We start from the raw sequence: 288,358 nt of genomic DNA on the forward strand, positions 1-288,358 counted from the left end.
GGGTCCCTCTCCAGAGGCACCCAGCTCGAGCTCCTCCTATTGCTGTACCACTCAATTAATTTTTTTTTCCTGGGATCGGACATCTGAGACTCTGCTGTGGGAAACCTAGGGCTGAGCCAGAGGAGAGAAAGAGCCCAAGAGTGAGTGTGTGTGTGAGCGAGGAGTCGAAAAGTGGCACCCGTGAGCTCAGTGGAGCTGCACGCTGCAAAGGGACTCTGGTCCTAGCAGTTCACGTCTCGGGTGGTGAGTGTGCAACTCCCTGAATGGTGTGTGAATGCTCGGGCAGCGGTTTCTTCTTTAACACTGGTACACCTGTCCTGGTTTCAGCTGGGATAGAGTTAATTTTCTTCCTAGTAGCTAATATAGTGCAGTGTTTTGGATTTAGTAGGAGAATAATATTGATAGCACACTGATGTTTTAGTTGTTGCTATGTTGTTCACACTAGTCAAGGACTTTTCAGCTTCCCATGCTCTGCCAGGTGCACAAGAAGCTGGGAGGGGGCACAGCCAAGACAGTTGATCCCAACTGCCCAAAGGGCTGTTCCATACCATATGACGTCATGCCCATATAAAGCTGGGGGACAGTGATTGCTGCTCAGGGACTGGCTGGGCATCAGTTGGTGGGTGGTGAGCGGTTGCATCACTTCCCCCCCCCCCCCCGGGTTTTGTTCCTCTCTCTCTCTTGTTGTTTTTCTTTTCAATACAATTTTTTTTCCCCAATTATTAAACTGTTCTTATCTCAGCCCACAAGTTTTCTTACTTTTGCTCTTCCGATTCTCTCCCCCGTCCCACTGGGGGGGGGGTGAGCGAGCAGCTGGGTGGTGCTTAGTTGCCAACTGAAGCTAAACCACAACAACACCTCATATCAGATCATGTATAACAGTATAAAAAGCACAGAAATGGGGAACTGTAGACTTTCAGATTCATAAGCTTGTGTGTGGGCATGACCACCAATTAAAAAAACAGTTGAGTTATTGCACCTAAATAAATTAATGCTTCTTTATAATTGACCTCGTGTTCTCCCCGACTGCAACATAAAACTGTTAATTTACATGATTTTAATGGACAAAATGTGTCTGTAAATGTATTGAAATTAGAGCTACCAAGCTTCTTCATAGCAAAAGTGGGGAGGGAGGGACTGGCATTTTTTCCCATTGCTCATGCCCTTCATAATTAATTTCTAAAGTAATTTTCTCCTTTGCCCAGCAGATACCACCTCTGGCTGCATTTGTGGGAGGAAAGAAGATTTCCCCAATTTATTACTGAAAATAAATACCATTAATTACTGCTTGGAGGGTAAAATCTGACAGCTTTCAATGTAAGAGGCACTCCCTCTGGGGTACCCTATATAGGCATGATGGCAAAGCCCCCTTGGCGAGAGCCCAGGCAGGGTTGCAGGGCACAGCCAGGGCATGGGCAGGACACTGGCCGAGAGCTGCCCAAGGAGATGCTCGGTTTAAAGAAAAAAAATATAAACCTTTTTTATTCTTAACATATTTAGCCTGTGGCTAAAGCTGCGAACACATGGAGGTTATTTAGAAGGGCATAAAACTTGCCTGCGTATCCCTTTGCCTGCAGCATTGCTCTCTGTCCTCAAAGTGCTGCTGAAACTGCAGGACAGGAGCGATTTTGGCACAAAACCTGCGCTGAGAGAGGCTGAACCTACAAGCCAGGCTTGCTTCACACAACCCCAGCACTACACTGGAGCCCGAGGGTGGGAGCATCCTCTGACCTGCTCTGCGGGAATTGAACGGCCGGAGGAAGAGTTGGGCATGAAAATGCAAGAGAGTCTGGCACATTGTGCTAATGCTCAGGGACTGCTCGAGCAGCTGCTGGATGGCTGTAATTTGCCCTCAGCCACTCTGGGTACACCTAGGACCAAAAGTTTCACATAGCTCCAGGATTTGCTGGTATATTTACCTACACAGGTGGCCATGCTCCTAGATGGGATCCACAGGGGCAAGGAATCACTGCCACAACCACACAACATAAATGACGTTCAGGTAAGCACATGGCACAGCAGCAAGCACCAGTGGCAAGGAGGAGAGGTCTGTCAGGGCTCCCCAAAAGATACTCACTGCAACTCCCAGGAGTTATCCCGTCTTTCATGTACAGACCATCAATTTAGTAGTGTACACAAGGCTGCCTCTTACTGCTCAAGCACCAGGCACATTCATTTTTTCACAGCATTTTATTTGCCCTTTTTTGCTGTCTCCAAAGTGACAGAAGTGGGGAAATTACTTATATCTTACACCACTCCAGTAATTATTCACCAAGAGTTTGGGTGAGTAACACCTTCCATTTCTCCAGTCCTGCTCACTGCTGGACACACAAAAAAATCACTTTATGAGCACGTTATTGGGTTTCCTGGCTGTCAAGCTATTCTAAAATGCTGCTGTGTTTGCCACTTTGGGATCATACTCCTGTAATTTAATGGGTTTCACTGAGACATCAACAGGCCTGCAAGGCAGCTATTGATTTCCCACAACAAAGGGCTGCTCTGGAAGTAATTTAACGGGATCACCATTAAGGGACTTTGAGCTGCAGGTGCTGGGGTGCTCACTGGGATCTCACGGAAAATGTCCCCCCAAGTGAGGCAGCTCCTGACCTGGCATCCCCAGGTGAGCGTGAAGATGAGCAGAGCAGCAAGTGCCTTTCCCCCACGAAGTCCCCTCCGTCCCGCAAGGCCAGAGCTGGAAAAGGGCCACCTTCATCCCGTGGTCATCACCCTCGTGGACATGTCATGCCTGCAGCCTGTGTGGCACCGGAGGGCTGCACGCCTGCGGCACGGCATGCAAGGACATCTAGTGCCTGATGCTGAGGCTGCAAGGAGAGACTGGGTTACAGCAAAGTGTGTTTTTCTGGTGGTTTATCTCCTCACAGCAATAAAAAGTCCCCATGGGCCCAGCACCAGCAGTGCTCTGGAGAGCAGGGTCCCGGCAGGAGGGTTGCAGCGAGGCTCTGACATGCATTTCATCTGTCTGCGATGTGTGGGGCTTCATCTCGCCAGCTGGAGCTCCCTGACAGCCCGTGCCCCCTTGCCTGAAACACAGCTCCTCTGAAAAGTCCAGTTTGGGCAGTTTTGGGCCATTTTCCCAGCTGGGCTTCGACAGATCCTGCAGGGCTCATGGGGTAATGCAGGTAACGCAGCACAGCTGATGAGAATGTGAGATTTGTGTCTCCATCTACTTGTAGTGCCCACCCTGTATCTGTTTTGTGGGCTTCTCAAAGTCCAGCACAGATACAGCATCCTAACTGAATGCTGCATCTGGGGATGGGGCTGACCACACAGTTTGCAGCATAAGAAACTAATCTTATTTTCAAAGGATGTACTCCCATCCAAGCTATCCGTAGCTAAGCTGGTGCATTAAAGCTGCTTGGGCAACACAAACAGGGCTTGTCAAGCCTTTGTATGAGCAGAAATACCGTATTTCTGAAGATAATCTAAGCTATCCACAGTTGAGGAAGGTGGACAATCAAGACTTCAAAACTGTCACGGGGCTAAAAGGTCAGAGCATCACAGATTGACACATGGGTGTATCAGCGGTTTAGGCACAAAGCTTGTTTGCATAGTACCCATACTGCTAATGTCCCTGCAGGGCCGTGGGACACGGGATGGCAGCAGGGAGGGCAGTTGCCCAGCCGAGTGCTGCAGCACACTGCAGCCAAGGTCAGACACTCGTTGCACCGAGGCGCTGCCAGCAGACAACCCTGCCCACCGCCCCCTCCTTAGGCAGTGGCCCTCACTCTGTAAAATAGAGATTTTCTTTAAATGAGACTCGGAGAAGATGTTTGGAGATAGGGAAGGTCCCACTGGGCCACGCAGTTCAACAGAGAACCTGAAATAATTACGGACTTGGGATGTCTTAATCTAGCCCATCCTCACAGGTAGGGATGTGTCCCTTCACGCTTTAAAGGATCTTTACTCTGCAAAAATGAACCCGTCTCACAGAGAGCTTAATAAACCGTTCATCTCGGTACTGGTGAGCTTTGCAGTCGGGAGAGGGAGCTGTACTGCTGCAGGACGGACACACAGACACCTCAGGGAGGGTTGAAAGCCTGTTTTCGACCAGACCACGCAGCATAATATGCTCGTGTTTCCTAAATAAAATATTGATTTAAAGAAGTTTTAATTGAATGCATCAACATTTTTCGAGTTGTCTTCTCCTCTCTCCTTGGAAGTTTAAAAAAACCATAGCTATTCACAAAATTGGTGCAAGTTTATTAATAACTTTGGGCCCCCTGAAAAATCACTTTTTTAACTAGCTTGCTACCCCTGCCTCGGTGCTGCCCTGCTTGCACAAAGCCTCTGTGCAACACCCCTGCACCCGCAGGCACCCGCCCCTCCTCCCCCATCCCACCCGCCACCCACCATCTCTTTATGAAAATGAAAGATCCCAGCTCTGACCTTCCCACTGCCAACTGCATCCTGAGTCACACGCACACAGGTTTTATGCTCTTAATTGGGGTTTGAATCACACCTTCAGAAGTCCAAAACTGTTTCCCAGCAAAACCTGTCCCGACAGCTTTACCACCCCGTGCAAGTCCAGATTGGTGCTTTGGGATTGGCAAGACAGCTAATCACCTCCTTGAAAACATGTCTGTACAGTCCATACCCAGATAATTACATAATATGATGTCCAAATTACCACATTGGAGAAGATCTCCCCACGTCATTTCTGTGCAAATGCCCTGAGCATCGCTGGCAAAGCCCGGGCTGTCTGCTCCTGCTGCCAGGCCAACGTGCAGAGCCCTCAGCCCAGCAGAGGACAGCATCTTTTGGGGGCTCCCAGACATGAATTTCTAGAGAAACCCCTCTTTCAGCACAAGTGATAGTTATCTGAAGGGGTTTACCCTTCCCCTGTCTGCTACTTAGTGATTTCAGACAGCAAGACACAGGGTGGCAATTCAACTCCAGGTAACTCTGACTTTGTAACTTCTGGAAGATCATGGGGAAAAGATCAAAAGCAAACTACAAATTTAAGTGGTAAAAGACCTATCGTAATGTCTTTCCAATGATGCCTTCATTCCCAATTTCTAGGTGCACCTGATGGTCTGTATATTTCAGTAGGAGACAATGCAGTATGAGACACTGGCAAAAATATGAAGCTAATTATTTACCACGTGACTTTTCCATGAAAATGGCAGACATAGAGCTGTTAAATGAAACCATGCTATACTTATAACTGCAAAGGATTCCTAGGCCACCCAGATTGTCTGATTCCATTGCAGCAAGCTCTGTCTCAAAAGGAGAGATTTCTTTCTCGAGTTCCTTAGCACCGACTCTCACATGGTAGAAGCCCAGTTCTCATGATGGGCATCCAGGAAGCGCGAGCATCGGGTGGGATGTCAGGTACCGGGACGCAAGGCTCCCACCTGACAAATCTACCAGCAGTTTTCTTCAGGTGTCACTTCAGGTTCTGTGAAGAGTGGCTATATTAAATAGCAGAATAAAGGTTGCGTCCATGACTGCAGAAATACAGAAATCTTAAATTGCAACCAGATAAACTACCTGAATCTCTGGTTTTCTTCCTGGCAGAGAAAACAGCACTTATGGCTTCCATCCATGGGTTATTTTGGATCCTCATTTGGGTTCCATTCTTTTCTGGGCAATTTTGGAGGGATTCCCCCAATGCACCTCACTTGCTGTCTCCAGAATAATCTGGTGCCTTGCAGTAATTTTTCTGAGGGTTTCTCTACCAGGTGCACACTCTGAGTCACAGCAGATTTACTGCTTCACCTTTGCCTCCAGAATTATGGCAAGTGGCTCCAGAAGCCTATTATAGACTTGAAAACCATTCCACCCCCAGCAGACAGATTCTCAGTGCAACGCTCCTGTCCCGCTATGTATTCTTTATGCCTGTGAAGTATTTCTAGCTATTAGTCTCAAACTTGTAAAAAAAAGAATAATCCAGAATTGTTTATTTTATAGCATTACAGGGCACACCTTAATGGCCCATTGCAAATATAAATTACATAAAGACTTTGACTGCAGCAGGGAGATGTGAGTCTCCCAACAACTGCTCCTGAGAGGAGCAAGGCACGGTTTGGTCCTAAAGAGCCAGCAGGCTGGAGGACACTGGGACTGTTGGCTTGGGGACAGGTGGAGCAAGACTGGGAGAGGCCATGAAGCTTGGTGAAAAGCACTCGGGCACCTGTGGGGTCCCCAAGTGGGGCCAGCCGGGCTGGCGTGGCTGCATTGACCCCATATTGCTGCGACTAATCTCGTTGCTAGGAAGTTCAGGGATCAGGGAGATAAATTATTGATAGGCACCGGAGGCATTTGGTTGGAATTACAACTTGCCGCACGTCACAGTCCTGAACCGGCTGGGGGAAAACGTCCCTCCAGGCAGCCATCTGGGATTTTGGAAAATGGGCACATGGGTGTTTCTGGCTTACTAACCCATCCCCTTCCCCAGCCCTAGCTTATGGCACTTACTCATATTCTGTTGTGCTGGCAAGCTCTGTGCTGGCAATCACAACATCCCTGACGGCAAAGCTGCCTCATACACTCCCCACCACAGACACCAATGCTCACCTGCCCTGGCAGGCTGCAGAAAAGCGCTGGATGCCCCATTTTTAAGACAAAATACAGAAGCTTTGGCTAATAGAATAGTCCCATATGTTTCTGAGTCTACCTGCCAAGAGGAGGTTTTCTCGATGACTTTTGGGGATGGAGTTATGACAACATAACGCCATCATGTATTCATCCTCCTCCTGAATGACTTGCTGCCCATGCTCAATCTCTCGTGATGGTTCACATGCCAACATTATAAACAATCCCCACGATACAATGCGCTTGGGTAACAGCCTCGCCCAGTACCAACTGCAAAATATCTAGAAGCATGGGCAGTGCCCTCCAGCTCTGACAGCTGGACTAGATACTGCCAGGAGGCTGTATTTGGGGTGGTTCCTTCAACAAATAAACAATGATTTATTTTAATATTTACTGAAATACAAGCACCAGCTCACACCAGGAAGCTTTTATGTTTGCAGTCACACTAGGAGGTAAGCTGGCCAGGGAGCGGTGCTTGGTGGTCCCACCCTGGGCAAGCAGGCTGCCATAAATACAATACTGCGCTTCCTAAATCAGCACGAGGATGCTCGCCTGTGCCCTGCATTGAAGGGGTTCTTGATGTAACTAAGGTTTATGATAGCCAAAAATGGAGAGAAGAGCTAGAAAGAAAAAGGCACCTGTGGCTCCCACAAAGGCCAGTTTGAAAACACCACCTTTATCTGACAGTGAAGCACAGCAAATTATTTGGCCTTCCCAGACTAAAAATACAGCAGGGACCAGCTTCATCCAAGAGCTGCATGGCCTTGGTGAAGGGCAGTTAAGCATTCCTAGAAAATGTCTGCTTTTAATAAAACGCAACATCATTTCCCAGTTCCCTGTAATAATCTCGCTCCTCCTCCTCCACAACTGTGCTGCATTTCTTACCTAAAGGAGAGCAAGAAATACGCAGCCCACGCCCAGCTAGTTTCTGCCTTGGCACCAGCAGAGCTGTATGTGGAAGCAGCCTCCAAAGAGCCATCAGCGGCTGCAGGGCTGGGCACACCAGCACCCTGCACACCGCCGCAGTTGCCACCTGCAGATCCTCCAGCCCAAATCCAAGGAAGTTTCCTCAAACAGTTCATTTTCTTCAGGCTTGTCCTCTTTTGGCCTTTTAGATCTTTGCTGCCCTTTTAAAGGCTTTCCTTCAGCTCCCCGTTCTGGACAACCCTGTTTGCTGTAACCAGGCACTGTCCATCACTAGGACACGTCAAATCCTTCTCGTAGACAGGGTGGCTGCCTACCTGTGGCCACTGTAAGGATTTTGAAGCCAAACTTGGCCAGCAGTCAGATCTCCTAGGGTGGACTGTTTATTGAGAATGTAATTCCCATTTGTTATTGTAAGAGCTGTCAGAAAAGAAAAAAAACCACGTTCAGGCAGCAGTTTCAAGGCGTGATCAAATGGACCATCCTGCTTGCTGAGCTTTTTCCATGTAATATAAACTTCAAAGTAGTAAATAATTCATGAAATATCATCCTGACAAATCTGAGTATTAGGGAATCAGAGGAATATGGAAATAATATTTCTGTATGGAAAATGCTTAGTATTAGTTCTTTCACCAAGCAGGGGCCGTTGGAACCTTCTAGCCTTGGAAAGAGTGAGAATTTGGGGCTCAGTCATTCAGCCCTTAACAGAATAAGCACTTTTATCCTGCGCATTTCCACTTCCCTTATCAGTGCAGTATTCAAAGACTATTGGGACTGCTCACATGAGGAAAGGGGGAAAGATGGTTCATCCGTAATGATATTCGACCACAGTAAGACTTTATTGTTTCAGCTGCGGGATTGCTTTCAAAGCCCCATCATTTTCCTCACCTAATGCTGGGAAAGCAGCACACGCTCCGCTTGCAAACAGGGATCTGCTCCAGTGGAGCCACATCGCTTCCTCTGCAGTGAGCTGTTTCCCAGCACACAGACAGAGGGATATCCATTACATTGTTTAAAGGAAGGGGGAAAAAAGCCTTTTGTTGGAAGTGGATGTAACAGTGCGAGGAAGGTCACAGGGGACAGGCAGCCTGGGAACGGGCAATTCCACCTCCCTTTGATTTGCTTTCCTTTGTTTCGGGGTGAGAACGTTTCACTTAGCCAGCTCTCGTCCAACTCCCCCTTTATGTCATATCCAGATTACTCAGTGGACGAGGTATTTGGAGTGTTACATCAGACAGATAACATTTGTTTATATAACTTTATCTTTTTCTCAGACACTTGTTTCTCCATCTTCCTGAAAAATATTTATATAAATATTTATATTTTCAGGAGCATGAACTTATTTATATCAACCTCATGATGACAGTCACCTTAAATATAAAATGCTACAAGTGGTTGCTGCAGACCTCCGCAGCATTGCATGGGAACTTTTTTTGCTTCTTACAAACACCAGTTCACCAAAAACAGAATTAGGCAGGGGAAGAAAACAGTTCTGGTGAAACACAAATCTGGAAATGTCTCTCAGCCTAGAGATGGAAGCGCTAGCCAAAAAGGGAAGCAGAAATCCACCCTAAAATTCCAGAGGTTACAGCATTCACCGCAATGTCAGAGCACTGCATCTGAGGGTCTGCTATAAATCCCCGATCGAACACTGGTTTCTGTCTCTGTTTCTAATGAAAAATTTCCAAAAGTCTTACTTCCACCTCTGTTTAAAATGGAGGGAGGATTTTAAAGCTTTCGTTTTCAGGGGAGAAAACCTTCTTACTATTACACATTTGATCAGGTCAATATATCACAGAGGTTGCATGCTGCCTGCTTTAACATGCTGCCTTAAGCCATCTTCGTTATACTCCAGCCAGCGAAAATACTGGCAGTTATTCACGCTCCTGAGAAATCACTTTTGCTTAAACTTTGTGAAAGTGCAATATGGGGGATGAGGTGTGTTTTTGCAAATAGGTTACTTCAGGCAGTGTCAATTATGTGCAATTCATTCACACGAAACGCCGCCCTTCCCTCTCACTGCTCATGTGTCTTATTGCTCATTAATCACCTTAATTTCCTGGGCAGCTGACAGAGATGCCATGACAAGAGCAGCATTTACAGGAAAGCTGCTCCAGCAACCCCTGTGAAAGGGACTCTGGCAAACAGGTGCTGGAAAGAGCTCAGAGGAAAACTTTGATTGCAACATCTGAGCTTGGAATCACTGCTCCCACCTCAGCGCTCAGGACGGGCTCTCGCCTTTCTGGCCATGCCGACACCATCCTTCCCAACCAGCTGCAGGAAAACTGCTGGGGAGTGGATACCCTGTATCTCCAGTTTCCCTTTCCTTGCATTTCCACATGCAGGGTCATACCCTGCTGAACCTCTCCCATCCGCATGGCCCCCAGACCCACGCAGACACCCACACGTGCCCTGGGGAGGGCTGCCAGCTCTGGGCAGGGCTGCCACCCACCACCCTCGTGGGAGCGAGCCCACAGCACATCCCACCCGCAAAGCTGTTCAGAAGCATTGGCTGCGAAATCCCACTAGCCCCGAGCCATGACATGCCAGTATCTGCTGCTGCTGCTTCTTTTCCCAGGCTGTGGTTCGATAAAACAGTAATCCAGCACTGGCATCCCAGCAACCAGACTGAAAGAAAAATAGGAGAATAAAAAGAGAACTCAGCTGCACAGCACAAGGGATTCACATGGCATAAACTTTCCACCAGTTCAAATTTGCTTAGAAATGTCACTGCTAAGTTAACTTTGTGCAACTGGACTTGTTGTTCATCTTTTTTGCAGCTGCCGTTGCAGCTTGGGAAGACAAACGTCTCACCCCCCTCCATGTCACAACGTTCATCACACATACCCCTTTTCTCCTGGCTGGACAAGGCTGTACAGCCCCTGTGTCCCCTTTGGTCCCCGAGCAGGATGCCCTGTGAGGGATGGCTGAATGCGGCACAGCCCGCGGTGCTCCTGGCACTACAGCCACTGGAGCATCCGCACTGAGCATCCCACCACTTTGTAATTTGCTTGGTTTTGCTAGACCTTAATGTTTAAACTGAAAAGTCCATTTATTACCCCAGAAAGACACCAAGGAATCTTTTTCTGACATACAAATTCCCTGGCTTTTTCAGCTGAAAGATCTATCGGTCGGTTTATTAGCTTTGAAAGCTATCTATGCCTCTGAGACCTCTGCTGACTCGGAGTTACGGTAATACTGGATAACTTGGGTATTAATGCCAAGTTGCAAATGAGGTTTGCTCCGCTGGGCCAGCTCTCAAAAGGAATGAATGTTTTAGGCCTGAAACTGTGTCTGTGGTCTCATAAAAAAACACAGCTCTCCTGGTTTTCCATTTCTTTGCCATTAAAGGAATGATTTCATCCTGCCCTTTGCTTGTCCTCTGGTTAAAGTTTGCCTCATGGCAAAAGGTTCAGCGGCCTATAAAAGTGCAACTCAAATTTGGAGACTTACCCAATATAATATCCCAAAATCCACACTTCATCATCAGCAGTAACTTAACACACTCACAACCCCTGTTGAACCACAGCTTCATTCCTGGCTTGCAGTTAGCCACTATTTCACCAAGCAAACCCCCTCTGAGCTGGCCCCGGTCTAACACCGCAGCCAAACCAGCTCTGTTTACCCCCAGAGATAGCCAGGCTGTAATCAAACACCCTGGCTCGGCCAGCTGCTGCAGGGACTGCAGCACTTTGCAGCTGTGTCCTGGTTCATAAAGGTGGTTCCTGCGGTTATTTCACCTGCGCCTTCACTTCCAGTGAGACCAAGATGTGGAAATTCACATACAGGGTAAATATCTTAAATAAATAGTGCTTGTACCTTCCCAGCGGGGTTTCCTGGCTGGCATGCTGCCTGGCTCAGGATTCTCCTCCTTTCCCTCGTTTCCAGCTTGCTGCAGCATAGCCATAAAATCAGGCAGAACTGTCAACAGTGCTTCCAAGAAATGAATGCAACCAGCAGAAATTGGGCTGGAAAACAAAATCCATTTTGCTTCCTTTGCAGAAAGTTCAGAGGAGCTGCCTGCTCTGCCCCTCCTCAGGCAGGCTCCTGTAAATCAGCATATTAGTAGGTCCTGCTTCTCTGAGCCAAGCTTTGTAATATGGGTGCCCACATGGAGCAGAAGGGCACGTTCATTCGGCCAAAGGCAGAAATGCTGTGAGACATGTTCCTTCCCATGCCAGAGCAGAATCTCTCTGTCTCCGAGCTGCACAGCAGAGGATCCAGGTTTTGTCCTGGCCCTCAGGACTTGGTCCCCAGGGACAGCAAAGGAAACTCTTCCTGGACAGTGGATCCGTGCAGCTTTCCAGGCTCTGGCAGAAGGCAGGATCCAGCCGACAGTACCAACAAAATTTACACTCCCTTTTCTTACTCCCCACTTAGCTACTCTCTAGCCAGGAGCTTGCTTTGACCCTCGTGGCTTGCTTCAGAGTCCTGGGAGACAGATGTTTGTCCCTGGAGCCTCCAGGCCTGGTTCCAGCTTGAAACCCCTTCTGTTAGAAGACCCCCCCACCATCCACCCCCCAAGTGCCCCCCACTTACAAGCAGCTTAGCACAACCACAGGAGCTGTCAGTTAGCAGTGATGCGCTGGCTGCTGGCCTGCCCACAAATATCTATATTTCACAAATAAAGTGAGTTAATTGAAGCCACCACAGTCTGCAACAGTCTGACAGCTCCCTAAGGGTCCTTATAAAGCGAAGACTTAGGCAATCATTGGACTTGCAGTATATCGTAATGCTCTGTAGACCTTTTAAACAGAGTGCTCTGGCCAAGACGTGGCTGGATTAGGCCTGTGCTCAAAGACAGAAGTGTGGCCAAAAAAAGTGAATGCTGAACAACCAAAGGGGTTCCCAAGGCTATTTTACTGAAATAATTTAAATCCAGATGATACATAAAATATGGCTCTTTTTAAAAAGAGAGTACCCTTCCCTTCATTTAAGAAATGAAAGCTCACAACAAACATGCTCTGACATCTCGTAAGTCTTTCACCAAAGGAAAAAGTAGAAGCAGTAAGTTTGTACGTTAATTGCATAATAAAAGTACCTGAGTTTAGACTTGTACAGTCAGTTCTGCCATACCCGCAAGTGTGTTTATTTAAAACACATCAGCCTTGACTACAAGGACTCACTAGCACAATAAAATAAAAAAACCACAATTCTCTTTCTTTGTCTTGTTGATAAACTTCAAATCCTTGTTTCTGTTCTGGGTGCATAATTTTCCACTGTTCCTGGCAAGTGCCAGCGGGTCTCAGGAGCTTGGTCGGCAAAGACACAAATTGGGGACTGATCAGTTCAGGGAGGAAACCAAAGGAGGCTGAGGAGCCCTGAAGGACAGAAAATGGGGTGCCTGACATGGAGCCTTTCTTATGGAGTGACAAACATCACCTCTTAGCAGCAGCAGCCAGAGGTCTGAATAAAAATAAAGCTGCTCTGTCTGAATCGAGCAGAACAGGGAGCTGCTTGAGGCTTCCCAGACTGACCCGCTCTGGTCACTGTGGCTGCAGAAGGTGCCTGCAGGGCAGCACAGAGAGGACACCAAAGGACTTGCAGGGGCAGAGAAACGAAGCAGAGTGGTCTCCAACTTTAAATAGCTAGCTAACTCACCAAGGTAACCTCCCAGCTGCGCCTCATGGGCAGCAATGGAAACAGTGGTGAAAGCATTTAGTATCTCACCTAACAAAGCTGCGTCACTCCCACTGGTGGCGTGTGATGTGCAGAACGCCCAGGAGGAGACAAGTTTTTTTCCTGGTCCCCTCACATGCCGTAGATCAAGGTTATAACACACAGGTGAATTCCACACATAACAAAGCTGGTATCTATTGACTCTCACGGCTGATTGTTTTGGAACAATAATTCATATTTGCCTCCCTGGATACAGAGAACTAAATGACAACTTGGATTAGCACTGCGCAGCCTTGCCCTGAGGACTTGCTGTTAATGACTAAACCACCACCTCTCCTATTGAGATCCTCTGCTTTGACATCACTCCAGGGTAGAATGCAGGATATTTTCTAAGCATCAGCTGGGAAAAACTACTTCCCTTTTGGGTCCTACACAGGGCAGGCAATCAGCTCATCCCTCTTGGGCAAGAAAGCCAGCTACTTAAAACATGGTCACCCAAGTTCCCCTGACGCAGACACAGGCTGCTGCCCTAGTTAGGAGCTCCCCAGTGCAGGGCAGATTAGATCACCGTAACACAATGTGGGATACAAGAATGATCAGCATGAACACTTTGACCTCAGTGATTGGAAGAGCAGCATTTCACTTGACACCACTCCTATGCCCTTATTCCCAGCACACTCTAATGCCCCTTGTTTTAAGATGCCCTGTGGCTTTTGTTCTCTGCTTCATTTGCTTTTGAGGCAGGAATTTGAGACCCAGCTGAAAATGGTATTTTTAGAAAGGTGAACATTGATCACTGACTTTTTTCTAGTAAAGCTCAGCTGCAGGAGAGGAACAGCACAATCCTACACTGCTTGGGACCTAAGCTCCTAAGAGGACCATAATGCAGGGTAAAAGGTGTATCAGCTCATCTGTCCTGGAGAGTACCAAAACCATGTAAGATGGCACAGGACCACATTATCCATACTCAGGCATCCCCATATTGCCAGGATGACAGATTGAGGGGAACAACTACCACCTCATTTAGCGCAATGCTGCCAAAGAGAGCCCTGGGGGCATTGGCCCCTCAGGCCAGTGAGCAGTTACACAGACCAGGAAACTCATCCACACCACACCTCTGTGCCCACAAAATCCTAAGGGCCTTCCGGTCTCAGCCTTCAGAGAAAAATGAGGATTGGTGTTTTAACACATTGAGCCAGACTCTTCTCAGAGCTGTGCAGTGAAAAAAACCCCACACAAAACAAGAGGCAGTAGATAAGCTGCAATGGGGACACTTCAACTAGTTAAGAAAATACCCCACAATTCTCAAAGGTGGTCAAATGTTTAATGGGGCAAACAAATGTTGATAGTGCAATCTCCCTCCTGGGAGATACTCAAAGCTTTCCCCAACAAGGCACTGAGCAACTAGGTCTAACTTCAAAGCTTGCCTTGTTTTAGTGGGGTTAGACCAGAGACCTTCAAATGTCCCTTCTGGTCTAAACTGTCTTATTGACCTACTGGACTAGGCCATGATTTGGGATTTTTCCAGACGGGAGAAGACAGTAGGTAACAGGAAAGAGATCCAAGATCCCCTAGGCAAGAACATGCTTGGCACATAGCTTGGTTTGGTATTGTGTTTTAGCCTCACAAGAGATAGACACTGCCAAAGCACTCTACAAGGGTTCTCCATCCTACTGGAGGGAGGAAGATACACAGAAAGCAAATTCATAGTGTTGTGCTCCTAGGGAGCAGAAAGATGCAGGATTTAGCAGGCACAAACCACACCCTGGTGCTTGCCAGAAAGCTGATGAACAGTTCATTTGAATCTCTGACCCAGAGAAGATCTAAGTCAGAGTTAAAAAACAAACACAGACTAAGTCTGAAATAACTTTATTGAAAAATTTCATACAAGAATAGTCAGTGGCAAAAATATTCAAGTGCGATAGAGCAATACCACAGAAAGCTCCTTGCATGTCTCAACTTGAGGCTGATTCATTTACAAATAGCCACTGTCTCCACATACTCAGCTTTCCAGAGACATGTGCAGCATCCTGTCATGTCAGCAAGTTTCAGTGCAGCACAGGGAGCAGAGCCTGTCTTTACATCAAATAAGATTAGCTATGAGTGATTTTTCTAGTAAGGGGTATGAAAGGCCCCAGAGGTCTGTTGAGAATGCTGTTTGCAACATAAGGCATCATTCCCACCCACCCCAGCTCATTCAAAACACTGACTGAAAGCCTGTAACAAAATATTTTGCCAATAAAAATCTTTTAGAAAACTAGTGTAAAAAGATTGCTATATATAGCATAAAAGTATCATAAAGTGACTGTGCCAATTTCCCCTTTACACAAATAGTATTCTTTAAAAAAAAAGTCACATTACATTAGAAATTTACACAATATATAACATATTGTGTCTTTCTGAAATACTCTGTGCAGCAGAAGCCCCATACAGTACCTGGGCAGTTACAAGACAGACAGTAGCTCCTCTTTAGTTCTGCTGTCTCTACAGCAGCTGCCAAGAATTTGGCTATTGCAGTTTTAGGATTTAGAAAGTAGAAAGCTGCAATATGGCAAACCAAGTGTTTGTAAAACAGTACCATTCCTTCTCAAGAAGGAGAAAAAACCAACATCACAGGAATCTCTTGATTAAAAAGATATTACATATTACTTGTTGCTGGTGTCAGTGAGACAATACAGTTTTTACTGTTTTGACTATGTCAGTTTTTATTTGCAGAGTACCACTTCATGTGCCAGAGAGGTACCTGCAGCATCTTTCAGTGATTTCTGGTCTAATAAGAACATACAGACAAGCCACAGGAGCAAACAAAACCACGTCAGCTTACTTTGTTTCATGAAAAAACACTGTAAGACACTAACAGACACAGGGTTGTCAGCCTGCTGTCTGGAAATAATTAACACTGATTGTTCCCCAATTCAATTTTCAGCAGCCTGGAAGGTGTTACATAGAAGAGCAATCACTATCTTGCCCTCTACTTTTCCAGGCACAAGCTTCAAAGTCCCTGCAACCTTCATGCACAGCTGTGAAGGAAAGGAGCTGAATCCCCAGGGATTGAAGGTACTGCTGTGTGTGAAACCCACTCTGTTTGGTGACTTAGTCTTCTCAAATAACTCAGCAAGAACTTAGTAACTCTCTGCATAACCTTGGAGAATACCAGAAGTGGGCTTTACATTTGAGGATGTACAAATCAGATTACTTGCTTTTCTAAGAAAACAGCAGTAACCTCTTCAGACACAGTTAGCATAGGGATTTTTTGTTAGGGGGGATTTTTGTTTGCTTTCTTCAACAGAGAGCTGGCAACAGCCAGAGCCCCTCCCTGTACAAAGCGTACAAAGTTATCTCCAGCTAGAGGTCCTAGAGCATAAAGCCCTTTCTCCTGAGTGCATTCATAGGTGTATGGGTCAACGTCTATGGGATTCCTCTTTGGATTGATTGGTTGGTCACTGGTCATTGCCAAGTCAATGCCATTATTTGGCAGAAAGGAGAGGTTGGGGTTTGAGCCAGTTAGAACAAGAGCCATAGAAATTTTATAAACTTTCTGGTAGCCATTCTTGTCTTGAAAGATACATTTCTTGTCCTTGCCGAAGGATAGCACATGATGTTCAGGAAGGCTAACGTAACACTCATAGGGCCCAGCACAGGCAGCTGATTGTTCTTTCATCATCTGATGGACTTTGTGGTATTCAGGGTACATCATTTTGGGGAGCTGGTTAAAAATAAGACCTGGATCACTGACTCGTCTCCGAAAAACATGGATTACTGGAATATTGCAATGGTGAGCAAAGAGAATCGCATCAGCAGCTGTCAGACCAGCACCTACAATCAAGACTGGATCTGACATGATGCCAATGTTGTTGTTGTTCACTGCTTCCTCTAGGGCAGACAGCTGGTGATGGACATAGGAGAGGTTCTCTCCCTTGACCCCAAGCCAAGTAGGACTATCATATGTTCCTGTAGCTAAGACGACATTCTCTGCATAGATGGAAAAGGGCTCTTTATCACCTTTCACAGTTTTGAAAAATCCGTCCACCTGAAAGACCTCCATACTTTTCTCATTGAAGTTCCAGAGTGAGTCACTATGCTCCTGCAGACCTTTCTGTGTGTGGTTGGAGATGCTCTCTGCACTCACTTTCCTCACAGAGGTCACAACAGTACCACATCTGAAATTCTTCTGCAGTCCTTTCTTCATCACATAGTGTTGATAATATTGAGCAATGTCTTCTGCTGTGGCTCTATTGTTTCTGAGGCCTCTGTAATGTAGTACAAACAAAGGTCAAGCAGCAGTTAAGCAAGAGACTGGAATTTCTCCCCTCTTCCACTGAATGTATCCTAGAGCCATCTATCCTGGCACTACCAGAGAAGACTTATCTAGTTTCCCTGACTTCAAAGTTATTCCTGGTATATAAAGCTAACACTCAGGTCCACAAGCTGTTGTACAGAGGCAGCTCTCTAGCATGATCCCATCCCTAAGAACATGGTTGCTCATTTATGCCTTCCTCTCACATCTTTCTTCTATTCCATTTTTAACTCCTGGACTTTTTAAGATTAATTGTTACACATCTCAAGAGCAGAAGCACCTCAGAGACTGCACAGTAGCTGAGCTGATTATACTTGTCATTAGGGACAGCAGCAGTAGACACAGAAGTCAGATGACAATGCCTTTTCCAAGCTTTATTCAGAACTCATGGTCACTGTGATGCATCTCCCCAGTGGGTGTTGAGAAGGACACATTCCAAGAAGCACTGCAACTTTACCTGAATCACTGAATGCAGAACGGACTTTTACTGGGATGTGGGAGGGTGTTCTTTCCCTCACTAGAATCATCCACAACAGATGGGTAGCTGCATTCAAGAAGTCCACTCCACTCCAGGTTCCCAAATAACCTCCAGATGTTTGCCAATAATCACACCATAGATATCTTACCTTCTCTTTTGCTTTAGCCAGTCTTTGAATGGGAGATCTGGGAGTCCCATCCATTCCCCTCTGCTCAGGGTAACCATAGAGCCCTCGATAGACTGGAACAAGAAACACAGTAAAATGAATTTCAGTTATTTAATGTAAGAAGTGAAATGCAATTTTGTCATGTTTCAATATGGCACAGATAATGAAATCAGCAATTTCCTCTGATCTGCTGTCATGGATGACACCATCTGTGTTCTCCAAAAAGAACAATAGACTGGAAATATAAATGCCTGTCATGCTTTTTTTCCTTCTAAACTTTCACTTGTCTATATACATAAAATCAAACGTGGCTGACTGGCATATTAGAGGAGCTTTTGCCTCTCTAGTCAACACATTTGGCTACCTTACAACATGCAGGCCTAAGCAGATAGGCTTCAATTCACATACATGCCAGGCACCTCCAGGGGCGTTTCTGCCAAGGACCAGGTGAGGGACAGCTCTGTCGGTCTTGTGCCACCAAGTGAGGACAGATTCTGCTGTTCCACCAAAGTCTGTGTCTGGACGCTGAAGAGTATCAAACAGAAGAGCCACAGGGCTGTGGGATCGTCCCTCCAAGCCTTCAGACAGATACTCCAAATCCTAAAGAGACGCAGATCAGATGCTCAAAATGGGTGTCCTGCCAGACTGCTTGTTACTCCAGTATTTCCAATTAGTAGTTTTGGTGTTCTGTGAAGCTAATTTACTGGCACACAGACCCTGTTACTGCCCAAGGACTACCTCAAGGATCTTAGCAGCAATGCTGGAATTTCATACGAGGGAGATCTGGACAACTACAAGTACTTTGCTTAAGGCTCATTCTGTCTGTGTACTTTGAAAATTCAGATGAGGTTATAACTTATAATATACCCCTAGGATGCTTTACTATGATGTTTTACTGTTTCTCTTTACACGAACCTGGTCCAAAATGGAGACACCTGGTGCCTCTTCCAGTTTCCTCTGAAGAATGGGATGAGGGTGAAGAGAATCTCTTTTGAAGTAAGGGATGTAGCCTGACAGCAAATATGAGAGACAGATTCCTGAAGGTCCATTCCCTAAAAAGACACAATGGGGAAGAATTTATATTCCTGCAGATAGAGTAGGCCTTTGAGAAGTGTTTCTAATATCTAGACCAATTCAAAGGATAAGACACTGCTGCAGATACAGGGGACTTTCTATTCCAGGTTGACCACTGACCTATCAGATGGAGCTGGGGAAGTAGTTTTACCCTCTTACATGCCCTTCTCCTCCTCAGTTGCATTTATTTGCACTGCAAGGTCTTCAGAACTTGCTGAAAAGACTGAGTTAAACAAGCCAGAGGTTACCCTCCCCTGAAGCTTGAAGTCTCTAGCATGCTGATAAATTGAGTTGTTGCTCATTAACTTCTTTAAAGGTTTAGAAACTAGTCACATACTACCTGGGGGTCTCAGCTTTCCTGGATGCACATTTTACACCAGTGCAGAGTAGTTCATTGTGCACAGAATACAGAGTAAGTCCAGAAAAGAGAGTGACTATTGAAGTGAAGGGGAATCCCATCTAATAACGGATATCCAGCAATAGCAGTTTTGACTAAGGGGTCTTGAGGACACTTTCAAATGGGAACCAGCCCTACCATGGTACCACAGGCAGTGTGTTAAGGAAAAAAGTCTCTCTGCCATGCCAAGACAGCCCTTCCCCCCCCCCCCCCCCAAATACAGCACTTCGAACAGATTGCTGGATGACTGAACTCCTCCTGCTGACCACCCAGCAGCCAGTGGAAAAACTTGATATATGTGACTCCAAAGCCCAGTGAGAGTAGCCTGTGGAAAGTTTTCACATGGCTGTTCTCCAGTATGTTTAATATTTTACAGTGTCTGCATAACTAGGTGTCAGCCTCTCTGGCTGCTCAGGCTTTGCTGCTCACTAGTATGTGACTAACCACCATTACATAATGCAGTGACGATGTAGGGGAGGAGAGCTGAAGTGACACAGCAGCCTGTGTTGACACAGTGCCCATGCTGCATGCGTGAGCAGCAAAGGCTGCTTCTTAGCAATTTGAGATAGAAGGAGGCTCAGGCTGTAAAGCTAACAGCAAGCTGAGCTATGGGAAGGGCAGTATGTGCCACAGCTAGGGCCAAAGTCTGCTGTGCTGAGCAAGGACCAGCAGCTGCAGGTCAATGTTTGGAATATTCCACTTGCAGGAAAGTTATCTAAAACTAACAGCAACAGAAATTAAAAACAAACTAAACTGCAGCTGTAATAAAATGTAACACCTTTCAGCTTACTCCTTTGCTTTAGGAAGTACAAGGAGGTACCTAAGCCAAACTTAATCATTTGAGTGCACAACAGTCAGCAACACACACAGAGGACTTACTCTGAACCACACCTAAGTTTGATGTGGATGGTCACAAGTGCAGCTGCCTCTGGGGCTCAAACTATTCTAGAAAGCAACTGCTTTCATGAGGCTGCCAGCACAGCAGAGGGAGTCCACAGCCTTCTTGGAGCAGGGCCTTGGGAAGTAGCTAGAACCTGTTTGCAATGTCCAGCTGCAGTGAAAGAGCTGAGCTGCTTCAGTCCAAGAGCCTCCTCAGAGTGCACATATTCACACTGGTGCTTCTGAGGCTTTAATGATATATCCACATTGGGTCCATGTATAGGTGCACTAGGGATGTACCAAAATATCCTTCCTCCCACCTAAAGACTTGTACCACTGGGCAGTACAAAGTCACTCTCAGACTAGAAACTGCTGGTAGTAGTGTCCTTGTCAAACTCACTGTTAGCATGGATTAAATCTGATTTATATGCGCTAACTTTGGACTAGCTCTCTTGGAGGCTGTAAGTTAGATGACAGATAAGGAAGGAACCCTGGTCTACAAGGCATTTTAGACATGCTCAGATGAACAGAGTTCAACACCTGCGCTCAAGCATAGCTCATGATCGATCACAGAGGGGAAGGCATTGGCATCGCTACTCATGCTTTGCTCCAAGAATCACCTCATATTACAAAGCTCCCCTCTTGCAAGGGAGACAAGACAGTTACTACATAACCTGTTTTCTAAACTGGTAGAAAACCCACAGCTTTTTACCATTCTATGAAATCTGTATAAAATCAGTGTAGCTGACTTGCATTTTAAAACAAATCTGTGAAAAATTTTGAGAAACTTTAACAGCATCTGAAGCACTTTCTAAACACAGACAATGCGGAAAGATCACATAAACACACCTCCAATTCAAGCACTACAGATAATCACTTCACAACAAGTTGATTAACTATCTGTAGTGAAAAGGCTTCAAACCCTTCTAAATAGCCAACAGAGAAAAGCCAGGCCCAGATGAACTGATGCCCAAAAGGTTACCAATTTTCCTATTAAAAAGAGGTATGTGGTTTAGTTTGTCAGATACCTGGTTGCCTACTTCCCACAACTCTTAGTGGTCTTTCTCTTAGTACTACAGAGAGTTTGGCTGTCAGGGAAAGGAGACAGAAACAGTGGCCAGGCATTTCTGGTTTGAGTAAGAACACATGGAACAAGAACTGAAGACAGCAAGTCCAAAGCAAACAACAGCACTAGAGAAAACAGCAATGCTGGCAGGAGAAAACTTACCTATGATCACTACAGGCAGTGGCTTGAACCCACTCTTATTTTGGGGTCTGTTCAATAATGTGTACATCTTCCTGTCTGGAAGCATTTAGGTCCTGGAATCTTCCTGTTAAAACAAGTAAGTTTTGAATTATTTCCTTTTTGACAAAACACATGACTCTCTATAGCCTACAAACCCAGGTTGATCTAAAGTATTATCTTTGCATTGCAGACCATCACATTACACTTCCACACTCAGGACAGGCCTGCTTATCTTTTTCTCCTCCTGCCCCCAAAAGCAAAGGATGATTCCCTGATTATACCATTAAAAAAAAAAAAGACCCTTATCTTTCTCTTCCACACACAAATTCCAGGCCCTCCAGAACAGCTGGCAACTCCAGTAATCCTCTGACTACAGCAATTGATGTGTTGCAGCTTGTTAACGAAAACTTTGCTTCTGCCCATACTGCATAGAAAAGTTATTGCCATAATTATCATGAACCCATTCATGAATTCTTTGTACTTTTTAAAGCAACTTGTGCATTTATTGATAAGTAGAGAAAACCTCACTCAAGACTTCTGCCCAAAGACTGGAAATCTCTTGGCTGCATTTTCAAACATGTGCCATTCCATCACTAAAGGGTTTTTTGAGAAGCACTAGTTTAGTTCTTGAACCTTCTTTCTTAATTTTCAAGAAAATAGAGAGTTGTAGGTCTGAACAAGTAAATAACAACAAGTCTTTAAACAAATGTACAACAAGTCTATTATCTTGGAGACTAAGGTGTCATTAGAGTAGAACCTACAAAACTCATCTCTTGTGCAGATACTCAACGAATAGTGAATCAAAGTTTTCTGCCATTCCTGCAGGAATCCTACCATGTCAAACAATGACTTCTTCAGTTTTCTAGGGCGTTCAACTATACTGTCACTAATCTAGAGAAGTTAAAAAGTTATTTTTACCCCAGTAAAAGTGAAATTTTCAAAGTTCAGCATAAGCTTTTAAGTTATTCTACAGAGAACACAGTATTTTCTAAAAACATTACTCCCTTTTTGGAATGCTAAGTAAAAATTCACTGAATGGCATGACTTTGTTCAGTGGGGCATGCTCTCCACGCCCTTTTCAAGCACAGAAAGATCTTTGGCAAGCACACTGCACACTCCCATAAGGTCTGGCACATCACTGTGTTTGACACAGGTATTGCAGCAAATGTCATCCTACAAGTGTAATGCTCCACTTTAAGCCTGACATTTACATCACCAGCAACTACAGTAATGTGGTAAGACCCTGGTGATTGAATGGGAAGCCAGAAAACCACAGGTGAGGATTTGCAGAATCCCAGGCTTCAGGAGGAGTCTTGTAAGTGCATTTGCCTGCAAGGATGTGACAATTCTCATACAGCAATATACAGCCATTGCTGGGCTAGACAAAGCTATTACAAGGTTACTGGTTTCATCCAAGTAGAGGCACATAAGGCTTAAAAGTTGAATTCAAAACCAGCAGCTTTGTCCAAATTTTTGGATCACAGTTTAGTAACGCTTACTGGTTGCCTATTACCACTTAACTAAGTGTTAGTCTAAGACTCATGCATTTTGCCTAACAGGGGAAGAACCACTTAAGACATAATAGTCATGCTTTCTAATTTAAGTCATTTCAAGCATCTAGCTTTGAAGAGAGTTGGATTTCAAGGAAACTTAGGTTCCCAGTTTAATTGGGACTTGAAGGTAGATGCATACACTTCAGAAGATGAACACTTCCATGTGTTGTGTCCATACCAAGGCATGCATCAACCCCTTAAGCCATATTTAACCCAACCCTGGTAGCTGCAGGAACACAGCCCAACTGCCCAAGTATTTCCTCAGCCTTTTGGGTAGGTTCTGCCACATGAACCAAACCTGCACTACCTTCAGCAGATTGTTGTGTAAATTTATCCCAAGTAATTCCCTACCCCAAAGCTCCAGAGTTGCAATTGGTAGAATTCAGCACTAGCACCTGGGATGGCCAGAGACACCAAAGGAACAGGACACTGGTGTGACCAGTAAGCTATTCCCCTCAAACCAGCTAAACCACAGTACCTATCTGACTGTTAGCAGAGGTTTCTTCTCCACGGTAACAAATAAACCCCTCTCCATGGCTGTACTACACAAGAAGACAAGTTCTTACTCATTTTTCCTAACACAGAGTTCACATCTTATTTCTGTGAAACTATTGGGAGTCTGGAAGAGGGAAGCAAGATCTCTGGAAGTGATCTTCCAGGTTTCTGCTCCATAGCACTCTGCAGCAGCATGCACAGAAAGACTGTATGCACTCTGTAAACAGTGGTAACCCAGCAACATCTGTGGGATTTTTTCCTGGAAGCAAGGACTGCTGAACCAACCCAATACAGCACATGGCAACAGTTCCAGGAGAGCAGCAAAGCCAGCATATAAATAACAAGCCTGCAAGCCCATTTGTAAGACTTGGGTGCAAATTCGTGCTGTTGTGTGCCAGCATTTTTCTGAGAGAGCCTGAAGGGAACAAAAAAGGCGTAAGACAGTAAAGTCAGCCTGGCAGTCTTGTTTGCTTTAGAGAAAGGTTGCCTTGGCTCCTGGCCATTGCACTATGCCACCCCACCCCAGCCTGATAGAGCAAAGCCAGCAGCTGTGGGCTCAGTGATAACGCTCTCCTCATTTCACCCTCCTCCTCCATTCTGTACCTTCTGATACATGAGAAAGGAGCATTTGCTGGGATTAAACCAAACCCTAATGGCTAGAGGAGCACAATTGTTATTCTGATGAAATTACTAGATCCATGCACATACAAGACCATTTTTAGCCATGAATTTTTTCAGGATCTGGGTTCACAAAACCCCATAATGACCATTTTAGTGCTGTGTACTTTGTTTCCTGAAGTTTTGACACTGGACAATTCTATCAACACAAGATCAACCATCAGAGATGTTTCTGTTTATCCTACCATACCCTAGTCTCTACAAATGGGAGAAGTCCCTTCCACATCCTATAGCTGCCATCTCTATAACTCATAGTTAACAATTCTTCTTTTCAAGTAGAAAGTGAACCAGATGCTGAACCTATTCCCATCCTGTAAGCTAAATGCTTGACTTCTGGGGATAAAACTGAGCTCAGAGCATCTCAGACATTTCAGCCTCAGGACAAATGTTCACTTGTCCTGCCATTAGAAGTAAAGGTGGATTAGTTTAGGGTTTTTTTGGCAATTTTAGAATCGAGGGACCACATATACCTCAATAACCTGTACAGCTAATACAGTGTAGTAGATGAAAGCCTGTTCTTGCAGAGGCTATGGGAAAGCATACAGGACATTGAAGATAATTTCAAATCTATACAGAACTAGTTAGTAGCAAGAGAAAGCCTGAGCTAGCAAGAAATCCAAGACTACTCTTCTCACCCTCCTTTTATGTGGAGTAGGCTGCTGGGCACTCACACTTAGTCAACTTAGTGACACTGATCCCTGTTTTGGCTCCTGCTTTAGGCTTCCTACTTTAAATGGGCGTCTCTTTCCTCCTCTTCATTTGGGAGCATGCTGCAAGCTCCACAATTTATCTCCTCGCTGCTTCCAAAGCATTTCAGTGTCTATGTGATGTTACATAATTGTTCTGGCTTGGAAAAGCACCCAGCTCATTCTGGGCCAAACTCTGCATACCTTCCTGACACAGCCTTAAGCCTAGAGGGACTATAACTCACATAAAGTGGGTCCATGTGGTCCCGAGTAGTTCCAGGCTGTACAGCTGAAACAGGTTTTAAGTGAGTAAAAGAAAAAGCAAAGATGCATTTAGCAAGACAATGACACTAAATGATCTTTAGCAGAAATAAAAAGCCAAGTTACATCAGCCATGTGCAAGTAGCTCTCCCTGTAACATCAATGAGACTTTTGCTCAAGTAAGGACCACCAAATGTGGCCTGTACAGTACATGGGGAGAGTTCAAGAGAGCAGTGCAGTCAGTATATAAATAATGGAAGAGACTGAAAGAGCTACCATGACACTCAGGTTTAAACAAGAACAGTGCCAACACAAATGCAACAGTTTTCTTCAGCTTCTTTTCTTCATCAACCCATTCATTTCACCAGCAGTTTTTAAAATTTAATTCATTAGTGCTTTTTTAAAAACAGAAATCTCAGTAGCTTTTACATTTTATACTTGCCTACAAATTTCAGAAGTTTGTTTTTCCCACTCCACTTGCATTATCACTCTTACATGCCAGACCAGTTACCCCACAAACACAATTAAAGTATGTGGAAAAAATTCACCTTTGTGGTACATGAATATAATACCTTTCTAAAAGCACCCCTGTGATATTCAGAAAGCAATGTTACAGTATGCCAGACAGAGCACACTACATTTACTTATAGCCTTCTTACCTTTAGCAGCAGGTCTGATGAGGTGCGAGATCTTTATGAAAATGCCTGTACAGTCAGGAAAGCCAACCAAACTACAAGCCTTGAATCATGCCTCTGCTCTAAGACAGCTGTTTAAATATAGTAGGCTACCAGCTCTAAGAGAGGAGAGGAGGAGCTGAAATGAATGGAGGTGGAGCAAGGAAAATACTTATAAGCATGAGTCAGCAGGAATATTTCCCTTCCCAGCTTGTGAATGAATGATGTAGTCTTCTTCCTTAGTAATGTTCAGCTGACTACATCACTACAGCAAAAGCAGGCTTATAGGAGCCATCATGGCAGAAGTCCTGTATTGAACAAATATCTTCATTTTTAACCCTCAGGGCAAATTAAAACCTGAGACTTCATAAAATGCAATGCTTCCTGTGGCAGAACTGGGTTTCTCCTCTATTTAAAAGAAAAGCTGCTAGTTATAATCACAGGTGGGAATAAAAGTGATAGGATAACACTGTATGCTTGTTTTAAAGCTAGTGATCTTTTTGGCCACAAAAGGACAAGAAAACATCATGACTTTCTTCCTACTTTGGACAGTTTGTGGTTTTAGTTTCACCTTATTATATCATAGATACAGTGGGTCTGAAAAATATAGACTGCAGTTTATATTTTTTCTTCAGTGAGATAGAGTCTTATAAACTTGTTGCACAGTAGCAGTAAAATGAGCTAGACTACTTCCTGTAAAATTCACAACGTGCCAGGATTTTCATCCAAGGTATCTTACTCAATTCAGAGGAATAATCAATCAAGCTTGCTAAATTTAAAGTGCCCTTAACAAATGAAATAAATTTGTGCTGAAGCATTCAGTTCAAGTAGTCAGTGCTGCATATTTTTATCTCTGAGGCCATCTATTTTGAAACTACAGTCTCCAGGGAATTAGGAGGACTGCTGATACCCAGTTAAGATGCATACTTTCAACCATGTGATATAAAAGATAGAAACAGTTCATGAGAAGGAATTCTATACTCTCAAGACCCACATCAAAGTAGAACACTTCATAATCTATTTTAATTCCACCAGAATAAGTTGTTTTAATAAGTATGAAGCCATTGTTTCACATAAAATTTAACTAAGGGATCCCTCTGAAAATCTGACTCAGTAAATACTTGTCAGACCTAGGGGTGTTTTTTTTAAGGTCTCTCGCAAATTGTCTGGGCCTTTATCCAAGGTAGCATTTGCACAGAGCTCTTAAACAATTCATATGGATTTTTAGACAGGAGCAAAGGCTTTTATACGCATTATCCAGATATTTAATGGCAGGTAACAAATTTATCCATATCAGTCAAGGAAAAATTAAGCTTCCAGCGAAACTAATGCATTTGTTTGGTTAGGTGATTTAAGACTGTCCTGTTCCTAGGTTTTTCAAAAACTATCTTCAATATATTGCAGTGTTGCATGTCAAACATTTTAGAACAAAGATGTTGAAGTCCATACTTGCTCATAGCATAGATACAAGAGGAAACCATATGATTGTTTGGCAGGCTTTATAGGCAGTAAAATCAGGAATATTTCCTATGTGTGCAAACCTGCAGAAATAAAGTTGTCCTCTATGTACAAGAAGAGGAGATCCTCTCCATTTCCCACTAGAATTTGGAAAACTAGAATCTATTACCTCTGCAAATAAAGCCAGGATGTCTTTCCCTCTCCAAAACCACAAGCTCTATCTTATTTTTGCACACAGTACAATTCTTTACAGGAAAATATTCATATACAACAATAACCCACTGTCCTTTATTTGCTTGTACAATAAGCCCATTGAAACACAGCAATTTGGGGGCTTTTTATGGATATCCTAAACACATCACATGGAATATATATCAATGTTGCTGTTTCTCCTTGTGTACCTTGTCTGGAAACAAATAATTCAGCCCAACACTTTGCACAAACTTTCCAGAAGAGGAAGTAATTGTGCAATCTGCACTTGACCTCACAGCGAGCCTTTGACCTACAGATTTATGCAATTCACTCTTATATTCTTCCTGATTTATTGCAAGCAGTGTCATTCAGATTAGTTAAGTGCTCAAGTAAAAAGTTTAGAGACTTCCAGCATGACTTTGCACTATATTCATAGCTGTCAGAGTATGCAGTTGACTAACAATACTAACTTCTTTGCACGAACTGACAAAAACATTTTATTGGTGCACAGATTTAAGGGTCTTTAGAGGGCTTTGGATTTTTACAGAAAAAAAAACACTCTAAGCCACTAGTCTGTAGGTTCATTCACTGAGGTGTATTGCACTATACTCCAGCTGAGACCTGAGGAATCCATATCTGTATTACACAGGGTACAAAGATTTGTCAGACTTAAGTGGAAACTGTCAATAAAAAATTTGCAACGGTTTTTCCTCTGTTCTTTAAACTTTTTCCTTTAAAAAATAAAATAGTAAAGCTTAGCCTCTAATGAACATTATTCAGAAAACAGATACTAAGCTAGATTGGCAAGACACCACCAAGTGATCTAGCAAGAGCAAAATAATACTTATGCAGCAGCTTGTGAAAAGCTTCTTTCTTTAAAAAAACTTTTTTTTTTTTAAATGGACACATGACATCAAGGACTGCCTTCAGATAATGTAAAGTATCAATTCTATCTTTGTCTGTACTTGCAAAAACACAGGGTACAGGGGTAGAGCACTACAGTTGCTTTTATATGGATGAGCCTTGTCCATAATATAATGGTAGCTAGGCAAATCGTCCACTCTCAGGGTATAGGGAGGAATTCAAAACATTGCACCACTCAGTCCCCACCTGAGAAGGTTTTGGCCTACAGAAAGAGGGGCAGACTTCACCGGTAGTTATTCATTCCACCTTCAAGTCATACTCTGCAGTTCACAGTATCAGCAACCCTGGGTGCATTTGTTGCCAAGGTCACTTTGTTTCCCTTTATGTCAACCACGTTATAGTTCTCAGAACTCCAACAAGTTGATGCTATGTTTTACCATGGTAAAATTTGAAGAATATGCCAGGAAGCATGGACAGAGCCATAGCACTGTTCTGGGGGAACGTTTTGCACCTGAAACATTCCCTATTGCAAGAAATTTCCTTGTTACCAATTGACTTTTCACCTCAGGTCATTAAGTTCTACCCATCCATGTCCTACTCACACAACCTGTCAGATAGATAGCCCTGATTCCGCCGTCTCCTGATTTGGGGGAGCTTAAGGAGTAATATCCCGCTGGTGTCAGATTCCATTGCTGCTACCTCTGCTGCTGACAACTCATGGCAGAACACTTCTTAGAGTACTTCTCAAGCATCCACCCTCCCTTCTAGCCAGACTTAAGGTGCACCATCACTCTGTGCTAAATTATCATGACATACTACATTGTTTCACACATTAGAACTTTATGTTCTGATGCTTTTTCATAATTAGAGGAACACTCCCACTGTGATCCTCCATGGGCCACAGTAGTGCTTTGATGCTTTGGTGTTTCTTTCAATTATGGTAAAACACGAATATAAAATTCTGCATGTTTTCTGTCTAAGGGAACATTAAGTGTTTCACCCACCCCTCCAGTGCAGATCATTTAGTCTAAGGCAGAATCACAAATTCAAGCATTAGAAGACATGACCAAGTATTTTGGTTCTATATGATCTCTATGCAGTACCTGAAATCCAGCTTCACTCTGCTACTGCCAAAAGCATCTCCACCTTTTTTGCACAGGAAAACTTCCACTTATAAAACTGTATGTTAGCTTATCCACCAAAACTAGAACCTGCATATTTAATGATAACAAATGGTTTGACATCACTACTGAAAAATTTTACCTCGTTTCTTTTTGCTTCAATTAAAAACCCCACATTTGTTACCAACACCATAACCTGGACCTACATCAGCAAGATGCTCCCTGTAGATGTCCTGGCACCCTCTGAATCAGAAGATGCAAGCTGTGGCCATGCCACCTCTGACAGCAGCTGGATCTCTGAAGTATGTTACTTGCTTACTTGCTCTGCTAAATGACAGAGGTAAAAAAAAGCCATGGGGAAGCCCAGATAATTGCTAGGCTTGACAGAAAAAGCAGCTTAGGCAACTTTGCAAGTGTGAGACCCAGTTCTGCTCTCAGTTATACTTGTGACTTCCTACATGTGTTTGTGCTTTCACATGGCTTCCTCTAAAGAAAGATTTGGCCCAGAGCACATGTCCTACTTTTCCGTGTCCCTGCCAAGGCCATATCTGTCCTGTGTTCATACTTTTTGCAGTGTTTAGGCATCTGGGTCCAAAGTGAGAGAAGTAAAGGTTCACCACACCTATTTGTTATTCAAAGGAACACTGACCTCCCAGTCAGATAAATGATTGAAAGGGTTTTGTCCTAGTGACCTGGAAAATTGTTTGAGGAAAGTAAAAAACAAAACCTTAGATTTTGCTGGAACTGTTTTAAAACAGTGAATTTTGCTTTTCCCTGCTCTCAACTCATTACCTTGAAATTGTTCTCTGTCTGTTCGAAGAGGGTTGTCTTCCTAAATCAATGAGACCAAACCAAAGATTTTTCACCAACCTTCATTGTCCACAGGCATCAGCCACTTCCACCACTGTGTCTTGAAAACATCTGTTAAGAAATATACTTGGGGAATCATACTACCCAGGAGGGCTATGAAGCTCTACTGTCTGCATTCATGCAGTCATATCCTTGGCTACTCTGCAGTAAAGACTTGTGTGGGCACCCTGGTGCATACTAAGAATGCCTTATTGGGAGATCTCACACATTTTCTCTATCCAGGCTAAAGGAACAGTAATGGAGAGCATTAGCAGAGATCTAGCTAGTCTCCATAAATAAACACACCCTGAAAAAGATGTTGCGAGCAAGTACAAAGTAGCCCACTATACTGTGAGATAGCAGGGGATATCTTGCAAAAATACAGTCACTCCGAGTTCACATGTGAAGCGTCCATGTAGAGAAGTAGTGCAGAGTGCTGGGTGGCTGTGCATGCATTTCCCCTGGTCCCCCTTAGAAAACCAGCCAGGATCACCATTCTCTCCGCATATGACAGTATATGGGGATGATAGACAAATCTAGCATGCTTTCTACTTCCCAGCACATATGCTTCCTTTCAAAAACTAGTAGAATGCAAAGAGGTACAGTCCTTAGGCTCAAGGGACTACAGCCATGCTTGTTTCCCAGAAGGGCTGGGCCTTTGCAGATTCCTTGTTTCCCAAGTGCAACACACAGAGGAAAGCTCAGCTCACATGCACTGCACTCAGACCTCCATCATGATCTCAACATTGATATGGTTTGGGGAAAAAGTAAACACATGCACTTTCATTCCAAACAAACAGCAGCTATGACATAGTCAAAGATTAAACTGCACATGAAGCTGGTAGGGAATTTTCCTCTTATCTTAATGTCAATTTATTAATAAATATTTACATGACTTCAGGATAGCAGGATCATTTGAAGACATAGCCTTTAGTCTCTACAATCTTACAGTCAGTGTTCAGTTATGTTCTTTTAATCTATACTGGCATTTGGCAAGTGATAGCTTAATTTAAATGACTGCTGTATCATATTATGATGTGCCAGACTTAACAACTTGGCAAGCATATGCCCAAAAGCAGAATATATCCCACAAAAGCTAACACTCATGGTTTCTTGACTGGAATAATCAATAGAGAAGAAACTTTGAAGTAGGAGGTACAGCCTAACTGAGAGCACTGGGCATCTTTTCTGTACGTATTTTCCCCCAAGGCAAAACAGTGATTTTTCAAATAGAAGTGGGTAATTCAAAACTGGAAAAGAAGCATGTAATGCAATATGCTTAATTCAGTAGCACAACATTCCATAAAGAGGGCTGCAGAAAGCCTTTGGAGATTCTTGAATTTGTTTCCTTGCCACAGCTTAAGCCAGTCTGCAGCTCTTTAGCCTAACTTTAAAGTTTTCTTTCCTTCACTTTATCAAGATCAAGAATCACTTAATCAAGGTAAAGAACTTAGTAGCATTCCTGAAAGGCTTAGAAACATGTACAGCTGAGGGCATCAAAGAACTAATATAGCCAACATCATTGATTTCCTGAAAGAAAAATAAGCATTTCTGCAGCAGAGCACAATAGTTTTCAAGCTGTAAATGTTTAGAAAAGGACTGTGCTAGAGTTATCCCACAGCTTCCCACCCTCAAGGTTTATTTTCACCTTCCTCTGAAGCAGCTGATACTGACTATCAGAGGTAGATGCTGCTTAGATCCTGGTCACCAATTCTGATGTTCCTGACTTGCAACATTTTCTTTCTGCTGTAACTTGAAAAGCCTCTGGGAAATTCTAAGAGATTTTAGCATGCAAATCCCTTTCTCTTAACAGGGCTTTCATGCACATTGAAAGGTCAGCTGAAGTGATATACTCAAATGTAAGTTTTTCTTAGACCCCAATTTTTCCCTCACAGTAGCACCACGTGCTGCAACGCTTGACTGCCAGGAGTGAAATTTAAAGTCCCTTGGAACTGTTCTGTATAATTCTGGACAAACCAGTATCTTTTTCAAAGACAATCTTATCACTTAGTCACAGTATAACAGTAATGCATTAAAGAGTTACAAAATTATTTCATAGGTCAAGGTTTCTCACCTGTAATTGACAGCTCTGTTTCTAGACTAGTTTAAGGTGGCTGGAACATGAAAGGAGCTGCCACTTGCTGTAAAATAGAATGTGCTATTTTGAGATACATGCATATATTCCAGGGTCATTTCTGTGGTTTAAGGACATACAAAATAGTCCCTATGAACTCTGAAAAGATTTGGCAGAGTGAATTTGCAGGAAAGAGAGGCAGGATTTCTGCACAAGAATAAAGCCATTCAGTAACTAATTCCCCAATGCATTTGTTTTAGAAATACCTAGTGATTTGTGTAATTCCATATTTAGCTGACAGTCATCCAGTTTTTGCACATGTCAAAGCTTAAAGCTGAGCATAGGTCAATGAAACAAACATGCAATGCTTCTGTAGCAAGAATTATCTTTCAATATATGTATTCAGCATCTAACAATAAGAACTAAAATCCCCTGAAGATCTTGTTCAAGTTGCTTTTTTGGGACAAATTTCACTAAAGGTGCCTTCCTTGCTTCTCCTCCCCAGTTATTTTACCAAAAGCTTACTATTCCTGTTTCAGGTGTATTTTTTGCTTGAATTACTTTGGTTTTGGTTTGTTTTGTTGGTGTCTGTCCCCCCCGCAGTGTGTTTTATTTTTTTGTCTATCAAGCAGCTATTTCTAGACTAGAGATGAGAGACTCTAGATTAATCCTATGCCCTTGCCAATAATTATTCTATAGAGAGAAATAACTTATTTCTAATCCACTCACATTTTTGGCAGCCGTCAGACCAGCTGCAGCATGCCCCAATTTTTCTGTTTTTCCACAGAGAAATTGTCCCAAGCAGGGGTGAAAAGGAGGAGGTGTTTCTGGTTCCCTGATCAATATTTGTCTCGATTGCAAAAATGTTAAGTTTGAATCATCAAGCAAAACCTCCACTAAAGAGCCTGAGGACGATAATATTAAAGTGACCCTTCACCTTGAGGCTGAAGCCACACAGCAGAGCTGTGACAATGAAGTACCTGACTTGCTCTGGTTATCAGTCCAGACTGATATGTGCTCAGCCGGGCAGGATGGTGTGGCACCAAGGTGACCAGAAGCACGGGCTATCTTTGATGCCAGTTCCCTGGGAGCTCTGACCAGGGTGTTATCTAAAGCCTTCTTTTGCACTCCTGACACTCTGAAGGTTAACATTCAAGACTATCAGCAATAACTGCAGATCAGAGCTATTCTGCCATGTCACAGGGAGCTTATGTCCTTGTCTCTGCTGTTGCAGCTCGCTGTGCCTGAACACGTGCCTGAGTTGTCACACTAGGTAACTAGAGCTCGCTGTATCGGCACTGCCTGTAGGGACACAAACTCAAGACATGCCAGACTGACTCAAAGGGTCCATCCAGCCAGGTATCCCATCTTCAGCAGTGGGCATTAGCAGACACCCACAGAAGAGAACAGGACAAGCATGTGATGCTTGTCTCGCGTCTTCCCCTACCTCCAGCTATTTGCAGCCAAGGGAACTGGCTGAAATCCGTTGAGGTTTGTTCACTTCCTAGCACCTTCCATTTATTTTCATCTAGTTCCTAGTAATTTCACATGTGGCCTCTAGTACTTGTACTGAAGGGAGATTACACAGCTGATCCCTCTCCACACCATTCAGCTCTATATACTTTTATTATATTCCTCTCAGTCTTCTGACTTATTCCCAATACAGAAGCTGTTCCGTACCTTATATCAACCTGTTTTGCCTCCTAGACCTTCTCCAGATCTCTCATATGCCAAGATGAGAAAAACAGCACATCATCCAGTAATCTAAGCTCAGATGAACCATAGTTTTATGCAGCAGCCTTCTGGTTTGGCCTCCATCCTTTCCTTGCACTTGATTTGCTTCACTACCAGCAAGCACTGAGCTGACAGTTCCACAGGACTATTTATCATGACCTCAGATTCAAGTTCAAGCCAGTCCCTACTCTGAATGATCTTCCTTGCCTGAACATGTGCCAGAGCGTGAGACAACACATAGGAATTGTGCAAAAGTGTGAAGTAATATGACAGTACAGAAGCATTGCACAGCTTATTCTTTGAACCAATGCAGTCACCCACATGCCTGACAAAAAGCAAAGTGGAAAGCCTTGGAGACTTTCTGGATACTTCTTGTTCACAAAGAAACCTCAACAAAATAACTGAAGGGCAAACATGTGGGAGGAAGCATGTTCTCACCTTGTACCTCAGGAGGGAGGTGGCCTTAGGTAAACACAGTAGAAAAGCATGAAAAGCTCATATTGCACTCCATCCCCTGGCCTGATCTTGATCTTCTCTTATTCTCTCACCTGGAAAAAAGCATATATGAAGAGCTTATGCAAAGTCATTTCTAGGTTTGCCTCAGGAGTGGCTGTTATTCATGCATATTTGAAAGACACAAAGTACACGCGCAGCCAGTGAATGTACTGAACCCTTATTACCTAATCTGGAATAGACACAATGGATATTAAGCAAGGTAAAGTGCAGGATTTCTAAAGTACTCCCTATCCTTATTGCAACTGGGAAACACAGATGAGGCTGTTGAGCCTGGGAGAGCCAAGTCTTCTGCGTGTCTGCTACCCATACTGCAATGTTAAACCCCCTTTTGTATGCAAGCTTGCTAGAAAAGCAGCCCATTCTGCTGACCTTCCTGTGAGTTTTGCTTCTCCACTTCAGGCCAACAATCCTAGCATATGACTAAGTCACTATTGTAATACATCATTCTCCATCTATCGTCTCTTACCCCATCTTCCACTGTGGCCTACCATGTATCTTCATTCTTCTCTCCCCGCAGTCTTTCCCTACCCTTTTCTCATCCCTACAGAACCCACTGAGTTATGTTAAAAACTTTTCTATTAGTGACCATGAAAAAAGCCAGACAGACATTCATAAAAGTCTCAGCAGCAACAATAAGCCATGTGCCAGTTGTCAACTTGCTCATGTTTGATGTCCCCAGTATGGTAAGCTGTAACAGAAACCTTAATTCCTAGATTTTTGGCACTCAGCACTCAGTGCATTGTAGAGTCAGTGCCTCGAGGGGGGGGGAATCAAGTTGAGCATCCTGCCATGGGCATGTTCTATGGCACTTGGGAATTCAGCTCCTGGCCTAGAATTGCTCCAGCCTGCTGACTGGCATTGCAAAATGCAACTCTAAACACCTGTTGAGACTTAAAATTTCACCAGAGACTTTATTTGTAGTGGAAAAAGGATCAAGACCCCAGAGCTGAGAACTGAGTTTCTGGACAAATGTTTTCCACTGAAAGTACTGTTGAGAGAATTTATAAATTCAGTGGAAAACATGTAATAATTTCAGTTGCATCTAAATATTAGGAATTTTAACACCAAGAAAGCACAGTTTCTTCACTCATGTGATTCTTTTTCATTCTAAAAATTTAAGCTTAAGATTAAAAAAACCAAGGAAAGTAACATGCTTCACTCCATTCTAAAAGGAATTTTCATTTTCTCACATCACTTACCAAAACTACTACCATCAGCTACTTACCGCTACTCACATCACTTACCAACTACTACCATGAGTACACCTGACACTTTATTCAACTCTTCAATTCAGCCCTTAAATAAAAATATCAACTATGACCACAATTATCTTGGGAAATAAATTGCCCTTCATACAAGCTTTGCAAGGTAGCAAAAACTATCTCTGTCAAACAATTATCTTTAATTACTTTCCTTTTCTGTTTCATGGATTTTAATTTGAATTTAAGCAGACATGATTACAAAAGAGCAGCTGCACTCACAGTTAAGGGTAGACATGTGATCAAGCACTTTTGCTGAGGAAAGGATGTGTTACAATGCTTAGTATCCTGAAGTTCTTTGCTGAATCAAAGCTTTCCACTTCAGGTCAAGTGTTATGACAGTCATTGATCTTAAGATACAATGAGACAAAAGTAGCTTTAGCAAAATAATTTTAGTTACATGCATCTATAGAATTATGCAAGCTTGCTATATATCCCTCTGATTTTTATGAAGTTTTTCACATGTGTTATTAATACAAACTATTACAATGGAACATAATTTTAGAAAATATGCATTTTTTTTTAGTTTCCCATAAAAGCTTGCTACAGGATTTTGAGTACCACTTGGCTTTGGGATGCTTTCATATCTTGAAAGTGAAGAGCATTCACTATAAAGTCTTGATGGTTTTCTCCCTGTTCTGCCAGTTGTGAAAGGGTAAGCAAACTTGTTATGCTGTCACAATACTGCTGTTAGTCTTGGAACACCATTAAAAGTCAGAGTGTCATTACTAAGTTGTGTCTTGAGAGTGCACTCAAAGATTGCACAGTTCATCACAAATACACAAAAGTGTAGTAGAAAAGATAAAAGTCCAATCAAATAACTGAGTGGCACATGAACATATAGCAGAAATCCTCTTAGAGCACAAGTCCTATGAGGAGCGGCTGAAGGAATTGGGGTTGTTTAGCCTGGAGAAAAGGAGGCTGAGGGGAGACCTTATCACTCTCTACAACTACCTGAAAGGAGGCTGTAGTGAGGTGGGGGTTGGTCTCTTCTCCCAAGTAAGAAGCCATAGAACAAGACAAAACGGCCTCAAGTTGCGCCAGGGGAGGTTTAGATTGGATGTTAGGAAAAATTTCTTTACGGAAAGGGTTGTCAAGCTCTGGAACAGGCTGCCCAGGGAAGTGGTGGAGTCACCATCCCTCGAGGTATTTAAAAGATGTGTAGATGTGGTGCTTAGGGACATGGTTTAGTGGTGGACCTGGCAGGGCTAGGTTAACAGTTGGACTTGATGATCTTAAAGGTCTTTTCCAACCTAAACGATTCTATGATTATAAAACAATAAGAATTTCTTAATATAAGGAAAACCTAATCTTAACAGGGTGTCAGTCTGTCACATGAGTATCACATAGGTGTGACTGGGTGTCAAATAAATGCTTTCAATCATTTAAGGTCAAAGAACTGGTTCACAGAGATTAAGTGTCTGCTTAGTAATTGACATAACAGAGCCAAGGGGTGAACCCAGATCTCCTGGCCTGTGCTTCAGCCACAGGGCTATTCTAGCACAAAATTATCCAGATTTCTTGCTGTGCTACAAGAGAGCAACTTGTGTCACAGTTTTCTGTGCCTGATCACAAATACTGAGCATCTCATTAAAAAGTGCTAAAATTTTCTAATACAATAGACTAAGTAATAGTTATTTACAATACAAGTTCATTTGTAGTTATAGAATATGATCGCCCCAGGAATGAATTCACATTTGCATGCTGTGAGTAGGGGTTTTTTTTGCCTGAGATGCCTGTGCAGTCTCCTCAGCCGTGCAGCATCCTGTAACATACCCAAGCACTGTTCAGGCATGTTCTGCTGCCAACAGGCATCTCTTCTGCTACACTTGCTAAAACCTCACCAGGATAGAGTACATTTTATATCAGTCATTCTTGCTGAAAATCCCCAACAATCTCTGTTTAACAGGCCACTATAGGAACAGTCTATAACTTAGATATTCCTGCATCTTTATAGCTACATTATTTTTCTGTTTCACATCTCTCCCAGATGTTGCAGTTTTCTATGGAATTGCAGTTTCTACAGAAACTTCGCATATTTTTCCGATATACAAACATTTATTTCCTTATATATGTGAATAACTAAAACAAGCAGTCTATTACAGCAAGTTTGTTGAACTTTGTGTTAAAACTACTTGTAAGCTGCATTTATTCTGGAGGCATGATTGTCCTACAGGTTCTGATCTTATCTTTAGCATGTACTGAGTAGTTACTTCCATGAACTTTGGAAGGTCAACTTGTTAAACATCTATCCACTCTCCCCCACTTTTCCTAATCTTCTAGAAATAATAATTAACTTAATTTTCTGAGAAGGGGATGGTAACTTTACTACCCAATTCATGTTATGTATTTCAGATGACTCACACTGCAACTATGCTGCCCCCAAGGGTTTTCCCTACAAAAATTCCTTACTGAAACTTACCAAATTATTTTTTTCTGTTCCTTACTTCTTCAGCCAAGAAGCAACATACTTTTCTAAAACTTGCGAAAGAAGGCTTCATGCCCTGGTGCAGGTATAAGCTCGTCCAAAGCAACATGCCATGAAGCAGAGAGCTTGTGTTGGGGACTCTGTTGGGAAATGAAACAACTGAGTCAGGCAGAACTCAACGCCAAACTTCTTCTGCCTAATATCAACTCCAGTCCTTTAAAGACTCTGCCAAAGTCTTTAGAAATCTGTTGCCCAATACCACTTTGCGAATAATACTGGCATATTCACTAGAGCAGAGCAGATATTTCAGCAGCTTGCTGAAAGAGTGTGTGGTGCATCAAAAGAATGTGCCTAGCACAGGAAGGCAGGTTCACTAGTTACAGCTGGCAGAGGGAGAAAAAGAGCCCTAAGGGAAATAAACCTATCTCTAGCTGATTAGGTGCAACAACTCCTGGGAGGAAACTTGCCAGTTTCAGCAGCAACCGGCTTCCACCAGTGGAGAGAGGTATCACACAGTACATCCTATTCCACAGGACCCTGCTCACTACAGAATCGCTCTAAAAACTGGGAGTTACAGATCATGGCATTTGAATGACACTAGCCCACATCTCCAGAGATGCCTTGTCTACTGAGGAAGTCACTTGTTGGGAGGCCAGCAGGTACCCCACATCCCTCTAACTCAAAACCAAACCCTTGCTGGTTTGTTTATTTAAACTCCTAAACATAAAGCTGTTTTGAAAGAAGTCCAAGACATACAAAAAGTGTCAAGCAACACATTAAAACAAGCCTGAATTTCAAGTTTATGAACTTGAAATAATTATAACAAGTTTCATTATAACAGCCTAGTATCCGGTATCATGAAGGAGTTATTTCTGGCTGAGTATCAGTAATGGATGAAAGGGAGTTTGTTAGCTGAGATACCGTAACACAGCTGCCAGAATTGCATACAACCTTAGCCAGTTAGTTCCTTACTTTCAGAAGTACATTCTTCATAACAACTAGGATCATTTCCCTCCTGGTTTTAATCAGGTTAGTGTTGAGCAAGGCTGTCAGTCTTTAAGGGATAAAACAATAAACATTTTCTCAGCTTGTAAATGCAGCTCATGCATTTTAATTACCCACTTCAATCTCCTCATCTGAAACACCAACAAGAATGATGCTGTTGGGGGGGAAGGTGCCTGTCAACATTCCTGAAAACATACTTTTGGAACATCTTGTGTGTTTTGTTTTCAAGAGGGATCTGAGCCAAATCACACGACATTAAATAGAAAGGCCTGTTGAAGCAAGGGTAAGCATTCCAATTAATTTCAAGGACATTTGGATTAGCCTTCCTATATAATTGATGTATTATGATGTTTTTGTAATATAGGGAAAGGTACAGTGTTTTTCCACACACCAAAGCAGTAATTTCAAAGTCTTAGGAAGAAACCTGGTAAAGAGAAGATTAATCAAGCTAGAATCAGATTGCTTCTTTTCTAGTAGGGCTTTGCATTTCTAAGCATGGAAAAAGACAAATTAATATTAAAAACGAGCACAAGTCTTTTCTAGAGCTTTGAGCTGGACCAGTCTCCCTCCATCCTACATCTATCAAAGGAAAGCCCAGAAACATGATTTCTACTCTATGTAGGTAGGTAAAACAGAATAACACTAACCAGTTAAAGTACAGCCTATGGCTCTGACAGCCTGGGCTGCCAGTCCCTCTCCATTTCTTAGGGATGTGCTCCTAACCTGTCTCTGGAACAACCTCTACCAAAGACATTTATTCAGACTGTTCTCAGCAGAGAAGAGAACTGAAAGAAGGTGCATGACTACTCACACAGTAAATACACAGCCCTACATGATGCAAGAATATTAAATGTTTGTGCATGACATCAAATTAATAAATAAAAACAAATAGATTATAGAAACCTTGGCCTGCTTGCAGTTGTATTTATGGTAGAAGCTTTAAGTCCTATCTGCAAGTCTTTTCTTCCCCTGGCTCACAGCATCAACCTGTGCAAATAATTCAGAGTTGATCTGAACAGTCCGTTGCAGTCCACTACATGCTGTTTCCATTTATGTGAAAAAGGAGTTCAGAAATACCTTTCTTGCTTTCAAAACATCTTCAGCTGCTCCCTCAATTCCCTAACTACTGTTGAGAGCAGCACAGATGGACTCTAGTTTCCCCAGTGTAACATCTGCACATTTTTAGCCCCTTACAGAAGCTAGGCAGGCAACTCCTGAAGTGCCAGTTTGAGATCAACAGGTATATTTTTAACCTTTCAGCTCCACGGTTTTATTCATGCTGACAAAGCTGGGATGCTGCCCTCACCCACACTGATGAGACCATACTGATCACTTGTCTCTTAGCTTCCTCCTCCCTGACTCATCTTATTAAAAGTCTGCCAGCAAGTTCACTCTACCTTTACCCTTATTCTAACTGCCCCATTCAGGGTGTTTTGTTAGATCTCAAAAAAAAAAATCAAGTTGTGTCTGAAAAGGCCTAGTTTATATTCTAAGCCGGATTTTAGCTGCATCTCGCACACACTGATCAAACAAGGAATGGGGAAATAGAAATCTCATCATCATCAGTGATTAACAACCAGCTATTTCCTACAGTCTAGCAGAAAAGACTTGTTGAAGACAACTCCCATATGAAGCTCAGCTGCAAGTAGTACTGAACTCCATCAAGACAACAGTACCCAGAGTTTTGCAATCACATTCCACTCACTTCCAAGTTCAGTTTTATTATATAATTAAAGAATAAAGACTCAGACCTGAGAATTCAAAAATGGAAAGGGTTCCGATGTTTTGTTGAACTAGAAGTATCCAATCTGAACAAGTCTGAGATCCTGTGAAAGATAAAAGAGACTCACACCCAGAGAAACCAGAAGCCTGTTACTTTATAAAGGCATCCAGCTTCCTAAGATAGTGAACTATATTAGAGCAGAAAGCATTGGCAACCTGGTCTGCCCAGGGACATGATCTCTTATTGACCTGTGCATCCTCAGTGAGATAAACAGTAAGTAATGAGTCCTATGAGAGGGATAAAAAGGTTTTCATCCTTGTCAAGGATTAACTCAGTTACACAGCTTGTTATAGCTCCCTGGATGTTCTCTATTCACTGTCCAGAACTCAAATTGTTGGAAGATGTGACAGTACCACAGTCACCTTACAGTAGCAGAAGGGGCTTTTCTTCTGTCTGTCTGGTGCTTCAGAGCACTTTTCAGCTATGCCTAGATATTAAGCGTTAATTTAAACTCAGAATATGATTTTAAAAGCAATGGGTAGAAAGATTTAGAAGTCCTGTGCCTTGACACAATCACTCTAGCATAAAAAGAGTTATTTCCTGATCTCTTTCTATGGCAAGTAGGAAAGATGCAGAGGAATAACAGAAGACATCTATGTGAAAGGAAGAGTTTACGTTGTTAGTTAACAAAAGCATTGCCTGATAAAGACAACCCAGATATTAAGGTTATCTCCAGACTTCAGTGACATTTGATAAGTCACTTGAGCTCTCTGAACTTCATATCCTCTGATTCTAGTTATATTGCATCTGCAGGGAATATTTTTCAAAACATGTTTGTACAGCATTGAGAAAAAATGAGATCACAATCCCTTCACAGCTTCAAAAGCTAATACAAACAGTTTAAAGAGATCATTTCTACAGAGCTATAATGATGAACATATGATTATTTTTTTTTAACCACACAATTAGAGGTCTTTTCCAAATATGTAAGTATACTTTTCATGCCTCTGGATGAGTAATGTGAAAATCCCAGCACTTGGTATATTAATACCACAATAGAAACTGAACATACTCCAGAATTATATATTCATGGTTTCTTAAGGGCTTTTAAAGTTATATACAGTTACATTTGTATTGAATCAATAAGACATATTACTCTCCATAAAAATACTGCCTCTCTTCCTGTGGTATTTCATTGTCATGTCTCTAAACCCAGCATGGTCCTTGTGAACCATGACACACTCAGAGGACTTCTGGCCACATATCTGTATTAAGTGGCCTGCAGCCATACCTCCTAAAGCTTTCATCTCATACAGCTTCACAACAGGACTGACCAAGCCATATTTATATGGAGATTTCCAAGGAAAACAGCTTAGCAAGCATAAAAGCTGAGCAGGGTAGTCTGAATGAGATTACACAATGTGACTGCATTCAGAGGGTCTGTACGTGGGGATACAGGTGTCCATTCCCGTTCCAGTCCTAAGACACAGAAAAATCAAAGGCAGCACATTACAAATTGCGATATACAATGCAGTATCGTTGTCTGTATGTTAGTACTGAACACAATCCATCAGGATACTTGAAGTGCCATCTTCTGGAAGGTCAGTCTAAGCTACTGAGCAACATTAGCAACCAAAAAAACCACTGAAGACATTTTAAGTCCAGTTACAAGAGAAATTCAGATACAGTATCATGGTCAAATTCACCTTTTATAGTTACAGCCTAAGGAACTAGCAAAATACAGTAACATTCAACAAGCTGCTGGCTCTCAGCCCAGTATTATGTGGATTTTAGATACATAAATATTGTGAGGATAGTTCACTTAGCCCAGCTCAATTAGAAACCATCCCACTGCAGCCAAGAGAGCTAAAAAACAATAGATGGTGTGAAAAGAGGGTTCTAGACTGGTATGAGGTACTTTCTGGATGAAAGGCACTATGTAGGAGACTTTGCTTTTGAAATAAAGTAGCTGTCAGTTACAGTGGACAGAACAAATCCTGTGCTGACACCACACCACCACATTCCCAAGAAAGTTACAATGCAGGTTCTGGCTCTATAAGTACAAGGTGAATAACACTCTCAACTCTAGTCCATACAGCGTAAGTGTAAGCCAAGAAAAGCTAGGATAAAGTCTTCCTCGCGAAACTCCAAGAAGAGCAAACGCATATTTTAAGATTAAGTATTTTTAATAAAAGGAGGCAAGAAAGCACCAACAAATTCTTTAAAATAGCACACTGTGCCTCTAATCACTAGCTGCATGAAACTAACACAGCTGCTCCTGCAGAAGGTAGAGGGGAAGGTACGCTACGCAAGTTATTACACAGCTAATAAATACTAGCAGGCATTGCACAGCTGCAACATTATCTAAGCTTAGACTTTCATATGTTTAATAAGATGTACTTTAAGATGAGGAGTACAAAACCCTTAACTACTCACATCTCAAGAAGACATTAGCAATTAAATTTACAATTTCAAAGCTATACAAAGACAATAATATTCCAGAAAAAAGAATTTTCCATTTTATTTACAACATCTACTTTTCTCTACCGCAAGACTGAGCTTACAGAAGCTTTATAACATTCCAGTCCAATATCAGAAGTGTTCATTTTTTAGGTGATATCAATATTGTTTATGCACAGTAGTAAGACATACTGTTCCGCTTCCCAAATACATATATATACACACACACCATTCCAGCCACTTCAAAGATAACTAACCAGTTTACCACAGATACTAAGGCAATAATAGAAAGATCACTATGTTTTACATTATAGCATCTTCATATTAGCTCCACCTTTCACTTCTCAAGTACTAGAAATGCTTTGCTTTGTATCATTAGTAAATGCATAAAGACAATTAAAGACCAGTATTTTCCCAACTAGGTGGCTTAAAATCACAAATCCCTAGTTTCAGACATTACACCCTGGCAGATATTATGGATTTCAGTAGAATCTGTACTTTGAGAACCACTGAAAAAATAGTTTAAAAAATGGCCTGAAAGCAAACTTAAGTGCCTGTCATTAGGCATTCAGAGTCAAAAACACAGGCAAGATTTTTAAGTTGCTAACACTTCACACTTCCAGGTTTTCTATCAGAAAGATAACACCAAGAAAATCAAAACTTGGTTCACAACAGCTGCCTAACATTGCTTTAAAGATTAACTGAAGTGTTAACATAGAAAGGAAGGGTTTGTCTCACACTACATTATTAACACTACATTTAGTGCAACTGAAGACTAGTTATTACTGCAACACAAACACAGTTATCTAAGGCTTGATTTCAGCTCCTGTGAGCTCCCACCCTGGCAGCTCCACAGAAAACAGTTACATATGCAAGATGCCCACTGCTAGCCAGAGATCTGAAATAAAAACGTATTTATAGAGAAGAACACTCAGCAGAAGAGTCAGATCCAATTAAGCTGTCACAGATGGTATTACTATTATACAATTCCAAATGAGTTTCAAGAACTATTTAACCCATATTTGATCTTGTACTATAATACTACCAAAAACAAATCAAAGAAATATTCAAGTAATTTGCTTTTAATTAATGCTCATATTTAAAAATTGAGTCAGCATTGCAGTTAAAGTGAAGAAGCCTTAGCCTAGAGGGGAAGCAATCTTAACCCCCTTGTGTTTGAATGTGATTGCAAGTGAATTTAATCTCATTGCACAGGTTCATACCCACTTTGAACAACCTTAAAAATCTCAACACAAAAATCACTTCTATAAACTATGTTCCACTGTAACCCCCAAAGCCATGCTTTAATTAAGAAAAGGACTCTCAGGACATGGCTTTATGATACAAACCAACAGCAACAGAAACAGCTAAGTCATCCTATTTGTCCACCTTTTCTGTCAGTGGTTTCTCATCTTACCCACTCTCTGCCCTCAATTGTATCAACACACTGTTTGTTGTGACAGTCAGTTAGAATCAGGAGCAGGCTCCTATTTAAAAAGAAAAACTTGCTTGCATCTTCTCTAAGCCAGTAAACACCAATCCTTTGCCTTGTGGCTCCAACCGCTATATGAGTCATCATAGCACAAGCTAGGTTCTTGCTTTGCTTTTTTTCTCATGATTAATATTTCATTGCTTCCAAACTGATTAAGAATAGTGAAAGATCAAGGTAGTTCATGAAAATCAGTAGCTACCTGGAAAAATGGCCTTGAAACTTTGTCTGAAGGTTCCCGTGACCAGGTCCAGGGAGGACAGTCAGGGCCAGCTGAGAGCCAAGATCATGAGAAAGGCTCACGGTAACAAGGCAGATCCAAGGTCAAGCCAGGAATTCAATATGTAGGTCAGCTCCAGTGAGGATAACCAAGGTCAGATGTAGGCCAGTAATTGCTAAACAGGTCCATAGTGACAAGGTCAGCATGAAAAATCAGTCCATAGGTCAGGAGCAACAAGAACCAGTGCCAGGCACAGAGACTAGCACATCCACAGCTCAGACAGGGACCAGAGGCCCATGGGCTCCTGGGCCCATGGTGGAGCAGGGAATGGGATGGAGATCCCAAGTGAGGCTGCCCAGGGCCATTAAAGCTTGCCCTCAGGTTTTCACAATTATAAAAATAAGCCCCATCAAGACTGCTATCAGTCTGTCCAGGAAAGCAAAGGAATAAATCATGTCAGTAAGACCACCCTAATACTCTGAAACTCATCTTTCTGCACCAAAAATAAACACATTCAGGAGAACATGGCTAACTTTTCCTTCTCTTGCTGCTTGCTATATGGATAAATAAGCAATTTCCATCTCCATGGTTATTAATCTGAATGGCTCATAAGCACTACTGTTCTCCCTAAGCTTTTGGTAGTTATTATATATGCATATATATATATATATATACGCATATGAAATGACTGGCATCTAACTGGGGCTCTCAGGCCCTAACTGAAGGGCCAGTGAAATCAGCAAGTCTTTTCATTCACTTCAATAGTCTGAATCATGCCTCAATATACTAAATGACGCTAAAAGGAAGAATGGAAGAAAGGGAAGATATGTTGTGTAAGATCTTCTTGAGGAACAGTCCTTGAAAATTTCCTAGCATGACATAAATAAAAAATGTGGGTTTTAACAGTGTGCAACTGAGTATTGATTGTTGTCCCTTGAAAGCAACACAGACAACATGGTTCTCAGGAGTAATAGGAGTTATTAAAGGAATAATTACAGCAGAGACTAGAGCATGCTGGAGGTAAGTTCAGGAACAACTTAGGATTTTTAACATTTTATTCAGCTCAACCAGATTAAACTGTCTCTAGAACAGCTCTGGATCTGATGGAAAAATTTGTCTACGATAGTATGCATAAAGATCAATTTATCCCATGTTCATCCCATGTCACTCAAACATAAAGCCAATTTTCTTCTGCATGAAATAGGATCTCTATTTGGTCCTTTCTGCTCTCCTGCCAGTTCTCTGACCAATGTAATCTCTGTTATTTTGGGTTTAAAAAACTTAAAACATAAACTCAGTACTGGCAGTTCTGAAATCTGGATTCTGGGGACAGGTAAGGCAGTTACCTGAATCACAGGAGCAGGTTAACCTTCATTACCTCATCTCGTCACTCTACTAATAGAAAAGCAGAAAACTAGCCTGTTTGGCATGGCAGAAGATTTTATCATTCTCTGGGCAAGAGGAGACTGAATTTAGATGTGTAGCTTCCTGTAATAACAAAATTAAATTCCCACAAGGTTCTCACCAATATGTCCTCTAGGCAAAGAAGTTGCAGAGAGCACATGGCAAGGCTACCAAACACTAAGAAGATCTCAATTATTCTCAAGAGAGAGAAAATGCCTCAAGCCTCATGTGAGGATGAGCTGTTCCCTATCACCTTGTCTGGCCCTCTATACCTCTTCTGGCACCATGAATTCCTAAGGCTCCTTCATCCCACTGGTCCCTCTGATAATCCCCTTTCTTCCAGCTGTGATACACAGGCTGCAAAAATTAGGGGTGGCAGCAGCAGTGGATACTGCCCAGGTGCCATGGGAAGCAAACTGTGGACAGCTTGCACAGCCTGGAGTCCCAGGCAAGTCTCACAGGCATTGTCTCTCAAACCCAAATGTTTCAAAATGCCCCAGATGAATTTCTGTTCCTTCTGGGAATTTTCTGCTCGTTTAAACTATCTTTTGCTCTTCTGAAGCCTTAAATAGCCTATAAATCCATTGTTAAGAAATGCTTCCTACTTCAATTTGGTGTGAAGGTGTCTCCTTCCAACCTCATCATTTGCTTCCATGTCTAACAGCAAGGTATATGCAATTACTTGCTGCATTATTTGCCTTTAATTTAATTAACTTGACAAAATAAAGCAAAACCTTCCTGACTGAAAGATCTTTCAACATACATGAACTTTATCCAACCTTACCTAGCTTCCACTTCAGTAATGGGTTTATATCCTGCATCTGTCAGCTGCCAGAGTGAAAACTTTGACTATTCGTGAAGACATACAGTGTAATACTGGTTCATAATTCCCTGCTCTCGGCTACGCAATGTACCCACAAGGAGAACACTTCTCCAGGTTCACCAGAACATCCTCAGAGAGCTAAGATCTCTGTCTAGATTCAAAAAGGAAATGGAAGACAATAAGAAAGTCCATATTACTAAAGAGTCCAAAGACTTTATTAATAGATAGAAAAGTTTGTTAGCCAAGATTTATACATTCACTTTACCTCATTAGAGAGAAAAAAAAGGTTCACTCTACCATATATACCCCAATGACAGTGTTACAGGCAGAAAGGGCTTCAAGTAGATAACTTCTTTCCATCAGATTTTTTAATGATGATTCATAGGACAGTACTGCTGCCAGGCACATGTTTTAATAGGAATGAAAAACAAGTTAGCCTGAGAATGGCCATGTCTGTTCTGGGTTCAAATAAGTTTAAATGACGTTTCTTCAAAGAGTAGTTTTAAAATGATCTCTGCCTTTTGTTTGGGGGAAATCAGTAGCCAGCTTCTCTAACTTCTAGTCTACTAACTTGAGCACAGTACTATATGGAGATGTATTTGTACCTTCCAGTAACTGGTGAAATAATGGATTTTTTATATAGAAGTATTTTTATATTAATTCTAAATGAGATAGGAGCATGCAAAGATATTTTGAGAAATAAAATCCATTGGATGAAGGAGCCGTTTTCCCACAACATGCAAACATTTAAATAACTTTAACTGACATTCTTGTCTCAGCTCGGATTGGATCCTCTATCCTTCTCCATCCTCCTCATTGCAAGGATTCATTTATTTAGGAATTTTATTTACTGTCCAATAAATATTTACTGTACTGGAAGCTAAAATACACCCAGATTAGTGTGCTGTGCAAAATAACAGTCAATGTCCTCATTGTTTTCAAAGACCAGTGTCCAAATAAAAGTACTGCAGAGTTAAGTTGAAGTCATATGTATAACAATGTAGTTATGTGGAAGAAGGAAACGTAGAGAAAAAGCCTTCCTGCAGAAATTTGGTTAGTGAAAAAGGTAACTTAAGTCCGCCTGCCCAAGACAGGGTTAGATGACTGGAGACAAGGAAAAAAAACACCACCACCCAGAAAAATAACTTGATTTTTTTATTCCAAGCCATTCCAAAACCATGCATCCTTGGAACAGTCCGAATAATAAATCCCCTTTGTACAAAGCTTTTCTGGCACCCTGGTCCAGATCTGCTCCTGCTGTCTCAGCTAATGCTGCACTCACATTCTTTTAGCCCCTCACGTTGCTAAACATATGACTTCCATTTACAAAAGCAAAATCTTATTTGTGCAAGCTTTTTCTACCTGTGGAAGGTGTCAGGGCCCTGAGAGCACCAACAGGTCCTAATTGCCCTCATCAATCTAATCTGGGGCCTCGACCCACACCTCGTTGTCCCACTATCCCAGGAACTGCATTTAAACTCAAGGCCTTGCTCTTAGATCTTGTTTGAGCTGTGCATAGCCTAGCACCTTACTGCTCCTGTCTTGCTGTCACACATATCTTGCTGCCTGGGACTTGTGCAATGACAACCAGATCTGCTCTGCTGTCTCGTTCAGGTACAGAAGGACTGTAGCCTTTGCTGGGAAGGACACTGCCCCTGCCTGCTCACCTTCCCTTGCAAGAGCATTCCTTTCTTGCTTTTCCCTGTGTCCTGGTTTTGGCTGGGATAGAGTTAATTTTCTTTCTAGTAGCTGGTATAGTGCTGTGTTTTGGATTTAGGATGAGAATAATGTGGTAACACTGATGTTTTAGTTGTTGCTAAGTAGTGCTTATACTAGTCAAGGACTTCTTGGTTTCCCATGCTCTGCCAGGTGCACAAGAAGGTGGGAGGGGGCACAGCCAGGACAGCTGACCCAAACTGGCCAAAGGGCTATTCCATACCATATGACATCATGCTCAGTATATAAACTGGGGGGAGTTGGCTGGGGAGCAGCGATTGCTGCTTGGTGACTGGCTGGGCATCGGTCAGTGGGTGGTGAGCAATTGCATTGTGCATCGCTTGTTTTGTACATTCCTTTATCACTGTTTTTATTATTTTCTCTTCCTCTCCTGTCCTATTGAACTGTCTTTATCTCAGCCTATGGGTTTTACTTCTTTTTTTTTGATTCTCTCCTGCATTCCTCTGGGGTGGGGGAGGGTGAGCAAGCAGCTGTGTGGTGCTTAGTTGCCAACTGGGTTTAAACCATGACACCCAGACAGTGTGCTTGGTGAGTAATGTATAAGAAAAGCAAGTTGTTGTAAAGGCATCAAGCTGAAAAACAATGAAACTCTCCCAAAGGAAAGGGGGCTGAGGAAAGATGTAACCACAAATCTCTCCAGGTAATCCGAGTATTCAGAGAAGGAAGAACCTAGTCAGGGTCTCCAATTTGCTCATTGCTGGAGCTAAAGCCACAGCTGGAATCCTTCAGTGGGCTCTGCTCTATGTAATGACATTTTCAGCTCCCCAGGGTGCAATCCTGCTGATGGCTTGTGAGAGGAAGCAGTTGGTTAATAAACAAGTTGAATCTAAACAGTAGACAGAGTTTCTAGATCCTTTGGGAAACCTTTATTTTGCTATGGGTCTATGTTGCTCAGTTTGGCCTTTTTCCATTCATGTACAATGTAAGCTTTTAAGCGTTTTTCTAAGTGTTACTGTATTTACTTATTTGTAATATGTATGGAACCAACAGTCTGTGTCTCAAACAATGTCTAAATGTCACTTACAAACATGAAAGATGCAATCTTTTATTGCATACATTATTAACTCCCATCCTTGCAAACATTCTCAAAAAATCACCTTCCAGCACTTACAGTTTTATTAGAATTCAATTGCTTTCTGTGAGTCAGAACCTAAAGGATATAAAGGGATAGTGTTCTGTAATCCAAATAACTCTGATCTTTGGTCCAGAAACAGATTAGCAATACGTGTTCTAGATGCCATAGATTCATTACCTGGGCTTAAAAAGTCCTTCTAGTTTATATTTTAAGCATCTTGTATCTTGCAGAGAACAGGCAAACTAAAATCAAACCTGTCCAAAGAAGCTTAAATAAGCCTGCCCATAGATGCACTTTGTTACTGGTGCTTACAGCTCGTGGTATGAATTTAGCGTGTTAAATATACAAGTGATCTCAGTCACATGCCAGTGCAGGCTTTTTCCATCCAATAGGATATGCACAGGATACCACAAAGACTTAAGTATATGCTGGTTTCAAAGTAAACCGCTACAAACTCCCAACAGGAATAAAAAGGTCAGCTCTATTCTAAATAACATCAGTGATAAGCTAGAATAGTCACAGTATGCTTACTGCAGATTGAAAAATAATGTAATGATGTACCAAATGTTACCCCAAGAACTTCTGTACCATAATTTCTTATGGTTTCTGAAAGTTGCCTTCAGATCCTGCCAGGCTACCCAGAAACCAGAAGAGGAATCAGTGATTCATTCCCAGTTCCAAAAACCAAGCCACATACTGTTTCTAGGTAACAAATATACAGAAAATAAAGTATAGTCCATAGAAAAGAAGAGAAACTGAGAATGCTGTGACCCACACAATGACTGAAAGAATTAGGATTGCTCATTCCAGAGAGGAAGGGGCTGAGGCATGATAATGAATTTAAAAACATAAAAGGCTGCTGCAGAGCTCTGTGCAGACCAGATAGGGCAGGATGCAGTGCTGTAAAATTACTTCAAAGAATATCGAAGTGGGGCATTTGGGAGAACTTTCTCAGAAAGCAGAGTCACCCATGTAACAGATGGCCTGGAACAAACTGCCTGAGGAGGCCTTGGAGTCACTGTCACAGAGGATTTTTGAAAATAGGTTGTATAAACAACTTGAATGGAAGACAGATTTATTGATCTGTCTTGGACTACATGGATGGATCAACCTTCAGATTGCTGCTCTAAAACCTACTTTGGGGGGGAAAATGTGAGGTGCCAGGATCAAATAATGGGGAACAGATATCTCTGATTTTGCTTTTTGACTATATTGGTACTTTAATAGCAGACCTGATTCTCTGAACTTCTCAGACTTGCAGTCAAGGTATTGTCCTTTACACTGGTGACACTGGCATCAGTATCCTGGTAACTCTCTACAAAGAAGCCATCATCTCACCCTTGTGATCGTGCTTTGTGTTGTGTAATAACAGTATCTTGGTAATCAAGTGACAGCAACTTTCAAAATTGCAAATAGGTACAGAATTCTCACAGAGGCTTCAGTAAATTTCCAATTCTTTACATTAATTATGAATCTTAGTTACAGAACACAAAACAGTCCCTTACCATCACTTTCAATGTCAGTTACATTTGCTGAATATGAGTCAGTTACATATGCTGAATATCCAATATCAGACTGGATATTAATAGAAAGAAGTCAAAGCTTCTGTATGCTTTTGGTGTTGGTATTTTTTTGTCAATGGTAAGGCATGTTCCCAGTACCTATATAATGTTATAGAAGTAATTATTCTCAAGCATGGAGTGCACCTTGAGAGAGAAATAAGAGTGTTCGTTTGACAGCTTTCAAGAATACACTATAACCAATGACATATCATGCAGAGACATATCTGGAAATGTAGACAAGCAGTTCTTCTGACCTTGCTATAGACAAACCTGGTTTAAGAAAATTGGGAAGGTGCCTCATTGGGCCTACCTCTGTCAGTCCAAGACAACTACAGTGGAAGAAACAGCACAGCCAGTATACGTCTACTAGGGCTTCTTGGTTTGGTTCTACATCCTGCTCTTTCCGCTTTTACTGAAGCAGATGTTGATTGGGAACCAAAAGACAAGGATAAGGAGCTAGGAGAGAGAACCATAAAAAGGGACAAGCCACACAGCAGGCTGGGAAGACTTTAAAAGAAATACCCTTCCATACGTGTCTCAATTGCCAAGACTACTTTTGTCAGGGAAAAGGAATAAAATATCTCAGGCTGAGAATTCAATTGCAGGATGAGTCTTGGTAAAAGTTTAGCTATTGTATTTGTCCTGCAGCAAGAATTAGAAACTGTAAGCGAGAACCTAGAGCAGTCTAAACCCAAAGTGAGTTCTTTGACAAGCAGGACAATGATCTCCACAGGGACTTAGATAAAATGACTTGCAGAAGGAGGGAGAAAGTTGAGCCCTGCTTTTACTGTAAAGGTGGCTGAACAGTGGAATAGGTTGCACAGAGAAGTTGTGGAGCCTCCATTCTTGCGTATATTTAAAACCTAACTGGATGTGGCCCTGGGCAACCTGCTCTAGGTGACCCTGCTTTAAGCAGAGTGGGGTGGACTAGATGGTCTCCAGAAGTCCCTTTCAACCTCAATTATTCTGTTCAGCCACACTGAATTTAACACCATGTTAAACTATCCACAAGTATAAATTTTAGCCGAGGCTCTCTTCTGGATAGATGACAGAAATAAAAAGTTAGATTTCTTAGTCTTCAACAAGTGATGGTGGATAATTTTGTATACAAATCATAGCAAAAAATGTGGCAGAAAAGAGGCATTTGAGCCTCCCACATACAGAAAACTGGAGAGAGGATTTGGAAAAACTTCCAAAGATACACCAAGGGGAATGATCAGAGGGAGGGTGGACAACCAGGAAATCACTGGAGTCAAGGGAGCAGGAGGTTTCAAAACTGTGTTTCAGCATGGTCAGGGATCATGAGGATGAAGTACCACTCTTGACTGAGTGTTCATTGTAGACTTTGGCAAGAACAACTATTGACTCAGGAAATAGCTCACATTTTTTGCTTTACTTAAGCACTAACCAAAATACTACATCAATGCTTTATTGTTGTTTTTTTTTTAAATCACCAATTGTCTTTTATAGTTCAAGTTATTCCTATACACAAAAGTTTCTGGGTAAAGTTTCTGAAAGCACATAAGTCCCTTGGATGCCTCTAAAAATGCTCATCTCCATTGCTTTGCACCAACAGTATTGCAGACAGCTGAATACTTAATCTGGTCCAGACATTGCTGGCTAACAAACCATGATTGCAGCACATCTCTGGTGCAACTTGCTTGAAAACATCAACAGGTTTTTGCAGTTATTCCTTCTTGACTAAACCTTACTCTCTTAGTGCTGCTCTCCAGCCCTGTGCTGCTAATGGTTTGCTGTCCTTCATAGCTGAAGGACAGCTATATAAAGGACTCCACAGCACTTGCCTGCTCATATCAGGTGGGAATTTATCCAAGGTGCTTGGTTTCTTAAATATTTAGGAACAGAACAGACTATAATGGAACAATATAAAGGACTTTTAGTGCCAGGGACAAGTGCCAAAATCATTCTGGAGCGTTCGTGTTAAGATTTCCTGGGACAGTTTGGTTATATTTATTAACTGTAGGAATTTTTTCCTCATGCCAACACTGATGTGTGATCATAATATGTAAAAATCTACTATCTAAAATCTGGTAAAGTTCCAAGAAAGAATTATGCAAGCTCCATGTATAAAGTGATGATGGAAATATTCAGTCCTGCTTTAAAAATGTTCAGCTAGCACTGAATGCAGAGGGATCCATAACGACTGGAGGTTTACCCTGTATCCATTACAGAACTGCAACTGGACGGGCAGATCCACATGTTTGTTGGAGGTTTATGTTTATACTTTTCTCTATTTGTGCCGGTAGCTCTGTTTTGATAAATAGCTTGGACTGGCTTTTCAGAGAGCCTGACTCACAAGACCAAACAGCTGCAAACTGTTAGTTACAAAGAGAAGAGAGCTTGCGACTTCTCTTGAAGAGCTAAGGATCCAATAATCCAGAAGTTCCTGTTGAAAAATATGGCCTAAAGATGTGAAGCAGTGGTGGTTAATATAATCAGTCATGAAGAGTGTCTTGCTTGGAGGACTGAGCATGGGGTGCAGAAAGGCCCAGAATAGCTTTGGTACTGCTTAGTCTCAGGAGCTCAGGTCTTGATCTCACAATGCACCTCCTGAGTTCTACAACCCTCTCTACACAGATTAAGGACACACTTAAATAACCTACTAGACTGGAGCCAGAATGTACAGTATTGTGTAATCAAGCCCAGAAATTTACTTTAATACCAACCTGGCTCAGTTGTGATTGGAAATAATCTCTGTGTAAACACTGTTCAGAAATGGTTTGGACACTGACCCTGCTAGCTGTTTGGCAGAGGTGAAACCCTTTTTTCCTACACAACCCCTTTCATTTCAGTGAGACTTTGCCACTTATGTCTCCAATAATCCATATTCTGGTTTTAAATCCTTTTTGCATTGCTCTCTGGGAACAAAGGAGGGTGACAAAGCTCTTCTTCCTTGCACCTGCACTATGTTTTTGGCAGGTTTCTTCAGAGCAGTGAGGTTTTGCACTGCCCTCTCCTTTCTGTCTCCCCTAGGTCTGTGCATCCTGACTGACCTCAATGCAGTCTTTTGAAAATCATAATTGCTGGGTCCCTGTTCTTTTTCTTTGCTTATCCCTTGATCACTGTTCTTACAGGATTATGCCTGGGAACAGAGAGATCTGGTGCTGTGCTTAATTATTGTTCCTTTCAATGGACAAAGGCCATTCATTACATTTTTCTACTGAGGAAGTTCACCACATTTCCAAACACTCTCCAAAACCATGATTAAATTGATAAATAACCCCTGATAACACTCCAAAAATTATTGAAGCTCAAAAGGTTCACTTTTTTAGGATTGCATAAAAATGCCTATTTACAGATTCAAATTTAAAGTTACTAATGAATCTTTCTGCTTAAATAAGGAAAAAGAAAGTCCTGGCAGAATACCACATTTCTTCATCTTTCTTCCAGGTTCAATAGTTGGCACAGGGTAAAACACTGGGTGGAATTACATCTCATCTTGACAAGCATCCTGAAAAAACTTTCAGATGCCTGATGTTATTGAGTCAACATCACCAGATCTGACACCATGTCTTGGACTCTTCTACCCCACCTCACTTCAGAATGGTGCTGAAATGTTGCAGGGATCTATAAGGTGATCAATGGTGTGAAATGTTTAAGTATTCTTAAGCAAGTATTATTAAGGCATAATACATAAGGAGTAACTGAATTACAAATTTATGGCATAAGTTGTTCTTTATTAAAACATTATTTGACACTTAATGTGTATATTGAGAAAGAGGTCCTTTTGCATTATTTATAATAAGTAATTTTCACTTTCAGAATTGTTTGATTTGAAAAGTAAAATATTGTGTGGATAGTTTTTCTTTAATATTTTTTACATTGCTCAAAAGAATATCACCAGTTTGTCCTGAACTGCTTTACTTGTGCTCTTTACTGCTGTTGTGCATTTATAAATAGGATAGAGCAAATAATTTATATGTGGAAAGGACCCACTCATGACACTTGCCTGAAACACTGGAAAATAAGACCGATGCTCTTCCAGGTTACATTTGCTATTTTGCACAACTACTTTAGGCCTAATATTTTCTCTGCAGAAAATGTAGTTTTCTATGTAGCAGATGTGGTTTGACTACACCTGAAAATGCTAATGCATTAAACTTAAAATGATTCAAGCACCTGAGGTATGATGAATTTCCAGCAAATCCAAGACAGGTCTACCTGAATTCCTGCCTACAGTCCTGGTCCAGTACTCCAGGATTGGGTCTCTTTCCCATTGCTTCCCCTCTGAACAGTTCACCTCTGGTACACTTCCAGATGTGCTCCAAATCAGTGTCTCCAAAACAGACGTACCAAGTGGACTAACCCCAACATTGTGACCTGAACTGCTCCAGGATCAGGCACCAGGTATGTGGCATGACTCCCCTGGTTTCTTAGCAGACCAAGCAACCCCAGGATTTTGCCTGTACAGCATGGGCACACCACCAGCCCCACAGGGCATGTGCTTGACAATCTCTGCCATGGAACTGGGAGCTTGAGCCTTTTGGGTCCCCTGTTTCCAATGAGACACAAACCTGGGCTGACTTCTCTGTAAAACTGATTCTTGTAAATTCTGTGGGTGTTAAGAGTGAAAGACATGATGGGAAAATAGCTGCTGGTGTTATATCTGTCTGTGAGAGTTTCCTATCAGCCTGTAAAACTTTCAAGACCAAGTTTTTCAAATAGCTGCAGAATCCTGGGAGTACAAGTTCTGTATATATAGCTCATCTGGTGCTTTTTCTCTGTTTCTTAGAAACAAAAATTTCAAGGAAATGTTTATTTCATTGAAATCCCAATATTTATTGTGAATTAGAAATCCTTTTGGTCAGGCCTATCGGCCACATGGCAACGTTTGTCCAAGTAACGCAGCAGTGACCTCTGCTGTATGGCTGATGCTATTTGTCGTGCTTTAGTCCCAGCCGGCAACTAAGCACCGCGCAGCCGCTCGCTCACCCTCCCGTCCGGTGGGATGGGGGAGAGGATCGGAAGAGCAAAAGTAAGAAAACTTGTGGGTTGAGATATAACTGTTTAATAATTGGGGGAAAATAAATAAATGTAATAGTAGTAGTAGTGAAAAGGAAAACAACAGAAGAGAGAAAGGAACAAAACCCAGGGAAAAAACCCAAGTGATACAACTACTCACCATGCCCAGCCAGTCCGCGAGCAGTGATCGCTGCTCCCCAGCCAACTCCCCCCAGTTTATATACTGAGTATGATGTCATATGGTATGGAATAGCCCTTTGGCCAGTTTGGGTCAGCTGTCCTGGCTGTGCCCCCTCCCAGCTTCTTGTGGGCCCGGCAGAGCATGGGAAGCTGAAAAGTCCTTGACTAGTGTAAGCATTACTTAGCAACAACTAAAACATCCCTGTGTTATCACATTATTCTTGTACTAAATCCAAAACACTACTCTATACTAGCTACTAGGAAGAAAATTAACTCTATCCCAGCCAAAACCAGGATGCTATTTCATACTTGTTCTGCGAAATTAAACCTGCTGTTAATACTCTTTCAGATAAGTTAAAACAACAATTTTTTTCAAAAGCAAATACTCTTGCTCAAGGTAAGACCGTTCCTCTTTATACTAATAGGAGGGCTTCAAACCACAGAAGATTATTTTTCAAGTTACTGGCATGAATATACCACAACTATGTTTTAATGCTTTCATTGGTTATCAAAAACAGTATTAGCACTAAATGAACCTTGAACTACCCTCATAAAAATATTCCTGTTAATTTTACTGGGAAGGAAACTGAGGAACAAACCACTGGGTGACTTTCCTGCAGTCACACTAAATAATCAGTGGCAGAGGCATCAAGTTCAGGGGAATTCATTATTTCAAGCCCTGTTCTTTAATCACAAGATCATCTCTCCCTTTCCTGTGCAGGATCAGCAGAATATCAACCAACTGTAAATGGCACATGTCATGCCTGGACATTACACTCCACACTGCCCATGTGACAAGGAAAAGCAATACAAACTGGAAAAAAGACAAGATGCTTGTTTTCAGCTCTTGACTCAATTTGATCATATGAGAGCACAAATCCCATAAAGCAGTCATAAGCCTCTTGATTTGATCTTAATGAAGTACTGAGCAACCATAAATGCCACTAAGTCAGCAGGAGCAACATGTAAAACACTCTGTCCTTCCCCTTTCCTCCCATTGCTAACTCTTTGTCTCTCTCCACTCAGTCCTCCAAGGGACCAGGACCTGTCCCTACATTGCATACATGAGGAATTTGAGTCTGGCCTCTGCAACAGCCCAGCACTACTGTACACTGCCTAGTCCAAAGAAGTTAAAGCTGGCACGGAGCAAAGCTGTGTGATCCCACACTGCCTCTGCGCGGTGAAACAAGGCTGGAGCAAGCAGCAAACTTTCACTCAAACCCTCCAGCCAGAAAGCTTCCTGGCAGCTTTGTGAAGTTATTACTCGTTTACTACTGCCAGTGACATCCAATTCAGCTGATAACAGGAGTAAAAAGTTTTCGAAACTTGAATCTCAGATGTGCAAAGGACAGTGAGCAAATGTGGCAAGCTGGCTTGCTGGTGGGATCAGTGAAATGCTGATGCCAGCTGTGGATTATGATTGCACCTATGGATTTCCTCAGGAGACCATCAGAGGGTAGGATTTATGAAGTATAGGGCTCTGACTTCTCAACTTAGACTACTGAGCATCCAGGACTGCTATAAAGATCCCTATTTATACATCAGTATCAGGAAATTATGGAAAAAATACAAGGTCTTTGAAAGAATATAAAATGAAAGCTAGTGCAATATACTGTACTGCTGACCAAACACAGCTGTTCTCAAAATACTTAACACAAATTCCAGAAGTTCTGCTGAGAAGAACGTGGCAAACTGTTCTGCCCTCAAATCAGGCTTTGCTGAAAGAAAAGAAAAACCACAGATCTTCAAAAGAATATACTGAGTGACATGCTAAAAAAGCCCAGTCTTCCTGCCCAGGGGCAAAAGGTATGTAGATGTGTCTAATCATATGGGCTTGACTACAGGCATAAGCTACGTTATGACAATTTTAAAAGAAGCAGATGAACTCTGATCTATCCCAGTAGCTTGTTTTTGGATAATCTGGCTGTATTTTTGTTAGCGCTATGCATACACACATGTCCACACTGTTTCAGATTGTAAAACCTCTCTGCATCATTCAGCTTAATCCCCTAGCTCCTATATTGCAGGTGAAAACTTTACCTGAGTAACATACCTCTTCTAAAAGGTATCTAGTTATTGTCTGAATAAATCAAATGGCAGACACTATACTCCTGTGCCTGTTTGGTTTTATTCCCATGGTCAATCACACCCAGTGTTAAAAAGGTGTGCCTCTATTTCACACTGCCTGTTTCTGTCTCCAGCACTTTGTTCATTACTGTGTCCTTGCTTTTTCAGTAAAAGTTTCTGTCCCATCTTCCTTCCTCATGGAAGAATTAAAACCTGTAAACAAGTTATTTCTCAGTCTCTTCTTGATAAATGAAACATATGACATTCTCTAATGTCTTGCTGTGAGGTGTTTTTGCCAACCCTGAAGTTTTCTGGCAAATTATTCTTTGCTTTTTCCAGTTTTTCAACATTCTTTTCAGAGTCGTGCTGGAGCTGTTGTGGACTTTCACTTGCTGGTGGTCTCTACGCAAATGTTGTCACCCTGTTTCTATCTCTCTTGCCCCCATTTCAGTTTTGGAGGTACTGCTTTCCAGGATAAGTCTTATTGTCTAGGCTAGCTCCCATTTTTTTGCTCCATAATGCATTAGCTTCAGCCCTACCTTTATGAAAAATACATTTTTCTGGAATGAGCCCAGCAAGCAAATGATCTAGTTCTCTTCTGTATTGCTTTTTAATATTCTACCATTTTTTTGCATCAATCAGAAGTTTGTCACATTTCACATTTACTCTCAGGTTAGATGATAAGGCTGTTAGGTCCTCTACGAACCACTAGTGGAGCCCTACTAGTGATAAACCTAATAAATGGTAGTTCTCCAACAACTACTTTCTTAGATTTTCCTGTAAACTAGCTCATGATCAACTTCATGTCTGCGTAACATTTGTAAAATGCCTGTTTACTTTTGTAAAACTTTTTATTTGAAATGTCATGGCATACTAAACTTTTAACGAAACTGTTTGTTGTATCTATGCAGCTATCCTCTGAACTTGCAATCTCAAAGAATAAAGTTAGTTTTCTCGGAAATAAATATTTCCTATCAAAATATATTAACTGACGTTATATTCTGATTACTTCTCAGCTGGATCTTTTTGATGCTTTCTTATGATTTTGCTCAAAACTGCTCGTCTGCAGTTACTACTTCATTTCCTCTTTGAATCCTGGCAACCAGGATTCACCTTTTGTAAACTAATTTTCTTCTGCAAGTTTTACAAAACATTTAATGCCTGCAACATATTTCATGTTTGAGCCAAGTAATAATCTGGATTCATACATTTAGAATGCTTTGTACTTCTGCAATATTGGCACTACATTTGTAACATTCCTTGGAGCTAAGTGTAAAGTATCCCAGAAAGCTGGGATAACTAGATTATCTTAAGGATACCAAGCAAATACATACTCTGTACCAGTAAGTACATCTATTCATTTAGCATTCCTGAATGTTGTCCTCCAAATGAGATTCAAATGTGCCTGCAAAGCTTGCTAGCTCAATGGAATGATCTCCTAGCATGACTGGTGTCAGGGTGGTGTTCATAGCAGCAATTGTGATACCATCCCTCCCCCAGGAGTAATATGTAAATTGGTGGCTTTTCAGCTCATATCTTTCATCTATGAACTCAGTTTTATCTGCTTGACTTTCTGAAACAAAAAAAATACACTAAACATTTCTGGAGACAACAAATGGATTATCACCAGTACTCTAAGGTTTGGCAAAACTAAGTATCTGGAGACAAGAGATCTCTTCAGTGGCTTTTTTGAGAACATTTGGTTGCAAATGATTCATAGTCAAATGAAAGATATTTCTTAAAGCTGATGTTGTTTAATAGTCTCTATGGTTACTTTAGGATTAAAGTGGTTTTTAATCCTCAGTTTATACAAGCAATCAGATTCCCACTTTTGTCATCAATATGTAATAATTTATTTATACAGAGTTTTTAGTACTGATTTATAAATTACAAATAATTTTACCACCACCATCTAAGAATGAACCATTGCCATTGCTAAAATGAGACAGGCTTACTTTTTCCTCCTAATATTTTTTTTCAGTTTTAAACTCCTGGACCACATGAAGTAATATACCACCTTCATCCTCAGTTTCCATTGCAGCCATTCAGGTTCAAGCTGCCCTCTCCAGCAGTCACATCCAACCCTCCAGCACATTGGGTTTATTTTAACCAACCTGAATGTAGTCTTTTCAGTTCAAAGCATGTCTGGCAGAAAACTGGAGAGAGCATTAGAAGCCTGTTGTAATATTCAGAAAAGGAGACAAATATTCTCATCATAATCCTCCATAAACACATAAACTACGTTGGTCCTGCAGTTTTGCAGTCCCCTAAGGCTCCTACTGTTTGTGCAGCCCTTTGTCCAGACTCACCACCCTCCCAGATGCCTGCTGGAATCCTCTAACCTTTCTGCCTCCTACAGCCTTAAAAAATTACCTCTTCTGACCTTAGAATTGAAGGCTTCTGCTCCCTTCCTCACCTACCAACTCTGCTGTAAGCTCAAAATCCAGTTCACGTGCACCTCCCTGCTTAAATCTCTCCGTAGATGATATTAGAAAATGCCATCTTCTTGGCATCTTGGTAACCCCCCTTCCCCTACAAATCTCACTGTTATTACCGCTATTTTTGGTGCTTTGCCCCTCAAACATTTGTATATCTCTCTATCATTTCACCTTATACCTATTTGTTCAGCACTGCTCCAGTGACACAGATCAGAGGATCTACGATCAGAACTTTTTTGTGCTAAGCACTATAAATGCACATCAGCCTTGCTTCAGCCACAGCTTACAATCCTCCCAAGCAATGAGGTAAGGGGAGAGAAAGAACACTTGGGGAAAAGGCAGCAAGAGAAAATAGCAGCTACATAATACAGCCCAGCAAGGGAGACAATATTCTCAACGTACAAACTGTTTCAGGGCCAGAAAAAAACCAATGGTTTTCCACCCTTTGTTTTTAAACAGTAATACTCTTTATTTTCTGCTTTATGTATGTAACACTGCTAAGCATCTTGAGATTAAACTTGCAAGCAGGACCTATAAAAAGGAAAAGCAATTACATTATTGTATGCTGAAAGGGACTGTTTTCCCTCTAAAGTGAATCTAAAAATAGCTCCCAGATTCTCAGAATGAAAACGGATGTTTTGCAAGTAAGGCTACAAAAATTTACCAGAAAACCCCACTGATGAAATAGCAGGAAAAAACCTCAACCACATTTTTCCCAATACTGAAAGGATAAGAAAGAGAAGTAGTGGTAATGTGGTAGCTGGACAAAATTAAATTATGTCGAGGTGCAAGAAGGTAAAATAAAAATAGATATTCTTTGATACCTTTTTATTCTTGTGGATACAGCATTGTGAACTCAGGGACTTTAAAAATAAGCTAAGTTTTTCAGTTCCCAGATTTGAATGCTCAAACTAGCACGTGACCTCATGAAACCAAAGCATTGTTGTCTTTGCAATTCAGCATATACACTGATTTTTCAAAGTATGCATGGTATTTTCTTGGAAGACAAAACAGAGCAGCAACCTTTTGAATGGTATATAATGTGTCACAACATCAATATAGTATATTCACATGACAAGGATAATTTCATTTTTAACTTCTTTATTCACCTTTAAGTATTTCTTCTCATTTCATTATACTCATCCTGTACACGGAGTACTTAGCTTCTACTGCCACAAGTCAAGTGGTAGTTAGTAGGCACTTGTGGGTGTTCACTGTATGACTGCATATAAAGTTTCATGAACAGGGTAATCCTTCTGCAACTGCCAAGCAGCATTGAGGCCTGAAGACAGCTTTTGTAAAAAGTCACATGCAGTGTTTTCTGAACACCATTCTCATGTCAACCCTGATTCTAGTCATGACTTTTGTGATTTTACATACTGACCAGACCTACTATCATGCACAAGAACAGTCCTCATCTTCTAAAGTCTCTAGCAGACTGCAATGTGTTAACTCCTAGTTTCAGAAGAAGCTAGCTCATATGCAGCCTATTAGAAACTATTTAGAGAAACTTGTTTTCTTCTGATACTTCCCCCATGGCTTTCTACCCGCTGATGAATTTCCTCTAAATAAATCATGACTGTTTTCTCTATAAGAATACCACAGACATGAAACTTGTAATGTCTATGAAACAGTCCCTGTGCTAAAAGAAACAAAACTTATTCACCAGTCTATCAAAACAAGCTTTTTTTTGGAGTATCACCAAAAAGAGAATGGAGAAGACACTTAGAATATTAAAATGAGATACTTTTTCAGAACAGATTACAATATTAAATTCTGTAGCTTTGGCCAACAGCTAATCAGAACTGCATGAAAGTAGCATTATAGCATACAATACTATTAAAATTATTCTTTTTAAGATTAGTGTTAGACATTCAGAAACACATCCTACCAAAGCCTACTGAACAATTACAGATTAAAAATTCATTATAGCCTAATAGACCCACATTAAACCCTTTAATACAAACTCAGTACCTTCAAAGGGCCTACCGATAAGGGAAGATAGGCTATGACTACTGGAATTTATCTTCTGGAGGGCCCTGAGAGCACCAACAGTCCCTCCTTGTCCTCATCAGCATCATCTGGGACCTCCACCCATGCTATGTCTGCCTGTTGGCCTAGGAACTGCATTTAAGCTCAGGCCCTCGCTCATGTTTTTTCTCTGAGCTATCTTGTTGGTGTGTTTGGGCTCAGCCTGGTACCTTGCTGGTTGGGATTTGCCCTCAGACCTGCCTCCCTGCTCAGGACTTGCATGTTGACTACTAGGCCTGCTCTGTTCTGTACCACTTGCTCGGGTACTGCAGTCTTTACTGGTAAGGACATGGTCCCTACCTGCACCCTGTCCCCCATGGCTCCTGCTCACCTTCCCTTGCAGAGCAGCCCACTCTTGCAACTCTCTGATACTAACAATCATGAACATTGACTAAAAGGAGCAACACAGTAACTTTCTTTTCGTTAAACAAACAATGTAATGGATATAGAATAATGTCAATATAGGATAAATTGTTATGGTAGCCTTTCTCTTACAGTTTGTTTTTGTTTCCCTGTGAACAAAAGAAGCAGAATCAAGCCCATGTGAAGTTAGGTGAGACAAAGAGCAGCTGGGATGGATAGAATTGAAAATTTATTTGACTTATAAGTAGTTGCATTGGTGTTGAGACTAGTAAAGCATGATTTTCTGAAGACTTGCATCTTGTGGTTAATATTTTTTTAAATTCAGGTATGTTGAAGCTGCAGCATGAACCTAATGACAAGTAGAGTCTTTAGAGTCTCATAAGAACTTACCTCTTTCTGTAGCACCGCTGATTCATCTTCATGTGTGCTCTCTCTCTTTTTCTCTTCTACCAAGCTCCTTATTTTCAAACAATTTTGGGAAGTCAGTATCTTTGGGAATCTTCTTCCTGAGTAAAACATAGTTCAGACTTTTTAAATTGTTACAATACTATGGAAAAGGTACCAGATTCAGATGTGCTACGATGGCTTTAGCATTGTGTTCCTTGTAGACCAAGCTTTAGGAAGCTCATGAACTCTTGCTTGTGAATTCTGAGAATTCAATTATACTTAGAATTGCTATTAATAAACTGTGACATATAATGGTAGGACTTAATATTTCTGTCTATCATTGTTTTCAGCCTTTCTGATTGCTGTATTCACTTTTATTTCCATCTATGGTATAACACATATCACAACATGACACTGCAGGGAGACTACTGCACTTTTTGAAAGCATCAGGAACTGAGCTTTTACTGTTACAGGGGCATAGTGAGGTTACTAGTTGTGCTATACCTGATCTGACTTAACAACACAGTTCCAATAAATTTTGACTCTATTAAAGATGTAGGACAGGAAAGATAAGCAACTGCTCTCTGCAGGCAAGCAAGAAAAGGCAGTGATGAAATTCATATGAGCCTCTGACCCCAACTTCTTCATGGCATTGTGGGGAGGGAAAAAAACTATGAAAAAAACCCCTTAGATAATCAAAATTAAGGTTATCTGATAAAGCCACATGTAACAACTCAAATAACTCAAATTGGGTTGACAGGCCAGATTTACCTATTTATTATGTATTAATAACAACAGGTATTATATGTAATTTAAAACTTAAATATTTAGAAACTGAAAAAGTTACTTTAGCTGAACCTTTCCAAGCTAACTGTCTGTATCCTACTCTACAGTCTGGAGAAAATAAGCACAGAAAAGAATTTTTTTTTTTTTTGAGACAATACCATATTGTGGGAAAGTCAAAAGCACAACTAGAGAAAATTTGGGATGCTAGTATAATACTTTAAAAATATATATATGACCATAATATATAATATTTAGTACCTAATAAATTATTTTTTAGTTTGATTTTTCTGATGGCTCTGCTTTCTAATGTTGTTTAAGCAAGACAGCAGCTAGTGATGCAAGTGCATATACAAACCTGAGCCAACTGTGGAAATCTCCATTGTAGATGATGTTAATAGTCTTTAGAATCAAGACTAGAAGGCAAAGTATTAAAAAAAAAACAAACAAACAAAAAAAAAACCCCAAAAAACAACCAAAAAACCCCTCCAAAACAAAAAAACCCACCTTAGTTGCCTAACCATGAATATGCCTATATTTCATTATTTTTATCACACTGTTGTTTGCAGGTATCACTTTTCATTTGGGAGGTAAGAACAGACAGGTTTCTGGAAACAGGCAGTCTGAGCAAAAGCAAGCAATTCAAGCAGTGCCATTTTTCTTGCTATTAGATTTGAATGTTATACATAAAAAACTACCTGTAGAGAAAATAATCTCACATGGGCCTCCTCTCTTCTTGATGCCTCTTGAGATAAATTTCATCTCCACCAACTTTCTTACCTGAATGTATACATAGCTAACCAGACTCACTAGAAGTCCCTTATCTTATATAATAAAATGCACCAGATTGTAGCAAGTGTTTTCCACACCAAGATTTAAAATATTTGACAGCTTTGTGAGGCAGCCCTAGCAAAAGAGCTAAACCCCCCCCCCAGTTTACTTGTCTTAGTGGAGATTTTTCCTAATTTTTCAACAGCTCGAAGCTGATAACAAAGTTAAGCAGTTGAAAATGTTTGATGTCACATCCTTTCTTAGAACTGCATTTCACAGTTATTTTGCAGAAAGTTTTTTTCAAAAAAACAGAAGAACTATAATCAAGTTGTGCTTATAGGACCATGTCCATCTGGGTTTTAAACATCTTTAAGGATAGAGACTTCAACCTCTTTGGACAACCTATTCCAGTGTTCAATCACCTTTATAGTGTTTTCCTACATTTAAACAGTTTCCTGTACTTCAATTTTGGCCCATTGCCTTTTGTCCATTCACTGGGCAACATTAAGAGTCTTGCTCCATCTTCTCTACTTCCTCCCATCAGGTGGTTGTATACATCAGTAAGATCCCTCTGAATCTTATCTTGAAGCTAAGCAATCTTTATTCTCTCAGCCTCTCCTCCTATGTCAGATACTCCAATTGCTTAATTATCTAATCATCTTCCTGATCCTTTGCTACACTCACTCCAGTATGTCCATGTCTTTCTTGTACTGGGAAGCCCAGAACTGGGGATGCAACTCCAGATGTGGTCTCACTAGTGCTGAGCAAGATCTCTCTTGACCTACTGGCAACGTTCTTCCTAATGCAGCCCAGGATGCTTGTCATCCTTCTTTGCCACAAAGGCACATTGCTAGCTCACATTCAGCTGCTTATCTGCTAAGGACCCCAAGGGTCTCTTCTGCAGAGATGCTTTTCAGCTGGGTGGCCCCCAGCACGTACTGGTGCCTGGATTTCTTCCTCACAGGTGTGAAACTTGGCATTTCCCTTTGAACTTCACAGGACTCTTGTTGCTCATTCCTTCATCCTGTTGACTTGCTTCGGAGTGGCAAGCACAGACATTGCCTATTAGTCCAGAGGGTCACTAAATTTGGTGTACACACTGCCAAATGTATGCTGTTGTATTTTGCTTTAACAGGAAAATATTTTCAGGGGACGTGCATACCATTGTGCAAATATGCTTAATGCCAGCTGCTTCTCACAGTCATGGACCTGAGCCTACGTTTGGCATCTATGTAAGCTGGAAAGACCATCGCTTTTCCCTAAGCCTGCCAGTGTTAGGGGTCATCAGCTTCTCTTGCACAATTTATAAATGTTTTCTTTTTAATGTTTTCCATACAGCTGTCTGTTTTGCTACCTGCTTTCCTGTACTACTGAAGCCAAGAGGAAGTGGGTGTTATGTCACTTCAGGACATGGATAAGCCTTGGTGGTTCTTTGTCTCTCACAGTACAATGGGGGAATTTGCAATAGGTCATTTCTTTTTGTTGCTGCTTCCTGGAAAGAACACAATAGAACAAAGTCCACCCTGTACAGCCTGTTTTCACTCATGTCACACTGCTATTTTCAGCTTTAAAAAGCAAAAGGCAAAAAAAGTACTTAAGGTGATATTATTAGAAGAACAGTTTACTTTTCAGTTAAGTTCATTTGCCTCTATTAAAATGGTAGTTAGATAATTGAGAAGTTAAAAAGTCAGAATATCAGTCCCAAAAGAAGATTATCCTGCATTATTGCAACATTTTCTTAAACCGTGTGACTATTATTATATTTTTGGCTCAAATATCTTTGCTACAGATGAGATGCTGGCTTCCAAAGAAAGCTAGCAAGATAGCTAAACAGACAACACACTACTGAGGACAGACAGCACTTGCTTTCTCTAGCTTGTTTGGACACTGCCTACTTGTCTTTCTCGCTGCATGTCCCTGTTCTCTCATCACTTTCACAGCAGAAATGATAGTGATCTCCATGGGCTAAGCAATTAAAAATTTACTGGAAGAAAGTGCTAAGCAAAAGCCAAAGATTGCAATGTTTAGTCTCCTTTGAGGAGTTCATATGCAAAGTTGCCATCTCAAACATTCAAAAATTCAGCCTCTCAAATGATTTCAATGAGACTGTGTAATAAAAAACAATGTCTTGTGTTTAGTTGTCTTCCAAACTCTTGGGTCTGTAATGAATAGAGTTTCAGAGGGTTTTGATTTGGCAGCCTCCAAATGAAAGCTGAAACTTGTATTTAGCCCCTTGATTACTGCAAGATCTCTTAAAACTATTTTACTAATAAATTTTAAACAGGATTGAAGTTTCATAAGTAGATTTTTTTGTATAAAAAGACTTGCTTTTTCTTTTTTTAGGTGCTATCTCTTCACATCACTCATGCAATTAATGGATTCTAGCCCAGTGTCCTGGTTTCTGCTGGGATAGAGTTAATTTTCTTTCTAGTAGCTAATACAGTGCTGTGTTTTGGATTTTAGTATGAAAATAATGTTGATAACACACTGATGTATTAGCTGTGGCTAAGTAATGTTTACACTAGCCAAGGACTTTTCAGCTTCCTGTGCTCTGCCGGGCGCACAAGAAGCTGGGAGGGGGCACAGCCGAGACAGTTGACCCAAACTGGCCAAAGAGCTATTCCATACCATACGACGTCATACTCAGTATATAAACTGGGGGGAGTTGGCTGGGGGGTAGCAATCGCTGCTCAGGGACTGAGTGGGCATCAGTTGGCGGGTGGTGAGCAGTTGTATTGCTTGTTTTTTCCTGGGTTTTGTTCCTCTCTCACTCTCTTGTTGTTTTCCTTCTCATTACAATTTATTATTATTATTATTATTATTATTATTATTATTATTATTATTATTATTACTATTACTATTACTATTATTATTATTATTTTGTTCCAATTATTAAACTGTTCTTATCTCAACCCATGAGTTTTCTTACTTTTACTCTTCTGATTCTCTTCCCCACCCCACTGCGGGGGGAGAGTGAGCGAGCAGCTGTGTAGTACTTAATTGCTGACTGGGGCTAAACCACAACACCCAGCTAAAATTTCTCAGGTTGACAAAGGCTTCTTTGATCTGCAAAGGGCAATGACACTTGTGGTTGGAAAGACTGTTGAGAAACCAAGGTAAATTCTCCTTTTTTTATGTCCTCTGTGTTAGTTGGCCACTTTCCACAGAAGAGAAGGAAGTACTCATCTCCAGCAGTGTTGGACTTAATTCCAGTTTAGTGTGTTAATGACCAAATTCAAAGAATATGAACTCAATAGAAGCCAATTTTAGTAGAGCACAGTTTCACCATAGGCAGAGTGTTTTCCTAGATGATTGAAAGTCCACTGACGTTTACTGCAGCAATTCAGAATTCTTTCTCCATGTCACTAAATGCAAGTGGCCTACATGCAGACTTGATTATACTAACACTTAAAAGGAAGTCAGTAGCAATCTGTGTCTTTCAGATGCCTTTAATGTACATGTTGTTGCAACTTTGAAAAAGCAAACAAAAAATCCCAAAACAAACCAACCCAAACCAGCCCCACAATGGAAAAGCAACTTTTAGTTTAGATTAGATTTTTTTTTTAAATTCCTTGTTGATTATCTGTGCTCACTTGCATTTTCATATTTCAGAATTGTCAGGTAGAGGAAACACAACACTTAGGATCAAGCCAATTAAAAAACTTGCCCACTTTCCAGTGGAAAATCCAGGAGGCAGGCATGGCATTGGTAAAGATATTAGTGCTGTGCTCTTCCATAGGATGGGCTTCTTTTGGAGATTTGATGAATATGGTTGTACCTTCTCTCTCCTTGGAACAGGTATCCTTAGGGGAGCAAGGAGGGAGTGCTCACTATGCTCCTTTGCCTAGAAGAGCTGGAGTTTTGCTTGGTATGTGTAAAGGCTTTGAAAGCCTGCTTATTCTGTCTCACATACCTTTGCTATACATTCACAGCAAGGTCATACAATCTAGGCCTCTGTCATTTCACCATTAGCTTACTGGAACTATTTATCTGCAGGTACATAATTGATGGACCTGGAGGTTTAGCTTTTCTCCACCCTGTCTTAATATTGTTTAGTACATCATGTTCCAAAACAGATCACAAACGCTTGGGATGTGGACTAGGGCACTTTTTACAAACAAGTTGAGGTATGATATACTAAGCTCTCTGCAGTCTAGGAGTTCTTAATCTTGTTCACATTTACATGAATTATGAATTGTGATACCTGTTTAAGATTCCACTATTTAAAACAGTTGGGTAAAGAATTAACAAATTTCTCTGGTACAATTTAATTAGCAGAGGTGCTTGGCACTGCTCGTTTTACAGAAACTGCCTAAGGCCAGCAGCTGTGATACTGTTGTTTAGTCATCTCATTAATGACAAGGTGAATGTTACGACTGTTTACCAAAATAGCATGGTATGGGTGTTTGAGGAAACAATTTTCTTAAATAAAAAAAAAGGAAGCCTTAGTTCAGCTGCCAATCCATGAAATGGACAGCATAATTTTGTATGTTGAAGTATTCCATTACAGTGGGCAACTATTGTGCCTGTTTGGAGTCCTATCTTCTAGAGCGAGATTATTATATCATTGGCTGCACTCATGCACTATAGCTTAGGTTTTATAAAGGTGAAATACAGAGCATTTGAATCCCACAAATTTGAAGCCCAACAACATTTTAATATTCGTTTCTTTCAAGACCTCCTGAAATACACGCCAAAGAAACAGCACCTTAGAACCTACCTCTTTGCCAAAAGTTATCCTGTACAGATGCTCAACTGGAATAACCAGATTCAGAAATGATGATGGGAACCTTCTGAAATATCAAAGTGTAACATTTACTGAACATGCATCAGAGGCTTTGGTATTCGGGTCATCTTAATGCTTCAGTCTTCTGGTACTGTGTCATTCTTTCATTGCGCATACTCGCTCTATTAATGCTTTGTCTTATGCTGTGGTCCTTTAATGCTGCTTCTTGTAAAGCTCCCATTTTGTTTTAAATTTGACTGTAACTGGGTTCACTCTCCGTGACTATTCTGAGGGGGAGACCTATAAACCACTTGTGTCTTAAACCATGTTATCCTTTAGGCATCACTATTATTGCTACTTTCAGGATGTTAAGATGTTAAGAAAATGTTTGTGTTCCCTATATACTGTCTTAGCTTGTGGGTGAGCCACAAAAACAAGTTTGGATTGAAAAAGCAAATGTTCTAGTTCTTGCATTGTTATGGTTAGGTTTTAAAAGACCTTCTTTGGACACTTTGAAAAGTTCAAATATGGTGGGTTTTTACTGTTTGTTCTTTGACACTCAGGCTCAGAGTTTTGTTTGTCTTCTGAATGAAATAAAAACTGGTCTTCGGGTTTTGTGAGATCCATGGCTCTTCTGAAGGACTTAGGCTGTCATTTAGCATGAACAAATGTACATATGAGAAATAACATACTGTCTCTGAATTCCTCCTGCAGTTATAGTCAGACACTGTCTGCTACGTATAATTCCAATCGTGCTGTGATGGCTGGAATTGCTCACTAAATAAGGAATCCTGCAGACACTCACATAATGGTCATCTTAAGTGCTCTTCAGATTACCTTCCTGTTCATTGTTGTTCCCCCTTGCATATGGTTGGAAGTGCACTCAGTGGTATTTCTGTTAGGATCTCAGTCTTTCCTGTCCTTGATGATAGCACACAGTCTCTAGGCATCAAGCAGCTACTGTTTTTGGCAAGAGTTGTCTGTACTTCTCCAGAATCCATGTATTTAGGTATCTGTATGGCAATGAATGAATCCTATGCATAGGAGATTAGAAAGATTCAATGTCTTTGTTGAAGACATTTCATTCCATTATTCCTTGCTGGAAGGTTTTATTACAAGTATTTTCCATAATTTAAAAAAAAAACAACCCCCCCCCAACAAACAACCAACAACTTACTGACAGTCAAACTAAACTTTAGTTTTCTTAATTTAGTCTAATTACTGCACAAGACAGCCCTTGTTTGAGCCTATAGAGGTTTTTTCCTTGCCCATTATTTATAAGCTTTCTTATTATGTGAGAGGTTTTAAATTTCTCTGGATAAATTATGTGTAGGTAAAATACTAACTGATTCTTTTTAATTAACATGTTCAGTAATAATGAAGTTTAATTAGTTCAGACCTGCACTGCAAATTGGCCTGTATGTTTCTGGTTTCTCCAAATATAGATTAAAATTAAGCTTTATAGTTTTATACTGAGATTTTTAAGCTGAAAACAATAGTCAAAAGGAGTAAACAAATGCAGGATTGTTCTAGTACTCTGCTTCCCCAGCATGTGATATTCTAAAAATACAGAAGTACCTGAGACTACTTTAAGTGTCAAAGAATTTCTGCAAAATTAAGTCCTTCAAACTGTCTACAAAGCTCCCCCTAAGAAGTTTCTTTAATTAGTTGTAAGGATTTTGAACAGCTGTGATTCTGCTGCAGTACAGTCTGAGCCTGACAGGCTAATACCTTAAACAGGGGAAAATATTTGTAATGTACTTTTTACAGACGTGTAGACTATGGACATGAATGCGTTGTTGATAAATCAAAGCCAAGGGGGGGAGGATCCTGTGGCCACAGCAACTTGACATGCTTCCAGCCTCCTCCAGAACTGTTACAGCCCACTTGTTTTACATTTGCTACTTCAGCTCCATTGTACTAATTTCACTTTTGGAGGGGTGTGCTGGGCAGAGAAAGCTTATGCTGGTCAGATAGCTACGCCTGCCAGGAAATAACGCATTGTACATGAAGGCATACTCCACGCTTCCTACTTGTAGTGTGCTTCCTCTCAGGCCACGGAGCCCTAACCACATGATTTTTAGATGTAAGGGACTTTCCTGTGATCATGGCAGGATTAAGTAACTGCCCTACTGCTTGTTTCCTTCCTGTTGGGGGATTAGGATTTGATCCAAAACCAACAGAAGTCTGTGGACAGAATCATTGACTGACACTGTTTTTTAAAGTCAGACTCTATAAATAAAGACAGTCTTCATGGAGTGCAAAGTTTGAATAAATGCGATCAACTGGAGTGGCTGCTTTCTCCTAAAGTCTCCACCCTGCATCCAGCAGTCACATCAACCTTCAGTGTGAATGTATATGCCAGGGGCCTAGCAGGAACACAATTAGGCCTTGTAGAGTTTTGACAAAATTAAAGATATTCTGGACCTTTGATATTTTCTAGCCCAGCCTCCTGCTCAAAGCAGAACTACCAGCAGTGCTGCACCAGGTCAGCCATGGCTTTGCCTAGCTGAGTCTACAAAACCTTAAAGGATGGAGACTGTACAGCCTGAGTGGCCCAGTGCAGTACTGCATTACCCACCTGGTGAAAAAATTTTTCTAGCACTTGGCTTGAACCTCTGAAGTAGAGACATCTGCCTATGCCACTGGTTGTTATCTGCCACTATGGAGGAGAATTTGGTTCTATCTTAATAACTGACCTTGAAGTAGCTGCGGGTTTCTAGTGGACACCCCCCTCACTTAGCCTCTTTCACCTAACTAAACAAGACTGGCTCCCTCAACCTCTCCTTGTAAAGTATGTGCTCTAGGGCCCCATTTTGGTAGCTGTCTACTGCATCCTCTCCAGTTTCTCAACATTTTCTTTGAACTGAGGGCCCTAAAGCTGACTACTGTATTTCAGATGCAGCCTCACCAGTTCTGAGTACTGAGGCATAATGACTTCTCTCACTTTGCTGACTGCATTTCTAATATAGCCCAGTATGCAATTTTCCCCACTTGTGATGAGAGCACACTGTTGGCTTGTGATCAGCTTAGCTTCCAACATAACCCTTTACATCCATCCATCCACCATACATCCTTTTCAGCAGGGCTACTTGACAGTCAATTGATCCTTACTTCTTCTTTGCAACCTAATGTTACCCCTATGCTTACCTACCCTCTAACTAGAAAACCAGCATTTTTCATCCTGTTTTAAGATCAATGTGACTTTTAAAGTTTAAAGGTATTTTGTACTTGTTCTGTTGTTTTGATCTACTGCAGAGATAAGCATCAGCTGCACAATCTGTATACAGCTCTACACACTTCTGTATCTGGCTGTATCCAATATGGTGTTTTTCACTGTTACATAGCTTTCCCTCTTGGCATTCCTCATTGTGGAAAAAGCAGACATCCAACCTCTTTTTCTGTAATTGCTCTCATTAATTACAGGCAGTTAACAAATCAGCCTGTGAAAACCCATCTGCAGTCACTGAAGAGTTACAGTTTGTATATCCGACCAGGAAATTTTAGATGTTTGCAGGCAGCCAATAAAAGGAGAGATCAACAACACAGCTGACTCACAGGCAGGAAAGCTTGAGCTGTGTTTGAGTGCAGTTCAACACTGACTTGCACTTGGTATCTGCAGCAGTTTCGCTTCATTGTTCCACAGTTTTTTATGCCTGTATTTCCAGAGGTAAGTTGATTTTTGTTTCCAATTTCTTTTATTGAGACATCTGAATATTAACACAACATAGAGTCTCTCTCATACTAAGGAAAACATCTCCGCTATGAATTATTTTTTAAAAAATTAGCTTTAAAATTAGAAACTTGAAATGAATGGTTTTATAGCAGTCGCCCTCCTGCTCCTGCCTGCCCAACTAGGGGAAGATGACAAAGTTGTCTGAGACTTTTAGTGTCTTACTAAAAAGTAATATGAAACCCTTCATTGCAAAGGTCACCTAAGAAATATTGGTTTTGTGGTTTGATAGTGGGTTTTTTAAAAGGGTCTAGGAGAAAAAGCATTCAGAAGAGCAGAACTATTGAAAAAATGGCTTTCATACCAAACTTGCAATCTGGGGGGTAGAGAGAGACTTAGTTATCTGTAATTCCATGATAGTCCCATATTCCAAGATTAGTCCCTCCAACTGTTTTAGGAATCTGGGTAGCACCCTGGATAAATAAAAGAGCTCTCATTTTAGGGTTAAGCTCTTTTGGAGATTATCAGCAAATCACTCTAAGTCTAGGTGTGGAAACAGATGTACAAACTCAGACACGGGGACAATGGTGCTTGGCATGTCATGGTTTGTAACAGAGAAAGATTGAAGTGGTTTTCATTTTGTTTTTAGAAAATCTCTAGTTAAATTAGGTTTTGCAAACCCAAAATAGGAGCTGATGGCTAGGTTTTGTTTTTAGCTAAGTAGTCAGTTAGCAAGAGTTTAAAAAACTGTTATAGCTTTACTTGATTCAATTTTAAATAGAAACAGATACTTTCAGGAATGGTTTAAATCCTATATTCATTGTTTGATCTTCCTTGTACTATATTTGGAGCTGAGAAATTATTTTGGCTATTTAAATGATTATTTATCATGGTATATAATAAAAATTAGACATAATTTTGCTCTTGCCAGCTTTCTGATTGCCTCCTTTATATTTAGGATTTGTAGATCTGTGGTCTGTCTTTGCAACTTTAAAGGATAAATGGCTCATTTGGAAATTTATCTTCATTCAGAGCAATCTTTTCAATTTTTATGAAACTCTTAACCTGTCAGCCTCATACCATATTGGATTAATTCTTTAAGGAAACTCTGAGACACCTGTTGCTTTCAAACTACAATAATCTAACAAAAGCAAAAAATTCAACTGTGCTTTCCTGTCAAAATCAGATGTTGTTGAAGCTGAACTCGTAAATCAGCTGCTGAATTTTTATTTGCATTTTGATTGTGGTTAAATGCAAAACTGAGCTTAATACCCCTCTGTGATTGTGAATGTGCCTGCATGGCACAGCTTAAATACTAATATTAACTGGAAATAAGTTGGTCATGAACTAAAAGCAGTTCAGCCATGAGCATAGGCCAATTTATCTTCAGGTTTTTGTTTCTACTTTACTCATGGATAACTAGTGATCTGCTCAAAGTCAGAAGACTTTCAGGCCTTCTGCATTCCAGGAGCTCTTTTTGTAGAGCCCATCTTCTAGAAGGGCACAATTCACACTCAACAGTCCTTACTGGTTACTTCAAATTTTTAGCCTGGTTACTTCAAATTTTTAGCCCTGTTACTTCAGTTCCCTCATGTGTTTTCTTTTCTAGCCCTGGTCTACTGGACTCCGAAGGGAGTATTCCAGCTGGAGTTCTTCTGACTCACTGACCGCTGATCTTGCAGTAATCCTTACCAATGGTTTTATCCCATCTGTTTTGTTTGCTTGCTCATTTTCCTCTTTCACCACTGACTTTTGGTTATTCTCTAGTCTAATGTAGCTTCACAGATGTAATTAAAAATGGTTCTCATGTAGTAACACAGTGGGCTTTGCAGAGGTTATCTCTAATCCATGTGCATCACCATGCAATGTGTCTGAAACATTCAGATGGCCCTAGAGAGTTACAGTACAGACAGAGTACTGGCCAAATTAGTGGCTGCTATAAAGACACAGCTCTGTTTAGCAGAGTTTTGCCAGCTTACAGCAGGAAGAAATTTGTCTTTTACCTTGCTTTTGTGTTGATATGTGATCTTGTATTAAAGAAGATATGCAAGAATGATGCAGAACAGACTTGCACGAATTATTGAATTGCCTTTTTTATGAGAAGCAGGGAAATGATTTCTGTCTAGCATGTAACTGTAAGACATTAGTTTGTTGTCTACATAGTTCAGTATCACTTTAAAATCACATTTTGTATTATAAATAATGGCCCCACATTTCAAAGTCATCAGATGGAAATAATAATGAGCAATTAATTAGCACCTTGCAGCCTCAGCTGGCAAGTTATGGTCCAGACACTCCTTTGCAATTAGTGCATTTTTCCTGTCTTTATAAGGAAAGTCTGACACAGAGTGGTAAAAGGAAGCCTGTTCGGTTAGGGTAATAGTTATTTGGGAATTAAGGGGTGGTGCAACTTCACTGTGCTTTGGTAGTAGTTACAAAAAGTAGTCCTTAAAACTTTTTTTCTTTTCTGCCATTTTTTCCCCCAAGCCAGCCATCAAGAAATGGCCAGATCATTACCTGTAGTAGCCCAGGAAGATTTGGATAGCTTTACCTTGACCACAACAGGCTCAGGCTTTGCACTCAAAGCCTTTCATATTTCTTGGAACACTCACATCTTGGTGAAACTGCTGACCAGCCAGGACACTACAGAGAGGTATGTGTCTTATTTGGCCAACTATCCACTCAGGTGGGCAGCACAGACCTGCAGTGATGGAACCAGAATGAATTGTGGTATGCCCAGGATCATCTGATCTCTAAACACATCTCCATTCCTAAAAGCCCAACTAGCCAAGAGCCAACTTGGAGGCAGTTATACTGAGAAACAAGCTCTATGGTTTTTTACAATTTTTTATAAAAGCAGAGCTTAATCCTGAAGTCATTAATTATCTCTACTATAATAATGTCTGCAAACCCTGATCAGTAATACTCAGCCTGCTATGGTGTTACATCTTTCTGGAGGTCCCTGAAGAGGTCTCAGTTGAATTTAATCTAAAACAGCATGTACAGCTGAGGGAGTAGAGAAATGGGAGGAGGGAGGGATAATGGTCAGGGTTACAAGGCAGTGAGATGTGTACGTGTCCTGATTATAAAAACAAACAAGCAGTAACTGGTGGGTGTCAGCCTACTGACCACAAAATTTCGGTGTGTGACAAAAACACAGAAAGTTTCCAAGAATAACCACAAACTACTTTTGATGAAACAAGACGTTTTAGGTCCAGTGACCTAAAGCATTTTAGGGAATGCAGTGACCTGACTGTTTATCAAAAAAGGAGTGTCTGATGTGCATCTAGGCACTAGTTACTCTTGTTAACTGAGAATGCTGCGATTCAGGTGGCTTTTGTTAAAAGTAAAATACTAAAGTGTCCTACTTGAATACATAGTGTTTGGTTTCATTATAAAGGCAGAGGAGGAAAAAACAGTATTTCATACAAATATTTTTAAATTGACAGTTTAAATTGTCAGTGATACTTCAAAAACCAAATGCTGCCAGAATTTGGGAACAGTTAAAAATTTTAAGGGTTTTTGTGTTGTGTGTGTGCTTTGTTTTTGGACAATAGAAGTCCAGCAATTTTGTAATTGGAACCAATGTTATTTGTTTGGTAGCTTCTTTAAAGAAAAAAGTTTCCTCTGTCCCCTGTCCACATTTTCTTTAAATTAAACAAACAAACCCCAAAACAAAACAGTTAAAGTTACAGAAATCAACATTTTACTTTGCTTTAAATTTAACACACTATCCTGATTTGGCATCTTTTCACTCAAACTTGCTCCCTAAAACTGAAACCACTGTTCTGATTTTCTTTCTACCATTCTGATCTCTTGTTTATACTACACGGTGTGTAGGAAAGCTGGGAGAATAAACTGTGTTTTACTCTGGCTGCAAAATGTTTAACTGTGTGCTGATGATGAATATTTAGATTTGTGGAAATAAGTGTTAAAACAGGTGGGGCTGTGAATTACTTCCAGTGATTAGTTTATAGGCTTGTGAATCAACACAGTAAATACGAGAAACTGAAACTGAAGTCTCAATGTAAAGGCTGGTTAGAATAATGAGAATGAGCTCCAGGTCTGTTGAAATCACCTGAACTTTGAATGAATTTCAATGAATTTTCAGCTCACAAGTACCATAAAGTAGAAATAATCAGATCTTTAAAATCGAACATACAATTAACAAAAATTGAACCTGTAGCAGAAGCTCAGTTATTTCCATGAAAATGCACAATTGACTTGACAGTTCAGTGTTTCCTGTGCACGAAGAAGTTTGAAATCCTTAGACAACAAAACTTTATTCTTCTGATTATGATCAAAGCAAAGCTTTGTTATCTCTGTAAATAAACTGTTTGAATTCGGGTCTATAATCCAACCACAGTTGAGCTTGTATCAAATTTGGCAAAGTCAATAGAGTGGTACTGCTTACATCAAACCTGAATTCGGCTTCACTTTCATAACACGCTATGACATCATGTATCACTTATATAACACGGTCCTATCAGGTAAGCATGGAAGATCATAATTTCCTTGTAAATGTTGATCTCACTAATAGCAAAAGGATACAATACAAGTTCTTGGAGATGGTAAGGGGAAAAAAAGATTTTGCATAATCTAGCATTTGATATGATTCATTTTTCTCCTGCCTTCACACTTCATGCCTGCTTTAAACTGTGCTCTTATGTTCATATTAAAGCATCCAGAGGTCTTTCATGTTATATTAGAAAAATACACTACACAACAGACTGCTTCATTTTCTTAGAATTGTTTGGAATATGATATAATATTGGTTTTATTGGTAGAATTATATTAGCTTGTGTTCAACCATATGGTTATCTCTCGTTTCCATATCCTACACTGTCTCATCTCTAGCTGAAATTCCCGTCAGTCTAATCTGCCTCTAACCCTTGCTATTTTTTACAGGGAGTGGAAGTTGCTACTTCAGGATATAGCAAATGTCAGATCCTATGAGTCTGAACGTCTCCTGCCTCCTCTTGGGATTTACCAGTACCATGGACTTGTGGGGATAGTGACTGAATGGATGAACAATGGATCCCTCCACTCACTCATCCATGAGGTATATAAAAGAAGTCATCTTTTATAGGACTGTTGTGGTTTAACCCCAGCCGGCAACTAAGCACCGCCCAGCCACTCGCTCACTTCCCCCCAGAGGGATGGGGGAGAGGATCAGAAGGGTAAAGGGAGAAAACTCATGGGTCAAGATAAAGGCAGTTTAATAGTTAATAGTTGCTGAGAGCTATTGTAACTAGCCTGGAGGAGAAGGGGAAGGTGAAGGAGTGGGGGAAAGTGTCCCTCCCTTGTCTCCCCCATAAATTGGCTCTCTGAGGAGAAAAGGTAAAGAGTGTAATTATTAATAGTTTCCAAGAGATGGTTCCTGAAGTACGGAGATTATGGCAATGCTGAGTACAAATACCAGATTAGTCTCACGACCAGTAATTTTATCATATCATAAGCCAGTGTTACACAGTACAGCAAAATGATAACCTTAATCCAGCCCCCAGAGATGATAAAAAGCACAACAGGGAACATATACAGCAAGTGAGTTGTTACATAACACAACTCTGAACAAGCACAACAACTCTGAGAGCAAATAAATCAACATTCTGACCAGCGACTATTAACCTAATAATGAATGCTTATAACAAAATTGTTTTCACACGCTCTAGTCAGATCTGTTGTTATCTCAACCCTTCAAGCCCCACGTTGGGCACCTGAAGGAGCGGGGGAAAACTTGTTGTCCTGGTTTCAGCTGGGATGGAGTTAATTTTCTTCATAGTAGCTGGTATAGTGCTGTGTTTTGGATTTAGGTTGAGAATAATGTTGATAACACACTGATGTTTTAGTTGTTGCTGAGCAGTGCTTACGCTAAGTCAAGGACTTTTCGGCTTCTCATGCTGCCCTGCCAGCGAGGAGGTTGGGGGTGCACAAGAAGCTAGGAGGGGACACAGCCAGGACAGCCGACCCCAGCTGACCAAAGGGATATTCCATACCATATGATGTCATGCTGAACAAAAAAAACTGGGAGGAAGTTGGCCCGGGGTGATGTTTGGAGTGATGGCGTTTGTCTTCCCAAGTAACCGTTATGTGTGATGGAGCCCTGCTTTCCTGGAGATGGTTGAACACCTGCCTGCTGATGGGAAGGAGTGAATGAAGTCCTTGTTTTGCTTTGCTTGCGTGCGTGGCTTTTCTTTATCTATTAAACTGTCTTTATCTCAACCCACGAGTCTTCTCACTTTTACCATTTCTATTCTCTTCCCCATCCCACCGGGGGGGGGAGTGAGAGAGTGGCTGTGTGGTGCTTAGTTGCTGGCTGGGATTAAACCACGACAATGATAAAATTAATTACAATGGCAGCCAGAAGAGAACAATCACCATGTAAATTATGGACAGTAGTCACAGTCAATCTGTTCTTTAGCTTCTGTATTGTACTTCTGTTTATTGTCAAATGAAAATGTGAATAGTAACAATTTCACACTACCAAAACCTGTATTTTGTGTTACTTAGCATCAGCTGTACCCAGAACTTCCGTTTCCCTTACTCATAAGGATCCTGTTGGATGTGGCTGAAGGGCTGCATTACCTTCACAGCCTCGAGCCTGCTTTCTGCCACTGCAGCCTGAAACCTTCCAATGTGCTTTTGGATATGCAGTACAGAGCCAAGGTGGGAGCTTCTACATTTAGCCTATTAATGTAAAATCCAGTGATTGTCCTATTGTTGCATATATTTATCCTAATAGTCAACATTTAATACCAAGACTTGAGGTATTGTTACTAAAATTTACTTTTTCTCCCATCTCTGTAGATATCAGATTATGGTCTAACCAACTGGAGGAAACAGCAACTGAGGTCAGACCTGCAGAACTGCAATGAGAGAAACTGCCAGGATTTAGTGTACCTCCCTCCTGAAATACTTGAAGGAGGCCTTCCTTCCCAGGAAGGTGATATTTACAGGTGAATGGCATTTCTAAGGACAGGTCATACCTAGTCCTTCCTACATTTTACAATGTTGCCAAAATACTTATTTTCAAAGACTCTATAGTAAAAATGCCAGATCTACATAATGCAGTAGGATAGCGTTCCACATGAGGCCAGTTACAGCTGTGAATTAAATTTGAAATTCCCCATATTTGGTGAATAATATACCAAGGTTAAGAACTGTTCTCAAAGGTCATCATAAAAATATTTATATAATGGACCTAAACATTTAAGAAGTGCAACATAGCTGCCAAAACTTTTTCATATACATTTAGAAACCTGATAACTACAATTCACGTGGTTTCTAAGCGTGAACTGTTGTTGGCTTTAGTTTCAGGAAGAACTGTTGATGCTTAGGTGAGGCCCAGGTAAAAATATGACCTTTCTCTCAATATTGTCCCATTAAGGTCCTATGGAATCTCTGCTGGAATAACTTACTGAGCCACTCAAGCATTCACGCTTTTTAAATAAGGTGATTTATACAAAGTAGGAAGATTACTTACTGCCACATGTCCCGTTTGGACATGTTACATGCTTTGCAGTTGCCTCAAAAATTAGACAACCTCAAATTGCAACTATTGTCTGTATGGATGTTCATCTTTACAAATGGCATACAGAGCCTGTGGACTAACATTATAAATAACTTTTAAGCACGACCACTCTTCTGCTCTCAGAGCTTTTATGGAGGCAACAAATTTAAACTCTTGCTTTATTGTCACAGAGGCAGGCTCTAAGATGAGTCAAATAACACATACACTTGAGGAGACCTATAAATGATGTGACTAATCTGATGCTGTTCATAAACACAAGATTTTTGCGCAGGAAGAGTGGCAACTTACTTTCAGGTGGCATAATTAATCTTCCAGCATGTCATTCTTATATAATTTTAGGTGCTCAGATGTGACTCAGTGCATGAGATAGGCGCATGTCTAGACAGTGGTGCAACAGAGAAAACAAAAGTATGTGTCATGTATGAAATATTACTTAAGTACATGTAAGTTACATGTGTGTCCACATTATATCAGTACTTTCCTAGAGGGTATTTAAGTAAAAGCACTTTCAGATTTTATGTGGAAATAAGGCAGAAGAGGTTCTTTTAAACACTGTAATTCAGCACTATTGCAAGATACATCAGTAAGCAGATAAGTTTATCCTAGAACTGCTTCTTCCCCTTTTGATTGCTTTGCTTCTGACTCATCGATAGCCTGCTTCCTCTCTTCCAGCAGGGTCCTTGCTTCTGCCTCTGATTTTGCAGATTGAGCTTTTTATCAAACTATGTTTTATACCATCTGAGTTGTGGGTTATATATGTAGATCTATGTTATCACTGGAATACTTTATAAGATGTTAGAAAAGGAAAAAGGCATTTGAAGCTTCATCAAAATTTGCTGAAGAAAATAGACACACAGTGGGTCAGAATCAAGTTTTTGGTAGGTTAACTGATGTGCTTGTTAGTACCTGCTGAAAAGTCCAGCTCTTTCAGCTGCTATTTAAATTACTTGAAAACAAAACAAAAATTATAAAGGAGCACAGAAGATTCTGAAATTTTTACAAAAATGTTTACAAAAAATTTAAAAAATTTAATTCTAACTGATTTATTTTATAAGAACAGTTCAGTTGAAAACTGAAACTTAATAACGCAGGAAAAAGGATCTCATCAAATTAGGAAAGACTTGGATAGACTTTGGCTTGAAAACCTCCTTTCTCTTAAACCAATAAACTTGCTCTTGGAAATGAGAACTTAGATATGGATTGCAAACTAATGAATGATCCTTTGCTGTTCTCTTCCCCCCCCCCCCCCCAGTTTTGGAATACTGTGTTGGGAGAGCCTAAGCAGACGGAAACCCTTTGAAGGTATTTATCTCTCTTGTTCATGTCAGATTTCGTGTAGCCCTAATCTTTTCCACAAATTCCCTTACTGTAGGGAAATTATGATACAAACAGCACTGTCTTTTCAGATGTCCCTTTGCCTTAAATTACTGTTACAGCACATAGTTCCACATTACGGGATGTAAAGATTAGAATCCCTCAGCAAATCCTAAGTGTTTCCAAAGAAGCTGATCTTTCTGCAGGGGAAAGGTGTAGCTTCTTACCTAACTTGTGTCATCTCTCCGTGCTTGCTGAAGCACTGTGTTGCTGAGTTGGGTTTTCTGCTTACCTTTAGTGAGAAAGAATACCACTTTATATTTGATAGTTGTCATTTTAAAATCAGGGAACATTTTAGTGACAAGCAGCTAACTGGATGAGCAGAATGCTCATTTTTAAAGTTGCTGTGAGTTTTTCAAATCCCAAAAAAGAAATGCCAGTTCATGCTGAATTCTCTTAAGTAAGCAGGGAATCTTACTTCATTAGATGAAAGTGTGAGCAGTTTTAAAGAACTTCGTTTGCAAAGCATTGTATAATAATTGTCACAGTCTAGGAATGATCCCTGTTTCATGGAGGTGGAGGTCAATGAAAGGCTTCTTTGCTATGGGCTCAGTTCTGCATGGCAAAACTGACTGAAGGACTCCTGTATTTTACAGGCAGAGGACCTTTTAGAAATACTGCATAGAATAGTATCTTAATGTTCATACAGCTTATGGCTGCCATCTTGTGGCTGCCCAAAGTAGATTTTTTTTTTTAAACAATAGGAGTTATATTCCTATAGTGCAGGTGTAAGGCTTTATATAAAACTGTGTGCTTAGAATATACCTATAACAATTACATGTATTCCTGAGGTATCTGTGCATATAGTTTACAAAGCGTGTTTACATATCCATTTGTGACTTAGTACTTGGACAGAGTTCTTTATCCTGAAATGTCCTGTTGCAATAAGTAGCTATAGTTTATTGTTAAAGGTTAGCTTATCTATTTACAAAAGTGTTAATATATTTTTGCTTTCAAAAACGCAGTCTTTGTTTTAAAATATACAAAATAAGTTATACTGGATATCCTTTTAAGAGAGTTCTGAGGTCTTTTAATATATTTTTGCAGTGACATTTTCCTATAAATTGCAGGTCAAACAACCCTGCTGGGATTTTTGAGAGGAATCCGCAGCAGTCTGCGGCCTGGCATTTCAGAAAAGTTTATACCAAGCAATTTGCCTGAGAGGAATAGACTGTTGCACCTTATCGCTCTGTGCTGGCATCAAGAACCAGATTATAGACCATGTACTGCAGGTAGGGTTCAGGATTTGTGTTCTTTGCAAGATTTGTAATGGAGGTAGTCTTGCTGGGAACGTTGCTCTAGCACTCTAAATCACTGACAGAACAAATGAAGTGGAAGTAGTCTTTAGATCATCAGACCACTGTAGATGGTTTTTCTAACTGAAGCTTCCTACCAGAAATGGCTTGCTTATCTCCAAAATTGTGTTTAGTATAAAGTAAAAATGACTACAAACAAAGGGAGGAATATGATTAGCTATATATACTAGTTTAACAAAGATCAACCTGTCTTCAGCATTTCTTGATTCCAATGTATAACCAGTTCCCTTTGAAGTGTGCTATCATTGTTTACTTTAGTGGAATTGTTATGTTTATCATCTGTTTCTAAAATGATAGCCAAGAAATGTTAAAATTGTGATATTTGAGGACTTTTGAGAAAACTTTCAAAACTGAAGTGCTGAGGAAGCAATTTGCATATAGCTTTATTGTGATAGATGTATACAGTCATGTGCAAATCTTTTGCAAGTAAGTTCACTACATCTGTATGAACATTTAAGAAAATATGATTTTAATGTGACTGTAACCATTCTTTAAAATCAGTTCAAAAAGGAAACCAAGAGGAGGCAAGAGGTGGAAGTTGTATTAAACTAATTCCATCTAGTTCATTCAGCCGCTCAACACAATAGTAAAGTTAGTTGCAATACATTGATGTCTAAATATATAAACACTTTCATATGCAATGTGGTATTTAAAATGCTTTATTATCCCTGCAGAATGTGTAGACCTTCTAAATGGAATTTTGACTCTTATAAATAAGGAGGCAATTTCTGCTGCAATCTACAATCTGGTGGATGCAAAGGTTAGTGCAAAATTAAGTTTTGTTCTCCTACAAGGGCGTTACTTGATTCTTTTAATTGCAATCTTTGTGGCCCAAAACCAGGAAAGGTTTTTGTTTTCATTATTTTATTGGACATGCCAGAGAGCTGGAGAGTACCCTTTGGCACTTCAGAATCATAGAATTATTACAGAACCTGGACAGCATTAGTACCTGCTGCAGCAATACTAGTACCAGCACTTTTTTTGTGTGCTTCACTGCTTCTAAATTGACATGCTTCAGGCACAAGAAACTACTTGTCCTAGGGTCTAAGAGCGTTCTCTGATACTGCAGGAATGGGTAGGGAACGGTCAACAACTGAGGAATACAGCTAACTCCATTTATGTCTCCATTGCCATGGGAAATCTGGCATAAATCTGACTGCCACAAATATAGCTATATCCTATCTAGTTAGATAGTCATAGTGGGGAAAACTAGTGACACATGCTCCAGCCTTTGAACAGGTATTCTGACTCCTTTTACACCCATGCTGTGTTGTTGGTTTCATTGCTGTGCTGATCTGACTTTTTTTATGTTAATGCATGCTGGATTATTTCTACGTTGCGATCACATTCTGGGATTATAGAACAGACTCGATCAACGTTTTAATAGGTGGCATAGTTATAGTCCAAGTCATTTTTACCACTATTGAAGTTTATTTAGGATTGTACTACGAAATATTACATAATCTAATGCTTCAATTTCCCTTGAGCAAGGTTTTATTCTCCTACTTGCTAAATTGAACAGTAAATAGTGCTCTTTGCCAAACAACTGAACTGATAATATGTCCAAAATGACTGTGAAAATGCTACTGGAGATTCTTGAAAATTGATTGATTCGTAAGCATTGAAGTATATAAACTAAAAATAGTTGAACAAATCTGCTGCAGATGTACAAAATGGAAAAAAGTTACAAATATTGACACATCCTTATCGCAGACAGTTTGGCGTACTAAACACAGGATGGCCCTGCTCTTTGGATACTTAAAGGAAAACATGTTATAGCTAGCCCATCTTTCTCTCTTTCTCTCAATACAGGGCTATTTTCACCTTCCCTCGCATGATTCAAAACTGTCTTTTAAAATAAATTTGAAACAGCAGAAGCAGTAACAGAGTAGAGTTGTGTCAGATTCTATGCCCACTTACATGCGTTAAAATGCAAAATTGCTCTGTGCAATTTGCTGTTACTATATATCGGCGTACCTGAGAGTATAATATATATTGTCAGTGTCTTGCTCCTGACAACTGTGAATTGAACAAACCATATGTATACTTACTAGAGTTACTGTGCTATTTTTTTTCCAGGAGACAGCACTTAATGCATGCAAAGGTTCAGAAATATACACATTGCAGATAGGCATGTGCAATTCAGAGGTAAGTACATGGCATGAGAGTCCTACAAGAGTACTTCATAAGCTGCTCACTTCTCCTGCCAGCCCTGACAATGTATAATACAAACACTGTGGGGCAAAATGTCCCTAACCCTTTTTTGTCCCTAACCCTTTTTTGTCCCTAACCCAGATAACTCCATCCAGTTAACCAACAAAACCCACTATTTTACCTTATTTTGAGCAGCTGACTCTGATGTTGTTCTTGCAAAAACAACCTCCTCCATGTAAGAGTTGCTTCAAACCTCTCCTTCTTGAAGAGGTCCTAATGAAATGGCAAAAATCTAACCTTTCTTGTAGTGTGTTCAAAATGTTGGCTGGAAAAAGTCCTAGGCTAGCATTTTCAACCAATTTTCTTAGATCAAGGCCAACTGCTTTGTGATCACTCCAAAATACAGTTAACTCCCATTTCCAAAGTGGTTTTGTCACTTGTGGCAGGCCAGGCAATACTGAAAGATACAGAGATAGAACTGAAGCTCACATGTCTGGATCAGAGCTAGCTTTAAACAGCTCAAGTTCTGGTGACACCATGGCTGCTGGCAGCACAGGCAGCAGAAGCAATCCAGGACTGCAGTAAACCCTAGGACAGTTAGCCTATGGATCTGTGCTGCCACAGTGACCCAAGGAAACTAGCTAAAGTTGAATTAAGTATGTCTGTAGGCTCAACAGCTGCATACCCACCCTGCCCTGCACTGTGTGATACTACTGCCTTATATTCCAAGAGAAAACTGCTTAGCAAAGATTTTGGAACAAAAGTTTCCAAGAATATAATTCTTCTCTATTTTGATCTTTTTCAGGTCATCTGTTCACCGAAACCCAACCATGTAATCAGCAAGAAAATTCCTTTTGTAGTGCCAAGCTTGTCTACTATTCTACTTGGTAGCAGTGCAAATAATGCAGGAAGAGAAAATATTCTTGAGATGGGTCTGTCAAATACTATCTCATGGAACACAACAACAAAGAAAGGTCTCTACCTTGAAACATATTCAGCTCCAACTATTCTAAGAACAGGATAAATATTACCCGTTGTTCCATATACATGTTATTTTCCATGTAAAATTGTCCCTTCTCAGAAGTACAGCTGTGCCCTCTACTGGTATCATCTGAAGCATGAGTTCAGTGCAGAAAAAAAAGGTTCCACAATACTTTTGATTAAGAGTGCAGATCAAAAAGCCTCTTTCGGTAAATTTTTTTAGAACCCTGACCTGTAATGTACAGCTGCCCTTCCCTCACACATCAAAAGCAACAGGCAACATTTGACAGAACAAGTCCCTCCTGGGAACCACACTCCCTTGTGCCACCAGGAGTAACTGCTTTTTTGTAATTTCCTAATAAGAAAAGGAGATAGTTTTAAAAAGACTGTTGCCAGGAACATGAGAATGTAGGAATGGTGATTACCAGGAATCATAAATAACTTCCTTCTGCCTTTCTGATTTGGATTTGTCCTGTCAAAGTGTTTAAATTTATGTCAAGTGATATATTTCCTTAAAAGCTTTTTCTGTACTCCTCATGTCTTTGGATACAAAACTTGAGCCATAGAAGTCAATTCACTTATAGCAACATCTGCATTTCCAAGCATTTTAGTTCTGATCAATGAGATTCTGATCAATCTCATTTTAGTTATGTTCCATAACTTCAGAAACAAATTCCTACAGACAGTTTGAAAAAGTCAGATGTGTGTAGTAATATATGCCAAAATCTTCCTAGAAATAATGATGTATTGATGAAGGCCCAGAGAACAGCTAGTAATAAGTAAGTGCTCTCAAATTAGTTTCCACTTCAGTTCCAGTACTCTGCAGTGGCTGGCATCTGTATAATGTTCTGTTGTTGTTCAATTCAAGGGCCTCATCTTACTCATCTTAAACTTCTTCTAGATCACCCAGTCTCTGACAGTAGAAAATCAAATTCCTTTTGCACAATTCCTTTATCTGGTTCAACTACAGGCAAAGAAAGCAGTCAGCATAAGGACGCACCACTGGCTCTTAAACACAGAACACAACCTATGCATCATGAACAAGTGGTGACAGGTAAGACCCCCTTTACTGTTTGCGGTGGCAATATTCTCCTTGGCCAGATCTTGGTTATTAAATTGTTTACAGTTTGGGGGACAGATATCTCTAAATTTTGTGCTCATTTTCAGGTATTTAATGTAATAGCTTCTCCAAACTTGATACAAATGTCTCATGAGTCTATTTGTGTATAGCTGCGACTATGTTCTCAGAAGTTCAGGTATTGGCCACTGAGAACATTGGCTTGTTCTTTTCCAGGGTCATACTCAGGCTGAGAACAGTTCTGAAAAGACCGTCATAAAAATACAAAAAATATAGCACACATTGAATGTGAAAGACATTAGTTGCCTAAGTCTGGGAAATTTTTTTTGTAATTTTAAGCTGTGTATTCTATACCTCTACAAAAGTAGCTATTGACTACAGAAACAGGTGACTAGGAGGAGGGGGGACCATTCATTTCCTTACTTACATTGTCTTAGTTTTTCCTATTGAACAGAGGCAGAAAAGGCCTGCTTCTGATTTGTGAAGCCTGTAGCAAGAAGCTTTATGAGCTTTTCACCTAACTTTTTGCAAGCTGGCATATGATAGTTCTCACATCTAGCTGGCCATCCTTCTCCACTTCAATTTACTTCTGAGTGATTACATAATTTCTGGATAAATGAACAGACTAGTTCATGCAGGAAAAGTTCATCACAGAACTCCACTGGCAACAATTAGAAATCGGAATGATAGAGGCATGGTGTCCAAAGCAACAATGGCTTTTGGTTATTAATTTTCTCTTGGTGTATGGTATTTACTGACCCTAAGGTCAGTACTAAGTATTCTAATCAGTTTGTGAAAAGAGACAGAACCCAAAGTTCTTGATCATGTTGCCAAGAGTATTACTTTTGTTACTAGTTTTGGCTTTGACACATATTCAAGTTCCCAGTTTCACAATACATGTTTCAAACAGTCCTACTACCCTGAACTACCTATTAGCTTTTTTTCCACTTTCTACAGGACAAAGTTTCCTCATCTATGTCAAGCCAAGCTGCTTTGCATAAAGTTTGATGCAGATGCTAGATGAACAGTGTGAGACCTGAAAATCTCCTCCCCTTACACAATCTGAGCACTTAATAATCTTTAGAAACACTTATTTTCTGCAATCTGATCTTCAGGAGTTTTGAACAAAAGATGAAAGTACATTGGACTAGTTTTGAACAAAGAATGCAAATAGACTAACTCTTCCTACTCCTTTCCTCTACTGAGTTTATATTTCTGTGTTGATGCTATCACTTGCTAACAACTTCTGGAAGAAAAGAGCATATGGTTTACCTCATTTTGTTTCCTTGTCACTCAAGATCCTTGCTGCAAAGGAAACTGCTGTCAAATACTAGCCTGCCAGAGACAGACCATACTGAGCTGCATGACAGAAGGACGTCTCAACCACATCCTCGATGTCCTTCGCTCACAGCAAACGTTGTCCCGAATGGATTATGAAACAATTGCCTCTTACCCCACAGTGACTGGCCGTGCTCGGGCATTGTTGGACACTTGCCTTTGCCTTGGAGAGAGCGCAGCACAGGTGGTAGTGACTGCACTTTCAGTGACCAAATGTAGTCCTCTGAGACGAGGCAACCATTGCCCAGACTGTCCTTCTAAGGGAAATAGGCTGTTGTGACTTATTTTTTTGCAGTTTGTTACATGGATCAGAGCACTGGTAATTTGGAGTGGCAATGATTCATGTTAATTGCTCATAACCCACTGACTGAAGTCAATCCTTCCTACAGTCTATGATTTTAGTCCTCTAGTGGAAAAAGCTAGCTGGATTAAAAGGTCAAGTCAACCACTGCCTGAAGAAATTACCAAGACTGGTATAACAAATTCTAATTTGGACCTCAGATGGGAAGAGTGCAATGTGTGCCAGAGCAAATAGACTTCAAGTCAGATGACACCTTATTTCCCTGTTATTTTTTCTTTTTTTTTTTTGAAGGGAGGAAAATGGATCATGACTTTTTGGAGGTCACACTATGGAAGAATGGCTGTTACTGAATCCTTCCAAATAAGAATAGCAAACAGGGTACTCTGAGGAGAAAAAAATTACTGCCTTTCACCGAGCTCATATCTGAGCCAGCTGTTAGAGTGAAAGGCTTAAGAGAATCAAGAAATATTTCTTCAACAGAGCCTTAAGTAAGACTTGGAAATTTTATGTTATGCATATAAATTATTTTATTTTCACTCACAAATGGTCATACGCTCTGAAAATGGGGCACCGATAGCAGCACTTTAGAGAGGTGGGGCTTAAAGTATTTACTAAATAGAAAAACATTAATATTTTACATCCTTGTAGTTCTCTAAGTCTGCAGTTCAAATGTAAAATTAAACCAGGAAGAAGAGGTGCCAAACTGATAATTTGAAACGGTGGTTCTGCTGAACTGCAAAGGAAAGTAGTCAGATTATTTTAATTATAATGAAAATGAGGTTATATAAAATGCTGGTTTTCTGAAAGCACAGTGGGATTTCTTCAAGCTTCATGGCACTGGATTAACATGAGAACTTGTTATACAACCTACAAGTGTTTCAACTGCAAAACCATGTTACTCTGTTTTGCTATGTTGCATTTGTTCTTCTCTGCAGTTTCAAACTGCTTATTGAATTCAGTAGTTTGGCAGGTTGCAATTTTAAATACAGTGATGATGTGTTTTCTAGGCACATCTAAGAAACTTGTTACATCACATACTACAATGCTGCTGGAACCATAAACATTTTTTTAACGTAAATTCATTAAGCTCTAAGACTTCCTTGAGATAATATATTGTTACAATTAAAAGTAATGTCTATCAGAATATGTTGAAAATAGTTTTGCCTATTAAAGGAGCTAAACATCTACTTCACTGTTGAATTTTATTTTTTTTTCAATCTACGCTTTAAATGGGAACTTTCAACAGACTAGATCAGTCTCTGCTAAAAAAGGATGTCTTGCTTGTGAGGAAAATAACTGCTGTCATGGTGTTTTGCCTGTTTAGAAGGCATAAAATAATCAGAGTAAAACAGATAATCATTCACCTGTGGGAAATATTTACAGACTTTTAAGAGGGAAACTGGCAATATTGTTGAAGCTTAATTATCAGCTTTCAAAAATTATTCCATTCAGTTGTTCTGCTGGATACTTTATACTTCTGTGAAAGATGTATTTCTGTGAAAAATCAGGCAGGCTATGCTGATTTTTGTCATTATGTTTTTTACATAGAAACAGTTTTGGCTCTTTTCTTGAAAAGAGCCTACTTGAGAATATAATTTGATGCCAGACCTAAGCCCAGTCTTAACTGTTAACAGCAGAACTGGCATCAAACCAGTGGGAGCACAAGTTTATCTGTTCTCTCCTCATATTTAGCTTTCCAATTTAAGTATCTGTAATAGGATGTGACCTTAGAGTTAGTTCTATTACTATCATGCTTACCCAAATTTCTAAAAGATAATGCAAGAAGACATTTTGTAACCAATTATAAAACAAAGGCAAGTTTGTTACTTCATGTTCAAAAGAGCCTGAATAGAATTCTTTAAATATATTATTTAATAATTAACTCTATCCACAATCAGATTTTTGCCACCTTTCTCAACTGAAATCAATGCAGGAGTCTGAGATTTTCGTATTGATACTTTGGCTAAAAGCATTGTTATAACTAGCTATGCTACTACCAAAGCCTTGCTATAAACATACTTAAGTTGATGTAGCCACATGCACAGACTTCCTCATAACTCTCCCTTGTGTAATCTAAACATTTAAATTTTGGGGTTTCTTGACAGTTGCAGCTGTTGGGAATCTTTAAGTGTGGTATTTTGAAGGGATGCTACTAGTTTATTGAAATGAAACTGCTGTTGATATAAAAAAGTTTTGATTACAAAACTAGAATACAGTGACCTGAAACTAGCATCATTTCATTTTGTCTCACCAAAAATACATACTCTTATAAGGCCTATAATGTGTTGGCTATGTAACAAAGACGTTAATGTAATGTTGTGATCATCGATGTGAAATATCAAACTGCTTAAAGCTTATGGTATTCTGCTTGTATCCAAGCCAGTTAGTTCGTTAGATAAGATTTTTATTGCCCTTGCCTCTCTTCTGCAGTTCTCTTGATATCACAAAACAATATAGAATAAATGACACTGAGCAAGAGTAAAGATAGAAGAATCAAAGAATACTGTTCTTTAGTATCTATGGGGAGAAACAAGGCTTGAATTTGAAGAACAGCTGGAGTCCCAGGAAGGAAATATAAAACATGGGTAACTCTAGAAAACAACAAAGGCAATCATAAAAAGAAGTCACTTCAGGACTGACCATACAAAGTGATTAGTAAAACTCTCTCTTGCAGTTACCTGGAAAAGACAAAAGTAGAATTAATAGATGTTAAAAATGATAAGTCATATTCAAATTCTATGAAGCTATTTAGAATTATTAAAGGAACAGTAAGTGGAGTAGGCAGATGGTTATTTTTCTGTCTTGATTGTAATACATTTTTCTTCTTGATGCTGGTTGCAGCTATCTTTTGCTGACTTGTAAAAAGATTACTGTCCCTTGACCTTTTTCCTATCTGTACAACACCTTTATCTTAGCTGGGATACTTACTGGAATGTAAGAATGTCTGCATTATAATTTGTTTGAGATTAATTTGTGGACAATTAATCTGAGGTACTGGAATGAAATGTCTAAGAGATTAGTCCTTCCAGTAGAGAGTAAAACAAACAAAGCCATAAATACCACTCAATAGTTATCACCAGTGCCTGTTAAAAACAGAGTTCCAGATAACAACAGGAAAACAAAAAGTGCGTATTCATGAAATACTAATCTACAAAATTTTAAAAAGTGTATTAATGGACTGCAAATGTACACAGAAGAATTTTACACCAGGTAGGTAGTCTGAAATGTACAAAAACTAAAGCACTAACCAAAACATACAAAACTTCAAGGATTTTTTTATTTTATTGTTTCAAGTCTGAATTCTACAAAACCTCTTGTGCTGGTTTTGGCTGAGATAGAGTTGCTTTTCTTCACAGTAGCTAGTATGGGGCTATGTTTTGGATTTGTGCTGAAAGCAGTGTTGTTAATACAGGGATGTTTTCATTCTTGCTAAGTAGTGCTTATGCTAAATCAAGGACTTTTCAGTGTCCCATGCTCTGCCAGGTGCACAAGAGGTTGGGAGGGGACACAGCTGGGACAGCTGACCCCAGCTGACCAAAGGGCTATTCCATACCTTGTGATGTCATGCTCAGCATAGAAAGCTGGGGGAAGAAGAAGGAAGGGAGGGACGTTCGGAGTGATGGCATTTTGTCTTCCCAAGTAACCATTATGCATGATGGAGCCCTGCTTTCCTGGAGATGGCTGAACACCTGCCTGCTGATGGAAGGAGAGCATGAATTCCCTGTTTTGCTTTGCTTGCATGTGCGGCTTTTCCCTTACCTATTAAACTGTCTTTATCTCAACCCATGAGTTTTCTCACTTTTACTCTTCTGATTCTCTCCCCCATCCCACCGGGGGGGAGTAAGCGAGAGGCTGTGTGGCGCTTAGTTGCCGGCTGGGGTTAAGCCATGACACCTTTTAAACTTTTTAATGCTTGCAAAGGTTTACTCACTTGAGCTATTCATGTAAAGATTTGTAAGGAAGGTTAAGTGCATATATAAATAGTTGTGGGACTGGTATGTTAGGGAATGACGCAACCATCATCAAGGCAGGTATGGAGAATTTAGGTTTCTTTACTGCTATGTATTGATTATAGTGATATAATTATTTATTATATATTAACTATGCTCTCCTCCAGTAATATATGTTGTCTCTAAGACTGCTGGGGTGACTTGTGCATGAAAAAATCTTGTCTTGCAGTATATTCCCTTTCATTCTTTTCCTGCCCCCTTTGCAAAATATTATACTGGAGCTCAAAAGGCTTTAGCATAGTTTTGATTTTGTTCTTTATCAAAGGGAGTAACCCCTTGCTTGCCTTGCCTGGTATTACATTCCCTTTACTGAGCGTGTGGTTGACTTGACAGCTGGTATGTCAGCCATGTTAAACAAAACTGGATTTTGAAGGTAAGTCCACCATAAATTAAACTACCTGGCAAGGTCTGCAAAGAACATATTTAATGACTTATTTATGCTACATTGAAGTTAGTGTAGCTGCAAGAATACATTAATTGTCCAGTTAAATTCAATATGTGTTAAAGAAAGGCTGCTGGTAGTTGCAGCATTGCATTTTGCTTAATCCCAACATGACAAAAATGGTAGACAAGAAGCTCAGATGTACTATTTCCAGCTCTTGTGCTGATATGACAGAAACTTGTGATCAGTATTTTGTTATTTCCTGCCTTTATTTCTCTTTGCCAATAATATATCCCAAGTAAGAGTTACAGAGATCTATAGCCTCAAACTGCCATTTTCACTGGTCTTTAAGGTTGACCTTCCTCTTCCACAGAAGAAAGAGATGCATCAGTTGAAGAAACTGTGGACTCCTTCAACCAGGCTGAATTAAATGGAGGTGATTTAGAATAAAAACTTCTTCAGCCCTTGAAATGTGATAACATTCCAAAGTATTGCAACACCTATTTCCAACTGTTGGTCTTGAACTTTCCACATAGCAACAGCAATATCCAAACGAGCAGAAAGCACAGCTGAATTTCACCCTTTCAGAAGTAACCTGGCTATACTCCAGAAAGTACGGTACAGTTAGTCCTTTCTTTAGATTTCAAGGAAAGTGTTCATATTAGGTAACAATGATTACCAACATTATATTTGTTTTCCTTTGGTGACCAAAAAGGGCTCAAAGATTTTTTTCAGCTCATTAGAATGTTACCTGGGGAAAAAAAGCCAAGAGAAGTGACTGAGGAATAGATCTGGAAAATTAAAAAAACCCCAAATGTATGAGACTTTTGACCTTGGAATAGCTGCAAAATATGTTCCCAACAGAATTGTCTTTATGCCACTTACATGTGCTGTGATAGCGTCCTGTCACAAAAGAACAGGAAACCAGAAGGAAAACGCTGTGAGGTGAGTGCCCGCCATGTTCACTTGCGTGTGTGCAAGATGCTGAAGTAACCACTGTTTTCCATTCCACACTGGCAATGTTTTAGCTGGAAAACAGCATTCAGCTCTAAGCATGGACTGAGGAGAGCCCAGAAGAGGGAGGAAGGCTGATAAGCAGCAAGGAAACCTGATGTGTAAGGACAAGTTGATAAAATTGTGTTTGGTCTAGCAAAGAGTAGGCGAAGGGAAGATCTAAGAGTCTGGAGCAGAGGTAGTGAACGTGCAGTGATGAAACAGAGGACCTGGTACCAACCAGTTGTCTGTTCTTATGGTTTTATGATTCTGGAGTGGCTTTCAAGCAGGTGCTCAAAAAGATTTAAAAGCTATTATGAAGACAGTCTCCTTTCCCATACCCAGAGCAATTAGCAATATTCATGGAACTTTTTTTTACCTGAACAAGAGCTCTTTAGTCAACAAAATTAATATAAACAACAGTGATTTGCTAAGCCTTTTCCCTCAGCCTGTTCAGTTTGTTTATGCAAAATACAAATGTTTAAAGTGATTTAAGGGAGAAATGAATGTCTCTTTGTTGGGAGTTACATAACTTGAATATTTATAACTGCTCTGTAACTCAAACATTATTTATTTCACTAAAATCTACCTGTGAAGTCATGTGCCTGTTAGCAAGTCAGTTATTAGGAAGATGGAATAGAGAAAGCCTGAATTAAAGAGCCCTGGGGATTATTTCCACCCTCTACAGTGTTTCTGTGAATTCTAAAAAGAAAAGAAGGTGCTCCTACATTTTTGCTTCTCTGCAGATCATGCTTGGTCACCTTCTCTCAAATACAATGAAAATCTTTTCCACCTTTATTAAAAGGCAATCTTTATCAAGCAAGATTTCTGTCAATCCCTTAAATGTTTGCAGAGCGCGCCACTAAAACATGTAATCTTTTTCATTTAGGACAATTAATTAAAACTATTTAAGATTCTTTATTACCCTGAACCTTCTCTTCTCCCCTTTGTCTATTTTTACAATGGGATTTTCTTCACCTTAATATATTTTCCTCCCTCTTTTTGCATGAAACCACAGGAACATAAAGAAAAACTTACGACATACAATGTTAAAATGCAAACAAAATCATAGAAAATAACCCAGAATGTTATTTGTGCTCAACTGGTATGACTTCACACAGAAATTTGATTGTTTTTCTGATAGACTGCATGTCTCAGACAAGTTTTACTAAATCCTGTACAAGACAAAAAGATTTACAGCCAAAGAAATATTTCAACTCAGGGAAGCTTTCCGCAAAACAAGCCAATACTCCTGTCTCCTCCCTTCTGCTCTGACTCCTGCAGAGCTGGTTCAAATGCAGTCTGGTATCTCGGACTAAAACCTGTTTTCTCTGCTAAAATCAATTGTATGCTGGTATTCAAAGCTACGGATTTATTTGTTTTACATAAATCTCTCACTTAGAATTAATTAAATGATCTATATATTATATATGAATATTCATATATACATATATAATACATATATTAATTCATATATATGAATATATATTCATAATTAATGAAATATTCAAGAGAAGAGAGATTTGGATGCTGTTTTATATTATCATGTCTTTCAAAACCAACATTGTATAGTCTTTGATTTCATTTTCTATATGAGATAATAGGGTTTGAACTCCTCAGCTGTCACATTTTATTTTATCTTAATGTGTTTAGTAGGCATGTGTTCTGCTATTCCATTACTAGTATATCAATATAGCAATTTAATCCATTTTTAGCTGGTCTGAGGCAAATTTTTTTTTCAATTTGATGGCAACTCCCAGCTTCTTTGCCCAAACTAGCCCCCAGCAATGAAAGCTGTCATTTCTTGTTCAGTGTTCCTCATGTTCATCTTCAGTAGCAAGAGAAGGTACACACACTGTGGCCAGGCATCTCCTGCTTATAACAGTGCAATTAACTGTACCAATTACTGTGCACAGTGACAACTGCAGAGGTAAAGGTTCACTACGGATTTGTTACTTTAAGGTATGCTTGGGCATGTAGAGACCATTTTTCTTGTCTGTTTTTACAGCTGACTATTTAATCACAGGTGGTTTTTGTTGGACAAAGGAAACCTTTTTAAAGAACAAAATAAAATTTAATTATCAGGATTTCACAGCTGTAATTTTACTGCACAGCATATACTGGATTTAACTCCAAGAGCATGCAATGCAGCTGTCTTCTGATTGTTTTAGTACAACAACCTAATGTAAATCTGTCTGTTTTTTGTTTTAATGACAAAATATTATGGGCAACTATAACATACGTTATGCCAGCACAGAATAACCCAAAAGAACAATTTCTCCAGTGATACAACACTTCAGTAACAAAATTCGTCCTTTGCAATAAGGACAAATACAGAGCTGTTGATGTAGCGTGACACTGAGCAACCTACGTGATCAACCTATTTAAGTGTGAGGCGAGGACACTTACAGACTCCAACCATAAAGTTTGTTGCATGGGATGACACTAATGACCCATCTTAACAATTAACCTGGCCATCTCCTATAGTTTCAAAATAAGCTGAGGTCTTCCAAGTTTTCCCATACTAGTGACACCGAGGTAAAAATATCTCCCTGACCTCCACAAGCAGTAATCTGACACCCATAACCATGAGGTTTAGTTTCCTTTATCATACTGCCTGAGCTCTGACATAGAAGCCCAAGTGCTTGCTCTCACTTCACTTTCTCATCCAGATTCATGTGAAAGTAAAGACAACAATGTCACCAATGTTGCATAAGTGATCATGTCTCATTAAATCAATGTTACTGGTATTCAAAATGCTCTTAGCTTGTGGGATTTAAGCTAATAAAAATAGTACTGAAAAAACCCAGCAGTAAACTTTAACAAAAGTAACAAAACTTCTGGAACTAAAATATACCTATACATACAGGCAGCACAGCTTTGAGTGTTCAAAAGTTTGATTTATGGCACTTCACAGTATGAGATTGGGAGGTTGAAAAGGCTTTTCATAGTTGTGGAGATCTTGCATAACTTGGGAAACTCTTGGTAGTTCTTAATTAGTCCACTACGATTTGCTCTGTGGGACACTGTATGCACCAAGTAATCAAGAGCCAAGTGTGGAACAAAGGAGCAAAGTGCAAAACACACACAAATAGACTGCTGAGAAATCAATTCTGAAAAGTTAGCAAAGCCAACCATAATTTCAATTTTAGGGCTGAATAACTTCTAATATTAGCAAAGAATGGATTAGAAATTGGAACAACTGTGCTGGCAGGCAAAAGAATAAATCCATTAATAGGGCTATCTTATTTATTGCAAAGGCAAGTGGAGTGGCAATAAATCCTCCTATGTTTCAATAAAATGTAATTTCCTTAATCGTCAAGACTCTTTTAACGTTAAAATATTTTACATCTCAATTTTTAAGGTGTACTTTTAAATATTGAGACATTTTGAAACTCTTACTCATGGAACATGCAGTCTTGGGCAAGTACTCAGCAAAAACTTCAAGGGGGTTCTGATCTCATATTTGTGAAACAACGTGGTTTTGTTTACTTTACAAGGAATGCCTATGCTATATAAACTTAAGAATTAGAACTTGTTTAATGGTCATTATTTCCATGTGTTTAAAGGAGTACACATTAGTCTGTTCACTTTATAGGCAAAATGTATTAATTCAGGTCAACATGCATGGGCATATTTGATTTGCATACATTTTGTGGGAATCTATACAGAAAGGTCTTTGGGTTCATGTTTTGGAAAACTTTACTTTTAAAGACACCCTAAATTTGGAGCAAATACAACTACAGAATCCTGCAAAAGTCTGAAAGTTTGGGGAATAAAGGCTGTCCTTATCATCTGTTCACCCAACAATTGTTCCCACCACTGTAAAGTACTGTGCTATTATAAGTTTTCTAAATAAAATAGGAGGGAACTTTTTAATAAAAGGTACAAATTTATTTGTATTGTACAAACATTTCAGGGTAATTCAGTAATTAGGAGAAAAGTAACAGAGTGCACTGAAAGCAAAGACGCTTCAGTGGGGTCAGTGCTGATGGAGTTGTACTGTGGCATGCTGAATTCAAAGTAGATCTGCTAAGGAACATCTGGTTGAATTTAAATTGTGAAGTCTGGACTCAGCATGATAATACAAACAAAATGATGACATTGGCTTCAGCCTCTCATAACTAGCTGCTTGCAAATAGGGTATCAATGTAACTACTACTGAGTATTATCAGACTCTTCTAAGCTTCCATACTCCTGCTTTTAATCAGAGAGAGAGAGACAGGTACCACATGTGAAGAAAGTATATCAAAAAAGGACTGACAATAACATAGCAGAATCTGTAACAGAAAGGAATTTTGCTGTTTTGAAGAAAGTCTGAGCAGTCGTATTAGAAGGCTGAGAGTTGCATAATATTAAAAAAACAACAGATGTCTTCAAACTCTCTTGTCCAAAAGAAATTTACCTAAATATTGTGAAACTGGGTTACAAACACTACCACTAAGGACTTCATAGTCTGTGCATACTGTTGTGGTTTAACCCCAGCCAGCAACTAAGCACCACACAGCTGCTCGCACACTCCCCCCCGGTGGGATGGGGGAGAGAATCAGAAGAGTAAAAGTGAGAAAACTCATGGGTTGAGATAAAGACAGTTTAATAGGTAAAGCAAAAGCTGTGCACGCAAGCAAAGCAAAACAAGGAATTCATTCACTGCTTCTCATCAGCAGGCAGGCGTTCAGCCATCTCCAGGAAAGCAGGGCTCCGCCACCTGTAACAGTTACTTAGAAAGACAAAATGCCATCACTCCAAACGTCCCTCCCTTCCTTCTTCCTCCCCAGCTTTCTATGCTGAGCATGACATCACATGGTATGGAATAGCCCTTTGGTCAGTTGGGGTCAGCTGTCCCAGCTGTGTCCCCTCCCAGCTTCTTGTGCACCCCCAGCCCACTCGCTGGTGGGGTGGGGTGAGAAGCAGAAAAGGCCTTGACTCTGTGTAAGTACTGCTCAGCAAGAACGAAAACATCCCTGTATTAACAACACTGTTTTCAGCACAAACCTAAAACATAGCCCCTATACTGGCTACTATGAAGAAAATTAATTCTATCCCAGCCAAAACCAGCACAATACCCACATACTAATCTGGGACGTGAAACAAGAAAAAAATATTTATTCTTAAGAAGCTATTCTTTACAGCTAGAAATCCTCCTTACATTGTTTTTATACATAATCACTTTTATTAGCCTTCAAAACAGACACGGACAATGAGCATTATCTTTAAATTCCCTGCAGCTTTTTAAGTCTTGGTGAAACAATGATTCTAACTCCCATGTTGTTTACCAAGAAAATGAAGCCAGTGATTCACACACTCTCATTAATAAATAGCCAGATCCTTGTGAAGGTAATTCAACACAGATAAGACAATTTGTATCATCAAAGGGTAGGGTCTCAGAGTTGAATGATTTAGTTGTCTAAAAAATGAAGTCAAACCATTTATTTAAAAATAACTATAACTACAAATAACTATTTTTTCCAAGTAAACCCCCAAAACTGACTGGGAAAAACATGATGTACTGCACATTTCACTTGTAATAGAGAAGATTACAGTAGCAAAAAAAAAGTAAAACGAAAATAGAAAGTTCAGGGCATTAATCAAAATAATGCTGAAAAAATACTGGAGTCCTTTGAAATTTATCTGAAGATTTGGATTTTTTTGCTGTTGTTTCTTTGCTCTCCTAGCAAAGTTTTACTGATAACATTTGAAAACTTGTCCATACTTTAGAGGATATCTATTCCCACTTCTGCTTTGCAGCATGGACAGCACTGAAAAAAAAGAGGTTGTAATCATGTGCCACAAAGATATCTATAAGCAAATAATAAACTTTGATGAGAGTGGATGAGGGAGTGAAAAGAAAAAGGTATCTGAAAGGGAACAGAACTAGATAGAAAAAATAAAATTAAAAGATGGGATGTTAAATCTTATTTTACAGTCTGTTTTTAAAAAGTTGCAGTATAGAGAAGCCAAGTTTTCCATAAAAGAAGGCCTAATATTAATCTTCAGAGTATTTAAATAAGAATGCAGCTGGACAAGACAGAGTCAACCCACAGTTTCTAGTCCTTAAAGGGACATTTTCCACTACCTCCTCCTCTTCCTTTTCTCTCTGCTCCTAGCTTACTCCACATTTGTACTTTTGTGATTATGATAGTAAAAAACTAACCTCCACAAAAGTATTGTTTTCTGCAACCTTAGTGAGCAGAATTGCCTCACAGAGGGGGCCAGGCAAGTGCCAGAGCCAGTCAAATGCTGAAAGCCAGTGGAGTAGGAGGAGACATGCAGTTAGGAGCAGGGGAAGATAAATTTAGAAGCCTAAATTTAGACTTTTTTTTTAATTGCCTAGCAGTTTGGTGCTTGTAGTCACTCTCATTTGTAAGTAATACTCTGCTTAAACCACCTACAGTAGAAGTTTGTATGATGGGAAGAGGAAGATAAAAAGAAGGGGCAAAGGATCAGCTAATTTGTTTTTGTAAAGAGTCACCCAGCTTTAACCAAAGAAAAGAAACAAAGGCACTTACACTCATTTTTGAACTGTTTCTGTTGCTCTCCTGAAAGACTACAGACTATGTGGTTCACACTGTGTTGTTTGAGATGATGAAGGTTGAAAACTACTAAAAAGAATCTCTGCTTTTAAATACTTCTAAAAATTGTAATTTGCTGGGATCTGGCTAAAGCCACAGATTTACTGTCCCAAATAATTTTACAATCCCTACAAATAACTCCTGTGTCCACAGAATGTACATTTCAAAAGAAGCATGAATGTGGTCCCAAGACTCACTCCATATGGTAAAATTTCAAAAGGAACCAACATAAACCCTTAAACACATGGCTGGAAGCAACATGTCCAAACAGTTAATAGCATAAGTTCCATGTAGCAATGAGTACTACTTACACATACACAACACACCTTCAATGCTGACCTTTAAGGAGCTCAGTACATGCTCATTCTTCCATGAATTAAGTGCATGAGCAACACATTCTTGGCGGACTTACGCAGTAAGCATATGCTTACTGCACCCTGCACACCAGAATGAATTTGCTAACAAGCACAAAGCTGATGATTGGGCTTCAGATTCACTTAGATTTAACAGCAATTTTTACCTTAGCTCTGTCATGTTCTAAAACCATTTAATTAATATCCTGTGGATTCAGTTTCCTTTAGCCTGATGCAACTTCAATTTTGGTTTGTTTAGGGGTATTTAATCAGTTTATTCTTCAAGTTTTTTGAGTTGAATGACATTTTCTAAGATGTATTTAAGTGGAAATATTAGTCGGACAAAAAAAAAAAAAACAGGGCAAAACTCACAAGACTTACCAAAACTCAGTTTGACTTTGTTCTCACTAGCTACAAGAGATGTGATCTTAACTTGATAAATCAGTATCAGATAAAATCCTAGTGGAAACAAAGTCCTTGTTTTAGGTTTTCTCTGCTAGTGCTTAGAGAATGCACAGTCTTGTATAAACATAACTTAGCAGTGGCCATTTATGGAGGATCAGGGATGAGTAATCTGTAGCAAGAACAGAAGAAGTAAAGTAAGGAGTCCAGACTTACATTTGGCTTCCATAGTAAAATTGAAGAAGTAATTTATAAAGTTATGAACCTTGCCAAAATGGACAAAAGTATTTATTTGGATGATTATTGTGAAGTTTGCTTCTGGTCACTTGCAAACACTTTAGAAGCATCATTTAGCCTTACGATGATATCCTAACTTGGGTCTCTCATACCAACCTCTACAGTATTGCAAGTTTTCAGAATTCAAAGAGTGAACTTCTCTTTTGAAATCCTCAAATGGGCATTTTTTCCAATAAGTCTTTTTCAAGGTTCTAAAACAAAACGTCACCATCTATATTTCCAGCATATATATTCCATATATCCATCGTCTATATTTCAGCCTAACAATTTGTTTCCTATGTCTTTTCAGCTCTCACCTATTTTTTGTTCCTAAAGGCAATTTTATAATTAGCTCACATTTTATGAGTCCATTTTTTGGAGGAATGAATGTTGTCTCTGGTAGATTCTATTTATGAGAGAGCTTAAAAGGCAGTCTAGTAACAACTGAAATCAGCTGCATCTTTTATATTCACACTCAATCCATTTTTTGATTAATGTGCGAGATGGCCATTGCAAGTATCCGTCTACCTGAAAGATGCTGTGTTAGTATTACAGAAAACAGAGCACTATCAATATTTGTAACAATGACTAAACACTATTACCATCTCTTAACTGCTTTCTGGTTCATATTATCTTTATAACGGAAATAAATTAGTTTCATATTGTACAAATTTGAGTTATATTCTGAGGATGTCCCCTACTTTTTTTAATCTTCTATCGGTTCTGTATAAGTGGCTTAAAAACAAAGTCATGTATCAGGGCTTTTAAGCTCCCACAAGGCAGACTGTTTTTGTTTGCTGCTTTGCAACATTGTTTTAGAAGGTAATAGATTTAGTGTAGTTACCTCTCCGTGTACTTGCACAAGACCTAAACCCAGCAAAAGCCAAACAAAGAGTTGAAACAAAGAATTAAAGAGTTGAGATGATCAGGCTCCTCCAGATTATGACCTATAAATGACAGTTTGTTTTGCTATGTTGCTCTATAGTTTGGAAATTAAGTCTAATGTAGTTCTCTCCCATATGTGCACTTAAAAAGCCAACTTTTAACAAAAAAGACTTTCTTTACTCATTGTTGTCCAAACACAATGTAAGGAATACCTGGAGATATAGAGGAGGGCAGCAGCCACTTTGTATGCTGATTGTCTCTGTGACAATGAAAGCAAAACAGACCTCCTCGTTAAAACAAGCAAGCTTTGAGAGAGGAAGTAGTATGGAAATTAAACGTAAGCCTCGTGGTAATAGAACTGGACTCCACCGTCACAGTTACGGGCACGTTTATGGGTATTACAGTGCACAGTTTGCCTTTCCCTGTTCTTTTACAGCCTTATAATTTTTATTTGCCTGTAAGGTTTTTACCCCAGTATATCCTATTGAAAAAAATCCACCTCTGACTCATCTGTTTGAGACTGTAGATAATAATCATGGACTGGGGGAGGGATAATTAGATTGTTTTGAGCAAGACAAAGACTATCACATCTCCTGAACCCCGTTGGCTTTTCAGACATTGACCTTCTCTTTCCCTAGCAGGGAACAGTAAAAAGGGCAGTAGAAGAATATTAAGAGGGGGCCATAGCCTGTAGTTCACTGGCTTAGACATGCTAAAACTATTAACCTGGTAGAGGAAGGCAAACAAGAAAGCCTTCCTTACGCTACCACAGATGAGCCTGCTGAACAGCAAATTGCTTACTCACTATTATTTTCAGATACCACTGGGCACTTTTAATCATGATTTTGAGAGATCCATTAGATGTACTTTATTGGAGCCAAATTTTGGCTGTGACTGTACCCCTCTTGAGGGCAGGAACACACTAACGGTAGTATTGCAGGGGCTCCCTTTTTATTTCCATATCTATGGAAATATCTATTTCCATCACTATGGCTAGCGCTTACCATCTACTAGTCATACCCCAAAATATCAACAGGTTTAACGGCTTCGACCTTCTTAGGCCCCTCATTTTCGAGCAAACCCATGTCCGTGTAACTTTGTGCCCCGAGGTTTCACAAGAGTTCCGTGTCCCCGAGGCCCTCACCTCCCCTCGGGGACCTCGGGGTAAGGGAAGGGCCCACCTCTACCTGCGGCAGCCCCGGCGGCAGGCCGCGGGGCAACGGCTCCTCCAGCGAGCCCGGGGTGGGAAAAGGCGCCGTTTTCGTACCGTCAGCGCTAAGCCTCTTCTCCATCTTGTGCCTGAGGAAAAGGGGAAGGATGGTTCCCAGCCCGGCAAGAGACGGGGGAAGTGGTCACCCATTCCGCGCGGGGGAGAACGCTCCCCACCCTCCTCAGCCGCAGGGCGCGGCGGCGCTGAGGTAAACCCAGCGGGGTCGGGCGGGAGGCCGGGCCCTGCGGCGCCTCCCTCAGGCAGACGAGGCGGGAGGATTTCCTGTCGGGGAGGGGAGTCGACGGCGGCGGCGGGCCCGGGGCCGTGGGGCGGGGCGGAGCGGCCGCCATCACGTGCCGTGTGGCAACGAGCGAGCATCCCCAGGACACGCAACGGCGCGGCTGGCAGGAGCGGAGGTAACGCAGGAGGTCGCGCCGCCACAGGTGGTGGGGAGGTCCCGCGGGACCCTGGGGGCTGGCACAGCGGCGAGGCGCGGTCTCCTTCCCACCTTGGAGAGGCTGCCGTGGCGGCGGGCAGCCTGGCTAGGCGCAGGGGCTGCCGGCGGCGCAGCTTGCGCCGTGCGCGGAGGTTTCCGGCGCCTCTCCGCGCCGTCACCTCCCCTGCAGCATCCGGGGCTGAGCGGCCGCGGCACCCCGGGCCGGGTGCAGGTGTGCAGGGTGGCAGTGCGATAAATGCCGTGTATTTATTTTTTTTAGAGGGTGCGTCAGCGTCAGCCCTGACAGCCCGGGGAGGGACAGCCGCCTCCCGAGGCTGTTCAGGAGGCGTGAAATATGTCTGAACCTCGCTTATTTTATAAGGAGAACTGGGTAACCACCGCTTGGGGAGGGAGGAGCGGCCGCCGAGGGGCGAAATGACCCCACATCCTCCCTCCCGCGGCGCGACGGCAAGACCCTGAGGGCCGGTCTCCTCACGCCGGCGACAGCCCGTCATGTGCACATCCCGACTTGAGGGTGGTTTTCTGGAGCCACGTGTTTTATTTAGTTTGGCAGCAGGCGGGTATAGGGGTTGGTACTCAGGTCGGGTTATAACAGGACGGTTTTTGGTGGTGGGTGCATGTAATTATAACTGCTCTGTTAACTAGCTATCGCAGGGAACTGAAGTGGGTTTAGTAATACCCTCAGGCGAGCATGTCTTTGCTTACTAGCATTTGGTAGTGATTTTGATTGTTTATGTGTTTTTTAAGTGATGTGTATCGAATGCAATCTGAATAGGTGTAACTGTAAGTTACAGCTAAATAGTGTACATGGGTATAGATCTGTAGGTAAGTGTGTGCCTTTCCACACTACCTTTCCCTTTTTTGAGAGATTTCCACTTTTGTGACCCAGCATGAAACATAAGGTAAATTATTTTAACAAACTCTATTATTGTACCTTCTGTCTTTACCCGGGGCTTATTGTATAAATTTCACCAGATGTTCCTCTCATTGCAGCTGCTTCGTGCACTCCCAACCTCACTTTGGTCTAAATCGAGACTGTCTACCACAATGTCCCTTGTTGTGAGCTTGCTTATGTTTTTTCCCTTGGAAATATAAAAATAAATTAGAAGTATGAAGGATATAGTGGCATGTTATTTTCCACTTGTAGCTATCACAGTTCCCTAACTTTGAAGTGACTTGGTTTAAAATCTAGGTTAATATTACTGAGGTGGATTTGTCTAGGATTGGTACATTAGGAAATTTTGAAAAGTTTCTGAGACATTGTAACTGAATATCTGTTTGTGAGCTGATTATAGGTCTTTCCCTCATTTAATGTTAATAATCTTACTCAGGATTTGTCTGAACATGTGGATAGTATGTGTATTTGCTGAACTTCTCGTGTGCAACTGTGTCATGGGTGTGTATAGTCAGGAGTTAGTGCCATTGCTGAAACTGTCAAGTGAATAATTGACATAGTAACTTCTCTTCCAAACCTTTTTACATGACAAACACACCTTGTGCTTTTAAAAAAATGGATGTTACAACCAATTCTATTTGATCAAAGGTTTATTTTGTTTTTTATAGTGCTAAACATGGTGTGTTTGTGTATGCAAGCACAAAAGACTTGGTTCAACAGATTAGATCTTTACATTGGGAATTGCCTTTGTTGCAAGGGTTTCCTGTCTGCTAACTGTATGTATGGTAGGGAAATGATTCTTCTCTCACCAGAAACAAGAAAAACACATACTAGACAACTCTTAAGTCTTTCCACTTAAATGTTCAGACTGTGAGGTGCCTAAATATATACATTGCAAGGAATAGGCATTTCTGGGACTTAACAACCTTTGCTCTGTTGGTGCTTAACTCCCTGAATACTCTCATGCTGTTTGCCTGTGTAGGGCAATCTTGACTCTTACCCAAAGGCCCAATCATTGTGTCGGAAATAGGAGTTTTTACAGCTGGTATATGTGAATAGTCAAAGTATATATGTAAAGCTATGTTACAACAGAGCTTTTTTTATGCCATCAAGACAACCATGGAAGACAGAGGCAAGAACACTAGAAATCTTTGCTAATGAGCAGGTATTATATAAGAGTATAGCAAAACATAGTAAGCTTTTAGCAGTTTGGTATTTCACATTGGTCATTAACCTGCTCGCAGGTTCACCCCAAGTTGAACAACTGACAGGTCAGCTGATGTCCTGCTCAGTGGGAGAGAAGGGATCTTGGCGGATGGTTCCTCTTTCCCTTCTCTTAAAGGAGGGCTACCCTGTAGTGCAGTGTTAGTACTTTGCTAACTGCACATTAACCTTCATTAGCTCCTTTGGTACATGGTCAACATGTGATAGGCCTTATCAGAATATATATTTTTGTGAGATGATGAAGTGATCCTCGTTTCAGGTCACTGTGTCCTGGTTTTGTATCGAAGCTTTCTATATCAACAGCAGTGTCATTTCAGTAAAAAATCTTATGCATATCAGCAAAAAGATTCCTCACAGCTGCAATGATCAGCAAAAATGAGTTCACGACTTTGTATTGCATAAGGGTGAGTGATGAGGAAATCCACGTTAGCTTGTGTGAAGGCATAAGCCTGCATTAGCCATAGCAGTCCTGTGGCAAGGCTAGCAGCATTAGAGATCGTTCTAACCGTGTTTTGAGCTGGAGTATCACAGGATTCTTGTATTTTAGAAAATATATACTATTCCTCTCTGGTTCTTCTCTTCCAAACCTGTCTTCTGTTTCCACAGAAATAATGGTCTTGTGATAGAATAGTGGATTTTAATATATGAGGTTTTTTTCTCAATATTGCTAATCGTGACATAGCTTCAGTTTTCTCTAGTCTCTGCACTTCCTCTTCCTTTGTAGGTTTGGGTTTTTTTCAGTCAGTCAAAGCTTCTGAGTTTAGTTCCAGTTAAGATTAAGTGAAGTGCTTGTAGGAAAATATCTGCCAATAATTTTGTTTCTGTCATAGGTGTAATAAGACACATGACTCAGGCAAATAAGCAACTCCTGCCCTGAAGGCTTTAAGGATATAAAACAAGCAAGGTTAGAGAAGAGAATGAAATGCCAAATCTTGAGTGAGCTGTTGCACGCACCTTCATGCAAATCCTAGTTGTCAGCAGATACCTGAAGTTGGGAATAACAAAAGCAGACTCTGAGAAGAAGAAAGAGTATTGTGAGAAAAAAAAAAAAGCTAGATTGAGAGGATATTATGGTTGTTCTTTCCTGGGTAGGGTAGAGTAGGGCAAGAAACAGTCAAGGTCGTCAGTAACAAAATTGTATAGAACTGCAGTCACGTGCTGCTGATTGAGGTGGAGGCATTTGAACAGTGACAGGGTCTGTAGTTACAGGTAATTAAATGTACCTCTGAACTTCAGACCATGAGGTAAATCACAGTGACTCTTAGTCCAAAACTGCCAGTGTGCAAACAAATCAGATTTGATTTGATTTGAATGATTCAATTAATTTGAATCAAATCAAATCATCAAAATGCCTGAGTAGTCAAAGTCATGTTTGTGCTTCTGAGCAAGTCATACTTTGAAAAGTATTCCAGAAAGAAATGGGAATGATGATTAGGATATGTGGAGTAAGAAATCATAAAGCTGTGTAGTTATCACCAAAATGATGTTCTACATCCATGAGTCACTTCTTAATATATTACTCAGTTTTATCCTTTAGCTGGAAGGATTGAGAATGAACATGGCATAGTTTCAAACTGGCAGTCGGATGTCATAATAATAGCTGTAGTATTCTTATTTTTTCCACTGACATTTGTCCAGAGTGATTTGCATTCTGAAATATATTTGCAACTAGTGTCCTATCTGAGTCAAAATAGAAATGAAAAGACTCAATTTGGGGTTGAGTGTTATTTCTACGGGTCACAAGTATTCTTTAAATCCACTTCTGATGGTTAAATTAGTCATGAAGACATCTGCTTTGATTATTTGTCCTGCTGTTTTACACGTTTATACTTTCTGATGATTGCATCATATTTGAAGTTGATTATTATAATAATTTATATTAGTTTACACAGCAGTAACTGAACTTCCTCTTGTAAAGCAAACCAAAAAATCTTAGAAGCTCATAGGCTGCATGTCTTTTTGAAGACTTAGCTCTACTACACCAATAACAGAAAATCAGCCAGTGTGTGGTTGCAAATGAATTTGGCACAAGATAGATGAAAGAGGAAATAACAAGGAGAACGGGTAACAACTGGTGAGCTGAATTTGCTTTTGTTTTCCTTTGCAGTTTTGGGCACACTCATCTGTAGAAACTGTGTGGATCCCTCTCTCCTAATTAGTTTAATATTGTTGGAGATGCCTCATTATAACACTCAAGCTTTTACGTTCTGAAATAGCAGAGTTTAGTTTCTGGAAGGTTGAAAATTTTTAGTCTAATTAAAAGTGTGAAATTTGATGGCTCGTGTTGTATGTATGACACTAGATAAGATGTTGACTCCATGGATTGTCGTGGTTTAGCCCCAGCCAGCAACTAAGCACCACGCAGCCGCTCGCTCACTCCCCCCCGGTGGGATGGGGGAGAGAATTGGAAGAGCAAAAGTAAGAAAACTCAAGGGTTGAGATAAAAACAGTTTAATAGGTAAAGCAAAAGCCGCGCACGCAAGCAAAGCAAAGCAAGGAATTCATTCACTGCTTCCTGTGGGCAGGCAGGTGTTCAGCCATCTCCAGGAAAGCAGGGCTCCATCATGCGTAGTGGTTACTTGGGAAGACAAACGCTATCACTCCAAAAGTCCCCCCTTCCTTCTTCTTCCCCAGCTTTATATACTGAGCGTGACGTCATGTGGTATGGAATAGCCCTTTGGGCAGTTGGGATCAACTATCCTGGCTGTGTCCCCTCCCAGCTGCTTCTGCACCTGGCAGAGCATGGGAATCTGAAAAGTCCTTGACTGGTGCAGCAACAACTAAAACATCTCTGTATTATCAACACTGTTTTCAGCACAAATCCAAAACATAGCCCCACACCAGCCATTATAAAGAAAATTAACTATCTCAGCTGAAACCAGGATACTCATGGATAAATGATAAAATATGTATTTAGCAATTAACCATCTTTAACGTGTTTCTTTGAAATATTGAGGGGAAAATAAATCAGAAGATATCCTACTAAACAGATTAAGGATCTCATTTTGCATTATTTAAACAAACATAGTCTCTATTTTAATGTGGAAAAAGCTAGAAGAGTCTTGAGTTGGAGATTAATGATGTAATGTGTTTCAGTAAATGATTTGTACTCCATTTCAGTAGAAGTTACTTTTTTATTGATTGAAAATAATCTTTATCATTTTCACATCTTTAGAACTATTCTAGTTCAGGGATGTCAAGTCAGATTTTCTGTACTGTAGTATACAGGTGTTGGCTTTATAATAAAGGAAGAGTATGATTATTAAGTTTCCCTCCAGAAATGTGTGCCTCTAACTGCATGAGCAAAACCTGGTATGTTTGTATGTTACTAGATGCATAGATATATATGTAGTTTGGGTGATTGCATACTGACCTTTCAAAATCATCATACTTGGGGTTTTTGTCCTCTTAGTTGACAAGTTTATTGTTGGAATAGCAAAACTATTTGTAAAATTAGTGTTACCCCAAAAAAGTGCAAAACCTGTTTTATTTTTCCTCCCTGCTAGATCACCTGCTTTATTCTAATTGACCCAGACTTTTTAATTTTTCTGTTCTGTAATAAATGGCTGAAGTATTCACTGAGCGTTTAATGAGGGGCAGGGCAAATGAATGGTAGTGCATTCTGGTAATTTTGTAGGACCTATTCTTTATGCAGCTGATAACCTAGTAATCAAAGGTACATTTGCAATTTAAGCTGGTTTCCATACAAGGCTGTTCCTTGAATAGATTATTTCCTACTTGGACTTCTATAAGATGGGCCTTATTCAGAATTACTGCTAGTTACCAGTATATTCTTCTGCTAATAACATTTATTAGCACTAACTTGCTTTTGGAAGTCATGGGAGAATTTTGTGGAGACTTGAGAAGAAGGTGGTTCTTTTCCAAATGGTCAATTCTGAAGCAGAGGAAAATGTTTATTTCATTTCTGTGTTCTTAGATACTGTTAAATACAGTTGCTAATGGAGGAATTTGGATTGAAACTACTGTGCGTTTTTTCATGGACAGCCTGCACTCTTAGATAACTCCAAGAAATGAGGCAGTGGGAACTGGGAACAGTTTCGTGGAGTGGGGAGGGAGTGAACCGTAGTATCAGTTAAAAGTCAAGAGTTGGATCAAGGGGATTTTGGAGTAAGTATCTCTTCATATTGGCCTTGGCAAGAGCCCACACTGTGTTAATAAAATGAGCAACCTTCTTACTAGATCACTCATAACTTAGGTATGTTAAGTACAATAATTTGATAAATTTTTTACTGCAATAAATCTGTGTTCATGCTTAGAACTTCCAGCTTGGTCTTAGAGCGCTTGCTTTGTTTGTTGTTTTTTTTTTTTTTTTAGAAGTTCCTTTCTCAGCTTAAGTTATATTGGAGTTTGTCTCTTGCTCTGTGTGTGTTGGTTTTTCTGTTTATTTTAACTATGCATGGATTTACCTTTGTGTAAGAACACATAAGAAGTAACAAAAGATAATTTCTCAGTTTACATCTGTAAATCATAGGGTAAAAAGGTAGAAAGAAGATTTGGCAAGAAAGTCCTGGAATAAAAAAATTTATAATGATTTCATCTGTCTATGTTTTGTTTTAGATTGTGATTTGGAGTCGTGGAGAATTCACAGTCTTCCTACAATGGGAGAAAGGACAGATTGTATGAAGTCGCATAGTTCACTGGCTGAGTACAGCCCTGTCAATAAATCAGACAGGACAGATCCAAGTGACAGCTGTGACATGCAGGATGGAAACCAAAATACAATGCAACTGAAGAAAGAAATATCTTTGATAAATGGCATAAGCCTTATAGTAGGCAACATGATTGGTTCAGGTATCTTTGTCTCTCCCAAAGGAGTTCTCATCTACAGCAAATCTTATGGATTGTCTCTAATAATTTGGGCAATCGGAGGGATTTTTTCAGTCTTTGGAGCACTCTGCTATGCTGAACTTGGAACCACTATTACAAAGTCAGGAGCCAGCTATGCATATATCTTGGAGTCTTTTGGGAGCTTCATTGCTTTTATTCGTTTATGGACCTCACTCCTAATTGTTGAGCCAACTAGTCAGGCAATTATTGCCATCACCTTTGCTAACTATGTAGTTCAACCTTTCTTCCCTTCTTGTGATCCTCCATATTTGGCTTGCCGTCTCATAGCAGCTGCTTGTGAATGTAAGTATTTCTTGAAATGTACTATGGTAATTTTTTATCCAGGGTTAAGCTTTTGTTAAAACAAATCCTACCAAGTCCCAGAGTTGTTGCATACTGAATCTGCAACGGTTTGAGTTACAGTGGGGAAAAGAACAATTTCCAGCACATTAATAACTTGCAGGTATTCAGTCAGTGAATTACCATTTTCTCATTCAGAAGCAGAACAAGTATTTAACTCTTCCAGGTTTACTTACATGGGAAAAATGGGGGGAAAAGTTGGTTTTCCCTTAGAGAGGTATATTAAATCAAACCTCAAGATACTCTTGGTGTGGTCTAAGAGTTGTTGCAGAATAGCTCTTACGCTATGAATTCTGCTGTAATTTATTTTACAATAGCTTCTCAATGTAGACATGCTTTAGTAATTACTCTGGTAGGGTTCCAAAGATCATTAATTCAAGATTATTCTTTATGCTCATGATTAACAGTAACATCAAAAAGTTGTAAAGCTTTTTGGAAAAGCATAAATTTTGTGTGCACATAAAACATCGAAATGTTTGTAATCAGATAGCTAGCTCTGTTAGTCAATATGAACACTGTTCACATGCTTCAAATCAAGAGAATGAAACTCTATGAGTGTACTGTGTGTCTTAATTTTAGGTATTTCTTATTAAAAGTGTTTATATACATATTTTACATTTCCAGTAAACAGTGAAAAAAATATTTCAGAAAGTCTGTATGGCCATACTTTGTCATGTACTGATCATCATCACTGTGTGCTGTGGAGTCTGCCATTCCGATTGACCTGATACTTTTATCATAAAGCTAATGCAGAACTTGGACTTTTTTATTGCCAACAATATGCTACAGGGTGGAGATGTGCTGCTCCTTGCTGGTTCCTTTTTGAGGCAACAGGGAGTCTGTTGAAATAGCTCTAATGTTCCTTATTACAGTTGTCTATGTAAGACTAGAAGAGGGGAAAGACAGAGAGAGCAGTAGTGTGTGCTTCAAATATTTGACCTCTATAACTAGTTATGAACATTATAGCTTCCCCTTCCATTTTTGTAAGTTAATTTGTTACTGTTGGGAAAGCACTAATGTGCTGGTCCAGGTCCAGGCAGTGGGAAGAATAATCACAAACTTCTTCCAAAAAATCTGTTGGCTTACTCAGTTCTGTTCCCTCCATCTCCCTCCTCCCTTCCAAATGTGTGTCTGCATTTTGTTGTGACAACTTCAGGAAAGAAATGAAGGACCTGTAACGTCACATTCACATTCCTTAAACAGATACTGTCCCAAGGTATCCTGGCACAGGTTCAGGAGTGTGGGGGAATCTGCTCTTCTGTTTAAGGTATCTCATATCTGACAGGAGTTAGCCCATATAAAAAGCAGTTTATCAAAAAGCAAGAAATTAAGACAAAGTGATTCGATTAAAATGGTTATGCAGTAGATGTAGAAAGACAATGGGATGTCCTCTACACTTGCTGCTAAGAGAGGGGATTTAGCACCTTTTTCTTTAGTGGAGACATGTGAGAGCAAGATCACTCTTATGTAGGTGGAACAACTTACTTCAACGGTCCATTTTATGGTTTAAATGCTTGTTCTGCCCTGCTCTAGGTGTCAGTGCTGAGACTCTTACTCCTGCTCTACAACTTCATTTAGCTGTTCCTGTTAAAGCCTATGCTTCTCCCTGGCCTGGCAAGGCTGATGTTGTGTGTCAAATCCTTAGCTCTGGACATGATTAATACTTTATTAATGAAACTGCTGGGACTAGAAGGCCGAACATTGGTTAGGTACAGATTGTATGCGAGAATGGGTGGGTTTGTTGTGGGGTTTCTTTTTGTTCTTTTTTTTTTTTTTCCCCAAACTAGTAATAACAATACTAGATCTAGTGTGAGATCAGTCTTAGTGTTATACAGCATTACTTTGTCAATGGGGGTGGCATCTGGCGCTACAGAACTAACCTTGACAGTTCTCTAGAACTCTAAGCAGCTAAATGATAATTAAGTTGAAGAAAACATGAGAGAATAATTTTAGTAAAAGAGAGAGGGAGGGGATGTGGCTTATTCAGATTCTTGATTATTTTTACTTTTAAGATATCAGAGACAGAGTAGCATTTCATCTGAAGTAGAGACCAACTCTAACTCACTAAAATAAGGAGTTAATAATAATTACTCCCAATGAAAGTTGCTTAAAAAAATTAAAATTAATGGCTGAAATAAACCCTGTGAGCAAATACTCCATAGATAATACCGATCATTAATACTGAAGAGCAGAGACCAAGCAGAGTTGTTTTTTTCCTGAGGGCTCTTTGGGAGCTGCAGCAGTCCTGACTTTTGAAATTTGATACAACTGTTTTTTTCCCCTCATCTGGCCAAGCTCAGTGGAATCTTGTTCAGCTATTCTACTTGGCCAGGCTGTCTGGTATACTAGTGCCATGCTTTTGAGATCATTACCTTTCTTTTGTTATCTTTTTTAAATTATTACTTTTCTATTTGGTAACTGTGCAAAGTAAATTTTTATCTTAATAGTCTCGCATTATTCTTGGATTAGGAGAAAGGAAATAATTTATCACATCTTTTCATTTCATTTTGGTCTGCTACTACTTCACTCCTTAAACAATCAAGTTTAGTTTTTATATATATGCATATTTAAAATACATAGAACAAGAAAATTGTTTGGAAATAAAAAGTACTGTAGAATATAACCACTTTTTTACTAGCTAGAGAAAAAAAAGAGATTTGGGGAAAATATTTAAGCTTCTGGATTGGAATCAGTGATAATCTGGGTAAGAAAAATATGCACTGAATTAGTATTTTGTTCAATTAATAATACTGAAGATACTGAATCCTATTCAGTATTCAACATTTGAGTTCAGGTAGAAGTTGTCTCGCTTTCCACGTGAGGAAAAAGTAATAAATGCAAAAGCAAAATGTTGAGAGCCATGAGAACAATGTATTTCAACAATAGCTTGAAAAGTGTTTAGTGGGGAAGTTGATCATATGAGTAAGTTTAGTCAGCCACTGTTACTGAAATATTTGTGAAATCTGAAAGTCTCACTTCAAGTTCCATTACAATCTAGTGAAATATGTCTAACTGATTTATTTTGGGATAGAGGGAAGAATATACTCAGAATACTCATTACTTACTAGCAGTTCTTAAAAATCCACATTAATGTTGCATTAGCTGTAAAGCATACGTTATTTGGTCAGATCTGTTCTAACCTCACTTAGTAATACCGTTTAATACAACTGGAAAAAGAGTACTGAATCACCTGTGACCATTTCAGTATTGCAAATACTCCATGGATGTTAAACTCATCCTCAGGCTAACAAGGAAGGGGAAAAAACTTTTCACACACTATTTTAATATGTTTGCCTAAAGGAATTTCTAGATAATCTTTCATTTATTAGAACAATATTGATACGTTGAAATGAATTCTGTAATGGTTTCTTTAGCTTCAGGATAGTAGCAGAATGCAGCTGATGAGGGGTAATGTTAGGAAAACGGGCATGTAATCAGAGAAGGGGAAGGTCTTTCCTTCCATCTTTTGAAACTGTGTTTAGAATATCTGTTTCCTACTATTTTGTTTAAACCAGTGTGTTTTCAGTACCAGTGTATTTTGCCTAGTTTAACCTAAGTATTAGTATAACAGGTAAGTGCATATTTAGATTATAATTTACAATCTTTGAAAAATGAATTAAACTGAATATTGTTCAAATAGTCTTTTCATTTTTCTCTTTTTCTTTTTTCCACCCCCCCAGGTCTTCTAACATTTATAAATTGTGCCTACGTTAAATGGGGAACACGGGTGCAGGATATATTTACTTATGCTAAAGTCACTGCTCTTATTGTCATCATCATAACTGGACTTGTTAAAATATGCCAGGGTAAGCTTATAAAATTAAAGCAAAGGTTTGTTTTTATCAGTTAAACTGAGTAACTGGTCTAAAGACTCTAAAATACCTCTGTATGTGTTATCAAATCCCTCAGTACAAACATAATATAGCCACTTTGAAAATATCAATAACACCAGTGTTAGGCATTATCATAATATTATATCATGAGAAGCTATCCTATCTCAGTTGACTTTGAACTGAGTAAAAGAAGGTAACTGATTGCTCAGCAATGTTGTTCAATTTATAGCCTGCAGGATGGAATAATAAAGGAAATGAAAACAGCAAAATACAATGGGAGTGGAGATAGCTGTAAATTTCTGTAAGGAACATACTACTTTACAGTGAGATCAACTGAATTTTTTTTTTTACAAAATGAATTTTGTGCAAGTCTGAAAGTGACTGAACTTAAAGTAAAAATAGATTTGTAAGAACATGTAAGTAGATTTCTGAAACAGCAGCTCTTTTTTTTTTTTCTCAAATCCTGAGTTCTATTATAGCTGTTGAGAATTAGAAAGTTGCTGAGGTTTTGGATTATTATTTTTTTTTTAATTTGTGTGTGTGTTGGGCATTATGCCTTCAAGTCAGAGGAATTCTGAACTTAGTTTTGTTCTTATTCCTTCCTTTGGGGATAATTTATTGCTGTGTGAGCTTAAAAAAACTACCCTGCTTTCAAAACTGCCATAAAGGTCTTTCCCTGGCAATCTGGCAATTTGTGTCCTTCACTCTAACTGGTTATTGTTGAAAGTCCATGAGCAAGGTAATTATTGTGAACGGAACAAGAATATGCATATGTGAGCACCATGCTGGAGTGTTTTAATCCTTAGCACATTTGCCCATCCCTTGTTTTGCAGATACTGAGCTTGTTCACTACTAAATTCCTTGGCGTTGTCTCCCTTCTGTGTTTCTCACTCAGCAGTTACTCTGCCTATGTCTGTGCCAAGGGAATAGCAATGTCTGATTAGGATAAAAAAGAGAAAGAAGTGAAGATATTTTAGAAGCCTCAAATATTTGCCTGGCCAGTTTTGATGAAGTTTAAACATTTCAGGATACATAGTACAGGGCACATTTTGGAGTTGCATAGTTACTCACCTTTCTGTATTTGGTGTTTTTTTTGTGTGTGTGTCTGCATATGTAAAATAGTCTGAATATATAAAACTGCCATTGATGAGCTTGTCTTGACTTGCTTAAAATGAAAAGATGGCACAAGTTCTCACAAATACGGTTGCAAAAAAACCCCCACTTTTTGTGTTAGCTTGGGAAAATTTTATCTCAAGTAACGATAATATTTTATGTTCTGTTAATTGTTCTCAGTTTTCTATTTTGAATAGCTAAAACTTAAACATCCATTTATGGTGGGGGTTTTTTTGTCATAGTGATCTAAAATCAACTGTAATCTTTGTTTTCTGCATAGGCTAAATGATTGAAAATTTAAAAGGATATAGAAGGATAGAGTGGATTATTTCATAAATACATATGTTATAAAAAATACCCTTAGCCTGAGTACTGTCATTGCCAGTTGTTTGTAGCTTAGTCTGAACTTAATGTTCCTGAACTTTTTGTGCTGTTGTGGACAAACTAGATGTTTAATTATAGAACAGTATCATCCACAGAGCATAACTTTTAGTAGTTTAACTGTCATGTTTATTCTCATGGCTGAAGCACAGAGTAGAATTGGAAAAAGGGCTTAATAAGCAGCTTTGAAGGAATTAGGGTTTCTGAGGAATTTTTTGTATTTGTGTGCCAAATTAAAAAAAATTACTTGCTATATTTTATTATCCTGTACTTCATTGCATCTCTTCCACACACAGGACATTCATCGCACTTTGAGAACTCTTTTGAGGGATCCTCTTTTGATATCGGAGACATTTCCCTTGCACTCTATTCTGCCTTGTTCTCTTACTCTGGTTGGGATACGCTCAATTTTGTAACAGAAGAGATCAAGAACCCAGAAAGGTAAACAATTTGAGCTTTCTAAACCTGGATAGTTCCCGAGTTGCTCGTTTTGTGGCTGTCTTTCACTAATAAGTTCTGAGTTCTGAGCTTACAAAGAAATGAGTAGAACTGCTCTATACTTAGATGGTAAGGCTGTCAACAGCCACTAGCAAAAATTTACTAGTTTTAAAGTCCCTTAAAAATAAAATTAAAAGGTAAGAATAAGTCCAGACGATTGCAGGATGCTGTATTCAGTGCTTGATAAGCTTTCAGTTCAAGATGTTGCTACTGTTTATTACAATAGGCGTTAATATTGCAGTGAAACAGTTATATAAGTGTAGTCTATTCTGTCTTTATCTGTGCAATAATTCTGTTTTCATATTTAAGAATGTTACCTTTTCCGTGAATTCATGCTCTAAAAGTGACTGACTAATCTTGTTCCATTGTGAGTCTGTAAGCAGACACCTTTATGTTAAAAATAGAATCGCATTTGATCATTTTTACTTCCTATTATAAGCAACAGCTCAGATTGCTACAACTGAAAGATAAAGAATGGAAGAGAGATTTTTTCAATTCTCTCAACTGATGTTGACTTTTGCAGTTTGTTCTGTTACCCCTGAGTTCTATGCTGTGCATTTATTTAACCAGGAAAGTTATCTATTAAAAAGATAAAATAGTGGATAAGTATTTTAACTCTAAAAATAGCTATTTTTAGTCACACTGAATTTCAGGTTGACAGTGTTTCCTTAAATTGTCTTGCAAAGATTTGTTATACATATTTAGAAGAGACGTATGTTTTGTGTTTGCGTCAGTCATTTGGTCCTTCAAATTGTTTTTTTCTGCTGAAAGAGCTCCCCTTTTGAGTGCTGTTGCAATGTCTTTTCATCTTTTTAAAGTTAGTGTATTGTTCTGTGTTATCAGTTGGATAACTCTTGTATTAGATGTATTGTTTTGAAAAATAATTTTTCTCACAGGATATTTAGCTGATGAAAATTTCTTTAGATTCATTTGCTTTACAGGCATCAGTGCCTAATACAAGCTTCGTTCTTGGTAACAATTGTAGCTGATAAAGTGAACTTCAAATTTTAGCTTTCTACATTGACAATTCTTGGAAATAATGAGGTGTTCCAGACTTCTATAAAATTACTCCAAGAATTACATATTTTTCATATTCACTTGATTCATAGTGCCCTCATGCTTGTCCAGTCAAAAGTTCCAATCCACAAGTTAAATTTGAAATAGTCCCTTGGCTTTAATCTTGGGTGATGCAAAGTCCGTAAAATGGCATTTCAGCTTTTTGTTACCTTACCTAACATTTCTGAATTAATTTCTAAGTGGTTTTCTAATTCTGTTGCTTTTCTGCGCTGAGGTTCACAGGTCTTTTACTGTGAGTGTGTAACCTGGAGGCAGAGTCAGAACTCCCAGTTACTAATTTACTGATTTATATGGGGGGTATGTGGTGTGTGTTTGTTTTTCTGCTTCCACAGCATCAGACAGGAGGAGTTTTGGGCCTCAGGAAATTTTTGAGGAAGCTTCCAAAGTGCATTTAATTTTCCTGCTTTGTTGGGTTTTTGTTGGTTTTTTTTGTTGTTGTTATTGAAAACCATGTTCATGGCAAATGCTCATCCATGTCACCATGCCACGTTTGATTTCAAACTGGGCAAATGCAAGAGTAACACTCTCCATTCTGCTTTCCCTTTTGAAACATTTGAATATCCCTGCAAGCTTTGGGGAAAGAATAAGGCTGAGAAAAGCCAAAGCCTAAAATTAAAAGTTTGCTTCTGCTCTGCAGAGTTTCTCCCTGTGGAGCTGCAGACTCAGGGCTGTGAGTTTCTCAGATTTAAATTAAATCTTATGCATTTACATCTAGAGGTTTGCAGTGTTTTCATGTTACTCTAGACGTTTTTTGTATTACTTTCTAGACATGTGTTTGCTAATAAGATAAACCACATCCAGACATTCACAGCTGTGCAGCAATTTTGGATCTGCCCTCTGCATCTCTACTTTCTGCAGTTACACAGCCCATTAGTTTGTTCTCTGCAGTGATGACTGCAGATGAGAAGATCAGGGATTTGGTTTGGTTTAGTGGATCTCCCTGCATCAATTCTAGAAGCAGGTGCTAGAAGAACAGCAGGATTCCCCAGGGACAATGAGTGCAGTGACTCAGAGCTCTGCCCCTTTGGGTTCTAGTTGTGGTAATTAACAGGGCCAGTAGGAAATAATTTAAAGCGTGTAAATTTGAAGGCTGTTATTACTGATCTGGAAACCCTGAAGTTAGGGTACTTGAAAACCAGTTGCATAGAGTTCCTTTTTACACATAACTTAAAACCTAAGTTATTGCAAAAAAATTCAATTTTTTTTTCTCCAGTATTCTATATTAGAATTTCTAGTTTTAAAAGAAACCAAACTCTTCCAGAGATACCTATTTTGAAATCTTTATTCTGTCTTCATACCTTTTATCTCTAAGGTAAAAGGATGCAAGTAAATAAGTTTATTCTGTTATTAATGGAATTTTTTTCCTGGGTAGTAGTTTTTTTGTTGTTTTTTTTTTTGTCTTACAGGAACTTGCCACTGGCTATTGCAGTGTCTATGCCAATTGTGACTGTTATCTATATTATGACCAATATAGCTTACTATACAGTGCTGGATGTCAAAGCCATTCTTTCTAGTGATGCTGTGGCAGTGGTAAGTTGACCATGCGGTATTTTGCTGTATTATTCACTTTTTACCTTTTAGGGATGCATTTCATTTTGAGGAACAAAACAGAAAAAATCCCTAGTTTATTATACTACTTCACTGAATACAGGAGGAGAGAACAACTCATCATGAATAATTTAATCTTAAATAGAAAAGTAGGTAATGAAATCACATATAATAATAATATATTATCAGATTTATTAAAACAAGCACAGATGCATCTTGTTAATGTATTTTGCAAAGATGCTAATTAGACTTGTGCACTTTGAACTGATTATAAGTTAGGCTTATTAGTACATAATTGTCTTCTCTGTTCCTTCATGCTGTAGTATTTGGAAAGCTGGAGTGGTACGCAGAACCAGTGTTGCACTGAGCTACGTTCTGTTGAGCTAATAATTGGTGCAATGCATATCTGTAAATGGATGTGTTGCAGCTTGGCTATGATAAAGTTTACCTTTGTATCTCCTTTTTAATAACTTAAATCACTGTCTTCCCAGCATTGTATTAATTCCAACAACTTTTAATATTTTGAAATTCATTATTTTTGTATATGGATGGAAGTTTGAATCCAACTAAAATATATAAGCTGCTTAAAGTAAAAGCTGGTCAAAACATGTTTTATACTTAAAGCTAATCATTAAACAAAAGTGAAGGATTTTTTTTGCCCTATAGCTAGTGAATTAATTGGATAGTTCTGGTTACTATATCCTTTAGACTTGAGACTTGGAAAATTTAATCTTCTTTTTGGTTATTTAAATTGGAGGAAAATAAATAGCTTTCCTCCTTTTAGGATTCCCAGTTGGCTTCTAAAATTTAAGTAGTTAGACAATGGACAGAGAGTTTTAAATACATCAAAATGAAGGAAGTATTCACTCTGTTCCCACAGAGGATTACTAAGATTAAAAACTGGCTTAGCAAATCAGCAAAATCTTGCTTCAGGTATTTAGGCAGATGGCCCCGCAAAAGCACTTACTTGACATTCTTTCAAACTTGAGAAATATTTATATTTAATGTAAGCTTTCAAAATAGTTTATGGTAAATGTGGGCTGTAACTTGTTATTTCAAATATAATTATGCAGATGTTTATTTCAAAATGTATTGAAAGTAAATAAATTTTAATTCTTTGCCTCTTTTTAGCTGGAATATGGAAATACAAAGTTGTCATGAAATATATTGTGAAAAACTTGGTAAAACACTTCAGAATGAAACAAAACAAGACAAGGACAGAAAATATTTAATTTTGAATCAGCATATGCTAAAGGGTAATAAAATCTCCAGGAATATTTATTTCTGTTGTAGGCTATGGTATAAAGTACCTTCCAGCAACTCATAATGGAATTTTAATTCTTGTCTAGAGTTAATTAATCCAGACAAAATTAAAAGCCAATACACAGTCCACTGTCCATACAGACTTGTGTAAAGCAATACACTATTGTTTTTTTTTTTAACAAAGACTTGGAAAATACACTCCTTTGACAGCAATGAAATTCTGCAATCCAGCCTATCCCCTAAGAGTATTCTGTGCCTCCTCTACTGCTCCTGGCCTTTGTCATCACAGAGGTTTATACAGCTGTTTGGTGAATGGGATCAGGAAAACTGATCCATCCTGAGAGATTGGGGGAATGATTCACTGTGGGCCTGTCCAATCTATGTTGCTGTACACAGCAAGTGGTAGCACTGCAGTGGCAGTGGGTGGCCAGATAAAGGAGGGACAACAGATGCCTGAACCTTACTACACATGTGAAACCCTGGCCTAAATTTTTATTATTTTATGTACACTTCATTTAGTTGTTCTTTGACATGGTTCTTGACCAAAAGTGAGTATATATTTTTTTGTGTGTGTGTGTATACATTTATGTATATACACATGCTGTGTAATTTTACATGAAATTGTAATACCCAGAGCTGGTCTTCCTTTCAGAAGAAAGGAAGACTTATGGATGATATAAATCCGTAGTCAATCTAATTGCATGCAGAGATATTGGGTGACCAGGATAAGAATGAAAAAATATGTTTGTGATTTCCAAGGTTATTAGGGGATTTACTTCTTGTGTCAGTTTTAATGAAACTTAACCGAATGAATGACCTTAGAAGTCTAGAGCTGTGCTTTTTCACTAGATCTCAGGATTGCCAAATACTTGCACTTAAAAGTTTAACTAATGTTCTATCTAAAGGCATTTTTGCTGAGACGTCTCATCAGCTGGCAAACAATGGTCTTCTAATTGCCACTACTTATATCCCTTTTAGAATGACAAGGTGAAAGTGCAGCTGAAGTTTAATACTTAACACATGACTCATTAAAGATTCCTTTTCATTGCTGATATGAATTGCCCAGTTTTATGAAACCAACTTTAAGCTTGATCTACTAATACGTTAGCAAGTAGTGTGGACCTCTGGAAGGATGTCTGTAAAATGGAAAAGTTGACATTGAGGACCTGACATGCGCAATATACATCCTTCAGGTGTATTTTACTTTGGACTACCTCTAATGAGGTCCCGTGGACTGAATGCTTACGTGTGGTTGGATTGCAGTAGGGGAGTGCAGTAGGTATGCTCTTGAAGTGCATCTTCCAAGTTAGCCTGTTCTAAAAGGGAAGCTACCTTTACCTCTGATGCTAAACAATGTGAACCAAAAAGCAGTTAAGTGGCAATAATTGGGAGAGCTGCTTCAAAAGTGCATTTGTGGTCCAGATTAAAACACTTATAATGCACCCATAGTTTTCTAGTGAATAGGTAAAAAAAACCTAATGATTGTAATGCTCTGTATTTGAAAACCCTCCTATAATACAGAAATGTAAAATTCTTCATGGTGAAATTTCTCTGGGTGGTCAAAGAGAATTTTATCAGTGGATTCTTTAAGAAGACTCAGGGCATTGTGGTCAGTTGATGAATGAAGAAAGATGAGAATTAAGCCATTAAAAAACCTAATCTGATGAAAATGAGCCACTTTGATCTGCTCACATATTCTACATGTGATATATGATACAGATTGCTACAGTTTCCTCATTGCTCTCTATGTAGCTGCAGGGTGAAAATTACAATAATGTTTTTTTAAAGAAATATGGTAGTAATATTGCTGCATTTTAGAGCCTTTTGTGTAGTAAAGCAACAGTTAAATTTAATCTTTCCTTGTTGCTATTTTTGGAAGGAATGGAGTAGCTTTCTCCTATTCATTTCAGTCAAGAGGCTTTGAGCTGGAAAGGGGGGGAAGCTATTTCCAGCTTCTAAATGGTGAGAGTAAAAGTTATAAGTAAAAGAAATGCTAGTAACAGTGTATCTTTGCACATCACCTTGCATACTGTTTTTCTTGGTGGCTGGGAGGTGAAAGAAGTCTTACCAAGGGGTGCTATGGAACAAAATGATAAAATGTCCTTCTTTTACTTCAGTATTAGCTTCATTGTGATATAGTCCCAGTGTTGGGGCTAAGAAATTCATTTTTTAAAGCTCTTTTTTGTTGAAGTAATTTAAGTAATACAGCAACAGCTAGGTTAGAAGTTCTGCAAATGCTCTTCAGATCGTTGCTGATCATGTAAAAATCACTTCCTTTTTCAAAGATTCCTGTCAGAGTTTCACAGTTGACTTCTGTTTTACCTCCTTATACAAACCATCACAACCCTTTAAGTTTTATGCATATGAAGCAGTTACTCTGTAGCATAAACAAAATAAATAAATAAAAGCAGAAATTTTATCTCACCTTCCCCCGTCACTGAACAACTATTTTTTTGCATCTGAGAGCGCCGTTGTATTTTTTGTTTGTGAAGAGGGCAGCTGGCTCCCCAAGCACTTTTTGAGCTGCTTCATCTTCTAACAGGAAAGAACGTACTGCCAGTGTATCGCTTGTTACCCGCTTCCTGTGTTTAGTCATGTCTGGGGTTTTTTGATTGAGTTCATACAATTTGGCAGCTTATTTCTTTTACTTGGAAAAGCTAAAAATGATTCCTGGTTGAAGCAAATGGTTGTCCTGCACAGCCAGCTGTCATCTTTCTTGGAGCTGTGCAGCTTTGTCTGTAGATTGGGAATAAAGATGACAACTTCAGCTGCATCTTTGAATACCATCTTGTGAGTCCAGCATTGATCAGTCCAATTTACCCTGGTGTACTTGTATTCTAGAGCAGACTTGCTTTGCTTCGATATGCCCTCTCGCTCAATGAAACAGGAATGTGGGAGGCTGTGTGTTTTAGCTGTTTTATTCTTTGGTGTATAGTTTAAGAAACAATGAGCCTCTTTCTTCTAACTGAATTCAGCCAGAAATTCTTAAGTTACTCTTAGACCTTCTGGGTATTACTTCTATTCCTTCATTTGGCCAGTCACTGGCTTTGTTTCTGAAGAGGAAAATCTGTGTCATGTCCACCTTCTTTGCTTGCACTGGCACCTTCCAGTAAGGTTCCTTTGGATGAAATGCACATTCTGTACCTTATAATGGAAGAACTCTTCATTAGGGACAGGCAGTTGCTTTTAGAAGAGACCTGCTTAGTAAGTCGTTGCCTTCTTTCTTGGAGCTAGCTGTAACTCACTACCAATGCAGCACTCCTGTTGCCACTCTGTCTTTGGAGGCCAAGCTGAAAAGTTGAGCCAGAACTTGAAAGAGTGCTACATAATATTTTCAATATGAGAAAGATAAGAAACTTTGGAAAACACTGAACCCTTATTCTACAGCTAGCTATTAAAAATGCTAAGAACAGGATAAACACCTGAGAAGATTTAGATGAAATGTCTTCAGCACCTCCGTGAACACATAAATGAAACTGTTTTACTGTTGGAGCTGGCATCTGTAATCTTAATGTGGGCCATGCAGAAGAGACATGTTACATGCAGTAGACATGCAGTATATTAATGCAGTAGAGTAGTGCTGTTTTCTCTTACCATAAGACTGTATTGAGTGACCTAAGATGAAGAGAGAATTTCATGCTGGACCTTGCACTGCACTGGAACCTTTTTCTCCAGGAAAAGGTGTTGCCAAGGAGAGAATTGTGTCTGAGTAGAATCGATCAACAGAATGGTGGCTGAAACAAGTATACAGGAAACCTGAGCATTTAAATTGCTTTCTTTTGCACCTTTTACAATTTTCTGACTCTGTTTTCAGTTGATGTGCACTCTCTTTCCTTTCTTTAATATATGTGACCTTAAATCCAATTTGGTCAAACTGAACAGATGTCATACAGTATCTTGACCGATGTAATCTATGGCAGTGGAAGAAAACTTCATCTACGCAGTGGCTTTTTTGCATGTGCGGCTTCCTGATGGCCATAAATCAGTTTCTTTGTTTCCTTTAGGAATTAGCTCCTTAAAGGCCTGAGAAGCTAAAAATTGAGAAAACAGACTGTAGTTCTGACGGCCAAATCTTCCTGTAATGTGGGAAGGTATTTATACTCTGCCTCAAGAGAAAAGTCAAAGCAGAATTAATTGCACTTCCAAGATACTAGTCAGATTGCTCATATATATTAATCTCCTTACAGCTCTATATGACTTTCAGGGTAAGAATGTTATAGAACTGAGCCTGGAAAAGCTTGCATGTGCAATAGGATCTTGAAATGAGCTACATAAAGAGGGTCTGTAGGTGCCTTTTAAGCCTTCCTAATAGAAACACCTCATAATCTTTGGGTATAGTTTTGTATAAGTTTCTTATTCATGTTAGACTACATTCTCTTTGCATTTATCCATCCGATAAATACTGTTTAGTGCTTTACCAGCCTAGCATGTGCTCACAGGTCGATATGCTCTCAGTGTAGTCTGACTTTTTTTGTGTGCCTCTAAGTGCACTTTTGGTGTGCAGCTAAGTGTGATGAAACAGTTCTCGTCTTGCGATTAGTAACATAAATATGAGTCTTTCTAATCATCTGTGTGCCTGAATTACTGGGTGTGAGGCAGTATCCTGTGTATTTTGTTGTGGCAGCTCTTTATGTGGGACAATTTCCTCTGCTTTTAGTTCCACCTGTTTGTATAGAACTGTTGCTCGGACCTTTAAAAGGACAAAAAAGTGTTCTTGCAAACCATTCACAAATTACCAGCTGATGACCATCAGATCAAACTAACCCAAGATAAAAATAAAATGCAGTTAAACCAGTCATTCATGTCTTGAAACAAAGCTGTAATTCAGTTTTTGACCATTCTTCTGGGAGTAATGTAACATTTTCGTCATGACAAAATGAGGGCAGTTCAGCAGAGAAGCACATGGCTGGAAGCTTCTTCCTTCATTATTATTGCCTGTTGCTGGTTTGGAAGAAAAAAAAATCAGAACTAAGGGAAACAATTCCAGGTGCATGTCTTTCTAGTGTGCATGTTTATATGTATATCTTACATGTCCAATGGATGGGAGGGCATAAAAGGACTTTATCTGTAACTGCAAGTGCTGTATCAGCCACTGAAGTCTCTTACTGTTTCCTAGCTGGTAGAAACAGTTATAGTTCAAGTCTGGACTACAGGACTTGTCAGACTATAGCAGAGATGACAATTTAATCTCTTAATCCTTCTTGCTCTTTAGACTTTCTCAGAAGAAACCTGAGAAGAAATCCATCCCCATAGTGGTGGCTTTCTCCTGTTATGGTGGACTAAATGCTTCTGCTATAGCTGCCTCCAGGTAGGCTCCTCTGTCATCCTCCGCATACCCTTGCGAATGCTCCATTCTTTCCCCTGTTGCCAGTTCATTTGTTTTTATAAATGCACTTCACTACTCCCAGAAGTAGTGGTAGTTCAAGTGGAATTGGTCAAGTGCTCAGATCAGAGCCCAGGCCTAGCTCATTTGTGGAGGATCCATGACTGGACAATTGTGATTTTAGCAGAAAGCAGCCACTAACTGTTCTCCCTCCCCCTTTTTTTTTTCTCTTGGTACAGTGCACGTGGTGTGTGTGCTTTATAACTTGATTCCTTTTTGCACTTTTCTCTGCCCTTCTTTCTTATGCAAAATAACCCTCTGACGTGCACACAGTTGAATGCTTATTGTGGCCACTTTTACTTACACTTCAGTAACACTTGCTGCAAGAAACGCTGTAGAGCTCTTTGGTTTTGTCATTATTAACAAGAGAGTATAGCTCAGCTTTGGAGAAGACATTTCTTGGCATCTGTTAAAATGGGAGTGTTGAAGGATTTGTAAATGTGTACTCTGACCTATAAAAGTGTGTGTTGTCTGAGTAGTAATACACGACCTTGGCTGATTTTTATGTTAGAAATGAGGGTGAAACCCTGTCAGAAAACACCTGCATAAAGGCAGGTGGGTCTATACTTGCCATGTTAACCTAGTTAATATCACTAGAAAGTTTAGCGAACCTTCAGGTACCTTTCAACTGTGTTTTGCTGAAAGATCATTTTGCAGGCAGATCTACTTGGCAAATGAAGCTGAACTTTCTAGAGCATTCTCAATTAAAATACTGTTTTGCCTTACCTCACTTAGGGAACAGTTAAGCTCTTGAAGTTAATGCTCCTCCCTTTGCTCTCTCAGGAATCCGAACTGCAACATTAGAAAGTACGTTGGAAATGGCAGTGTTTGGTAAAGGCTGTCACTAGGTTTATTCTCTCTTTTGAAGAGGCTGACTCTTACAGATCTAGGGATATTAATTATTTTACTTTGAGCTGGATGAACAGTTGTTATATATCATATAGCTTGCATCCAGAATACATTGAATCTATAACGTCTTGATCTGTGTATAATTTGTGGCAGTGATACCATAGCTTTGCCTTAACTCTTTGTGGTTTTTACTGCTCATATGAGTGATTGCTGTGTTCCAGGATGTGTGAAACATTAGCATATCTTAGAAAGATTGAATATACATTATAGGATGGAAATGGCCTTCGAGCTAGTCCCACACCTGGCATTCCACACTGGCCCATTACTAGATGTTTCAGAAGGAAATGGGAAATGCTTGCAAAGAACAAACGCCAACCTGCCTTTTGAGGAAAAAAGTTTCTCCAAATGACGTATTAGCTAATTTGAATCCTGCAGCATAAGATTACATTTATACATTTTCTCTCTCTTCTTTAACTTCAGCTATTAATATTACTTATCTAAATGCTTATCCTTCAGGCAACCTTACTAAACATCTTAATTCTCTAACATCTTGTTGAGTGAGTTCTGTATCTTAGCTTTGTATATTTTTAAAAAAATCCTCTAGCAGTTTTAAGTTTGGTGTCTAGTAATTTCACTTGTTTGGCTTCGGAAATCAGCAGTCCAGGTTTAAATCATCCTTTAAAATATTACAACAATTGCCTATTAGAATTTTCGTCTTGTCCTCATTTTCTTTTGTTCTGGAGAAGTTGTCTTAATTCATTCGCTGGATCATTATGAATTACGTTCTGCTTTGGGAGACCAGGTTTCTCAGAGCTGCATTTGGATCCAATAAGGATCTGAGAAAAGCACTGTGGGTTTTAGTAATTATTTACTCTTGAGCAGCAGAAATCTTTTATATATGATAATGTAAATTAATTGTTGCTTGTTCAGTTTCAATTGACTGAAAATGGGTAATTCACGGTATACAGTACACATTTCTTATGGCATGGTCTTTTGCTAAATCGTTCTGATTTCAGCATGAAATAGAATTCATACGTGGATTAGTTCTTTTATACTTTTCTTGTGTTAATTTTTATAATTTCTGTGGGAATCTCTGTGTGTGTGGAAGCTCCATTTTGACAGAAGCTATACTAATATGTATAAACAAAAAGAGCTCAGGAAGAGATGTGCTTTAGTAAGAATCAGAGTGACTAACACAGTTGATGCATTGCCTTTGAACCTTTTGGCAAGGTTCTCATTGAAGTGATTCTACGTTTTTGCATTGTCCCTTAGCAGCAGGAAATCTTATCTGCCTTTGCTGAGGCTCAACTAAATTACACAAAAGGATAGAATAAATTTTGCTTTTTAGTGTAGATGATGGTGTACAGCTAAGCAGAGTTGGATTCTGAACCTTAACCTGGATAACATGCTGAACAAAGCACTTTGTCAACCCAGACAATGAACAGGAAGCTTTAACCGGCCAAGCTTTGTTTTATGTCAGTAAATTTTTATGCATTTTATGGTTTAAAGGTTGACGTTATAGGCAGGGTTTTGCCTCATGAAAATCAATAACTCATTTCATGAAAAAATATCTATATTAAGTCATTTAGGCTTTTTTGACCTACAAAAACATTCAGAAAACAGATCATAGTGCACTGCTTTTGGTGCTCTTGTTCCTGGAGTAATTAAATCAAAATTTGACCACTGTTAAATCCAGATTAATTTTATATGCTACAAACAAAGGCCAGTTCTGAATGTTAATCCACTTAGACTGAACTTCTTAGCTCATGAATGTTATGGTGAAGACCAATAGTTTAAAGGGGACGTCAAGGGGGAGGTGTTTCAAAATACTAAAATATTAAAAACTGAAGAAAATTTTTGTAATAGAAAAGACAGACCTGCAGAAAGCTGAACTAGTATAGATGCTTTTTGTGTCTGAGGATCTTGAAATTGATAAAGCAAGAGAGCTAAGAAAGTAATTTAGGGAGAGGTTCATAAAAAGGTTTAGATTACTGCTACCTGCCGAGGTGTAAAATGTTCTAATACCCACAAAACCTTTGGGGTTTGTTTGAATACCACTTATGCATAAGTATGTACCTTTCTGTTTCTATAAATAGTGATTTCATGCTGTCTAATGTAGGCATGATCCTTTTGCTACCATGACTGTTAGTTTGCTTCTGTAAAATAAATCATGGAAGTAATTTAGCTATCAGTAGGTAGAACTGAGATAGGAAGGCTTCCACCCATGTCTTCTGAACACAGCATGAGCTGATTTCTGCTTAACTCCAAACATGCTAATGTACAGATATGTACAATGGTCAGACGGAGATGGGATTTAGAATAGCTGTCAGTCTTCATGTATTAAATTTCTTGCTTTTTCAAACATTCTGTCTGATATTCTAAGTCTCTCTCCCTTTTTTCTCCATCCAGGAGGCTGAACAGAATTGACCAGGACAATACCTTGCAAATTATTACCCGTTTTCATTATAGGTCCCAGATCACTGGCAATCGATGAATCTTACCACTTGCTGTGAAACTTTGATGCTCCTGGCTTCTTGGTTTCAGAGCTCTATCATGGAAGGTCACCACAGTTGGCCTGCAGTATTGTCTAGGAACATTAACAAATGACTGCTAATAAGATACTTGCTCTGTCATTTGCCATGTTGTGCGAGTATAGCCCAGAGGCCCTGCTGGTGGAGCTAAAGGAAAAGATACTGCTTAGGAAACTGAAAAAGAAGGAAAATAAAATAGATTCCTAGAATAGTATCTATAAACAGATGTAATGGTGGCTATGTTTATCATATGCAATATGGCACTTCCCTTTTTGGATATGTAGTAATATTTTTGTCCTTTATTCTCTGTAGTCACTAAATTACACTTGAGTTCTGTAGTACAGTTAGATAATAAAATATATTAGGAATGGTGAGAAAATTCTAAAAACATCTTGTTTTCCTTTGTGAGCATTATTTTTGTGAGCAGAAAAAGAGTTTGTGCTTATTTACAATCCATAAATAAATAAAAAAGCTGTGTGTTTCTTTGTGCTGCATTATGGATTGTCCTTACTATATTACCATTTTTCCGCACAAACTTATTACCAAAGCTTTGTGTCATTGTTTTACATATGCTTTGTTGCAGATATTTTCATGTTTCCTTTTTCTTTTCCCTTTCATTAGACATTTGCTGACCAGGTATTTGGTATCTTCAGCTGGACAATTCCCATTGCTGTAGCCTTTTCTTGTTTTGGTGGACTTAATGCATCAATTCTAGCATCATCAAGGTAGTGCATATCTCTTTCTGTTTGACAAATGTTCATAAATATTTTTACACGTTACTGTTATGCTCATCTGTTATGAGAGTGGCAAAAATACTTTTGTAACCAAACCTATAATGAATAGGCACAACAAAATAAAGACCTAGATAAACCTCTGTGTGTGTACAGATGCCCTTAACACTGCGTTACTTCCCCAAAGTGTTCCTACCTGTATGCAGAGTACAATTAAAGATCAAATTAATGTTGTCTGTGTGGTGAGTCCTCAGGCCTTCTGATTATTTCAGTCGAGTTATCTTCCATTTTACTTCATACAATAATTCTAGCAAGTTCTCGTTTGCAAATATATTTACTTAAAAGTTACTGACTTTTTAAAATCAGTATATTTAAGTTTTTTCCAAGTAGAAAGTTTTAAAAGTTGCTTCTGCTATTAAGCTGCAATTAAAAAGCTTAGGATACAGTATAGAAGCTTTCCTCTGAGCACTGATTATGGATGTGACTAGTGAAATTTTTAAATAGATTTATTCAGGCATTTGAACATCCTTCCTGTCCATTGAATGTATGCTCAATGCCTCTGTACTGAGAACAAATATGAACATGATCTGGTGAAGCAGTCAATATGGAACAATTTGCAGTTGATAATAAAATTATGCATCTTTGGTTTTTGAGCATGTGGTTGAGTGACCTCTTTTTAGAGACCTGGTGATCTCTTCTGGTTGGCATTGAAAACTATTCTGCTATAAGCTGGAATGTTTTCAGTGCTAGCTTTTAGAGTTTTTTAAAACAATAGAAATTTAATTCAATTACTGTAGATATTTTCTATTTTACCTGTAGGATTGTTTTCTAAAAATGGGTGTTAACAGCATGTTTCTAAAATATTATATATCTTTTAATGGTTGTTGTACAGTACATCTTTACCAGAAGGGTTGAATCCATGTTCCAGTTCAAAGGATGGAAATTCAGTGGTGTAAATACTTATTTTGACTGGTATTGTTGTTTGATTTTCTGTAATACATTCTCTCTCACCTGTGGCCTCAACATCTGTCTTCCGATTTGTTTTTTTCAGGCTATTTTTTGTAGGATCTCGAGAAGGTCACCTTCCTGATTTGTTGTCTATGATCCATATAGGGAGGTTCACGCCTGTGCCAGCACTGCTCTTCAATGTAAGTTATTGCTTTTCTTTTCAACTGTTCAGATGTTACTATATGAATTATTTAAAGGAAGACTTTAAAAAAGCACAGAAGAGAACTTCAGATTTACTGTCATTGATGTGATTTCTGAGAGAGTGAATTTTGAGAGGCATAAAACCATGCCAAGCACCAAGGAGTAAAAGGCGTTACTTTAATGCAAAAAAGCAGCATAAACAATAAGTTTCAAACTTCTGTTGTTCATCTCACTCCTGTTCTTTTCTGATAGTGTGCTATGACCCTTATTTACCTGGCTGTGGAAGATGTCTTCAAGCTTATTAATTACTTCAGTTTCAGTTACTGGTTTTTTGTTGGTCTGTCTATTGCTGGGCAATTATATCTACGTTGGAAGGAACCAGATCGACCCAGACCTCTTAAGGTAATATTTACTTATTATAGAATTGTTTAAAATCCCTCTCTTTCACATAATGTAAAAGTACTGTCTAAAATCTGGACCATGTATGTTATGCCTAAAGGTTACAAATTGATCAGGACACAAAACATTACTTTCATTTCATGTTGTACCATGAAATCTAGCTTCTCTGCTAGATAAGTGATTATTGTAATAGTATACTGCTTTATTGTGTGGTAGTTCAATCAGTAGCCCTTCTCTCCATCAACTGGAGAATGTCTCAGTAGGCTAACATAGTAGCTAGTCTTTTTTCTTGGATTAGAAATCTCAAATTAGGAATGCTTAAATTAATTAATTCTATCAATGTGGACCACATTTAGCCCTGATGGTGTTTCAGTTCAGTATCTGATCCTCTTACCACCTTCTCATACTTAAAGTTGATACACTACATGAAAAAGTCATTCTTGTTTCCTGGGGTTTATTGGACTTGTCTAAAAACACTTCATACTGTTACACAGTTTCTTTCAACACAGCAGAGTTACCAGACTTGATTACTTTTGCAATTTTTAGCAGCAGTTCTCTTCAAGAATTATTCTGCAATTTGCTTATGGTCCCAAATAGCCAGATGTATAAGAGAAAGAGCAGATGATTCTACAAAGTGGGGTTGAGAGGGAAAAGCCTGTAATTCTCACCAAAACATTTGTAACTGTAGACAACAAATATTTCAATAACATTCTGTTCTGTTTTTTCTGTCTCCAGCTGAGTGTGGCTTTCCCAATAATATTCTGTATATGTACAGTATTTCTGGTGGTAGTGCCACTCTATAGTGACACTATAAATTCATTGATTGGAATTGCCATTGCTTTATCTGGAATTCCAGTCTTTTTCTTGGGAGTCTATTTACCTGCATCGAGGAGACCTCAGTTTATCAGCAAGATTTTAGGTAAGTTTCTTTGTAGATGGAGATGTTGTTAGGAAAGAGGAAAATTAAATAAGTGAAATCTTGGTTTGTTGATGAAAAGGGTTGTGGTCAGTTGACCCCAACCAGCAGCTAAGTATCCCTGGAGCCACTCGCTCATCAGCACCCCCAAGCAGGATAGGGGAGAGAGTAGGGAAGAACAAAGGTGGGAAAACTTGTGGTCAAGATAGACAGTTTAGTAAGTGAAGGAAAGAGGGGGAAAAACCCCACTGCTGCAAATGCAATCACTTACCACCTCCCACAAGCAGACCCCATGTGCAACCAGTTTCCAAGCAAGGGCTACCTTGGAAGACACCCTCCCTCGTTGCACACACTTCTTCCTCTACCCCAGTTTTTATTGCTGAGCATGACATTATATGGCATGAAATACCCCTTTGCTTAGTTTGGGTCGCTGTTCTGGCCATCTCCTCTCCGAACTTCCTGCCCATCTGGTTGCAGGGAGGGCAGAGTGGGAGGAAAAAAAAAAGTCTTGATACTGTGCAAACACTGTTCAGCAATAGGCAAAACATCGGTGTGTTACCAACCCTGTTTGAGCCACAAATCCAAAACACAGCGCCATATGGGCTGCTATGAAGAATGTTAACTGCATCTCAGCCAGACCCAGTAAAGGGGTATACTGGTTTTATATACGTTTTTATACCCAGATGTTATTTACTGTATATTTAAAAGACCATCCAGTTTTTATGCATTTCTCTTTAATCAAGCACATGGAAAGTCTTTTTCTTAAGCAAAGTTGATGACTCTAAAAGGGCTGGACATTCTTGGTAATGCAAACTAACTGTCTTGCTTTACTGAATCAGTTGTTTGAAGATGGATGGATTTTTATGTCAGTCACAGATGGAATTTTGCCTTCTATTGAATTGCTGCAGTTAAATCATACATTTCTCTCCAGCAGTAAACTGTTGTCATTGTTACTATGTGAGAAAACCATGATGAAGGATGTGGAAAGGAAGGTTTATAGCATAATCTTAGAATGCAACAGGATGTGGTGCTGCAGCAGCTAGCAAATATGTAAATATTCAGTAATCTTGTCACTTTCTTGTGTGCTATTTGAAGTTCTTGTTTTATTTTTTTATTCTACCAATTTTACACTCTTAATTATAGAGAAAAAAGATTTTACTTCCGTTACTTGGCAGGGTGCCTAAGAAGAAAAACACCCTAAGATATCCACAGAACAGTTTTAAACATTATTCGTTTTAAAAAAATTGAGTGGAAGACACTTTTTGTATTAACTTTTATTGTTTGTTTCCCTTGAGAAGTGAGGCAGCATTCTTGACAACTAACTTTCATTAGTCAGATGCATGTTGTGTAATTAGTGTTGAGATAGGTGGCTATTCTTCTGATTTATCTTCAATTTCCTATGCAGGTGCAGTCACACGAAACATGCAGCTGCTCTGTTACTGTGTTTTAACAGAGATGGACACAAATGAAGAAAAGAAATTAGAAATCAAATCCAACTAAAATTTCAAAGCCATTACAAGAAACAGGAGGGAGGATAAAGCAATTATGACAACAAAAGGGAAGAGATGGAACTGGAAAAAATGGGAAAACTGTTTCCTGTGGTCTTTCAGAAACACTAAAAATGTACTTAACTTGCAGTTGGATTCCCACATAAATCATGTCCTCATGTCACCCTCCTAAACTGTGGCATATTTTCAGGGCATGCATTCATTGGATAATGATTACCTACTCATTTCAGGCACACAAGCTGTGCGTCAATACTGTTCCTTCTTCAGAATTGGTATTAAAATGATAAGAGCTAATGGATCAAATTAGATTTCTGCAGAACCAGGCGGTGAAGTAATGCATTTTTAAGTTAGACTGAAAACCACTTTGACTCAAAAGACCAAGTCATTCCAGCTTAATTCTGATGGATGTTTGCATGAAGTGATTTGCTGTGCTATCTCAGTTCTTATCCCAGAAGACAAGTGGTCACAACAAACTACCGAATTTGTCATTATTAGCAGAAAAATTAATAAAGTTGTGCTACATTATTTAAAGACTGAACCAACCTTTGTCCCTTAAAGATAAGTATTTTATTCTGTACGCTGTGTGGAAATGTGGTATCCGACTGTGGCAAGGATTTAATCAACAAAGGACCTTGGCACTAAAGATTTGATTAACATTTGATGATTCTTTCCTGTTAGCTTGTTAACTTGGTCAACTTCTGAGAAGCTTTATGAAACTTCCAAAATTAAAGTGTTCAGTTTGAAGCTTGTAAACATTTGTTTCTGAACTGTTTCAGTGAACACACATTAGCAGTGTTACCTCAGCAGTCAGAACATTCCCTGTCTAAATTTCAGTGCTGTTCACTACAAAATGACCATCCAAAAACTCACAAAACAAACCACTTTCTTTTTTTCTTCTATAGCAGAAGTAAAGTTCTGTGGCAGCAACTATATCTTGAAAGCTAAGTAGCAGGGAGAGAAAATAGGAGTAAAAACAGAAATAAGAAGTAGTATTGCAATACAGACTGATGCTAATTAGTAGTATTTATAATTCTAAAGCTGTAAACCTAACATCAGGACACTTTGATACTGAATTTTGGTGCAGCAAGAGGTAAAATGAAGCCAGCCTGTTTGGCTAGCAGAGTGAGATATACTTCAAAAACATACCTGGAATTTTTATCTTAGTTCAGAATGTTTACCTCAGTTGACCTGAGTTTGTCCACATGTGCATTTTTTTGTGCATTTAAGTTCAACTAAATCTTGTAATCACAAGAATATGGCTGAAGCAATTCACACTTCAAATGCTGCACCACATTTGCATCAGCCTTGGATTCTTGTACTGACTCCCTGACCAAGGTTATCTTAAACAAAAAGCTACAGATAATGGCAAGTGGTAGTAGATGGTGAAAACTAACATAAAATGGAGTCTTAAGCTACCTTTGTGAAGCAGCATTGGGACTTAAAATTGTTAAATTCTAGCTGAGGAACTTTGTGCACAGTTGGGACATAAACATGTAGGGTCTTCTCAGTAGTTAGTTAATGAAAATTAGCATTTAGCTACTATAATACAACTCTTTAGTCTTTCATATGATTAGAATGAATTCAGTATCTAAGTTGAGACATCTGTCCAGTAGGCAGCATAGCTTTAACAGGCTAGGGTTGTGGCATAGGTTAACAGCCATATTAACCTTTCTGAAACCAAGAAAAAATATTTTGCCCCCACTACCTTGACATCACCAGCTAGAACTAATTGACCTAAAGTCACTGGTCCAACCTACAGCTCATGACAGACATAGATCTAACATCCTATTAGCTATTTTTTACAGGGGAGTGCTGAAATACTTTGTGTCCAAACAGGTAAGATTGTTTTAAAGATGAATGCAAGTTAAAATGCTGACATGGCTTCAGCTGTACCAACTCCTATGATCTTTAAATGAGTAAAGAAAACTTAGTCAAAAATTCTTTATTTACAATTTAAATGCACATATATTGTTCTACTCCAGTAGTAAAATTACTGGACAGAGATCCAGCAATAAAATGGACAAGGTCAAGGCAGTCACATGCTCAAGCACTTGTCAAGAAGGTAACTTGAAACTTCGGAACAAATACAGTAGAAAGCACTAGGACAGAGTGCCTTTTTCCAGGACTTCCACTTGCCATCACAGCAGACATGTTGATCTTCTTGTGAAACCCATTAGTCATGACAAGAAGGGCTGCTGCCAACAGTAACTCCATATATAATGTGGGGGTACTGTCAGTACAGGTACAAATACTTGGGCACGCAGCTTTTAAAAAAAAAAAGTTCCTTCAGAACCTCAGCAGTACAGAATGGGCAGATAAAATATTTTAAAGTATATAGTATCTTTTGCTTGGAACAAAAATCTGTATTGCCAAGTTGCATATTCACACCCATCTGTTTAATACCTACCAGCTGAAGTTGGCTGCTCAGATAGTAAAAGGTTTTAGCATCTACTGGAATCCCAATCTAGTATCTAATACTCAAGCCTAGTCATTAAGCATTAGGGTGAACCATGCTAGTCACACCAACAGTTCCAGAAGGCCAGACAGGCAAAAATTTAGCTTAAAGCTCATCCATGTAAAGACCAGTTTCCTATTGTCCCAATAAGCACAACTTTTACTGGAAAGTGGTTTTCCAGGGTTTTTTGGTGGGGTTTTTTTTGTTGTGGTTTTTTTTTAGTTCAACATTCTTACAAATAGCCATCAGCAGCTCTCTGGATTTTCAGTTCTACTGCAATAGTAGAATTTAATCTTTAATATGCATTTCATCTTCAGAAAAGGGCTGTTAGTCAGAATCCAAATCTTGGATCTCATCATATCCAAATTCTTGTAGAACCTCCTGTCGGTATTTGTTCCATGTTCTTCTCCTGTAACACTGGTCCTCATCACTGAAGCTCTCTTCAGACTCTAAAGAAAGAGCATCAACACTTTTAGATTATCCCTTCTTTTTAGTTAAAACAATTAGGTTAATCAGACTATTTTAAGCTTCTTGAGTAACTAACAAATACAAGTCTGAACAGCTTCTGTATTAGGTGAGGTTTGATTTGTGCTTGGAGTGCACTGGGAGGGGGAGTTAAGAAAGCAGAGGCAGTGTTTCTCAAGCACGTGGAACCAAGCCACCTATTCCATCTCAAAACAAGCAATCCTTTGCAAATGCATCAGCCTGAAATGAAGTTCTTAATTTTGACTTTGCAAAAACACTAAGATGCCTTGTAGTTCCAAGAAAGGTGATCCTTCTCTAAGCAGATTTAACCCGTTATAAGAGCAGAACACTAACCCAGCAGTGCTCAGTTAGTTGCTTTTTTAGAAAGACGGCATGTAAAAATGGATGGGATTTATATGTGCACAGCATGAAAGCAAACAATATTTATGACAGGCATACCTTTTTCTCCATCACCATCTTCCTCAGGTAAGAATTCATCTTCATCAGGATAATCATTACGCCAGTTATTTTCATCATTTTCATCATCTTCATCTTCATATATTTCCCCTGGAACATTATAATCATCTACCTGCATGTCAACACAAAACAACATTCACTATAAATACAGACACTCAGCATTAAGAGGTTTGTCATGCACCTATACAATACTATACAGATCATAAAGAGCCAAGAGATACTTATATACTGCAAGCATAAGTTATTCAACAGTTGCACGAAGCATACTGTAGAAAAATTTGCGTTGTCAGTATATTCACCATAGCATAGCAATCTGCTTTAGGTGAAAAATCAGTTAAGTCACGTGTTTAAATGTGCCAGTTCAGCGTTTAAATGCCAAGGTTAATGTCTAAATTAATCCTACTCACTTCAGCAGTAGTATAATAGATCAAGGAAAAGAAAAAGCAGCTTCAAGTTCCTGATATGCAAGTCTATCGATCACAGTATCTATTCAATGAAAGACTAAGGCTTACATTTAACTTCCTAACTCCACAGTCACTGAAGGACAATTCTATTACAATAAAATATCTTGTATTAAGATTAAAGTCCTCAAATATTGAAAGAGTTGTGTGTCCTCCCTTGCTCCTTTTTTTACCCAACTGTATTTACAACTACATTTTAATTGCTGCCTCCTAGTCACAAATCAGACATGAGTTACTTAAGTTTACATTTGTGTGCCAAAATTTATTTGGTTTGAAGCCAGACAAATTCTTCTGAGTACATGAGCACTATCCCTTCAGTTTTCACTGTCATATCATAATTTGCTTGAATCAACAGTAATCCGGAGGAACACAGGACTGGCAGTTACAAAAAGTCTAACACAGAAGTCACTGAGCATATGTGTAGTATCTCAAAGGATCTTTCTTGGCATGGCAACTTTAATGATAGGACTTCAAGCATGTTTATTTGTGACCTTTCTATTTAAGAAAGATCTGTTTTCCCACATCCTTACCAGTTCACATTCTTCTCTGTAGGGCTGTACAGAAAGGATATTTTGGATCCAACCAGGGGCTGATGTTTCCATATAGTAGATGTCATAAACATACTCATCTTCTTTCTCACAGTGTTCTTTTTTACCATCTTCAGAAATGTTTAAACGCTCACGGATCATCTCTACTGCATTGCAAATAATCACATCTGGATCAGTCTTCTGCTGAGAAAAAAACAAAAAATAAAAAGGGCATATTTCCACTGAAGCCACGCATACAAAGTCTTAGTTACAGCCAACAGTTTTCTTTGTAGACAGTAGCCAACAGTTAGCTAAGGATGACATTTGGAAATCTTAGACCAAAACACTTCCCCACTGGAACGCTGATATTTTGAACATTAGCAACCTAGAACAGAAAGACACCAAAGAATTTTCCAATTAACTTAGTACAGCCAGCCATGCCTTGTTTCAAATAGAAGAAAACTTCTGGGACAAGTTCATTAGACACTATTGAAGGGGATGTGACTAATCTCATAGAACCGTTCATCTGTTTCTGATGACATGTTGGTTGAAAAGACAAGTTTTAAAGACAGCCTGTGCTTTGCACAGCTTGCAACACTGCAGGAAAGATGTGCATACAGTAGCACTGATAGCACGCAAACAGATTACAGTATACAAAATGTGCAGGAGAAACAATGAAAATGTGACAGATTAACAGGAAAAGGCTGACAGGCCCTACAGATATGCTTTTTATTTCCTTTATTTCCTCACTTCAACATTAACACAGAAGAAATTTCTTCATGCTTTCTCCTTCCTAATAAATTATTTGCAATGTATTTGCCTTAGTGACCTGCACTTGAAGGTCTACACAGGCAAGTTTTTGCTGCCAATTTTTCTCTGCTAGAGCTTTTCACGATATCTTTTCCAATTCACAGCGGTGTCTCCTGAACTACTTAAGTAATTCTGAGGAAAAGCTACAGACTGGCCTTTCACTCACTTCCAAATACTTACAGAATGAAAAAGAAAGCTTACTTCTTGCTTTCAACACTTACTGCTAGCTCTAAGAGAGTAACAGGAAAATTCTGATGCTACCTCAATTTCATTCTGTTTTTCTAATTAGCAGAGTGATAGAGAACAGTTAACTAACAGATCTCAAATGTCTGTTTGAACTACTTGCTTAATAGAAAGCGAGAGTTCATACTAAAGTTTGATGGCAGAGCCCTGAAATAACCTATAAGAAACACTGAAGGATGACAGCTGGTTGGGCTCTTCCTCACCCAAGTATCTTCTTTAACATTAAGCATTTAAATTTTCCTCAGAGCTGTGATGGGTTCCATAAGTAAAGCATCCATGTGTACTTACATACAGTGAAGGAACTACTAAAGAAAGCATACACAGCCCTCTCACCACTTTTTGCATATGGTTATGAATCTCTAATACAAAATCTTCATAACACTCTATGCAGGGCAACCCTACACAGAAGACAGAGCTCCTTCATACTTAAAACCATTCTAGATACTGAGCAGATATTTCTCCAACTGAAAACATAAACTTAACTCATAATACCAATGAAAACAGGATGTAGGGGCTCAAGCACCCTGTCAGACACCTAGAGTTCTGCTAAAAAAAAAATATACAATAAAACCATATATTGGAATTCTGAGAAGGGGAGGCTCAAAAGTATCTTTTCCTTTAGTGAATCTTGCCTACAAGTGACATTCCTAGGCATCTGGGTGGATGAGAAGACATTGAATTAGATTTCTTCTTTTCTAGGTAGAGAAGAAGTTAATCAAAAACCTCAGAGATCCACTTGACAGATGAACGTGAGAATTTATACATCAAAACAGGGTACAGAAAAAACAGGGTGGTACAAGCCCTTCATGTAGCAGCTAAGTCTACGTGGCTGGCTGTCTCAACATTAGTACACTTAAGGACCCTCATGAAAGTTACTCCCTGTACAATATTCCAACTTGTAAATATCTACTTAAAGCTCCTATTAAACAGTGGAACACTTACAATGCAAAAAAACTTCCACAGCAGTCAGTTTGCCCACATGTACCAGTCAACAATGATATCAAAGTACTTCAAGTACACTAAGTTTGTTTGCTGACCTGTGGGTTTGCAGCTGTTACACTGGAGTCTCCCACCACCTCCTCTTCTTGTTCAATATCAAACAACTGGAACTTCCCACAGCAGTCCAAACTCTTATCAACAGTGCCGCTCTCCTTTTGTGAAGCATCTTCCGTTGTTTCAGAGTCTGATCTGTCACCATCAATCGATGACTTGCCATTTATGACAGGTGTAAACGTTTCAGTACAGTTAGGTCGATGGCTGGCTATTACACGATAACGGTTTTCCTTCCTTTTCACTTCCTTGGAAGAACGGAGTTCCTGAATGATTCGCTGAGTGTTTCCTAAAGAGGGTCGCAGACTTTGAGCTTTGTCTCGAGTGATCACTTCTTGAACGTATTTCTGAACTGGTTCATTCTGGGTAGAGGAACAAAATGAAGGAGGAATATAATGACACCATCAACATAGTAAGTCATACTCCTTCCTAAAAGTGATTAATAACTACTGTTACTGGTGCTTCCTATTTGAGGACTACAGTACCAATGTTCCCAACAACATTCAAGTAACCTGTACTACTGCTTTAAGCAACACAACTATCATAACATTCTCTTGATACAGGGAAAGAAGTGTAAGATATTTGTAAATTGTAAGACTGTTTCAATTTGATTTTTAAACAATATACTTTGTGGTACAGAATAACCCTCCAAACAAAAACACATGCTTTTGGAAGACTGCGATGGTCCTAAATTTAAGGCACGATATCCTTTACAGTCTCCTATAAAGACCAGCTCCCAAGAAAGACCAGTTTTATTCGATATAAAAGGCTGTACAGTGGATGACAGTTGTTAACTTTGGAGGGCTGAGCTTCAGCATCTCAAACAGCAGAAATTCAGGCTTCACTTGTTGACTATACTGAAGTATATACATTTATAGTACATATAGTAGTATAGATAGTATAGATAGTATATATAGATAGGACATATACTAGTCTATAAGTGAAAAACAGTCTGTAAGCATAGACAAGTCAGTGCTGAACACAGCTTTTCTTGGTGGTCACTCTGCGCTATGTTGCTTAACTAACAACCTTAACTAACAGCCCGCTTTGCATGCAGGTATGCTGCTGCGCAACCAGCCCGTCAGGCAGCAGCGAAGAGAAGGCCCCCGTTTATCAGGACGGGACGGCATCTCGCATCGAGGCGTATTCTCCAGGCTACCAGCAAGAACTTCGCATCAACAAGGGATACTGAAGGATACTGGAGCAGCACTGTAAACATGGAGAAAGCTCGCTGCTTTCAAAAGCCCCTTTAGGAGCACAACGAAATGCGCCGGCTGCATCAAACCGCCCCCGCCCGCCTGAGGCGCGGCCCCGGCCGACACCGGCGCCGGCGCCGGCGCGCAGCGGCAGGGCCGCGGTACCTTGGAGGACACGGTCGCCACCAGCTTGAAGAGGCTCCTCTCTACCGGCTGGGCGCCGCCGCACTCCGTGCGCAGCCGCTTGCAGGCGAGGAGCAGCGCCTCGGCCGGCTCCGTCCCGCCGCGCTTCCGCTTGACACGCAGCACCGCCGCCGGCTCCATGGCGCCCGGGCGCCACGACGGGAAGGGGCGGGCACTGCCGGCGCTCGCCCCCCGGAGCGCCCTCCCCCCGCCCCCGCCGCCGCGCGGTGCACGCCGGGTAGGTGGCGGCTGGCGCGCTGTGAGGCGGCCTGAGGGGTAGGTGGTGGTGGTGGTGGTGGTGGTGGTGGTGGCGGCGGCGGCGGCGGCGGCGGCGGCGGCGGCGGGCGTGGAGGTGCCGCCGCGCCTGCTCGGGGCCCTGAGGGGGAGATGAGGCCGTGGCTTCTCGAGGCTGCTGCGCTGGTTTCGGGCAGGGGATGGCGAAGAAGGTTCTCGCCGTCTCCCGTCGCAGCTCCTTCCCGAGGTGGGGGCAGGTCCGGGCCGAGGCTGCTCTGCTCGCGGCCGGGCCTGTCCCAAAGTGACGCCCGCCCCCGGCAGGACTGCCGCTGCCCGGGCGCGGGGACCGTCGGGCAGGTGCTTTGCTTCCGCCTCGGCCTCCTCACTGCGGCCCGGGGTCTCAGCCGAGGAGGGCGCTGCGGCCGCCGGTCCCCTCAGCTCTGGCCGCTGCCCAGAGTTTGCAGGTCCGTCCTCAGATAGGGGGTGGGGACCCGCTAGAGAGGGTGGTTGGCCTCTCCCGGCCCGACGTGCTTCTCCTCGGGGGGAGGTGTCTTTCCTTGAGAACTTACCGGTGATTTTTTTTTTTCCGGGCTGAGTTCATGAGCAGGGCTGGGCAACAGATTTGAGCTTAAAACATGCTTACAGAAAAAGTTCAAGGCAGTCACCAGTGCTTCTGGCCAAGGCAGGTATAATAGGGAAAGTATATATATGTATCCAGAGCTAAAGTGCTGTCTGTTGTTTTCACTGGACGTTTTGTGGGGTTTTTTTTCCACAGCCAGTATTTTGAGTATTACACTGAAGCCAAAGCAGCAGAAGTGCACATAATACATAAATTACACAAATTGGGATTGATCATGAAGACTTTTTGTGGAAGGGCTAATCCAACCACTGGTGCAATGGAGTGGTTAGAAGAGGATGAGAACTATGACTACCATCAGGAAATAGCAAGGTATGCTGGAAAAAACAGCTTGTTGTTCCACTAAAGCTACAAAAAAGAGCAAACCCAACTTGTTTTTATGACAATTTTTGGGTTTATCTCTGTAGAAGCTCCAAGGGCACGAGATGAACAGACTGTAGGACAGTCTAAATGTTACAGTGTCCTGTGTTGTACAGGGCAGAACTGTAAATGCAGGATTTTGTAAAGTATTCTCCAAGTAGTTTCCTTCTACTTTTTTTTTAAACATTTTCTGAGGTGCTTACCTTAATGCTGACAGTGACCGAGTTGCGGCAAAATACATTGACTATATTTCTTTTAAATCCCCAGTGCAACAAATAATTGCCAGTTGTCTGTTCCTGTAGTAACTTTTTAAGAGCTTAATGTAACAGCCAGAGAAGTTGGGAAGATTAGATTTTGGGGTATTTTTAAGTAGTGCGACCCATGAAGAAATGGGGACCAAAGAAATTTAAATCTTGGTAAAAAATTATAGACCATTAGTAGGCTGTCTGTCATTGCTATATATTGCTCTGTATGAACCTCTGTCTGCCCAGCTATTATTTTACAGCTGTTTGTCCATAGGTCTATGTTCCTTTGCTGAAGAGAAGATATATTCCAGCAGTTACTTAGTTCATTTATATGCCGATGACCAGATCACGGAAATGACGTTGTTCCTTAGATTTGGGAAACAGCTCAGATCCTCAAAGAGCGTGTCAGTTATCTGTGCACTTATGGGCCATGGGGACCAGTTGCCTTAGTAAGAGAAAACAAAGGAGGCTATACAAGATCTAGCAGTTTTGTCGTGCTTTTCAGTATGTAGTATTTTGACTGGAATTTTTTTATTGTAGGTCACGCTATGCAGATATGCTTCATGATAAAGACAGAGTAAGTATAGAAGCAAAAAACTTACGTATGGTGAGAAAATACCCATTTCTTTTCTCTTGCATAGCTGTCAGTGCATGATTATACAGGTTTCTCTGAAAGATTAAACGATCAAATTTGTACCCTTTAAGATACCAGGCCTGCTCTTAGATCAACAGATGCCTTCTTACACCTGACTCTAGTGTTCTGTTGTTTACTGCAAAACATGGTATTTACATTCAGTAGCTGATTTTGCTGTTCTATGTTTGACATTTTTGACAGAGAGAGTTCATTAGATGAAATTCCAAAGGCTGTAAAAGTGAATCTAGGCTCCTTAGTTTTTATAGTAATGTAGGTAAAGTCTGTTCTTTTGTTGTATTTTTAGCTCTTATTTACTGCTTAGGATTGAGAAGAAAATTGAGATACCATACCTACAGGCATGATAAAGTCTGGAGTGAATGGTTTAAATGTTCTTTCTGCTCTAGCCACTTAGTCAACCATTTCATCAATAACCTTTTTAAATACTTTTATGGTGCCTACACTATGAGTCTTGAATTCATATTAAATTGAAACATGCCAGTGGCATCAGGCATTTAATAAGCCATGTAGAGACAGCAAGTTGTGTCTAAGTAATTAAAACAACTCTACTAGAATTACATATCAAAAGTGTTAACTGGAATTGTTCAGAAAGGGATCCAGAAGACCTTCCAAATTTATAATGTGCAAAGATAGTGTATTCTTTGGAAAGTCTTGGTAAATCATTTGGAAAGGAATGTCTTACAACAGGCTGTTATGGAGTAAATATAAGCGTATATTTCAATATGTATACTGTAGCTGACAGCATTTGGCTTTTTTTCTTGTTGTTAATGCTGATATGTTTGTAGCCCCACTTAATGGCACATAACCAAAAGCCAGTATTTACATGTGTTGCTTCTCATGTATGAATGTTTTTCAGCAGATGTAGAGAGGAATCTAAATCCAAGATACTTTAGCTCTTGTGCTGTCATAGGCACTATATGACTATTTGAGTGGTGCTGCAGGGGAAAAGTAATCAGAAAAAACAGTAGTATCTCACATGGGTATTGTTATTATTTGCTCCAGAAAATATATTTGTAAATTATGCATGCATTATAAATAGCTGACTGATCAATGACGATGTGAATATTGTGATAAAAATTGATGTACTTTTAAATGGACTGATCCCTCCAAAAACACTTGCTTTTGCTGAAAATGGCTTTGGTATGACTGTATAGTACAAATAATGTCTGTAGGCCTTTTTCTAATTATAAACTCATAATTGGAGAATGTGCAAGATTTCTGCACAAAAAATTAAAAGTATAAATGGGTAAAAGGTTGATGATACTTTTTTTTTTTTCCCCTTCTCCACAGAATGTGAAATATTACCAAGGTATTCGTGCTGCAGTGAGCAGAGTAAAAGAAAGAGGTGAGAAAGCAATTGTTCTAGACATAGGGACTGGCACAGGACTCCTGTCTATGATGGCAGCTTCAGCAGGTGCAGATTTCTGCTATGCAATTGAGGTAAGCATTTGTTATGGGTTGCGCATACTTCTGCATGTGTGTTCATAGCCTCTTTTTAGAGCTTCAGTGCAGTTCTGTCTGCATGATCAGTGGAGTGGATGCATTTGCTGTTTTGTATTGTAGCTTCTGAAGTGCAAGCTTGATACTTCTGTATGTCAAAAACACATAGGTCTTACAAGAATATAGCTGAAAAGGTATAGTACATTTTTCATTTTTGGGACAGTTTCTGTAAATGTACAGATTAAAATTACTAAGTCAAGTTTTATAGTATTCTGTCTTCTCTACTTACCAAAACTCAAGTGTAATATGGAAAATTCTAACCAAGTTTTTGAAAAATGTGAGTATTCTCTAACCACATTGCTGAACTTCATAAGTTTCAACTCTTGGAGATAGGTTCTCAGACCACTTAATCATAACATGGACCACATCGTAATAAAGAGACTGTCTCATAAACTGATTTTTCTATCTATTTGTGACAAGATAGATAATCTCCTTTTTTATTGGCAGTTAAGAAACATCCTGATGGTCATTAGCAGCCATTACTTATATTAAGGATAACAACAGGAACATTTTGGCCAGTTGAGCTTTTTTTTAACGCATTTGAAGAAACAAAGAAAAGATTCACTTGTCTGTAGGTCATAGTTGAAAGAGTGCTGTGTGATTTTTTTTTTAATTTTTTTTTTTTTAATCCAAGTAAAAATCTACATTTTTTTAATCTAGGATTTTGTCCTATGATCATTTTTCAGGGACAGTCCTCTTTCATGTAGACACAGGAAGCAATCAGAGAGGATTGTGCTGGTTTCCAGAGTGGCCACAAATATCTGAAGTGGTCAGATTGTGTGGCTGAGTAGAATATTTAAAATTTTTGAGTTTAAAAACTGGATATGGACATGAAGCCCTTTCAACACATTCTTCATCGTTCTGTTAGTTTCAAGCTATGTACTCTCTCTATTCTTCTCTTCGTTCCGAAGGATACAAAAAGTCTCTTCGCAGTTACGCTGTTAATAAAAGCAGATTGTTGGCATACTTTAGTGACCATTTCGGTGCTGGTTGTTTTGGATTCTTTTATTTATTTATTTATTTGTCTTGAGCACATATGAGACTCTTGGGGCTTCTCTTGATGCATATATATATTTTTAAAAATAAGCAAGTTTGTTTAATGTAAATGCTAAAATATTCTTAATGTATATTCTTGTCTTTCAAACGTTAAATTGGAGTAGCTTTTGAAGACAGCTGATACTCAGTTTGTAACAGTGACACTGGAGCTCTATGAGCTTTTGAAGTGAGGCTTGCTGTCTTGTTTCATGGTAATGAACTTCAAACATAGGAAAAGATACAGAAGATGTTAAATTTTTGCAGGACTAAATATACTGCATTTTGTGTTGGTGTCCTTTCATTTTTGAAAGCTAATGTTAGCTTACCAGTTTGTTATACTCTTGCTTTTTACAGGTTTTCAAGCCCATGGCTAATGCTGCTGTGAAGATAGTGGAGAAAAATGGTTTTCATGACAAAATCAAGGTAATCAACAAGCACTCCACTGAAGTCACGGTTGGCCCAGGTGAGAATTCTTATTTTCTTACTCTTATTTTTATAAGCATATATTTATTAGAATAATAAGAATACTAGAATAAGGAAATACATAGATACTCTTATTCTTATTTTCCGTATGTTTTTAATTGAAACAAGCAAATCCTTTACTCTCTAGAAAGTAACATTGGAAATTTACTTCAAAAGGAAGTGTTGTGATAGTATTTTGGTAATCATTTGTATTTCATAGTAAACTTCTAAAGGAAAATAATTTGCAGTCTTCATCAAGTTCTCTAACAGGAATAATTTTTTTTAATTACTTGTGTTTTCAGGATAGCATCTTCTTGAAAGACTTTTATAAAGTCTTGACATTACAGTACTAAATTGTGTCTTTTAGATGGAGATATGCAATGTCGTGCAAACATCCTCATAACAGAATTATTTGATACAGAGCTGATAGGAGAAGGAGCTTTGCCAACCTATGAGCATGCACACAAATACCTTGTACAGGTAAGAAAATAGAAATTGATAGGGGGTCACATTTATCCCTAGAGAAACTCTTCTGCCTATTTTGGAGTAGGATAGAGACTATAGTTGATTTGTATCCTTTGTAAATACACCATCAGCTGTGCTAAGTTCTTCTTCAGTGAATAACTTACTAGATTCATTCCTAGAATAAAGCTATTGGAGTTCATATTGTAAATCACAGGCTCTGAAATTACAGTTAGTTGCTTTGTGATAAAACCAATAACTTGCTGGTTAACAAATGTCTTTCAGAAAGGCATCCAGTTCTGATTTGGAGCTTTCCTTAGTAATTTGTTCCAAGATGTTTTAAAAAATGAAATTCTCCTCCTAAATTTGATGGGCTTCACCTCCTAGGCATTGGTTACTTGCCCCCCCCCCAAGGAGCTCTTGCTACTGTGCATGCTTTTTGCATGTGGAAATACTTTAAACACTGTAATCAAATTAACATCCAGGTTTTTTTACATATAATCTATAGGTATAATTTTAGTGCTTTCTCTTTTACCCTTTCTAATTTTTTCCTTTAAAATGTTGATGGCAAAACTTTATTTAGGTTTCTAGATTTCATTTCACCAGTTTTACATATAAAGACAATAGCATTCCCTAACTTTTACTGCTCTCCATATATAACTCTAAATTATAAATAGTCTTTTTTGTAAAAGCATTGTTCTTGTACTTCACAGTTAGCTTTTAGTTCACAGTAGGTATTTAGAAAAATGTTTTCTACTGTTCAAACATGGATACAAAGTTGTCATTGCATAAATATTTGAGCCATTATTTTTCTTATTTACTCATTGCAATCACAAACTCTGTTTTAATGTTGATAGCTTAGTAGTTATCTGCCTTGAGAGGCTCAAGATAGATCTCTTATTTCAGAATGAGAATGGAAATACAAGTTTAACCGAGGCTAGTAAACTGATAATGTTGCATGGTTTATAAAGTAAGCTGGCCTTGCTGAACCACACTGAACAGATAGGTAAGTGTATCGTATTTCACAGATAGAGAGGCAAAGAGAAAGTGCTCTGATGTTACAGAAGTCTCTGAAATAATTTGCGTTTACGATTTCAAAGCTCCTAGTCCAACTTCTCTTTCAATTGTTTCACGTTTCAATTGATTTAATTCTCATACATGTTAATAAGTCAAACTTGTTGAATGTGTTTACCCTTTATTTTGAACACTCAGGAAGGATGCGAGGCAGTGCCTCACAGGGCAACAGTGTATGTCCAATTAGTGGAATCCAAAAGAATGTGGTCCTGGAACAAACTGTTTCCTGTTCATGTCGAAGCAGACGATGGTGAAAAAATTATTGTCTCCCCTTCAGAAATGGAGAACTGTCCAGGTGTTCCTTCTGTTTGTGATATCCAACTGAACCAGATGCCTTCAAGTGACTTCACTATCCTTAGTGATGTGGTGACAATGTTCAGGTGAGGTAGGCATTGTTTTGTTCAAAACCAAATTTTCCTGTTACGCCTTTTATATAAGTTGTGTATTCAGCTTAGGAAGCTAGTGAGAATTTCTGAAGAATGCTGAACTATTTCTTTTACGATTTTCATGCTTCTCTGCAGTGTGGATTTCAGTAAGCCAGTAAGGAGTGCTTCTACCTACTATAAAGTGCAGCTGGAGCCTGTAAAATCTGGCAAGGCACAAATCGTACTTTCCTGGTGGGATATTGACATGGACCCCTCTGGGATGATAAATTGCACAATGGCTCCATACTGGGTAAAATCCACTTCTGCTTTCCAGGTAAAATACTGAGCCTTCAGATACTATAATCAGATGACTATCAGTAATTATTTTGAGTAAAGGCCATCCTGAGTGTTTTAAGCAGCTGTCCCTGAAACTGTGTAGGAACTTTGCTAATGTTTTATGTATTGGAAGATGCTAAATAAGCAAATCGTAGAAATGTTAAAGTTTGTACCAGTTTTAGGTTCTCTTTAAAGTAAAACTTAAATGTAAGCTTTAATGTAAAGCTTAAAAACTGAAGCTGTCTTCCAGATATTTTTATTTTCTTTCTTCTTTTCTTTTATTTCTTTTACTTTCAAGAAATAAAACAAAGGTTTCCACATATTTTTCCCTAACTAGTCTCTGTCCCTGGTCAAAATATTAGTCTGTGGTTTGCTTCCACGTAGTTCTTCTATTAAGTTTCCAAATAAGTGTAAAGTTTATGGTAATATATTTATACTCCCATAAAAAAGGCTGGTGTGGGAAAATGCTGGGTTGATACTGGAAAATTAGAGGAACAGGAGATCACTAAATCAGATTCCCATGGTTTTGTATGAATGCATTTACTAGTAGGATGAACTTAGTCAAAAGGAAGCTACAAAATGATTGATTGTGCTTATTGCGTTTGAGAATAAAATTTGAAACTATTAAGCTTCAGGGCATTCGGTCAGCTTAGAATGACCAATCAGCTTGGAATATGCAATGCAGAAAATAGCTTTTTGAAGCACAAAATAGTTGTGCTGTCATATCAGAGTGACACTAAGTTACTTCATTTGATGCATGAGACTCCAACCACTGGTCACTGTCAGCAATTCAATACAGGTTTCTAACATAAGTGAGCTGTAGTGGTGAAACAGCATTAATAAGTGCAAAGTGTATTTTGGTTTTGTTTTTCATTTGATTAAAATACAAGCTTAGCTAGTCAGCAAGCCAGTGGTCTCAGGCTTATTCTGTTGTAATTCTGTCTATATAAAGTATGTTTTTCGTATGTTATTCAATATATGGTATTAGTCTTTATTCAGCCTTGCTAAAGTGAACAAGATTCTTTCAACTAGTCATACATCAGTGCTTCGAAGTTGTGCACATTCTTACTAATTGATTTCCTGCTATTTGTTTACTTTCCATTTACTGTTTATGAGTTAATTCCTAAGGTTTTGTTTATCAACCCTTTTCAGTGGAGAGATCACTGGATGCAGTGTGTGTATTTTCTTCCAAATGAGGAGCCAGTTCTCCAGGGTGAGAAGGTGTACCTGACTGCCTGTCGTGATGAGTACTCTGTGTGGTATAAGCTGCAGAAAGCCAGGTAACAATAGATACGTGTGAAAAAGGGTGGTATTTTACTCCAAGCTCGAGTATTTGCTGCTCTTAGAGCAGCTGTTTTGTAGAAGAGCAAGATAAGAACCTAAAGACTAGAAAATTATTAAAAGCCACTTCATGAGCAATGCACAGGTGAAAAAAACACATTATGCACAAAAACACAGTTGAGGTTTGGACTGCAGGCTCCTGCCTTATACCTGGTGGCATTCTGTGACAGAGAAACAAAAAACACTCGTGGTTGGTTCCTGGAAATCCTAAAATATAGCTCATCTGAGCTGGCATATAGATAAAGGAGTGAAATAATTGCCATTCTGTCTCCATTTTCTATTTTCCTAGTCAGCACTGTCTTTTTGAGATTAATGCCTTTTGCTCAAATTAAAAGGAGCTTAATCGTATTGGTTGTACTGACAATAGCAGCTAACATTGTTAAAAATCAGTGCCAGCTTTAAAAGTTAATGTCTGAATTTTATGTGCCTTTTTTACTTAGGAATCCAAATGAGTAACTTTTTTCTAAAAGATCAAAGACTAAAATACCTAACCAACACAATTAATGGGAAAGTTTGGGGGGGTTCTTGGTTTTGTCTTTTAAACGAGGTGAAAATTGGCCCTTTCTTTTCTTTTCATTTGGAAATGCAAAGCTACAAAAATATCCCTGGAGAACTAGTAAATTTGAACAAGTAACAGTGGAGTCCATATGCATTAATGTGCATACTAGCTAAAATGCATAAATATACCTGTAACATGTTACTGATGCTGTAGTTAATACTTCATTGAAACTTTTTTCCAGAGGAGAAGAGGAGAATAAAGCAGATGTTCATGTTGAGAGTCCTGTTTGTAGATGTCAGGCTCATCTTCTTTGGAATAGACCACGCTTTGGGGAACTAAATGATGAGAACCGAACACGCCAATACATCACGTCTTTGATGAAGGTGAGTGCGTGTTGCCTGTAGGTTTTTTGGCTTCTGTGATAGATGCGTGTCTTGTTTTATTTGCAGTAATTATTTAGGAATTTGATTCTCCCTTGCTAAAGAACTTTGCTCACAGAGTATATTTTATTTACATCAGCAGATGTAAGTTATATTTTGTCAGGAAAACTTTGGTATTTTTTTAAATTCTGTGCAGCCATTTTTGCATAGGAATTTGTAGCAGCTCTGTGTATTTGTTAGAAGGAGTACTGGTAGTTGAATAAAGACACACAATATATTTTTGTGCGAACTTTTTCTGACCTAAAACAAGGGGATTACATGAACAATTCTTACACTATTCTGTTCTGCTTGAAGTGGTTATATTAATCACTATCTCCCAGTCCTTATTTGATATGAAAGTGTATAAAGTGAGAAAAAATGCCACCAAAATGTCTAGAATTTGAAAAGTTTTATCTGGAATAGGAATAACAATGCCTATTTTCTGTAGGTTCTGAAAACAGATAGTGTTTGCCTTTGTATCAGTGATGGCAGTCTGCTGCCTGTGCTGGCTCACTATCTTGGAGCAAAGCAGGTATGGTACTTCTTCCTGTTTTTCTGATCTTTGCATTTTAGCTTTGTATTTTTAGTTCCCTCCTATAGTTCAGCATTTCCAGTGCCTCTTCAGTGACAAGTGAGAAAGAGGCTCCCATTGTGTTGAAGTGGAGGTTAAATTAATCTCTGATCAAGCTGAAGTCTAGGGAGGTAATAATTACCAGTTTTGATGTTTACCAGTGTGTAGCCTTGAATGAAAGTGGTGTTCCTCATTCCCCACTTATTCTTGTTTGCCATCTTGTATCTTAGTGCTTTTGGAAATACTCTTTCTACCAGCCTAAATGTCTGGCAATTTTTTTTCTTCTTTTATGTTTGCAATTCTGTAATTACATTTATTATCTAATCTGAAGTGGAAGGTCTGTAACAGCAAGATAGGAAGCAATAAGAATACTGAGTCTGTGTGTAAATGACAGCTGAGAGCTGCCTGGCTGTCTCACTTATGTATATACCTTACTTAATGTGTTCTCTCATGAGGCTCTTCAAACTAAAATCTATTATAGTTGAACTGAATATCTGGGAATGTGTAATGTAATATAATCCTGAGGAAGATGCTAGGCAATTTGTAGAAATAAACAAACATGCTGAATTAAACCTGTGATCCACAACCTCTGTATTTTTGTCTTTAGTAGTGGCTAGTCACAGACGACTACTGAGGAGAGAGGAAATGAATAGGGCAGGCAGAAATATCCATAATATTTTCCTAGCCCTGTAGCACCATATTGCCTAAGTATTCATCGATTTTGAATAAAACCTAACTTTTTTCTTGCTTCGAAAGGCTGGTGTGCTGTATTGCACATCTGAGCTCTTTCCAGCTGTTACAGTCAGATCATGTTAAACAATGCTTACAAGGAGTAAGCACTACTGGAGGTTGATTCAGCACATTGGCAATATGCTTGCATTTGTTCAGGACTAAATATATGCCTAGGGCAAATGTTAATATGCTATGTGCATCTTAAAAATGGAAAATAAATATTTGCATTCTGTTGGGTTTTTTCTTGTATGTCTGTGAAAACAGCATTATTTAGCCTGTAGTTATTGGAGGGGGTTTTGTTGTTAAAAAGGTACATGACAGCGGGCTGTGGAATACATGCATGATTCTTATGAACTATGTTCACTAGGACATCAAAATAGTTCCTTCATTGTTCATTTACATATTCTTTTAATTAAAAATTACAAAGCTAGTTTGACTAACTGTTGTATTTTCTGTAGGTGTTTACATTGGAAAACTCTGCTGTGTCCTGTTCTGTCATGGAAAAAGTGAATATTCAGTTTCCTGTTAAAGCAGTAAATTAACTCATGGCATTTCTAATGCCAGAGCTGATGCCTTTTATTGTTCTTGCATCACTTGCTTGGAGGTTAATTCGGTTTAATGAATGTGTTTGATCACACAGTTTAGCAAGACTGTGGGAGGTGGGATATGTTGGGGGGGAGGAGTTCTTATTTTTTTCTGGTATTTGTACAGAGCTTTATGCAAATACTTGGAGGAATACATCCCGTTGGAAATAGATCCAATCTCATAGCTTTAGCCACAAGCTGAATAGGCCACTGGGGAAGTTGAGCTGAGCAGAGGGGAACTATGGTCACCAGTGCTTGATCTCTCCTTGCAGATGCCTGTTAGCTTGTCTGCTTGAGTTGTTGCTCTGCTGCCCTCATTGCATTGGTGATAAAAGCCAAGCTATTTGTTTCTGAGGATTAGTGGAATGTGAGAGCATCCCATAGCTTGCACCAGTCTTACCAAGAAAGTGGCATCTAGCAGTTGTGTCTTCCATCTGAGACAAGTTGGGAATGCCTGCTCTGCTGTTTGGCTCTTAGGAGACAGTAGACAGTGGGTCTTAACTGCAGATGATGTTTCAGCTGCTTCCTTGGGGTAGAGTACAGAAGGCCCTGCCAGTGGAGTGAAGGCTGTTCAGGAGAGGCAGCTAATGTCTAAGAAGTGACTGGAAGCAGCTTCCTGAAGTCATCATTTGGCTATGTTTTAGTTTGCAGTATATATTTGAAAGAGGTCTGTCTCAGCCTGTGGCTTAGGAGTACAAAAACATGAACAGTAGGCAAATTGGGACACAAACCTGGTCTCAAACAGAAGCCAAATACGCAGTGTATGCGTAGTTGAAGTAATTTTGATCTTTCTTGACCTTCCTTCCCATATGCTTCAAAGTACAAATGAATGAAGGTGAGGCAGCTTTTGTTATCTGCCTTTTTATATACTTAATTAAGGAATATGTAGGGCATGTGCTTTAGTTCACTAGGTGTGACATGTTGGCTCTAAGTGCATGCACCCTTCAAGAAGAGACTTGTATCATCCTGATCAGTTATGGTAGGCAGTTGTTTAAAAATTTCTTTTGGCTATTGGTTTCTCTTTTGTTTGTTTTTAATAAAACTATTATTTTGGTATGGGTTTGAGTCTCAACTGTAGCTTTTGATAAAGACAGTATGCTACTTTTTTTTTCAGTTTTTTAAAGCAAATCATCTTGAAGATAAAATTAAAATAATAGAAGCCCGTCCTGAGTCACTGACGTCTTCTCATTTGGAAGATAAAAAGGTATGTTACAGTTGTCCAATACTGAATTTCAGTGGGGTGGTGAGGAGCAGAACGTGAAAATGAATCTTGCTTTCCTACTGTGCTACTGTAACCACAATGAATCTCATTATATTCCAGTTCATATAAAATGTAATGCGTAGATGGTTCAGACCTTGTCCCACTAAAACTAAATGAGACTAAAGACTGTGGGAGGGTTTTTGCTTTGTTTTTGAAAGGGTGTGACTTTCCCTTGCTGCATAATCTACACCAGTTGTTAAGGCAGTTAAACTGGTTTAACTGAATATGTACTTCTAGGCTGCAGCTCTTCTTTCTGAAGCCACTCAGGAGATTGCAGTCTATTTGGAAGTACTAACATCCTTAAATTAAAAAATTAAAAATTCTGTGACTCTCATTACAAAGCCTTCCAACCTAACACTGCAATATTTTCTTTCAAACTTTGTTGCAGGAAAATTCATTTTAAAATTTGCTAAATAAAACCACAAAAAGATGTCTGTTGTGCAGTATATGCAGTATGCAGTAATTAAATCCTTATGGAGCAGTAGAAGTTTTTATCTAGATGACTTCACTTGCTATATTGCATTGTCAACTATTGAAGATATAAAGAGCAGAGCCTGTGTTACTGAATTGTTGTTCTTTATTGTAATGCTTTTTATCTCCTCCTTTCTTTGCCAAGATTTCTGTTCTTGTGGGAGAGCCGTTTTTTACTACAAGTTTGTTGCCATGGCATAACCTGTATTTCTGGTATGCTAGGACAGCTGTGACCAGTCACCTTACCAGCAATGTCACTGTCCTACCTCAGTCTGCTTCTTTGCACATGATGATTGTGGAGTTTCAGGTGAGATTGTTTAGAACTATCCATTTGATATTTACACAAATCCACTTAAAATTGAGTACTCTTCCAGGATTTTTTAACGACAAGTTTATCTCATCTTAATAGTGTCCACTTTGATATGCTTTGCACTTGCCACCTGAGAAAAGAATATTTGACATCTTGAAGATGAGTTTTGGTATTTCAGCCATCTCTTGTCAGAAAATTAACTCAAGTAATTTTACCATTTTAAATGAAAGGGCTGAATGTTTTTAAAATATTTTTTTAGATTAGAGAGATATTGCTGAAGTATGTGAGAATTGTGGTTATTTATAAAATTAGATATTCTGCAAAATACCAGTTTTTAAAATGATGCTTTATAAGACTGCAGGCAGGATTCATAATTGCATGTTCTTTTTTTTTTTTTTAACTCCCTGAGGATGTGCACAGTTCTACATTTGAGCATAATAGGGGCCACATCATAAAAATACTTTGAAAAGTCATCTTTCAGAAATTGTACAAAGGTATAAATTTTTTTGCGGTTATTAAGGACTTGATCAGTAAAGATTGTGAAGAGTTTACTTACAATGACAAGGGAAATTAAATAAGTACTTTCATAATTAATATGCAAAGTTTTTGTCCAGTAGCTTAAGTGAGGGAACTCTTTAGTCTGAAATTGTGTAACTAAAATATACATATCTAGAAATAAAAAAAATCTCTACAATCTAATGCATTTTCACATAAACATAACCTTCAGTTTATCTGTTAAAAATGACAGGTCTTTTCTCTCTTTTCTTCCCTTTGTCTGGTTCACCAGCTGTGTAGTTTTGTGTCCGAGCCTTTTCTCCCTTCACAGTTTCCTTATTCGAATGCTTTTTAACCTTGTTCTCTTACTTCCACCTTTGGTTTGTGCATGTGAAGATGTGTATGTTCTTTTTCCCTCTGGGACTAATCAACTACGCTGTATGTCTTTACATACCTTTCAGTTTTCTGCAAAAATGTAGAGAATTTAAATATATACTGAGTAAATCATTTAAATCTGAATCTTGTAATAGGAAGCAGATGTTTAAAACTAATCAACAGTAATCAGATTGAAATAAGCAGTTAATTTTAATTCCATGCTCTCTTATCTAGAGGATATACTTCCCTAGAACTCAAAGCATTTTGTAAGGAAATAAGCATTATTCTCTTCATGTTCTGGATGAGGAAACTGAAGAATGCAGGGTGATGATTTAAGATTATTTGGCAATCTAGTAGCAGAATGTAGACTAACATTTATGTCACCTGAACCTCAGTTTTACACTTTTATGTACAGAGTTATGTTCAGAGATGATTCCACGTAACTATTTTGGTAGAACATTTAACTTGTGTTTCATTCCGTTAAGCTCTTCCAAAAGTTATTGCTTTAATTTTACCTTTTCCTCTTTGTTCAGTGGTGAATCCAGACTCAAAGACTAGAGTCTGTGGTTTTTTTAAAGTAACCTCTGCATTTACCAGTTCCTGGTTAGACAGAACGAACAGACATAAGTGTTGTAAGGTATTCTGCAGAACTGGTTCTGTAGGCTGTTCTGTCTTGTCAGAATAGGGATATGTCATTACAGTTAAGCAATTAGCAAAAGCTGGATCCAGGAGAAAAAATTTAATGAAATTACTTCAGTTATAAACTTGTTTAGTCCATAATTGCATTTAGGGAGCAGGATGCTACCTATCTGATTTGATAGTTCTATCAGATATGCCATTCGGAGGTTCTTTATGGTCACTCTAGTTCATGCTGTATTCAGGCATGAATTATGACAGCATTTATTTAAATTTATAGTAGTCCTGCTGCCATCTGGTAAAGCAGGAACATTTGAGGTTGCTAAGTGCAACAATGAGCAGGTAATAAAATGTATATATCCACAGCTAGTGAATGTTCTTGTTCTATTAAGAGACCATTAATGCAGTCTAAGAAAAAGCAAAAGTTGAACTGAATCACTGTCTGTCCAGTGGATTGCTGAAGTCAGTGAGAGGCATAGTATGAAGTGCCTAAAATGATTTTACTAATCTTTGGAGTGCTAAAGGGAAGTATGGTAGTGCAATAGGCTGTAAGATGTTTGATGCAACTGGGAGCACTTAACTTGTGCTGGGTAGTAGAAATGGGGGGCTGTAAAGATTAATTTTGGCAAATCCATACCTACTCTAAAGTAAACTATGCATAGAGATGGTAGGAAATGTGGCATATCCTTTAGAGGAGTTGAAAATTGAAAACAGTGGGTAAAGAATTAACTGACTTGCAAAACTTTTTCACAGAATACACTGTCTTCTGATTCTTGCAGTAGTTCTAATGGTTTAGGAATGTATAGATAGTAAAGAGTCTCTGTCTGACTTGTTATCAAATGTCTGATCTACAGCTAAAATTATTTTAAGATTTCCTATTTCCTTTAATAAAGCCGAAGAAAATCCTGTTTTCTTTTTTAGGACTTATGGAGAATCCGGAGTCCATGTGGTACCTGTGAAGGTTTTGATGTCCAGACTATGGACGATATGATTAAAGTAAGAAGACCAAAAATAGTTTCAGCACAAGTCTCAGCAAAACAGAACAAAACTCATCTTGGCTTAAAAAAAGTATTTAGTGACTGTTGAAAAACTTGTATGTTAGGCAGAACACCATTGTTCTAGTTTTTCATAAATATGGTGGCTATTTAGTTCTTGCAGAACAGTAACTTCTGTGGCATGGGTTTTGGGGTTGTATGTTTGTTCTCATTTGCCAGGCTTTTCAGTGCCTTGCATTGTTTTGAAAATAATTCTGTTTGTTCAAAAAGAAAAATACTGTTCTCAAAATTTTGTTCTGAGCTTGAAATCCAATCATCTGGGAGTTATTCATAGATGAATCCTGCTGCTTTTACTTGCCCTTGCAGGTACTTTTGAAAGAGAAAAAGGCTTTTTGACTTCCAAGAAATAGATATGAAGGGTGAGATGTATCTGTATCAATTTCTAGAGCTGTATTGTAGATTTATATTTGAGTTAGCCATTTAGATTGCCTTTATAGTCATTGTGGAGGAGTACAGGCAGTTCTGCACAGGCAAATGCATTGTATTTTGAAAGTACCTGTTTCTGTTTGACTGATGAGGACCATAGTCATAGCAATTAGTTCATGCATGTAGTATGTATTTTTTCTTGTGCCTAAGAAGTGCAGTCCTGTCCTCTTGCAGCTTTATTGCTTAAATACTCTGGGTTCAGGACACATAATTAACTTGAAAACAAGGACTGTTTGCCTTTGGAATGTTTTCAGATAGTTTTATTACTTTCTTTCTTCAGAATTCTCTGAATTTTAGGGAATCCAAGGAAGCAGAACCTCACCCTCTGTGGGAATATCCTTGCAAGTCACTCTCTGACCCCCAGGAAGTTTTGACATTTGACTTCAGAAAGACTGTACCGCAACACTGTCTCAGCACAGAGGGTTCTATAAATCTTTTACGGTGAGTTTTCTCATTGCAATAAATATTCTTGTCATAACCCATTTTTTTACCTCATATGCAAGGTCTTTGTGTGTGTGTGTGTATATATATGTGTCTATAATAGTTAACTAGTGGGAACATACTTGACAGTATTTAAAAATGTGACCTCAAGTTGTGGAGGTTACTCTGACATGAATTTCCTGTGGCTATTCACAATAGGCTATAACAATAAGGGTAATTTCTTAGATAATATGCCTGTATTTCAAAAATAACATTTTTCTACATGTTACTATGATTTAAAACTTAAACAGATTAATTTATAGTTTAAAGAAAATAAACCATTGTCTGGATGTTTTTAATCTTTGTTTGTTCCCCGTTGCTGAGTTCTTGCAGAAAAAGCTCCTATTTAGCTTTCCAAATTATTCAGTTTAATAGTTTTAAAGTGTACACTATTCTTCCTTTTAACTATAATTCTGGCAATCTTGATATTTGTCACATCTTCTGAGATATTTTTCATTATAATCTAACTACAGATTGTACTTAATTCTGTTCAAACTTGAAATGCTGTTAAGAATTAAAAATCAGGGGAAAGTTATTTTTAACTATCTAGAACTTATGTAGCTCAAACACTGGAATTGTATGTTTCTCTTTGTGAAACAAAATTCAAGGTTTCACAAAATCCAGAACCATCTGCGTGGGGTCTCTGTGCCTTTGCACCAGTAGTTGTATTTACAGGCAACACACTAGCATGACCTTGTGGAGTGGACACTTGAAGTGAGATGGGATATGTGGTAAATATTTTCTCAAAATTCAGAAAATATGGAAGCTGGGGTCTCTGAAGGAAGTACTTCCCAAATATGCCGAATAATTTATGCCATGTTGTTGAGTGCCTGTTAAATGGCTGTGGTTCTGAGCAGATTTAGTTATGACATATTCTCCTCTCCCTTGTCTTTTTTAGATTTCATATCTGCAAATACTTTAAAAGTTGCTACCCATTTACCAAATCATTCAGCTGTTCAACTTTTTTTCAAGGAAACAAGTTATTCATGCTTTTACAGCTCTGACCTAAACCATGTGAGGAATGGGTGCAGTGTTTAAGCTGTCAGTATTGTATAGAGTAACAGGTTTTGATCCTCCACCTCTCCCCAGGAAAGGAAAGAGCCATGGAGCCGTTCTGTGGATGGAGTATCATCTTGCTGCCGATATCTCCATTAGTACAGGACTGATGCAAATTTCAAATGAAAAGGTATTTCTTCTATCTAATTTATTATGTCGAAGTTTGTAGGATTACAGTGCTGAAAAATGGGTCTCAGTTGGCCATGCTTGGTTTATGTAGTGCTCTTTGTTACACTGTTTGAATTCTATGTAGACAGAAGTAGTAGAACTATCTGTTCATATTTTTGGGGGGAGCACGAGATGTACCTTAAAATGGGAGAGTCCGAATTGGATCCAAATGCTCCAATAGTTCTGAACCACTTGCAGAACTTACATGTGATGCTAGATCAAAGTAGAATTTATTCATACAAATCCCTTTTCTCAGTTTAACAAAAGCAAAAATTTTGAGGGGAAGGAATACGTATTTTCAGTATTCTATCTAAATATTCTTTGACCAAATCCATTTTTTTCCTCTATGAGTTCACTGTGCATATGGTATTTCAAGTTATGCATTCCTATAATGGAATGGATGGCAATGGAAGTGATAACTAGCTGATCATTGTCTACTGAAGTGGGAACAAGAACTCTTGTGCTCTTACTGTGTTATTACTGTCCAGTAATAATATTGTAGAGTTTTGACTGCTTTCACTTTTAACTCTCTCCTGTAGGGAAACTGTGAATGGAATCCCCACTGCAAGCAAGCTGTCTATTTCTTCAGTTCTGTTATTGAATCAGAAGCTGTGTCAGGACTTCCTAGTGCTGTCACGTATGCTATAAATTTCAACACAAAGACAGGAGAGATTGCCATGGATTTTAAGCTATTATAAAATATTTTCCTTTTACTCATGTTCCTAAATTATAATAAACTTACATAGTATTTTTTTGTGTGGCAGAGGGATTTTTTTATTGTGCTCAGAGAGCAAACTGACTGTTCTGAAATATACTTTAAATGTTTTTTGTTTTGTTTTCAAAATAGGTAGTTGGGGAGGTAGAGAGGAATCTTTTCTTAAGGACAGGTATTCCTGACAGGGTTTATATACATATATACACATACTTGTTATCATCTGTTTCAGTGTGAAACTCTGCTATTTTGGGGTTTTGAATAATGTACAAACAGTTGACTTGCTGGTTATTGCATGGCATATCAGTGGATGAAGACACTAAACCTTATACCAACAGTAGATAAAAGTGAGTCAAACTCATCTATTTCTAGGCTTTGCTCTTGTCACTGTAAAATGGGAAATAATCTTCAGAGTACACAAAAAGAAATCCCAAGTCAAGCTACATATGTATATTAGTACACTTACTAGGGAGAAGGAAATGGTTTAGCTGCTCACAGACTTGTGGAAGTTGTGACTAGTATTAAAGTGAAATGGCCAGTGAATTAAAGTATGATGCACTGACGTTCTGGAGTCTGAGGTGCTGCACTTCTGAAGAGACATTTGCCAAACAGTGACCAAAGTCTGGAAAGGCATAACTGGAAATTGGAAAATGTACATGTTCAGGTTAACTGGAAGTGACAAACTGATGGTAGTCTGATCAGAAACAAAAGAAAAAGAGCCGTAGTCTAAAAAACTTGCAAATCTGTAGGAGACATTTAATATGCATTATATGATCAAAAATGCCTTATACTCATTCCATCAGAGGTCTAAATAATATCTGCCAGTTTAGCTAAGTTGTATGTTGTTCTGCAGTAGCACATGCCACAGCTGAGGTTTTCTTAGTTGCATTCCAAACCATGTTGGCAGAAATTGTAGTGACCCATGTGTGTGCAATTAATTCTGCTTTAGATGAACAATCAATTGGTGTATCCGTTTTCTATGTGTGACCTATTAAGGGAAATAGAAAATCAATGTACTGCCTATCCTAAATTATGTCAGCCAGCTGTAGGGATAACTCTGCTTACCTAAGGTACTCCTATTTCCTCTGACCAGCAACTTCACCGAAGTGAAAGGAATGCCATAAAGAAGTCATGAGGGAGCAGGAGTCTACTTTACTTTCCCAGTCACCATGATATATAATTCTGGTGAGGAGGAATTTTTGCTCTTTTTCTTCCTAAGAGTGTGATCGTATTTATAGACCTGGAAGTCATCTGAAATACTCCTAAATTTTTCAGAACTATTTTCCTGACCAAGGTCTTAACACTTAATAGATATAAGGAAGCAATGAAATACATGACTAATGTTTTTCACTAGAACAGAAACCCTGCAGCTCCTACTGATATCTGTGGATTTCACTTTTCAGAACTGTACTTTTAAGGTGCTTAACTTCAGACTCATTTCTTACAGACTTTGCTGGAATAAATATATGTTGCTCTTCATTAAACAATTGTTTCTAATTTTGATACACTGATCCTAGCCCACAAAAAGTATGGTGGCACAAATCTGTTTGTTATATGTTGGGAACATAAGCTGTACAATTGTAAAGGGAACAATAATATGGCCAAGCCTTTTAAATGGTAAAGGCTTGGCCCTTTATAAAAAAAAAAAAAAAAAAAAAAAAGGCACAGAGAAAGTTGTGCAAGTCTGAATGCATAAGGCTTGCATTGTATAGCTTCTTTTCTCCTGGAGGAGATAATGCAGCAGAAAACTTAGATGCTGCCTCCTGTGTTTGCTCGTGGCCTGACACAGGAAGCATGAGCTGCTGTTCTTGTTCTGCAGTAGGAATAGCTTCTGAAGATGCTTTGCATTTAACTGGACAAATGATTCTAGATCTAACAGAAGCATACAGTGTTCCAAAGGGAACACAGAACTAATAGACAGCAATATATTAGAATTTATATGTTTGAAAAAGTGAGATGGAACAAAACCACAACTGAATTTACAGTATTTTAATGTCTAGTGTTAACTTTCTCAAAGATAATTGTGTACGTATGTGCCTGAATCATACTTCCTAAGAAAAAACAAAACAGTTAAATTTGCTAAAATGCCAAAGGGAAGAAATCCACATCGGTGGGAATTTGTGTTTTGTTATCAGTGTTATGTATGTTGAAGATATGTGGGCACCATGGTAGATACTAGGCATGGTGACTGAGAGGTATCCTTTTAAACCCTTTTGGTATTGTAAGACTTGGGACCACTGAGATTCTCAGAGGTGGGTGTAGTAAAAGTGAAGGGCATAGGCTAGATGTAGTAGCTAGCATATCTGCAGAACTGTGCTTCCAGAACTGAACTGTGGCAACTAATATGAATCAGACATCTTACAATTACCGCTCCAGGTATATTGAAATTTATCACTGCTGTCCAAAAAGATAAAAAGGCTGGAAAGCTGGAATGCTGAGCATATTTTAGCACCTGTGGGTTCCTTAGAGGAACAAAATCTGATGGATGTGCTCAGGAAACCTTGTGCATGTTTTAATTCACTGTGAGTATGATCAACATTACTAATGCTTGCTGGTTATGCTTATGTATTTAGACAGGCACTGAAACTGCTTTGAGGATTTGGTTAAAACGTGCTGGAAGCTGTTATGTTGAAGCAAACCCTTACCACATGTATGGTTTTAATGTTTTCACATAACTCACACCACTAATTAAATTCTGGTACATACAGAACATAGCTGTGTTGATACGAATCTGGGTGACTTGGGAAAAGAGTTGTTCATGTGTAATTAGGAATATTTAGTGTATGTATCGGTATTCCTTGGCTTCTGTGAATTCTTCAGGTTGGACTTAAAAACCTAGTGTGATCTGTAAATTGTGTGGAAAATGGGTGCTTATAGGGGGATACTGGCTATTTCTTATATATGTATGCAAAAACAAAACAAAAAAGTACTTCTGTGTCTGTCTTCTTCCACAGGGCATTTTACTGCAAGCACACACATGAGGGAGGAAAGCCACTTTATCAGAAAAACACATCTACTCAGTAGCAGCATTCAGACTCCTATTTGTTCCCAGACCTGACAGAAGCATTGCTATGATGTGCTGAGTTGGAAGAGCTTCTGGCTACTGGCATCTTAATGAGCAGAGCGAGAATCCTATTTTCTCTTGGAAGGAACTTATTCTGTGCAGCCACCGCAGGCAGTTTTTTTTTCTAAATGACAACAGCTTTGATCCTGACTAGGCCTGCAGGCATAGATGCATGTTTTAATAGAAACAAGATCCCCTGCTACCACTGAACTAATAGTATTACAGTTCATACAATGTATGAGAGCCAGTGTATAACTGGGAGATTTTTTTAATGTGGCACAAGAGATGCTTGCACTAAAGATGCAGGTTTTATTCAGTTATTAAAAATAATCATAAGCTACAAAGTTTTGCCAATCACATTTAACTTCCCTATTGTAGTTTTGCTGCAAAAATAACAACTTTTCTGTAGCTCTGAATTGTAATGAAAGTTTTACTAATACGTGGTAGTTATGACACCACAAATCCACAAGAGGGTGCTGAGAATCCACTTTTAAATTTCTAGCACATTTTTCAGATCGTGTTTATTTCTGATAAGGAAAAGTGCTCAGACTTGCAATGCAGCTGTCTTGTGCAAAGAAACCGCTTGTGATGTTATGAGATACACTCTACATACATGCACTGAAATGGAAAACTAGTACAAAAAGTGATAATTGCTAGTAAGACTAATACGGACTTGCACCTACCATAAAAAGTAGGCAGGCAACAAAGTGTCTAATGCTGAATACACGGAATGAATAATACTTTTAGGACAGTGACATTGTCATGGTCGTAATGAAGGACAAGCCTTGCATATTAAAGGGTGTTTTCGAAGTTGTGGCAGTGGCAAGATTTGTTCCTTTATTTGCAGAACTGGTACCTTTTGTCTGAAGACTGGGCAATTCAAGGACTGAGATCCCAGAGCTTGCTTTTCTCCTTCATTAGTCCCTTTGAAACTGGTCTGTGTAGGCTTCCTGCATTTAACAAGATAGAGGATGCAGTTCAGGACTAATTCATTTAGTCACTCATCTTTTGTATTCTATTTGTAGTTACAGCTGGTTGTTAGGAGGGGAAGAGACTATTACAGCTTCCTAGTGTTAGATTTTTCCAGTGATGATTGTGAGCTGAATACAATGAGTGCTTGTGTTGTCATTCTACCTTATTGACTCTGATGGCATTGCAAAATGTTAATTCAGTTTAGTACTTAATAATTTTAAAACTTCACATTTCCAAGCATTTAATGCAGATTAATGATTAAGATGCTTCTCAGAGAGAGGAATGTGTTATCCCCATTTTTCGGATGAGAAAAAACTAAGTGTGCTTTGTGTGGGTGTTCAAGTGTTTCATCTGCCCCAGTCTCACTGTAAGATTAGGGCCTCAGAGCTAAGAATGACTTGCTCAAGGCCATGCAGAATAAACTAATCCCCTGACTCCCTTGCTCTACTTTAATCATTTGTTTTCTTAGTGCAGTGTGATTTCAAATGCAGCCTTATGAGGTTTGACCGAGATACAGCAGATACAGGCTCAGAGGCAGCAAATCCTTGGATACCTCAGTAATTAAAACCATGGAGGTTTTAACATATATATAAAATATATATTTATTATATAAAAATTATATTTTAATATATAGTTCATATATATATATTTAAAAGGTTTTAGGGCTTTGTTTTTGTTTTGAAAGGCTGTCATGAAGATGACCCACTTTTTTTTTTATTATTTTCTTTTTTTCTCCCCAGCAGGATTCTGACTAGGATTTGAGAGCCCTAAAGATGCCTCTCTTGTGGACAAGGGTACTAATGAAAGAATGAGAGCTGATTATCTTCCTGTGTGCGAAGGGAAAGCCCTGCAATTGCAGGTCTGATGGTGCTTTTTGCAGGGGTGCGGGAACACTCCCAGGGTATCTTAGCCTGTGTTACACACTAGAGACTGGCCATGTAATCTCCTGTTCTTCCTCAGGGTTTTGCTGAAGTGCAGCTGCACAATGTACTGCAGCAGCAGCCTGTTTGCTGAGGATGTTGTCTCTCACTCCTGTTATTTTCCACAGCCTCTGCTCTTTCTTGCCTTACACATCACTGTCTAGGTGAAGCGTTGCACTTGTGCTTTGGAAGAAAGAGAGGGTGCTGCAGTTTACTGGAGTCCTGCTTCTCAAGGCTGATGGATCCTGCTGTATCTGTACTCCCATAAAGTGGCTGCTTGCTTCATGTTAGAGTATCTAAGAAACCAATTATTCACAACCCTGAGAATCAGCAAATAAATCAAGCTGTGGTGATGAATGGGGTGGGAGGGAGAGACAAACAGCCTTCACTACAGCACTTGAAAATGTCATTTCTTCTCAACTGCAGTATTTCTAGGAATGGTGGAAGTGACTGTACTATAGGTCTACATGCATAATCTCGTGCCTACCTCACAGACAACTGTAAAATAATTTATAGTGAAGGGCTGATGATCACATCCCTTGCTTTGGGTGGAAAGGGCCGTGAGTGCAGCCAGTATTAATTAGCAATAAACCGACTCCCCTGGAGACTCCCAATGCAGAAGGTGAGGGAGACGCAGCGAGGCGGTCGTTTGGCCAGGGATGCCTCTCGCGTCTCGCATCCTCCCGGGGGGACAGGAGCGTCGCGGCTGTGCCGCCGCTGCCGCCGCACCTCAGCCGTGCCCGCCGTGGCCGCGCGGCCCCGACAAGCCTTCTCTCTCGGGAACGCGCCGGCCCACACCTGCCGGGGGCGCGAGACCCGCTGCTGATTGGCCGGGCCCCCTCCTCAGGGTGGCTGGGCGCCATTTTGGCCTCCTGCCGCCGCAGGGGAGGGGACCGACATGTTTTTCTTATACCCCGCCGCGGAGGAGGCAGTGAGACGGCAGGGGCAGACCTCTGCGCCGCGGGAAGGCCGCTGTAAACCGCGCCGGGGAGGCGTTGTGCTGCGGGGCTGGGAGGGCTGGCTGGCCTGGCCAAGCCAAGCCGAGGCGTTGCGCCGTGGAGGGCGACTCTGGCCGTCAAGCTCTCGAGCGGTTTCTAGTCAAGGCGGCGCGGACTGCAGTCGTGGGGCGCGCCGGGCGGGCCCTCATCCGTCTCGTCGCGGTGGCCCTTCCCACCGGGCTGTGGCTGACCTTGCTGCACCCACCGGCCCTGCAGCCCTGACGTGTCTGCATCTCCCAGTGAGCCTGGTTGTTTTCTACATAAAACGTGTCAGCACCTGCTTCCAGTCCACAGGTTTGCACGAGGGAACAAACTTCGGCTGGCTTAGAGGCCTGCTTTGTTCTAGAAGTAATAATGAGACTTAAGAAACAAAAGCTCATGTGTTGAGTATGTCTGTGTGACTTTCAGACAGAGGCAGCCAAGCACATGCATGGGTAGTGAAGTGGTACGAAAAGAATATTCATACCATGTAATTTTATCGCATGTGTAGCCTGGCATGCAGGGACGTTGTACCAAGTAGTGAGTAAGCTAAGGACCAAGACAGTGGCTTTAGTATTGAATGTTCATGCCCCTGGTGTGTTGAAACAGCAGTAGCATTTAGGGTCTCTTATCTCTTCAGCTGATGTTGTTTAGAGTTCTCCATAATAACTTTTCATAGTCTGTTTCCTGTGAGTGGAGCCTCTGTCCTATAGCCTTTTAGTGGAAAGCTGATGAAGGGGGAAAACTGTTTTGAACACACTTAGCCTCTTTCTGTAGAGGTATAAAACAAAAGGCTTAATTTTTTTGTTTGTGTGTTTTAGTATCACTGAAATTTAGTTGCTTTTAGGTCTAATTTGCTGTAGAACTTTATTTTTTCTTCTAGATAATATGCCTTTACAAATAATAAGCCTAAACAGATATTTTTCAAGCTACACTGACCGACAAAAAGGCAAACGGTATGTAAGGTTTTTTTGTTGGTTCTGCCCCCCTTTAAGATACCTTTCTGTGTTACGGCTAGCATTTATTAGCTTTGTTAGCTTTCCTTGCCCTAGGGGAAAGAAGGGAGAGGGCAGTGGGGGATAAAAGGAAAATACTAGTTGTAGAGCCCAGTTGTGGGTTAAATTTAGTGTTAATTCTGTTGTAATCTATACATGCAAGGCTGAAAACTCAGGGGAGGGTTCTTTATGTTAAAATCTAGTCATCCCTGGCTTGTTTTAAAACATTCCTCCCTCCCCCCATTTTAAAAACAGCTTTATCATACCTCCTGTGTTAAGTGACACAGATTAGCCTCAGCTGCCTACATATACAGCTATGTCTGTTCCTATGTGTCTCCAGTAGTGTGTTCTCATTTGAGTGATTAAAATGGTCTTTGGACTCCAAATCTAGCAGTTTCATTCTGTTCAGAGAGTTTAAGTGATGGTCCCTTAGGCGACCTGGTTGGTATTGCTCCTCATTAAGCCTTGCCCTATCTTAAAATCAGTGGCTGTCTCTTTCATTCCTCCAGCCTCCCTTGTGTCCTGTTGACCAGGCAGGCTATCCTGAGAGCAAAGCAGAGGTTTCGGAGGCTAACAGAAAAGCAAGCCAGGAAGTCTCCCAGAATTAGGCAACCATTTGCACTTCTTTTCAGCAAAAGGTGTTTCTACCAACAAAAATGTTTCATTGAAAGCTTATGCTTCTGGAACTGAAGCATAAAACCAAAACTTTATCTGAAGGCACTGATGAGGCACGGGGAAAGTGTGGTAAATTATCTCCTGCAGCCTGTGTGTCATTAGAAAGCACTAATCCTGAGTCTCTAGGCCTACCATGCCAAAGGATGAAGCTCTTGGTAGAGGCAGCATGTTACATACAGTCTTGTGTTGAAAACTGTGCTAGTGTACTGCATTGTGATGGCTTACTATGTGTTTCTGTTTTGTATGAAACTGTTAGGGAAGTTGCATCTCTTCTCCTTCATGTATTAATTATTTTTTTTTAGATTTCAAGGTTTTAGATTCCACCCCCCCTTCTCTTTTTGCATAATAGACTAGCGTTCAGCAAAACCTAGCAGTTTCTTCTATGTTGCACAGCAGAATAAATGAACCGTAAGGTCAGATTCCATGTTAAATGTTAATGTTTTCACCCTCTCTTGCATCATCTTGGCATGTACCCTGCAATACACATCAAAAAAGTCTCCAAAAAGGGAAGAAGACAGAGAAAAATCTAGGAAAGACTATGTCTTCATATTCAGTACAAAATCGGGTTTGTGTCTGTTGTAGCAAGGTGCTCTGCTCCACCGGTTTCCTAGGTGTATACTGACAAAACATTTAATTTCTCTGTGTTTTCTGTGTGTCATGGACAGGAAGCTCTTCAAGGCCAGTCTCTTACTGAATTCGTGTGCAATGCCTGCACTGCCAGGCTATGGTTTGTATTTGATGTTTATAGATGATATGAATGAAACAGCACGGTAGAGATGTAAGTAGCATTTCCCTCCCAAAAGGGGCACTGGCACCTTGGATCATCTAAGCAGTTCTTCCTAAACGAGGTTACTGTCAGGGTTGCGTTAGGGAGAGTTGAACTCCTCTGATGATCTGTTGTAGATATGCTAATGTATAGATGCAGTTGGCAGCATGTTCCTTGATCCACAGTGGCAGTCATGAGGTATCAACAGGCGTTTTGCGATAAGGATGCGATGTGGCCCTTTTAGGTGCTGTTTAGCCTGTTCTCTTTCTTTGAAGCCTCCCTCGATGGTAGAACATGTCCCCATTTAGAATGCTGCCATTTTTGTATTTGTCACAGTGCCAGTCAGCTAAGCTGCATAATCTGCCTGAATAAATAAAGGTATTTTCTCACAGGAGATCATCTGTTCAGATCGATGCAATGCCTTCTATCCACTGCCAGCTTCCTGCTGCTTTCTTGGATGCTGCTGCCCATATCCCTTTGTTTATGGGTAGAATATTCCACTTCTGTCTCTGCCTCTAGCTGGGAACTAGATACACTGCTCCATTGTTTACCTCCCTTTAAAAGCTGAGAGCTATGACTCTCTTTTTGAGACAGTCTGTATTTGCATTCCCTGGGTTGGCTGGGTAACAGCTAACCAAATAATTATATTTAAAATAAGATTTAATAAAGAAGTATCTCAAACTGAAGGCAAGGTGTAGTCATGCTTCTCACAAACAAAACTAGTCAGTGATGTACATACTGTGGAATGTTTCCCAAATAACCAAGGGCCATTTAATCTTTCTTAATGTTCTTAACTTTTTTGTTACTGTTTATTTTTTCTTTTTAGATGCTCTCATATCTTTATAGTATGTCTGCAGATCGAGTATCTCCTCCTTCCATTCCTTTATTTTCCATTCCCTCCTGCCCCCCCCCCCCTTTAAGTACAGTCTTCTTACCTAGAGCCTTAACAGGGAGCTATTCATACTTGAAGAGTTTCTGCTAGTAAGCACCAGTTCTGTCCATGTTTAAAACATGAATAAAAATATAAATTATTTTTTTAAAAGAATAAACTGAAAGTCCCAAACAGATAATTATACTTGCATTTGTAAATAATAATTACTCAGAAGCAGAAGAAATTCTGTATTTTTTCCCTGTCCTCAAACCAAACACAGGACTGAGTGGGTTGCTCTGTATAGTCCCTTCCTGTAGTAGGGCTCATGCATATAATCTCTCGTTAAAAATACATCAAAGCCTGTTTTAAAAGCAGTGGGGTTTCGGAGAGGAATTTTTGTTTGGTTGGTTGTTTTACATTCCATTATGGTCATTTGGAAGCTGGTTTTGAACTTGTCTGGTCTTGTGGTCAGAAACCTTCTAATTGTCAGCCCCTGGGAATCCAGGCCTGGACAAGGACCGCTTATACTGGGTATGGAGCCACTGCCCAGCATTTAACCAGACTCAGCATTTCTTTCTGTCAGCGTATAATAAACGCTACCTTTACAGCTTCTAATTTGCTCTAACATTGGAACACACAGCTGCAGAACAGTGAGGCCGAGGTTTTTGCAGCGAGGTGGAAGGACACTCAAGGTCAGCTGTGGGCAAGAGGGATCTCACTAGGGTAAGCACTGTTAGTTCAAAAATGCCACAGAACTCCAAGAACACCAATCTAATAATTAATGAAGTAGCTACAGCATGAAGCGCTTCTTATGTGCTCATTGTGGGATACAAGACACATTTTGTTAAAAGTCTGAGTTTGCTGTGGCTATAAATGGCTTTCTCGGCAAATGTCGAAAAGAGAAATTATATGTAACCAAGGAGTAACAGAAAATAGAGTTTAAATACCTGTTTCATAACAGTCTTATTTTGGGGCTGAGATAATGGACGAGGCTGCGTACTGAGAATTAGTTTGTCTTGTGTGATATGCCTTTCATTTAGCATAGTGCTTGGCAGCATGCTAGGCCTAGGATTTTTTTTTTCAGTTGGTGTCTTGCAGACCTTGCAGCTGCCTTTTGTTCCTTGATATCCTGAAGGTCCTTACTAAGCAATATAAAACATTAAATATTGGCTTTGCTGAAGCTGGTGACAGTGTGGCAGTTGAGTTCAGAAGTTTTTAATTGTAGAGAAAGATCCAGCTGGATTTTGCTGGGTATTCAAAATTTTGGATTGGCATTTGAAAGGTATTGAAGAACCTGTTGCAGCCAAACACAAAGAAGGTAGCAATTGTACCTAGTTAGACCCAAAAAGGTAGTGAGGATGTTACCCCAAATTGTAGTGGGGCCAGTTCAAGCTGACGGTCTTCTGCTAATTTAGAAGTTCGTGAACCTCTTTAATGAGAACAAAGGTACCTCATTACGTTTGATGTAGAAAGACGTCATCTTCCCCTCATCATGCTCATCTCTTTCCGTTTGTTGCAGTGGGATCCGTTCAGAATATTCTGCCATTGGGTGATTTCAGGTTCTGAACTCCCACATCGCTTCTTTCAAATACCAAAGTGTTCAGAGACTGCCCGTGCGGGTGCTGTAGCATGCGATGCTGTGGCAGCATTGGAAACTCCTCCAGTTGTTTTTACTGCATCATCCAGAATCTTAAAATTACAGAAGTATTGTTGTGGAATAGAGCGGTTCTTACCATAGTTGAATCCTGAACTCTGTGTGAGTCATTCTGTGAGGCATTTGTGGAATCATAGCTCACAAGTTAAATGTGTAGGGTTTTACAAACATGTTACTATCCTTTATACAGGCGGCTCTGTTTCTCTGGTCTAACACTGCGATGTCTTAGCCATCATCCTCCATTTTGTATCATTAAGGCAGAAGGATTTATATCAGTTACTGGCTAATATAGTGTTTAATGTATCTGTGAGGCAAATTCCGTTTTAGCAGGGCAGAAAGTGGTCAGATACATCAATATTCAGTATACTAATGACAGTATGGCATTCAGGATCACATTAAGGTCTCTATTGAACTCATCAGGCTGACGCATCTTGTTGCTGGGATTTGGAAGAGTCAGAACATTTGCAAATAGGAGGGGGACTTTTAAGACTTCTGATTGCTTTGGACACATGCTGCCATGCCTTGAGGAGCTTTAGCAGAGCTTTGCAAAAAAACTGTTGTAACAGATGTAGTATAACAGTGAAAACTACTATGAAGCTTTAGGCTTTTGTTGCAGTGTTTATACAGATAAAGGATATTCTGACACACCTGGCTTACCTTCAAGTACTGTGGCACTTGAAGCAGTTTGGAGTTGTTCTGCTGGGTTTGGCTTTGGAGACATCAAAGGTTTACTTACAAAAGGGAAAGAGGGCTTGGCAGTGGTGGAAACTGTGCAAGTGTGTGTTGGTGAGTATGAGATGCTCATGTGGGAAGTGAGGGAAGGGGAAGCATCAGCTGATGGACATTTCCAGAGGAACGAGTAAGCAGGCACTGTTTTCCAGGAATTACACAATTTACAGACAGGAAAGCCAGCTGAAAACTAGTATGCTAATAAGAACATGGGGAAAATGTCCCTTTATTTTATGAGATTATATTCAATTGTCTCATCCTTTAAAGCACACAGGAAGGCTGTAGCATTTTTCTACTACAGTTAATCTCCTCTTTTGTTTAGATTACTGTTTAGATGATTCTTGGTGCCTAGGAACCATTTTCCTTGGCAGTGTAGTCCCGGGTGCTGTATAAAAGACAGGACAGTGACACACTCTTCCGTCCCGAAGAGTCTGTGAGTCAGACAGGAGGAGGGTGAGAGGACATAAACGGCAAAGACAGATGAATTGGGTTCACAGGTTGGAAAAGCCTCTATCAGTGTGAGAGGCAATGGTATCCGCATGGGCACTGCAGCATGCGCAGAGCTGAGCACAACCTCAGCAGTTCATATGATTTGCAATAGTACGAAATGTTCGTCAGACCTATAAAGGGGTTTTTGGGAGTTCAGGGGAGGAGGGAAAGGGAATAAATATATGGCCCAGATTAAATGTTGACAGAGATTCCATGATCATCTTGGGTACACAGACTCAATGTGTAACTATCCTCAGATATTTTTTTTCTCCACTCTTTTTCTTCTAATCTTACCTGCAATTAATGCACATTTCTTCCTGTTCACATGTAAAGGTTGTAAGGAGCAGTTGTTAAATCTGCCATTATGTAAAAGATGAGAAAGAGGATTGTTGTTTTACTGTCAGTCTTTCTAGCAAGCCCTGCTCACTGATTTCACAAATGGCTGCTTGGAGCCTTCCCGAAATGTCAGGGAAAGTATGGAAGAAAATATGAAGGGCTTACAGATTTAGGAGTGGTGGATGGGAAATCTGGAGTAGTCAAAAACAATAGTAGAGGGTAAGAGCATGTCTTTTGAAAGGCCATTAAAATGTAGATGAGCAACTTGAATTTGCTGCAACAAGCAGAATTGGTACATCAGAGTATTAAATAGTTAAAGAAAAGGGCTAGACGGTTTCAGCAGCGTTCTGAGCAGGAATTTCAGTGCTATAGGGAGGTTTGTATTTTGATGCTTTAGGTGCTTTGCCAAGAGAATCTGTACTATAGCCAGCAAGGCAGATGGCATTGCAATTACAGTGCTGACCGACAGGCAGCTGTGGGCACGAGTTCATAATAAACTACACTGCAACTCCTGGGACAGAGGGAGCAGGAAGGAGTTACAATTTTCTGTACTTGTTCTTCCCAGTTAAATGTCTGGAAGATGCAAACTGTCCAAGAAATCATTGTTTTACCTTGTGGTTCTATAGCACTTCATAGAGGGGAACCCACCCATGAGCTGCTCACGTAATAGCGCAAACTGCAACAATGGAAAAATAGATCAGATATTGCAGGAGAGGCACGTACTAGGAATCCACCACTGGAAAATGAAGTCTGTCAAACTATAATGCTATGGTAGCATCAGAATGCAGACAAAAAATCACCTGTACAGCAATGGAGAAAGCTACAGAGATCCATCTGTAATGTCCTGTCTCATAAGACAGAGCGGTTCCTTCCTGAGCTAATGGCAAGAACCGTGTGTACTGTGCTCTTCCTTAATCACTTGCATTCCACTGATTTCCTCCTTTCTGCTTGTGCAAAAAGTAAATTCTTCGAGGTGGGTGGCTTTTATAAAGGACTTTGAGGACTGTTCAGAAACGCTGAACCAGTAAAATGGATTCTCCTCCCTTGACATTGTTTCGTTAAATCACTGGATTTCTTAAGGACATATGTATGGGGGGGGGGTGTTTTGTTTTTTTAATTATCTTTGACTGGACAGTAAAAAGGTAAAAACCTGCTCTTCATTAGTTCAGGCACTAGATAACTGTTGAGACGGCAAGATGTACAACTGTATAATAAGAAATTGTTCGTGTGAAGTGATCTTACATTAAATCCTAGCAGAATGCAATGTGGAGTGGATATCCTTGTACTTAAAGCATGGACTTGGTGCGAGATGTGGGGTTCAGGTTTGCAGCCTCCAGCAGACACTGTGAATGCTTGCGTGAAGGTTGCACACCTTGAAAACCGAGCAGGGTGTGCCTGTGCAGGGGGATGTCTGAGCAGTAGAGGCCAAGATGGAGGGTGAGTTAAAGCACTCATTTCTTTCACCCTTGTCTGCAGCTTCACTAAAACAGGCATAGCACAGTGAGGCTATACTTGACCCACTCACGAGACCGCATCTTAGAGTCGGATTTCTGTTAGTGCCGTCAGACTCCACATCACAAAACCAGAAAAAGTGGACTGCACAGTATCATTTGAGCCTTGAAATTTTATTATCTTGTTTGCATCAACCAGTTATTCCTTTCAGCACCAATAAAAGACAAAAAATCCTCCCTATTGTTCAAAATACCTTGTTTTTATCAGGTCTGAGATTGTGGTTTTCTTGCAGGCAAAGAAACCAATGAAAATATTTAATTTTTTATTTTTTTAATACATTTATAACAAAATGTCAGAAGGTGTGTGCTTACCATATAAAAACATTAGGTTCCAGAAGGATACAATACCGAAAAATCATTGAAATAAAAAAGGTTATTCTTATTATAGGATTTCTAAACCTCAGCAATAATACAAGTCTTTAAAAGCATCAAGATAGTATTTAAAACAAGATGGCATGGAAAAATGAGACCTTCAGTAACAATTTGACCCTCATTGTAATGGATGATAAAACTGGGAGTTTTTCCAGAATGCCTGAATTGTATTTCTGATCTCATCTTGTAGTGCCAGGAGGAAGTAAAAATGCTTCATTTCCAAGCTGATGATATGTGCTGACACTGATGTAGTGCTGTGTGATCCCAGGGTAGCTCAGAGACCAAACTGGGGACAGTCAGTCTGCTTAATCTGGACCACCAAACAAAGGCCATTTTAAAAAACCTGTTTATTGGAATTGTAAGTTCCTTAAATCTTACTGTCTTACCCCACAAGTAGGACTGAGGCTCTAGCTAGACTAGCCAAGAGTGCTTCTGGGACAAAACCTTGGCATAATACTAGCACAAGATAGGTAAACTCGTTGTACAAGATGGCTTTCTCAAGGGTTTCTCTACAGCAGGCCACACCTCAGTGGGCTGTAGGCTTCTCTTGGAGCCAGTTTGTGGTACAGTTTATGTTTGGTTGCTTTAGGCAGCTTCTATTAAGCATTCAGTTTGTGATGGAATAAAACTATCTGGCCACCACTTGAATTACTTATAGTAAACACTTTTTCACATAGTGTGAAGCTGTACGCTAGTTGTTACTACCCTGGTCCTCAGTGGCTGAGCTGTGGTGCAAAGCAGGTGGATCACGCATCCTTCAGACAAACAGTGTACAGATTAACTGGATCTGAATGTGCCCGAGAGGCTACGTTCTGTAGGTTGTGTTTTTGAAGTGATCTAAAGGTACCAACTTTGTAAGGACCTGACATCCTTGAAAATTCTGGAAGTTCTTGGTTTTTGGCTGTCCTCGTTTGTATCTTTTGTGCACTTGTTCTAGAAGTGCTGTTGTAAAATGCAAATTGAACATAAGAAACAGAAGATGTTATCTAGCTTTTATAAAAACAGGTGACACTTCATCTACAGTATCCCTGTTGAGTGGCAGTTATTAAACCAAGAATAGTATTATCACCCACTTCTTGAAGATACCTGAAATTCCTGTACCAAGTGGGGTAAGCATAGTAGAGTAAGCTTAACTCAGATTTCTGATAAATAATATCCTACTAATAAATTGGGTCATGCTATCCTTAAGCAAAGTGGGACTGACTTCTGAAAAAGCTCTCCAGGGTTTGATTTCCTGGGCCTGTTCTGCCCCCACCCCCCTTTTGTTTTAAAATGCAAATATTCTATTACATAGTATCTGTCTAAGGCTTGTAATGATTGATATCCTGCTGGTACAGGTGGTGTCTGAATGATTCTCTGTGAGATAGTATATGGAGCCGTAGTAGTGGTGTAGACAAAACTCATTTTTCTCCAGGACGTTACCCTTCTGGAAAGGAAAGCCTGTTCTTTACAGTTCACTGGTACGTATGCTTTCTGACTCCTGCAAGCGTACCAAGGTATCAGAAGGCACAGGTTCAATGCAAAAAAGCAAGGAGCATCTGTACAGCGGTGCCACAGTGCTGTACCTCCCAGCATCACTCTCTGGCAAAGTTAGATCCTTAAGACAGTAAGAACTACCTAGGCTGATTAAATGTATATGTTATTGTTTAATGAGAATATTTTACAACTATCCATTTCTTGATCACTGAGAAACTGAGAACATCAAAATCTAAAACAGTTTACCTCAAATTTGAAAAAATATTTCTCAACGTATCTCAAAAAGTTGACAAAAGTGCCTGGTTTTTAGTCAGAACGAAGCCACAGAACTAATTTAAAAGTAATTTAGACTGTATTAGTTTTACTGTAAATGTAACATTGTTTGGCAGTAGTTTTATGATTACATCCCACACAGTGTCAAATTCAGCTCCTGCAACTGATACTTAGTGAAGTTGATATCAAATTGTAATTTACATTGTTAGGAAAGCTATTAAAAATACTGTACCTTATATTTAATCTTACTACTGAGAAATAGCTGCTGGACAGCACACAAATTGCTACTGATACTATTTGTTTTGTTTAAAAAGGTTAATAAAATACAAGCAAGGTAAAAAATAGAATTAAAAGCGTTGTTTCAGGTACAAGTCTTTCTGAATTGGGTGGAGAGATAAGAAACCAGAAAAACACATTGCACATATGTGCACCCTCTGTATAAAGAGAAACATACAAAGTGGGAAACTGGTGGTGCACTGGGATAGTACACTAGAGTCTCTGATGCTGTAAACTTGAATTCCTAATTTTATCAAAAAGGGGAATTGAGTCTGGTTCCATGTTTGAGTCCCCATGGATTACACTTGCAGACTACCCCGTGGTTTGGCACAGTACACTTTTAAGAGGCAGTCTCTGCTGAAGGGACGCCAGGACTGGAAAATGAGGCATCAAACGTGTCAAGACCAGGTGCAGTGGTATAGCGTGAGAAGTGGCCTACTGCCTGCTTGGAATTAGCCAATCCTGTTAGTCCGGTACTTTTATGAGCTTCTCTACTTGCAAAATCAGGCTGATCTAAGTAAAAGTTCTGTTGTTTACTGTAGCTAATTAAGCCAGTACCAGAGGCTGTGCAGACTGGGATTTCTAATTTAAATCTATTCTGATTTAGCTCAAGCTGATTCCTAGCAGGTGTAAACTAAACCAAAACAAGAGCTTCTTCAGGAGTTTGTGGCCAGCATAACTAAAACAGTTTACTTAATGGAGTAAGTATAAATATTACATTAACTCTTGTTTTCAACACAGGGAATTTGTAATGTAAGAGGAAACAACACTAAAATTGAACAGGAAGTAGGCAGAAGAAACTAAGTGTCGGTTAAAATGCAAGGGATCTCATTGTTTTCAAACCCTTCTGAATTTAAATCCCTAAAAAATTGCCAAGTCTCATTACGGACCTGATTCTCAGCTTTTCATTATTTTTGTTAAGGTTACAGAGGCTGGGTAAGTCAGGTCATGGGGATAAGATGGCAGAGGGGAGCCCCACATTTAAAGAGCTGCAGTGGAAAGAACATATGAATTAGATGGCAAGACCCCTATTAAAGTCTGTGAGTGCATAACAAATGGAGAATTGTCTCACAGACATAAACAAGCCCTCTGCTCACAGGAAGTAGTTACCCAAGGCTGAGAGACACAGGTCTATTCTCTAGTAGCTAGCCATGCTATGCTTTCCTTTTAAGTGTACTGATTCCTTTGGAAAATTGTTAGGTTATCCTGCCTTATCAATCATACAGTGTTCTACACTTTCTCCCAAAATGTCACTTATGTTTATTTTAACTCTATATCTAGCATGCATTTTACAAGCTATTTCCCACTTACTCTTCCTAGCTAAGGCAGAATGTTGGCTCTGGTGTTACCAGTGGTACTACAGGAATCTATGCACTCTACTGTAACATACATATCATCCCATACTATAATTCAGAACTGCCCCACGTATGGGAAAGAAAGAAAAGACATTACAGAGGAACTATATTTCTTCTTAAGGGAATAAGTTGCGCTTAGAAAGCTAAAGGCCCAATTCTGGAGTTGTTATTCAGACAAAACACTTCATAATTTCAGTGGGAACACAGTTGGAATAAGGGTAGAACTGTGTTCTTAAAGTCTTCATTCCAAATCTCTTAAGTATCCTTAAATCAGACAGGGAGATAATGGTCTGCAAATTGAATAGAGTTTTTGTTTGTTTGTTTTAAGGTCTATCTGTAAGGACAGAAGGGTTTGCCAGTCCCAGAATGCCTTGCTTTGGCTGGTATCTGATTTTTGAACTCACTTCCATTCTGATATTCCCCATGGTATCTTACTGACTACTTTATCTCAGAGTGGCATGCAGTGCGGGCGCATGCTACTGATGCAAGCACGCTACTACAACTTTAACAGGCTAAAAAAAGAAAAAAAGCTTTAGCTTCTTAGTTATACAAAGAAATGATGCAAAAAACCATTGAGCAGCACTAACTCACAGACTAATTACAAACTAAATTGTGCTATATATTAGTATAAAAACATGTTTTAGTAAGAATGGCACTGGTTCAGAAGGAATTAGGACTTCCATCTTGGTTCCGTTCGGTCCACAGTGAAAGCATTGTAGTACAGGCCTGCCCTGTTGCCTGAGCAACTTGTGACAGTGGCTTTTGGCCACAACCCCTTCCATTTCTTCCCTTTTTATATCCGCCATTGTTGGTACATTCTGGGAGTAGCCCGGGTCAGGTCTGGTCATCTTTTCTAACATGGCACCAGAATAGTTCGTTCTTATCCTCTGATATTTTCTTAGTATTGTTAACATTTCCCTCTTCTAATCTCTCAAAGCTGGTCAGTTTTAAGGGTCGTCATCTCCTGTAGACACCATGAGACGCATTGCTACTGGTAGGTGGTCTGTCAAGCCCGCTAACTGGGTAATAAAGCTGAACTCTTCCACTTCCTGCAGAAGGAAAACAAAAGCAAGAAAGAAGGAATTGGAAAACTGATGTGTTATATCACGCACCAGGACTCAGCTTTTATGCCTCTCTTTAGTTTACTTTGAACTACCTGACTGTATTAGTAGATGTATGGGACCAGTCTATCTTGGCTGGGCTAATGGTTAACTGTCTGCCACACAGGGCATGTCAGCGTGGTGCAGTTGATGAGGTGAATATATACAATACATTTATACGATACACAGTTGAATAAGTCTGGATGAAATGTGTTGTACCTTTTCCTTCCAATTACAGTAACATCTCTGTTCTTCCAGATAGACTTATCTGTAGTGCTGCAGCAGGTAATCCATGTGCATAAGGAGGCACTCACCTGGGAGGAGGGGCTGGCCATACCATACTAGCTATGGCATGCAGCTAAAAAGGAAGCCTGTCTTTGTTAGATTGAGGCGTTAGACTTTGTGGGAGCTTAAGGCGATCAGGAACACTGCTCCTTGCGTCTCTGAATTCAAGCCTTTGTTGTGGCAACATTTCATAGGATTAAAGTTCTATAGCAAGTAACTGTGTGCTTCCCAGCTTCTGAAAGCTGGATGGAGGAACCTTAACACTCACTTGATACAATGTAGTTGTCCCCTCCTATGGGCCAGGTACTTTGCCAGTACCTTGGGAATTGCTTGCAGGAAGCACAGATATTTTAGTTCTCTTTATGCTGCCAGCGTGAGCCTTATCAAAGACCTAATCTGAGTCAAAACTATTCAGATACTGGTTTTGTTGCTGTTTGTGAAACATGTAAGATGGGTTTACCATACAGATGCATCATGGGCATTTGTGCATTTGAAACAGGAAGCCTTAAAAGAATTTAGCAGCTAAGCTGCTGTGTCCACAGAGTACATGCAAACGGAGTGCAGACAGATTGAGATATCATGCACTGAGCTGTGCTGAACTGCTCTATTGCCTGCTCTTCTGCAGCAACTGCAATGGGGTACGGTAAATAAGTGTGAACTAGTTTCTCATTTTCATCATGGGATTCTGTATAAGGCAAGGTCCTACACCAGGAACCAGACACTGCACTGCAAGTTCCCATTCTGGTTAGCCCGTGTCACCTTCTGCCTGCATGTCCCAGACTTGTAACTTAGGTAGGTTTTCATATAGGCATAATAAAAGAACATCCAGACACTTGAAAAGATTAAAAAATATTCAGACTGTTGGCATGGAAAGCATCAGTCAAAACACTTAGTCTGGCAAAAATTTAAGGAATGGAAACAAGGTTTTTTGTTTGTTTTTGAAGAGCAGCACATCTACCAGTGTTGCTACCAGAATCCCTAAACTCATCTTAAATTCGTTTATGTAATAGGTTTACAAACTTGGTACTTGCATGCAAAAGTAGAAAATAGCAAAGCAGCAGGTTCTCCTTGGAGTATGAATTTGAACCTGAGCAGAACAGGCTGCAGTGCCATCCAGACAAGTTTGTTGTGTGAGTTACAGCTCTTTTTGTCAACTCTGAAACTCACCACTTTCCATTCCAGGTAGACACCTTCTTCTGTATAGAGCATATAGTCAATCCTCCTCCCATTTCCTTTCAATGATGCCTTCCTCCCCTTTTGACTGGAACTGTGGTTCTTGCTGGTGGGATAGACTAAGTATCCTTTCCTTCCTTCTTCACTTTCCAGCACCCTATTTCATTAAAAAACAAAAGTGCTTTAAATGTTTGCTCATTCTGTCCCTTTGTGCGTTACACTGGATCCTCTCCAAATCCCTGGTAAGGGTAATGCCTGTCCAAAGGACTGTTAAACTTGTAAAGCACATCTTCCAGATGTGTTTTCTGCTATGAGGCTGTACTAACTGCTGACAGTGCTCTGAAAGCCTCAGGGCGGGTTTGGTGTCACTGGTGCCGTACTGGTGGACCTACCCTTGTAGCCAGGAGGACAAACAGCTGAGAGGAGGACCTTGCCTGCCTGCTATCTGTAGTATATTGCAGCCCACAACCCCTCTGTTGATTTCCAGTGTTGCTGAATCTAGCAGAAGAGGAAACTGTTTCATGGATTACTTTAGAACAAACCTGAGTACTTTGATACAAACCTCTCCATTTTGGTCAGAGCAACTCCTTCTGAAATTAAGATAACCAGATTTACAGACAGGGTGTGGATGAGGAATGGTTTTCAGGAGCACACATTTGGGCATGTGGTAGTTGGTTTTGAGCAAGCCTTAGCACCAGATTACTGTGTCTTGGACCCCAAGCTCCTGCTTCACTAGTAATGACAGCCTAATTTATTTGATTCCTGTATGTGACACTCTTCAAACTCCTCTACAGAGATGGACTTACTCAGTGGGTGTGTTAGTACTTCCCCCATCTTGCATGGAGATTACCCAGCCCAAGACCATATACAGAAACAGTTAAAATTAAGAATCAGTTTTCTAGGTACCAGTCTTGTGTTCAGCCAAAATAAGCTGCAGCTCTCCCATTAAAATTTTTAGTTTGGGTGGTTAAACCTTAACAGTAGGTTTTATACAGAAGACTATTAAGGCCCCGAGCAACTTGATCTAACTTTGAAGTTAGCCCTGTTTGAATGTGACTTAGGACCAGATAAAAGGTCCCTGTCGCTCTATTTTTACAATAATTCTGTGTTGCTGTGCTGTTCTCTGTGGTGTTGCTGTTGTATTGGATTTAAAAGGAAACTCGGTTTACCTTCTTGTATTCTATTTAAAAGATCTACCAAGGAGCACTAAAGGCAACAGATGCAACTGTGCATGCAAAAGCAGGAGTTGCACACGGTAACTGCATGTGTAGCGTATTATGCAGACAGTTAATATCAAGTACAGTCACAGCTGTTTTGCATGGTAACTGTGCATGCAGAGAGGGACAGATTAGGTTGTGGTTTTGCTATCTGGCTCAAAACACAAACAAACTACTTTCAAAACCACCTCCTTGAAAATCATTTTCCTTTACTTACCTGCCAAAACCTGAGCTCAAGGTTCTGTGGTTTCCCTTGTAAGAGTTGATTACGCCATTAAGCTACATCATCAACTGTCGCAGGAGAAACACTGAGCCATGAACTTGGGTCCTAGCAGGTACAAAGCCTTTAATTTCACCTTGGAAAAAAATAAGATATTTTTGATCACCCAGTTTTTAAGACTTGACTTTGGGTTTTATGGGGTTGGGTTTAGGAATTTTTTAAATGCATGCATGTGAGAGTACAGAATGAAGGAAAAACAAGAGACAAACACCAGACTTTTGTGATGTGTTTTAATGGGTGAGATTCAAATGGTTGCTTTGTCAAATTTTGTCTCTTTGGAAGGATCTGAATGGTGACAGAGGGGACACAGCACTTGCTACAGTTGATTAGGTCTCAGTAGTGTTATAATCTGTAAGTTTGGGTCAATTTATACATACAAGAAGCACTTTATGTGCCTCCAAAAAATAATGATGACAAAATTCTGGTCATACAGTTATTTAATCAGAACTTTTCTTAACCCCCTTTGGACTCAATGAGGTATTGAAGATTCTTAGAGTTTATTGTAACCGGTTTATGAAAGTAAGCTTCCTTTTATGTATTATTCGGTTCCAGACTAATAACTGTCATCTAATAACTCGTGTTAAATTAGGTTACTGACTGCACCCCATTTGCAAGCTGATTCTACAAAGAGCTACTGCAAATGATTCACTTCCTGAAATTTTTTCTAGGTTCGAGAAAGCAAGCTCTTTGATGGGACTGACCTCTTTCAAAAATTGTATTTATATTTGGCAAAGCTAATTAAGTAACAAAGTAGAAGAAACTGCAGTACTACTGCAAAAAAATCTTATTTGCATTAATTTAAAAGATGAATTTGTTTTAGCTTCAATTACATCCTTTTAAAAGTCTGTGAATGCTGGGTATTCACTTGACCTGCACAACTGCTCACAGAAGGGAAATGTTAATTTCAAATACATGAGGAAAATGAATTGTAAATGTGCATGCATCTGCTTCTGACTAGAACTTGTACCACGTTGTATGCAATGGTGTGCTGTTTGTCTCTACAGGAAGCAGACACAAGTACTGGACATCTGGCTATGCCGTGCTAACAGTTAAATGCTAACAACTTAAGTGAACATAACTGATTATGACTGAGTTGCACAACTAAACCTGAATATTGTCAGAATAATTGTCTTAGTTTATAGGACACAAAGAAAGAGAGGATAAAAAGTAATCGTAACATAATTTTTTCCTTGAAAGGTTTTCAGTCCCAAATAACTCCGAAGTTTAAGTATGAAAATTCTGTCATGCAGCTCTCTGGGCGATGGTTTGTTTGTAGTGCTGACTGTAGCTGCAACGAACAAAGGAGCATGAAGAGCAGTATATGTAAGGGAGCCATAATGCAAAACCTACTCCCTCATCATAAAGCCCTAGGGACCATCTCTCGGGCGAGAAGCACCCAAGTTAAGGAAGACTTTTCTTACTGGTGTTGCAGCCTCTCGCCCAGAATTGTGAGCCACTGTCCCAGCAGTGGAGACTGGAAACATTTGCATTTAAATCTTGTTTCTTATCTGTGTTGTAATGTGCTCTCCTGTGCCAGACTCTCTTCAGGGTTTAGAGACAAAAATGGGCTTATTCCAGTGCTTTGCTTGAAGGTGACAATCATCTTTGTGAGATGAGATTACTTGTGTGCATTTCAGGAAGCCTTTCTGAGCAGAAGCTTGTGCGGCTTCCAGCACTGTGGCAGGGCCCAGATTGTTACATCTAGCTTATTAATTGTTCTATAATTATAAATTACTTGCTCATTATTTGTACCAAGTATGTTCTTCTAGTCCGATGTTTTACATATGCTGTACTTAACATGAAAGAGATATTTAAGAACTAGTTGTTCCGCTGCTTTTATGGCCTAATTAGTTTAGGCCTAATGTGAACTACTTAACTTTATTTGTAAACTAGAGAAGAGTGCTGATGAAGAAATCGTTCTCTGGATAGCTTACATTGCCAATTTAAATGTCTGTTTTAAACATCTATGAAGCTTGATTGAGGTTTATTATTAAAAAATTTGAGAACAGATCAATTTTAGGCTGTACCCTGTTCTGCTGTGTATATGAATGATACTTGTTAGCTAGACAGTGCTCTACAGCTTCTGTGCTATTTAACACCTAAATGTCTTTAAAGCCCAGATTCCATTAATGGCTTTAAATTTTACTGAACTTATTGGCAATTTTTATGTTTACCAGTCCCTTGCAGAGATGGGAGGCCAGGCTCTCTTGGCCTCTCGGGGAAGTGATTGTTTCTCTCATATATGAGCAGGTCTACATAATGTACACATGCAGATCCCTGTTTCCCTGCAGATCTGCATAAAAAGCTAGTGGAAGTCCATTAGAGGGCTTTTTCATCAGTTTAAGAGAATTATAATGTATTGCAGAAAACTGAAAGCTATATTTAGGAGGCAAAAAGTCTTACGTATATTCTGTTACCAACACTCAAGAATATTTTCCAGTTATCTCACACTGAGGTGCTGTACATACACATAGTTAACGGAAGTAATACTCTTAAATCTTTACTGATCATTTGATGGCTCTTTATCTATCAGTCATGTATTTGTCAGTGGAACTTAATTGCTGAATACAAGTAACTCTTCAGGGAATAAAACAAAATACCCCAAAAGTAATTTGGTGACAGATTGTCTCAAGGCTGCTTGAAAACACAGGGGTTTGTTTTTGTTTGGGTTTTTTTTTAAATTTTATTATTTTTAAAGAGCTCCAAGCCTGCTCTTGGAACCATAAAATAGAATGTTACACCCACATACAAATTTGCATTTGCAAACTTGATTGTAGGGCCAAATTACCTTACTTTGCTTTCCAGAAATCCCTTTCACATGTAGCAAATTCATGTTTTCAACACGTGAATAGAAATGCCTGGAAATTTTGCAGGCTCTTGCCTGCGCAAAGCGTGACTTGCTATAGCAAATCCTTATTTTGAATATAAACTAAACCCAGACCTTATGTCTAGAATTAATTTCTTTGTTCAAAACTGATACAATGAAGACTTCCAGGGGTAGCCTCACCTAACACATTCAACTAAGTGTCTGTCTATACCATGCAGTGTACTGTACTTGGTGAGTAAAAATGCCAACATAAACTGTGCCTATATAATGTACCATTTCCATTGTGTGTGTTAACTGAAGCATCTGCACAGACTCATTAATTCAAATAACTTTACCTCTTTTAGTATATTTTGGTAATGAACAGCTAGAACCTCTTTTATAGATAGTCATGATAATAACATATTTAGTCCATTAAACTAGCCTTCAAGGTAGAGAAGGTGCAAAAAGGATTATCACATTCATTAAGTGCTGCTCTAAAATGTACAAAGCTTATTAATTTCTCTCCCCTGGCATATTATTTAACAAACAGTACAGTATTCAAGAAATTTATCTTAAGACTTCTGCAAATTAAGTTTCTTTTGTATTTCTCTTAAGTCCGGTAGCTCAAACCAAAAATACCTGTTTCTCAATATCAAACATTCCTTAAAAGTAACACTGCACTAGTATCACTGATAGATATTAAGCCATATTCCTAGTTATGTCTGATGTGCTATTTAATTCCTTTCTATATTTGTGAGCTTGCTTTTTTAGGTGTATTGAATTCTGCAAGCTTTCTAGAACGTATAATTAGTTGTTGGGTTGGGGGTGGTTTTTTAAACTTTATGGGTTTCTTATTTGAGGAAAACTACATTTCCTTTTATTGCTGTCCTTTACAGTGCCGTGACCATGGAACTGGCTGCCTGCAGAAAGACTTTCGGACAAGCTGTCCCTGTACCCTTTTCGGTAGTGCTCGGAATTTCTTGTCTGATGGGCCTGTCCAGGTAGGACCAACTCTAGAGACACAAAAACACTGACTGCATTTGCTCTCATCCTTTCACCCATTGAAGCCAATTCTATCAGACTTAGAGAAGCAGCCACTTTTCCTTCCCTTTTTTTTTTCGTCTTCCCCAAGTACCCCTGAATAAAAAATTACATGGTGGGTTTTTTGGTTGGTTGGTTTTTTGTTTTGGTTGGGTTTTTTTTTTTTTTCCCCATCCATAAAACACCCCTCAATTTGTGAAATGTTAAATAGCAAGCAATGAACTGGCTTTTTAAGGAATTGTCTAAAGCATGTGGGAGGATTAGGAATTGCATACTTCTGTAGGTTATCTGGAGTGCACACTTCTTCATCATATAATCCTTCAGGATCCAACAAGGTGCCTGTGAACAGAAAGGGAGATGTGAGTGTCCCAGCATACCTCCTGTGACTTGCCTCTCAGGAAGCTTCCAGGGGCAGAGGTGTGTGAAGACAGCATCCATATAAGGGAGAGGGGACTGCTCTGACTGAGAGCACTTGCTGTTCACTTCTCTATCCAGACCTCCCTACTGCCTGCCACCTTTCAAAATGTTGCCTCCACCCTTCCAGTTTCTCAGTCCCAATGTCTGATTTTTTTGTTTGTTTGTTTTTCTGCTACAACAGAGTAAAGCCACATTATTAAACAGTTCCACATTCTTACCTTTAGTATCTTCACAGTTATAATTGCTTCTCTAGAGAAAGTCTAATTCCTGATCTAAAACTTCACCAAGTTCAACTGAGTTTCACCAGGTATGAATATCTCAGAGTTCCATGAACTCTTTTATACGATGAACCCTACAAGTTCATAGTGTTGTTGAGCTGCCTTGTTACATCCTCACTTACAGTATTTATAGAACACCAAATGGAACATTCTGATCAAAAGCTACAGGCTCTCACTGCATGCAGAAAGTACAGGAACAATAATTTGCCCCCCCCCACCCCGTAATCTAGAGATTATTTTAAAAGTAGAATAGGTGTGGGAAGGCATTCAAATAGCTTGATGTGCAAGTTCTAGAATGTGGACTGAGTATGAGATCTCTGTTTGGTTCTTAATTATAATTCAACAAGACACTGTTAAGGTTTATAAAACATATGCTACAGAAATACCCCTTGTAAACATTTGGTCTCCACCAAAATTCCTACTGCCAGTTAGATGAACTACCTGCTGCTTATAGATGTCATGTGAGTGACAGACAAGTACCTGTTCATACACTGATAGCTAGAGAAGGTCTTACCAATTGCCCATGGTTTATCCTCCCCAGGACCAATTCGACACGGATCTTTGTAGCGTGTAAACAGAGAATGCTGTTGCTCCAGCTTGTCCTCTGCAGGGAAAAAACAAGCCCAGGAAAAGGCACATCAGTTGTAAACCTGTGGACAACTGTGTGTTCTGCCACAACAGAAAAGGCAAGTCCTCCTTCCTGCTTGGTATACATATATAGGGTGGATTTCAACCAGTTCAGTAGTAGCTTTACTGCACAGCAGTATCTCACCTTGATGAGAAATTCCAACAAATGCTTGCTAATAACAGTGCTTTCCTACAAAGTCTTTCTATGAAAGACATTTTTGGTAGATTCTAGCTGTAAACTGAAGTGAAGGTTTTCCAACATATTTCCTTATTGTGCCATTGGCATTGCATTGCTTACTCCAGTATAAAACTTTTGCTGAGATAGACCACACAATGGAGAATTGGACTGACTTTACAATGTAAATAGCTGTTTGTGGGTGTGTATATACATCTCAGTAAGTTTGAAGATAAAAGCTTGTACTTTACATGCTTCAGAAGAATTCACTGAGATGATATAAGAGATATATAATACATAATACATAAGAGAAAGGACAGGCAATTGATAATTTGCTTGGGATATTATCTAAAGCATTAAAGCCATTCTAAACATAATCAGCATGACCTATCTAAGATTAAAATTTTGTTACGATTAATTTGCAGCTGTGGCACTGACAGTGACGAGTCACAGCTGACAAGACAAACTTAACCCATCTGACTGGAAGGCTTTTTATCTTATGCTAAAAGGTTTAAAAACGTAACAGAGTTTTACACAAGTCAGTCCAAAGCAACCTGACAGTAAGTAACTTTCTAATAATGTTCCCACTAAGTGTGAATTCACTGTATGAATGTTGTCATAATGTTCTGTAAAGCTGGAGGGGAAAACCGAGTTGCAGAAAACTTGTCATAAGCATAAGGTCGCTCGTGGACCTCGAGATTTTTGAAAATTGTACTGTCAATACATCTAAGAATAGAAGCTTGATATTCACCGAAACATTAATTACTTGCCACATCAATCTGTGGAGTGGGAAAGAATACAGAAAATCATATACAGAATTACAGGAAGCTGATTATTGTTTAAAAAAAAAATTTAATCTTAAAGTGTTAAATTCTCTGCAATGCTAACAAATATCCCTAAAACTCAATGAGAGAAAACTTTAGAACATTGCATTAATCTTGCTTAGTGCATAAGGAAAGAAAGCAATCTAAAAATAAAAAATTAAATAGCCAGCTTAATTTCAGTTTCCAGGCTGAGAGAATTTTAAAGGAGAGGGGGATCTCAATAAGCTGCAGAGATAGCAAAAATAAAATGCTTTTTTTATAACCTACTTTTCAATCCTCTTTAGTAGGGGTTGCAATATTTACAACTATTATTTGCAAAAGCAAATAGTTATTTTTACTTTTGCTTTAAAAAGACAGGTCACAACAGCATTAATTATACTCTGTACTTCTTGTACAAGATCTTGGTTAGAGTGCCAAAACTTCTCAGGTAGAGAATACTGACCATATGTTCTGCCTCACAGCTTCACTCCCGTCTCTCTCCTCATGCTGCACAGCCCCACTCACTTTCGATTTGCAATCTGACTGGGCAGTCTCCCCTTTGGTACGCAGCAGATTGTTTATTTCCTTGATAGACATCTTTGCCTCCAGGGCACTCCATCCATCCAACAATATTGCAAGTGAAACAGTCAAATCACAGCAGATGTGTCAACTTGTATCCCCCTGCTTCTGTCTCCCTTCATTGGGACTGCTGCAGTTGCCTCCTCAGCCTGTCTGTGTAGCGGCTTGGCTTGCTGAAGACCTGTTATTGACCACATTTCTTCCATCCTTCCCTAAAAACTCACTCCCACTGCTACCATTATATTTTCTCTTAATACGTGTTTGTTTAACTACAGTATTCTGTAGCCATTACCACTTACTGTTCACCTCCACAGTGCATAATGGATTCTTCTACCAGTCAGAGCGCTTGCCAGCACCTTCTCTGACCATTCTGAGTTTACTTCCGATCATGTAGTTGTGACTGATCTATTTTTTGTACATATGAGCTAGAAACAAACAACAGAAGGGCTGTGTTTTGGTTTGATGGTCTTCTCTACCCAATTAAATGTTTCTGCAACTTTGCTAAAATCTGCCATTACAAGTGTCTGATACAAGTCATGAGATTAGAGAATACTAGTTATTTCTGAGATCAGACAATGCTTGCTTTTTGTTTCTTAAAATTATTTTTGGTACAGTTGTTGCTCTCAGCCTCAGTTATCTAGGCTCCTTATGAAGACTACAGAATTCACACTGGATGCTGTTCACAAACTCACCTGTTAATCCACAAACTCTGGTCTGAAATGCTGAATCCCAATTTGAATGCTGCAGCCTGAGCTCACCTATACACTGCACATCTCCCTGGTAACACAGCACAGACGAAATCCTTCTGGTGAACCTCCCTCATGGTACCTGCCTGGTGCTCTTTGTATCTCAGTTCTTCAGTTTTGGCCCAGTCATGCAAAAGGCCTTTTAGCCATCAGCCTTGCGGGGGGCTGGCTGCTGGGCACCACTGACCCATTGGTCAGCTCCAAACCAGCAGAGTCAATGGCCATCGTATAAAGCCAGCAAGGAGCTCTGCTGGATGCCTGAGCTGTACTGAGTGGGAAGGCAGAGAGGATACACAAACACAATACTCTGCACTCTATGTTGGCAATTTAACTGTTAGCAGAGCATAATATTTATGTTTGGAAAAGGCTACCATCTCTGTGAACTCACCACCCATTAATTATGGTTTTGTGGAGTTCTTTTTCTAGTACCCTCAGCATCCAAACATAGAAAAAAAATTTAAAAATTTATTAAAATAAAAAAACCCAGAAGTACACAGCATCAGTTAATTTTTCCCAAGACTGATTCAGCAATGTTTCGTTCTCCTATGCCTGTGTATATGCACTATCAAATTATTTTTAACTGCATGAATTTACTACTTTTTCTCCACAAAAATCCCGTAACATACACGTCTTTCATTAGTAACTAAAATTCTAGGACAGTAGGTGTCTACCTAATTCAAGTAAAGCTAAACCACTGGATCTGTCCTCATTAGTGCTACTGAAGTCACAAATTATTGCCCTTTGTGCCTTAAAAAACATGACGCTTAATAACTCAGCAGAGCTCGTAAGCATGAGCTGCTCTCCTTGGCTCATCTCAAGGCTAGTACCTATTTTAGAAATATCTGTAGCAATTCAGTCTTTCCTCGCAAAAGCCAGTCACAACTTGGTATACTGCTATAAGCCACAGGAATCAAGAACTTCCCTGTTCCTTTTTGGAATAGATAGACACCAGGAAAAGGAGAACCTTGTCTTACCAGAGGAGCAGTTATCAAAGTTGAGATCTCCACAGATTACATCAAAAGCCACCAGCTCCTCTGGATTGGCTGTACTGGAGGAGGAGGTAGATTTTCTGAATTCAGACAGCCAATCTTGAAGCATATCCAGTTGCTCACATCGAACAGTAGTATCTCCTGTAGCAAACAAACAAACAAATAACCAAAACAAGAAATAAGACCTCCTTTTAGTATGTTACTCAGCCACATATTAGTTGCTAAGCTATTGCTAGACATCTTGAGAAAAAGGGTGCAAAATAAAAAATGGTGTGGCTAATAGTATACTCAGTACATAGTGCTTAGCCCATTACAAAGTTCATAAGGAACACACTTTTTGATGATTTCAATATCTCCTTCTGGAATCAATCATACTAGGCATGTCTGAAGAAATAAGAAGACAAGACATCTGTGCTGCAGACAACCAGCCAAAATGATGACGTTTCTAGCCACAGGAGGAAGAGGATCTGATGCACTACATTTATAATCAGGAGTTCAGAGTTAAAATTCTACTTCAGACAAAACTGAACAGCATGTTCTGGGGTAACCCACTTGATCTTTCTTTGCTTTCTAATCTTTAAAAGTGAAAAATTTAACTTTAAAGTGTTATTAGTAAATATACATCAGTGGTAAATTCAACTTACTCATACTGTAGTAGTCCATCTGAGGAAGGGTTCTATTTGTGTTCAAGTAAGAATGCCTAAACTGGAAGTATTTTTTCATATTTTTAAAAGTATGTGTAGATACAGGTTTAGGCAGGCAATACTTCAGAAATAAAGAACCAGCTCTTTTCCACCAGTTGCAGGGGAGTTACACTAGGCTACATGTGCTGAGCATGTGCCCCGTTTTGTAGGAGTGATATGAAAGCGTTGAGACTGGTTGCCAAATACTTTTTTGTTTGTGAAACTATCTGGCACACACTAATTATAGCAACTAACCACACTTAATTTCAGGCACATTAGGTGACATGAAGTCTAAGAAAAAATTAATTGCTGGCTCTCTCAAAATGATTACAGCAAAAGCTTGATGTGGGCAAAGGAGCAGGAAGAGACACATTCTAGAAATAATTGTTTACCATATTATCTTTCCTTTCCTTTTATTTTGTTTTCACTGTACCTATAGTTAACAGTTACAATTTTGCTTGTTTCAGACTTGAAATGATACGTCAAGTCAGAATAACATTACTTTTCTTCAAAATAAAAGACTTGTTTTAAAATGCCACAATCGGAAGGAAAAGCAGCAAACCCAAAATTACTTACTCTGACTACACATTTTATTTTAACCTAATTTACTACTTTGTGCTAGCTATTAAAAAGGTGTAAAATGCAATTAGCAACATCAGTTTATGTATGTCCAAAGCTGCTTTCAGTGGCCACTATGGAGATGGTGAATATTTAAGTCTACATCCTCACAGCTTGTTAATCAGTCATCTCAACTGCAGCTGTCACCAGCACTCTTTATAGACTTTTAAAATGTGAACTCCGCAGCACACTGTAACTGTGTTAGCATACAGACAAACTTTAGGACTTCACTTTCCTACCACTATTAACCTGTGAACGGTTAGATTTTCCAGAACATCGGGGGAGGGGGGGTGGGGGGGGTGTTAAAACAACAGTTAAATACAAACTGAATCAGAAATGTTCAGCCAAGCATGATTGGATACAATCCTAAATAAGTAAAAGAAATAGTGAAAAGAATATGACCGGGGAAGGAGAGAGCTTTAAGTAGGTTCTGACACTGACTCATCTCTTCAGACTGGTAGTTCCAACAGCAAATAATCTGATTTTTTTTCTTCCATTCATGTGTTACTCCCAACAAATCTTTACCAGTTAGGCTGTAATATAAAAGCAGGTATAAGTGCTTCCTGGATCTATTCCCTAACCTACAGTTTCTAGTTACTTGTACCTCAAGTTCACATAGTACCCTGATCACACAGCTTGACACAAATCCAGACCAATGTATTCTTGGGAAAACCCCTTCCTAAAACAGCACGAGAAAGCCCTACAGTGAAGACGTAGCTAGACAAAAGCACAAGAAATAGGTCACATGGAATAAATACAGCCTGGAGCAGGTGACACTAAACCACAAAAAGGTGTGCGTGACTAACATACCCATTCTGCTTAACTAAAGATACAGACAAAATTAAAGATTCAAAGAAAGCATGAGCTTGAAAGGGACCTCTAGAGATCATCTAGTCCAACCCCTCTGCTCAAGTGGGGTCACCCGCAACAGCAGGTTGCTCAGGTCGGTGTCCAGTCAGGCTTTGAATATCTCCACGGTTGGACACTCCATAACCTCTGGGTAACCTGTACCAGTGCTTAGTCACCCTTGCAATAAAAAATGTTTTCCTTTGTTTAAATGGCATTTCTTGCATTTCAGTTTGTGCCCATTGCCTCTCATCCTGTCACTGGGCCCCGCTGAGGAGAGCCTGCCTCCATCTTCCTTACACCCTCCCATCAGGTATTTACATACTTTGATGAGATCCTTCCTGAGCCTTCTCCTCCTGAACCTGAACAGTCCCAGCATCCTCAAAGTTTATTCAAATTCATGAACTGTCCTCCTTTCGCAGTATCTGAATCTTTCTATGCTATCTCATCTCCTTAGGGCAGTACGTTTTTCTGGCCCGCCTTGGTTTCCACGTAACGTAACTTTTAAGCATGGTGTTGTTGACAACAATGCAGTAACATCTTGCTCCCCACAAAGTCCCGATTGTATAAATTGCTTAACTGTTTAAGACCGGCCTTTACATCCCTGAACTGCCAAGGTTTTTTTGCATTTTCTATGACTTATCCATCTAGCATGGCTTTACTAGGATGAGTGATAAAATAATGCAGCCATTACCATATGGGCATAAAACTCAGGCAGCAAACTTTCACAGACCAGTGTGAAGAATGTAGCAAATCCACTTAACTGCAACACACAAAGGTAAAATTCTCCAAAACAGAGAACTCTTGAGAAAAACAAAAGACAGACGAAAACATTTTAGGAGGGTATTGTGAAAGGTGTCTGGTAACATGCATTGCTATTATTAAAAAAGCATTAACTACATAGTGACGTACATCTCCCTCGGTAAGAATGCTGAGCCTTTGTAGCAACGCTGTATACCAGGTAACCTCAGGGCTCCACAGAAAAATAGTAGCCTTGGAACTCTAGAAACAGATGAGTTTCATTTCTTTTTAGAAAAAGTGTAGAACTTGTGATAGTCTGGCATCTCTGATTATCCCCAGTAGAGGTCACAGAAGTAATTGCACTTCAGTACACTACATGGACCACGTGCAATGAAGTGCACTACATTTCCATGACAAAAGATGGGACCCTCTAATGTGACTTGAATATAACTGTTTTCTGAGATTATTATTAAACTAATGGTATCCAGCTTACTGCAGCTACACAGCAGGTACTGCATGTATCTGTAGGCAAAAGTTACTCAGTCTTAGCAGCTCCCAATGATCAATGGCTTTGGAGATAACTGAACTAATCAGACACTTAAGTAGAGGAGAAGCCAAACCTGAATCCAGAACAATCAGGGAAGCAGAGATTTCAGAAACTGCTGCTGAAATGAAATAGCATCAGTAAATACTAACAGAAGAGAACTAGGTAGTAACTCCCAACACCAACATTCAACTTCTTCTTCCAGCCTTCAGCTCTAATTAAATGTTCAGATGGAATCACTGATCTGATTGACTGCCACCAGTGATTAACCAGAGAATACAGATTTGTGCTAACTGCTTTACACTCTTTTCTGCAGTAACTGGCCTGGAAAAATGCAAGTAATTGTGTTGTGACTAGTTCCTGCAGTCAGCATTTCCGAATTCTTTGCAAGTTCCCCTCAGCTTCAGATTTTGTGGGAGGATGAAAGGGTAGTGTGGGAAACCTCAGCCAGCATGAATAAATACTTCACCTTTGTTCGTTATAGGATAAGTATACTTGCCCTTTCCATTCACTTTGGAAATGCTTAAGTGAAATCCTGGCTTTAGTTAGAACTGGAGGTAGGTACTATACACTGAGGAAGATGGTTTTGTCCTACTCTGAAAGACATTAGGAGCACTATAGTGGTTGAACAAAGCAACTGATAGGCCTAGTCAGAGGAAATTAAAAGATCCAGTGGAGGTTTTTAAAACCAGAGTTCTCAGCACTGATAAGCTCTATGGGATATATTGGCAGGGAACCTGGGGAAGATGAGCAAAAAAAGCTGGTAAAGTGTAGGATGTAAAGCCTAGTCAAAAGGAAAAAATGTTTCCAAGTCACAACCAAAGGCTTCAGTTTAGCCATGAGACAGGCTGTGTCACACCTGACTGTGTGACAGATTAAGCAGACCCCTACACTTGTAACATACTTAATCCAGGATAGGCTGGGAAAACAAAATAAAAACAAACCACCCAAAAAACCAAAACAACAACAAACCCCCTTTTATTCTGCTGGGTTACTTTTCAGCTCGGTCAGGTCCCCAGTCAAGTGCAACACACCCTACAACCGCTGTGTTAGCACAACTGAGAGGAGGGGGCAAGGGCAGGCTGCCATGGTGTGGATACTCCAGCTTTGCTATTTCAGAAACATATGTGGAATCACTGCCTAAGGATGCTTGGCATGGAAGTTACTCCTGACTGTACAGTCAGAATTCCAAACACCAAGGGATCTCTCTCACTCCTGAGCTGAGTTCTGCTTAAGCTGTGTGTAGGCTTGTGGAACCTGAAACCAGTGCTGGAGAAGCGTGAGTTGCCAGTACCTGTACTGCTAATGACCTAGGTTCACACTAAACACAAAACGGGGATGTGAATGAGGTTATGAGATAGCATCCAGCATGCTACATCATCTGGACCTCAGCTGGAATAGGTTGAGGCTTACTCTGTTTTAACGGCTCGGTGGGGTGTCTGAAAGGCATGACTCAAAGGGGCTTGGGAGGTGGGTGGATTCTAGGCAGCAAAATCTGTCCAGAACGTTAATAACTGACTAATTGAAGACATAAAAGAACCATGTAAACTTAACAGCCCCTTGGAAAATAATTACATTCAAGTCTCATTAAAGGATCCCTTCAGTTGTCACTGAAATGCAGCTATTTCCACCATGGAAATGAAGAGTTGCTTCATAGCACCATTCAGTAATAGGTAGAGAATTGAGAGGATAAGCTACATCTAATTCTAAAGTTTTATTAAAAAAGGTGAGTGTCAGGTCTGAAAAAATAGTAATTGCTCAGAACAGAGTTGAGCCAGCTCATCTCTTGAAAAAAGCATTAGTAGTTCATCCCTGACCATAAGCAGTTGGATCCCTTCGTTTTATAGTCATGTAAGTATCAGAACTGTCAAGTGTAAGTTTATGTATCCTAGAAGGGAAGCCAAATTGCACTCAGCCATGTATGACAAGATGATTTAAATGGCAAACCTTTGAAATAGTGCTTGTTTTTATAGATACCATATCTTTACATCGTTGAACTGTTTTTTGGATAATTTTTAGATGTGTGAAATGTTATGAATCAGATGATACAAATCAGAAAGCACAGCTTTGCCAGACTTCTGAACTTTAGTTTTCCATTTCATTATATAAACTAATATGATATATCAAAGGACAGTTAGACTCTTAAATCATTGTCTGCTCTATTTGGATGTAGTTGGAACCAGATAAGCCTAAAAATACGAAGCAAGAACATAAGTAGGAAAATGAAAGGTTGTGTTTTACCCTTGAAGCAGCTTTAGGCTGACTTTGAAAATAGAACATTACTTCCCCATTCTTCTTCCCTCCCCTCTCTTCCTCTTCAATATTTTAGGGATTTCACAATGTGCTTATCAAAGGCTAACTGAGAATACATACTAGGTAGTAAAAAGGAACAGAACTAAAAATGGAGGTTTATAACCTAAACTAGAACAGCAACAAATCTCAGCTCCACAACAGCAATCTCACACTACATTACCATAATTCCAGAGTTAAAAATAGAAAACCAGAGAAAGACATTACATTGTTAAAATGTAGCTGAAAAATTCATGAATCTTCTTTAGAACTATCCAGTCTCTCTAATGTACTTCAGGGACTGGCAGTTTTGTTCCCAAGTCTCTCTGCAACTGAAGCACTGACAAAGTAGCATGAATGCTAGCTGCCTGACTCGGTTAACCTAGACATGCTGTAGCATATAGGTTCAAAGTTCTACCATTTATAATACATTACTGTGTTGCCTCAGTCTGCAGCATACATGCTGTCTTCAAGCAGCCTAGGAGGGCTATGTCGTGCTACCCAGCTCTCAGGAGCACAAGAATCACAGTTGCATCAAGTAAAACTAAGGATATCCACCCCTCTGGCTAAATTAAATTCTGATCTTACACAAACTAAAGGTTTGTAGATTTGGCTTTTATTTTATTACTACACCCACTTTAAGTATAGAAGTGATAGTTTTGATGCAAAAGATAGGAGAGATACACGGAAACTTTTCCATAGACATCTCCAAGAATTTCAAGTTTTTGTCAATTTTAATTGATGAGTGTTCAGGCGAACAGCCAAAATGGAGAAGCGTCTTGATTTCAAAATTATGTGTCAGAACATTAAAAATGGAATAAAACAACCTGAAGTTACTAACTTTTCTTCCCCTTGCTTTCTGGACTTGGGTTGTAAAATGGAGATAAGGCCACCCATCTACCTCCGTCTTGTTCTGAGTATTAATATTAAAAGGAGAGCTGAGTGTTGAGATACCAGCATAAAAAAAGGTCATAAAAGGCCATAAGATGGTTGAGGAGGAAAAGGCTCCACCACAACCTGACAGAGCTACACGAAATTCCAGTCTGGTTATGGGAAGCAGTGCAGTCCACATATCTCACAGACACAGAAATCTGCTATTAAAGAACATCTCATTCTTTTTCAAGATAATTCGGTGAAAATTCCAAAAAAAGCCTTCCACACCCTGCTAAGAGTTTTTGCATTTTATTTATCTTTAATGACCTTAGAAAATATTGTTTCATGAAACAAAGGACACAGAGCATGCTGTGTCATGCTGTAGTAAATGTAATAGTGGAACTGTTTTTAAAAACAAGACCAAGAGAATTTCTCGATGAGTGTATTAACTTGCTAGCCATTTATGTATGAAATTTGCAGGTCAAAAAACAGAGAATTTGGGCTTATTCCAGCCACTAATTTCTGATGGAAAAAATGTCCCAACTTGCATCTTCTGATAATCCCCTAGTTATGTACAAATAAATTTTAGTTTATATGCTGATACTTACAGTATGGGTTGGCAAATGCTGTTGACTAATAACAATAGTAATGTATTTGCTAAAATAACAGTATTTGGTTAAGAGGGAGCAAAGAGAAGAAAAGCTCTCAAGGGATATTTTTTGTTTGTGTCCTATAATACTTAATTACTCTGAGACTGAAAATGTGAAGGTTTGGGGATATACTTGTCTACCCTGCTTGCTTCGCTATTTCATTGCTATTTGCAATGCACGCTGCACTTTGTCAGAAATATTGGAGGAGCAATGCTTGTTACTTCTGCACAAGAATACCACCACAGGCCTTGAAACAGTGAAAAACTAAGATATGCAAATTAGGACAGTACCTGCAATAGCTTGCAAGTGAGTACAGGAAATGTATCCCACAATTCTTTGGTCCTGAGGTGTACTTCCCACTTGCACCTGGAAGGGAAGGAAGAAATAAAAAGGTAATTAATGGAAGAGCTCATACAACTCCATTTCCAGCCCCGGCTGTGCAGCATTTGTACATGGTATTGGCCTTTTTCACCACTCTTTCCATCTAGCTCCATTTTGAAAACACACACACATAGACAAAACCACCAGAGACACACACTGGGGCTGACTGGGGTCCCACTTGCTGCTACACACTGACTCCTTCCTGATCACCACTACTTCAACATTTCGATGTTGATCACACACATGCAAAAATTTGGCTTTCTCCTGCTCTTCGCAATCCCATTGGTTCTCTGTCCCAGTCGCGTTGCCACCCTTTTGCATCCCAGCTCTTGTTCATATGCAAGATTCAGGCCCACCACTGAAGTGCCATATAATACTAGTATTACCAGCAGTCTCATTCTTGGCGTCAGCGTAAGACTAGAATGCAGAAGGAAAAAATGCCGAGGGAGACTGGGGAAAGGATGAAACATGAAATAAATATTGGTTTTGACCATGTTTTCTCCATTTCACAGCAAGTTTTGGATTTTGAAGGAGTTTTACATTCTTCTACAAAGGTGTTGGGGATTTTTGCTATGTCTCAGCAAAGTGTTTACATTCTTCAGCTCACAGCAGCAGCCTCCATGTCTGTCAACCAGATGAAAACACAACATGCGCCCCTGCTCTTACGCACAGAAGAGGCAGGGCTTCCAGGGAAGCTGGAATGTATTGTAATTCCTCATCTATATCATATGCTACGATCTTTTAAAAATATATTTGCTGGTGGACACACAAGCAAATTAGAATCAAGTTCTGGTTTAGGTTTTCAACTCTATTGAAGGTTTTGGCAGTTCAGGACTTACACAGCTGCAAATCAAAATTCCCAATGATTTGAGGATCAAGATTTGGATTGAGGCAAGAAACTAGTTCGAGCGTATAGTTTTCCTGTTGACAATTAACGTGGCAACACTGCATGGACTACTAAAGAAAATGCCCACAGAGGAAAGTTGTACCCAGGGCTCAGAAAACAAAACCACAGATTACTCTCCTTCACAAGGCTAGGCTCAGATTTCATCTGACACCTCTAAATAACAAGCAGAGCTCCATTTCATACAGACACAATTTTATCAGCTTGGTTGGTTTTCTTGTTTTTCAGCTATCCAAGAACCATCTGATTCATTTTATAACTGGAAAGTAGCTTTGCAGTAAGTGAATTTAGAAGTCATTTCTACTCAACAATGCCTTGTTAACTTTCAGGTTTTGTTCCAGCTAGAAGAGTATGTAATAAACGACTTGCATTATTCTGTCCTCAGTCTGTTCAGTCCTCTTTTAGACAGCTTTCCAAATGGATATTGATGGTGTTCTTATTGCTGTTCCCATACAGTTAACCTGCTTCAGGGAGGGTGAAGGCAGAGGAAGACAAGGAAAACACACACAGTCACTGCTGGATCTACCCCTAAGCCCGAGGATTCTCCTAAATTCACAAGACTGTAGCGGAGTCTCAAAGGATATGCGATCTGCTGGACAGCGATTAGTGACTACTGCAGAAGCTTCGCCACAGACCTCTTTCTTCCTCCCTCAGGCTGCCTTGGTCTGAATATATCACAATGTCACAGGTGAATTAAAAGGAGCGTTCTCTCCAATTTTTTATGCAACATACGTCATTCCAATAGAAAAGTCAGGAACCATTAGTTTATATCCTCTACTATCTAGGGCAGGCAGGTGTATGAATTACATTTTCCAAACTTAGTAACTCAACATCAGATTTTCTCTTCAACACTGAAAACTATGTATTGTAAAGTCTCTACTAGTTTACAAATTTGCAGTGTCTCCTGCTGCAGAGAAGAAGCGTGCATGTTGTACATCTTTCAATGCCATCTACTGTAACCACACTGAAAAGAAAATACTGCACCAACTTTTCTGCCTTATAGAAAGAATGTGCTGCTTATAATCCTTTTATTGACTAAAGCAGATGGAATCATTTTCAGTGTCTCTATCCAAAAAACATAAAAGATTTAAGGCTAAAAGCTGAACATCCAAACATAAATTATAGTCAGCTGAGAAAAAGAAGTCAACTCAAATTGGCTTTAGAATTTCCTGTGCAGCCTTAATGGAGTGCCTGACAAGCGCTCGTAGTCATCAACCAATTCATGCATAGGATCACACTCCTTTCCATTCATCATAAATAAATATGTATCATACAGTGTCCCTATGTGCACAGATCTATACTGAAATGGACTCGGGATCTTTCGCTCTCAAAGAATGACAAGAAATGGCCTAGAAGAAAGACTGACTGCCGCGATATGCAGGTGGGTGAGCCCAACAAAAGCCCCTTGGGGTTGCCACCACAGGGGGACAGTGCCCCAGGGTTCTGCAGTTGCTAGGAACAACAGCTGCTTTACACACACCAGAGGGGAAGAGGAAAGGGGCTTTCATAAACACTCTGCTAATTAACAACAACAACAAAAAAAGCTCAAAAGCAAGAGCTGAAGACATTAACATAATTAGAATTTCCTTGGAAAGTGCCAGCATGGAAGTACATCCAAAGCAGCTTGTCTCCTAGATTTCACATTTCCTGCAACTTTTTTGACTTTGGGGTGGGTTTGTTTGGTTTTTTTTTTTGAGGGGCAATATTGATGTAAACCACCAAGCAAAGCCATTTTGAGTACAGTCATAATGGAGGCAAATATTTGTGACAACTACTAGGAGAGAAAATAAATATCTTTGCGGCCTCCTAGTCAATTCCCAGCTATGGCAGAAGCACTAGTATGTTAAATATGGTCTGAAATAAAATAGTAAGGAAAATCTGATTATTCAGTCTAATTTGGTATTTCATAGATGGACAAGGACTATGGGATGTGCAGACAGGAAAACTACTTGACCTCTGGAATATTACAGGCTCTATAATTCTGCATAAAAACATCCCTTTGTGTGGCCAAATACGGTAGCTACTTTTAGACTGTTCCGTTTTCAAGGGTATATTATATTGTGGTGACTCGGCCTGAGCAGCTACGTGGCAGTCCTGCAGGAAGACAACACTGAGCATTCATTTCACCCTGCAACGTGGATCTTGGCAGAAAGGTTCCACTTCTACCAAACCAAGCCAGCACTTCACAAATACAATTTTTGCTGCTTAATACAGAAAGAACTTCCAAATTCACATTTACAAAGAAAATATATGTAAGCAAAAAAGCCAAAGTGGCTCCTTCACCATAAGCCTGACTTACGTTCACCTCAACTGTTCTACGTTAGTAGCTCTGTATCAATAATACATTAATTGAATTAACCCTTCTATAGGGAACTACTTCAGATACTGCTTTCTAAAAATCATTGTATAGTCTTAGTTGTGTCATGGACCACTCTTCTGTGTCTATGGAAATTTATAGGAAGGTAATATCTAAATATATTTATAAGTTCCCAATGTTTTAAAATAGGATAATTATTACAAGAGGAAAAAGTTATATGTGATATCCTGTTAAACTCTGATGTTACCTAGAGGTAAAATTAAAACTGAGAGAACATATTTGTGGTTCAATAAAGTGTGACAATTACATAATTTTGACAGAAACAAATTAATATTTTTCAATATTATGCTGAAATATGCAAAATATATTCCAATTCTCAGTACATTTGCAAAGGTTAAGTAACCAAACTAGTCAAACATTTGGAAGCTACGAGTGGATTCTGATCCCTGTTACACCACTGAACATTACATTTTGTTGGGGTGCGAGGGCATAAAAAGCTCATTACAGATTAGAAAGAGGCTTTTTTTCTGTAAAGGGGATAGCCTACTAAGGTTGTGTTTGGAATTCAAAATGCCAGTTTCTACTGCTACATATTTGCATTTGTCCCCTGCCTGTAAATTAATTAAATATGAGCAAAACTGACAGCTCTGAATTTTTATTTTCAGTCAGAGTACTGACTGTGTGAAGTACACAAAAGTACTTGCCTTCAAGGTCTTTTTATTAAAAGATTTCATCTCTGTGCCATAGCACATGAGTAGAATCTGCTGGAGAGACCATGCTGATACTGTGCTGTGCTATGCAAAATTGTGTATATTCCTGTAACTGCATAGCAAAAACTTGTCCTATATGGACTAAGGAGTAGTATGTCCTCCAGCTAGACTGGTATCAGGTGATAAACAGTGATCATGAAAGAAATCAAGCCAACAAGGCTACAGCAGAAAAATTCTTGTTGACAAGAAAAAAAAAATACAGTGAGTAGCAACAGTTGAAATTTTAGAGCTAGAGTGAAGGAAACAACTTTGAATTCAATCACATTACTTGCTATCGTGAGGATTTGCTGAGCTAACTGGAAAATCTTGCACATCTCATGTTTACCATACTCCAGTATAATAAGTATACAAATCTGCAAACATGACAGATATCTTGTCTTTAACAGTTTATATTTACACACATCTGTCCCAGCAGTTCAAAACAGTTCTGTTAAATCTGGATGTCAAGAAAAGCATCAACAGATACTTAAACAAAAAACAGGGAAATGCTACCTAAATACCAAGGGTATTTCAGTACCAGCTTAAAAACCAGCTTCAAACATGTAATTGCTGTGTTAATAAATCATCAACTATTTGGAAGGAAATGTTCTTTAATGCTTAAAAATTTGGGCCGTGCCATACATGAGAAATCTCACTCGATTAAAGAATCAAACTAGATTCTCAAACACTGACCAATAACGTGTAGACAAAAACAAAAGGTTTGTTACAAGGGGAACTTAACCTTTAGTGACATTTTCTAGAAGCTTCACATTGCTAGGAGGTAGCCATTCAAAAAAATGCTAAATAAAGTAGACAGTTTCTTAAATGTGTACCCTCCAATGTGAAAGGTTTATATACATCCAAGTCCAAGCATATGCCATTGCCCTTCCTTCATGGGAAGCAAATCCAGGTGTGCAAACCAGAAGAGAGCTAAAATTTTGGCATACTCTTTTTTCCAAAAAGAGCTCCACAGAGTTTATCACTCCACAATCTACATGTGGCCAATAAACCCACAGCTGCGAAAGGTAAATAATCTGAATGCAACATTAAGAATCCTTCAGGGATATGAGATGGTCCACGGAAGAGCTCTAGCTTCAGCCATTATAGTTTAATCACATCTTGGACTGTAAATGAGCAAAACCATTCATTTCATCAGCTTAGTTGACCGTGAAGGTGTCAGCTTTGCCACTGGAATAAATGTGAACTGTGGTACTGATTCCTGCTTTATTCTTTTGAAGAGGGTAGGTCTCCAAAGTATATTGCTCCACGGCAAACAAATTTACAGTCGTGACAAGAACTAAGCTAGTGATGTTCATGTTATGAAGAAAAACTAGCCAGGCTGAAAAGCACACCAGCATGCTCTGTGGAAAAAAACCTCCCTCCTCAAAAACAAAAGCATGAACGCTGCATTTGTAAAGAACATCATCTAAGCAGGGGCCTCGAGTTACTGTTTGTCTTAGAAATAAAACACCCCAGACAGAGAATAAGTAGCCAATATTGTTTAAGTTCAAGGGAAGCACCATTAAAAATACAGGAGCATGAGATTCAACTGAATTTCTGCAGATAAAGCAACTGTATATGCACAAGTAGCGGTATCACCACACACACTCGTGGTTCAGACCTCCCGGGTTTGATGCTCTGAGACATGCTGGTAACACTGTTTGTGACTCCCTATTTCAGCTACAGTGGGAATATCATGGTAGACATCCTATGTAATTATAATGAGCAAACACTACAGTGAGTAGGAGAAAAGAAAGAAATGGAAAATAAAGTTTCTCTTTCTTTCCAGTACAACTTTTCTGTAATCTCCCAAATTGTATCAACCCCTCCTGGACATTTTTTTCCATTGCAGCAATCTTCCAAGACAAACGGGAGAGTCGGCACCAAGAAACTAGCTGGAATAGCCAGTCAAACTGTGTGCCCAAGTCCTCATTTCTGGCACTGTTAAGAGAAGATGCCAAGGAAAACTTGCAACTACTCACATTCACAATTCAAACATTCCTGTCTTACAGCGATGACTTAGATTAGTGGTAGCTTCCAAGAAAGATGTATTTTATTCCTATACTTTGTGTTCTTTGTAGTAGTTTTTTGGTTAGCTTAGACATAGTGTAAAAAGATCTATCTTATATTTTTAGTACTTTGACAGCTCTGCCTTTTGCCTTCAGGGATACGTAGCAGCTTCTAAAGAAGATGCATTAGTTAAATTACAAATTTATTATTAAAAATATATTATTTAAGCATACTAAATAAATTAAAGAAGTTTAAAATGTTCTAGAGGTCAGCTCAAAATTCTGTTTGGTGCTCTGCAATTCTTTCTAGCCACATTTGCACTTGATTATTTCAGAATCCTATTTTTCCCCACCTACCACAATTACTGTTCCATGAACTCAGAGAATTAGTTATTTGGCAAAGCTTCATTAAGCTCATATGTGAGGGAAAGCAGCTGTAAATTGGTACCATGAATGAAAGGCTCTTCCTCTTCTGAAGAGGATAAAGCCCACAACTCACATTCTCTCAAACCTGTATTTCATTCTGCACAACACTTTTAATTTGTCCCCATTAATGACGAGGAAAAAGACCGTGATTAATAACATTAATTATATCAAAGTGAAGGAACATGGTACAGTGCCACGGCAGGGTCTTTTTTTTTCTTTTCTAAAAAAGTCTCAGGCAGTTTATTGGACTGTATCCAATTCCTGCATTAACATTTTATAGCAGAAACTGAACATGTGGAAAATGTTTAGGTTACCCTCCTGACTTAAATGGCACACCTTTAGAGTTATCTAAACAAATTAATGAACAGCACTAGACATTTCTTTTATACATCTTGGGATAACTGTAGATACTGGACAACTGATCAAGGACCAGAAGATCTAACCACTGAAATCTCTAGATGATCCTTTACTGGGGTGTGAAAACAGCCATTCCCCTTTTCTGTGTAATCTTTAGGTAAAAAAGCTTCCCCTTAGTATGTTGTGCAACTGCATAGCAGAAGGTGCCCCTTCACTCTCAGCCACAACACAACACACACAAGCTAGCATGGGACAGTAAAGACAGCTTAAATTACCCAAGCAAAATGTGTCTGCATCAGTAATACCAAAAGGGAGAATCACAGAGGTTAATTCGGGGAACCCTCATTTTATCATACAAAGCAGGCGCCTCGAGAGTAGCAAATAGTAAAAACTGTGCTTCAAAGCAGTTCTGCAATCAGAGCTACTGCTCCTTCTACCATCTGTTGCCGCCATAGCAGCTCTCTTGAAAACAAGTTTAGCGTTGCACATGAAGCAAAGGTTGCTAGGTTTCCTTTAAGCAATGAATAATAACCTGTTCTCTGCACAATTACTGTACTTCCTGAGAACAGCAGTAATTTTCAGAGAATTTGAAAACTAAATCTGTTAATAAGCTTAGGAATTAATTAAACACAAGTTCTTTCAGAAATTTAGCAAAAACCACAAGACGTTTTTTCCTTTTGATTCCTTTTGATTTAGTTAGAATACTGTTAGCTGTTCAAACTACTCACATCAGACTGCGGTTTTGCTTTTGCTCTGTATTCACACACTGTGTTTTAAGCAAGAATTCTTATTTTTGCTAAAATTCTCTCTCTTGGCAGATGCCAAAAACCAGAATAATCTCCTACTAAGAATGGTAGGAAGAACAGCCTTCTATACAACATAGTTCCACATCTCCCAGTCTCAGTGGCACTCACTGATGCCTTTTAAACTTGATTTGACTGCAAAATCATCATTCATTTTCTGAAAGGGACATGTATTTTAAAACTCCCTTTAATTTCATCAAACCCGCTGTGAATTAAAATTATGTATGTGTCAAACCAACAGCTGCAGAGTACCTGAGAACACTGCAATCTGCATCATGTTATATACAGATACATACAAGCTAGCTTTTTAGTTCGAATCATCAGCACAGGACAGCATCTGTGTCAGTCCTGCCTCCCTCCTCTATCTGTAGCAGAGCAGCAGTAAGAGACAACTGGAGTTACAAAACTGACAAAGCAGACTCAAGGGTTCTTTTCTTAGGCATTTTAAATTAATGTGAAATGCAATACAGGAACAGAGAGTCACAGCAGAGTCTCCCAAGGGCCCAGACTGTCCAAGTATGAAAATGTATTGGCCAATTTATATATTTGCTAACTTCTCCTCTGAGTCTTTAGCAGCAACTAGGAACAGTGGTTTAACACTTCAGACATGAAACTGTCACTTAGATGCAGGTGACATTTCCCCCCTTCTTATATGCTATTCTTTCCGTGACTGTGTCCCTCTTACATCCCAGTAAGACCCACAGATTGGAGACAGAAACACTGCTAGAGTTTGAAGAGATCAAAGTGCTGAATGTAAATTAGTCCTCTAGTTAGGCAGAAAATGGGCTTTATGCAATAGCTACTCACAACTATGTCATCCTCATGCCTTCATCCTGACCTGGAAAGCATCAGCCTACACAGATGGAAAAACCAGTCTGTGATCTCTATCAGGAAAATGCCAGCAGCAGCACCTTTTGTGGCAGATATCTTTAGGAAGAGAACAGACCAAGGCTAGCAAAATTCTTTTGCACAGGTCTCCAGAGAGCTGTTAGGTAGCATGAAGTCAGTAGCATGAAACAGTATTAAAAGCCTCTGCAATTTACTTCCAACTTCTTTCCTTGGCTGTGACACCCCAGGTGTTAAGCCACAATCAAATCACTTTACCTTCCTGAGCTTTAATTTCTCCTTCTACTAAGCAGATACTGACCTTTCTTTATTATGCACTCTGAGACGTATGAATGAAAAGCAGTATGTAAGAGCTGATTATTATAGCTGCTAATAATAACCCTTGAGCTGTGTAAGTCTCTCAGGTAAAATAATTCTGTATGACTAAGCAAATCTCTCAAATCCTTCCAAATCTCCACTTGAACTTTACAGTCTAGATGGTGAAGGCAGGGCAGGGAAGAGGGGGGCAATGGAAAACCATTTCATCTTCACTGGAAACAGAACCTATTCCAACAGGAAAAAACATGTGAAACACTTGTACCTTGGCAGTAGGGATCTGTTTTGTAACACAACTCCCCCAAAACAGTTTTGCCTTTTTGTTCAAAATAATTCAACTTTCATTAAACGTTTAGTTCTGAGACCTTTAATTTATCTCCTTAACAGTTATATTTGTAGTAAGGAAACAAACTGTACTTATTAAATGAGAATCAGTTTCTTTCTCTGAACATTATTCTGAATTTGGATGTTGGGTCTTTCCTGAGTTTCAGAAAGATTTGAAAAAAGGCTTCATCCTCCCGGTGAGTGGAAACATAAAGTGGTTTTATCCGTATTTTCAAAATATGCAAGTCTTCTCCCCCCAGTCTCTTTTCACAATTTTTTTTTTTTTTTAAACAACATAGGGAGCAATTGCTCCTTTACTCGGAGATGGAAGCCATGCAAGGGGAACAGTCTTCATAAGTATACTTCCAAAACAAAACTCAGTTGATTCAGAAATGGAAGCACTGTGCTTTCCACAGAAGTCAGGAACTTAAAAACACAGAGTTTGCATAGGACAGAGACACTTAACTCCACACCAGTACTGAATGGAAAGCAATTAGGAGACTCTTGTTCTGCAAGGCTATCTTAACTGTCTTTGAAAGCACACTGAGATAAACTCTAATATAGGACTGGATTGCATTATATACATACAAAATACTGTAAGAGCCAGTAAAAGAAATATCTAAAAGCAGTGACATAAACTGTCCATTCTGAATGGCAGAGTACTGGCTAGACTGATACCTTCCAACCACAGTTATGATACGCTTCGCTAGCTTGCTGCTATCCTCAAGACTTCTGAAGTTAATGGATTGATTCTCACTGACTTCAAAAACAAACCAGGCTTTTACTCACTGTAGCTTTTGTCTCCAGAGTCCACACACACTCAGTCGCTGATTAAGCACTACATCAAGAAAGACAACCTTCAAACTTACTTTGTTTCAAAGCTAAAATTAAATAGATCATTCCTACTTCTTTTTTTTTGGTCAAAGAAAGAAATGACCAATGATCACAATGTACAATTCAGACAGAAAGCCATTTCCTATCAGGATAGACTTAACTCAGAATGAAAAATACTTTAGGTATAAAGTACAGTATGTCAGAATAACACAGACATGAGGAAAAATGGTCTTTTAGTTGGACCAGAATTCTGTCATACTTAAAAGAATGTAATTGTCTTCGAATCTTCATAATAATTGGTCCCTATTCCCTGCTCAACTGTAACATTATTTAACAACTCGAGTCCATAATTAAGTTCATCATCCCAGTGGAATTTTGAAAAGAGGCTTAATTTTCTGCAAGAGAAATGGAGACATTACGGCCTGCCTATAGTAAATCAATGACTCAGCAATGGGCCATTGAAAGCAGATTGTTTTTAATCTCTTAATCCTTAATATATGCGTATGTTGAAGGGTAGTCTTTGTGACCCTGGTAATATTTATACTGTGCAACATGTATGTTCATTTTTTGCATGCAGCACTGTATGATGAAAAAATAAACTTCAGCTGTTTATTAAACACATAAGAGTACAGTATAGCAAGCTTAGACCCAGTTCTTGGAAACCTGTATTCAGATATGGATAAGCTTTTGTTTATGTCAAATGTATATGAAATACTGGACTACTATCAGACTGCAAATTCTAATATTTGCTTTTTTTTATGCAAGCCACAATACCAAAAGTTTTTGCTTTGTTTACAAATTACAAATGGTGGGTACAAAAAATCCCACTGATCCTTATTAACAATCCATATTCTTAATAGTTGTTAATGGCTTTTGTTGAGGACTCGTGAGCATATGCACTAGAAAGTATATATAATTTGAGCACCTAATATATGTTGCTTGCATTAGGAAAAATGTTCAGGTTTTAGTTAGTGAAACCCATTCCAAACTGTGACAAAATCACAAAATCTGAAATCCAGTATTCTAGGAGATTTTCAGATCTGTCTAGGTTTGGGCCTGCAGATTTGGATCTCTGCACAAAGTTTTGGTTCTTGATTAATCACAAATTAGAAGAGCTCGCTTTCCAGTTTATGAAGAAGACAGCCAGATTCTCCCAAGAATTAAGCATGAACAGCCACCAGTCTTGGAAAAGCAAATAATTGCACACAGACTTTTATTTCTGCTTTTCATGATTTACAGAAGTATAACTCCAGACTTCCTGTTTTCACTACCATTAGTTAATTTAAGTAAACTGTGTTAATAGAGTGAAAAACCTCTGTGCTCCCCAGTGTCCCAGGCATTTTTTTTGTTTACTCTTCTTCGTATCTCTCCTTAACAATTTTTAAGCAACCAAGAGAGAGGGATAGCCATACATTTCATTGCAATTCTTTCAGTTTTATTCTACTGGCATTTAGACTTTTGATTCCTATATAAACACACAACATGCATAAGCTGGTTTCCAACAGTAATGCTCATTGTACTATCCTCATGTTATGAAGCTTAGCATTTGTGCATTTTATTAAAGAGATTTCTGTAAAAAAGAAACTAAAATTACATGAAAACTACTTCAGATTTTGGCACTTGAAATTATACTCAAGATCTACCTCCCAAAGTCCCTCATTATTTCATGCACATCCATCACTTTAACACAGTATCTAGGCCACAAAACCTATATATAGGTTGTATCAGGTAGTCTAGAATATTGCCTCTTTGAACTCTAACAGGAATGACTGAGAGAAAATAATGTAACTTTATAACTTGTCACATATATAGAGTCAATATTTATGGCTTCAGAAAGGCTCTTACCTTGAGAAACAAGGCTCCCTTGGAAGCCAAGGAGTCCGTTCCTCTTCCATTGGGGTAACAGTGATAGGCAGCATCCATAACAGGATAGCGGCTGGCAAAAAGTAGACCACTGTTCACAAACTTAAAGCTACAGCAGCCATGGCAACTGTAGACCCCAACATCATAGACAATGTATTCAAAATAGTGATGAAGCTGCTCTTTCAATTTCTCCGCAGCTCTTTTGTCAAACACTTCCTGCAAACACAGAAAGTCCAAGTTGGCAGGGAAGAAAGCAGAGATCTCATGATCAAAGGTCTCATCTGTATGTTTCTTTTTCCGCACTGAAGTCTTCTTCATGATTGAAGCTTTGTAGAGGAGCTTGTTGTTGACAGTGCTTTGGTCCACTGTACCATCTCCAACACGAACTTTAACTAAGGACTCTCGTGAGGCAGAGTAGCTGTCTAAACTCCCAGAATCTCCTTCCTTCTGTTTGTGGTTTGGTGTTTTTGATATCTCTGCGTCACCTTCCAGTGAGAGCTCTGCTGGGCCACTGGCATGAGCCTGGCCATTGACAGTATCTGTTTCTGTGTCTGACATGTGGCCATTATCCTCTCCATTTATGCGGACAATGCAAGTGTTTTCTTCTCCCTCGTTTGGCTCTCCAGCTCCACCTTTATCTTCTCTACTATCCTCACTGTTGTTTGAGCCAGAATTGTCTCCTTTATACTCCATTGATGTTGTCCTTTTGATGCCAGCATTAACAGTACGATTAGTGTTATCTCCACCCTGGGGGGAGACCAAGCTGCTAAAACTTGCTGCACTGATGGATGTGTTGGTAGGAGAATCTATATATATTTTGATCTGTGGTCTGCTTGCCCCATTTCGGATCCTCCGGCCAATCTCTTTAGCCCTAGCCTGTGTATTGAAAACATTATTAAATCTTGCCAGAGAATCCGGCAGCAGGCAAACATTGGCACTGCCAAAGCAGAAGCTTTTCCCATTTCCTGCAGCCTTCCATTCAGTGAGCAGTGTGGCTCCATTGGCATGGTTCTTGTCTTCTAGTCTGGAGTAGATATATGGCCTTCTGGCTGACTGGAGTGGGGACCATAACAAGAAGCCAATCAGAGCAAAAGGAAGAGAGGCTACCAACAGTGCCAAGTAGATGGGAGTGGTAATAATGATGCAGAGCGCATGAAAATAGCATGGATCATCTGCTCTTTGACGTTTTTCATAGGTGGTTGGAACAAAAGAGGCCACAAGCCTATCTGCTAACCAGTAACATGGGAAAATCAGGCCCCAGGAAAAAGAATGCAGAACTGACAGAAAGCTGTTGGGAAATGGGGAAGTGTATAAAACCATTGCAACTTAATTATGACAACACCTCAGGGCCTACTACATGATGTCACTGTGTCAAGCATCCATAAGAACACTGGGAGAGGGCTGGGGAAAAAAGGTCCAGTCAGGAGTTTGTTTTTTTCCAGTGAGAGTCAATAGCAAAACTTTAAGAGCACCATTTCACTGTGTTGGAGTAAAAATGAAACAAGGCCACTGTTTTTGTTTGGCTTTTTGGCATCTATGGTTGTCAAAGGATGTCATTGTTCACTGGAGGCTGCCATAACGAAACACTCTGGAGGAAAAAAGAAATCTGTAAAAACAAAAGACACAAAACATATGCAACAGTTATTAAAAGTTTAAAGCAGGTTTTCTCATACCAATTTTGCCTTACAGTCTAAATTATTTCCCTTTTTTTGTTTAATTTAGCATCTTTGATAGTCTGTTAAAGACTATGGATCTAGGGCAACTCCAACAACAAGGGACTGGTATTTCTGCAAATGAAATCAGTACATTGACCATTTAATGCACATGGATAATGTCATGAAACACATTTCCATTATGAATTTTAGGCCTTATATTAAGAAATATAGTTGGAGTTTCTTTTATTTTATAATCCAGTCACACTGATATTTATATTTATTTATATTAGCTCTTTTCAGAACCTTGCAAATGGTGTTTAGCAGTTATCTCTAGGCTGCTCTAAAAGACTATTACATCTAGTATTTTATCACTGAAGTTAAATTTGCTTGAATTGCCAAAGTCCTTCAAAAAATAAAAAAGTGATGTGATGGAGGTACAATGACAAAGGCACCTTGCATTTAAGAGCAGAAAACATTTGTTTGCTATAAAATATTATTTGCTTTGCTGCGCTTTAGAACAAAATGGGTTCATTTAAATCAATTAAAATACTCTTCATATGGCTGAATATGGCTTAAAATTTTTAATTTTCAGTTCCTTAAAAATAGTAACTCAAACTACTTTGCTTTAATATTTAGGCATTTAAGATTCATTATTTATTTCAAACTGCAGTTCAATTTCATTCAGCTACAGCCCACAAAAACTCCTGATATGATTTTCTCTTAAAGGTTTCTTACATATAGTGAATACCTAAGCAAAATATAAATTAATCATAATTAACATCATTGTTTTTAAATTCAAATTTTCAGCTTTGAAGGAAACAATACTAATTGAATATATCAAGTAAGAAAAACATTTTCACATCTTTCCTCTGAAGACAGACGATATGCTTCAAAAGTTGTCTTACCAGTTGGGAAATTCTGACCCAAGGTACTTAGCAAATGTCATGATTAACCAAAGACATCAAATTACTGGGGGCCTGATCTAATAAAAAAAGCTTGGCAGTATACATACAGCTTACATACTTTTTGAAAGTAATTTAAGTCATTTTAACAACTTGTAGGAAGTTGAGGTTTTTACACAGGTTTTGATAATATGAAATGTAAATTATTTTAAAAAAACAAGTACTCATATTAATCAAACTTTATCAACCTTGAGAATGGTATCACCAATGAATGCAATGTCACTCTCCATAAACTGAAACTGTGACATTACCCAGTAAGAGGAGCAAAGCTACATGACTGATGAAGGCAGAATTCCCATTTATAATGTTTCAAGTTTCAAACCTAGAACGTAAATAATATTAAGCAGCACTGAATAAAAACCATTCACCAAATAAGCAAAAGAGAGGATATATACTGGACCATGCTTCAACACCCATCTTTATTTTTGACATCTTGGAGAGATGAAAATTACATACAAATATTTATTGGCAGAAGTTCAATTAAAATCTGGGGCTCCCAGGGAGCCAAAATTAGGGAAATAGTAGTTTGATGCGTATTTTAAACATTCTGCAGGGCACCCAGAAACAGAAGGGCATTTTATTTCTATTTAATAGCAAATAAAACAATGATATGGGACACAGAAGAGACAAATACAGTTTTACAAAGCAATGCTGCCTTAGAATAAAAATGCAATTCTTCAATTTTCTCTCACCTTTTAGATTTCTGCTTCTTCAAACCAAGCCTTTGCAACTGATTTATGTTCCTACTGTCAGCATATTTTTAGTTGCGGTACACATGCAATACCAGACTGCCGACAGAGAGTATACTGTACAGGTCAGAAGCAGTAAGTAAGGCATTAAAATGCATGGCTTAACTAGCTCTCTTTTGGCCACACATATTGTTTATTAACAATAAGAAAATTCTGCCCTCAGTCTAGATTCCCAATCAGCAGGACTAAGAGTAGTGATAGCACATCAGATTTGCAGCCATACATTTTTGGTAGGCACCATGGCAAAGAAGAATTTTAATAAAGGAACAGATGAAGATGAGATAGTTTTGCAGATATTTCTTCCAAGAAGTGAAAGGCAACCCTGGGGCAAGCAAGTAAGTGTTAGTCTGAAAAATCTAGTAGGATGGTGACAGGGGCTCGTAACAAAAACTGTCTGGCAATAGGAATCAAATTCTAAAATAGAATGAGAAAAATCAGGTTGGGCAGGGACAAAATTATGAAGACGTTCAAAAGTGAAACGAAGTAGTTGGTACCCAAATACTATAGAGAAGGAAGAGTCAGTAAGCACATGCATTAAAAAGGATGGCAGCACCACAATAGGAAACTGCTTTTAACTACTGTGTCCTGGGCATGCAAGAAAAGCTGTATCTTAGAGATCTTATGTAGAAGCTTCAAGACAGCAACTGATGCTTAAGAAATATGCATGTACTGATATCAGGAAAAGATCGCCAAAACCTGACTAAAAATAAAAAGGCGGGGGGAGGAGGACAGAAGAAAAAGGAGCTGTTTTACTGCAGCAACACACACCTAGCCTTCTGAGTGTAAGAATAACACCCCTGCAATTGCTCACAGCCAACTGCACGTTTTGCCAACACCAGGCAGTCAATTAGATTTAATGGCATATACAGTCCTGTGTATTTTTGCCCTGATGGTACTATTTAGACGGAAATTGGAAAGGTTGGATCAAGGGAGGTTATTTTTTTTGTTTTTAATTATTAGCTTAGCATAACTTTCACAATCTTATGCAACGTGTTTGAGTTTAAATAAATGAGTGACTCGTCAAGTGCCAAATAACAAATGCTTGGCATTTACTCATTGCCAAAGGCATTTTGGGATGTTGATAATAGGGGGAAGCCTAGCAGATTTGTTTTCCCGAATGCTTTTTAGGACTCTTTAGAGCTCAAACGAGACTCTGGCATCTACATATCAGATAGATAGAAAAAAAATAACTTCAAACCCGTCCAATTATGTAATTACCACTATAAAAGAAAAAACTGTAAAGAAGTTATTCTGTTCTACTGGATGCTTAAAATGCTTTATAAAGCCCTGTCTATTTACATAATCACTCAGCAGACCAGAAAGGTTCTTGTTTACAACAGTGCCAAGGGTAAACAGAACACTGTTGTTTGGGGCATGTGAAGTGAGGACCGACTGCAAACCTTACATTCCAACTTTCAGGCTAATGACCTTTCTGCTGAAAGCTGCAGTTGTGTTGCAGACTATAAGGTTAATTTGAGTTTTACTATTTTAAAATAACACACCAGAAAAAATGCAGAACCACAATGGATCCATAATAATTTGTCTAATTAGGTCATCTATAGATAAGTATTTTCTTAAGTATATGATGACAGGGTGTTACAACTCCTAGGGAAATATGACATCAAGTGACAATTTTGTAAATAGAGTAGTCAATGCCTGCTCAATGATGTGATGAAGTAAAAAAATCAATCCAACATAACTCATGCCCATTCTGTTATGGACTGCAGCATCAATAATCTACAAGAGAAACGGCTGTCCAGCAAACCATAAAATGCTCAACTAAAATGGCTTCACAAAAGCAATTATCCAGATTATGGGGACATAATAAATCTAAGGAATTCATGCTTACTGTAGATACAACATACTACCATGTGCATTAGTAAAAAAGGAAGAAAAATGAATGCAATCAGAAATCCTTTCATTGGATAAGATTACACAGCAAGTGTCATAAAGCAAACTGATTCAGACTGAGATCTGTTTTAACAACATTTAGCAAGAATGTAATTCTTTGTAAACACTAAGGACTGAATGATGGTTCAAGGCCACATTGGTGACTCCTACACTTCCTCTGCCTTAAACTGGGATAGTACCTTTGAAAATCAGGAATTTGCTGGACAGTTTTTGACCAGGTGCCAGCTGCATTCCTCATTGCTGGCCAGCTGAAGTGGGGAGGCAACAGGGATTTGAGTAGACAGACACATTCCATCCATTTTATTCCATGAATTCTAATAAAATTCTCAGAAATAATAATACAGAAGTACAAAAACTCTGGTACCACAGCAAGTTTTAAAATATGATAGCTGGAGAAAAGGGAGGAGGGAATCATGAGCTGGATGTCCTTTAAATTTTTGCATATTGCAGACAGACATCGGCACATCAAGGCCCTAATTAAAAACACTCTTCTTGCAAGTAAAATATTTTAATTTATTAATCTTATAGATGAAGGAAATCACACAGTTTGCCAAAGCTCTGTTACAGACTCACTGGCACGCACACAAACAGGAACTAAGTTTCCTACTCTTGTCTCTTAGCTACAAAACCATATGCATGCGTATTGCCTCAAAGCCACCCAAAAAGAGAGAATTAAGAGAGTCATGAGACACACATTTTATCTCAGCAAGATCTTAAAGGGTGAGGGAAGGCACACGTGAGTCAACTGCAACTTGGAAAACATGACGTCAGTAACATCTCTCCTAATGCAATGGTTTAGATGGAGCCTAAAGCTAAAGTGCCTAATTCCTTGTGATGAAGGGTATTACTTGGTAATCCAATGCTTTATTCATAGGGCTTTGAGAGATTAAGGGAGAATTTAAGATATTTCAATGAAACAGATATTTTTGTATGCTACAAAGATGTAAACTGCAGTCTTGTTTAGCTGTTTTTATTATTTTCTAAGTGTTTGAAGGCTAAAAAAAGACTTTATTTAATTTTTTTTTTTATGGTGCTAGTACAGAACATCTCAACTTTAGTGATAACAAGACATCAGGTGGGAATGTTTCAAAGATTTTTATGATTATAATTATACCCAGAAGTATGCTAGAGACATCATAGATCAAAAGAGATGTTCCTAGCTCCAACATAGCTTGCAAACTAAATAAAGGACAATACAAGTCAACAAATGATAGAGAAACAGAAGAAAAGCAACAAATGTTGCAATAATAAGGTTATGCAGACAGTCTAGAAATGGTCAGAAAAGTTTTAACTTCCTTTTTCTTAGAAAACTAAAATATGCTTTCAAATTCAGGCAACTGAAATTTCTTCAAATTTGCTATTAGCATCTCAACTGTATTTTTAAAATACATGTAAATCACTACAAGAAAGTTAGTTTTTAAAAACAGAATAAAACTGCTGAAGTGACTAACTGATTTGGAAACTTACTCTATGGATGTAACTTCACATAATAATTCACATAAATTAATTAAAACTAATTTTTGTTAAATCCTGACAATTGCTTGGTCTTCAGTGAAATGCATATGTATCTAAAATTGGATTCTAGAAAAGCAGTTTATTTAGACTGTGTTGACTTTTTGTTAGCTTTATTTCATTATTGTCATTGAAATTTGAAGCAGAGAAATATAGCTTACAACAATGCTACCACTACACCATGCAAAACAGCAAAAATTACGTTTGAAACAGAGAATAGGTGAAACGAAGATCTGAAAGAACCGAGAGAATTCCCACTCAGGCTCTCATCCTTGCTTATTAGACAAACCACAACTTAATCTCTGCTTTCCTCCATGGTCTCATCTGGTTTTGCTCCCATACACACTTCATAAACTCTCCTTTTCTTCATTCAGTCTCTTTCCCCTGATTATTCTTATACATGCTTTTAATTAGAGTCTAGTTCAAGAATTAACTACCCTTCTGGAAAAAAACCTCCTCTTTGGAAGCAAAGTAGGCAAAATAGACGTGAACTGTTTTCCATGCTTGATTACGTGACTGTAATTACAGAGATACAGCCATCTCAAGGTGTCAGTGGCTCTAATGAAGATGCTTTCTTGGTCCCTTGTGATCACTTCACAGCCTGGTGTTTTAACCGAAATCCTGTCATCCTGTATAGGACTCATTCCATGAAGCAGTTCAAGATGTAGGCTAACCTTAACTTCCATTTAAGTCAATAACAATTTACAGCTTATGAAAATCTTAGTTAAAACTTAGTAAAAAAGCAGATCCACTATGATATGAGATGTTGAATTAGGTGTATTACTGATACTGATGAATAAAGCAGTACCCATGCAAACTAAGGATTTTTCAGAAGGAGAAGGGAAGGAGGAAAGTGTTTTTGCAGACTTGCCGTTGCAATGTTCATTTACCAGTTTCTCCCTAAACTTTCTTCCTTCTTTCTGAAGAAGGTAATCGAACATAGCCTAGCTACTCTGAAGCTTGTCTCCTTTATGTCCATAGGCTGCCATCAGGCAAGAAGCCATTATAAACAAGGTGTCTGGCTTAATTGAACTAACCTGTAAAAAATAAAATATTAAGAAGTGTGAATTTAGAAGTCTCACTGAATACCAGTGATGTCAGCAGCTAAGTACATGTCTGCAGAAATAAAAGACCAAACACCCCCACAAGTTCACAGAGCCTGCTCAAGCCTCTGGCATATTTAGTAAGGCGTAGAGTTATGATGATGCAATCTCTGTTCAAAATAAAGAGGTACCGAGCACTTGGGCTAAATTTTCAAAAGGAGTCTTTGGAACCTCAATGATGTCCCTCACTGAATTTCAGTGAAAGCTATACATTTAAGCAGATATGGTGCTGTTATTGACCACAGCCTTGGTAGCTTAAGGGACCTGAAACAGGGCTATGAAGTCCATTGACTACTCAGAGCAAATCAGCCCTTCTGTAATGAAGCCCACCCTACTAGAGCTGGATCAGTAGTGACAAAGGTAGTTCTTGTCACCTATATGGCAGCCTGCCCACAATGAATGGGAGGTAGTAATCCTGTTCATTTGACAAAAGATTGGCTGTAGCTGGTCTCCTGCTTAGTCACCTCAGCAGAGAAACTAAGCTTCATGCTGGCATGGTATCCTATATACCCCCTCACCCCCAATGGGAGTTTTTCTATCACAGAGCTGAAAATTTGCTTATGATCAGACTGTAAAACTTGCTCTGTGCTTTTCAGTTAAGTGTGGCATGGCAACAGATTCTCATTTCCAAAAGCAAATAATCTCAATTTGGTAGTCCCAGATCATATTCCTAGGCCAAAAACCATACCCACACACCTTCTGCTACCTAAATTAAATTGGATTAAGTTTTAAACTTAATATTAAAATATAAATTCAGTTATGTTAATGTATGGAAACACACATTAAAAATATATCTAAACAATTATAACCAATTGAAAAACATGAAAAACATGAAAGTTTTGTCCCTTTTTTCTTTCAAAATGGATGGAAAATTGAAGCTGAATTCATTATTGCAGAAAACAATCAGCTTTTATATTCCTGCAAGCAACCTTGATTCCACCCTGACACAACAGATATTACTTGCTTAAAACTTATGTCTGGTGTCATAAATGCAGAAGGGATACATCATATCTTTCAAGCCTAGAAGAGATTAATTCTTTACTTTACACATATAAACTGCAATCCCAACAACGAACAGACAATTGGTGTGTCTACACTGAACTACACACCAGCTGTACTAACGGCTCCCAGCAGGCCTGACCCAAACCAGGAAAACTTCACCAATCCAACTCCAAATTCTAAAATATACCTCCAAAACTTTGTGCATTGTTATTTGAATCTGAGTGCACCAATACCAGCTTGTAAACATAAGCTGACTAGTCAGATACATGCCATGTGGGAACTTTCTAATAGGGCATTTAGTTCTACTTCACTGTAGGGCACCAAGACTCATCTAAAAATCTGGACTCCAGAAACTTTCATCAATTATTTTTATTTCAGTGGAAACAGAAGCAGACTGACAGTTTCTGTTGTATTTTAGAAGGGCCAATGCCACAAATGCCTCTAAAAATACCATGGTTATGCAAACTAAGTAACACAACAACCAATGCCAGTTATGATCAGCAAGGACATTACTTTAAAACATAAATTTAAGTGCATCATCTGAGTAACTTCTTCAGGAATTCATACAAAAAAAATCCTAATCAGCGAAACTGTCTCTTCTTGTACAGGAGACACAATCACAGATTTCCAGATTATCAATTCATATTTATGGCTTTAGGAACTGGTAAGAAGTAGAATCAACAGCATATCCTCTAAGGGCTGAAAATAACAGCAAATGCTTCATACAGCTTTAAGTTTTCAGAAAAGCTTTGGTACCAGGCAAGATTGAGACAAAAAAAATTCATCTGACCACTTGGTGATCTCACTCAGTACCTGGAAAGCTAAACACTCTCTATTTTGAGACCTTATTTGGTGTACTTCAGTAGTGAGACAACTGCAGCATACAAATGCATGAATCTGTGACACTAAGCTCTGTTTATACAATAGAAATGGAATGGGCTCTATTTACAAAATCACCTTTTAGTGTGCTTTAGCCTCGTATTTTACAGGAGCTGGAGTAATTTAATAATGGCTAAACAAATCTAATCTTTGTAGATGGTTTGTTTAACAGATCTTAGTGAGATGGAACAATATTAGCTTTGTGTGCCCAAGACAGAATTGGAGATAAAATTTTTCCTACTCATCTTTCACCCTCTAAAACCTACAGAGGCCTGACTACAACCATGCCTAGTCCATAAACTGTCGGGGGCATAGGCTCCCTGTAAAATGAAAAGCTGTACTTTCTCAAGCAGCACTTTAAGCCTTCAGGCTTCTGGTTAGTCCAATATGGCTCATCAGACAGAATTATAAAGTAATCAGTTTTCCCCAGAGTGGGTATTTTTATACTGTTGAAGTTGTTCTTAACAGCTGGCAAAGAAAAGTTATCTTAGCCTACAGTAAATCCAACACAAATCCCTGCCAAGAAATATCTGGTCTTCTATAAAAAAGCTCACCTACAATTCTCAAAATACTTTATAAAGGAAATTAAAATACGACTCAACTGAATTAAAACACAGCTACCCTATAAAGAAAATTAAAGTACATTTATTCATGTTCTACATATGGAAAATTGGAAAAACAGAGCACTTGTAACTTAAGTAAGTTTTCATGGAAACCCTGAGATTAGACTCCTTAACTCACAATTTCCTGCTCTACTGACAAAGGCATATTTCCCTCAGGATTCACAGAGATCTAATTGTATGGTGGATAATCATAAAAGAATCAGCATTACTCAAAACTCAACACATAAATACTGAATCTTTCCCCCAAAACTTGTTACCATATCAGCCTCTCTGACAAAAATGCAAGAATCCAAACTCAAGATTAAATTGTTCTGAGATATATAGGACAAAAATACTCAGTCTTTCTCAAACAGTTAAATATAAGTCTATTAAAATTCTGTTAAAAAAAAAAAAAAAAACAACCCAGAGCACTCTACACTTTTGACTTTTTGAATGTGGTAACAAATTCAAGCAAAAATATTTTGTTCATTCATTTATAAATCCATTTCACTGTAATACACTGGTAGACTAAAGTACACCAATCCTTTCATATTTTTATTTCTTTTTACAGAGTAAGACATAAAAAAAGATAGCAATATATGATTTTTTTAATATCCCATCCAATCAGTTTGTACTTTGTCTAAGAGAACATTTGTTGCCATCTTTACATAAAGCATGGCTGAATTTTGCTCTGATATTACAAAGCTATTCATCTCTCAAATACTCATGAATGAAATACTTAAAACCACAAAATCTGTTTGGTGATTTGTCTTAAAACCACTTAAAAACACTTAAAAGAAAGTAGAGAAGATTTTGTGCAGGTTTATTCTAGGAAGCCATGTTACAACTACAAAACACATCCTAGAACAGTGGTGCAGACCTATTTCAACTCTTCACTGTCTACAATGAAGTAATATGCCACTCTTTGTTACACTGGGTATGTCTGGAAGAATAGTAAGTTATACCTAATAAGACCCATGCCAAGAATCCACTTAGTATCTAACTACATGACTCTGGTTCTACACGTTTGTAGATACACCCTGCAGCATTTTTTTAAAATGTGTTTGCCACCAAACTAGCACTCTTGAAAAAAATCTAGACTCTCACAAGAATGCAAAACAGAAGAACTGCGATATGTTTCCCACTCATCCTAAAACTTATTTCACTTTTTATTAAGCAGGGGTTATACAGAAAACGCCAATCCTTCCTCTTTCCCTTCCGAGACATCCTGACAAACTGGGAAACATGCTCAGTATGTTCTGGACGCCTTACTGTTACAGCACAGGAAGCAATGTTCAGTCACAAAGCATCCTTTGAAGTCTACTAACACTGCCTGGTAAGAACCAGGTTTCTGACACTCTCCACTAAATTGCCTAAGAGTCTCCCATATTTTCTGCTGGCAGAACAGATCCTGGCTCATGTCTGGATGCTTCCAACCTTTCAGGTTCCATCTTTCAGAGATTCCTACTCCACATACATCACTGTGCTTTTGTGCATGAGGGGGGTATTTGGTAGAACAAAGTGAATGCAAAATTTGAGGGGGGGTAGGGAGAGGGGAATCTTATTTCTGAGCCAGAAGATTTTATATCTTTGTGGAAAAACAACAATAAAGGGAAATCTGATTTTTGTAGCATGGACAAAATGATGCTTAATCCATAACACACCCTGAAATATCAAAATTGTGTTGTTGTTACTCAAAGTGGTCCATATTTAGGAAAGAAACAAGAGAAGCTATGCTAAACATGGAACATTCTAACACTTCTACCACTAAATCAGAGAATAGCATAAGCCAGTAAAAGAACCTGACAAGAATTTGAAAGGAAAAAAACAATGAACAAGTGAAAACGAGCAGCTGCTTTATTTGGGTATGCATATCTGCATACAAAGTTCAGTCATACAAGTTTTAATTACTCTTGCAACTACAATGAAATCAGCAAGTTTTCTACACTCAGAACAAGCAGGAGGGACAGAGTAGGTTATTTACATATTTAAAAGGAATTCCTGCAGCCTTCTTGTGTGACCTCCAACAGACGATGCACACTAGATGCCTCTCTCAGCCATCAGCAGAAAAAAATTGTTTAAATATTTGATATCCTTTTAAAAAATTCTACTGAGTCAAACTATTACCAGTTTTTTCATTGTGACTGAGAGTAAAATGTTTAATTGAAACAGCTGTTACTTAATAAATAACCAGAAGCTGTGCACATGAATGCGTGGTATTTCCAGATTAGATTTTTCATGCATGATATTTCATGCATGATATTTTCCATATACTAGAATATAAGACAAGTCTAAATAAGATCTCAATCCAAATAACAAAACTTTAGAGAACCAGAGTGTTGACTCCAAAATAGACCTGGGCCTATCTCAAAAATAAACTTGATCTCAGTATTACATTTAGGATGCAAAGCAAGATCCTCACTGCTGCTTTTACTCAGTCAGGTAAGCTTAACTATCGCAACTGTTTAGCAAGAAGACAAGGTACTACAAATAAATACTGCTATTCCAGGGGAAAAAAAAAACCTGAGCGCATTAAAATTTGGTCAAAGCATGGTCAGAAAAACAAAAAAGTGGCATTTCTTTTTTTTACCAGATCTCTCATGCATACTCACAGTGCAAGCAATTCATTTTACCTTCACAAAGTTTGGTTTTAGTAGCTTTTACACAGCCAGTTCTACCATAGCAAGTTAAATGGGGTTTTGGTTTTACAAGATCTGCATCAATGTATTTGTCAAATTTGTTCCATTCCCTGGACCAACTGTGCAGTCCATTATTTTCAAAGAGCATCCTTAGACATGTTCAATACCTGTATAAATTATTAGGGTTATAAAAGTGCTAAAAAGAACAGTATTCATACAGCAGAACCTTTGTTAATAGCAATGCCTAAAGCTGGAAAGACTTTTGCTACATCTTCCAAACCAACGTAGTCTTGTCCTGTCACTAAATAAACTCACTTTGCACTGTGATTCACTTCAGAATTCCATTTTTAAGAGTCATTTTATAGAACAGAAATACATTTTCTGTTCTATAAATATAGAAATACATAGAACAGAAAGACAACTAAAAAATTCAGTTGTCTTTACTGGAAAAGCAGGTCTTCGTGTGTTGAATGCTATGATCTTGGAAGCTCTTCAGCCCTGAAATGGAATTGATATTCCAGTGTAAGTTTGCATTACCTCCTGCATGTAACAGGACAGTTGTCAAAGAAAAAGGTGGAAGTCATGGAATGCTACATTTCTGGTACTTTTCATCTCCTTGGCTTTGGGTTATCTCATGCCTACTACAAACCTGAAGTTGTCACATATATATCTGAGAGTCTGTGTTATGAATGGTACAGCTTCAGTGAGGAAACAGCAACTATTGTTTTTCTTAAGGGCAAAGTGATCTTTATTAGCTGATAGTTGCATTTCTACCTCTGTTAACTACCCCTTGCCTATGTTACACTTTGCAGGACATACATTTACTCAAGTATTGCAGGCAGAGATACCATTTGTTTGTTGGCCATGGCTTGTACTACTATATTGCCTTTAATAGGACTACTCCCAGAGGTAAATTTGCATTAGTGAAGCAAATGCATACTGGGAAAGTATCAGAGCACTTTTAGACAGAATAACATTATTTATATAATTCTGATTATTATGCATCCCAAATTTTGAGGTGATGTAGAGGGAACATACTGTTAGTATCTTACATAATTCATCCTGATCACTTAAATAGTTTCTTAAAACAGCATCCCCTGGATGCCTGTTTTTGAAGTGTTTAACGAGGTATACATAAAGAGGGTAATAATTATAATGGGGGTGTAATGAGCTTCACTATCAACGGGAGTCAAAGTACAGTAGATTTTTATCTCAGATAATTATTTCTATGTGCAGTAAATGCACCAGCAAAACTAAAGAAATAAAGCCTTTGAATTACCTCTAGTGAAGGGAATTCACAAAAAATAACTTTAATTTTTATTCTGAATTTGTTATATGAATCTGATAGTTGTTAAGCTGATAAATCAAGAGATCAGAAGCCTCGTGTATTGACACAGAGCTACACAGTACAGCACAGGAAGCAGAACTTCAAATTCCAGTGTGTCTTGGCTACAGGTAACAAGAAGTGACTTGTGTCTATGGAATTAAATGTCAAACTTTCCACACCAAAATGACAAGTCATTGTAATATGAACGAGAGAAATAACTGCCTTAGCTATGAGTAGCAGACTGCTATCACAAAGATACCCATGGACCAGCATAATCCACAAGCTACTCAATTACTCAAAAGTGAATGACCTTTTCCTAGGGAAGATAAGTCATTTATTTACAAGCCACGTTCATTCACTCTTGAGCCCTACAGCCAAAACAACCACCAAGTTCCTAAGTACTACTGATGCCTTTTGTAGTAAGTGTTGTCAAGCTGGTCAGGGCCTGGGCTGAGATCACTGAACCCGCACAGGACACTGAGAGCAGGTACCACCAGCTGGTTACACTATTCATTCTGGTTAACAGGATTATTGATCTGTTTTGATGGGAAATACTACAGGACAAAAGCCGTAAGGCTGGTACATGCAAGATTAAGCCATTTCATCCTTCCAAAGACAAAAACCTCTTGTACTAAAATAAAAAAGCTTGTGTTCTGTTTTTTTGTTCTATGTTCTATTTTTCCTAATGAATAAGTTTTCCTCTGTATCTCAGACTGTCTTATGCATTTAAAGAAGTAATTTTGTAGCTGAGATCAAAATTACGCTCTGAAGTTATTATCCTGAAACTAATTGAGAATTATGACTGGCTCCACTAAGGCAAAGAAGCCCAACTGGGAAGCAGTGAAGACAGACTTCGCTGTTCACTCAGCTGATAACACAACTTGATTTTCAGCATTATGAGAAATTAAGTAAACAACTCACATAGGTCAGTTTGAGAGCTGCAGCCTAATCTCATAAAGCTATTGTTGGTAAACCACAAACCTGTCAAGGTTCCTTCACATGCTGCTCGGCATATTAATTATGTCACCATTATACTATGTTTTTAAATACACAGTTGATACACATATCAATGAAATTACAATGAAATGACAGAAGAAAGGAAGGTATGAATACAAGCTAAGTGAATTCAAAGTAAATTCATTTAAGTTCCAAAACCACTTCTCCAGTATGAAAGACACTCTTTGAAGTCAACTGTTATTTAAATGCAGGTTTACTGATTATTCTTTTTCTACATCCCAGGATTTTCTGTACTGCAACATTATCTGAAAACAAACAAAGCAGAACAACAACAAATAAAAGTCCTAATTCTATGTTTGTGAATATTTCTCAGAAGCCAAATAGCTGCCTTGTTTTACCACACTCATCCCTCTTTTCAATTGCAAGAACTCTGATAAACAAGTTTTGAGGAAACAACTGCTTTTGTAATCAACATTGGTGTCTACAGGCAAATGTGTATTGGCTGTTCCTTGTCTTAGGCCTCTTAGTAAGCTATTTACATTCACCAGCTACATTACAGCTACTTGCTGTAATTATATAACACATATTTATATGTTACACATATAACAAGTATGCATTGGAAACTGTGAAGTATTTGTTTTAAATTAGGACCCACTTTTGAAAGTTCTTCACAGAGCCCATCTATCATGGCTCATACCCACCAATCTACACAACTGATTTGCAACAAGTAATTCAGCCAGGTCTAAACCTTTTTCAGCCTGTAGCTGTGGCTTTTCAAGCTTGCCATTGTAAACACTAATTCTCCAGTCCGCTACAATCAGCGTCAGTCTCTGAAGAAACTCACATCATCTACTTGTGGCAACAGCCATGTGAAAAAAGTACTTTGAAGCAAAACTTGACTTGGTAGAGGAAAAAAGATCAGGAACCTCAAACTTTGCATTACTCTAACAGCACAGACGCCAATTACCTTATAGGACAGAGTTCAACCCAAAACGTTTCTCTATTGTGTTGCGCTCAGTAGAATATTTGGAAATTTGAAATAACAGAAAGGTTTATGGGCTTTCTGGGGGGAAGCTTCTATAAATAAATGTTTAAAAAATCTTTTTTTTTTTTCTGACCTCCTACCCATACATGTACCTCCTAAGCAACCTCCCACTGGGGCTCAGAACAAGACCTTCTTTTGTAATCTTGGGATATGCTTCAAACAATATGCTTGAAAACGCAGATTAATACTCATCAGTACCAGTGCTATATTTTAAAATAAATGTCAGAGTAAAGGACTTGAATAGTACTGAATGCAAAATGCTCACTTTCACTTTTATTACTGCACACAGAAGGTGATGCCACCTTCAAATTAAGTTAATACCAAAGCAGCTGAATGCCAGCTTCTGTCACCAGGACACAAGGGACTTCGATACAGGTGTCAGATGCCACAAACTCCTCCAAGGGAGATCTCCTATTACTGACCTTTTCTTCCTTAATTTGATTGCATTTCAAAAAAAGGCATGTTAAAAACAACATCAGAAATGCTAACAGAGTAACATGCAGAGAAGTCAGATAGGATTGAATTAAGACAGCTTGTACATACCACCTGCAAGCCCAAACACAAGGAAGCACTGAGGTGAACGACTCTATCCTTACTCCACTGCGTTTCTGAAGTCTAAATGGATAGGGATGACTCATATGAATCTGAAATAAGAATTCACCTATAAAAACCTAGGTTTTAATATGCAGTACCACAAATAGAAATAAAATGTTGCCCTCAACAGAGCATATGGAAGGCTTTATAAATGAATTTAGTGATTTTATTCCACTGTGTAGAATAACCCTTTCTTAAATCCCATCACTGCAGCAATCATCCACATGAGCCTTGCTGACACTAACAGATCTCAGTGTTAGATTTTAAAGTATACCGATCCAAAGACTGGACATCATGTTTACCATTCTGGATGTACTCCTGACCTGGAATAGGATGCTTGAAAACAAATGACTTGTGCATGCATACATTGGCTCAAAGAGACACTTGTGATTACTACAAACACACAAACCTCTGGCTTTATTTGGAGGGCAGAGTGATGGCACATTTTAAATTGTGAAAGCTTAGAATGCCACTGATCACATTGTGTCAGCTTTCTGTGTAAGCATTAAGACTGCAGTGTCCAAATGCTTTAAATAATTACCAGAAAAAATGGATTTTTTCAAAAGAGAATAATCTCTGGGATAATCAGAATAATCAACAAACCATGCATACTTTGGTTACCAACTGTACTGATATCTTGGTTGGTTGGTACTTCAGTGGACTAACTTTTTTTTTAATTCAGTCATCTCTCCCAAGTTGCAATGTAAAGAGAAGAGAGCTTTGGTTAGTTCTCCTTTAACTACATCTTTGCTTGCTTTTACAAAATACACAATGTTTCATGTTAAAATACCATCAGCAGAAGAATCAAAACAGAACTCTCTCACCATTGAGTGATTTTTTATGATATGTAAAAATAATATTCCCTTACAAGCTAACTCACAAACTACAGACTGCAGCATGTTTGCCAGACAGGCACTGAGTAGTCAAACCCTCACATATCAAATTATCACTGTCATCAGCATAAACACCAATTCTTAAAAAAAAAATACATTTGTATCCTGAATACCCTCAGTCTGAACTCTCCAGTTACCCATAAAAGAGCTGGTCTCTGTCTGAAGCAACACACTTGAGGCTTCCCAGGAAGCACAACATACAGTAGCAGTCATCAGCTGTAACTCTAGCAACCACAGGGAAAACAGTTGAGGAGGAGTATTTGACATTGTGCCTCATATGAGGAGGCTGCAAGCTGATGAGGTTTAACTAGGCCAATAAGGCAGATATTGTGGTGGGAGTCTGTTACAGACCACCCAACCAGGATGAGGAGACAGATGAACTAATCTATAAGCAGCTGGGAGAAGCCTCACGATCACTAGCCCTTGTTCTTGTGGGGGACTTCAACCTACTGGATGTCTGCTGGAAATACAGTTCAGCAGAGAGGAAACAGTCTAGGAGGTTCCTGGAGTGTGTGGCAGATAACTTCCAGACACAGCTGGTGAGTGAGCCAACTAGGGAAGGTGCCCCACTGGACCTGTTGTTCACAGAGAAGGACTTGTGAGCGATGTGATGGCTGGAGGCTGTCTTGGGCAGAGTGATCACGAAATGATAGAGTTTTTGATACGTGGAGAAGCGGCGAGGGGGTCAGCAAAACTTCCACCGTAGACTTCCAGAGGGCAGACTTTGGCCTGTTTAGGAGACTGGTTGACAGAGTCCCCTGGGAGGCAGTTCTGAGGGGCAAAGGAGTCCAGGAAGGCTGGACATTCTTTAAGGAGGAAGTCCTAAAGGCACAAGAGCAGGCTGTCCCCAGGTGCCAAAAGATGAGCTGGCAGGGAAGAAGACCAGCCTGGCTGAATAGAGAGCTCTGGCTCGAACTCAGGAAAAAGAGGAGAGTCTATGACCTCTGGAAGAAGGGGCAGGCAACTCAGGAGGACTACAAAGGTGTAGCGAGGCTGTGCAGGGAGAAAATTAGAAGGGCCAAAGCTGAGCTAGAGCTCAATCTGGCTGCTGCTGTAAAAGACAACAAAAAATACTTCTTCAAAAGCATTAGCAGCAAAAGGAGAGCTAAGAAGGATCTCCAGCCTCTATTAGACAGGGGAGGCATCACAGTGACAAAGGATGAGGATAAGGCTGAGGTACTTAATGCCTTTTTTGCCTCAGTCTTTAATAGTAGGGCCAATTGTTCTCTGGGTACCCAGCCCCTCGAGTCGGAAGATAGGGATGGGAACCAGAATGGAGCCCCCATAATCCAGGGGGAAATGGTTAGTGACCTCCTGCACCACTTAGACACTCACAAGTCTATGGGGCCTGATGAGATCCACCCGAGGGTACTGAAGGAACTGGCAGATGTGCTCACCAAGCCCCTTTCCATCATTTAGCAGCAGTCCTGGCTAACTGGGGAAGTCCCACTTGACTGGAGATTAGCAAATGTGACACCCATCTACAAGAAGGGCCAGAAGGAGGACCCGGGGAACTACAGGCCTGTCAGCCTGACCTCAGTACCGGGGAAGCGGATGGAGCAGATCATCCTGACTGCCATCACACAGCATGTAGAGGATAACCAAGGGATCAAGCCCAGCCAGCATGGGTTCAGGAAAGGCAGGTCCTGCTTGACCAACCTGATCTCCTTCTATGACAAGGTGACCCGCCTAGTGCATGAGGGAAAGGCTGTGGATGTTGTCTATCTGGACTTCAGTAAAGCCTTTGACACGGTTTCCCACAGCATGGAAGAAACTGGAGAAACTGGCTGCTCATGGCTTGGATGGGTGTCCTCTTCGCTGGGTAAAGAACTGGCTGGATGGCCGGGCATAAAGAGTGGTGGTGAATGGATTTTATGCCAGGTGGCGGCCGGTCACAAGTGGTGTTCCCCAGGGCTCTGTGCTGGGGCTAGTTCTGTTTAATATCTTTATCAATGATCTGGATGAAGGGATCGAGTGCACCCTCAGTAAGTTTGCAGATGACACCAAGTTGTGTGGGAGTGTTGATCTGCTTGAGGGGAGGAAGGCTCTGCAGAGGGACCTGGACAGGCTGGATCGATGGGCCGAGGCCAATTGTATGGGGTTCAACAAGGCTAAGTGCAAGGTCCTGCACTTGGGCCACAGCAACCCCATGCAACGCTACAGGCTTGGGGAAGAGTGGCTGGAAAGCCGCCCAGCAGAAAAGGACCTGGGAGTGTTGGTTGACAGGTGCCTGAATAGGAGCCAGCAGTGTGCCCAGGTGGCCAAGAAAGCCAATGGTATCCTGGCTTGTATCAGGAATAGCGTGGCCAGCAGGACTAGGGAAGTGATCATGCCCCTGTACTCAGCACTCCTGAGGCCGCACCTCGAATACTGTGTTCAGTTTTGGGCCCCTCACTACAAGAGAGACATTGAGGTGCTGGAGTGTGTCCAGAGAAGGGCAACGAAGCTGGTGAGGGGTCTAGAGCAGAAGTCTTATGAGCAGCGGCTGAGGGAACTGGGGTTGTTTAGCCTGGAGAAAAGGAGGCTGAGGGGAGACCTTATCACTCTCTACAACTACCTGAAAGGAGGTTGTAGAGAGGTGGGTGTTGGTCTCTTCTCCCAGGTAACAAGTGATAGGATGAGAGGAAATGGCCTCAAGTTGCACCAGGGGAGGTTTAGACTGGATGTTAGGAAATTTTACTTCACTGAAAGGGTTATCAAGCATTGGAACAGGCTTCCCAGGGAAGTGGTTGAGTCACCATCCCTGGAGGTATTTAAAATACATTTGGATGAGGTGCTTAGGGGCATGGTATAGTGGTGGTCTTGGTAGTGTTAGGTTTACAGTTGGACTCGATGATCTTAAGGGTCTTTTCCAACCTATACGATTCTGCGATTCTGTGAAGTACTGTAATTTCAGATTCACATGGTGAGGCTAGGACAGACTTTATGCTTTAATTCAATGAAAAAAAAATCTTATTTATAAATGGATAATCTCGGCAATGTTCCCATCAAATACTCAAAGTAATCATAATGCAGGATGTGTGACTTAACTTTCTGTTTGCTTTATGATACAAACCTGTTAGCCCTAGTTTTTAGTGATTTACTAGCTATTGGACATATATGTCCCCATTTCTTTTTCCCTATGGTCTGTGACCACATCTTTCTTTCCCTTAGAAAAATCCTTTGAATCACTTCTATTTCTTCTTATTTGAGGGAGTATAACTGTATTATTATTATTATTATTATTATTATTATTATTATTATTATTATTATTATTATTACTACTACTACTACTTCTTCATGGAAATTCCCAAAACAGGAACAGGTTAGGTACACCTACACAAAAAAGATCATCACCAACAAAAGACTTTGCCATTCACTCAGTAGGAAACCCAAATCTTACAATGTGTCTTGTTTTTTTCTCTGCCTAACGTTTTCTATTTCACAGTTTTAATGCATGCAGACATGTAAGTACTGCTAATACATCTTGTTTCTACTCAATCATAGTTATACAGCATACAACTGCTTTCAAGGTAGCACTTTTACCTACTTTTATATTTAAACCCCTACCTTCAAGACATGCTAAATTAAAGAGAAATATTACAGGAATGAACCAGAGGTGCATCTCTTGTCACTAGCTTTCATCTCAAAGAGACAGTGGTAATGATAGAATTAAAAACTAACTAAACTGTCAGGCCAGGACTAAAGGGTGACCTCCACAATAGCATAACACCGTAATTCTAAATAACTTGTATTATTTTTTTTTATTGCACTGGTAGGAAAAACTTGATGACCAGAGTAATGACCAGGTTATGGCAGCCAATATAGGACAAAGCACGGATTCACAAACTTCTAGACATGCTTCACTGTTTCTGACATCTCCGTATCATCCATGGTTCCAATTCAAATGCTGCCCTGCCTTTGCCTCCCTGCCACTGCACAACATAAGCAGCTGAGACGGGGTGATCCAGAAACTGCTGAGCAGCAGAAGTGGCAGAGACACAAAGCAAAGTGCATTCCTGCTCCTGCACCTGTCACATGCCCCTAGGCGAGCTCCTGGATCTCTGTGTGCACCTCCCCATTCACTGCCCAATTTCCCAAGTCCAAGCTGACTTACCTGCTTGAGTTCTGTGCTGTGTTAGACCTTGAATTTATGCACAGCTTGTTAGGGAGACACCTCACTGATCAGGAGCCCAATAAGCTAGTGAAGCTGCAACCAGTCAGCATATCAGAAGACAAGCTTCCCTCTGAAAATAGACAAGACTTTTATTCTTTGAGGCAACAATCAGCTGTGTAATGCTACTCAAGCAACTTTCCCCACTGAGATCACTTAATTTCTTGCCCTGTGCCTCACCCCTTCACACCATAAGCTTTTAGGACTGCAGTAACCGTCTGTCTTGGTGTCTTTGATGGACAAATAATTATTAATTGTATAAGATTTCCCATCATGTATATAAAAAGATATATTTCATAATCATCACATTAAAAACTGACACATTTTCATCAACATAATTAATGTTTGTTGTATTATCACTCAGATAAGTATATATAGTTGTGGTTCGAGACCAACACTCAGCTCTAAAATAGCACTCTTCATCTGTAGATGAATGCAAATGCAGCTGGTAATTCAGCTTTTGTGAACAGGTCATCAGCATGACTAGCATATTAACATCTCAGACAAGAAGCAACACTTAGAGGCATTCTTTTAAAGGTTAATGAAATGGCTCAGTATGTACTTCAGCAGTGATTATTTCCAAGAAACTGGTTAAAGGCAAATGGGTCTCACTTGAATTTTAATTCAAATTATAATTTTAATCTGAACAGTTAATATAGGTGTTGCCTGATTGTTATGAATATATGCTTGCTCCTGTTCCTGTTGTAACCTGCTTAATTTGTTCAAATTAATTGCTTATGGTGTTACTGATTAAATTCCCTGGGAAAGGACACAATACTCATATATAATGACTAATTCACTCTCAGCTTATTGATTCTAAGTTCAGAATCATTACGTCAGTTCAACTGCAGAATACCTGAAAGACAGATGCTATACTAGGTTCACAGAGAAAGCTCATATCAAGAGTAGCTCACAGTAGCCATAACTATTTAACATTGAAGTTGGACGCTCTTATCTGCTTAATTTGCCATCAATTTGACCACCCACCAAAATAATTTTCTGGCAAAACAAATAAATACATAAACCCCAAACATCGATTCGGAAGCATTCAGCATATTAATACATTATTCACTGCAAAGACCCACACTGGAGTCCTCCAATGAATTGTCATTACAAACAGATCAAGGAGCATCAGTTCCAAAGACTTAAAGACTAAGGGAAAGAACAGGTTCATCCAGGCAGCCTATCTGCTGCTACACAAAAAGTACAATTATCTTTCATATTTCTTCAGCTAGGCTTTATGTCTCTTGTAGGGTAATCTTCACCTTTGTAGTCTGAAATCTTTGAGGGCTTCTTAGAAATGCCCCAGAAAGATCAGACCCTTGAGGTAGAACTGCATCATTCCTTGAGTCATAATGCCCCAGGCAACTGAATCCTCATTCACCAGTTTCAACCAACTAGCATTTCAGCTACAAGAAGAGCTGAGACCACTGCATAAATGCAGAGACCCAGAACGACTTTTTCAAAATTAATACTGTCTAATTGCACATTAGAATACAGCAAACAGAAGAAAGAATTAGAAGAAAGGAATTCTTACAAATTTTTCCTTTATCTTACTGAGGGGAAGCATAAATGTTAAGGCCAACTTAGCCTAGCTTCATTATCTTCTAAGGAGAAGGGTTCTGTCTGCTGGAGGGTGCCTCTCAGTAATTTCTGGGGATTGTATTTTTAACCAAAGGAAGTTTGTTCAATCTAAGTCTGCGGAAACTCCTCAACTTGTATCTGGTATCACACCATGAGATACTGGAGGTAAAATTCAAAGCACTGTTAGCATTCAGCACAGCCTACTAAATGTTGTCAAAGGGATTATTTAAAGCTATTCCTTGTCTCCTGCAGACACAAGATGTGAACACAGCAAGAAACAACCCTTTGAATGCAAATAGCAAAGCAACATGAAACAATAAGAAACAACAATAAAGAGGCAAGCAATATTATATTCATAAAAATAATGCAAGAAGCTCCCAACAAAAAAATAATACTGCTTGCTTAACCAGCATGATTGTTGCCCATCTTTCACAAGAACAATGCTGTTACAATATCACTCAGAAATTCTGTACTAAATGCTATTTAGCATTTTTTAAAGTGTTCAGTAGTGTGCATTGTTTGTCAGATTTGTTGTTTTATGTCCTTGCACTGGAAATGCTAAGCAGAATTTTTTCTCCAACAGTATAGTTTTCAAAATAGATGTAGATAGTAATAGGCAACAACCCCCTACCAGTATTGAGGTTATGCAGTGTATGAGAGATGAAACGGTATCTGCTTCTATTTCTGTGGTGGTATATTTCTTTGCAAGGGTTAGAAAAGAACTGGCCTTGACAGAAATGTTCTGCATAAAGAAGGAAAAGACAGAGCTCCACAATCACTGAAGAAATACAAAAGGATTTTTTTTTGGCATTTTTGTTATTTATTCTGCTTGATTTATTAATTGCCACCTGTTTTAACATTCTGGAATTTATTATCTGGTGTTCTGTACTTCCTGTATTGTGTGCTGACTCCTTTATTGTGTGCTGACTTTATGGAAGCATGAGGTAACCTAAATTATTTTAATTAAAATTTCTGTTTGCTTCTACAAAGTTATTTAATAACTTTCTATCCTACTGCTCTAACTGTATATTACTATAATTTAAAAAGGCATTTTAAAAGTCTTTAGATAATTTCTGATAATATTGTAAATTAAATAAGTATGGGCACTATATAAATTAAATATGACACTTGGAAACAAATCTTACAGTCTCTGCTAGGCAAAATTCCCAATCAAATTAATAAAGCTTTACCTGAGGTATACCTAAATAAGAGCTAGAGGAGATGTTCACAGTTACCAGCTATCAACTCTTAATAATAAATAATAATTTTAAAAAATCATTCTAATGCATATACTTATTTTATCCAACTTCAATTAACTTCTTCTCTAGGTATCACTGAAAATCATCTGACGGTAACACTTAAAATCCTTTCAAGATACACTAAAGTCAGCTGAATAACCTCTACAGACAGCAAGAAATGTAATTACTTAAAATCTATAAGCATGTGCACTTTAAGAATATAGTTATGATAAGCCATCTAACCTGACTTTTAGGTTTTCTATTACTCAAGCACAATTTGCTCCTAACACCTCAGCAGATCAGGCACCCTCAGTGGGAATACACAGTTGCAGCCAACAGCAGACCAACAGCCACATTTTTAGTCTTTCCTTGCATATTTTACTCTTGTAGGCCAGCTTTTATCTTTGCATTTCTGTGAGCAGCTCAAATCTGAGCAAGTGGGAACTGTACAGATCCAAAGACTGAATTTGTCCACCAGTCCTAACTGTGTTATGTGTTCCACAGGAGCAGATCATGACACTTAGGCAACTTTGACAGTATGAAGCCAAAAGGCAGGAGCTGGAAGACATGTCAAAAAACAATCGGGAGCACTGGAAAACTTGTCTTCAAGAGGGAACTTACTCTGTACTATGCTAACCATGCTCATGACTTTCCTCACCTAAGCGTTACTTCATTTATATGAACTGATGAGTGTGTAGGTGTGCATGAACTTTCATGTATGTATTTGCATATTTTAACATTGACTAGCAGAACTGTTAAGCTGTTTTATAATCGCTCATATAAGCTATTATATAGCTGTATTATATAAGCTATTATATTTCTGTAGGAAAGAACTGGTGGATTTACTGTAGTGCATATGTGCACGTTTAATACTGCCAGTCCATCCTTCTCCATAGTATTAAATTATTTCTTTTATTCAGACACGGGCAAAGTATTTTTACTTTATGCTATAGAATCTTCCTAAAAACAACGGATAAGAATTAAATTAATCACAGATAATATGAAAAGAAAAAAAAAAAACTAAAACTCAGAAGGAATATATCTCTCTACTGTGTATAGAGGTCCCAAGGGAGAAAGGGCTGGGGAAGAGGAAATTCCCTCATGCGTAAATCTCTTCTGGAGATGAACTCAATGTAGTACGCGGCCCTGTGGATTAAGAAACCCCAAATACATAGAGTTTACATTCACCTGTTCATTTTCTCCCAAATATGGAAAAAAGGTATGTCTTTCAAGAGACACTAAGACAGAAACAAGAATCTCGCTCTTTTGAACTCACTAAAGAACTAAACAACTGACTGCCCCCTTTATGGCTCTGAAAACCTCCTCCTATTAAAATCAACTTAAATGCTATTGTAATGGGTGCTGATCTGCATAATGTTATGGTAACACATGCAGTTTCTTTCTCTGAACAAAAGATGCTGTTTTTCCAAATTAACCTGCAATCAACCCACTAAAAATTGCTTACAATGAATAGCAGCATTACTAGACTATCTCTTCATAATTGTTAGTTTATATTCATCTTGAAGATAAAGATAATTTATACCATGAAATGACATGTTCCTTGTAGCTCAGAATGACAGAGTTGTGCTTTGGATAGCCATTCTTCAATAGCCTTGATGTCCCTTCCAGACTGATAAGAGGTTTATACACAGTCTGTGTGCCAACTAGTGGCTCGGTTTTGCTTTCAGAAATGCAGCTGGCAATAAGTAAACTGCAAAAATTCTCAAGTCTTCTGAATCCTGTTCTCAGTTAATTGTAAGTGCTTTCTTTTTTCTCGCAATTTGTATGCAATTCATCACACTTTAGCTTTTCTTCTTGGCCACGATAAAACCTGAAACAGTAGTTCACGTCTTAATTAAAAATATTTTTTACTGTGTTTTAAGGTTTTGGGAAGTGCTTTATCTTTATTGTCTTGGCGAGGGAGAGTACATGAAAAAAAATACTCTGCAGGCGTTCCTGCACCAGCTCTGTTTCTCTCTCTGTTGCCTGCAATTGTGAGGGCTTTGTATTTGATAACCCAGATGGTCCCTTCTAGTCTTACATTGCTTAAAAAGGACACCACGTACTGTAAACTGATGCCACATGGCATACAAAAATCACAAAATTCTTTAAAATGTCATGCAGTTATTGAGCAAGTTTTAGCCCCATTAATGCAATTTCATGAAATGAAAAATACCGTTTTCAAATGCAGTTTGTTAACAAGCTCTGAAATCAGAAAATTAAGCTAGCTCTACTGTTAAACAACAAAGGCATAAATGCAGCATATCTCTCCCCCAGATCTGCAGCAGAAGTAATATGATTATTGAAAATGTATGCAATCCTGACAATACAAAAAAGCAATATTTTTTTGGACATGATGATCCTAAAAGTAGTCATCAAGATGTATTTTTGTGTGGAAATGAGTATTTGACAAATACAGGAAGAGCAACCCACCATCACTATTATTATGATCTACATCTTGTCCTCAAAGGTTTTACACCTTTTTGCAGCAACAACTGTCTTTTAATGACATGTCAATATGCCAGCAAGCATAGTGAGGTCCTGACCTCATAGGAACCCCTTACATGGCATGCAATATAAGTGAACAACACAACTGATTTTGTATTAGGAAACTGAGTCTGTAGCCCAAGAGTAGCATTTGTTCCTGTGCATATTCTAATCATTCACGGAAGTTATGCTGATAATGTGCAGCTCAAGAGTGGTAAGAACTTTCAGATAGATAGCCCTGACTACACAAAACCACCATTAACACATGATGACAACAAAACATAAATAACTTTAGTAGGGATCCAAGCCAACATGCTTTAGAAGCTAGGAATAAGCTTGTAAGGAAACAGATGAAGAAAAGCACCAAATCCAGTTTGCAATAAATACAGAGACGAGCACTGGAAAATGTAATACACATTTATGTCCCAGTCAACAAGGAACTAAAGCACTGCTCTTTGTTAGGCATCTCTTCCAGGGTACACTGTTCACAACTCATCCTTTTCAGGGATCCAGATCAGGTATCCAAACATTCATTATGGCCTCCTTATTACTAATGCATTTGGGAAAGCATGAGTGTGTTTGTAAGCAAGCAGGTATTAGATTAAGAATGTTTGCCCTGAAATTGTGAAACCAGTATGAAGTCTTATTAAAAGGCTTTCCAATTGAAAAGCCTTTCTAAACCACCTTTGTTTTCACACGAGGGATTTTTAAAAGGCACAAAGAACAGTTTGGTGCTCAAATGCCTTTAAAAATATCTTTGATAGAAACCCACCAGGGAAGTCATTCTGTGTTACAGCTCTGACTTTTTCCAACATTACAAATCAGCGCTTTGTTCCTCCTCTACAAAAACAGCAACAGAGATTTACCCAGTTTCTTGGAATTAAGAATGAAATGTATCCCTCCTCACACATAAAGCATCAAAGTCAGGATTTTCTGGTCTCCTTAGAAGTCAGTAGCTCAAATAAGACTCCATCTTACTTTGCAGGGCTCTGACAACTTAACTCTATGCCAGTTTGTAACGGTGGTAACACCCCTACCCCTCCCTTCCAGAGGCAGGCTGACCTACTTCAGCAAGACCAAGAGAAATACATTTTTAAAAAATTGAAAATAAATAAATAAATAAAAATCAAATAGAACATGACAAATTCTTGAAAAGTATCTGCAACAAATGGTAGTGGAAAGAGAAACCACAGCAACAAACAAGAAAAGCAAACTTTGTACCAGTAAAAAAATTATTCACAAGCTTACATGGGCAAGAAACTACCAGGCTGTCATACCCACTGTGAGCAGCTGCTAAAGAATAATGACACGCTGTTCGGTTCACTTTTTTCCCCCAAGTTTGCTCACTACAGTACTGACTGATGTGAAGTTCAGGGAGTGGTCCACAATGGGATTTACAAGAGAATAATTAGGTTGCCTTCCTATAACTCAGCAATGTATGGTAAAACAATCAATAACAATTTAAAATTTGAAATATTACTGCTATGCAAGCCCCCAAAAACATTGACAAAAAAAAGCATTTGTACAGCTGCTGCTAACTAAAGGAAGATCTGAACAGCTTCTGCTAACTAAAGGAAGATCTGTATGAAGCATGCATCATATGCATGCCACAAATGCGTAAAACAATCCACTGAATAATTTTACAGGATGCAGTAAGATTCCTGTCATCACCAGAACAAAAGCACAAGTGCAGGAGAATTATGATTAAAATCCAAATAATCCAAGATTTGACAAAAAGACGTGTGCCTGAAACAAGTATTTAGGAACGTAAGTCCTTTTTGAGGGTCTTGAATTCACTGGCTATGACTGAATGAGGAACAGTATGACAATGAAGAATCAAAGTAGCACAGTTTTGTAGAAACATACTGGTTTGATTTTTGCAAATTAGTATTACTGTCCAGTTAGCTTGAAATTTTAAAATGAAAGCTGTCATGAAAAAACAAGCATTTCTGAAAAAAATCTCATGTAAAAATAAGCCTATGAAATTCTGAGGCATTTCACCACCTTCAAGAGATTTTCAGTACAATCATTACTTCGCAAAAGAATATTCAGTTTTAAGGTAAGTGCTTTTAACTAGGGGGACAAGCAATGATATGCAAGCCTTAAGGATATTAACTCAGCTATGGACTTTCTACTAGAGAACTGTGTATGCGTAGACATGAAAGTTTATGATATTGGATGTTGTCTTTGGGCGAAGAAAATTATATAAAAAGGAAATACAAATTTTATATAAACTGGGTTAGTAGAGAGGAATTTATCTTCAAGGTTTAATATCACCTTTGGACTGAGACCAAATATAATTTGCAATAGATATGGACTGTACCCCAAAATCCATTTTCAATGTCAGCCTTTGAAAACTGATCCACTTCACTCTTCAAGGTCATTACTGAAACATTTTACAGTAATCACTTTTGTAAAGAACAAAAAAAACCAAACCCCAAAAAAACCTGTTCCATTCCTACTAGTCATCACTTGCCAGCGGAGCTATGTTAAGTGAGACCATTTTCAAAATTATTTGCTGAAATCAGTTTCTGGAGGCAGAAGTGGATCCTCACAGGGTGCTAGGAATATAGTTGCTGCTAACATGCTTAACTACCATGCGATACAAATGCAAGCATAGCCAACAGCGTATTTTGAATCTCAGGAGGCTTTAAGAAAGAGTCAAGAGCAGCACTTCCAACATTTTTAATTAAAAAAAAAAAAAAAAAATCTAGAGAAAACACTAGTTGAGTCCATCATTCTCTTCACATGTATAAATAAAAGTTGTACATGTACACTTTTACTTTTTACATGGAATATATATGTGTAAAAATACATATACATTTATGCAATATTTATATAATACATATATATGTACACACACACACATTTATCCATATACATGTTCTTTCCCTATCTTTTCATTTGCAGACCCCCCAAAACAATTTGAAAGACTGATCCAGGAAGATGCTTTTCCTGTTTTATTTTAATCTAAGCCTGTTAGCACAACCCTTTTGTATAGCTTGAGTTTATTCTATAGACTGAATCTACAGCCAGATGAAGCAGATGATTTTTCAAGTAGGACCCTAAAAAAATAAATAAATCTTGCTCCACTGTTAAGGTAAAGCCTAATGAGGACTCTGTAGAGAACCTTTCAAAGGATTATTTAATTCACAGCAATCAAAGAGTACATATTCCAAATATAAGCACTGTTTTTAAAATGGGTATTCCAGCTGCCTTAAAGATCAGTTTTCATTAAATGAAAGTGTGAACTATTCCTCAAATTTATCCTTCACTAAAATGAAGTTTGCACAGAATAATAATTATACAAAAAGTACACAAGCTTGGGTGAAACTGTGTTTTTAAAACTGTATGAAAAGAAAGAGGTAATGTCTTTGACACTACCTTTTTGTGACATTAATCTGCTTCACAATGGCAGTTCTTGCAGTATATCTGAGTGATGAAGAATCTGAGTACAAGATCATCATCATACTGCTGCCACATCTTTCCTTTAAAAAAAATAAAATTAAATAATCTTATTTCACCCTTCTTTCTGTGTTCTGAGACATACTGTGCTCTCTTTTACCTAATTATAGGAATGCAGTGAGTTGCAATTCATTTTCGTATCTTGGTCTCGTACATATGCTCTCAGAAGGGTATCTAATCTCAGGTGCTTTAAAGCTATATTATTCTATCACCTAAAGCATTGCATGGGAAAGGGAGTATGGGGGAAGAAAGAAAGATGAAAGATTATTTCCTAAGGATGTCCTGGACAGGCAAAAGAAACTGGCTGTGATGTAACAGAAAACTTCTATTCTTATAGATACCTGAAAGCCATTTCATTCCTTAGCTTTTAGGCACCTGGACTTCAGAGAGGAACCCTCTGAACTAGACAACTAGCTTTGCCAGACAGTACATACTGAAAGCTACCATTAGAGTTTAGAATTCAAAATAACTGATAACATGAGCAAGAAACTATCTGGAATTAGCTGTTTCAAGATATTCTGTTACTTGGCTAAAACTCTGACAATCATCTCACAAGGCTCCAGAAAATTGTGCCACCTTGTTGGCCTCCACAGGCTTGTTCATCCATTGCAGACAGGCATTGGTACACTTTCAAAGGAACTGGGCAGAGTTCAGTTAAAGGCTTATCAAGACCACTCACCTAGTGGGGGTATTCTCAACCGTACAGTTTCTGGACAAGGTAACTACATGAAACAGTCCTGGAAGTAGATAGTAGAACACAGACTGGAGTCCTGCTCACTGTCCTCAAGAAATTGTGTTGTTCGTTCCTTAAGTCTTAAACACTCTCTGAAGAATCACAGGGAGAAAATGACAGAGCAGAAACACCACCCAAAAAGTTCTCATAGCACTCAGGGCTATAATATCAGTCAGCTGTTGATGTACAATAGTTACTTTCTTGAAGCAACCTCGGCTGCTTTCCACCATTAACTTTTCAAATAATCTCTTTTAAGCATTTCTTGCTTAAATTCTCTAGTATCAGCCCACAACAGTCATTTAACTAATGATTTTTTCACTTTGCTGACTTCCTCCTCTGGCTTATCAACATGGTCAGTTAGCTTTTTGTCCTTGATAGGATCAATGACTAACATGCCAGTTAGAAGGTGGGTGTTCTCCCCATTGTCTAGGAAATATTAGCCCAAACCTCTCCAGTATACAGCACTGCATATAGGGAATATTAGTCCAAACTTTCCCAATACACAGCAGAAGACAGTAAAATCACTCAGAGAAATACGCAGAGGGAAAGGAAAATCCCCAATTTTGGAAAGAGTGAAGGTTTTCCTAAAGCAGCAGCACTCAAATACACAGCGAGATGGGAGGTCCCTGTTTCCTATCACTAAACAATAGGACAACAGGAACAAAGGTATAACAGCAGGGTTCCCCAAAATACACCCACATCACAACTTTCATCTGTTTATATTTGGAGGGATTCTTAGTTAAGGCTGCTAGCAAGTTTTTGCTGTCATTTACCCAACCGCACTTACACTAATAGGTTAGGATAGAGGTCAGAGGACCAACAAGCACACGGTTTACCTTAAAAGGATTACAAAATAATGACTTCAACTGCAAAGGGTCTTTCCTAATGCTTATATAAACTAAATAACATTTGAATTATTAGGGTATGTGTTACTGAAGTCAAGGCTTTGCTCTGTCAGACATCCAGATAAACACCAGCTGCTAAGTTTGGAACTGTCACATTGCAACTCTAGATTTGAACTTGGGTCTAACACTCTTTACTACTAGCCTTTCACGCTCTTAGTTGCAGCTTCCAAAAATTCACTATCTTTTCCTATTGTATTTGTTCTCCTCTTTAATATTTTATATTAAGTTGGTGCTATAAACAGATTTAGGCAAGGGGATATATAGAAAGAAAACTGTACTTTTACAAACATTTTTAAAATACAAACTATTAAAATATTAAAAAAAAAAAAAGTTGATTCATCTAGTACAAGCCTGCTATCCGTATGCATACTTAGAAAGAAAATGGATATATTTGTGAATGGGTGAGGAAGAAGTGTTAGGAAGAAGATCAACTTAAATAAATTTTCTCTTAATGGACACTTAGCATGCGGTTACCAACTTACCACATCACCCTTTCTTTTTACGCACTACGTAACTCTTTGTGCTTTTTCCCTTTACCATTCCCAAGGAATGAATATAGTCCCACATGAAAATATGCCCCAGCTGGGGACATTATGACCACAGATCTTTATATGCAAGTCTTTCACAGGAGACATTTGCAAATCTTCTCCAGCTAAATTCCATAATCTGTGAATCTACAGAAGTGTGCTGTAAGTGCTTCTCTTCCTTCTGATGTGGGTTCTGTCCACCAGTCTTCATATCCTTTTATTTACTGATTAAAACTCGTCTGCTATTTTGTGCAATTCGATTTGCAGTGCCTTGATTTGTAGTCATGCCAATTATAATACCAAATGATCATTCTGAGACTCATGGCGTCTAGTGTCACAAGAAGACACCAAAACCCCAATCCTATAACACTACAATATGGTAATCTGCTGTCTTACACTGGTGCACATATTTCCAGACACATACACATATTCCTAATTCAAACAGCAATAGTCCTGTTATTTTTCTGAGTTACTCTCATCTTAACACAATATATTGTGCTCATTTTAAAAACCTCATTTAGAAATTTTCAAGATTTATCTTTTACATCTTTTATCTTTGAAGTAACATTTATTTTCTCGATGAGAGGAAAGATGGAAAAGAAAGAAGGAAAAGAAAAAGGGGGAAAATATTATTCTGCTTTTTCCAGTGATCATAATCTTTCCTGTCTTGCCAGAAGTTGACTTACCAGAGGCTAACAATTCTAGAGCTTCTTACTCCCTTATAAACTTCGTTAGTCTTCAGTTTCTCACCTCCCCAATGCCCTCAAACATCACTCTCAAGCACATCTTGAGTTTACAGACAATATGCTGCTTTCCTTTACAAAAGAACTCCCCCCAAAAGTGCACTCTTCGCACCCATCTGAAATCGCAATAAATTGCATCAACGCAAATCATGGCTTACAGGAGTTTATCCACTTTGAACACCAGGAGAGTGGGTTGCCACAACTACACCAAAGGCTGTAATCAGGGCAAAGCCCCTGACTTCCTTCCTCGCGAAGTAAGTGGGTGAAAGCAGAAATCTAACAATTTTACATATGTTGATAGGTTTCTCCCAGTGCTGCACAACAACGGCTCTTGAACAAAGAGCAGTTCAGCTCCATGAGGCCTAGCAGGACTGGGGATACAACTAACACAGGATTGAAAGTTTTGACCACTTCGTCACCCAAATTTCCTGTGCAATGTACATGGAATGCATATAAGTTTTATGCCCTGAACAATTAAAATCTACATTTAGTATTCAAAGAAACACTTACCTGCAGCAAGAATTTTCCCATTAAGTTTGGTAATTTTGACATTTTGAAAGAAAAAATTCATTATCTTTCCATCATATTCATTTCGGTATTAGGTCCTTCCTCACCACAATGTAAACTAAAAAATCATTTTAGTAGTTAGCATGTTTACCAAACGTTGCCAGTTTGTCTTAACTGAACAGCCACAGCAATAACATGCATGCACCTGCATCAGCAGTGGTTATAAAGAAATCAGATTACATTCTAAATTATGAAGGTAACACACAGACTGGCAAATTTTTAGCTAAGTTGTGCTATATTTTACATACTTCAAAATGATACAGTACATAATGAAGAATGAGTTTCAAGTTAAAATTTTAAGAAATCTGCAAATGATAAGTAAATAAGATCCTTTGGCATCAAGAAAGAAAAGTAATGAGCAGAAAATTCATTACGTAACTTTGTTTTCTACAACTTATTTCATACATTGTCTGAACCACAAAATTATAAAATTTAATAAATGGAATTAAGTAGTCTTTTTTGTTGGCTGAAAGACATTTCTTAGCCCATCTCGAAATTAACTCATTCATTCAACATTTTCAAATGGTTTCAAGATATAGTGATAAGTGTAACAGCTAAATACTCAAAATCTAGCTTGGGGTCAACAAGCTTCTCTCACCACGTAACTTGTTATTTATTCTCATTGTCATAGTTCATGACTTATCAAACATGCAGCCAAGATTGAACTGCAGATCATGTAATTATTAAAACACATTGATAAGTTATTTCATTTCAGTGAACTGGTGAATTCAAAGTTTTCCTCCACTCACTACTCAATTGTCACATCAACTTCAGTACTCAGATTAACAGTCTGTGAAGGTCTAAACAAAATTAGTTCTTGTACATTATAAAAATCTTAAGTTTATGCAGTTATATTTAAGAAGAGTGGGAAATCAGGAAAAAAAAATTAGGGTTCCAGTGAAATGTGGAAAGCGCTAGAAAACTTAAGAGGTTACTGTAAATAGTGGTATTGGAAAATTTTCTCAGTATCATGGCTGAGACTTTCAAGGAACAAAGGAGAGCTTTGGAAAAGAAAAAAAAAAAAGGCAAAGGAAGACAACGAAGTCTAACAGATATCTAGGGGAGATTCTCCGGCTGCAGAAACTAAAACCTGGATTTGAATTCTTGAACTTGGCGGTTGACAAAAAAAGTCTTTGTACGACACACCGTCCTGCTTACACTCATCATTCAAGACAAGCCACAGACTGTCTAGAATCCTCTGATAATAATAACGCCCATCAGAATCAATTTATATGACTATAGTCATCACAGAATGGAGAAGCAATGCTGGTAAAATATATCACATAAAATGAAGAGTTAAAAAATTAGGTAGGTGCAGGGCATATGTTACAGGGAGTTTTCCAGAAAGTAGAAAAAGATACTTTTATTTACTGACTGCAAGGAAAAGCACCCAGTGTTCTATTGAGATCCTTGTATTATTCACCTAGTTTTACAAACAAATTCTGCAGAAAGAGGAAATTTCTGTTTACATATAGATTCCTGATTCTCTGATTCAATAAAAATAATTAAATATTCATTGATTCCTCCACCTCTATTTTAGTGATTTACAGATAGGATCAAACTGTTAAAAATTTCACCTGCTGATAGTGAGTATGAAAGGCTGTGCAAAAAAGCTCAGCACGTTTCCAAGATCAATTGATCAAGTGCTTTCAGAATCCAGCAGCAAAAACCAGGAATCTTGACAAGAGCACTGCAATCAGAGTGCTAATGGAACACACATTGCCATCACAGTACAGACAAAAGAGGTGAAATGCTATTATTATTTGTTATTACTAAACCCTGCATGCCTGGATGCCTGTTTGCCCATGCAAACTTGCACAGCATAAGCTTCAAGGAAAATAAAACTACAAGAGTATAAGCATAAGCAAAAAACTGTAACATAAATGCATAAGCAAATAAAGGAGAAAAATCTCACAGCATAAGCTCTCCTTGGTAGCTTACAATATAATTGACAGTGAAATAAACCCCTGGGATAGAGTTTTCAGCTCAAACATTGTCTTTTCTTTCAAAGGTCACCAGCACAGACTCCACTTTCTACACATTCATGTTGAAGTGTTTTAGCATAGAGAATCCCTAAACAAAACAGAGAATGTCTAATAACATCTCTTACATATCTGTTAGTCTCTTTATGATGAAGACACCATATGTGATTGCACTTGAACTGCTCGTCTCCTTACATTGACCACCTTGTATTCTGCATCCTTTTATCTCATCAGCTCTCCCATCCAAATTTAATATTATTTTTACTGCCACTATTTTTTCATTATTTATATATTTCCATCTCTCTTTCTCCATTACAATCACTCATATTTAATTCAGCTATTGCTGTATATTTTGATGGACTGTTACCTAAAGCTCCAGTTTAATAAGTTTATTATGTAAACATACTGTGAATAATAAACACACTGAAATTACTTGTATGTTAGGACCAGCTCTACCCAATGTGTCAATAGATTATGTTGATACTGTTGTATATCAATTTTTTTCAAGACAAGCTGCATTAACCTTATTTTAATTCTTGAATACTGTGACTACACTCTTCATAGCTAAACATGTTCAACAGCATTATTGTGGAACAGCATTAAAGAGTGACAATTACATAAAATTTCCAAGTACTCTGACAACTAACATTACCAAAATGAAATTTTAAGTACTGGCATTAAGACAACACCTCTCAAAAAGAAACAATAAATAATTAATTTTAAGAATTTGGTGCTTCATTAAGTACAGCTACCTCATTACTAGTACCAACATCAACATAAGACATTCAGACAGTTCAGGGTTTTTCGTTTTGTCAAGAGCTAGCAAGATCTACTAGCAGGGCTGAACCAACCAGCTTTCCTAACAGCAAAAGTAAGGAATCAAGCAGCACTGAGACCTGTCAGACAGTGTCATAGGAAAACTCAGAACTACTTTCCCCGATATCAGATAGTACAAGCACATTACAGAGGTCTTAATTATTTTCTCAGACGTACAGTTCAACTCCAGCTTTTTTGCCTGGGCAGTAATTAAGTGAGGTAAATTTTATTCTTAGATTTTAGAATTGCATGGGGATACTCAACAGACTTTACTATCATCTTGGGAAGTCCTAATCACAGAACTCTGCTGCACTGGCTTTAAATATTCAAGGAGATTCCTACAAGAGCAACCCATTGCGAGTTTAATATGACTGGTATCATTTTTACTATAATCCCTACAGCCAGCACTGGATTATGATCAACTGTCTCCAGCTCCTTTTTAGCCCATTCTTTGACTGCGATTTTCTCCTTCACTCTTCCTTTGCAAATCAAGGCTTATTTAGTAACATACAATCTCCATTTTAAGTACATCTTTCAGGATTTAAGCCTGAAAGCAGCTCAGTAGATAAAGATTAGCACACAAGCACACACTAGGATCAAGCTGCAAACTCCAAGTTTCTGGTCTTTATTTGACAAATGAATCTACTACAGGAAAAGTCAAGTGACAATCTTCTGAAAACATTCCCGAAGAAAATGGGAGTGGATAAAGGGTAACACATGCTAAAGAGAAGGCATCTGTTTATTAACTAGATGTTGTAATATGCTTTCTATTTTTACAATGCAGTTAGAGTTAATATTTATGAGGCACACTTTCAATCAGGTGGTTAATTTCCGCATTCAGACAATCTGATGCGTTTTAATTCAGAGGCATGCCTTCACTTATGCATCAGAATACCAAGCTCATTTCCTGTGTATTGGAAGGTAGATAGATGTAGTGCATAGAGTTACTGCTTAAATCATGTTTCCAGGCATTCTGCCTGACAATGCATGATGTAAAGATTAAAGTATCCTCTGTGAGCTGATATCCTGTGATTCACAATTAAAAGCTTTGCATTAACCACTAGTTAGGGCTAAAAGTTTCAGATTAATTTCAGGTACACACGACTCATCTAGCTGTCATGTCCTGCTGTTGCCCGGCTTCTTCCCATTAAAGTAGCTGCAAAAGTTGCATTACTCTCTACAGAAAGTAAATTTATACATATTGTTTTACAAAGGTATTACATTTGAGACCTGCTCAGTTCATTAGCTCATATGACCAAATGAAAGTTTTTTGAAAAACAGAGTCTTCCTCCAAGCTGGGTCACAAATGTAATAGCAGAGTTCTTTTTAATATAGTAGCAGCAGGCATTCAAGAATAATGTCATGCGATCATTCCATGGGGCAACAGAAGTTTCATTTGAGTTCCAGCTGCAGAATTTGGTCTTACGCAATTCAGTTGTACAAAGATCAGCAGAAATCCAAAGTTGATGATATAAGATTAGAGCCAAAGGCTTCTTTGCTTATGAGAAAAATTCTGCAAAGTTGATATGTGCTTATGGATGTTTTCATCAAGTGAAAAGGTCATTACATTTATACAGTCAATCAACACACAATCCCCACAGGCTACAACCTAAAAAGTATAATCTGTTCAAGGGAATTCTACAAAAATATTAAAAAGGTAAGTTTCAGCAACTTATAGGTCCAGATCCTTCCACTCCACTTAATTAATTCATACTTTTTACAGGAAAGGCTTAGGGCTATGAAAGTCTTTGTTAAGTCAGAATTACAACTCCCATGCTTTCACAGTCAACTTTTGTGGACAAATAAGGAGCTGGCCTCGACTGCTCAAGGAATTCATACATCATATGGAGTCACAGGAAAATAGCTTACTGTGCAAATAAGGCAGTCCAAGACAGACTGTATCTATCAGACATATATCCACGACAGGCAATTATGTGCATCACACATAAAATATACATATATCATACAAAATTAAGAGTCCATCATCTGTGTATTGTTTCTATGTCTGTACTATGTGTCAATATAACAGCTGTTATGCAGCAGCTCCTAATTAGATTTTCTGCAGTCATCCCCTTTTCTATAGTTTAGCCTCATTAACACGATGCTTGCAGATGTCAAGAACAACTTCATTGAGCCTGGTGCAATATAAAGACTTAAATATGTGAAGCTCCGGCTGCCATCTCAGAAAAACACTCCCAGAAGAAATCACTGGTTGACAAGAAAGAATCAGATGCATTAGTATCTTAGTTATCTTTAAACTTTAATTCATAAGCCTCCAGTATACACAGCTGCACCCAGTAGATCTAAACCACAATCCACATGTTTTGGTTTGATAAGCTTCTATCTACTAGCGGACCAGCTTTCTAAACTTCATTGCAATATATATTAATCCGTTTTATAATTCCATATAACTAACAGTAATAGATTTAGTTACCTTTTTGGCTGAGATCTTATGTTTTAGCTGCATTTTCAATGTTTAATAATAAACACTGACAAAGTGCATTTGCTGCTGTGCTGAACATTTCTCAGCGTAACTGTGGTCTGGAAGGAAGGAAACCTCATTGGGACATTATATAATCACAGAATCACAGAACCGTATAGGTTGGAAAAGACCTTTACGATCATCGAGTCCAACCGTAAACCTAACACTACCAAGTCCACCACTATACCATGTCCCTAAGCACCTCATCCAAACATCTTTTAAATACCCCCAGGGATGGCAACTCATCCGCTTCACTGGGCATCAGACAATCGGTAGGTTGAAGTCCCCCACAAGAACAAGGGCTAGCGATATAAGCACAGTTACCATTATCTTTACTCTGTTGCTTTATGCTGTTAGCAAAAATCAGTATGCAAAAACATTGCAATTTAGATACTTCTAATTAGCTGCTATTGAGTTAAAGACTGTTTTCTTTAACATGACCCAAGAAAAATCTAAACAGACTGCTAAATTTTGGAGCCACGTGAGCTTTATGATGCTTTCAGTCTAAATCTTCGAGACTGGCACTTCTAGTGCACAAAGTAACCTCTCAGAGACTTGAAAAAGTGTTAGTAAAATATCCCACAGAATTTCCACTTACATAACCAATCCATAGTCTTGCAAGAAAGCTCAAGTAAGTAAATGTGGCAAGCTCACCATGTTATAAACAGCTCTGTCTGTACTTTGCATGTATTCATGAGTGGAGGATTGAGAAACAAATAAAGCAGTAGAAAAAAAAAATTGAGCTGTTTAACTCCTAGAAAGGATTTGCTTCAAGAAGTGAGTAAGTTTGTGAAGGTATTAAAAGGTGCTTTGCAAAGCAGTCACTAAATCAAACCATTCAAATAGGACAACATTGTAGAATTGTAACATATAATTGTAATCAAGGTCTGTGAAAGCCTTAGAGATTTATGACCTGCTTAAAAACTTACTGAGAATGATACTCCCTAATCTCTTGTCACCTCCCCCAACCCAGAAAGCACAAACACAGGGTGGGAAAGAGGAGAATACGGAACAGTGCCCTTTTCTTGAATCTAAGGAAGGAGTACTTGTGTAGTAAGGAGTAAGCTATGACTCCAAAGGAGGATGCAGCATTAGGTAAACACATCTAGAATATTAAGAAAAAGGAGGTTTGTCTTTGATATTTGACAAATATGTAAAGATCAGCTGTAGGCAAATGTAGAAAAATCACATATAAGCACAGAAACACACTTAAAATAAATTTTGTCCAGCACCACTATCGCATATGTTAGTTTTGCTAGTGGTCCTCTTGTGAAACATTTTGGTTATCCCCATATTGCCACCACAAATAGACTGGTGCATGTCCAAAGTAAATGAGAGCAGAGCACAACTCCAACAACTTTACAGAGACAACTAGATGGCAGGCAGAATTCGAGTCAGAAGCCACTCTTTCTTCATCATATCACATCCATTTTATAAGCCATTTTTCATGGAACTTACTATACACTGTATGTTTTGAAATGCCAAGTTCTCTCACCTCCACAAAAATATGAAACTGTAGAGTGCACACAGGGGGAAAAGGGAACAACAGAAAGACCAGATTAGCGCATAACATTAAACATACAAATGGTAAAATATAATGTACATGAAAGCTTCAAATAGTGCACAGCCACATGGAAAGGTACCTCCCTACCTATCACACAGAGCTTAATTTCACAGCATCCATCTCTGTGTGGCTACACCCTGGGGAACAGTGTTGGCATGGTAACTGCAGGCTCTATGGCTTTCTTTTTTTTCATATTAGCAGTCATACGAGTTTTTTGTTAGCTTCAGGATCAAGTAAATTTAGACTGATAGCACTGTTTATTTGGGGCAAAAAGGAAAAGAGGGGTTTTGGCTGAAGACACAATCAATCCTGCAGGAGGGAGAAGCAGAAGCACAGCTTACATTAAAAAAAAAAACATAAGGAAAAGTTATACGTGGCTGTACTCCTCAAAACAGTGTCAAGAAAGAATATGCATCAAAAACTTTGTCAGTCTGACCATAGTCATGTCAAGGACAGAATGGGCTACATTTAATTTTTACTCTGGTGCCTTCATTTATCAATTTCAGTAGAAAAGCAGAAGAGTAGTCAGAAAAAGTCTTTAAAAGATAGTTCAGTTCATTTTAAAATTATTTTTGTAAATTAGGATGTTTTTCAAATAAGTTTGACCCTAAGTTACCTTAATAGCCATCATATTTGTAGATCCAATTTTATATACAGGAAAAATGTCAGTTTTAACATTTTTAAAACAAAGAAAAGAGTGCCTTATACCATGCTTCCATTGTTTTTATCACAGAAGAGTAACCTGCAGACTAATGAAACACTACATATTAGAAGACTATCAGAAAAAAGGTCTGGAAATCACAATGCATACAGAATCACAGAATCACAGAATCGTATAGGTTGGAAAAGACCCTTAAGATCATCGAGTCCAACTGTAAACCTAACACTACCAAGACCACCACTATACCATGCCCCTAAGCACCTCATCCAAATGTATTTTAAATACCTCCAGGGATGGTGACTCAACCACTTCCCTGGGAAGCCTGTTCCAATGCTTGATAACCCTTTCAGTGAAGTAAAATTTCCTAACATCCAGTCTAAACCTCCCCTGGTGCAACTTGAGGCCATTTCCTCTCATCCTATCACTTGTTACCTGGGAGAAGAGACCAACACCCACCTCTCTACAACCTCCTTTCAGGTAGTTGTAGAGAGTGATAAGGTCTCCCCTCAGCCTCCTTTTCTCCAGGCTAAACAACCCCAGTTCCCTCAGCCGCTGCTCATAAGACTTCTGCTCTAGACCCCTCACCAGCTTCGTTGCCCTTCTCTGGACACACTCCAGCACCTCAATGTCTCTCTTGTAGTGAGGGGCCCAAAACTGAACACAGTATTCGAGGTGCGGCCTCAGGAGTGCTGAGTACAGGGGCATGATCACTTCCCTAGTCCTGCTGGCCACACTATTCCTGATACAAGCCAGGATACCATTGGCTTTCTTGGCCACCTGGGCACACTGCTGGCTCCTATTCAGGCACCTGTCAACCAACACTCCCAGGTCCTTTTCTGCTGGGCGGCTTTCCAGCCACTCTTCCCCGAGCCTGTAGCGTTGCATGGGGTTGCTGTGGCCCAAGTGCAGGACCTTGCACTTAGCCTTGTTGAACCCCATACAATTGGCCTCGGCCCATCGATCCAGCCTGTCCAGGTCCCTCTGCAGAGCCTTCCTCCCCTCAAGCAGATCAACACTCCCACACAACTTGGTGTCATCTGCAAACTTACTGAGGGTGCACTCGATCCCTTCATCCAGATCATTGATAAAGATATTAAACAGAACTGGCCCCTGCACAGAGCCCTGGGGAACACCACTTGTGACCGGCCGCCAACTGGAGTAAACTCCATTCACCACCACTCTTTAGGCCCAGCCATCCAGCCAGTTCTTTACCCAGCGAAGAGGACACCCATCCAAGCCATGAGCAGCCAGTTTCTCCAGTTTCTTCCATGCTGTGGGAAACCGTGTCAAAGGCTTTACTGAAGTCCAGATAGACAACATCCACAGCCTTTCCCTCATGCACTAGGCGGGTCACCTTGTCATAGAAGGAGATCAGGTTGGTCAAGCAGGACCTGCCTTTCCTGAACCCATGCTGGCTGGGCTTGATCCCTTGGTTATCCTCTACATGCCGTGTGATGGCAGTCAGGATGATCTGCTCCATCCGCTTCCCCGGTACTGAGGTCAGGCTGACAGGCCTGTAGTTCCCCAGGTACAGTTTAACCTTATGCGCAACAGTGTCTCAAGGATTCCCTCAATGACGGAGTGAATGCTTTCCTATTAGAGCTGCCCCTTTCTACACTCCATTTGCACAATATACACTGACTTGACACAGCCAAAGTCATGTGGTGCATAACAAATGATATAAGAATTCATTAGACAATGCTTGTAGTAGACATGCTGTAGAGATGGTAAGGGGCTATAATATATCCCCATGACAAGTACTGAGCGAATTAAGTGATCGTGTCAATCTAAAGGTTTATGTAACTTTCTCTTTTATACATGCAAGGGTTTACTCAGTAGTTAGAAAATGTGCTGAATAAAATTATACTCTAGGCATTCCAGGCACCTATAATATTTGATGCTTCTTTGCACCACCATGTAGTAATATCGCCATCTCTTCTTGCAGAAACAAATAGAGAACATGATTCTGATACCTTCTGGAAATTTCTATGACTGTGAATTAGACGTGCTGTCACACTGGTATCTCAACTATGTTTTGTTCTTCCAAAGTGTATCTCATTTGCCTGGTATGATGTAAGAAAGAGAAAGCAAAAACAGATTATCTTTCTTTTTTAAAAGTCAAATCTATTTCAAAAGCATTTTATCCATTTCTTTCACACTGCAGTCTAGGTGACCATTAATCAAATCTCAACTTCATTCTTTCCCAGTTCCTTACAGCTTTTAAAAAAATAAGAAATGCAATATCATAGAATCATAGAATGCTTTGGATTGGAAGGGACCTTTACAGGTCATCTAGTCCAACCCCCCTGCAAGAGCAGGGACATCTTTAACTAGATCAGGTTGCTCAGAGCCCCATCCAACCTGACCTTGAATGCTTCCAGGGATGGGGCCTCCACTTCCTCTCTGGGAAACCCGTTCCAGTGCTTCACCACCCTCATTGTAAAAAACTTCTTAAATCCAGTCTAAATCTGCCCTCCCTTAGTTTAAAACCATTGCTCCTTGTCCTGTCACAACAGGCCTTGCTAAAAAGTCTGTCCCTGTCTTTCCTATAGGCCCCCTTTAAGTACTGGAAGGCTACTATAAGGTCTCCCTGCAGCCTTCTCTTCTCCAGGCTGAACAAGCCCAACTCTCTCAGGCTGTCTTCACAGGAAAGGTGCTCCAGCCCTCGGATCATTTTCGTGGCCCTCCTCTGGACTCGCTCCAACACCTCCATGTCCTTCTTGTGCTGAGGGCTCCAGAGCTGGACACAGTACTCCAGGTGAGGTCTCACCAGAGCAGAGCGGCAGAATTGCTTCCCTCGACCTGCTGGCCACGCTTCTTTTGATGCAGCCCAAGATACGGTTGGCCTTCTGGGCTGCAAGCACACATTGTTGGCTCATGTCCAGCTTTTCATCCATCAGTACCCCCAAGTCCTTTTCCGCAGGGCTACTCTTGATCACATCATCCCCCAGCCTGTATTGAAACCGAGGATTGCCCCGACCCAGGTGTAGGACCCTGCACTTGGCCTTGTTGAACCTCATGAGGTTCATGCAGGCCCACTTCTCCAGCTTGTCCAGGTCCCTCTGGATGACATCCCGTCCTTCTGGCGTGTCAACTGCACCACACAGCTTGGTGTCATCTGCAAACTTGCTGAGGGTGCACTCAATCTCGCTGTCAATGTCATTGATGAAAATATTGAACAGCACTGGTCCCAGTACAGACCCCTGAGGGACACCACTCATCACTGATCTCCATCTGGACATTGAGCCGTTGACTGCTACCCTCTGGATGCTACCATCCAACCAATTCCTTATCCACTGAACAGTCCACCCATCAAATCCGTATCTCTCCAATTTAGAGAGAAGGATGTTGTGGGGGACCGTGTCAAAGACTTTACAGAAGTCCAGATAGATGACATCCATTGCTTTTCCCTTGTCCACTGATGTGGTAACTCCATCGTAGAAAGCCACTAAGTTGGTCAGGCAGGACTTGCCCTTGGTAAAGCCATGTTGGCTGTCTCAAATCACGTCCCTGTCCTCCATGTGCTTTAGCATAGCTTCTAGGAGGATCTGTTCCATGATCTTCCCAGGCACAGAGGTGAGGCTGACAGGTTGGTAGTTCCCAGGGTCATCCTTTCTACCCTTTTTAAAAATGGGCATTTTGGCTGCTTGTAAGATCTCTCCCATGTCTCAGTTCTTCCACTTTACCTCCCCTATTCTCTAAAACATTAGCTCTCTAAAACCACTATCCTTTCTTGCTCCCCACCAATAAAGCTGACCTTCCTCAAAAGCATTCAAAGTGCTTTGGCCACTGTCAGTGGGGACAAGTGGATGTGGAAATATTTCCGTGTTCATGTTCACATAATCTAACAACTGCTATCTGACAAAGAGAAGCCATAATGCCTGGTCATTCATAGTGCTGTGTGCCTAATGTTTGCAGAAACAGCATTTATAATGACTGCAGGTGTGCGAGAGGGGGGTGCTCTGTGGGTTTCATGCTATACTGTTACTGTTACTTTACTGATCATTTTGTAGAACTCAAAGCGCAACCAATTGTAAGCCAACGCTAAAGCAGTCAGAGTATTACACTTCCCGTCTATCAGAAAGATGAATACTTTAAAACAAACAATTCTCCCCCTCCCAAAGAAAATCCTTTTACCAAAAACAAGCAGCTAAAAAAGATGGGGCTATTATCTGTGTTTCAAATAAATGTTTATGAGATGAAGAACTGGCCTGGTGCATTTACACTTTTATTACCAGGAAAAAAAAATATGCAAGCTTGTTCTGATTAGTACCTACAATTCTCACGTCTCTGGAGAGCCCAGTTCTCACTAGTAAAGGTCATCGGCAGCATACTGATGAAGCAGGTATGGCCAAAAGCCAGTCAGGAACCCAAATAAGTATTTGAGAGCTTTTCTTCTTGATTGAACAATAGGGTCCTTCACCTCCACTTCAGCTCAGTTCAGTTTCATCAGCCTCGCTCTGCAGGCTCTGCTGTTTCTTGTACTGTAAGAGTCCAGGCTTGTTCAGTGTAGGTTAACCAGTATTTCTGACTCATTGACACTGAGTTCTGCACAGTAGCTGTACAGTAGCTTTGGAATGAATTTGCCTTCTAAACATCTGATTTCTTATATGGACATGGAGAGTGAAAAAAAAATTAGAATTACTTTCCCATAAAGTTTAAGTGATACCACTCAATTCCATATTGTTCCCATTGGCCAGAAACACCTTCTTTAAATATTATTACAGAAATTAATATGATCATCTACTTCTTTTTGTAATTTAGCATTTTTAATTACTCTTTCCTCTACCAGATGGGGCCACTTCAATTTGTGTGTGAGAGAGGACACCTTTGGTGCACAAAATGGAAGTGCAAGATTAACTTCAAAAAACCTAGTGGTGAAAGAGTTGTTCATTTGCAAATAGCAAATTTAGAACTTGAAGCAATACTGGGTGCAAATTTATGCCTTTTTCTATTATCAATTTCTTTTTAATAAAGGTTAGAATTGTAGGCGATAGTGTTCACTTGCTTCCATAGCTACTGTAGTTCCACATGTAGAATAGTGTGCTAAATTTAAAAATCAATGTATTTCAGAGTTAATAAAAAGGATACAGTGGCAAGTGAACAAGAATCTTAAATAAGACACAATTTCCTCAAATTCATTTTGGAACAGTCTATGAAACATTTGAATGACAGAAGGCCAAGTAAGTACAGTATCCACATTTCAATGCAAAATTATATATAAGCCTCTAGAAACTATTCCAAAAAAGCTCAAACCCTGCTCAGGCACATTCATCAGTTCATTTTCCATGCTAAAACTCTGACTAAACGCTAAGACCATATCTTCTTGTTATCTCGGAAGGCTGGGATCAGTCAAGTAATGAAGCTTGTATTATATAACCACATGCTTTTAAAATTCAGAACAAAGATTCCTGTTCTGCATATCACCAGGTTCTGTTACCTGCATTGCTTTTTGTTTTGTGAGGTTTTGGGTATTTTTTTCCGAAATCATTAGGAAATCCAGATGTATTTGTCACATGGGAGTTACACATCTGTATCTTAGTAGTGAACTGAGCAGCGTGTTCTTACCTTTCTCATACAAAACCATTTATTTCTACAACTAAGAAAAAAACAACTGCAACAACAATAACTTTACCTAATTTTTAAGATGAAACACCATGTACAGTTTTAAAATCCAATGCTATAACAGTTAATATTTAAGAAGCGCTCAAATTACATAAAACTAGACAGACAGAAAATATTGAATAGAAGACCTGGTTATCTCTGAAAGTTTCTTATCCAAATTATTGTTAGACCAGGTTGATTATCACACTGAGATTTGACTGCAAATGACTGGATGTAATGATATACCACAAGCTATTTGTAAGCATTTCTGCATTTTATATGTAAAGATTTATTTTCATATACATGCTAGTCTTCACTGTCTAAATTATTATGACTAAAGTCATTCAATAGAACCCCTTATAACATGTTATTTCATAGCATGGCCTAATCATATGCTATATCAAAATAAGATTTGGTAAAGGCAGGACAGGAAATAAAGGAAATAAGATTACACTAATTCAAACACTGAATAACGAATGGAATGACTGTCTTAATTCAGGCAATTTGAATTATTAATGAACTGTTTACATCTGTAGAGATTTACCCTATTAGAAAGATTTCCTCAACCATCTGGATCAGGAAATTGGAACCTCAACTTCTGAAAAGGTCAGATGCAACAAGCTGGAAAGGACTGCTCTTTTCCAGAACTTATTTCTTTGACTCAAACAAAATTACCAGGAAGTCCATCCTCATAAGTGGGTAACAAAGTGCCACAGTAAAAGGACTGGGATACTGAGATAGCAAGCTAAACACACGGTTCCAAAATTATTCTCAAATACTGTAAGGAGATGGCATTTCTACCATTGAAATACGGTAGCAGCAGAGCAACAGGTGCGATGTCGCTTCTGTGTCTGAGTTTTGTATATGTCTGTCATCATTCATTACTAAACAGTCACAGCAAGAAAAGAAGTCCCATTTTCTCCTGCACCTGGTGCCCTCACCTTTCTGCTCCAAAGAAGAATATTTGTTGTGAAAGTTGATAGACCATATAAGTTTTAGACAGCCCATCAACCACTTTGAGAACAGAGAGAATGCTTTTCACTCATGAACAAATGTTGACTTTATTTGTTCATTCTTCACACTGGAGAATTCTAAGACTTACAGCATCTTAGATGTAAAATCACTCAGAATATGTAAATCACCTGATTTACATATTAGTAGTCCTCTAGGCTTACAATAATAATCCAATTTGTTCTCTGTACCTAGCAAATTCTACTTAAAGAACAGCACTATTTGTCAATGTCTAAATTTGACTGAGAACCCATGAGAAATTTGTTGTTATTACTGCCAACATGGCTAAAAGAAGCCACCAGTCCTTCGCATTAGATATTTTATCCCTTTAATCTTCCTTAATTGTATCTTTTATTAAGTCTTTCATTTATTATTTTTGACCTCTCTGCATGCCATTCTTTTGGTAATTTTCCAGTCTTCTTTACAGACAGTTACTTCCACTTCAAAAAATCCCCTCCTTCCATCTAATGTGACTCTTCCCTTTTAAACTGAAACCAATATTCAAATCTTACTTTATTTTGGAATTGCAATGAGAGAGACAATTGCCTTCTACAAAGCCAATAAATATTACAGAGATTCAGGTAAAGAAATAAAGGTGATCCCTTAGGGATTCAAAATGTCATTTTTGCAGTCTTGATCTTAAGATTTGCACTCATGACCAGAGGCTGTCTCTTCAAGATAGTATATCAGATGCTATTAGAAAAATCACAGGTAACTGCCATACACACACAGTATACTGTAAATAAGAATAAGCAACGATATTTAAAAGAAATCCAGTACCAAGCTTCAGAATTTTACATATAAAAGTTAATAAATATCCCCTGCATAAATGTCTCACCGGTTGCTCAAACATCCTATGCCTTGTAATCATACAACCCTCAGAAGGGATGCACATAATCAGAAAATGCTGTCATTGATTTAGGCATACCAGTTAGTAAATATATATCAAATGTACTGTAAGAGAGTTCTACTACCACCTGCACTAGAAAAAAATAATAATCACTTTTTACAATGCTTTAAAGTCAGTTGGCTAATGGTACATGGATAATTTTCCCATCCATATTGTAAAAAACTATTATAGATAGCTACAGGATCCTTCACATTCAAGCACTGCAGCTTCTAAAACTATGCAAACAGAAATCTTGCAAGTAAGACAACCAGAAGATAAAGGGACAGATGGTATTAGCAGACTAGCATCACTGAGGCTTAGAGTAACCACTTCCCTCATAGAGCTCCCCCACATCTCATCCTATCCCACTGCATCTTTTAAACATCTATTAAATGACATAGCAATTCTCATTATGCTCTTGGCAAATCTTTTCCATCAAATCAAGTATAGTATTCCCAACAGTAATCAAAAGTTATGTTTCCAAGCCTGGATTCACCAGCACATTTGTCATACATAATAGACACCTTAGATTTTCCTGATGAGTGTAAGTCACAAAAGCCGAATAAATTGCATTACATTTATTTTGTACTTCCAGCTGCATCACTCACTCGACCCTGCCATTTGTTTCTGCTGCGACTGAGACGTTCCACACTTCAACATTTTCCAGTTATAATATTCTTAAAGCAAACAAACCCACAAAATTAAAAAAACAAACAAAAAATACATTTTTACCACCAACATGCTTGCCTTGCTATCATTCATGAGAGACATATTTACTATTCTTTCATAAATTTCAGCAATGCCTGTTGAAGAGGAAAGCTGCAAGAGAAACACAGCAGATTTCTGCTGGAAAAGAACTATGCAGCAAACAATGGCATCTTCAGAGTTGTAGGTATTTACCTTTGCTAAGCAAAGCATGAGAAAAGTATGTGGCAAAGCACGGTCTTTAAAGCAGCTTTCAATAATCAGGTAATCAAATGTTTTACTTTATGCTAACACATCATTCTTGACATTTAGCTGTATGGTTTTGTTCTACCATCAAGTTCCACAAATCATAGGTGGAATTACTGAGTACCTCATGCACAGCCCGAGGTAATCAGGGCTTTACAATTCATATTTCTGAAACAAAGTGTGCTCTAATTACTTTAGAAACTCCTTGTAAAAAAAGTGGCATAAGGAAAATGGAATGTACAACTGAGTTCCAAGTTCAACAGTTACCACAAACACTTGTCAGAAACCCTTTACACAGTTCCACACCATCCTCTACAGAAGACTGGATAGTCTTATACAGTCACCATTTGAATTGTGTAAATTAATATATGGCACAAAAGTGATAAGACAAAAGAATGATTGCTTTTCACTGTGCCTCTGAACTACTTTGTTCTGAAGCAGCCAGCCAGAAAGACAGACATACTCTTCTCATTAGTTTTCAGAGGCACTGATTCAACATTTTGTATATGAACACAGAAAAAAGTTAACTGTGCAGATGCATCTTAAATCTGCAGGTATCAGTAGAATGCATTCACTTCCTAAAGGCTTCCAAAAATTCATTTATTTACAATATTAATACCTCAGCTATGTTTCCAAAGTTTACTCAATATGAATATCCCTAAACAATGTTTAACGTTCTACAACACACAGAAGTTTCAAGGCCTTTTTTTTTAAAAAAAAAAAAAAAAAATATCCATTTTTCTTGCCCACATTCAGCAGCCAGCTATGGCTACTTCCAGCAATGTGCTCAGCACCCTCGTCTCTCAGCAGGAGTGTTCAGCACATTGCATTATCTTACTGTCACTGCAGATAATTACGGTAGTTTTGCAGAGAGATCTTGACTGCAACCAGTTCCTGCTGTACTGATGGAGAGAGTACATGCAACTCTCTATGAATGAGACCACATCAGAATACAGAACCTTCCAAGACCTATCAGGGGACACATATCCTGGCTCCCCTGGCCTGAAGATCTGTCTCCTAAAGAAGTTTGCTGTGTTATTCTACTAACATCAGTAAGAATCACACAGGTGAATATTGACATCAGGTCCTGCATACATACATTTCTGATTTTAACAACTAATGCCAGCATACCAAAGGTAAGAATAGTTCTCTAGTCAGGGATTAGTGGGAGAAAAATCATATATAAATGATTACGAATAGGTACAAATAATTTGTCTATTCAAATAAAGCTTTAAGGAAGAAAAAGTTTCTGCAATGCTAGTAATATAGCTTATAAACACCTATCTCTGCTGCAGCAGGTCAATTTACATGCATGAATCTTGGTAAACTCAAAAGCTATAAACAGCTTTCTTGAAAACAAAAAAAGCCCTCCCAGCAGCCTACTTTTATAAAGATTCCACAGCTACTTGTATGCGTAAACATTCCAGAACACATTCCATTATCAAATTCTTGAGATTTGAAAAACAGAACAAAACCGAATTACATTCCCAACCCTAGTAGTTTGGTGTTTCCTCATAAAACCATGACTATGCTTTCAGTCCCCAAAAATAATAATTTCTGACACTAAAGAGTACTGAAGCATAGGCAACCTAATGCTCCACAAACTATTTCTAATGCAAAATTTTCAAATTTAATACTAGACTACAAGAACTTTGTATATTTCCCAATAAACATATCGCTTTCTAATTTTAAAGACCTATTTGGAAATCATTATGCAGCAACCTTTTCTCCTCAGTGAGATTCAACAACAGATTAGCAGCAGTTAAAAACCTGAGATTTGCACCCTGTGGTTAAGCAAAGGAAAAAGCCATGCTGGTTGCTAATATTTTGGTCAAGTCTGACTTTAAAGAAAATAAGAAGCTTGGGACTACTGACTGGGACTTAAGTACTATTCCACATGGGACAAGTTCAACCTTTGCAATAATAGGACAAATTTTTGATGACAGGTTCTAGAGCCATTCTAAGATTTTCTGCAGGCGAACAGTTAGACATACAAACATCATGCTGCTAATCACTGCAACCGTTTGTGAACTTGATTCACATACAAGTGAATCCGATTTCCTGCTGACTTCTCTAGCAATTACATTTAGCTTTATATAAGCAACACCTGCAAGTACAATTTTACAGTTTGACTGTGGCTATGGCTGAGCTGATTATTTTAACTTGAGCCCACAATGTCTATGAATTCTTGTGAGATTAAAAAAACCCCTGTATATACAAATGTTACAGTTTCCAAACACAAAAAATCCTTAAAAATTGTGAGCCTATTGTGAAGATCTCTGGAAAACTTCAACAGAAAAATAAAGCAACCTAGTAGTAATCTCCCCAAACAATATAAAAGAAATAAACAAGCTAAATGGATTACTTTGTTTACAAAAATATCTAGAAATTGTTTTTATCTTCCTCTGTATGTTCAGGGAATGGGCTTCAAACTTCTGTTCCTTTCATGTCTGTAAAGCAAGCAGTAGTAGCAATATGTTGTTGTAGTCCTAAAAGCATGATCAAAGCCCTTCATATTATGAAGGACAGATTTCCTTTCCAGGTTTTATTTCAGAAGGGATCAGACTTGTCCAGAGACTGATCCCCATTATGCAACCTCTTCTCTCTGGACAAACAGCCTCTAGGCAACCTCTAAGCACTCCATTCAGTACAAGGTGTGCCTTCTTTCTTCTCCTTGTGCCTGGCTGGGTACAGCTGCTGGGTCTCCACACTGATGTAAGATCAGTTTTTGGCTTCAAAGTTTGCTATTTGGACCATTCTGATCTCTTTCCCTTGGAAAGCCCCTATTCAAATTGTGAAGTCTTTGGGACACACCCTGTCTTTTGTACATCCTTATAAAAGTTATCAGGAATTATTCTGGCCCAGTAGCAGCTAGAAATGATGAAAGAAAAGACAGAGGGGAAAAAAAGAAAAAGAAAAAAGAAAAAAAAGAAAATAAAAAGAAAAAAGTACCCAATACAGAATGAAGCAAACTGCAAGAGAAATTAAATGCAAAAAAGTAATTAAAAGTGTGTAAAAAGACAGCATTTCCCAAAGGAAACACATATCTTTCCCCCGAAAAAATGCACCACACTACAGGATTCAGAAGACAGTCTGCACTAAAAGAAGTGCAAAGAAAGTGATGCAAGAAAGATGAGAAAATTCACCACATAAGTGACAGGAGAGCTAAAACATGCAGTGTAAAGCTTGTGGGAAAGAGCAGATCTGTTTCCCCCTCCCCACTTCAAGTCTTGCAGTTACTCAGACAAACTGTTTGGTGACATCCCTAGACTAATGTTCAGATTCTGGTTCTGTCTGTGGCTCTTGCTCACAACCCTTTCTGAGATTTCAACACATCATTTTTCCCCTCTCCATCCCCCTGCCTTGCCACGTGTTCTTGCCAACCTAAACAGGCAAGACAGATTCTTTTAGAGCAGACACTGCCTTGCGTTTTTGTACAACACTGGTCAAAATTACTAGTCTCTAAAAGATCTAACTACTAATAAAGTGTCCAGAACCAAGATTTTGGCATGGTTCAGTACTGCAGTAGACATTGATCTCACCTTTATCATGGCTATACAGTCATCTGAAAAGACATTTGGGTTTAGGTTTTAAAAGAAGTCTAAAACATGCAAGATTCTGTCTTCTGTGAACTCCTGTGAAAATCTCTGTATGAAATTATTTTCTCAGGTCAGTAAAAGGTCTAAAATACTGAAATATTTCCACAAAAGTGGAAAATTTTCAACTGAGTCTCTGCCCCCTCCATCTTAATTTTGGTTCAAAGTCATTAGCTTAATTTTAAATAATTGTATTTTGATTTTAGGACTTTTCTTCTCCAGAAAATAACTGAAAAAATGTATTTTTAATGAAAAACATAAATAATTAATTTTGAAAATATAAACATGTAAAGTTAAATTAGTTTTGGTTCACAACTGTTTTTTCTTAAGGTGTGAGATTAATGGAAAACAATCCTATTTGGCAAATGATTTTGTTTTCAATTAATCCATATTTTGAAATGCATGAGTTATGTAGAAAAAATCATCAGGAAGGTCTATTTCCTTTGTCTACAATATTTTTCAGTAGGAACTGATGATGATTCAGAGTTTGCATAATCAGATTTTTAATTTACACAGAGGCTTCAGCCTTTTGGGGGAAAAAAACCGTAAAGATTATTTGCCTGGAATACAGAAGGGATACAAAGACCCTAACACTGCTGATCCTGTGGCATGTGCCTCGATATGGTAGAAGGGCAAGGTCAGTGGAAAAAAATCCTGCTGGATTTTTAAATGCACAACAGAATTTGGTGCAGAAGAAACATGCAGGGCCAGAGGTCAATGGACTAAAACCATTCTCTGCTATTATTTAGCACCCTACCATGGCACCAGGCCTAAAGTCTGGCTTTTGGGTACAACTGGGGCTCCAGCTGACATCCCACCTTCCCTCAAACCAACAGAATTATATGATCATTTGCAACATTTCCAAATACAGAAGTACAGCACAGCAGATTGTGGAGGTTTGCGTTTTTGCGAGGTAGTAAGGAGAGAACATCCTGTCCTCTTTCAAAGCAGAGAGTCCTGAGTAGGAAGCATACCAGAGTTCATATTACCATGTTTAGCTGAACCTAACTTCTGTGAAGGTACAACTCAGTGCTGCAGCTGAAAAGGCAGTCTCCTCTCCATGTATTGCGTTCCTGCCATCTACTTTGTGCTGGTGCTAACGGTGAGTCAGATCAGTGCAGAGGGAAGGCAAGCCTGCACAGACAGCAGCAGTGTGACATTAGGTTGGCCAAAGCGTATCATGAAACCACCCTCATGGATAACCAAACAGTGCTCCCAGCTAAGCATGGTATATTGATATCCAGATCACTCTCAAATTCATTCAATCTGCACTTTGCCACTCCCTATTAATTTGACTTCAACACTTGGAGCCAAGGTGAGGACCTGGATTTAGGGAGAAATGGTAACTGCTACTTTTCTCAACTGTGCAAAGGCTAGGAAGACACAGCTATCAAGTACCTGGTCATCATAAGAAGGTGAATAGTCAAATATTTGGACCAACAGACCTAGTTTAGATTTATACTTCACATATACAATTAACCATACAATTCCATTTTTATACTACATGGATATTAATGACATTGTTACAACTGTAATCATACAGTTTGCTTTACTGCATACAAGTTCCCTGCATGTTAAATTTACCTTACTAAGCAATAATAAATTTCATTTCTTCAATGACATATACGCTATGCGGTGGTCTTATTAGTCAGTGTTATTACAGCTGCCAACCACTTGGACTAGTAATAAACAGTTATCACATCATCATTTTAATGGATGGAAACTCAGGTTTTACTGTACATGTGTCAAACTACTACCATAAAACAACAACTGTAGCATACTAATGAGCCACATTACTACTGGCTGTTCTCAGAATTTGATTATTCACAATCCCAAACAGGTTTCACCACACATCAGAATGTCAAAGTCCTTAGTGGCCTCTCCATACTCATAAGATCATGGGAAATTCAGCCTGGAAGGGACCTCAGGAGGCCTGTAGTCCAACATTTGGCTGCAGGGTCAGCTATGAGGTCAGACCAGGTTATTCAGGGTTTTATCAAGTCTCAAGTCCTTTCATTAATGAGAACAAGGATAAATATAAGTGTATTTAGCCCATGCATACAAACGCTCTTTGAGCTAGCACAGTAGAAGCAAACCTCAGTACCAGGAGCATAGTGCAGAGAAATCTGAGCTGGATCCACATGATCCAGGTTGATTCAGAAAACCCTCTGTGGGCTGAGCTGATTAGTTTCAGCATAGTTCACAATGAAATGACTACAATATTTCTGGTCCCCAAGCTAGGAAGCATGCATAGAACTTGGACATTTGCTCCTCTTCTTTTAAACTACTAGCTAGGGCCATCAAGAAAAGTGCTTATCCATTTTTTTCAAATTTATGAATAAAACAAAAGTACAATTTCTTCAGGAAAAAATACCCAGTTAACTCAGCCTGTTTCCTAGGCCTCGTTCTTCATGCACTGTTACACAAAAAGACCATGAAATGGAGCAAAAAAACCCATGCCTAAACAAGATGTAAGGTTAGTGCTTGATGTTTCAAGCTTTCTTTCAGTCCTCTCTTGTTTCTGCGTAAGTAAGACTATTGTTTCTTAACCAGAAATTAGATTTAGATAACTCAAAATTACTGAGGAATAAATAAACATCATTTTCATCAAATAAAAGTTAATACAAGAATCATAACAATCTAATATTTGAAACATTTTTAGAACGGTCTGTGTGTAAAACATCTAAGTATATAACTTTTTTCTCCCTACAGGTCAAAAGAAATTAGATTTCCTAAAATAGATGCAGAAGTAAATTTTGATGTGTATCGTACACAAATAATAATGATGCTGATAGACAATCAGTAGCACATACAGGAATTTGCTAGTAGTGAATAAATTCAAGGGCTAAAGTTGCAGAAGAGGGAGAGGGGATAGATCTTCAAGTTTCTTGCTGCAGTTCACAAGATTAAAATTCAAGCAATCCAGAGTGAGAATGAGCAAACTTTATATTCAAATATTTCTGGCTGCTCAAATTTAGTCTCCTGTTAAAGCTTTATTAAGAACCTTTCAGAGGCAAACAATGGGCTTTTCAAAAATAAGACAGCAAATCTCTTATAAAAAGAGCCAACTTTGAGTCAAACAAATGAAGATTATTAAACATTTTTTTAATAACTGAAAGCATGAAAAAAATTTTTCTCCTTAAAAATATAAGAATTCACACATAGCTATCAGTCAATAAATATCAATAGATTTAAGGGAAAGCACTTACTAGTTTTCTACTTTAAATTGGTTCATATGTATCTGAAATAATCCAACTGTATATTACATAGTTAAAATAACAAAGTTCCTTTGTATATAATTTTTTTAGGTGACTGCCAATTTTGAGAAGTGATTACATTTCCCATAGATATAAAAGAGTTATAAAAGAAGTTACATCATGAAAACGCTTTCACTATATAGGTAAAGTCCCTCCTGCTTGTACTAAGTCTGAACAACAAACTTCCACCTAACATAGTAGAATAAGAGAATCCACCAACACTGAACCATGGGCTCAGAAACTACAGTTAAGGAATTGCTTCAGTGCAGCTACTACTTCAGCCTGCTGGCTGGAAAACTACTAAGCCTCTGAACCTTCCCTGCAGCATTTTAAAACCAGAGGTAGAAGAGAACAGAAACAGCGAAGAAATAGAGCATCAGCTGCCTGACAGGGACTGAGCACTCTGCGCTCTTCTTCATTTCAATTTCTGATTAATTTTTAGACTAAACATCTACACACATCTATCACAAGCTAAGAAGTTATTACCAGAAGTTATGAGCCACAATCTTTTTCCCATTGAAGGGAGCAGCAAACAACTTCCATCAGTGTTAATGGATGCAAGAACAACAGCTGCTGCTACTGTTACATCTCTTCAGTGCTCAGTTCTTGGCCCACTGCTTAGAAGAAACCATTGAAGAAAATTATGCAGTTTCTGCTCAAGTCTACTACCACACTGGCTTCTAACCAATTACCAACCAGACAAATACAAGTTAGATATTCAAGGCCTATGAACAGCTTTCCCCTGTTGTGACCCATTTGCTAGCTGCAATCTATGAGAACAGAATGTGGTCCATGAAAGGATCACAAAACTTGATTAAAAACCAACACTTTCCCTGCAACACACACATTCATAAACATGATAAAATGGGAGGGAGGAATGAAGATGTAACAAATATTCAAGCATTAGTCCTATTTTTTAGTAAAGAAAAGCCTTTGTGATTAGATTGCAAAATAGCACATACGGATTTTTCTTTCAATACAGTAACATGACTCATGACTTTTTTTTACTTTTTTTTTTACTTTTCTGTAATCAGTAAGATCACTTTATATTAAAGAAGGTGCAGAAACACTACAATAAAGAATGATGTCTGCAGGTATATAGCATACACAAAAATAGCATGTGCTGTATGATCTGTCATACAAACAAAGCAAGAAACAGAAGGAATTTCAGCCTGAGAAACCAAACTTCTGACACTTCCCAGGTCCTTCATCAGGATGCCAGACAATAATATTAAGCTTTGTAAACTCTCAGAGAAATTGTTCCACCCCAACAGAGACGTTCAAGTAAGAGTGTATATTACACAGATGAAGCTAAGTAGTGGACGATGTACTATGTTTTCCATTAACAAAACCTTAAATATCTTCGCTACTTGCAACATTAAATGTAGTTTTCTAGACGCTTTTTTCCTCCTCTTACAAACAGTAATACTAAAGTCACTTCCCTTAGCATACAAAAATGTCCTAAATTTCCCAACTCAGTCTCTCTGAATTCTAATATATATCAAAAATTCACGCAAAGAAAACCATGTCTAGAATACAAATTATGGAATTAGATAATTGGGAAAAAACTGTATTTAACTGCACTCTCCCAGGTCTAAGTCTACCAGCTGAAACCACCTAGAAAGGAACAGACTGAAAGCACTCTGGAATTACAGATTCCATCTTCTCCCAGAAGCATTTACTGATGCAATTCACAAAAGGGTTGAGACTGACTTGCAAGCACCGGGCAGAAGCAGCACCGTCTCTGTAATGGAGGCATTCCTGTTCCTACCATTACATTTTGTTATTGTAATTTTGTGGATCTTTTATGAGGCCATGCCCCTCCCACAGTAAAGCAATGAAAGCATATTAATTAAGGTATCAACTGAATATACAATTCAGAGGCATGGGAAAGTGGTCCCCCAACATTCCTCAAGTTAATTCTCTTTAGTTTAGAGAGACCAAGTTATGCACCAGGTTGCATAATATTATTATTACTACTTATTATATTATTGCATAACATTATATATATGCACTCCTTATTGTTCAGACTCCAATTATACAAGCTGATTCAGAGAGACTGTATGGAAATCAAGTCTACCACATGCAGTTATTACTGTGCTATGCCTAAAAGATTTGAAGTGCTTTAGAGCTTATATAAAATGGTCAAAACCACTCAACTCATCCCACAAACAAAAAGGAGCACAGATTTTCTGGAAGATGGCAGTAATTGTGCAAAATTTTTGCATTTTACTTGTAGAAGTGGGAAGTAAAGAAGGAGCTCTCTAGGTAACTAGCACTCTCACAGTTTCTATGGATGCAATTAGTATCTCAAGGCAGCTACAAAATTTGCTCAATCCAAAACAAGCCTGTAAAGTCTTAAAACGTAACACGCTAATTTTTACATTCAGTATTTTATCCTCCTGAAAAGGCTATATTAACACAAAATGGGACTGGAGTCTAAATTAACAGACAAAATAAACTTTAAAAGATAGCTGCCTTGGCAGTAAAAGAGGTATATTTTTGCTAAGTAACTCACTGAACTATAGTAAAAAAATTTACAGCATCGAAAAGAGGATTTTTGACTTCACAATAGACTTTGAAAGAGAAGAGGTGGCCTCTTGCTATATAGCTTACTAGTGTTGATGAAAGCCTAACACAGTACTAAATCTTTTAAAGGTCATTATTTCAAACCCATGAAAAGCAATCTGGTTAAACTCAATTATCCGTTTACTACCCATCTTAGTTCCAAACAACTCAAATTTTATATCAAAAGCTTTAACTTAGGCCTTAAAAAGTATTTAAAGGAAAATAAATACACCTCCAATTCCTGAATGAATTGCTAATGCTGAGAGTCAGTGATTTTTTTAAATCAACTCCAAACTTGTTTATTCATACTCTAATAGTTGCACTACAGCAGCAGAATGAAAAACGGACACTACCAGATCCACACAACACGTAGACTAGATTTCAATAAAATCAGAAATACCATAAAATCAAACTGAAGGCTTTAGAAATCTCAGGTACCACAGGCCAGTAACAGGAATGAAACAGTGTTACAGCCTTTTAAACCAGACAGAACACAAAAAAACCCTTCTCTACAGCTTGGTTGTCTGCAAATAGCTTTTAACATTTCAGCCAAAGAAAATATTCTTGCAAACACAGCCAGTCCTACAAAGATACAAAAAGTATCGTAAAACGCAAACTTGAGGAAATACTGCAGTAAAGTACTTTTTTCTTTACATAATCATGCTGGAAATCAGAAGGAGCTATGGAGGTAAGTATCTGAACAGCAGAAACATTCTTTTAGTGACGTAAGGGATTGAAAACATTTTTTTCCTGTTTTCTACTCCCAGGTTAACTCTATTAAAAACATGCAGGACAGACGGATGTTACTTCCAAAATATTATTTGTGCATCGTATTAGTCAACATTGCTCCATATCAAATACCCTCAACGTATCTTGAAGACAAAAAAACCCCAAAACATTATGGCCACTGTGAGCAATCACCTTTCTAACTGAAGTGGCTTAAACCTCAAACAGCATGTAGCCACCTTAAAAAAAAATTAATTAATGACCAAAAGTCTTTCCCATAGAAGATACAACCGTGAAGAGAGCTTCACAAGGAAGAATACAGAACATGTCCATATGTGTCCAGCAGTGCCTGTAAAAAAATATTCTATTAAAGAAAATTTCTTTTCCATTGTGCTCCCTGGCATTGTGCCTAATTGCTGTGGTAAAAAAGAAAAATGAATGAAAAATGATCCTGCACAGCTTTAACTCTCTATAAGCTCTTTCTAACGTGAAAATTATATTTGCTCTCAACAAATGTTAATTTCTCTGCTAAAAAATATCTAGGATTCCTGAGAGGTTAACAAGATATATTTTAAGTAATATTTTAATATATTTTATTATAGCAAGACAGTAATTACATTTTCTTAATAAGAAAGCAGTAAATCCAAGTTACACTTTTTATAGACGTATTCCCCTACACGCCTCCAGTCATTTTATTATAATTACCTCAAAGTCTCTATCCAAATAAAATTCAGAGTGGAAATTGCTTCATATCCAGCTCCCAGTGTTTGGTTCTGACTCCAGAAAACTGATTTAATGGTAAGACACTAACTAACCTGAGCTGGTTTAATTTTCAACTTGGCATTTTGTGTTTTTTAGGGTTTTTTTAATTAAAAGAGAGACTCTCAAAAGTCTCTAACCCCTCTATACTGCAATTCTTACTTCTTGGCCTGAGCATGCTGCTATGTACATTCAAAAGATTATCTGCTGGTTTGAGCAACCAGTCAGTTCTATAATTTAACATTAAGCCTATTTAACAGATGGTTCAAACTAGGCTCCTACGTGTTTTACCCATCATCATAGAGCAAAGCAGTGAATGGAAGAAAATGATGCTATAAACCCTGCAAGTACATCCACAAAATTTAACACACTTTTGCAGTTCTCAGTTAAGTTTAACAGCAGATGGGTGACCAAGTAAACAAGTCTCTGAACTGAAACAGGTAACTTTCACATCAATCTAGCTACTCTGACATCAAACTCTTTTTTTCCTTAAAGTGAGAGAATAGAGAATAGTTAACAAAAGCTACATATATTTCTATTAGAACTTCTGATATAAACTTGAGATATAATTAACAAATTGACAGCTTTACTTAAAGGAATTCACCTTGAGGGTTGTTGCAGGATATCAAGTTGTACTTGTTCTTCTATTGCTGGGGAAGAATGATGCATAACAGCAATTCAGAAATTACGCTTGTTCTGTATCCTGTCAGCATTCTATTTTATTAATTCTGTCAATGAGAAACAGATACTATGTTTGGTTTTTTCCTGACAACTGTTCAATGGGGGAAGGCAACAAGCTTGAAGACAGCTCAAGAATGTTTAATTGCTTTACAGAATGGGACGCTACAGGACTCACCCTGAGTGCAAAGTAGCAGATGGACAAAATACCTAGCAATTTCAGTAAGTTTACGACTGTTCCCCGAATCATATTCCTATTACACTGCATAATGACAATACTTTATGGGAAGAGGTCAACACCTTTACTGAACAAATGACACACAACAGACGTTAGGAGCATTACTACCACTGTGCCCACCTCCTAAAGGTTGTCTATAAAATCAGGAGGGTACCCACTGAGTTATCCAATAGATGTAGATTCTGTTTTCTAGCATGAAAAAGTCTACAGAGGGTAGTCTTCTAGTGAAGCTGCAAAGCAAGGCAAAAGGAAAGAACGTAAAAAAAAAAAAGACACTGTTAGAAAAACAAAAGGGTTTTTTTTCTGCCAGAAGTTAATAATTGTTTTCTCTTTGGATTGGTAAATATTAGCTATGAGTATTAAAGGTCTTTCATGACAATATTTAACATTTCATTCATGGTTCAATCTGATGAGAAAACATCGTGCCATATTTTCTTTTCTTTACTTATAGTGACCTATGTATGGAGCATTTTAGCTAGTAAAGCATTTTAAGGATTTAGTTTATTTTCTTTTTCTTCTTCCATCCCAAAGCTTTAAAGGGCTTTAAACGGCTTCCTGAAGTCATCAAAAACTTAAGATTTGCCTTCAACCTGACTATGACACGCCCACATTCACAAGTACCATTCATAATGAATCCACAACTAGGTGGATTTCTACTAGTAGGAATCCACTAGTAAGGTGGCTCCTTACTCCCAGGTTTCAGGAGCATGGCTTTTCCCCCACTGTTAGTTGCTAGCTATAACAGGTTTATATGGATTAGCTGCACTAGTGTTGTGTCCCTGATAAACTGTGATGCTAGGTAGCTAATAATCTTCTCCCTCCTTTCCATCACCCTTCTTCAATACAAGTTGTTCTTGTCTTTTTTCAACTGCCCCACTCCCTGACCTTACAGACCTATTGATCTTCTAACATTTCAGGAGACAGCTGTAGAATGTGTAGCAGGCTATTAGTTGTCTTATTGCATCTTAAGAAATTGATGATTCTGTTACTGTCTAAATCAAACATAATCAGATACATAATTCCATCTTGTAGCTTTAAGTAACCATTACCACATTGTAAAGGCTACACAGTTAAATCAGTGGCTCCATTTCTGATTCACATCAAGAACTGGTGTTGGATTAGAAGCAGACAAGACAACAGAATTACTCTGGTCACTAAGGGTAGATTTCCTTACCTTACTCTTCCCCAATTTTCAGGCCAAACCTGCTTTTACTGTAATCAATTTGAGGGAATGAACAGATGACAATACAACTTTCCCACCATTCTTAACTGCAAATTACTAAGGAAAACAGTATTGACCTGTGGGGTAATAATCTTCTATATCAGACCATGCTTGTGAATCTGTACCTTTCTCAAAGTGAATTTTGGAAAGGGCAAGAGCAGGCCAGAAAGCAGAATCAAGCAGACCTAGTGCTATTCTTCCTGTCTTCCAAGTCATTTCTCAGGAGCAGAATACAAAGAACCAACCAAACAGCTATTTAAAGGAGCCATCTCACTATTATGAACCATAGTGAAAGAACCATAGTGTAAGCTACATACCTTTCACTGCAGAGATAAAATTGTTCTGTATGGTTGTTGGTAGGGTTAAGTATCATCTAGGAGATAATGAGCACTCTCTGTTCTTGCTGAATATCAGTCTGTACAAAATTGCAATGGAAAGGATTTTCCTCATTAACGAACCATGATGGGGGGTAAGAATGAAACTTAAGACAGCTACTTTTTCCAGGATGATAATGTTCTTCATTTTTAGGTCATTTGAGTTCCATATTAATTATAGAAAGATGGAGGCTTTACAATCTCTCTGCTCCCTCTCTCGTTACATATGTAATTGTAAATGCTACCTTGCTGTAATAAAACATTAATCTCTGTACTTCTTATTATGGGATCACAGACTCGTAGTGATGGATGACCATGTGTCAGAGCACATTTCCACAGTACACTGTAATGTTACTGAGTCATCATTTGGAATGTGAAAGCACAAGTCCAGAATCTTAGCTAGACTCCACCTTTTTGTTTGTTTGTTTTAAACCAACTTGCTAAAGTAGCTTCTGAGTCATATCACAGACAGAGATACCTGACGTGTTATTTAGGCATAGTCATACCTCATTGAATAATTCTGCATATGTACAAACACACAGAACTGCAACTATCTGCTGAAACTTGCCTTCCTTGCAGTGTTAGAGGCAGAATTCATTATACCCAGGAATAGTAGTACAGGACATGGGCATGAATGTTATGCAGATTTAAACAAAAAAGACTGGAGAGATTCTACTTCATTGTGGTTGATATGACAGTACTTGCTTTGTAATGCAGTAATGACAGAAATTAGAACACTTGTTGACTTATCTGAAGATATAGCAATGCAGTTTATTTCATCTGCATACCTGCAGAAAAAAAATTTTGGCACACATCTTCATTCAGCTGATGTTCAAATATAATTTCTAATGTGGCTTTTTAGTCTTTTTTTCTGTGTTGTGTGGTCCAGGACAGCCACAATCTACAAATACATCTGGAAGATACACTTACCTATTTACACTAGCTACTTACAGCTGCTTCTACATTAAAAAAAAGAAAAAAAAAAAAAACTAGACTGAAAAAGTGTGTCAGTCAGCAGCTTTCACTAAAAAGAAGTAAGTAAAAAGAAGCAAACACTTGATTCCTGAGTTCTTAGAAGCCTGGACTGGAAGCTATAGAAAAGTCTAAGCTCAAAATGACTGCATTCTCTCAACCTAAGATTCCTAAATCTTTAATTAAGAACAATCTTCACACAGGAAGTTAAGTACAATTCTTTCAAATATCCTACCTCTCAAAGCTCATTGCCCCGGTCATGGAAATGACAGTGTGCAGGTTAGCCAACTTAAAAGTCGTAAAATAAGAACTCATTTTAATTTTTGGAGAAAGACAAAAGAAACACTGGCTCCTTGGTCCTTTTATCTGAAGGAAAACTGGGACCTAACTCCAGTGCTACTGACAACAATTTTTGTAAGATGAATACACATAAATATCCAAATAAGAATCGTACAATATAACCAATGCATTGGCGTATATATATACACACACAAAGACACATAAATTCTCAGCAAGTCATATGCAACTTACATAAAAAGGTCTTCTGGAAAGAGGGGGAAAAAAATAAAAACAAAAAAACCTCAAAAATGTAGTCTATGTTATGTATCTAATTTCACATGCATAATCTATATAAGTGTGCATAAATCAGTCTCTCATACACACTACTTATACAGAATGTGCAAATCTCCCACACCTCTGAAAAAAGAAAACAAATTGCAAAACCATATCATCTTACTTGTTGATTCTTACAAAAAGGAAGGTTTACAGTGGGAAATCCCAGTCTTTGGATCAAAACAGTCAAAATCAGCATCATATTAGTATCAATGGGATGGTGTTGCTTTGCTTTGTTACTTCTCTGTAACTCAAATTATACATGTATACATCTATACCCTTTACATAATATTTTCCCCTCATCCTATCCAACACAAAATGTTGAGTTTCACTGACCCTTCAGTGTGTCCTCTTTTGTAGGGCCACACTAATGTAAGTTAAATTAAAAAAAAAAGGTGTTTGAAGTTGTAAGCATTTAACATTTTCAGTGCTTATCCAAACTGAGTTATATATTTAAAGTTATTTAAGTTATTTTACTTTCTCAATAATTATCAAGCAGAAAATACAGAGCAGTAAGTATTTATTTTTAGAGAAAGATCTTAACATCATGTAAACTAAAAAATATAGGTATGAAATTCACATCTTCAGGTTTCACTATTGCTGGACATTATTCACATAACAGGCTTAACAACTCATGGAGGAGTGACTGTAACAAATAAAGGGTGCCCATGGTAATTTACCTTCTACAAAAGCAAATGTGCTTTGTTGGGGGACAACAGCTGTCTGAGACACCTATGCAGTGCTTTTGGATTAAGGCTAAAGAAATGCATGGTAAGACATTTACTGTAGACATATAAGCAGGACACAGGAATGGCAAACTGATTATTTCTTACCACCATTCCACAAAATTTCAGTATCCATAACCTAATAGGTATCAGTCTTTAAAGATTAAAAAGAACACTGATTTCTGTAGTATTTTATACTTCCTGTCATAGTTTACCTGAGCAAACAAGACAAGAATAACTAACTGTTCGGAAACTGCAACTTTTCTTGTTATTTATATCAGAAATTATATGTCTGCTTTAGTTTTTAAGTAAGGCTACAATACTGTCTTTCCCTAGACATGTTGTTTCTTCATATTTCTTTTAGTTCTGATTTACTTTAATTAATTGTTGCCTTTAACACAAGCATTAGAATTAACAATAAAACATCAACATGCACCTGACATCAAGAAGAAGGGGTAAATACAGACAGTTAATAACCAAATGCTCCACTTCTAAAATGAAAGAATTATGTTACGCACTTTATAGGACAAGCATGTCTTGCTGGCGCCACAACTCTTTGTGAAGAGGTGACAGTCATTTAGCTGTGCTATATGTTAGTAACTGCCATCTGTTACAAGTGATTAGTTTTTGGACAAAAACTATTCAAAGCAAATCTGTTCTATGTTTAAGCATACTCAGGACAGACATATGTAGTTCAAACATCATCTGAAGTGATATAAGACACAGTCAAATGTGTTGTGCTCTTCTTCCCCTACAAATATATCCAAGAAGTTTTATGGGCATAGCAGGGCAGAATGCTCTGATCTCTGTAAAGCAGCTATTTTCACTCAGATTTACAAAGCTGAAATGAACTGCACACTGAAGTGCTTATGTCTTTCCACTGACAATAAAGGTTGTGCAGATTATTAGTTCAAACGCTGTGTAGACAATGTGTTTACACTGTAGTTGCACAAAGCTAGACAAGTTGAAGTTCAAAGCTAGACCCCTCACAGAAGTGTAACCTGTGTGTTTTCCTTGGCCTTTGAAACTAGTTTGAACTATACTATTTTGAACTTTCTGCCAGAACACCTGTTTCTTTGTCCTTGTTCTCTTGAAGATACTAGCAGAAAAGGTCATTTGTACTAATAAATCCATGCCAGTTTTAAAATTTTAACCATAATTAAACTGTAGAGGAACACTACCATGAACAGACAAACACCTGAGTATTTAAAGAATAGCTTTATATTTACAGAAAATACTGGTAGTTAAGAATATTCAAAGAGTTTTCATATAAGGGGACAGCACAAGGCCTGAAACAACTCAAACACTTAAAAATAAAGCTAAACAATGAGTATGCTCTCTAACTATCATCTATATATAAATTGGTACATTTTCCACAGATAATTCTTCAGCATTCCTAAAGGCAGGAGGGAACAAGATTTCAAAACGTCACACAGAGAAAACATGCAGTAACATCAGGGAAAGAATCCAGATCTCCCAGTTCCTAAATCTTACATTCAGGCCATCAAGCCTCTTCAGTTCTTTCAGGAACCACCATTTAATACAAAGACAGTCTAAATTATGTTAATTTCCACCCCCCCAACTTAATTAAAATTAAATTTCAACATTTTTTTACACCAAGGACTAAGAGTAAGAATGAAGGTTCCATACAGAAATGAGAGAAAAAAAGCTGAAACCATTGACGTTATTTTGCCTCTGTCTGAAAAACAACAGATTTTTTCAGAAGTCAAATTTATAGCAAAGGAAAACGAGGAATTGTAAAGTGAACAGTAGAGCAGAACTAATTTCTGAAACCAGCAAAATCTTTCAAACAGGATTTACTAAGGGGAAAAAAGCATGCTACACAGAATGCTATCTCAAATAGGGATTAGAAATAGGAAGCTCTCATGTAAATTCTACTTTTCTATAGAGACATATCGAGCAATAACTAGAAATCTGCCACTTTCACGAGATGTCACCATTAAAGTAAGAAAAGGTATAATATGTCTCAGGGAAAAGTACTCCTCTGGCAATTTGACACGTGAAAATACTTGAATTTCTGATTCTAAAACAGTACACTTAAGACATTAGAACCAATAAGGACAGTTTTAATGTTATCTCATTTTTTTCTCTTTCAATGTCCAGCAGTAAAGAATGAAGGATACAATAGCAATTATCAGTGGACAAAAATTGAGGAATATGAAGTATTGGTAATGTTTGAGACAAAGCCATAACTAAACTCCTAATACACAGGAAGAAAAAAAAAATCTCTACTACAAATTAAACATATGTCTTACTTCCCCATGCGTTCTCTTCCCCCTCGCTACAGTGTTTGCTATTCTCTCTCAATTTTTCTGATAAAAACATGAAAGAGATTCATCTTACAAAGGGTAACTCCCAATTATACTGGAAAGCCACAGACATTTCAAAGAACACCTAAATCTTAGAGGCCACAAATATAGTCTAGAAACAAACACTTTTACAAGTATTTATGACCTTTAATCTTTTGTAAATTCTTCTGGTTCTGAAAGGTGGAGTGCAACGCCAGCTTATATGCAGGTTTTTATTGGCTGACTATTTGACTGTGAAAGGCAGATTTAGATCAGATGTTAATTTATTATTTCCTTTATTTTTATGTAAAGAATTCATCAAAACAGTCCAGGAGAGAAACTCAGTCAAAACAAACTCTATTTTGGAATCCAGATCTCTGATAAACAAGTTGCATATGGCAAAGCAGATGATACCTGCACACTGAAGTAATTCAGAACTACCTGCTCACCTTATCCATAAGATGCACTTTCTCCAGTTTCAGACTTGCATTAAACCTCGAAATCAGAATCTTCTTACTTTTAATGCAGTACTATCATCCCAAAGGGTTCTACACTATTTTTTTAGCTAGTAACTAGGTACTGTTCACTGCCAAACACTAACAAAATAAGCGCTAACGTAAGCCGTGTCAGAATTGGCTCTATCTTCAGGCAAAAACATTTGCAGTCTCCACTGGAGCCCAACTATTGCAGGGAAAGAGAACAGCCGAGTACAATCCTTAGAAAAATGCAAACATCACTAGAGTACTTTGTAATAGCAAACAAAAATATACTGCAGAAAGCAATTAGTGCTTTTCATTTGAGTTCCTCAATCCCTCGCTGTTGCAAGAAGTGCTATGGACTCCTGAGTGACTTAAATTTTACAAGTTTATTTACAATGAAAAACTGTAACTGGGAAAAAAGAACATTATGCACAGTGCAACCAGGTCACAGTTATGCCCAAAAAGAAATGAAACTATTTGTTGTCAGTATTTTCCAGAACCACAATAAACAACCTATAGACAATATGTCCATTTATTAGGCCCAAATCCCACTGTACTTTGTCATGACTTATTCAGGCAACACCACTGGAACACAAAGACAAGACATTGGGATGAAGCTTCTATTTGCAAAATAGGTTGGATTGCTACTTCTACCAAAATCGTAATGGAACAGAACAGATTCCTCCACAGTCACTTCTTGTTTTAGTCTCAGTAGTCCTTCCCTGTAGCATATAGCAATCCTTTACATGTATTACATAGGCTACTTTTTTTTTGGGGGGTGGGGGGTGAATGACAACAAACAAAAACACCCAAGTGCAGGTTATCATTTATTCCTGCTTTACTAAACAAAGTATTAGAGTAGCTTTTTGTAACAGCAGAATTTGAAAAAGCTAATACAAACAGTAAAATATTTCCTTGGTTCAAAAAAATCTATGCACAAAACTCAGCTTGCATATACACTTCTGAAATGTCCAAGAAATGTCAACATTTTGTTTCGATCGCATGTGGCAGTGGAATCTCAGCACAGCTTCATTTTTGTGATGGTAAACTTTGTGGGCAGAGTTTGGGGATGGCTATGGCATGAAGGTAGTCATCAATTTCCCATGCAATACAGCAGAAGAAAAGTCTAATATTATTTTTAATTTAACACTGATCTAATAGACTTAAGATTAACAACCCCTAACATACTTTTTTCTTCTAAGGTTCCAGCAAATTATAGGAATCTTAATTCTCTTAAAAGAAAAAATAGTCAAGGAGTCTACTCCCCATGGCTGAAAAGATGAGCTGGAAATCTCTGCTGTATAGGCCTAAATGATAGTGACAGATGATACAGAGAGAAAAATTAAGCGAAAATTTTAAAAACTAAGCCACTTATTTGGGGCTGTAAAGTATGACTTTGTTTTTAAAAATGCAACCAGGTCAACAATACTAGTAGAAGTATGTATTTCTTACAAATTTTAATCTACATACCTGTAGATATGTATATCTACGAGACCAGTAGGAATTGCTCTCTGCTGATCATGGTTTATATATGTCATCCATTACCAACTCGTGAAGTTACGAACAATATCTCTGTACAGTCTTAAAGACCTAATAGTACTTTAAGATATCAAAGGATTATTTAATATTTTATAAGGAACATAATACAAATTAAAATAAATAACACCTTTCACGTCTTGAATCACTAAAAGCTACAGGGATTCACAATTCAAAGTAATAGAGCACAAGACTGATGCTCATAGCTCCATTAGAAACACTTATATGCAAAACACTGCTTTTTCCAATCATTAATTTCTTTTGAGATTCATTATTGCCCTATAGTACTTTCATCTGAAAAAGAGACTCTAGGGAGATGACACTTTCCTTGGTTAGCATTGTTGTAGCTGACAGAATGCATAAAAGGCAAATCGCTTTTTCTCCAGCTTTCAGCCTGAGCCAATCAAATGCAGAAATTCTCGGCCTCTTGTAATCTTGAATTCTGGATTTTGAAGTTTACAGAATAATTGTAGCTTTCGAGCACAGAATCATTTTGTCACATAGCCCATTCTAGCTCACGTAAATGCTACTGGTGCCCTAAATACCATTAATAAAAAAAAAATTTTGTTCTTTGCATTGTAAGCACGTCAGCCTGATTAAAAATGATTGCATATTGTTAGCGTTAATGCACATTTCATTATGAAGAAATGATCCTTGAAGGCACCTTACTTTTACCTTCCTATCAAAAAATAATTTATACCTAGAAACCTTTTTTATTCTCTCTCAAGCTGATATTATAGGCCCCTGCCTGGATTCCCGGGCCCTGCTGTGTTAAACACTTGTACAAAAAGACAATCTCTGCACTGAAGAGCTTACAGAATCTTTCATTTTATTTTTAGACAACAGCACAGAGCGACTGGAAAGTACAAGTAACAAGATGATTTTGACCATCATGATAAGCACTGTTTAATCACTGTAAAAGCTTTATAGATATTACAGCAAATGAGAGTTTCAAAAGCATGGACTTGAAGGAAGGTGACCTCAAGGGATATTTAGAGGCAGCTTCTTCTAAACACAAGGCAAGGTAAACAAAAGAGGCTTGTTAGAAAGCTTGATAAAAAAACAACCAAGACACTTTGACTGCTCATTTGTAGTTCAGAATAAAAACTAACAGCAAGTGAGGCAAGATAAGGCAGAGCAGACCACAACCAAGCAGCTTTGTTTAGAAGTAGCTGGAAAGATCCTGTCAAAAGTATACTTAAGAGGCGTGTAGGGAAACCATGCAGGGTGGCTAACTCACGAACCAAGCAACTGACCTTAGCAGCAGTTTTGCATTGATGTTAACTGCACAGAACTGGATTCAAGGTTCATAGAGGAGGGGGGTTTTCTCAGAGTGAGGGAGAAGTCTGGGATTTGGAAAGCTTTTTGGGGGGTTCTGTTTCTGGTTTTACTCCAGTTCAGTGCAAGATACTGTGGAAAATTATTAACGGCAACAGCATTTAACATCACCCAAGAGTTCAATGCTTAAGAAAAAACAAGCATTTCATTAACAGTGGCACTTCAAGCTACACCTATACTCTCTCTTCACCCCTGGCTCCTCAGTTCGTATAAAAGCCCCATGAGTTGAGAAGCCACCTAGAAAATAAAGGTCTATAAAGGTCAAGACAACCCAAGTACCAGAAAGATACTTCATCATACTGGGACAGAAGAAAAGCCAGAGTTGAACAGGCAGTGTAATCTCGCCAAAGTCTGCAAATAATACAGACACCTGAGCTGGCATCAATTCAAGCTAATGCAGCCATATGGTGTGGCTTAGCCCTGCGTGGACACAACGGGACACAAAGAAACTGAGTTTTCTTAACACAGCACTGTGGGTAAGCTAACGACCTCTGCCTCTGCAAGCTCTACTACCTTGCCAACAGCCTACCACATCCACTGCTAGCTCAGCAATTCTGTACTGCACTCCATTGCTCTATGTTATGCACCAACAACTAACCATGTTCAACAGTAACTGTAGCCATCTGTTTCCCTTTTCCAGGCCCCCACTGAAAACATTTCTGACATCACCGCTGTCTCCATAGCACCTAGAACACTTATGTGAATTTTTCCGGTTTTAAAGCAAACCAGAGCAGAAAACTGGACAGATTTAAATGCAAGATGACATTTAATAATTTAATAAACTACTCCAAATGGCAAGGAGTAACTGAACTATGTGCAAGTCCATTTTTCATATGTTCACAGAAATTTTGACTCAGCCAGTGTGAACCTGTGCAGCCACCAGAAAGGATTGTTTTGCATTTCTTCCCTCCTGCTATATGCATTTTCACCATATCCTCTGCACTGACGCTAGCACCTCAAGCAGCCCTGCACAGTCAACTAAACCAAGGAGTTGATACAGCTCAAAACTGTGTGTAGGAGCACTGATTTGCATCGTCTTAAAACTGAGCATGGATCTGCATCCCCAAAGTACTATAATGTATCACAGCATACAACTGCAGTGGACAACTTTGAAATCTTTATGTGATTATTTGTAGATAAATTGGTAAAAAGGGCAAAAAGAGTATCTACATGAAACTCGCTATTACTTGCTATTCTGCCAGTTGGCAGTCTTACTATTCATATTCCACTGGACCCCTTCCTCTGTCAGAAGTACCTCAAGTTTGATATACCTTCTCTGAAAAGAATGTGCAGCTTTTACCTCTGCTTCTGCCATTTGTCTTAGATTTCACTCTTTACTGTTCCAAAAAAAAAGTTATTTCCTTGCTGCTCAGGTTTATTCCATTTTCTCTGGCCACCAGTCCTCTGTGGGTCTGTTTTTTCTTCAGAATGGAAATACTTATACTTTTGAAGCAGTATTAAATCATTTGATACTACACATGTAATTTATATGGACTCTGCCCCTTATTGACAGTTATTATCCCTCTGCTGCCTCTAATCCTTTTAGTTTACTGTGGCACATTCGGAACAGTCTCAGTGAAGTGATCCTACAGCAGGCAGGACTTTCTCTAAAAATGTATCCTGTAGGATTCCATAACAGTCCATCTCACAAAATTCTACTCACACAAGAGAAAGGACATTTTGGAAAGGCACACAAAGTTAGTTTCTAATATCTTAAACCACAGAAGACAGTTGCATTGATTTTATACCAATGCTAGTAAATATTTGTGTTTTCTAGAGCACAAATAAATCATTTGACACTAAATGTTTGATTTTCAAAACTGAAAGCACATTAAACACGAAAGCAGAAAACATGCTTCCATGTTAGATTATTTTTTTTTTAAGTCTAGCTTAGACATTATTGTCACAAATTAAATAAACGTTATGATACCAAACTGCTTGACCTTGTTTCAGTACAAGCACTATGCAGTACACAGAACTATAGAAATTGTAGATATCGGCATCTGAGACAAATTCCAGTCTGTAGCCTGGATGAACAGGTGATGGCACAGTCACGTTTAGCACTAACACTTCCTGGGGACTCTTTCAGAGTAGCCACTTATGAAAAGTGGCCTTTTGAAAGACATCAGTGTAGTAGATGTATTTTTTTTCCCTTTTGCCTCATTTAAAATTCTTGCCATACTGTTCTGGGTGTGTACCCTTCATTACTAGGCCACTTCTTACCTTCATGCCTGTAATTGGAGAGTAATAATGCCATAATGGGCTCACAATGTCAGTGAGGTGCGAGCTGAATCAGATTCACTATATTAGCCTCACCAAATTAAATCTTCATTTGCAGAAGGACATTCAAGGGATACAGATGTAAAACAGAGCTAAGTTATCCCCCCCGAAAGCATGACAAAGGAAGCTGAGTCTCATCATAAGCACATCAAATATTCTTTGTCCAAAATGAGGCTTGTGACTGCTGTGAGATTTCTCTAGCCTTCTGTGACAGATTTTTTTACAAATTTTGAATATCTTCAGTGTTTGTGATGAAAGAGGAAAGATTTATAAAACATACCCCTTCTCAACCTTATGTATTTACCACTGTGACAACTGTGTATGTACCATAAAAGACAGAGAAAGCGCAGTGACCCAATGATGTGTCTGGGAAAATAGCTTTCACTGATCTACAGGGTATGCACAGGCTACGCATTGCAATTTTAGTGTTCATGTTCTACATTTAAAAAAAAAACCAACAGCCCCACAAGATGAAACATTAGCAAGTGCTACATCAAGTTGATAGCGATAATTTTACAGTCTATATGTCACTCTGACTTCAGAGCACGTATTACATGTGTTTATTACCAGGCATTTATGCAACACTAGAAAGACAACTGAAACTGCAGAACATTGTGTCCACGCTAACAATGAACACAAGAATGTTTCTCAAAGCCCAGTCAAAATCTTTTATATTAAACTTGCTTGCACTTGACACCAACAAAATAGAATAATGTTATATCATCACAGCTAAGTTGCAAGTAAAATACAGTCTCCATTCAACCACATAGACAGGCTCTGAAGCAAAATGGAAGAACCTGTACCTGGAGCTCACAGACTGGTGGCAGTGTTTATGGGCAGTTTTATCATGCAAGTTTTTTCAATCTGTACAATCACCATACTATTCTAACTTCCTAAGTTTTTTAAAAGCCTAGAATTTGCTCCAGCTAACACTGGCAGGCTAGAAACAGCATGATGTCTTGTTTCCAGTTCAATTTTATGAAAAGTCTGTAAAGCAGTTATCTTAACACTAATTCATCTCTTTCCCCTTATCACCTTTATTTGAATGTTTCTGAATCTTACTGCTCTGAGAGTTATTGACTTAAATTTAGCCATTTTGAGTTTATTTTCATTTGTTTACCGGAGGTTCACTCAGCTATTCTGTAAGTGCAACGCTAATATATAGACAGGTGCTTCCTACATTAAGAATTACAGTATTACAATCTGTTTAATCTGGATTAAAGTCCATATTTAAACTGTGCAAGCACAGCACTAAATGAGTACAATACATGCAAAAATAGAGCTCTGTTTTGATTTGTTTTGTCTTTTCTTTTCCCTCAAAAGTCCACAGAAAATTATTGGTTTGTTTCTTCAGCTGCAACAATTAATACTTCATTTTCCCAAGGTTTCTGCTGGCATCAAGTGATGGAGATTGTGTATAAAATAAGTTTTTTCCAAAGCCATACTAAATTATTATAGAATCATAGAATTGTTTAGGTTGGAAAAGACCTTTAAAATCATCATATTCAACTGTTAACCTAGCACTGCCAAGTCCACCACTAAACCATATCCCAAAGCACCACATCTACAGGTCTTTTAAATA

The 288,358-nt window shown here is 38.9% G+C and overlaps 6 protein-coding genes and 1 long non-coding RNA gene across 15 annotated transcripts; 3 read left to right on the forward strand and 4 right to left on the reverse strand.

Moving 5' to 3' along the window:
- Positions 1-14,951: 14,951 nt before the first annotated feature.
- Positions 14,952-26,124, reverse strand: OSGIN1 (oxidative stress induced growth inhibitor 1). The gene is made up of 6 exons (XM_072872867.1): positions 25,968-26,124; positions 21,618-21,720; positions 18,955-19,091; positions 18,448-18,639; positions 18,022-18,113; positions 14,952-17,348 (listed from the first exon to the last, which is right to left on the reverse strand). The coding sequence occupies exons 2-6, from the start codon at positions 21,700-21,702 to the stop codon at positions 16,355-16,357; spliced, it is 1,500 nt and encodes a 499-aa protein (XP_072728968.1). The 5' UTR covers positions 21,703-21,720; positions 25,968-26,124; the 3' UTR covers positions 14,952-16,354.
- A 6,350-nt stretch (positions 26,125-32,474) lies between these two features.
- Positions 32,475-105,741, reverse strand: LOC140657119 (uncharacterized). Its single transcript, XR_012044225.1, has 4 exons — positions 105,591-105,741; positions 64,428-64,543; positions 34,713-34,822; positions 32,475-32,607 (listed from the first exon to the last, which is right to left on the reverse strand). It is a non-coding gene; the product is annotated as an uncharacterized lncRNA (long non-coding RNA).
- On the forward strand, positions 74,262-91,647 carry LOC140656921 (receptor-interacting serine/threonine-protein kinase 2-like). Of its 5 annotated transcripts, none has more exons than XM_072873200.1 (13): positions 74,269-74,374; positions 75,987-76,074; positions 76,865-77,030; positions 79,286-79,439; positions 80,888-81,043; positions 81,185-81,333; positions 83,161-83,210; positions 84,353-84,514; positions 85,273-85,358; positions 86,678-86,746; positions 87,558-87,726; positions 88,635-88,787; positions 90,110-91,647. In XM_072873200.1, the coding sequence occupies exons 1-13, from the start codon at positions 74,357-74,359 to the stop codon at positions 90,427-90,429; spliced, it is 1,740 nt and encodes a 579-aa protein (XP_072729301.1). In that variant the 5' UTR covers positions 74,269-74,356; the 3' UTR covers positions 90,430-91,647. The 5 variants fall into 5 exon arrangements, with proteins under 5 accessions (XP_072729304.1, XP_072729301.1, XP_072729302.1 ...); XM_072873201.1 differs by having other exon boundaries at positions 88,704-88,787; positions 90,110-91,646; XM_072873202.1 differs by having other exon boundaries at positions 74,310-74,374; positions 75,987-76,058; positions 90,110-91,646.
- A 90-nt stretch (positions 105,742-105,831) lies between the features above and the next one.
- On the forward strand, positions 105,832-137,407 carry SLC7A6 (solute carrier family 7 member 6). Its single transcript, XM_072872054.1, has 10 exons — positions 105,832-105,949; positions 112,688-113,260; positions 116,998-117,123; positions 118,941-119,085; positions 121,626-121,749; positions 132,415-132,518; positions 133,576-133,672; positions 133,926-134,075; positions 134,808-134,991; positions 136,394-137,407. Exons 2-10 carry the CDS (start codon positions 112,729-112,731, stop codon positions 136,486-136,488), a joined length of 1,557 nt encoding a protein of 518 aa, XP_072728155.1. The 5' UTR covers positions 105,832-105,949; positions 112,688-112,728; the 3' UTR covers positions 136,489-137,407.
- A 1,015-nt stretch (positions 137,408-138,422) lies between these two features.
- Positions 138,423-144,504, reverse strand: SLC7A6OS (solute carrier family 7 member 6 opposite strand). Of its 2 annotated transcripts, none has more exons than XM_072872056.1 (5): positions 144,346-144,504; positions 142,972-143,346; positions 140,885-141,082; positions 139,876-140,005; positions 138,423-139,400 (listed from the first exon to the last, which is right to left on the reverse strand). In XM_072872056.1, the coding sequence occupies exons 1-5, from the start codon at positions 144,502-144,504 to the stop codon at positions 139,279-139,281; spliced, it is 984 nt and encodes a 327-aa protein (XP_072728157.1). In that variant the 3' UTR covers positions 138,423-139,278. The 2 variants fall into 2 exon arrangements, with proteins under 2 accessions (XP_072728157.1, XP_072728156.1); XM_072872055.1 differs by having other exon boundaries at positions 140,885-141,085.
- A 78-nt stretch (positions 144,505-144,582) lies between these two features.
- On the forward strand, positions 144,583-164,762 carry PRMT7 (protein arginine methyltransferase 7). 4 transcript variants are annotated; one of them, XM_072872052.1, is made up of 18 exons: positions 144,583-144,639; positions 145,373-145,546; positions 146,380-146,416; positions 147,782-147,931; positions 149,381-149,489; positions 149,856-149,968; positions 151,163-151,404; positions 151,546-151,723; positions 152,878-153,005; positions 153,807-153,948; positions 154,433-154,516; positions 155,746-155,793; positions 156,986-157,075; positions 157,749-157,910; positions 160,341-160,415; positions 161,181-161,341; positions 162,470-162,566; positions 163,144-164,762. In XM_072872052.1, the coding sequence occupies exons 2-18, from the start codon at positions 145,452-145,454 to the stop codon at positions 163,300-163,302; spliced, it is 2,070 nt and encodes a 689-aa protein (XP_072728153.1). In that variant the 5' UTR covers positions 144,583-144,639; positions 145,373-145,451; the 3' UTR covers positions 163,303-164,762. The 4 variants fall into 4 exon arrangements, 3 of the variants coding, with proteins under 3 accessions (XP_072728153.1, XP_072728154.1, XP_072728152.1); XM_072872053.1 differs by lacking the exon at positions 144,583-144,639 and adding an exon at positions 145,134-145,283 and having other exon boundaries at positions 145,377-145,546; XR_012044071.1 differs by lacking the exons at positions 144,583-144,639; positions 163,144-164,762 and having other exon boundaries at positions 161,198-161,341.
- A 17,212-nt stretch (positions 164,763-181,974) lies between these two features.
- SMPD3 (sphingomyelin phosphodiesterase 3) lies at positions 181,975-214,235 on the reverse strand. The gene is made up of 7 exons (XM_072873496.1): positions 212,898-214,235; positions 201,078-201,153; positions 193,529-193,684; positions 190,139-190,228; positions 189,205-189,268; positions 183,580-183,742; positions 181,975-182,076 (listed from the first exon to the last, which is right to left on the reverse strand). The coding sequence occupies exons 1-7, from the start codon at positions 214,233-214,235 to the stop codon at positions 181,975-181,977; spliced, it is 1,989 nt and encodes a 662-aa protein (XP_072729597.1).
- Positions 214,236-288,358: the final 74,123 nt, after the last annotated feature.

Source organism: Ciconia boyciana, chromosome 9 (assembly GCF_034638445.1).
Source record: "Ciconia boyciana chromosome 9, ASM3463844v1, whole genome shotgun sequence".
NCBI classification, from domain to species: Eukaryota; Metazoa; Chordata; class Aves; order Ciconiiformes; family Ciconiidae; genus Ciconia; species Ciconia boyciana.

Coding starts and splice junctions, on each gene's coding strand:
- OSGIN1 (XM_072872867.1), bottom strand. CDS start 21,702: ATGCTTCCAGACAGGAAGATGTACACATTATTGAACAGACCCCAAAAT. Junction 18,114..18,447: donor CCCCTGGAGGTGCCTGGCAT/GTATGTGAATTG, acceptor TTCTTGTTCCAG/TCTATCGAGGGCTCTATGGT. Junction 17,349..18,021: donor TGGCTAAAGCAAAAGAGAAG/GTAAGATATCTA, acceptor ACTACATTACAG/AGGCCTCAGAAACAATAGAG.
- LOC140656921 (XM_072873200.1), top strand. Junction 81,334..83,160: donor CAGGAAGGTGATATTTACAG/GTGAATGGCATT, acceptor CCCCCCCCCCAG/TTTTGGAATACTGTGTTGGG. Junction 87,727..88,634: donor GAACACAACAACAAAGAAAG/GTCTCTACCTTG, acceptor AACTTCTTCTAG/ATCACCCAGTCTCTGACAGT.
- SLC7A6 (XM_072872054.1), top strand. CDS start 112,729: ATGGGAGAAAGGACAGATTGTATGAAGTCGCATAGTTCACTGGCTGAG. Junction 117,124..118,940: donor ACTTGTTAAAATATGCCAGG/GTAAGCTTATAA, acceptor TTCCACACACAG/GACATTCATCGCACTTTGAG. Junction 134,076..134,807: donor ATCGACCCAGACCTCTTAAG/GTAATATTTACT, acceptor TTCTGTCTCCAG/CTGAGTGTGGCTTTCCCAAT.
- SLC7A6OS (XM_072872055.1), bottom strand. CDS start 144,504: ATGGAGCCGGCGGCGGTGCTGCGTGTCAAGCGGAAGCGCGGCGGGACG. Junction 143,347..144,345: donor TGGCGACCGTGTCCTCCAAG/GTACCGCGGCCC, acceptor TCCTCTACCCAG/AATGAACCAGTTCAGAAATA. Junction 139,401..139,875: donor AGATGGTGATGGAGAAAAAG/GTATGCCTGTCA, acceptor CTCTTTCTTTAG/AGTCTGAAGAGAGCTTCAGT.
- PRMT7 (XM_072872053.1), top strand. CDS start 145,233: ATGCTTACAGAAAAAGTTCAAGGCAGTCACCAGTGCTTCTGGCCAAGG. Junction 153,949..154,432: donor ACATCACGTCTTTGATGAAG/GTGAGTGCGTGT, acceptor TATTTTCTGTAG/GTTCTGAAAACAGATAGTGT. Junction 157,911..160,340: donor TGATGATTGTGGAGTTTCAG/GTGAGATTGTTT, acceptor TTTCTTTTTTAG/GACTTATGGAGAATCCGGAG.
- SMPD3 (XM_072873496.1), bottom strand. CDS start 214,235: ATGGTTTTATACACTTCCCCATTTCCCAACAGCTTTCTGTCAGTTCTG. Junction 201,154..212,897: donor AGGGAGCCTTGTTTCTCAAG/GTAAGAGCCTTT, acceptor CTTCCCTTCCAG/GTGCAAGTGGGAAGTACACC. Junction 189,269..190,138: donor GGATAAACCATGGGCAATTG/GTAAGACCTTCT, acceptor TTCTGTTCACAG/GCACCTTGTTGGATCCTGAA.